The following is a 274918-nucleotide window of genomic DNA, read 5'->3' as shown; positions in this document are numbered from 1 at the left end:
AACATCTCTTTATGATAGTTCGGCCCTCCCTTGTGTGGCAACAGAAAAGAAAACAAAGTAGGAGAATAAAAAAAACAAGATGTTACTCATTCCCATGCGAAAAAGTAGTTTTTTTTTGTTAATAAAGATGAAGGACTGTATTTATCCTAAATGGGATTTTCAGTCTCGGTGTTTCCAACAGCGCAGTTCTTACTCCGTATATGAAAGGGGCCGTTGCCTCCTCAACGCCCCGCTCTTTACGCTATCAAACCTTAACTCTTTCTCTTAATCCTACATTTTATAACAGTAAAAAAAACTTTAGCGTAAAGAGCGGGGCGTTGAGGAGGGAACGGCCCCTTTCATATACGGAGTAATTTCTGTTCGTTTTAAGTTTTAATGTCGCTCCTTACTTTCAATGAAAAAATTAGTTTTTTTATTTAGTTTCTGAACGTTCTTGAATTAATGCATGTTTTGATTTTGGCCCTCAGCACATAAATAATTAAAACAAAATTTGCATATTAATTTTTTTTGGCTAAATTGCTTTCTCATAGTTTCAATTGGAAGATTTTTAGAAAAAAAGGAGCAGAGGAGGAGGCCTAGTTGCCCTCCAATTTTTTTATTACTTAAAAAGGCAACTAGAGCTTTTAATCTTTTACGAACGTTTTTTACAAATTAACTTACGTAACGAACTTCTATAGATAGATAGATAGATAGATAAGTGTATTTCAAAAACCGTGGGCCATATACACACAAAATATAAATAAATAACAGACAAGCAAGGAAATTAACAACAGTACGAACACGCACAAAAAAAAAACAGAATTCGACGCAAAAAGTACCTAATCTAACTACAAAAGAAATTAATCATATAAAACTTTTTCTTCTTATTAAAGATTTTTCTATATATACTCCCACTCGAAATATTGTGGTTGGGTTACTATTTTGTAGAATACCCGGAAGCATCAAATTAATCCCATGCAAATAAATTTCCCGTAAATCCAAGAGCACCGGGCATTTCCGGAGAAAATGATCCAAGTCTTCATCATCATCTTTACAAAGAGGACAAAGATACCGCCTATCAGGACTAACTATCATTTTATTTTTGTCGAACGTTTTTTGCCTGTTCTGGATTGGAAGACAATTTGCCCTAAGCTGAATCCAACGACGTAGAATCATAGCAAGTAAATTAAGTTTAAAATAAACTTCCTCCCCAAAACTAGGTTTTGCCTGATTATAATGTTGTAGGGTTGTAGAATCAAGAACCAGCCCTTGCCAATGCTGAATTTCCTGACTCTCTAATATAAATCGTACCTGGCTTTCTAAATTTGCTGGTACATCGCGAGAGCAAAGACCATTATTCCATAAATAAGGCATTCCTACTTTTTCTAGTAATGATTTAATTTGGGATGGCCACGAGATTTTTAAACCACATTTCAACATCTCTTCATATGCCACTCTTACTAGTCTATCTTCATTACTCTTAGTTAACTTCAACCAGAATCTAAGCATTAAAATATACCTACGTAGCTTTAAAGAAAACAGGCCCATATCACCTTTCAGAATCTGTGAATGAGTTGTCTGATGTAAACCAAACACTCTTTTATAATACTGGAGCTGAAGGGACTCCAGTTGCTGCACCGTTTCTCCACCCCATATCTCTGCTCCATATTCTATTACGGGTAAAATTTTTGTGTTAAATATTCTTTTATGCATTTTTAGGTTTTTGATCCCCATTATCGTCGGGTTTCTAAATATAGCTGACATGGCCACCCTACCTCTCTTAATTATTTCATCAACATGACTCCTTAGGCTTCCATTTTCCGATAAGATAAAGCCTAAATATTTTATTCTTTTACTTATAAATAGTTCCTTATTATTAAATTTAAACGTATATTTTTCATCGTCCCCAACCTTCCTTTTTTTAAAAATAACAACTTCGCTCTTTTCAGTATTCAGCCTTAGCTTTTTTATATGCAAATATTCTTCTATGAGATTCAAAAGAGTCTGTAGATCTTGCGGTTTATTAGCCACCAAAGCAATATCATCTGCAAATAATAAGAGAGATAGTTTTTGAGTCCCTAGGCTAACTTTCGGAGCCCATCTATTCTCTAGAAAATTAACAACATCATTAATAAAAATATTAAACAACTTAGGTGAAAGGGTGCTGCCCTGTTTTACTCCCCGCTTAATATCAAAAAGCTTCGAAAACCTATTACCAACTTGAATGATTCCACTCACACAAGTATACATGCTCACTATCAATCTAACAAATGAATGGGGAAGGCCAATATTTAGCATGGCATCCTTCAATAACTCTCTGTCGACACTATCAAAAGCCTTATGGAGATCCAGAAATCCCACATAGAGACAAGTTTTACCCTTTCCATATTTATCTATTAATGCCTTTAAAATAAACACACTATCTGTCGTCCCATACCCTGTCCTGAAACCTCCTTGTTCCTCATGTATTAAATTATTTGTATTTAACCAATTGGAAAGCCTGGTATCTAATATTTTCTCCAAAACCTTACTTAAAGCAGGGACAAGTGCTATTAAACGATAATTTTCATGAGCCTTCGGGTTTCCTCTCTTAAAAAGTGGTATAAACAATGATGTCTTCCAAGCGCTTGGCCATTGCCCTGACCTTAACACCTTATTACAAAGAAGAACAATTATCGGTATCAAAATGGAAAGAAAATTCTTAAATAACAATATTGGTATACCATCAACACCCGCAGCAGTACCACCTTTTAACTTCTTAAATATTGACTTAATCTCTTGGCCATTCACATCACCCACTAAATCGTAATCATGTTCTCTCATTGGATAAATAACCATCTCTGGGGTATGCGCTACCTCCTGAAGATCTGCACAAACACTTTCTAAATTATTTAGGTAATCAGGCCATGAATCAGCTTCCGGAACAGCCTGGGTATTAACATTTCTCCTTCCACTATCATTCTTTATATAGCCCCAAAACTTTTTAAAATCTTTATTTCTAAAATCATCAGCGATATCCAGTTTCTTCTTATGCTCGTACTCTTTTTTTTTTCTTTTTATTAAACTTTTATATTCTCTTCTTTTATCTTTATAATTAGCCAATTTTAGACTTTGATCTTCCACGCTATCAAATTCATTCAAACGATCTAATAAATATTTTGCTTCTTCTTTCATTAACTTGCAATCCAAGTCAAAATATCCCTCATTCTTTTTTAATTTTTTAGTTAGGCCACATGATTCTGCACAACTGCCCATTATTTCATTTAACAGCATAATTACACTATGTGCATCTTTTTCATTGTCTTCTAACGTTTTCAAATTATTTTTTACATGCGAGTCCAATAGCTCCCTTCTAAATGCCTCAATATCTTTATCTATTAAATCATTTCTAATTCGTTTTCCTAAACCTATTTTTCTATAATCCGCATTATAGAAATTTCTTAGTCGTGAACCGTGTTTCGCAAACTGCCCAATCTTCACCTCAAGCATAATAGCTCTATGATCAGATCCAACTAAATCTAATACTCCCATATTTATTGATTCAGGTACAAGTTGCGTATTAATTAGCACATAATCTACAACACTTGGAGTTGGACCCGAAAGGCAAGTGAACTCGCAAGGCAAGTGAACAAATCTAATATTTGTATGTTTTTATTACATATATGAGGGGATTCATCCTCTCGTCAATACCTCGCTCTTTGCACTAAAGCATAAATTTTGTCCCAATTCCTTAAGAATGACCCCTGAATCACAAAGGCCGTAGAATAAATAGTTGAAATTACTAAAAATACATTAGCGTAAAGAGCGAGGTACTACGAGGAGCTGAACCCCTCATATGCGTCATAATTTCTGTTCCTTTGAAGTTTTAATGCTGCTCCTTACTCTCAGTTGAAAAAACTTCATATTTATTTTTTCATTGTTATTGTAACAATTGTTATGGTGGGGGAGTAAGTCGTCCCCAAAGACATAGTTATGAGGTTTTTCGACTATGATGAATAAAATGGCTATCTCAGAATTTTGATCCGGTGACTTTGGGAAAAAATAACCGTGGGAGGGGGCCTAGGTGCCCCCATTTTTTGGTAACTTAAAAAGGGCACTAGAACTTTTAATTCCCGTTATATTGAGCCTCTTGCGTCATTTTAGGACCACTGGGTCGATACGATCACCCCAGGGGGAAAAAAACACGCACCCGTGATGGGTCTTCTGGCAAAAAATACGAATATCCATATTTTTGAAGATAGTAGCTTGAAACTTCTACAACGGGGTTTTCTTATAAACCAAATACGATGGAGTGAATTTCGTTAAGATTTTATTACTTTTAGAGGGTGTTTCCCCCTATTTTCTAAAATAAGGCAAATTTTCTCAGGCTCGTAACTTTTGATGGGTAAGACTAAACTTGGTGTAACTTATATATTTAAAATCAGCATTAAAATGCAATTCTTTTGATGTAACTATTAGCATCAAAATTCCATTTTTTAAAGTTTCGGTTACTATTGAGCCGGGTCGCATCTTACTACAGTTCGTTACCACGAACTGTTTGATTCTCACTGAATTGACAATTTTTTTTCAAAACAAGTTTTTGAATTTTCGGTTACTATGGACTTGGGTTCTTTCTTTTGTAGGTTGCCCCTAAGAAGAAAACCACAAAAAGGATACACATCACTGCGTTCCATGTAAAAGTGATTGTTCTTGTTACTCAAGATGGAGGACTGTAATTCTCCTAAATAGAGCTGTCGGGTATGGCACTTCCAATGGGTAGTCATCGTTTTGATTTGACCCCACATTATGGATTTTCAGGCTATTTCAAGAGACTCTTACCACTACGTTTTAGTACTGAACTTTTATCATTAAGACAAATAAAAAAAAACCAAATGTCACCATTCCTGAATCACTTTCAAATTAGCTTCAGTTTTATATAAACACTTTTTTAAACATACCGTTGCAAAGGGATAGAATTCATTCAGAGAATACACATGCAGCCGTTAGCACAATCTGTTTTTTAAATAGGGTTTTCGGCTATAGGTATTCAAATGGTGTAGTTTTCATTTTGATCTGACGTCATTGTATTGGTCTCAAGCGGTTTTTAAAAATTCACACAATCAGGTTTTTGCAATTAACTTTCCAAACAGTTCGTGGTAATAAATTGTAAGGAAGGAGCGACTCGGCGCGATAGTAACCGAAAATCTAAGGGAAGGAGTTTTGATCACAATTAATATATATAAAGAATTGACTTTTATGTTGATTCCAAAAGTTTAATGGTTCCCATCAAAAGCTACGTGCCTCAGAAAATTTGTCTGATTTTCAAGAAAAGAGAGGAAACATCCCCAAAAATTAAGTGATCTTAATGAAAATCGCACCCTCAGAATCAGTATATAAGAGAAATCTTGTGGAGGTTTCAAACTCCCCTCTAAAAAAATGATGAATTTTGCATTTTTTGCCAGAAGAGAGATCACGGATGCATGTTTTTCTTTTCTTGTTCTTCCCCAGGGGGTGATAGTATCAAGCCAGTTGTTTTAAAAGATTGGGAGAGGGGTCAGCTGAACGGAAAATAAAAGTTATAGCGCCCTTTCTAAGTGACCAAGAACACTCGAGAACAAAAAGCCCTCCTCCCAAGCCCCCCTTTCCGCCTAGGTTATTGGGTCAAAATTTTGAGATAGTCCTTTGATCCAGCATACTTGAAAGCTCTAATAACTATGGCTCTGGGGTGAAAGACTCCATAGCCCCCGGGGAAAGGCTGTAAGTTGTGTAATTTCCCTATTGTTTGCATAGTTGTTTTTAAGGGTGAAATACAGATGTTTTTCAAGGGAAAACTGAGAGGGAAAAATTCCCAGCATGATTATTCAAAAGGCAAGGAGAATTTTCCAGGGGGGATATTTTAGCGGGAACGGAATGGCCCGGAGAAAATCTTCCAGGGGAATTTAAACGGGGTGAAATTTCCATGAGGGGAACTTTAAGTGGGAGGAACTTTTGTTGGGGAGGGTTTCCCCTGAAAATTATTCATCAAGAAGAGTGGCAGATTTCCCGGCATGATTTGCAGAATGAACAGGAATAAAAAAAGTCTTTTAACCGAAAGTAGGATGCAGCAACAAACAATACGACGAAGAGAATTTATTCCGTTTATGAGGGGGGATGCCCCTTTCTCGACCTTCGCTCTTGATGCTAAAGCAGACTTTTTGTCCCAAATCTTTGAGAACGTTTCCTGAAACACATGGATTGTTTAATTGGAATAAGAAATTCTAAGCGCTAAAAAAAATTACCGTAACGAGCGAGAGGTTGAAGAAGGGACAGCCCCCCTCATATACGGAGTAATTTCTGTTCGTTTTAAGTTTTAATGCTGCTCCTCATTTTAAGTTGAAAAACCATGTTTTTATGTCATTAAGATAAATCGAAATGATAGTTTACCACTCCTGAATCAGCTTCAAATGTTCACTCACATTTGACAATTTTTGACATTCTAAATTGACATTTTTCTGAAATACAAATTCATAGCAAATGTTCGGGTTTCTCTGGGCTACGGTTCGTTCTTGAAAAGGTTCCCTAAAGAGACAAACCGTGATGCACACACGCATTCGTTACCATGAACCGTTTGATTTTAATTAATGTATTCAGGGCTAGAAAAAAAAAGTGGACACGCTTCAACTACCTTCCTTATCGAGAAAATACAAAATTCCACATTTTTGTAGATATAAAATTGAAATCCCTAAAAACTGTGTTTTCTTATATGCTAAATCTGATCCTGTAATTTTTGTCCAGATCACTTGCCTTTTTAAGAGTGTTTTCACCATTGTTTGAAAATCAGGCAGATATTCTCATGCTCGTAGTTTTTGATGGGTAGCTCTAAACATAATAAATATCAAATATTTGCAATCAGCATAAAAACGTATTTCCTTTGAAGCATTAGTTATTATAGAAAGGCTTTTAAGGATATAAAACTCTTTTTTTAGAGTTTTGGTTACTATTAGTCCACGTGGCTCAAGACTTACAAAAAAGGAGATCAAGATCCGACAACATTTAGCTGGGTTTCAGGTTAGTTTTTAGAAATTCTTACAAATTTCTTAACGCACGAACTTTTATCGTTAAGTTGAATCATTATAAAAGTTACTATTCCCACAGAGCCATTCCTAGGGGAACAGGGGCGGTTGCCCCAGGCATCAGGGCTTTGAGAGGGGGGATGGCTGGGGAATTGCCCACTTTTATCCAAATTTTCACTTTGATTCGGCTTTTTAAATTATATTTGTGTTGGGAGGAAGCACTATATTTAATTTTATCCTCGGCACCACCAACTCTAGGAACGACTCTGCATTCCTTAATCAACTTCAAATGGTCATTATTCTTCACTTGACAGTTTTCTTTAGCCACGTTTTCAGTTTTCAGTTACTATTGTTTAGAGTTCGTTCTTTACAAGGTTGCCTCTTAGGGGGTCAAACATGATAAACGAACACATTTATTACCATGAACTGCCCGGTTTTATTTAATATATCTGAGAATAAATAATTTATTTTTGAATAAGCCTTACTCTGATTTTCTAGGACAATTGGTTCTTTTTGTCAGATCACTTGCCTTTTATCTGCGTTTTACCCCTTTTCGAAAATCATACAAATTTTCACAGGCTTGTAGCTCTTCATGAGTAACTTTGAACTAGACGAGCCTTATCTATTTGAAATTAGCATAGACAGCTGATTCCCTAGATGTACCAGTTGTTATCAAAACCCCCCGTTTTTTTGGACTTTTGGTTACTATTAGCCCGTGTAGATCCTCATTTATAGTTCGTTGCTACAAGTATTTGACTTGAGGTCCTTTTTTCTATTTTTCGGGAAATTTTCAAAGAATATTTAATTAGTTTGGCTTTTAATAAGACTTGCCAGTTAATAAATCGCATGATAACGCCGCTCGGCCATTTTAGTGGATGAAGAACCTCACTGCCTTTCAAAAGAAACAGTAGCGTCAATTGGTGGTCATGTGCCCCTCTCTTAGATCTTTTGTACCCCCCCCCCCAAGATTTAAAAGATTTCAAAGAATACCTTTTTGTGAGTTTTCTCGTTGATAAAATGCGTTTTTTTCGTATTTCCATCGAAAAATAGAAAATCTCCTCACTTTAGATTTTGATCAATGCATTTCACCCCACCTTAGATTTTCGCGAATTGACACTATCGGAAGGAACCTAGGGTAAACCTTTTAAGGTAGCAAGGACACCAAAAATGAAAGCCAATACCTTAAGTCGGTTAAGTGGAAACTGACAAACAACCATTTAAGTCTTAAATAGTTAGGAAAAACAGGAAATTCTATTCTTAATTAAGAAGATCTAAATTTTCAATTTTTTTTTTACAACCGCCCGCCTATTTTAGAAATAAAGTAAGTGTGTTAGAAACCAGCAAAAAATGATCAAAAAACAATATATAACCTTGGAGCTCTAGAAAGTGTAACTTTCTAGATTACTGTAGTAGAAGGAATACGCAGTCATTAATTGGCAATAAACTAGGAAACCATCGAGTGATTGGATGAGTAAAACATAGGCTAATCCTAACATCTCTTTAGCTAATAGGGATTGGAAAGAAGTGTATGCGTCATGTCATAGATAAAATTCTAAGCCAGGCATTAACTTCTTAATTACTAATAACATTCAACGTTTCAAGTTATCGGTTGCTGACTTAACTATAACAGGATCTTTTTGGAAAGACCAATTTTGCAATTTTGATATATTAATTCCTTCAAATATTTGTTCCAAAGAATCACTTTTATTGCTTAACTTGTATCACATAAATTACGAATATTTAATTTATTGTTTTACTTCAGAAACCAATGAAAGAAATAAATACATGACACATTCAAGTGTAACGAAGAAAAATTGAAATTCCATTTTGGCTGACGGCAGCTACAAGATAAATAATTAAACAACCACATGGAGGATATATATGAAATATTGCGTAATAGAAAACTCAATACAATTAAAATAATTTATTGTCAAGTTTCCGCAATATCTTTATTTTTAAGTGCGAAAAGCATTATCGAATTTACCGAATTACTTTCCGCATATTCGTTTTCATCGTTCCGGTTTGAAAACACTGTTGGAATTTTTTCCGCCTGAAAATTGATCTTTGATATCTTTTAACAAGTTAACCACCAAAAGGGATATCACAGAAACTCCGGGTTTAGAGGCACGGATAGACCTAAGATGGAGCCATATGGCAAAAATATTTCCATTTTGATGTGCTAGGTTCTTGGAAATCTAAGATTTGGAAATCTAAGCCAAATAATTTCTAAACAGAAGGAATCGCGTCTTAGATACTTCACATCAAGAGCCCATTATGCAAAAATGTTGAATCAACTTTTCTACACTTTATCTTTGTGCTTTACATACTTCCAAGTAAAATTCAAGAAGATGGAGAAAATAGACCTTGCGAAAACATTTCAAAATTGTTTATTTCCAAGAACAAATTAACTTCCATTCGGTTAGTAGATTTTTAAATGATTTTCCGTGCGAGGATGAAATAATGTTCCAACCATGTGATAAGCATATGATTATCATAGACTTCTTACTTTATAAAAAGGAGACTAAGTCCGTCTCTTCCAGCTGTCAAACAGTTCGTGGTAACGAACTGTAGTAAGGAGCGACCCGGCTCAATAGTAAACGAAACTCTAAAAAATGGAATTTTGATGTTAAAAGATACGTCAAATGAATCTAATTTTAAATATACAAGTTTCATCAAATTTAGTCTATGCCATCAAAAGTTACGAGCCTGAGAAAATTTGCAACATTTTGGAAAATAGGGTAAAACACCCCCCAAAAGTCATAGAATCTTCACACCATCACACCATCCCATTCAGCATATCAGAGAACCCTACTGTAAAAGTTTCAAGCTCCTATCTAAAAAAAAAAAATGTGGAACTTCGTATTTTTTGCCAGAAGACCCATCACGGGTGCGTGTTTATTTGTTATTTTCCCCCAGGGGTCATCGTATCGACTGAGTGGTCCTAGAATGTCACAACAGGGCGCATCCTAACGGAAATGAAAATTTCTAGTGTCCTTTTTAAGTGACCAAAAAAATTAGAGGGCACCTAGGCCCCCTCCCATGCTCATTTTTTCCCCAAAGTCAACGGATCAAAATTTTGAGATAACCATTTTGTTCAGCATAGTCGAAAACCATGATAACTATGTCTTTGGGATGACTTACTCCCCCACAGTCCCCGGGGGAGGGGCTGCAAGTTACAAACTTTGACCAGTGTTTACATACAATAATGGTTATTGGGAAGTGTACAGACGTTTTTCAAGAGGATTATTTTGGTTTGGGGGGGTTGAGGGGAGGAGGCTGAATGGAAGGTTCTTTCCTTGGAGGAATATGTCATGGGGGAAGAGAAATTCAATGAAGGGGGTGCAGGATTTTCTAGCATTATTATAAAAAATAATGAAAAAATAAATATGAAAAAGTTTTTTCAACTGAAAGTAAGGAGCAGCATTAAAACTTAAAACGAACAGAGATTATTAGGCATATGAGGGGTTCATCTCCTCCTAAATACCCTGCTCTTTACGCTAAAATATTTTTAGTATTTCAACTATTTATTTTACGGCCTTTCTGATTCAGGGGTCATTCTTAAAGAGTTGGGACACAATTTAAGCTTTAGTGTAAAGATTGAGGTATTAACGAGTGGACGAACCCCCTCATATACATAATAAAAATATAAGAATATAAAAGTTCGTTACGTAAGTTAGTTCTTAAGTTACGTATATTTTTTACTAATAAAAACGTTCGTTAAAAATTAAAAGTTCTAGTTGCCTTTTCAAGTAACCAAAAAATTGGACGGCAACTAGACCTCCTCCCCCACCCCTTTTTTCTCAAAATGGTCTGATCAAACCTAAGAGAAAGCCATTTAGCCAAAAAAAAGAATTAATATACAAATTTCATTTTAATAATTTATGTGCGGAGAGCCAAAATCAAACATGTATTAATTCAAAAGCGTTCAAAAATTAAATAAAAAAACTAGTTTTCTTAACTTTAAGTAAGGAGCGACATTAAAACTTAAAACGAACAGAAACTACTCCGTGTATGAAAGGGGCTCTTCCCTTCTTAACGCCCGGTCTTTACCCTAAATTTTTTTTACTGTTTAATAAAGTAGATTGAGAGAAAGAGTCAAACTTTAGCGTAAAGAGCGGGGCATTGAGGAGGAAAAGCCCCTTTCATATACAGAGTAATTTCTGTTCGTTTTAAGTTTTAATGTCGCTCCTTAATTTCAGTTGAAAAAGGATAAATAAAGGATAAAAATCCTCCAGAGCCATTGGTGGCGCATAGGGCGTCGAATCGGCGTTTCAGTTGCTGGGTGTTTTTTACAGGGACAAGTAGCAAGCTTGTCGCCCAACCTTGCTGCGGTGGGGATCGAACCCTGGGCCTTATATTCCCAAGAAGAACATCAATCCACTGTGCTACAACAGGTTTCAGTTGAAAAAACTAGTTTTTTTTTAATATTTAATTATATACATGAACGATACATACCACGCGCATAAAAGTCTTCGACTTTTTCTTAGCAAGAGCCTAGTTAAGAACTACGTTGTCAATAATAGCTCTGCAACCAAAAACATGGACTTTTTGTCATAAATTGTACTTTATTTTAGTGCTATCATTTTTAACCCAAGTAGCTCATTAACATAACGCTGCACCTTTGATAATACACTCTTTTGAAAACTTTGATGCACTTAGTGTTTTTTAATTGAAAATCAAAAAACATAATTTTAACGTAGTTTGGGCCTCTAGCATTAATTATCAAATAAATGTCCTTTTTTTATTCTCTTGCTATGTTAAGTTTATTCCCACTTTGGGACTCTGCCCCCCTTATATTTTTAAATACCTTGTAATCTCTCTTTTGGCATTTCCTTGGTAGCTTCTCCCAGACTTGTTAATTAGCTTCAAGTAACAAGAGCTAAGAGCTCATATGGCACTTGTGACGAGGCGAGAAGAGCTAAGAGCCAAGAGATCATATGGTACGAGCTCTAACAAAATTCTATGAATTAATAGATTGATTTAAAAAGGAAAATAAGAGGCTTAATGCCGGTCAGGATTTAAAATAAGAGTCACGATGTCCTACTAAATATCAAAATTCATTAAGATCCGATCACCCACTCGTAAGTTATAAATACCTATTTTTTCTAATTTTTCCTCTCCCTTTAGCCCCCCAGATGGTCGAATCTGGGAAAACGACTTTATCAAGTCAAATTGTGCAGCTCCTTGACACGCCTTCCAATTTTCATCGTCCTAGCACGTCCAGAAGCACCAAACTCGCCAAATCACTGAACCCCTCCCCCCAACTCCCCCAAAGAGAGTGAATCCAGTACGATTCTGTCAATCACATATTAAGGACATTTGTTAATTCTATCCACCAAGCTTCATCCCGATTCCTTCACTCCAAGTGTTTTTCCAAGATTTCCCCCTCCAACTCCCTCAAATGTCAAAAGATCTGGTCGGAATTTGAAATAAGAGCTCTGAGACATGAATTCCTTCTAAAAATCAAATTTCATTAAGATCCGATCATCTATTCGTAAGATAAAAATACCCCAATTTTCACGTTTTCCAAAAATTCCAGTTTCCCCATCCAACTCCCGCCAATGTCACAGGATCTCGTCGGAATTTAAAATTAGAACTTTAAAGCACAAGATCCTTCTAAATATCAAATTTCATTAAGATCTTGTCACCCTTGCGTAAGTTACAAATACCTCAATTTTCAAAATTACCCCCCCCCCCAATTCCACCAAAGAGAGCAGATCCAATCTGGTTATGTCAGTCACGTATCTTAGACAGGTTTCTATTCTTCCCATCCAGTTTCATCTTGATCTCACCGCTTTAAGTATTTTCTAAGATTTCCACCCCCCCCCAACTGCCCCCCCCCCAATTATGCTTGATCCGGTTGAGATTTAAAATAAGAGATCTGAGTTACGAGGTCCTTCTAAATATGAAGTTTCATGAAGATCCTATCACTCCTTCGTAAGTTAAAAATACGTCATTTTTTCTTATTTTTCAGAATTACCCCCCCCCCCCCAATAGAGCGGATCCGTTCCAATTATGTAAATCACGTATGTAAGACTTCTGCTTTTTTTTCCACCAAGTTTCATCCCGATCCCTCCAATCTAAGTGTTTTCCAAGATTTTAGATTACCCCCTCCAACTCCCCCCAACGTCATCAGATCCGGTCGGGATTTAAAATAAGAGCTCTGAGACACAATATCATTCCAAACATAAAATTTCATTAAGATCTGATCCACAGTTCGTAAGTTAAAAATACTTCAATTTTTCTATTTTTTCCGAATTAATCGGCCCCCACTCCCCCCCCCCCAGATGGTCAAATCGGGAAAACGACTCTTTCTAATTTAATCTGGTCCGGTCCCTGATACGCCTGCCAAATTTCATTGTCCTAGCTTACCTGGAAGTGCCTAAAGTAGCAAAACCGGGACCGACAGACAGACAGACAGACCGACAGACCGACAGAATTTGCGATTGCTATATGTCACTCGGTTAATACTAAGTGCCATAAAAAAATAACGTCACTGGTGATGAGTCACCGCTTTACCATAAGGTATCTTTGAAGACTAGACATTGACGGGGATAAGAAGGAGCGCCGAAACATGTGACCAGCATTTCACCCCTTGACGCTTAGGATTGGTTGGTCTCTTGAGATGTTCCTCTTCATGCTTTTGCCAACTTGAGGCGATACTTTATTTTTAGTTGCCATTTCGTTTTATGAATCTGATGTGAAAATAGAAAACTTTTACTTTTGTCAAACGTCAAACAGTCTTGCTTTATGATTTTTCGCCTAGGTTGAAACTAGAGAGAACGAGAGGGTAGAGTTTTAACATTGTGGAGAAGACCTTATATTATGCAAGATATCTTTCCTGAAAGAAAGTAATTTTTTTTAAAGAATTACGGACTTAAGACCGTGGCACAAACGCCCCACGGAAAGTACACTTGTCGTAGGCATAAATATGGCAAGTCCACAGCACGAATATCAGTAGGGGCAGGACCTGTAGAACCCATGGCCCGTCACGGCCGCGTTATCATACACTAATGCCATCAGTAGTGACCCTGGTGGCGCTACATCATGTATACTGGCGGCATTAGAGTACAAATATAGTTGCTATAGGCTTAAAGGACTCTAATCTCACTTTTGTTTACTGTAGTTTCTGGGTTGTTTTTTCTTTTAAATTTAACTTGGTTAACTAAGTTATTTTAGTTTCTGTTCTGTTTATCTTGAGTTTCACTTGCTTCTTTTTATAGCAATATACGTTAGTTTTACGCTCGAATTACTATTAGACTTTAATTCCAGGCATCTTAGCTTCAATGAAGCTCTTTATTTTTCTCTGAAAAACTTCTTTTATGAAAAGTATTCTAAATTACTTTCTGTTGATCTTAATTGAATTAAACGAAAAAAAACAAGTTTTTTAAATGAAAGTAAGGAGCGACGTTAAAACTTAAAACGAACAGAAATTACTCCGTATATGAAAGGGGCTTTTCCTCCTCAATGCCCCGCTCTTTACGCTAAAGTTCGACTCTTTCTCTTAACTTTACTTTTTAAAACAGTAAAAAACTTTAGCGTAAAAAGCGGGGCATTGAGGAGCAAAAGCCCCTTTCATATACGGAGTAATTTCTGTTCATTTTAAGTTTTAATGTCGCTCCTAACTTTCATTTAAAAAACTTGTTTTTTTTTTTTGTTTAATTTCTGGAAGTTTTTGAATTAATGTATGTTTTGATCTTGGCTCTACGCACATAAATAATTAAAACGAAATTTGCATATAAATTTTTTGTTGGCTAAATAGCTATTTCATAGTTTTAATCGGAAGATTTTGAGAAAAAAGGAGCGAGGGAGGAGGCCTAGTTGCCCTCCAATTTTTGATTACTTAAAAAGGCATTAACTTTAAATTTTTTACGAACGTTTTCATAAGTAAAAAATATACGTTACTTACGAATTAACTTACGTAGCGAACTTCTGTATTCGTATGTTTTATTGCGTATATGAGGGGGTTCGCCCCTCGTAGATACCTCGCTCTTTACACTAAAGCTTAAATTTTGTCCAAATTCCTTAAGAATGGCCCCTGAATCACAAAGGCCGTAGAATAAGTAGTTGTAATTACTAGCGGAAAGAGCGAGGTATTACGAGGAGGTAAACCCCTTATATGCGTTATAATGTCTGTTCGTTTTCAATTTTAATGCTGCTCGTCACTTTCAGTAGAAAAAAAAATTTTCATATTTATTTTTTCATTTTTTTTTTGATAATGCTAGAAAATCCTGCGCCCCTTCCATTGAAAGTCTCTTCCCCCACGAGAAGTTCCTCCATGGAAAGATCCTCCCACATAACCCCGCTCATTAACTCTTCCCCCCCAACCAAAAAAAAATCCCCCTGAAAACGTCTCTACACTTCCCAGTAACCATTACTATATGTAAACACAGGTCAAAGTTTGAAACTTGCAGCCCCCCCCCATGGGGACTGTGGGGGAGTAAGTCGTCCCAAAAGACATAGTTATTAGGTTTTTCGACTATGGTGAATAAAATGGCTATCTCAGAATTTTGATCCGGTGACTTTGGGGGAAAATGAGCGTGGGAGGGGGCCTAGGTGCCCTCCAATTTTTTCGGTCACTTAAAAAGGGCACTAGAACTTTTAATTTCCGTTAGAATGAGCCCTTTCGCGACATTCTAGGACCACTGAGTCGATACGATCACCCCTGGAAAAACAACAAATAAACACGCATCCGTGATTTGTCTTCTGGCAAAAAATGCGAAATTCCACACTTTTGTAGATAGGGGCTTGAAACTTTTGATGGGTATAACTGATCTTGATGAAATTTACATATTTAAAATCAGCATTAAAATGCGATTCTTTTGATGTAACTATTGGTATCAAAATTCCATTTTTTAGAGTTTCGGTTACTATTGAGCCGGGTCGCTTCTTACTACAGTTCGTTACCACGAACTGTTTGAACAATATTTTTATTCTATCATAAAGGAATATTTGTAATTTTTTCAGTTTATCTTCTAGGATCAAGATTTTGGCTTACAATTTATATATTGTGAAAAAAATCTGTAATAAATTTTGATCATAGTTCTGCTACAGAACTTAGGATGGATGGGTGCGTGGATTATTATTATTTGAATAAAAATCAATTTCTGCATACTCATCAGGATTTTTTTATATTGGGGCCATTCTGACCACTATAATGTAACAGCCTGAATATACATAAATTTTAATTAAACATCCCCCCGCCAAGTGCCTTAAAAGTTTCAACTAAATTACCTCGGGCATTCATGAGATATCACGGATAAAAACTTTTGACAGCATTGAATGCATATGATTTCTTTTGATTTAGTTCAACATTTCCCCTCAACACACTATTAAGTTCTAACTTAATACCCTTAGCGTTTCTTGAGATAATCCAGATATGTCCTTTATGACCCTTTTATGACCATCTGGATGTACATAGTGTTTTCTAATTAAATTTTACATCCCTCTTAAATTTCCTTGACATTGCAACTTAAAACCAAATTTTGTTTCGGTGATACTACATTTACATGTCATTTTGACAGCCTGCATGCACTCAAACTCTTTTAATTTAGTTCAATAGTTGTGGTAGTAGCAGTTGTACTACTAGGAGTAACAGCAGTTGTAGCAGTAGAGGTAGCAGTAGGATTTGCAGTTGCAGTCACAATCGCAATCGCAGTAGTAAGAGTAGTCAAATTAGCAGTCACACGTAGTTGCACTCCGAGTCGCAAGTGGTCAAAATCAGAGTCACAAGTAGTTACATTTCCAATTAGCTGCAGTCACAAGTGGTCGCAGTCTTAAGTAGTTTCAGTCACAAGTAGTCGAAGTCACAAGTGGACACAGTCTTAAGTATTTGGAGTGGCAAGTAGTCAAGTAACAAGTAGTCGCAGTCACAGTCAAAAGCCGTCGTAGTTTCGAGTAGTCGCAGTTGCAAGAAGTTCCAGTCGTAACTAGTCACAGATATAAGTAGTCGCAATTTAAGAAGTCATGATTAGTCATAGTCACAGTCGTAAGAAGTCGCAGTTACAAGTAGTCACTGTCGTAAGTAATTTTAGTCATATTCGCAGTCACAAGTAGTTGGAGCTGTAGGTAGTCGCATACGCAAACAGTTACATTCTTAGTCGTAAGTATTCACAGTCACAAGTAGTCACGGTCCAAGTGGTTGTGGTAGCAGTAGTAGCACTACTAGTGGTATGCACATTATGTCTTTAGATTAGTTCAACATCCCTCTCAACATGCCCAAAAGTTCCAACTTAATACCCTTAGCCGGCCCAGAGATATTACTGATACACCCATTCGATAACCTACATGCTCATAGAGTTTTGTTTGTTGTTTAACGCCCCCTTAACGTTCCCTGAGAATTTAACCTCAATACCCTTATCCTTAGAAGTAGTAGTACTAGTAGTAATACTGGTAGTATGTGCACGGTACCTTTTGGTTATTTCAAAATCCCCTTCAACGTTTCCTGAAAGTTTCGCTCTTACAAATTCAGCGTTAGTAGTTGTGGTAGTAGCATTCAAATGGTTGGTTCAAAATTCCCCTTAACATGCCCTGAAATTGCATCTTGAGGGGAATATGGCGACATGGCATGTTAAGGAGATGTTCACCTAACCCAAAGGACTACCTGCATGCTCCTACTGTTTCTACTACTACCTTTGCTACAACGAAGGCAAAGGGTATTAAAGTGAATCTTTCATGGAATGTTAAACTTAATTCAAACACACTGTGTACCTGCAGATTGTCATAAGGGTAGATCAGTAATATCTAAGGACCAGCTTAGGTTATTAAATTGAAACTTTGGGACATGTTGAAGGGAATTTTGGGCTAACCTATAGGCACTACATGCACTACTACTGTTAAGTCTAGAGCACTGCTGGAAAAGCAAGAACTTTGGTAAAAAAGGCAATTTCTTGCTTTGAGACGTAGCCATATTTTTATTACTTTCTCCAGCTCATTGTCTATTAGTGGCATATGATTGCCTACTTAATTAGCAAATGTTGTTACAAGTCGATATATAACAATTCGAATAGGAATAAATCCTTTTATTAGATTGTGAAAAAGAAAATAAAAAAATATTACAATTTCACTTTCGATAGCATTATTTCAGGTAAAAAATTTACGTTTCTGGGACTCGTAGCATGACTGCTAGAAAAGCCAGAGAAATCATGAGTTACATTTATGATGAGATTACATTTGGTGACACAATACTGTAGACGAGTGAAACAAAATGCTTAAAAGTCCTTCAAGTTTTGTAACACCACCGGCACTAGTGGGGCTCTGAGACATCATAGAGAGGTGTTTAAGGGTCCCTTTAAAAGTAAATTGATATTTCTAGAGCCTGTTTTCGGTAACAATAGAAAGTAGCTATAGAGTACAACCTTATTCAACCGTGTGCAGGCTGTCAATACTATGGGTAAAGAGCGAAGTGGGTTCTATTTATTAATCATTTTGGTATTATTTTTTTCACCTAGCCTCTTTAAATTGAAGGAGTTGTCGTAGAAACTTGGGAGGGAGCTGAATCGATTGGAACAGCCAGACCCCCTCCCAAGCTTCTTTTTCCCGTCCTCACCTAGAAGAAATACAATCAGATATTTTAAGATAGTCATTTTGTTGAGCATAGTTGAAAGGATCTTCCAATAAAAAGACCAAATAGGAGGGTGTTTCTCGTATTCTCTGACGTTGAAATACATTTTATACGTATGTTTAAATACACTTAAACATTTTTATATAGGAAAAGAGGAAAATTACCATTTAAAATCGGTGAAAACAAAGCACCTCGTAGTACTTCCTCAAGAATTTCCTGGCAAGGCCTATGATGCCCTGCTTCGCCTTTTCCTCCTGTATGCTGGTAGGCATGTGAATGCAATATATATGTTAGCGTCAATGTCAGAAATCTGTTTAATGTCAACATTCGCTGGTGAATGTTCTATATTCCTTTTTCTTTGCTTGGATTCAATTAGCTTTGCGATTCAGCTTTGTCAGTCTTATGCAAGCTAGGATGGTAAAGGTTAAAGTTAGGTTAGATTATGTTAATTTAGATTAGCTTAATTTTGGGTATAAATATCAGAAATTAAAAACCTACCCTAACAAAACCTAACTTATCATTATCAATTCTTGCACTAAATTGAAAAAGTTGACAAGCAACGCTGACTAAATCCAATGAGAAAAAGGCATTTCGGACATTCACCGGTGAATGTCGACGTTCACCAATATCGGACATCCACGGTAACATAAAATACTACATAGAAAAAGATTGTAGCAATGAGAATGATACTATTACCCCACTCCCCAGTACCAATAACAAAGGAGTAGACCAACAATATTCCCGAGAATCGAGAGGGATAAGATATCAAGTTCTATCTCCCTCTTAAAATTAAAGAAAATAATCTGAAAGAGAAACGGGTCTATGGCCAGCAAAGGAAAACGAAGAGAACAAAAATAAAACGGATATTTCGCCCGTATAAAACAAGGCGTATTCAGCGTAGAATAAATAAAAAAACAACTAGAATCTAAAATAAAAAATGTAAATAAAACATATATCTCAAATATAAACTAGCCAGCTTCCCTCGTGAAAGCTACCTCTCCATTCTTCCCCAAAACTCATTCTATATTCATATGAACGTTTAATGAGACTTAGAACATTTGGGCATTAAAATGCACTCTTTGAGGTACCTGCTCCTCGCCCCTTCTTCATATAGCTGAAGTGCACTTACACATTACTTTGTGTATTTATTAAGAAATATGAGGCACATTAGTTTAGTTAAATGAAGCTTTAAAATAAACACAAGAAATGTTTTGTGTAACAAAAAGGAAAACATCTCCCCGCAGCACCCTTATCCAGGCTTAGTCTAAATAGAGTAAGATGACAGATCAACTCCTATGCTCCCCCCCGGGATTCTTTCCTATGTTTATCTGAAGAACCATGAAGAATTAGACGATTTGGGCATTGAAATATGCTCTTTTCATTTGGCAACCCTCCCCCAGCCTACGCAATGACCCAACACCTCTCCTTTATAGTACTCGATGCGCAATTATACATCACCAACCATAATTTCATGAAAAATCATTTGAATCGACTGAGGTAAATCTAGCATTAAGAAAAATGTCCACATTAACAACTTGTCCAAAATTGGGACCAACCAGCTGCTGTCTTAAAACTGTTTTTGACATGTTTTTTTTTTTTTTTTTTTTGTTACCTCTTAAGACATCCGATCATAATTTTCAGGTACCCTTTTTCAGGCTCAATTTTCTGTGTGGGGAAAATTCTGCGGGGAGAGATTTTTCCGCGGGAATCATCCAGAGAAAATTTTCCCCAGGGGGAATGTACCATGGGAGAGGAGGGGAAATTTTCCACGGGGAAAACGCTGATTCCCAAGAGCGGTCTTCGTCTGCAGCTTAAAATAGCACGGAGTCTGGGGAGGGAGGCCGGAAAGGGAGGAAGTGTTGGAGTGGACGTGGGCCACTTTGTCCATTCAATCATATAGGTTATTAATTCTTGCAAATTTATAATTCAAAGAAGGACTCATTTTTAAGCCAAAACACTATTTACTAAGCAATTTTGCACTGATTCAGGTCTAGTTCTGTACCCAATCAGGGCTTATTTCGTCATTACAATTAATCAAAATTTCTCTCGTTTTTACACTCTCATAATCTGTTTTTTTTTTTTTTTTCAGGTATACGTCCAAATTGTTAAATCCGATTAGAAGTTGAAGACAGCCTGTATCGTCCTAAGTCTCTGGGTGATATTGGTGTGCACCAGGGACACCAATTATGTAGGATCCTACATAAGGGCCGTTACTATTTTTAATTTACGTAAATGATCTCCCTAATTTTTTATCCAATACGAATAGCCTAGGAGCTATTTTCGCGGAGGATAGGCTAATATCTGTTAAAGTCAATACCCCTTCATTGTTTATTGATACATTAATGACTTAAATGGATTCAGTTATCCAGTGGTTTTCCTGTAATCGTTTAGTCCCAAATTTGTCTAAGACAGAATTTATGGTTTTTGGGATATATAACAAAGGAAACGTTAAAATCGATGAGCTAGGTATTTCTGGAAGTAGAATCAGAAGGTTTAAGATATCTGAATATTTGGGAACTATCCTTGATGAGTTTTTACCTTTCCGCAGTCCTTCTGATCATCTGCATAGAAAACTAGCCAAAAATTTATGTTGTTTACATCGAATATAATATGTTTTCAACTGTCAAAATTCTTTCTCATTTAGAACCAAACGACATTCATTTATAAATTGAATTATACCTAAGCTATTGTTCTATTTTTACTTAAATATATTTCTTATTCATTTTAAATCTCTTAAAGTAGTACGTTACAAAGTTATAAGAAATCTTCGCACTTCCCCTCAGTCATGGTACAAGACTTCAACTTCTTTCAGAAGCAGAAACTTTCTCCTTAAGTACTCCTTAAACTTATAGTTACTCCTTAAGCCTTAAAACTTATCCATAAGTTACTCCTTAAACTTATTTCCTTAAAATACTAAACTCAAGTCAATTTGAAGATTTGCAGTTATCACTTTGGCATTACGATATTCAGTCTTCAGTGAATCATTTTTATAATCCACCTAGTATGCCACCCCCTATCGCTCACTCGCTTCTACTTCGGATAGCTTGGGAAGTCGTATAGACTCCCTTCAAAATAGGCTTAAATTAGACAATAAGTTTAGAAAATCTTGATAGTCGATTTATTTTAAAGAAAACTTTAACAGAATATATTATTTGACTTCGATGACAGCAACTTCTATCAAACAGTTCGTGGTAACGAACTGTAGTAAGGAGCGACCCGGCTCAATAGTAACCAAAACTCTAAAAAATGGAATTTTGATAGCTACATCGAAAGAATCGGATTTTAATGCTGATTGTAAATATATAACTTTCATCAAGTTTAGTCTTACCCATCAAAAGTTACGAGCCTGAGAAAATTTACCTTATTTTAGAAAATAGGGGGAAACAAACCCTAAAAGTCATAGAATCTTAACGAAAATCACACCATCAGATTCAGTGTATCAGAGAACCCTGTTGTAGAAGTTTTATGCTCCTATCTACCAAAATGTGGAATTTTGTATTTTTTGCCAGAAGACAGATCACGGATGCGTGTTTATTTGTTGTTTTTTTTGGTTTTTCCCAGGGGTGATCGTCGACCCAGTGGTCCTATAATCTTGCGAGAGGGCTCATTCTAACGGAAATGAAAAGTTTTAGTGCCCTTTTTAAGTGACCAAAAAAATTGGAGGGCACCTAGGCCCCCTCCCACGCTAATTATTTTCCCGAAGACACCGGATCAGTCGAAAAACCCTATAACTATGTCTTTGGGGACGACTTACTCCCCCACAGTGCCGCTATTTACGGTAGGGTTTTTTACTGTTTTAAAAAGTAGAGTTAAGAGTTAGAGTAGAGTCAAACTTCAGCGTAAAGAGCGGGTTGTTGATGAGGAAGCAACCCCTTTCATATACGAAGTAATTTCTGTTCGTTTTAAGTTTTAATGTCGCTCCTTACTTTCTGTTAAAAAAAACTTGTTTTTTTCTATTTAATCTTATCTTATAGTCCTCTTCTGCTCTTAGTTGTAATGTTAGTTTATTGGGTACTTGTTAGTTATTGGAAACACATGCAAGAATTACGCTTAGGTTATATCTCGGAAAACCAGCTTCATAGCTACAAAAAAAGTGACGGATGATACAAAGCATTGACCTTAGACAGTTTGCATTGGACTTGAATAATTTGGGCTATATATTTGCACATAAAGGGTGGGTTGGCATGGTTAGGTTTACATAATTTGGTTTTTAAAGTATTATTTTATCATCATATTTTGTCATATTTCATTAGGATTAAACTAAATTAACTTTTTGGGTGTGTTTCCAATAACCGACAAGCACCATTTATTGTTTTCTTTGTTTTATTATATTTCTGCCTTTCGGTGGACCATATAGTTTGTTTGGTAATCACTAGCCTTTAATTCCAACTTAGCTCTCTGTTGGCTTTATTTGTATATTAGTGTGTTAAACAGAATCTAAAATCCTGGAAAAAAAAACTCAGCGAAGATGTCGACACATCAAAATTTCAGAAATGGCATATTTCCTGAACAAAATTTTGTCCTCTGAAATTATTTTACGGAATTTTGAGAAGATGAATCAGAGACACGGTTCCAAGAAACAAAACCTTGGAGAAACACCTTCAGTTAACGCCCTCTTACATAGACTAGATGACCTTTTCGACTTATATTGTAAGCTCTGGATCAATAACAAGCACAAACCATTTTTTTGTCTCCAAATAAAATAATAAGCATCTGTCGAAAACAACATTATAAGCTCCATTTTTAGGCCACCATATCCAACATGAAGTTAGACAAAAGGTTATGCAAATCATCGTTTTGAGCGCCGTGTTCAACGCGGGTTCAGGTCTTCTCAGAATCCGTGTTCAACCATTCTATTCTGGCAAGTTACAATTTTCAAGAACCCATGTCCAACACGCACGGAACTCGTAAGATGAAAACAATTTAAAGTTTGGCTGGGCTAAACACGGAGAACCTGAAAACGAATTTTGTCGAACCCGCTCAAAACACACTTCAAACCCGGTGCCTGAATTCACAACTATAGTCATTAATCCAGCCAAAGGTAAAATTTTGCGTAAAGACCGAAGGGTTCAGATGCTTTGTCACTTTCTCGCAATCAACCAAAATCAAAGTTATAGGTGAAAACAGGACACTTTGAAAACAGGATCTGTTTTCAGGACATTGTCCTGAAAACAGGACAAATCAAAGTACTGCTCCAACAATACGCAGAACTCAAGCATTTGGAATGAGAATACAAAAAATAGTCCCTCCGGTTATAAAAAAAAAAAAATTTTCTTAACTGAAATAATAAACCCCTTTTCCACAATAGATTTTAAGCGTCCATCTTCCTATGTTTCTATTGATTGTAAAAAGAATCAGAAAACGCCTAGAGAACGTCGTTTTTCCCAAAAAAGGTTTCAAGTTTTTCATACGGTGATATCGTAAAGGTAAAGAATCACCCTAGGTAACACTACTGCTCTGAATACTATGAGGGTTTTTACTGAGTCGTCAGCCAAGTCTTTAACACACTTGCTGTGATCCACAAAGAACAACAAAGAGAACTAAATAGAAAATGCTCAAAGGAAGTAATTAAGAAAAAAAAGGAAGTAATTAAGAAAACAAAAGGAAGTAATTAAGAAATACGTCAAACAGAAAAGTAGTGTCCAAATGTAAAAGCTCTTAATTTAACTTACAATAATTATAAAAAATATAATGTTACACTTCATCTTCATTTACAAGCATATTTGGAACACCATCAGACACAGGAAACTTTCTCTCTGTTTCAGGACAAACAAGATCACCATTAATGACTTCAACCTGGAAGAAACACTAATTGGTTTTCAGAGACAAAAAACTTGACGTTAAGAATTTTTTTTTACGAATGAAAAAAATTGAGGTGTGTTATTAATAACATATTTCCTATCCATGATTTCATATTGGACATTTCCCATTCTACATTGTGTGTGTCCCAGACTACAACAGCCACCAGATACAAAATGAATTCTCAAACTTTTGTGAGTGTTTACAACAGTAATTTCCTACGATTATTGTAATTAATTAATAGTTAAAATAAATTTTTGCAAACTTTTCGTGCGTCTTTCTGAAAGACATTCCCCGAAGGTTTCTCGTGAGAAAATCCGGAGTTCTTATTTATTAACTTCCACGGTTTGATTGCCATGCTTTCCTTAGCACGAGCAGGAAATCGGGAGAAAACCTTATTATATAGACTCCACAACAATCTCGTGAGAAAGCCTGATATTACTAATTACTAGTAGGCTACCATATAGTGTTACTGCGATCTCAAAAGAGAAGCTAATTCCAGACAATTTCCCCCCTGCGAAAGAAATTCCTCTTTGAAGATTTTCTCAGCATGTAAAATAACTAAAAAATTTTAAACTTGAAAAGCATTTGCTTAACTAGATCGAATACAAATTAAAGAAACTTTTGATTACCAATTTCAGAGAATTTATTGAAAAAGAAATTTTTAAAAAATTAGGAAGTAAATTAATAATTTTTTAGACCACACTGCTATCCAATTTACAAAAAATTAAGCAAGAAAAACAGGTTTTACTTTCAACAAAACAGTAAAAAAAAAACTTTAATCAAACAATATTCCGAATGTTTTCGCTCCACGTCCGGGAGCGTTTCTCAGCTCAGCTCAGTTCAGTTTCAAAACTGAAAGAACAAAACAACAATGTTTTTAGAACATGATACACACAAAAAACAAGAGCTAAGAGCTCATATGGCACTTGTGACGAGGCAAGAAGAGCTAAGAGCCAAGAGATCATATGGTATGAGCGCTAACAAAATTCTATGAATCAACAGATTGATTTAAAAGGAAAATAAGAGGCTTAAGGTCGGGATTTAAAATAAGAGCTCTGAGTCACGATGTCCTTCTAAATATCAATTCATTAAGATCCGATCAACCACTCGTAAGTTATCAATACCTAATTTTTTATAATTTTTCCCTCCCTTTAGCCCCCCCAGATGGTCGAATCTGGGAAAACGACTTTATCAAGTCAATTTGTGCAGCTCCCTGACACGCCTACCAATTTTCATCGTCCTAGAACGTCCAGAAGCACCAAACTCGCCAAATCACTGAACCCCTCCCCCCAACTCCCCCAAAGAGAGCGAATCCAGTACGGTTCTCTCAATCATGCATCAAGGGCATTTGCTTATTCTATCCACCAGGCTTCATCCCGATTCCTCCACTCCAAGTGTTTTCTAAGGTTGCCCCCTCCAACTCCCCCCAATGTCAAAAGATCTGGTCGGAGTTTGCAATAAGAACTCTGAGACATGGATTCCTTTTAAATATCAAATTTCATTAAGATCCGATCACCTATTCGTAAGATAAAAATACCCCAATTTTCACGTTTTCCAAGAATTTCGGTCCCCCCCCCCCAACTCCCCCCGATGTCACATATTCTGGTCAAAATTTAAAATTAGAGCTATAAAGCACAATATCCTTCTAAATATCAAGTTTCATTAAGCTCTGGTCACCCTTTCGTAAGTTACAAATACCTCAATTTTCAAAATTACCCCCCCCCCCCCTCAACTCCACCAAAGAGAGCAGATCCGGTCTGGTGATGTCAGTCACGTATCTTAGACAGGTTTTTATTCTTCCCATCTAGTATCATCCTGATCTAACCGCTTTAAGTATTTTCTAAGATTTCCAGTCCCCCCAACTGCCCCCCCCCCAATTACGCTGGATCCGGTTGAGATTTAAAATAAGAGATCTGAGTTACGAGGTCCTTCTAAATATGAAGTTTCATGAAGATTCAATCACTTCTTCGTAAGTTAAAAATACGTCATTTTTTCTAATTTTTCAGAAGTAAACCCCCCCCCAATAGGGCGGATCCATTCTAATTATGTAAATCACGTATCTAAGACTTCTGCTTATTTTTCCCACCAGGTTTCATCCCGATCCCTCCAATCTAAGCGTTTTCCATGATTTTAGGTTCCCCTATCCCAAATTCTCCCCAATGTCACCAGATCCGGTCGGGATTTAAAATAAGAGCTTTGAGACACGATATCCTTCTAAATATCAAATTTCATTAAGATCCGATCACCTTTTCGTAAGATAAAAAAATACCCCAATTTTTTTAAGATCCGATCACCTTTTCGTAAGATAAAAAAATACCCCAATTTTCACGTTTTCCAAGAATTCCGGTTTCCCCCTACGATTCCCCCCAATGTCACAGGATCTGGTCGGAATTTAAAATTAGAGCTTTAAAGCACAAGATCCTTCTAAATATCAAATTTCATTAAGATCTGGTCACCCTTTCGTAAGTTACAAATACCTCAATTTTCAAAATTACCCCCCCCCCCCCAGCTCCACAAAAGAGAGCAGATCCGGTCTGGTTATGTCAGTCACGTATCTTAGATATGTTTTTATTCTTCCCATCCAGTTTCATCCAGATCTCACCGCTTTAAGTATTTTCTAAGATTTCCGGTCCCCCCCCCCCAACTGTCCCCCCCCCAATTGCGATGGATCCGGTTGAGATTTAAAATAATAGATCTGAGTTACAAGGTACTTCCAAATATGAAGTTTCATGAAAATCCAATCACTCCTTCGTAAGTTAAAAATACGTCATTTTTTCTAATTTTTCAGAATTAACTCCCCCCCCCCCAATAGAGCGGATCCGTTCCAATTATGTAAATCACGTATCTAAGACTTCTGCTTATTTGTCCCGCCAAGTTTCATCCCGATCCGTCCAATCTAAGGGTTTCCATGATTTTAGGTTCCCCACCCCAAAATACCCCCAATGTCACCAGATCTGGTCTGGATTTAGAATGAGAGCTTTGAAACACGATATACTTCTAAATATCAAATTTCATTGAGATCCGATCACCGGTTGGTAAGTTAAAAATACCTCATTTTTTTAATTTTCAGAATTAACCCCCTCCCAACTACCCCAAAGAGAGCAGATCCGTTCCGGTTATATTAATCATGTATCTAGGACTTGTGCTTATTTTTCCCACCAAGTTTCATCCCGATCCCTCCACTCTAAGTGTTTTCCAAGTTTTAGGTTTCCCCCTCCCAACTCCCCCCCCCAATGTCACCAGATCCGGTCGGGATTCAACATAAGAGCTCCGAGACACGATATCCTTCTAAATATTAAATTTCATTGAGATCCAATCACCCGTTCGTAAGTTAAAAATACCTCATTTTTTCTAATTTTTCAGAATTAAACCCCCCCCCCCCCCAAGTACCCCAAAGAGAGCGGGTCCGTTACGGTTATTTCAATCTTGTACCTAGGACTTGTGCTTATTTTTCCCAACAAATTTCATCTCGATCCTTCCACTTTAAGTGTTTTCCAATATTTTAGGTTTCCCCCTCCCATATCCCCCCCTGTCACCAGATCCGGTCGGGATTTAAAATAATAGCTCTGAGACACGATATCCTTCCAAACATCAAATTTCATTAAGATCTGATCAACCGTTCGTAAGTTAAAAATACTTCAATTCTTCTATTTTTTCCGAATTAACGGGCCCCCACTCCCTCCCCGATGGTCAAATCGAAAAAACGACTATTTCTAATTTAACCTGGTACGGTCCCTGATACGCATGCCAAATTTCATCGTCTCAGCTTACCGGGAAGTGCCTAAAGTAGCAAAACCGGGACCGACAGACCGACAGAATTTGCGATTGCTATATGTCACTTGGTTAATACCAAGTGCCATAAAAACATGACAACTGAACACACGAAGAAGAAGAAAAAAAAATAAGAACAGCTCCCATTATAATAAACAAACTTCTAGCACTGATGTTACAACATAAGAAAAAAAAACCGAATGTCTATAGTAAAATTGTAGATACGTCTATAGGACTTTTGCAAAGTTTCAGAGAAATTATAGAAATAAAAAAGATTATCTATGGGGGTATTAGTATAAATAGAGATGAAGGGAATCTTAGGACAAACTCAATTTATAATACTTTAATCAAGGAGCAGGTAAAATCTTCAGCCAGTAGTGATTTACATAATTGTCCTCGAACAAGTGATAACCTTGCGAACGAAAGTCAGAATGAGGTCAATGCTGGGAAAAGTTAAAGGACTGCAGCTAAACTAGCAAACCAAAAGATCCATTTAACTTATAATTCATGAATTTGTTGATTAACCTGTGAGATTTAGTTAGGGGTGATAGACCTGGGATCTGGCGACCTATTTTTGTTTGTTCAAGTATATATAGTCAAGTATATAAAAATTTTTCTTCTTTTTCTTCGTGTGTTTAGTTGTCGTGTTTTTTTTTGTATGTGTTATGTTTTAAAGACAATGTTTCGTTTTTTTTCGTTCTACAAGAAAGTAAAAGATTTAGATTAGATTATGTTGATTGATGATCAAAACGTCCTACACCTAAGCGTGAATAAAATGTAGAAACTTTTTGCCAATTTAGATTCAAAGAATAAGTTTGAAAATTAATGTTAAAAAGTCTAAACCGTTAAGACAGGAAATACACGATGATGATGTTGGGTAATGAGAAGATCAATCAAGTGGATAGCTTCACCAAAGTAGTAATACTACTACGGAGTACGGGGTGGAGTAATGCTACTCCACTCCGAAAGATGGACAAAGATTTGTCATATGTTTTCCAGAGATGTTGTCTAAGGATTTTGGTACCCGTCTGACTGACTGAATTTCTAACATTACGGAAAATGTGGCTCAATCCCGCTTCTTATGACTGTAATCAAAGAAAAATTGAGATGGACAGGACGAGTTCTACAAATGAAGGATGACATATTGCCAAAGATCCTCCAAGACAAAGAAAATCCTGGTCGCCGCCGAATTGGGTGGGAGGGTTGTAAGGAAATATTTCATTGAAATTTGAACTTTTTGGGAGGGTGTAAAGATGGAGGCTTTGAATAGATAGAGATGGAAAAGGAGCGTGAGTAGATATGCTGGCCTCAAGCGGCTTAATGCTGTGGTGAGCCGCAAGTAGTGCCAGTAGTGTTATAAAGATTAATTCCCACCCTATGAAATCCTATTACGAAACTTCATGCATAAGACCTCCAAAAGCCCTAGGGCAAGCACCATAAATAGTACAAATGAATATTTGGTAAAATATTTATTCCAAAATAGAATTAGCAAGTTGGGCAATATATCAGGAACAGCAACGTGTATTAATTTGAAAACTTAAGGACATGTGGGGGAGGCGTCGACCTATTCCAAAGACACCATATACATCCAGGTTACCAAATATGATATCTGCTACATGTATGAAATGGGTCAGATAATTATCTAGAAACATCGAGGGAAGGGTGGGGGGGGGGTCAATGGGCACTTAATTGCGACTTGAAAGAAAGGCAACAGGTAAATATAAAACATTATGCACATTTAGGTTGCCAAAAGGGGGTATCTGCAAAATCTCAGGAGCGGCTTAGGGTATGACTGGGTTCTTTAAGGCCGTTTTCTGAGGGGTGTGGAACTTAATAAATAAAGCTAAGAAATATCAGCTGCAATATTTCGGAAATGTAGGGTGTTGGTTGGGAGCTTTCAAGGACTGGCGAGGAAGATACCGAACTAAATCAAAAGACGCTTTTTGCCTTCAGGTTGCAATATAGCCACTAAGGGCATTAATCTAAAACTTTAGAAGAATACTGAATTAAAGTGAAAGTTTGAGGCCTGAATAAATAATATGTCAAGAGATGGAGACACTAGCCTGTCACATCACTAGTGAACAACAGATTACACATGTTGTACATTAGCTTGGTCCCAGTTTATATTCTACTTCTCTCTATTTATACGGACAAACCATTGGGTAGGCAGCGCAACCTACTTAAAGCTCTCAATTCAGCTTTTACTAAGGAAATCTCTTCTTAGTCACTAGAGTTTAACGTATTTATCGTGCAAGTTTGCTAACATCACAAAAGAAAAACTTGTAAATATTTTTTGCTATAGGGAAAGGTTTTAGTTTTTTATTGCAACGTAGAACCAAAAATTTATTCCACGGCTTCTTCCATTGCAACTGTGTAGGGTTATTACTTAGTTCACTAACTTTTCATGATAGGTTTATCAAAAAGTAATGCAAATTAAATTACTATGTCTGCGTTTGCCTCAACGTCTGCAGGATTTTCTTACATTCAAAACACCACATTATTTTGGGGGAGACAATCCTAAAATAGCAATGATTGGTTGGTAATAAAAGGCAAAGGAGAAGGGGCTATTCAAGGCACCAAGGGCTGGCTTTGGCTCTCAAATCAGATATATCATACATTCTTGCGTGATTACATTTCAAAAAAGTGTACTATGCTAAACTTTCTGCTAAAAAGTTAGCAAGGAAAGGTGACAGAGAAGGTAAAGACCCATTTTAGTCTTTCAACTGTGTAAACTAAAAATTGTTGCTTAATATTAATTCAAACAAGATTAAACATATCTACCTTTGCACTAAAAAGTTGGCAACAGTAGGGGCTGGGGCTTTTCCAGGGCTAACTGGCCTAGTAAAGGCCTACTTCTCCTGTGAGAAAAACCGAAAATCCTTGGGCGATTCCACCTAAAAAACGTTGTAACATGCCTAATTTTCCGCTAAAAATTGCTCCAGTAATACAGATTACAAATCATTCCGTGGTTTCGCTTCAAAGAAGGTGCAACATGCCTATATTTCTGCTAGATCAACACTTAGCATTTGCACTAAGATTTTTTTTTGGTACCCAATCAAGATCCAACTTGCTTTTAAAACAAGAGCCAAGAGCTGATATGACACTTGTGACGAGGTCGGAAGAGCCAAGAGCCAAAAGCTCATATTGCACTCGTGACGAGGTCGGAACCTAAATTCGACTTCTGGTTTCCCCCTTCAATTCTCCCAATGTCACTGGATCCGGTTAGGATTTAAAATAAGAGCTCTGAGACACAAGGTCCTTCTAAATATCAGATTTCCTTAAGATCCGATAGTCAGTTCGTAAATAAAAAATACCTCATTTTTCCTAATTTTTCCAAATTAAATGTCCTTCCACTTAAACCCCCCCCCCCCTAGATGGTCGAATCGGGGAATAACTCTTTCTAATTTAATCTGGTCCGGTTCCTGATACGCCTGCCGACTTTCAGCGATCGCTATATTGATCACGTATCTAGCTTTGAATATTCTTAATGTAAAACACGGGATGGTCCGGGATTTGAACCTAAGACCTCTCACACCCTAAGCGATAATCATGCCCCTCGACCAGCAAGCCACACTTAAGAAGAACAGTCATGTGTTTTATTGGCAAATAAAATTCTTCTCATCTATCTCGCCCGCTCGCTCTCTCCCCGATGGTCCAATCGGGGAAGAGACTATTTCCAATTTAATCTGGTCTGGTCCTTGATACGCCTGCCAACTTTCATTGTCCTATCTTATCTGGAAGTGCCCAAACTAGCAAAAACGGGACCAACAGACAGGCAGACAGTCCGACAGACAGAAATTGCGATCTTTATATGTCATTTGGTAAATACCAAGTGCCATAAAAAGTCGTTATCCGACCTTGTTTTTTTTTCAAAATGTAGTTCCTCTTCTAAGTTGTTAATTCCTTCAAATCCTTTAATTGGCATATCTTAAGAACTGATTTTGTACAAGAAAGCTAGTCATGTTTTTGACAGCTCTTCCATGATTATTTTTCAGGATAAAAAAAAAAAAACCTGTCTCGGATCAATAGTTCCTCTTCTTGTCAAAGGCCAACTTCCTAACACTATTAATAGGATACAAGCAAAGGGAAAGGTTCAAATAATTTACGAATGATAGAGCTATTAAAGTTTACATTGGGAGGGACATTGTTGGGGCGTGGTACTATTGCTCAGCATCAGTACAGAAAGTAAAAAAATATAAAATTACAAATTCAACCGTGATCGCGAATGAAAATGAATATTAGCAGCATTTGATGGCAGCATTTGATGAGCACGTTTAGAATTTATTCAAACTTAATTTGAAACTAGGGCTTTCCTGCTTGCGTCTTTAAACACAACCTTACATTCCGAAGCATAAACATGGTTTGAAGAAACAAAACTTGGCAAAACAACTTCAGGTAATCCTCTTTGACTTGGCAATAAATCAACTTCAACATGGACATTGTACGTTCTGGATCAATGTTAAGCATAACCATCCGTTAGCAGGATCAATACAAGATACTAGGGTATAGGAGTGCTGTAATTGATGTTAAAAGTAAAGATCACCATCCAGTAGTGTCTAAGATTAATTTAGAGCTGAAATTTAGGAAGGGTAACTACCTCCCAGGAAGTTATGATGTTCGTGGACTCCAGGATGATAGTTTGAGAGAAACTTCCCAGGAACAGTTGAATACAAAACTTAAAGAGTTTAAAATTTCACAATGTGGAGGATGGATGGAATAATTTCAGAAAAACAATTTGTAAAGTTGTTGAAGGTGTCTTAGGAAAGATACTAGGCTAGGAATTTTTGTAAAAAAGCTTTATATTTAATAGAGAGGAGAAGGGGTCTGTACAAGACTTATCTGAGTGATAGATCATATGAAAACAAAAGAAATGTAAAGAAAGAGGAGAAAGCATTAAAATATGAATTAAGGTGTGAAGTGGAGGCCATGGATAAAATTGCCAAGGATCTGGAAGATGCAACTAGACAGAGAGAGAGAGAGAGATCGGTATATTTAAAAAAGAACTATCGTAGCATAGCTAAATTTAGTTTTTTCACAAAAATCATACATTTAAACAAAAATCACACACTACAACTCAGCATTAAAAACTGATGTGAAGAAAGGCACAAATAATAATAATAATAATAATAATAATTTATTTCTTACCCACAACAACACTATAAAAGTATTAAAATGTGGAGTACAAACAATTAAATACACACAAAAAAAGCAAAACATACAAAAAATGAAAAGTAATGACAATAGAAATTTTTTACGTTAATACAAAAAATTAAATAAACACACAAAATAACGACCTATGGAAAAAAAATGAACATTAGATACACACAAAAAATTAAATTCAAAAAACACAAAGAGACAAACAAATACATACACAAAGTCAACGAAAAAAACGGATAAGACGGTGGTGAGGGGATAGGCGCGCAGAAGCTGTACTGGAGAGTTGTCTGTGAAGAATCCCCAACTTTAAAGTTATGTCAGGAACTGAGAATTTTTTAACAAGAGTCCGGTTTTTTGTCCAAGGTGGAAGATACAGAAGAAATTTGCAAAATTTGAAATAATTTATCCAAATTCTTTTTAAATTACCATTATTAAGAAAGGGGAAAAGACCTGAAGAATAAAGGACAGAATGATCACAGAAAGTAGAATAAAGTTTAGCCAGCGCACGTCTATTATACTTCCCTCTATTTGCAACAATTTTTGCATAACCAATCTGAATCTATTTACTTATATCACAAACAGTACGCTGACGTAAGCTCGAAAGACGTAAGTTATTACAGTGAAGGGGAGTAGCAGTAATACAGTTATAGGGAAGAAACTCACATTTATCTATATTAATTGAAAGGCCAATATCAGAGAAAGCATCAGAAACTATAGAGACCATATTGGAAAGACCTTTTTTGGAACGGCTAATCAGAAGCAAGTCGTCAGCATATGCAAGATAAGAAACATCCACAAAACCAGAAAGATAATGTACCTGAAATCTTAGCCAGCACACTAGAAATACAAATCTTAAAAAGCGTAGGGGACAGAACACCACCCTGCCTAACACCTCTTCGCATTCTTATAATAGTGTCTGGTGCAGATCCTAATTGAAGAAACGAATTTGAATACCAAAACCTAAGAAGCATTATAATAGGGGGATTGACCCCGGAATTATACAAGGAAAAAATGAGCTGACTATGGACCACACTATCAAACGCTTTCGAAAGATCCAAAGCACAAATATAAAGACCATTTCCCTTGGAAGAATTATCAGCCAATAGAGAAGACAGAATCTTATGCGCATGCTGATAACCCACCCCACTCCGAAAACCAAATTGGTTCTCATCCTCAATAATATTTTTAGTCAAAAATGGTAGAAGGATATACTCAAAAACCTTGCTAATATTACAAGATACAGTAATAGGTCGATAGCAAGAACGATCAATCGGTGACTTTCCCCTTTTTAAAATTGACGAAACAGTGCCACACAGAAAACTCTCAGGTACGTATGAAGTACATAGAAACATTTGAAAAAAAATTGGCATATCGATTGGTTCGTACTTTAGGGGGTACAAGTTTATTTTGTAACCGAGTTCGGCTATTGGGAGGGGCTGGTTCGGGTAGTAGTGATCGGTGGCTCTTATTGGCTAGGATGAATTTTACAAATTGGTGAATAAGGTGTTCAAGCCAGACTTTAAGTGGAGATAAATTTAATTTAGCGAGGGCTTGATTATAGGGTATGCCACGGTCTCGGAGTATAATCCTTGTTGCTCTTTTCTGGACGCACTCTATGTCGCGTAATAGGTACGCTGTGCGGATAGCAGATGGACCCCACACCGGGCACGCGTACTCGAGCAACGGGCGAACATAACACGTGTAGGCATGGAGAAAACTTTCAGTATCACACCCAAAACGCCTCATTTTGATAAGTGTCTGAAGGCTTGCATTAGGCATAATAGTAAAATATTGTACTGGCATGTTAATAAATTGAGAGGCAGTAGTTAATCCGGACTAGCCCAGTTAAAGATAGGAATGGGGCCACAATTAGTGATAAGGATTGAGTTAAAGAGAGATGGGTGGAACATTTTGAGAATGTGCTAAACCGAGATACAGCTGCAGGAAAAGATATAGATGAAAATGAAAAAGTTTGTGATACCTCAGATGTGAAGGAAGGTTTGTTTTGTGAGGAAGAATTAGCGACAGTACTAAAAGGATTAAAAAATAATTAGGCTCCAGGTGCTGATAGTATGGTAAATGAGTTTCTTAAATATGGTGGGTCTGAGGTTAGAAATAAGCTACTGAAGATTAGGAATATGATTTTTGAAAAAGGGGAAGTACCTAATGGTTTTAGGAAAACCTTAATTAAACCACTGTATAGGAAAGGTGACAAGAATGAATGTCGTAATTATCGAGGCATTAGTCTGGTCTTTGTAGGTAGCAAATAACTTAGTAATATAATACTTTTTAGACTGAGAGATGCTGTAGACAAAGTTTTAAGAGAAGAACAGTACGGTTTTAGAAAAAGTAGAGGATGTGTCGACCGAATTTTCACTCAGAAGTTAATAATTGAGAAGTGCCTTCATTGTCAATTTTATAGATTCTGAGCAACTGTTCGATTCTGTTGATAGAAGAGCTTTAGCAAAGGTTTTATCATTATATGGTATACCAGACAAATACATTAAAGCGATTTGTGCTACGTACGAGAATAATACTGCTGCAGTTAAGGTAGGAAATGAAGTTAGCAGCTGGTTTTGTATTAAATCAGGATTTAAGCAGGGTTGTGTTCTATCCCCCTTTATATGGATCATTTTGATGGACTTTGTCTTAAGGAGCACAGGAAAGGCAATTGGAGACAAAGGAATCAAATGGGGAGATGAAAGTGTGAGCAAGATGAATGAACTTTCAGAGGTTTTGCGAGTTCAGGGTGCTTGAATAGATTTGAAAATTAATGTTAAGAAGACTAAGTCACTAAGGCTAGGAATAACTGAAGACGAAAGGCTGACGTTGGGTAACGATAAAATTTATCAGGCGGGCAGCTTCACTTACCTTGGTAGTATTATTAGTAAAGACAGTGGGAGCAGTGAAGATGTTGAAAGTAGAATAGCCAAGGCTCAGGGTGTTTTTTTCACAGTTAAAAAAAAGTTTGGAAGAATAGGAAGATAAGTCTGCAAACCAAGATTAGAATATTGGAAAGTACAGCGATGACAGTGGTCAAATATGGCTCTGAAGTATGAGTGCTCCGAAAAGCGGATGCAAATTGACTAGATATTTTCTGGAGATTTTGCATACGGACTGTTCTGGGTACCCGGCTTACTGACCATATTTCAAACAGTAGGTTGTATGAAAAATGTGATTCAATCCCGCTTTCTAGGGCTATAAGGAAAGGTCGAGATGACTAGGCCATATTCTGTGAATGAAGGATGATAGATTGCTGAAGATTTTCCTTTTTGGCCAACCGTCTAGAGCGAAACGGAAAGCAGGTCGTCCTCGTCTAGGGTGGGAGGATGTCATAAAGATTTAAAGGAGATGAGAACTTCCTGGGAGGGTGTAAAGAGGGAGGTCTTGAATAGATTGGGTTGGAGGAGGAGCGTGCGTAGCTGTGTTGGCCTCAGGCGACTTGGGGCTGCAAAACCAAAATCAAAAGCATAGATAAAAGACAAACCAGTGTTGTTTGAAAAAAAAGAATCTTGTTTACATACCTCCATGAGCACATGATGGGCTTTCCTCAAAAAATTCTCATTTGTTTGGTAGTCTGATATAACTTCACGGGGTAGATCTAAACCAATACCAAGGTCTTCAGCAGCCTGACAAACAGCCGGCCATTCAAGCTTAGGAATCATTCTCGCAATAAACTCAGGGTTAAATTCTACTTCTGAGACTTTTGTATCTTTAGCCTGAAATATGAACATTTTATAATTAAGATATGCAAAAGAACTATCTGGCCTTTTCTTAAAATCAGCCCAATTCTAAATTATGATTTAAGAACTGAATCCTAATTTGGACAATGAACAGAATAACAGCTTAATACAAGATTACAATGATATAATCCTTAATATACAACATATATTTTTGGGATACACAAAAAAAAACGATGGAATACCAGCAGGTAGTCTAAATACTTCTAAGAACAGAATCTTCATAAAACAGAGTAATTTCAGATCGCAACATGATCAGAAAGCCCGAATGTTTTCGATTCTGCCATATCATGCAGCATTGTAAAACATTTGAAAATCATATCCTTAGGTTGTCCCTATTAGCAATCCATGATATGATCTATTTAACAGCTAACTCCCAGAAAAACAGAGCATTAAGGTACTCCTTCAGGGAGCTCCAAGAATCATCACCAAACGAGAAATACTCAACCTACCTTGGCTCTTAATCACCTACAAACTAGACCAGCAGGAAAACTGTAGGCCTATTTTGTATTATGGTATTTTGAAAGAATATTAACAACTAAGTTCTATTTACTTATTTATATCAGCGCACATTCAAATTATGTTGTACTTAGAGATATTTGTCTAAGCTACTACCCTTTAGGCTACTGCCATTACTAACCATAACACTTAGGAGCATAAAGCAACATTAGGAAAAAGCTATGTACGCTCTTTTTTCGCCCAAATCTCTTCAATTTTTCACTCTTTACTTCTTCCTACGAAGTTCATATTCCCTTTAAATCTCTTGTTTTATGCTATTCCCACCCCATTTGAAGATGCTCTGTTTTTCATTCTTAAAATAATTACTTGTAATAGCTCATAAGTGTTGTTGGGATGAACTCATTCCCTTAAATACAAAAAAAAAAAAAATCAATGAAACATAAGGAGCAACATAACAAGTTAAGACGAATAGAAATTATTTGGTATGTGAAGAGCTGAACCTTTCTCAATCCCTTGCTCTTCACACTATGACTTTTAATACTTTAAAAAACTTCTTATTCCAATTAAACAGCCCTTGTGGTTCAGGAGTCATTTTTAAGGAATTGAAACAGGAAGTCAAGCTTTAGCGAAAAGAGCGAGGCATTGAAGAGGAGCAACGCCTGCTCGTATACGAAATACTTTCTGTTCATTCCAAGTTTTAATGATGCTCCTTATTTTAAGTTGAAAAAACTTTTTTTATGTTTAATTTCTGATCAGGTTTCAAATTACAATGGAAAATTCGCCTCCCCACCCCTTACCCCCCAATAGAAAGTTTCTCTTGCAGAAAATTTCCACCCGAAGAATTCGACCTACGGAAAATCCCCCCCCCCACAGAGAAATCTCCAAAAGAAATTCTAACTTAACTAAATATTTCCCCAGAACATCTTCACATGTAAAATTGAGAGGTCAAGGAGAAAGTAAAACACCTACAAGAATTTATATAGAAATTTTGACAAATTCTCCCCATGTAAAACCTTTCCCATTAAAATTCACCACTGGAGACTTCTCTCTATACGGAAAATTCCTTCTGCAGAAAAACAAATCCCCGCCCCCCCCCCCCAAAAAAAAAACAACAAATATCAGCATACTTCCCAATGGGAAATTCCTTATTGAAGCAATGGGCAAATTTTACAATTGACAGCCCTACCCTGAGGAACTGAAGAATAGTTATTGGACCTTTCAGCTATGCTGAACAAAATGACTATCTAAAAATTTTGATGGAATGACTTTGGGGAAAAAGGGGCGTGGGAGTTGGGCTAGTCGCCCTCCAACCTTTTTGGTCCTTAAAAAGAGCAGTAAACCTTTCAATTTCCGTTTAAATGAACCCTCTTAAGATCTTCTATGACCAAAGGTTTGATACAATCACCTCTGAAAAAAAAAATAAGCACAAATCTTTGATCGTTCTTTTAGCAAAAAAGACAAAAAACAAACAAAATAATTTTTACAGAATGGAGCTTAAAAGCTCTACAGTAAGGTTCTCTTAACAATCATTCCTGGAAAAAAACACAAACCTGTAATCTTTCTTCCATATTTTTGCAGATATGAGTTTGAAACCAACATGAAAGGGTTCTCTGATACGTTGAATCTGATGTCATGATTCTTTATTAAGATCCCTTTTTAGAGGTGTTTTCCCCTTTTTGAAAATCAGGCAATTTTATCAGGATTGTAGCTTTTGATGTGTGACATTAATCTTGATTAATGTCAAATATGAAATCACCATAAAAAAGCTTATGGAATCATAAATAAGCTGATAGAATAGAAAATCTAATTTTTTTTATATATACATATTGTTACCAAATTTTTTTTTATTTTTGCTCTAATCACAATTAGGCCAAGTTGCTACTTGCTCACACCAATATATACTGAATGGCAATATCCCCAAATTGCTAAATGAAATAAGAACCATTCACTGGGTTAAAATTTATGAGATCTATCCCTGGAATGGGTTTATTAAGAATCTTTCTTAGATTCATAATATTACAATTCAAATTGTTTCAATGCAAAGGTAGGCACTATGACTTGTTCATGGGATAATTTGCCAATATCAATGGCCATTGGTACCAGGACATACCTGTGCTTAATATAACTGGTTGAATATGTTCAGAACTTAAAAAAAAGGTTCTGATTCTTATTAAATGGCCTTTGTGTTGCAGCAGTTGTTCTTAAGCAATTGGGACAGAAGAGTGAGGTATTGAAAAGAGGGCAGCTCCCTCATATATGACTTATGTTATATATGTTATATATATGACTCATATAACTTATGTTAATTTAAATATTAATGTTGCTCCTTACTTTCAGCAGAAAAACTTGTGGGGATGATTTGATCTGAGCAATTATCTTTAGCATATTTTCAATTGAAAAAGACTTTAATTTGTAAGGTTTTTCAAATCCTGTTGGAAATTCACCCTCTATGGAAGATTGTTCCTGGAAATCCCTCCAGTCCCCCCTCAATATAAAGTCACTCCTGCTAAAAATTCCCCATTGGAGAATTTCTCCAGTGAAAAATCCATTCCCCCCCCATGGAAAAAACCTCCAGACAATTTTAACCCCATCAAAAATTTCACCTAAAATATGTCCACATGTTAAATTTAGTTAGCAAAGACAAAGTAAGACAAATAAAGGATTTTGTATAGGAGTTCTGGCAAAATCCCCTGGAGTAAAATTTCCCCAGATAACTTCTTTATCCAAAGAAAATTATCACTGTGGAAAACCACTGCATGTAGAAATTCCCCTCTCCCAACAAAATGTCAATACTTCCTTATGGTTATCAAGATTTTCATTTTAGAGTTTTCTTACTATTGTACTGCATTGATTCTTACTTACTTTTCATTGCCCCATACTGCTTGATTCTAGTACTCACCATTATTTTGCACCAATTAACATTAAATGCTCATTTTTCCCATAAGTGTGCTGTATTCTGTCATCATAGCTCTGTTATTCTGTAACGAAGTGTCAAGATCTCCTGATGAGAACCCTTCAAGCTAATGAAGCAAATCTTTTATCTAAATGTCACATACTAAGGGATAGAAGCTCTAAATGTAATAGCTATGTATTTTATTTTCAAATTTTAAGTAAATAAGAATCTAATTCTTAGATACAAAATTATGATTTAATTCTGCAATTTTAAAAGAGCTATAGCCAATCCTTTTGGTAGGGGACAGGGGTTCCTCTACCCACCCCTAGTTTTTGCCCCAATATAATTTAAGTTATATTTTACAATATTTCCATTGAAAAACACTGTTTTTGGTGTTTTCATTACAGAAATTGAACAAGAAATTTGCTTCTCAATGATACAAAAATGCCCCATCCCTGATATTTTGTACATTAATAACACTGGTCATATTCTAAAATGTTTAGGAACCATATGACACCTTGATATCATCATCAAAGTCAAACTTATGAATAACATACAGGAATAAAAAATGCTTTTTGAAGGTGTCCTTATCAGTGCTTTCCATCAAAAAGAATTGTTCCTAGTTGTTCTAGGTGGAGGCTGTATTTCTGCTGCAGGGATGTAATTTGCTATAGGGCAGGGTGGGGGCAACTGTTATCCCAACTGACATTTAGTATCTTCAAAAATCTTGTCATACTAAGATAGGTCAACATAATTCAAGCATCCACATAGACAGATCAGTTTTCTTTGGTATACCTTTGCCTTTAGGGTACTATATGGCTCATTTATCATTTCTCTACATTACTCCTCTGTTGCATAGGGGTTCTGGTCACAGCAATTCCAAATATCTACTTTATATTACTGCTATTTTTCATAGTTTGTTTTTGTTTTATTCCTGTAAATTTGATTTTGCAATAACATTTTACTATGAAACTTAATCAAAATAATAGTTAACATTCCTGAAGGGGACAAATGGTGCTTTTTCCAACTTAGAATTTTGCTTGGTACTGCTTAAATTAGATAACTAAATTCCTTATCCCCTAATATAGTCTACATGTAATAAAGTCTCATAAACATACTCTCATATACTTATTCAGTCTCATAAACTATTTTTACTAAAAAATAAAAATTGTCCCTCCTCCATGACTAGAAATACTTTGTTCTATTATTCTCTTGATTTCTGTGAATAAAATCAATTTCAAAACTTCTTGGGATGTTAAATTTGTACTGTGTTTACCCTCTAGTATTTTGTTGGCAATTGTTTTGTCTACCTGGGAGTGGGCCCAATCACGTCATCTAGCCCAGTGGAAGATAGCCTAATTTGTTCTCATTAATTTAAGATATAATCTTGTCTGTGCTATTTTTGGAAGTCATTTAGGAAGCAAGGTAAAATTCTAGTTTAGTTACTTTTTGCTATCTTAAAATGGGGTTAGGTTAGCAAAATCAATACTTGCATGATATACCCTTTACTGCTCAAGTTGTTGACACATTGACACACTGTAAACTGGTTTCTTTCCATTTAGTATGAAAAAAGAAAAAGAGAAGTGACAGAATAGTTGGAAAGTATATAATTTGGACTACATATTTGCACATTGGGGGGGGGGGTTGTAAAGTATTTGGACAATATGAAGTCAGAAACCAATTCTTACTTTATAATATCAGAATAATTAAAGCTAATACATTAGGCATGCAGACCTGCTGTACTTTATCAACCCTCCATAATGTGCAAATATATAGCCCAAATTTGTTTCTAAAGCATTATATTTTTAACACACTTAGGTATATTTTATTAGGATTAGCCCAACTTCACTTCTTGAGCAGTTGGGAGTGTATCATAAAAGTACTGCAAATGAAACTTTCAGATCAAAACTATTGGCTAATGTTTGTCCCAGTAAGGTTTTTTTTTAAGTACCTACTTCTACCCCTTCTCTCTCTAGAGGAAAGTGACCTTTGATGACCTTTAAAAATATTTATGCTCTATAAGTGAAACCTTACAAAACAGATATTTTGCTCAAATAATTGAGAAGAAAACTGTTTTCAACTTCACAATTTTGCTTGATCCCAATTTATGTGGTTTCAAAGATCTGTAAATATATTTCCGAATTTAGAAGAAAAAAAAAAACAGACATAAGCTTGGGGTTTTACCAATGCATAAAGAAATGGTAAGAAAAAAGGTAAATTTATAGCAAACAATATAACTGGTTTTTGTATAAAGTGAATATACCACTTGATGCCTTTTTTTATGCTCTTTACAAACATAATAATTGCTTCTACCTTAAATTCATATTTAAGCACTTTTTTAGCTAATAAAAATGATGAATTTTCAAAAAATTATGACAGTTCACATAACTGACTTACCAATAAAGCAAACATATGAATTGATACCTTCTTTATGTTATTTACAAATATAATAATTGCTTCTACCACAAATTCAAATTTAAGCACTTTTTAAACTCTTAAAAATGACAAATTTTCAATTAAAGTACAAGTTATCTGTTGTTTCTGACAAAATATTAGGCTATTATGTTTTCTCTTTGCTGTTTTTGATAAAATAATACTACATTTTCTCAGTGCTAAAATTATTTATAATACTTGACTTAAGTCCCATCCAGCCTTTGTGGCTGTATTGGGGCTTCCTCTCTTCTGAGCAAATGATGAATGTGGCAAAGTAGCTGGCGGAGGTTATGGGCTGGGAAGTTGTTGGTCCATCTCTTACAAGGTCAGCCTCTAGGCTGCATGCTGTGAACCTGTCCTTCAAATGTGATTTTTGGAAGCTGGTTGGCTGACATTTGCTGGATATGGCCAAGCCAGCAGAGTTGCTGGCTTCTGATCCAGTTTACAATGGTGTAGGGACAACAGAGTAGTTTTCTGAGGTCTTCATTTGAGACTCAGTCAATATAAGTAATCCCTGCAATGTGTCTAAGGCATTTAGTTTCAAATGCAGAGATTCTTTGCTCATCATCAGCCTTTTTTGACCAAGTTTTGCTTGAGTATAAATCAATTGGGATTTTGAAAGAGTTAAAGAGTTGCACCTTCAGAGAAGTTGACAGAGTCTTGTTTTTTCCAGATTGGCAAGAGGTTCTTGAAGCTGGTGCCTGCCAGGCCAAGTCTTAAGTAGATCAATTTCAAGTAGTTGTTATCAGAAGTTAGGAGGCTCCCTAGGTAGATGAAGGAGTCAACATTTTTTACTGGCTCTCCTTTTATTGTTAGCTGCACGTTTCTTGAAGCATGGTCTCTAGACACCCACAAAATCTTGGTTTGGCTGTATTTATAATAAGATTAGTTTAACTTAGGTTAAAAAGTGCCTAAATCTGAATTTAAGGTAGAAGCAATTATTATATTCATAAAGAGCATAAAAAAGGCATTGAGTGATATATTCATTTTATACAAAAGCCAGTTATATGGTTTGCTATAAATTTACCAAAAAAATTCTTACTTCATAGTATACAGAATAATCCTAGTTAACATATTTCATAGGAGATGAACTTTTATCTTCATTTCTTTCACTGTTGTAGTTTTTCAAAGTTTTTGGTAAAATTCTAGTTAATTGACTTCCTGCTATCTCAGAAAGGGTTTAAATTAGGAAAATGAAACTTTCAGGGATAAATCTAAAGACTAAAGTATGTCCTGGGAAGGTATTTTGAAGCAACTACCTCCACTTCTTCTCCCTCTAGAGGGTCCTGACCTTTGATGATCTTCAAAAACATGTGTGCTATAAAAGTGAAACCTTGCAAAATAGATCTTCTGCTTAATTGAAGTACAACAAAATTATTTTCAGCTTCATAACTTTGCTCTGTTCCATTTTATAAGGTTTTAAAGATATGCTAATATATTTCCTAAATAAAAAAAAAATTTATATGGCTCAAAATTCTACTCAAATAACAGGAATTGTATTTTCAGAATTAAAGGCAGAGAAAAAAGCAACTAGTAGGCTAACTGAAAATTAAGGTAAAATGTTGTTTTGTCAAAATTTCAATAGATATAGACCTGTCATGTGGGCAAATTTCAGGGCCCTCTAGAGGGAGAAGGAGTGGAGGTGGGTACTTTAAAATACCTTCCCAGGACATACTTTAGCCTGTAGACCCATCCCTGAAAGTTTCATTTTCCTAACCTAAACCCTTTCTGAGATGGCAAGAAGTCAATTGACTAGAGTTTTATGAAAGTTTTTTTTTCAAAATTTAGGAAATGTATTTGCATATCTTTAAAACCTTATAAAATGGAATTGAGCAAAGTTATGAAACTGAAAACAATTTTGTTGCACTTTAATTAAGCAGAAGATCTATTTTGCAAGGTTTCACTTTTATAACACACATATTTTTAAAGGTCATCAAAGGTCAGGGCCCTCTAGAAGGAGAAGGAGTGGAGGTAGTTGCTTCAAATACCTTACTGGGACATACTTTAGTCTGTAGATTCATCCCTGAAAGTTTCATTTTCCTAACCTAAATCCTTTCTGAGATAGTCAATTAACTAAAATTTTACCAAATTTTGTTCAAATAGCCTAACAGGAATTACATTTTCAGAACTAAAATTCAGAGAAAAAGAAATTGATAACTGAAAATTAAGGTAAATGTTGTTTAGTCATAATTTCAATAGGTTTATACCTGTCATGGGGAAACTTCTTAAGCATAGAACAGAATAAAGTTAACTCCCTAGACTATATTTATGGCCCTGGATTCATTACTGAAGTTTCAATTTCCTAATCTAACCCCTTTCAAAATGGGAAACAGAAGCTAAACTAGAATTTTCACACAACACCAAGTAATTTAAGGGATAACCTACAATAATCTTCAAAGGATACCCAGCAGTCACTCCTTTAATACACTTAGAGGTCAAAAAATTGTGAGTCAGTATCTTCATTTTTATAATTTTTATTTATTCTCTTTCTTCGGCAGTCTCACGGCCAAAGGGCTAGAAACGTGTTGCTGATTTCGGTGCCGATTTACCAAATAAGCGCTGATTTTAAAAGAAACCAGCGTCGATTTAAGCTTGAAAAATCTTTCTAGTTTTCGGCCCCAACTTACAAAACCGGCACCGATTTTCATCGTGATCATCACAAAAAACAAACAAATAATTAGAGAGGCCAGTGATTTTGGAGGAAGAAGAGCCTTGGCTCCAATCTTCCCAAAACCAGCTCCTGGATCTCAATGATTATGAGCAGCCATCAAAAGAAACATTTCGCATCTTCTCAACTCACTTCTTTCATCTTTATGTGGCCATGCAAAGATACAATCAACACTATTCCACTAGAAAACGACCCTATCTTTCAACTGCAACACAACTCTCAATTTGGAGTGTATAAAGATATACGTCAGGTTATTTTTAGCTGTAGAAAATTTGGAAAAGGGGGAAATACTAAGGAATTGTTGTGAGAAGGCATTTAAAGCATTCACAATTCGTTCTGTTCTGGGACACCACACGTCTCCTTCTTGGGCTAGACGACTAAGCACAAATCATTTAGATAGATTTGTTAAGACTACTGGTTTGGTTCATTCCGTATAAGATTTTTTTTTTACCTCTATAATAGTTGATTTTAGAGTTACCCTATTTAATATTTTAGCTGTTTTTGATTATCCTTATTTTATCTGGTTAAATGTTTTTGTCTGGATGTATGTGACAGTTTATAATTAGTAAAATTTATTATTTATTATAATTGCGTTGTATATGTATTTTAATTGTTGTATGAAAATGCGTAGTTGCAGTATTTTGATTCCTTTTTCTCAATATAGGCAGTTACTGCTGGTGAATAACCCCTTACCAGTAGCAAGTTAAGTGATTCATGATCTCACACCCCGCTACTGAGTTCCTGTACCTGCCTAATGATTCAAATTACTTAAAGATAATTTCTAGTGGTATGCTAATAAAATGTGATGTTAGTGGTAATTTTTTTATCTATCTGATCAATGTTTTAACATAAACCTTGTCTAAAGAAAGAAGCTGCTTGGGTGGAGATCGCAAGAAAAATCAGAAAAGATGGTTCAGGCGCGGATCTAGCCTTTTGTTCTAGGGGGGGGGGGCGATTCTTACCAAAAAGAGTGGGGGTAGTGTCCTTTTTGTCGGCCACAAGGCTGACTTTATTTTTCACATTTTAAGTTTCCCTGGCGGTCTCTTGTTTAACAAAAATTTGGTTTTCATATATTACAATAATGATTACAAAACTGTACTTGATCAACTGACAACTGTTTACAAGCGAAATTCAAGCTTCCTGGCTCCGCTGTTCGCAAACCTGTCAATTACTCTGTCAATGCTGATATCGATGTCGCGGTGCAAATTAAGGAGGGCCAAACCACTGAGTCTAGTTTGCCCCATCTGTGCTCTGAGCCAGGTTTTCAGTTTGCGTAAAGTTGAGAAGCTACGCTCGGCAGATACAACACTCACCGGAAGAGATATAAAAATATCAAGAAGTGAGCTGACATAAGGATATAGGTGCCTGTCACATTCCTTGGCAGTTTCTTCCACTGAACTAGGAAAAATGCCTCCTTCTCTCTTAACTCGAAGCCATCTACTTCTCCACACCTGCACCTCTGCCAAAATAAGTGTTTCCCTGGTAGACGGCACGGTTAAGCCAAGAAGTTGACCGTACATGCTAGAGATCTCTTTGACGGAAGATTGCAGCAAATCATCGGTACAATTCACAATATTTGATGGCAGCAGTACGGTTAACCGGAAAAAGTTGAGCGTGTCTCTTGAGAATCGGCTCTTTAAGTCACTTATGACTGAGTCGAGTATAGGTATAAAAACAACACGTCGCTATTATTCTTCAGGCGTAGTATGAGGAGGATTATTTCGAAAAACCTGTCTTTGTGTAATCCTTGGAACTTCAACAGCCAATTAGATTTTATCTGATAATTCTTTTACTTGCTCGAATACTAATGCGAACTCTTCGTCACACGTTTCCCGTCGCTATGCTAGAACATCCAAAAGATCGGAAACGTGGCCATCGACAGCGCCCAAGTCCAAAGTCTTCTTCTGGAATAGCCGACTAAGAAGCAAGGTCAGAGCGCAAATATTGTGTAGACACTGAAGGGAAATCACAAATTCCGCACTATGTAACGCTGTGACAAGAGTCTTTGCCTTCGGAGCGGTCACTGATTCACTCCAGTGACTAATGTGTTCCAAAGCCTGGATGATTTTTGGAAGTTCAGACACAAACTGCATAAGTGACTCGTGTCGCTCGATCCACCTCGTCTCGCCGATTCCCGTGAGCTGAGCTTTTAGAACCTTATTCAAGACGTAATTTCTCTTCGCAGATGCATTAAAAAATGCAACAACTTCTTTTATAATGCCTATGGGATTTCTGATTCTCGAAACAGCTGAGCTTCTTGACAATGAAAGGTTCAGGGGGTGGTTAAAGCAGGGACAACGAGACGCATTTTAAGCTTTTTTCTGAATTTCAACTACAGCACTGCAGTTATTTGATACCATCATTGCATACCCATCCGTCCCGATTCCAACACAGTCGAGTAAATTCAAACCCATTTCTTCTAAAAGGCTCAGAACCAGCTGGCCAACCACTTTTCTGTTGACAGTCGGCTCTTTTTCTGCAGTGGAAGGTTCAAAGGTGGCATGATGAACGTCAAAAAAACCTATGAAGTCCTCGCGTGTATGGTTATCGAAGGCATAGCAGAAAGCTAAACTAAGTTGCGATGAATGTGACACATCTGTTGTCTCATCAAAAATGATGCTGTAATATTTTGCTGACTTTACTCTTTCTAGAATGACACCTATAACTTCTTTCGCACAACAGTCAATAAACTGGTTTTAGTTGTTTTGCTGATTTAGGTAGCATTTTTTCCTGATGTTTTCAGTTGTTTCTTTAATTTACTGTCGCCACTTTCAGCACTATAACGTAGTAGTTCTCGGAAGTTTGCTACATTGGAAAGCGGCATGTCATCCAAGTTAAAGCTGCCATCATCTCGATGGCCCCTCAGTGGAATATTCTGCCTTCCTAGAAATATGATTGATTCCAGAATCGGCTTAAGCCTCTCTCGGTTTTCTGTTACTTGCTTCATTCGCTGTTCGTTGACGCGATTATTTACAGATTCGTGCGGAGAATGGTAGACTCTTAGAAACGACTTTCCAGCCTCTACTGCGTCATGATGGTACTGGGAAGTATCATGTACTGTCAGGTCTCCATCTTTTCCCAGTAACTTAGCAAATTTTGTGACTAGCTTTTGTAGGGGAACCTGTCAGTTTGAACCCCCGCTAGCCCCAGTTACAAAAAGGGAGCAGTATTTGCAAAAAAGGCCTTTCTGGGCAGCAGAATATACAGGCCAGTGGAAACTCTGCAACTGAGACTCGCTCAAGTACCTTTTTTCGTCTTTCCCCCGCTTTAAATGAACAGAATATGGCATTTGGCATCAATCGGGAGTTTCCATGGCCTCTTCAGAATCCATATATTGTACCGATGTGGATCCCAATATCGTTTTCCGGAAACAGAGTAGGGGGCGGGGGTGTTGCTGGATGATCACTCTGAACGCTAACGGGGTTAACAGAGTATTGCAAAGTGTTAGGAATTTGCCCGTGTTCGCCACTTCCAACAGAACTAATTGAAGAGCTACTTGCAGTTACAGTTACACTATCCATTCTGCGAGACTTTGAAATGACAAAGCTGTCAAGCGTCTTTTGTCCGCGTTTTCCCGACATCAATATCGTTTAAACGACGAAAATCCTCGTGACACATACACATTCAAATTTCATTATACACTGGAACGAAATGTTCGTTTTGACACTTCAGATCCGGTTGCATTGCGCAACCCCACCCACTTCCAATGTTTACATTGAACAGGAAGGCGAGAACTAGCTAAAATTTACCGGGTGAATTGTTGCTATGCTATGAGGTGACAAAAAATACTCAAGGCTAGCTTGATAGTGGCAAAGCTGTGGAATGAACGTAATGTAAAAAGGTTTTATAGTCTAGTTACAGTAGTTAGAACATGCGTTAATGCAGACTTCCGTAAGTACAGTAAAAAAATTACAGCCCGTCTAGGGGGGCGATCGCCCCCCCCCCCCCCCCCTGGATCCGCCCCTGAGATTGTTAGTAGCACATTTTGCTACTATAAGAGCAGCAAATGTCCAAAAAAATTGAGAGTGATCACAAGGTCCGAAAAAATTGGGCAGAAATGACAGCATTCACTATTTTTCTGAAAAAAATCCCAGAAAAGAAAAAGTGATCGGTTTATTTCTAATTCGATTTAGAACAGAAAAAATTGATATTCCAGTATCCAGTGCTCTGTGTTATTTTTTTTCTCAAGAAAACAGAGAATCTTGACGAACTAACAAACGATTGGGAATCCCAGAGATTGATCAAACAACTTTTAAATTTACCATTAAGCTGTGCATTTTTCCATAGTTTTTGATCTTAAGTCCAGGGGTGTCACTTTTCCTTTCTTTGGTATTTTCCCTCTTTTTTGTGTAGATTTCGGAATAAAATGCATCACTTGATAAAAACACTTTAATTTTATGATATTTATAAAAATTCCAATAAAATTAATTAATATCTATATATGGCACAAGAGTAGCAAGACTTATTCTTGGCCCATCAACACATGAAGATTGAAAATCGTCGTGAAGCCAAAAGAGGACCAAAGTGAACTCCAAAGGCTTGGCATTCCAAGAAGAAGAAAAGATTCAATTTAAAAACTGAGATATCTGTTAAGTTAGGAATGACATCGGTGTATTACAGGCATTAAATTTTACTTCATTTCGGTTGGAAGGATACCGCAAAACTTTTACCTTTGGCACAACCGACGCTATTGTACAATGTAGATCGAATGGTAGCACTACCGCCAACTGGAGACGGGAAGAAACAGAAGAGAAATGAATCGTTTGGCTTTATTTGGCTCAAATAGCATTGTAAAATTGAGTATGCTATGCTTTGCTTTTTATGTGTATGTTTTTATATGCTAAAGTCAAAGCTAAGTAGACACTCTTGAAAATTAAGCACAGATTATGAAAGTTGTGGTTTAAATTGTAACCTAGGTCTACAAGCCAAGGATATTTGCATGTGCACACACAAGGGGAAGGGGCTCCCCTGGCTGAATGATGCTGCCTTATATTTTTATTTTAAAATTTCTATTATGCAACATTGGAAGTGTCAGTTAGACCAGGCAAGCTCACTCCTAAAATTCAGCTTATGGACCCCCATGGATATTTGTTATGGGCTCAGCTTGAGAAGAAATAGTAAAACTTTTGATGTTTTGGATTTGGGCTAGGTTTATATGGTAAAATTTTAGTTTAGCTACTGTTTGCTATCTTAGAAAGGGGTATGGTTTAGAAAATAAAACTCAGTAATGAATCCAAGGCCAACAACATACTTTGGCAAGGTATTGCCAAGCTTCTGTGTTAACCCTCTTCTGGTTTCTAAGTCTTAGAAAGTTCCCTACTTGACAGGTAGACACTAATTGAAAGTTTAACAAAACAAAATTTTACCTCAATTTTCACTTAGGGTAAGACAACCAGTATTGGGACACTTCAATCACTCTGCCTATTCTGGGACAGAATCTTTGGTTGGATTGCAGCATGTCCAATACTGGGACAAAAGACAACAGGTTTTTTGGAAGCAACCCAGAAAAATGTATAGATTGGATGTCCAAGATTAAAGTCTTTTGTCCCAGTATTGGACATGTTGTAATCCAATCAAAGATTCTGTCCCAAAATAGGCAGAGTGATCAAAGTGTCCCAGTATTGGTTGTCTTACCATCAGTTCCTGTTTTTTCTTTGTTTTGTGTTATTTGAGTAGCCTAGAATTTTAAGCCATAATAATTTTTTCTCTAAAATGTAGGAAATATATTTGCTTCTTTTTCTTCAGAAAAAGGATTGATGGAGTCTAAAATCTATCTCCTTTTGGCTTCATACAACATTTTTATGATGATTTATTTGTTTGAAATAATCTTATTTGTAAAATACTTACAATTAGCCAAACTGATGTGGGTGTCCAGGTCATTTTAACCATGCTAAAGTATATTATTCCATCTTAAAAATATAATGATCTACTAGAATAGTATTCTTTTTTTCATTATTTGGCAGCTTGATGTTAAGTAGTTCATTTGTGTCCAGCTATATTTTCAGTAGCTTCTTTTTCTCTAGTAAACTACTACAAGCTTCCTTTTTTCTAGTAAATAGTAATATACTTTGTTCCTCAGGTTTGATGTATCATTTTGAATTTGGTAGTATAGGGCATTTTCTTTCTGTGATGAGAAAATGAGTACCAGCTATGCTAGATTCTTCTTGGAAATTCTTCTCCAAATTATGTTGCATAGAGTTTTGATTTTAATATTGGGTCTATGTGGATGTGAGCTGCTTTATTTGAAAGTGAATTGGCTACCTTGTTGTCTTCAATACCTTGATGACTTGGCATTTAATGTAAACAAAAGCTAGATGTTTCTTTCTTGAATAGACCTACTCCATGTTAATTTTGTTAGACTTTCTTTGTCAGAGTCTATGGCTGACCTACAGACCTGGCTGATGAGCTGTAAGACAGACTTAGAGTCTAAGAACAAAATCACCTTAGAATTCAGGAGGCTTTTTATTATTGCTTTTAGAGCTTGAAATATAGCCTTTAGCTCAGCTGTAAGGATGAATGTGTCATTTGGAAACCTAGTAGATATATTCAAGCAGTGTTCAAGAATCACCACAGCTGCTGCTGCCATTCTGTTAATATATATATTATTCTTTGATTTTATCTATCTTACAGAAGAGGTATAAAATAATTGAAATGTTTGTTATACATATTTACATAACTTAGCTAGGAAGAAAGTGAACTAAGGTATGAAAACTAGCTTTTAACAAAGCTTCAAATAGCTCCCTGTGATGTTTGAGGGTAAAGTTGTGGCAGTTAATATTACCAATGTACAAACATACCACTTGATGTCTTTTTTGAAGCTCTTTCCAAATATACTAATTACTTATGCTCAGAAATTTTATTCTCAGCCCATTACAGACCCTCAGGATAATACATTCATCTGTTATTCTTAGCTATCCTGGATAAAAGGGTTAAAAAGAACCACCCTTGCTTTATTATATGAACAATAATTATTGTTAACACACTTCAACTTCAGCTCCACTATACTCATCTCTCATCCTCTTGTTGCAAATATATAGCCCAAATCAAATATTTCTGATTTTTCTGGTTCTTATTTTTGTCACAGTCAATTCAGTTTACTACAGGTAAACCAGTATAAACAAAAGTGATCCTAATCACTCTGTAAGCAGTATCTAAAATTTGAGAAAAAATGTATCATATTTGAAGGTCCTTAAAGGGCTTAAAATTTAATTTCCAAATAAAGTGATTATTGTGTTTTGAAAGAGCACAACAAAAGGCATTGAGTGGTATGCTCACCTTATTTGTAGGTCAGTTATATAAATAACCCCAAATTTACCTAAATTTGTGGCCAAAAACATAATTTAACTAGGGTAAAAGTAAGTATATAAATTGATGCCTTTCTTATGGCTTTTCATTAAAAATATGGTCCTGCTCAAAATCATTAACAGTTGTTGATAGTGTAGATGGATGTGTGAATGTTGAAATAGAGGGTGCCAGGTTTGGTTTATTTCTATTTATATATTTCCAAGGTATTTCTGGTGATATAGTATTAGATTGAATAATAATGTCTCAAGCTCTTCATAATGGGCTCTAAGAAGCTTAGTAACCCTATTTCTTGCTCTTGTGTTCATGGACCATTTATCATTTTCTGCAGTTGTCTTTGTGACTGTTTTGGCTTATTTTTGCAATTATGCAATTCAATATAAGACTGCCAAAAATTACTTTTTTTTTCACAAATTGACAGAGCACTTGACACAGAAGCTTAAGCTTTTTTTTATGGTCAGAACAATACCAGATAGTTTATGTTGATAGTAACTTTCTACTAATTGAATTTTTGAGATGCTTCCAGTTTGAAAGCATCTCAGTCATCTCCCTCTAATGCCTAGAACAGTCTTAGAATGCAGCCAGTCAGTATGCCTTTTTTTTTTCAATAATCTAGGACTATTTACAATCTTAAGGGATTGTTGGTTAGAATCTGTTTAAAGTAGAAACCTTACTTAAAATATGCTTTTCACCTGAATTTAATGAGGTATAAAGTTATTTTCATGGTATCAGTTGTCCCCCAGACCCATAATGTGCCTCTATCTTGATCAGTAACAAATATCATAGTTTTTTATGGAGAGATGCAATGAACATTTTGATGAAGTGCTATTTTACAATACAGTAAAGGTCTAGACAGTTGCATAGAAAATTGTGATGTGATTTTGGTAATTTAAAAGATTTTTAGTCATACACAATTTTCAAAGGACATCATTAAACAGTTAGATAAGAAAACCCCCATCTCCAAAGAAAGCATGATGAAAGAAGTGCAGAGGGAGGATTCTTTTTTATCTATAGATATTGTTAGTCTTGTAACCAGTTTAAACAGAGTCTGGAGAATTAACAAGAGTTAGAGTAGCCTGCAGACATCAAACTATGTTGGTTAATAAATATATAAAAGAAGATGAATAAGTATAAGAAGAAGTGCTAGAAATAACCTGTACCTAATACTTGCGATAAAGTAAATGCAACACAAGGATTAAAAAAAGAGCAAAGGTTTTATTTTTAAAAGAATTATGGTTTTTGGTTTTAATTGTTTTAAAAGAAAATCAAAAGAGTCTTATGACTTGTAATATAAGTAGAATCTTTGCATATTCTTTATACTGAAGTAAGAATTTAAGATATCAAAATAAACTATTTAATAACTAATATGTGAGCAAACAAAATGTTCCAGAATATTTAAATTATTACAGGGAGACTCTATGTCATGCTATAGAAACCAGTAAGTTTACATTATGAGACTGAATAGGACCAGTTTATTTTTACTCACGTCTAAGCAAAGCTACCAACACCAGCCAAGCTCATAACACCAACTACTCTTTCCAAATCCTTTTGGCTTTGTTTACCATCTTATTTACACCTGATACTTGTTATTTAACATGAGTTAATTCATACAAACAAAAACATCTCCAAGGCTGTACCAAGAAGAGATTCAATGCATAGTAAATAAATCATACATCCAATAACAAGAAAGTCTTACAGTCTCTATTTAAGAAGTGTTTTTACAATATATTTCAAATATTCTTAGAATAGCATAAGAGTTAGAGAAGATTGTTGTTGTCAATGAAATAAAAGAAAAAATCAAATCTGTTAACAGAGACTCTGCCCTTCTATTCTAGAGCGATTTTGGACTGATGTAATTAATGATTATAAAGAAGTAGCTGTTGATACTGTCAATAACATTAGAACTAAGCCAGCCAAAGCGTCAAAATACTTCACTGGTAAGTATATGTCAATTTTGTTTTTACATGGTTATCCATAGTAAGTTTTCCTTTTGCTAGGAAGCCAGAAATTGCAGTAAATACTATTCAAGTTATCCACAATCATGTGTGACTAGTAAATATCTAATAAAGTAAGCGCCTGCTCTGCAGAGCCTTTTCAGGTAAAATTTACATAATTTCCTAGTAGATTATAAATATCTAATGTTTTATGGGGTGGGTCATTTTATATTTATATTTAGCATTTTATATTTTACAAAGCCTATCGGATAGTCATACCCCCAAGTCTGTCAGCTGTTTGACTATAGTGAGTTCTAACGTACTGCTAATATATTTGGTTCAGAGGAAAAGAGGTTGAACCAAAATAAATCTACAACATGTAATCTTACACCATATTATGAAGACAAATTGTGAAAATCCCCTTAAAAAGACAGACAGAAAGCTAGGCTTTGAAGCTTCTTGCTCCATTTCTCCAAATCATGGATCACTGAACTGTAATAAATACTTCTTGCAGAGTAACTTAAGGAAAAATCCTACCTTTTATTTGCCAGAGGCAATTGGGGGATCTCTAAATCAATGTTCAATTTTTATTACCTCGTCAACTCTGTTGGGACTTCATTAATTGGGATTCCTTGTTAACTCAATGGAAAAACTATATAATTTGCTTAGTCTAATTTCAATTTATCTCCAAACATATTTGACCTTGTCAATCAGAATATAATAGTACAAAGATTGGCTGACAAAATCATGTTGACTTGTTCCTTGAACAATTGGTTGTAGGCTGTCAAACATCTGAATCATTATTCCAGTCCCACCCCAGTCCACATTGGCATGCCCCAAAAACCCTGCTAGCTCTTTCCTTTTTCATGTATTAATAACTTCTAAAAAGAATGTTTCTGTACTAAGAAATTTGATGATGACTTAATAGTCTCAGAAACTTGCTACAGTAGTAGTAGCAATAATTTAATTTCAAAACTAGAAACAAAATGAATAGATAGCACACAAAGTGTTGCTTACAAGTATTTGCTACTACTAACAACACATAAAAAAAAACTTCAAATATACTTTATAAGGAGTTGAAGGAGGGGGGGACCTGAACAGTGAAAAAAACTTACATAAATAATTCACACACAATAAAACTGCATAATATCTTGATCCCAAAGCAAAAATATTTGTAGATTTAATAATAAGTACAAACAATTCAATAAGTTAATACTTTTTTGCCATCACATCATTATCATTTTTATTTCTATTCAATCTCAATCTTTTTTGAAGGTATGCTTACCAAGCAACCTCACATGTCACTCAGATTTAAATTCATTAATGAGTAGTTCCTTAATGCTTTGGTTAAGCTTCTTACTATGCTTACCACTCCATGTATAACAGAAAAAAGCAATCTTACTTGAAACTGAGCAAGGAACCTCAAAATTTCCTATTATACAAGTTTTGTGACACTAAAATTGACCTTCCACAAAATATTCCTGCAAAGCAATCTGGAAAGCACCCATTACAATACATATACATAAAAATCAGTGTAAACAAATCATGTAATTCAGTTGTAGGCATTATATCAATTTTATATACACTGACCTGATTGACTCCCAGTTTTCTGCTCCACAAAATGATCTAATGACATTATTCTGCAGTATATGTATTAGGCTAATAATCAAAGGGCAAATACCAAGCAATTCAGACAAACAGCACAAAATTTACAGATATACCAGAGAAAAATACAATAATTATAAAATATATGAAGGAAAACCTTGTTTTAATTTACAATTAATCGCTAAATTAATACTATAAACTTTATTTTTGACCTTTACAGATAACAAAATTTGACTTAGTTGTATTTAGGTCAAGCTAGTGTTATAACTGGTACAATTGGTCATGGTAAAATTGGGTATTTTACGTAATTTCACAGGCCCATTTTATGTGTTTTACTTGTATCTTACATGTTTTACAACGTCTTGCAATTTGCACACCACAAAAGCGCAAAGAGGCTTCCAGAAACAGGTTTGGGCATGATTTTGTTTTGTTTTACCAACTGTATTACCTGGTATAAAAAGCCGTCTGTCTGATTACAGTCTCTTGCTATCAGAACAATAAAGTCTTTTATAGTATAGTTAATTATAATTTTGAAATTCTAAAATATTAGCTGAAATAAAATTATGTTAGTTGTGTGAGCTGTGAAAGACAGAAAGGGGTACAAGCAACAGAAAGACAGAAAGCAGACAGAAAGAAGCAAAAGTGGCAGAAGCAGATGTTTCATCAGAGACTTCTGCCCAGCCATCCTCAGTGCTCAAAAAAGAAGGAAAACTGACTTTTTCAAGTAATTCAAACACAGCAGAAAAAGACTGAATCAAACAAACCAAGATGTGATAAATGAAAGATTATTCACCAATTAGATTGGAAATTCTCTTCCTAGTGATTGCCTTAGGTGTAAAATTTTTATTTGAATCCTTCAATGTTAAGTTGTTGTAAATTGGGTTTATAGTAATATCTCCTGTATCTCTATTCAAACCAAGGCCTCTTTTTATGATATTTTCAATTTCAGTTGTCTTCCTAAAAGAATGTGGTAAGGCATTTGCTTCAGATATTAAGTTGTCTTATCAAAAAGGACTAAATGATCTGGATTTTGAACATTGTCGAGGTTCAAAGCAGAACCAATATCCTCAGTTTTACTTTAAATTTAACATCTCAGAGAAATCCGGTGTTCATGCTATTGTTCCCCTGGGAGCCAGCGTTTAACACCCCCCCCTTCCTCCCAGAAAATACCCCTTGTGGGATTCTCCTCCACCCTTGGGAAGTTCTCCCCATTTTTCCCCTTGATAATTCCGGAAAGAAATAGTCTTCATTAGAAGGAAAATTGAAGTTTCTACTCTCATGTTTAAGTCAGAGGCAATCGTATAGTATTACCTTTAGTAAAGACCCATAGCTGTTCAATGTAATATTTGTTAATTTATTTTTTCCCAGAGGCACTTCATGTGGAAGGGGGGTTGAATAAACTTTGAAGGGGGCTCATTCAATTGGAAATCAAAAGTTCTAGTACCCTTTTCTAAGGTTTAACCTGCTTTTCAACCAATTGCTACCAAATGAGTCGTTACTGACTACAATGTTACCGACCTCCGATAAATACAGAAATAGTCCTAAGGGAAAGACGAGGGGTGTGTGAAGGTAGAAATTGACATATACTTCTCAGGGCTGTATCCAGAACTTTTGTTGTTGCTTTTTTTTTTTGGGGGGGGGGGGGAGGGGGCTTCCGAAAAGGCACAGTCCCCTGAATCGGAACCTGAGTCTGAAGAAGAGGAGCTAAGTTTGCATGCTATTATGATCCAGTGCCTTGTTAATCAAAGTCATTAAAGTGTTACAAACCACTTTTTTATTTGTATTTGGTGCTTTAATAAATAATTGAAAAATAAAATGTATATGATATGAGAAATGTAGCTGAATACGGCTATTTAAATATGCAAGGCTTATAGGGTAAAAATTTGTCTTAGATTTAAATGTAGAAAAAAAAAATGTTGTTATGGATTTACTCCGAAATAATGGTAAATTTGATTTTTTTATTATTATTATTTTTAGTATTACAAAATGGATGTCCAAAATTAGGCAATATTCAAGTGCTGGGGTATTACCCTACGCGCAAGATTTCCTAAGGGATATAACCTGAAAGTGATGCTTAAAAAAAATGCCGGACGTGTAGCTACAGGGGCAACTCTAAAACACCAATTTTACTCCATATTTCCTACGGAGTACTTTATTACCTTCTTTTTTTTTACCAATTTCGCCTACCAAGTTTTAATTTTAAGGTAATTTTACGACACTGCTGCATTAATTGTAGAGGTAAGTTGTTGTTTGGTTGGAACAATACTCATCAATCTTGGATGTAGAATAGGCAGGATTGACTAAATCCCTAAATCTAGAAGCAGTTGTAACAATATTAGGCAGATCATTAACAAAAATTAAGAAAACAGTTGGGCCTAATACAGACCTCTGGGGGACACCACAATTGACAAGACTTTTACTTGACTATAATCCATTGAGGTGACCATACTGTCCTTGATTTTGGAGTCAATCATGAAGAAAAGCAGCCCCCCTTAATCTTGTAAAAACTTAATGAGTAACCTCAATGACATTTCAAGTGGTTCCTCTACCTTAAGTTCTGAATCGTCTCATAAAATCTTCAATAATGACAATTACAGTCCTTAAGTCATTAATTCCTTTTTCTTTCCTTTCCCTCAGATATTCCTTATCCTTCATCTAGCCAATGCTACAATTTCTCTATTAAAGCTGTTTAATAAGTTTAACTACCTCTTCTTATTTTTTGTTTGTTTATTATACACTTGAATAAGTTTTCCCTGATTGGCACCTTGGCGATTTGAGCGTGGAGTTCAATGTAATTGAAACATGCCAACAACATAATTTTAAGAATGTAAATTCCTGTAGCTCCTCCTACTGAAAAACCTACGTTAGAAACCTTTGAGTAGAGAAAACTTAGACTGTATCTCCATTAAGAAAAAAAAAAAAAAAAAAAAAAAAAAAAAAAAAAAAAAAAATGCGCCACTTAATCCTTACACAGAAAACGTTTCCCCCCATCTTATCCCTAATCTCAGGCAAAACCTCAAGGTATGCAAAAACCTTTGTTTCCTGCAGAAGAGAAAAATGAACAACTTATTAGCCTACTATAGCATTTTTTTTCTTTTTTGAATATGACCGTGCTCAATTCAATTTCATTCCATATTCATTACATTTTTGTATTTTTTACCTGTTTTTTTTTCTGTCTATATTTCGTTTAAATTTTGTATTCTTTAAGATTTTCTTTTCCATGTTCAGTGCCTGTTTTTTCTTTGTTGTTTTCGTGTTCATTTTGAGAAAAGAAATATGAACTGACCGCGTCAGGGTGATATCAAGAAATCTTATTTTATTCGTTGTGATTGTAATACTTTCATTTTTAGAGAGTAAACGATAATTTCCGCAAAAACAGTTTTCCCTTTAATGTTAATAATTTTCATCCATTTCCTTTTTTTATGATGCTTTATTTGTAGGTATTGGACTGGCAGTTGCAGCAATTTGGCTCAATCCCAAAGAAGTAGACTTTCAAGAAAGACATTTAGAAGCAAATAACATTATGGTCCTTGTTAGCAAGCCTATAAAAAATCCAGTCTCTGAAAAACATGTAGATCACATCAATAGCTTGTATAGTGATGATAGGATAAGGTATACCAGCTGTTTGTTCTTGTCATTTATGTGGAAAGATAATTTTTGCCGTGAGGTAGGACTCTACGAATCCCAGTGTAGTTATTTGAAACCTTCTCTTAGAAAATTTTATGACAGGATTGAGGACATTGGTTTTTGGGGGAAATGGTGGATATATGAAGAGAAAATGAAAGATTTTGATGTTAGTCCTGCTGAATGGTCTGATACATCGGTTCTCAACCTGGGGGTCGTGAACCCTAGGGGGTTCACGATCTCGTAGAAAAGTAGTTGCCATTGACCAAAAAATTAAATGCTAATGGACACATTTTCTTTTATTTATAAATAAAAAGATCTCAAGCAAAAGTGTATCTGGTGATTAAAACAAATAATTTTGCTCATATATTATTTATTGTAAGAGGGTCGTGAGGCGCACGATTTTATTTTCTACCCTTTTTTGAGGGGAGTGGTGACACCAAAAAGTCAAAAGGACCAGGCCTTATGAGAAGTCACAGTTTGTGCTCCAGGATTTATCACATTTTATTTTACAATGAAGAAAATAAACATCAAAACCTTGTGTTTTGCCTGTTTTTGATTATTTGGCTTCGCCCTAGGTTAATTTGAAGTCTTTGGATTACGGACCAAACGCGGCATTTAGAAAGCTACAGCAATTTTCCGTGCATTTTATTATTATCTGCGTAAACTGTGACAATATTCTATCAACCAGGGCTCATCAGAGAAACACAACACCAGCCTATATTGTTTGGTTATCATAAGACTTAGGCAAGTCAGTAAAAAGGTTCAAAATGAGAAGTCTTGTTCAATGAAGCCCTAGAACTTAAATAAGTTAGGCCAAAGCCGCCAAAATTAGCATTAATCTAGAAATAATTCCTAGTTTGGAACCTGGCCAAAAATACATCCATATTAAACAAGTACGTGCGACATAGATTAAAGGACGCTATGTCTAATAATGCAGAAAACTAAGTTTTCTGCGAGGGGTGCATTTAAGTTCCAGGAAGACGAATTGACCACTTGAACTATGATGAAAAAGATATGGTAAATATTTTAAAGGGAATCGAGTGGAAGTGTTGCAATATACTTGACCTATTTATCACTAAAATAATAAAGTTATTATACAAATATCTAGGTTTCTTAGGAAAATTAACATAAGGTTTTGAGTTTTTATCTTGGTTTCGCGCGGATTACGTCAGTTTTTCATTTCTGAAAAGGTAAGACATTTCATACACTTATTTTGTTTTTAAGGTCTCACAAAAGTAAACAGATCAGTTAACACTGACTTATACGAAAGAAATAATTGTAATTATCAGCTTTATTAGAGTAGGAAAACGTCCAATTTTTTCCAAATCTAACAGCTATAGAATGATATCAAAATACTGGTCTTTTGCTGATATATTAAAACAGGGAGAAGAAGAAAAATAACATACCCAAACTTGAACAGAGAAGATATACATTTTACATTAATGCAGAAATAAATGTAATAAACAAAAAAACACTGTCACTGTTCTGTTCATCCTATTCTGTTTCTCCAGTTGATTTTTTTCTGTTTTCAACAAAAACGAAATAGGTATTGCAATTGTTTATTTTAGTCTTTTATTCCGTGTTAGGTTTTCTAAAATGGATGTATTGTTTGTTTTACTGCTGAGTCTGTTTTGACCCTGTTTCTTTTTCTTTTCTTTTGTGTGTGTATGTTTTCTTTATCACGTCTAAATTTTGATAATGAGAGAATATAGGAATTGAGACTGTAGCTTCGGTTAAAATTTTATTTGGGCAACTTGTTTATAATTAAGTCTAGATCGTACGGTTTACGGCGATTTGTCTATGCTTTACAGTATCCCCCTTTTTTTAAATACCTAAATGTAAGAATAACTTTTCCAATATCAGTAGTCAACTTACCAAACCAGGATACATCTAAAAGAGGCACGTAAAGTTCTTTAGCGATATGCCGAGTTCACATAATCTGCATTGCTCAACATACTCCATTTAGTTATCGCACTAAAAGACTTCAATATAAATTTTCAATTGATCTAGTGTAAATTTCTGAAGGGCACCTCGACTGTATTTTTACCAATCTTGATTCAAATCTTACGCTGTACTGCAGATAAATCAACGAATCAATTGCAAGTGCGTGTTACAAAGTTAAAATGGGCCTAGACTGAATGGGAGGGGGACCATTGGAAGAAACAGAAAATAGAAAAAGATTATATCCTAGCTGTATAGTTATTGTTGTATTTTGTAGAGGGGGTAAATATCAGCCATATGCATATTAATAAGAATGAACAACAATTAGAATACAAATAAATACCTAACTTTTACAAGCCTACGTTCAATTGCTTAAATATGACAAAAATACCTATGTGTAAGCTATAAATTTGGAAAGAACAAAATTTTAAATTGATTTTAAAAGTAATTTAGAAAATGAGGACACATAGAAAATGAGATTTATGGATACCTTGAATGGATATAGAAGATTTTACTCTGATTCTAAGTCCGAGGCATCATGTGCAACGACATTGAAAATACTCATTAAGTTTCTATAGCAGGTTTCAACGACCATCAGTTTATCGTCAAATTTCCATATGTCAGGCAATCCTTTGACAAGGGTGCTAATCATATAGGAGAATATCTTGAAGTAATCGATTGCCGACAAGAAGAACATTGGAAAATCGATTCAGATATTTGTCCACTTGTGGTTTCTTCGAAAAATGGAATGTAACCAACTTCACACCAAGAAAAAAGCTAATATGGAGTTCAGACGTATGTTTCTCAACTAACATATTGGGGTCAACAAGGTTAAATGCTTTTTGGAGATCAATGAAAATTAATTTTAGCCTTGAATTAGGCTTTTCAAGAATTTTCCCAATCGTGTTGATAAGATCAACATGAAGGTAATGGGAAGTTGGAGCGGATTTGAAGTTCCATCTGGAACTTGATCTTCCATCAATTTCAATCTGAGCTAATCTTCCATCAATTTCAATCTGGTCGGAATTTAAAATTAGAACTTTAAAGCACAAGATCCTTCTAAATATCAAATTTCATTAAGATCTGGTCACCCTTTCGTAAGTTACAAATACCTCAATTTTCAAAATTACCCCCCCCCCCCAATTCCACCAAAGAGAGCAGATCCGGTCCGGTTATGTCAGTCACGTATCTTAGACAGGTTTCTATTCTTCCCATCCAGTTTCATCCTGATCTCACCGCTTTAAGTATTTTCTAAGATTTCCGGTCCCCCCAACTGCCCCCCCAATTACGCTTAATCCGGTTGAGATTTAAAATAAGAGATCTGAGTTACGAGGTCCTTCTAAATATGAAGTTTCATGAAGATCCGATCACTCCTTCGTAAGTTAAAAATACGTCATTTTTTCTTATTTTTCAGAATTAACCCCCCCCCCCAATAGAGTGGATCCGTTCCAATTATGTAAATCACGTATGTAAGACTTCTGATTATTTTCCCCACCAAGTTTCATCCCGATCCCTCCAATCTAAGCGTTTTCCATGATTTTAGGTTTCTCCACCCCAAACTTCCCCCAATGTCACCAGATCCGGTCAGGATTTAAAATAATTGGTTTGAGACACGATATCCTTCTAAATATCAAATTTCATTGAGATCCGATCATCCGTTCGTAAGTTAAAAATACCTCATTTTTTCCAGTTTTTCAGAATTAACCCCTCCCCCAACTACCCCAAAGACAGCGGATCCGTTCCGTTTATGTCAATCATGTATCCAGGACTTGTGCTCATTTTTCCCACCAAGTTTCATCCCGATCCCTCCACTCTAAGTGTTTTCCTATTTCAAAACAGCCTAAACAAAGATACCAACTATGCTGTTCATAATAAACTGGGCATTGAAAGTACCCTAATAATAATATCATACCTTTACCTGGGATCCTATCCCAGGTATAGGTATACTGAATGGACATCGCATGTCCATTCAGTAGAGAAATTAACCACTATTACTGGTGTCTTCCTCTTTTTTGTCATAAAAATGTGCAACAAGAATGCTACTATTAACATTATCTAACAAATAAAAGTACTCATTCATTATGATTCCCTAATCACTGTCCAAGTATCCCATAATTGCTACATGAATAAGTAAATTTTAAATCATTTAATAACACAGCCTTAGATGATAAATTATCCCTTGTATCTATAGTAATTTATAATGCATAATCTCCTCGTTCATAATGACACAATGGTAATTTGCTGTAAACATTGTTACGTTTAAAGTAACATAGTTTAATGCTGAACTGTTCAGGCAACATGGTTTTCAGCACTTTTCGATGCAGCTCTAACAATCAAAAACTAAAACCTTGCACAAACAAATTTCATGTCCTTTACTTTGAATCATTACATATCTGCAAATGCTACACTATGAAGGGGAGTCAGTCCAGACTTTTAATCATACAATAGCATAGCAAGAGAATGTTAAATGATGCAAAAGAATAATGCCAGCGAGACAAACTTCGCTCAGTCTTTTCATTTAAGGTTCTTAAGAAATGGTTTCGGTTCAGGACTGACCCTTTCTGAGGTAAAATACACACATGGTAAGCGTTTAAGTACATTAACAGCAGGATCTTCTCTCTTTTATGTGATCTGCCTTTGCAAATTTTTCGTGCTACACATGTTTCGCTGCACTATTTCTAATCTGTGGCTTCATGGCATCCTGTGAGAAGCTCCTGTTAATTGATAAGTTTTGCTTATCTTTATAACAAGAACATTTAGGGAAGATACTTGCACCGACGACATTTTTTATAGCGCACTTTCTGAATGTTAATGAACAAAGTCTAAACAAGCTTACCGAACATAAGGCAGTATGGGAATTAAACCAAAGAGATGTTACAGAAGTGATTCCCATTAACCGAAATCCCTATTTTGTCAAATTATACACAGTTTATTAAATTTCGTCCTCCAGATCAACCACTCGGAAGAAAAGGTGGTGACGTCTTGTTTGTTTTGTTTTTTTCTTACTTAGAGTAATATTCACCCAAAAATAATTTCAGTCCCTAGTTTATCTGAGTGTGAAACCCTTTGGCTAAGTATCACGCCGAATGTACTCCACCATATTTTATGTATTATTTCAATAGCTGTCTTCTATCACGCGGCAAACAAAATGTTGTAAAAAACAGGAGCTAAGAGCTCATATGGCACTTGTGACGAAGTCGGAAGAGCCAAGAGCTCATATGGCATGAGCTCTAGCGAAATTCTAAGAATCAATGAATTGATTTAAAAGGAAAATTAGAGGCTTAATGCCGGCCAGGATTTAAAATAAGAGCTCTGAGACACAAGGTCCTTCTAAATATCAAAATTCATTAAGATCCGATCATCCACTCGTAAGTTAAGAATAACTCATTTTTTTCTAATTTTTCCTCTCCTTTCAGCCCCCAAGATGGTCGGATCGGGGAAAACAATTTTATCAAGTCAATTTGTGCTGGTCCCTGACACGCCTACTAATTTTCATCGTCCTAGCACATCCAGAAGCACCAAACTCGCCAAAGCACTGGACCCGCCCCCTAACTGCCTCAAATAGAGCGGATTAAGTGTGGTTACGTCAATCACGTATCTACGACATTTGCTTATTCTACCCATCAAGTTTCATCCCGATCTCTCCACTCTAAGCGTTTTCCAAGATTTCTGGTTTCCCCCTCCAACTCCCCCCAATGTCACCAGATCTGGTCGGAATTTAAAATAAGAGCTTTTGGACATGAGTTCCTTCTAAATATCAAATTTCATTAAGATCTGGTCACCGGTTGTTAAGTATAAAATACCTCAATCTTTCTTATTTTTCCAAATTAACACACACACCCCCAAAGAGAGCGGATCCGTCCCAATTATGTCAACCACGTATTTAAAACTTGTGCTTATTCTTCCCATCAAGTTTCATCCCGATCTCTCCACTCTAAGTGTTTTCCAAGATTTCCGGTTTCTGAGATTTCCGTTTTCCCCCTCCAACCCCCTCTGTCCCCAGATCCGATTCGAATTGAAAATGTATTATATGAGACATAAGATCTTTCTATATATCAAGTTTCGCTAAGATCCGATCACCCATTCGTAAGATAAAGAAACCTCAATTTTCACGTTTTCCAAGATTTCCAGTTTCCCCCTCCAACTCCCCCAATGTCACCAGATCTGGTCGTGATTTAAAATAAGATCTTTGAAGCACGAGATCCATCTAAATATCAAATTTCATTAAGATCTGATCACCCGTTCCGAAATTACAAATGCCTCATATTTTCTACTTTTTCTCAGTTACCCCTCCCCCAAAGAGAGCAGATCCGGTCCGTTTTCTCAGTCACGTATTTTGGACTTGTGCTTATTCTACCCACCAAGTTTCATCCTGATCTCTCCACTCTAAGCGTTTTACAAGATTTCCGGTTCTCCACCTCCCACCCCAAACGACACTGGACCCGGTCGAGAATTAAAATAAGAGATCTGAGTTACGAGGTCCTTCTGAATATGAAATTTCATTAAAATCCGATTTTTTCTTATTTTTGATACCTTTCAATGTCCTTTTCAATACCTTTTAATACCCTTTCATAATACCTCATTTTTTCTAATTTTTCAGAATTAACCCTCCCCCAACTCCCCCAAAGAGAGCGGATCCGTTCCGGTTATGTCAATCACGTATCTAGGGCTTGTGCTTATTCTTTCCACCAGGTTTCATCCTGATCCCTCCACTTTAAGCGTTTTCCAAGATTTGAGGTTTCCCCCTCCAACTCCACCAAATGTCACCAGATCCGGTCGGAATTTAAAATAAGAGCTGTGAGACACAATATCCTTCTAAATATCAAATTTTATTAAGATCCGATCACCCGTTCGCAAGTTAAAAATACCTAATTTTTTCTAATTTTTCGAATTAACCGTCCCCCCACTCCCCCCTCCTCAGATGGTCGAATAAGGGAAACGACTATTTCTAATTTAATCTGGGCTGGTCTCTGATACACCTGCCGAATTTCATCGTCCTAGCTTATCTGGAAGTGCCTATAACTAGCAAAACCGGGACCGACCGACAGAATTTGCGATCGCTATATGTCACTTGGTTAATACCAAGTGCATAAAAAAATCAGCAACTCCAGACAAGTGCTGATATTGTTATTTCTAAGCATGCCAATACTGACTTTTTTTAGTTGGTGACAGCAATAATCTTAAGATGAATTCAATTTGCTCTTCTTTTAATTAAAGTAATTAGTTGAAATACTAGGGAAAACACCTCTCTTGATGCTATTTTGACTACTATGAATAATTTTCAGTCACCCTTCAACTTGGCCCCATTGAGTGGCAGTTATCATTTTCCCCTCCTTTAGTCTCTCTTTTCAAACTTATAAGAATTTTTTCTCACTGACCTAAGGCTCTTACAACCCTCTTAACAATTCTGATCTTCTTTCTTTTGGCACATGGCTGAATGTCGAAGATTGGTCCGATAATTACAATTAACAAAATCTTGGTGAAAAAATCACTATTTACTAAACGGGAATTCCTAAATCTGATCGATCCTACTACACAGATAAGGTCAAACGGATTCCTTGCAGATATGCTACAAGAAACAAGAGCTCATATGGCACTTGTGACGAGGCGAGAAGAGCCAAGAGATCATATGGTATGAGCTCTAACAAAATTCTATGAATCAATAGATTAATTTAAAAAGGAAAATAAGAGGCTTAATACCGGTCAGGATTCAAAATAAGAGCTCTGAGTCGCGATGTCCTTCTAAATATCAAAATTCATTAAGATCCGATCACCCACTCGTAAGTTATAAATACCCTATTTTTCCTCTTCCTTTAGCCCCCCAGATGGTCGAATCTGGGAAAACGACTTTATCAAGTCAAATTGTGCAACTCCCAGACACGCCTACCAATTTTCATCGTCCTAGCACGCCCAGAAGCACCAAACTCGCCAAATCACTGAACCACTCCCCCAAAGAGAGCGTATCCAGTACGATTCTGTCAATCACGTATCAAGGACATTTGTTTATTCTATCCACCAAGCTTTATCCGATTCCTCCACTCCAAGTGTTTTTCCAAGATTTCCCCCTCCAACTCCCCCCAATGTCAAAAGATCTGGTCGGGATTTGAAATAAGAGCTCTGAGACATGAATTTCTTCTAAATATCAAATTTCATTAAGATCCGATCATCTATTCGTAAGATAAAAATACCCCAATTTTCACGTGTTCCAAAAATTCCGGTTTCCCCCTCCAACTCCCCCCAATGTCACAGGATCTGGTCGAAAATAGCGACGAAGACCACACTGCCTTTCCATAACAAACAAATACAACGTAGAAACAATAGGGAAAGTTTTTTCAAGACAATGGAAATTATTTATGTAGATATTTCGGCCCTATGTCCAAGGGCCGTCTTCAGCACAATACAATACTATATATATATATAAAAGAACTTACATCAAATTGTGAGAATTAAAACTGAATATAAAAACACTTATTAAAACAATTTTTTTTTTTTTTAAAATATAGCCCTAGCATCCTTACTTCAGCGAAGTTCAACCAGGACTGGCGAAAAGAATGAAATGAAGAAATATAAACTCATTCAAACTAAAGAGAATAAAATGATTAGATGCAATTTCTTAAAGCTAATCTTGCGGTTTCTTTATCTTACGAAATTGAGGTTTCTTTATCTTACGAATGGGTGATCGGATCTTAGCGAAACTTGATATATAGAAAGATCTTATGTCTCATATAATACATTTTCAATTCGAATCGGATCTGGGGACAGAGGGGGTTGGAGGGGGAAAACGGAAATCTCAGAAACCGGAAATCTTGGAAAACACTTAGAGTGGAGAGATCGAGATGAAACTTGATGGGAAGAATAAGCACAAGTTTTAAATACGTGGTTGACATAATTGGGACGGATCTGCTCTCTTTGGGGGTGTGTGTGTTAATTGGAAAAATAAGAAAGATTGAGGTATTTTATACTTAACAACCGGTGACCAGATCTTAATGAAATTTGATATTTAGAAGGAACTCATGTCCAAAAGCTCCGACCAGATCTGGTGACATTGGGGGGAGTTGGAGGGGGAAACCAGAAATCTTGGAAAACGCTTAGAGTGGAGAGATCGGATGAAACTTGATGGGTAGAATAAGCAAATGTCGTAGATACGTGATTGACGTAACCACAACTTATCCGCTCTATTTGAGGCAGTTAGGGGGCGGGTCCAGTGCTTTGGCGAGTTTGGTGCTTCTGGATGTGCTAGGACGATGAAAATTAGTAGGCGTGTCAGGGACCTGCACAAATTGACTTGATAAAATTGTTTTCCCCGATCCGACCATCATGGGGCTGAAAGGAGAGGAAAAATTAGAAAAAAATGAGTTATTCTTAACTTACGAGTGGATGATCGGATCTTAATGAATTTTGATATTTAGAAGGACCTTGTGTCTCAGAGCTCTTATTTTAAATCCTGGCCGGCATTAAGCCTCTAATTTTCCTTTTAAATCAATTCATTGATTCTTAGAATTTTGCTAGAGCTCATGCCATATGAGCTCTTGGCTCTTCCGACTTCGTCACAAGTGCCATATGAGCTCTTAGCTCCTGTTTTTTACAACATTTTGTTTGCCGCGTGATAGAAGACAGCTATTGAAATAATACATAAAATATGGTGGAGTACATTCGGCGTGATACTTAGCCAAAGGGTTTCACACTCAGATAAACTAGGGACTGAAATTATTTTTGGGTGAATATTACTCTAAGTAAGAAAAAAACAAAACAAACAAGACGTCACCCACCTTTTCTTCCGAGTGGTTGATCTGGAGGACGAAATTTAATAAACTGTGTATAATTTGACAAATTAGGGATTTCGGTTAATGGGAATCACTTCTGTAACATCTCTTTGGTTTAATTCCCATACTGCCTTATGTTCGGTAAGCTTGTTTAGACTTTGTTCATTAACATTCAGAAAGTGCGCTATAAAAAATGTCGTCGGTGCAAGTATCTTCCCTAAATGTTCTTGTTATAAAGATAAGCAAAACTTATCAATTAACAGGAGCTTCTCACAGGATGCCATGAAGCCACAGATTAGAAATAGTGCAGCGAAACATGTGTAGCACGAAAAATTTGCAAAGGCAGATCACATAAAAGAGAGAAGATCTTGCTGTTAATGTACTTAAACGCTTACCATGTGTGTATTTTATCTCAGAAAGGGTCAGTCCTGAACTGAAACCATTTCTTAAGAACCTTAAATGAAAAGACTGAGCGAAGTTTGTCTCGCTGGCATTATTCTTTTGCATCATTTAACATTCTCTTGCTATGCTATTGTATGATTAAAAGTCTGGACTGACTCCCCTTCATAGTGTAGCATTTGCAGATATGTAATGATTCAAAGTAAAGGACATGAAATTTGTTTGTGCAAGGTTTTAGTTTTTGATTGTTAGAGCTGCATCGGAAAGTGCTGAAAACCATGTTGCCTGAACAGTCCAGCATTAAACTATGTTACTTTAAACGTAACAATGTTTACAGCAAATTACCATTGTGTCATTATGAACGAGGAGATTATGCATTATAAATTACTATAGATACAAGGGATAATTTATCATCTAAGGCTGTGTTATTAAATGATTTAAAATTTACTTATTCATGTAGCAATTATGGGATACTTGGACAGTGATTAGGGAATCATAATGAATGAGTACTTTTATTTGTTAGATAATGTTAATAGTAGCATTCTTGTTGCACATTTTTATGACAAAAAAGAGGAAGACACCAGTAATAGTGGTTAATTTCTCTACTGAATGGACATGCGATGTCCATTCAGTATACCTATACCTGGGATAGGATCCCAGGTAAAGGTATGATATTATTATTAGGGTACTTTCAATGCCCAGTTTATTATGAACAGCATAGTTGGTATCTTTGTTTAGGCTGTTTTGAAATAGGGAAGTAAAATAAAATAGCCTGGTAAAAAAATTGTAGGTGCTGTAACTTAGGAACAACCAATCCGAAGTTCGATCAGAAAATGACTACAGCCGAAGTTAGGCGTGAAAAGTATTTTCAAGTTTGTGTCTTCACTCCTTTCCTACTTATAAGGCTCAGAAGATTATGTTTAAAACAAGTTTGTATTAAGTAAGATTTTAATTTACGACAAGGGGGAGGAATAATTTTGTCAACATTCTTTTCCAATTAAAATACCAAACTACAGGAATGTCAATGAAATGACCGACCAAGGGTAGTTTTTAAAATACAGGGGAAGACAAAAAAATTAGTGGTGGTGGGGTGGGAGGAGATTGCCGTGACGTCAGGCGCATATCCAGTTTTCTTTTTTAAGGTAAAGAGGGCAGAAGCACAAAATTCCCAGTGTTGTCATTAAAAAATAAATAAATAAAATATGGGTGATTTGCAACACATCACAGTGGGAAACTTAATAATTCAGAACGTATAACCCTTGAAACGTCATCCATTTGGCTGGAAGCAGTGTGTCCGGATATCGTCAAGTATTCTTGAGAAAAGAGTTTCAGAGTTACTGTCAAAAAGAGGACAGTAACAGGTAGATGAGACAGTACCGGTCTAAATAGGAAAGATTATGTTTGTTCTGTGGGTAAAGTTTTCATTTTCACTCTTCTCTCCTTATATGTCGAAAAAACCTCCCCCAATGATCAATTACTATAATACACAAGAGAATACAGGATTTTATTATGTTGCCGTCTCTTAATTCGTTCCTATTAAATTTAGTAAATAACAATAACTTCCTATACTTAACGTGCAAGTACTATCATCAACGCTTTCATATCTCACAGTCGGTTTTACAAGTGGCTCCCAAACCTCATAGCTACAGATTTTGAGTTACATCTGCATGAAAGGCTTCTTGAGACTTCTAACTCGTGACACTTGTGCTAAAATTGTGCGGAACATATGTATCTATATCGATACAGAAATGTTCTTTCAATTCACAAATGTTGTAATTAGGCCATAAAACTTGGGAATGGATAAGCAATTAGAAAGGCAGCTGGATAATATGCTGAACATCTCCCGCCTAAACAGATGGTAAGAAAAAGGGAACTTGCCCGCCCTCCCTTCCCCTAGATTGTGAAAAATGCTTTTTTTGGTGTTTTCGTTGAAAAAAAAGAAGAAATTGAACGAAATTGCCCCCTAAATTTTGAAATATATATTTTGCGTCATCCCCCTACATTTTAGTGAGTTGGCGCCAGTATGTCAGCAAAAAAGGAAAAGTTCTTAAAACATATACAGACAAAATATATTTGTTAAAAACCGAAGGACATGTATAATTGTCTGTTCATTACTCCTAGGATAAATTTTCTTGATACCTACCCAGTCGTTCTGCTTGGAATTCAGTCCCAACAGCACATGACATTAAACTCTGAATATTTCTTTCCTCACCACTTCCATAAACATATCCATTAGCCTTATCAACTTCATTTTTCACTTTCAATAAAGCTTTGGTGTCATCCACGGAAAGTGGCAAAAACGAAACATATGAGTAAGATTCGAGCACATCAACTATTTTAGCAGTCAATTTATTATATTTCTCTGTAAATGGGTCATCGTCTAGTGCTGAAATGAGGTAGTTCAAATCCAAGACTTCAGTATAAAACTCTAGCCCAAACTGAAGCTTTCCATAACGTTCGATCAAATCACATTTGGAAAGAATATTTACTTGAGGCATTGAAAGTTGAAGCATTGAGGTCAGGGATGCGAGGACAACAGAAATAAATTTACCTGGAAAAAAAATATATAATTCAGACAAACGATAACACAAAAAGAAAAAGAGTAACTATATTAACTAAATTGGCTTTTAACCTTATCTGTAGTTCTATTAAAACTGAAAATAATCTCAACTATGGACCGATAATGGTCTTGAGTGAACTTGGATGGAATCATAAAGAGGGATACAACTCATTATACCTTTCTTAGCAATTATTCCTTTAATTGACATATAGCGTACAAAAGCAGATTATGAAGAAATGATTTTTAACATCAAAGTTTCCTTCTTTCATTAGATAATGACAAGTAAGCGTAGATTGCTTTTTTTTTTAAACCTTTTCCCAGTAACATGGAATTTAAAAAGTTCGACTGTTTTAAAGGTTTCAGCCATTGCCGCAACCTTGAGCATTTAAATACATCTTCAAATATTTTGAATATTTGCGGTCTTTTTAAGCTACTTGATTTGTCTGATTGTTAGCAACTCTTAAAAACATGTGTAACAGAAAATGTCAATCTTAGGAAAAGAAATTGCGGTTTTTCCTCAAGAGAAACCATGGATCCTGACATTTGTAGCGTTTTCTACCTCCCATCTCCGGGAAAAATGTTCGATCTTCATTCCCCTAAGGGCCAGGCCTGTTAGTACATTTACTTGTACTTATATATAAACCTATGTCTATGTCTACCTATGTATATAAACCTGTCCTCTTATCTGACAAAGTGTCAACTGACAGCACCAGATTGGATAATAAGAACAAAAAGATTATGCAGCCGAAGGCCTTAGATGTAAACAAAAGACAAAAAAAAAAAAAAACAGCCATACATAAAAATTGTAATTACATTAGCGTCAAAAACAATAAATATCATGAACATTTACAGTACCTTGATCACTACAGTAATGCGAATCCACCAAATGAACAGCACACAAACGCAATCCAAATTTGTCCAAAGCTTCAACTATTTTTTTAACAGATCCATGATGCGTGTACAGCTCAACCTTAAAAAACGTATAAATAAACACGCCTTATTAGGGTACGGAAAAGCAGCAGTCAATTTCATCCTTTTTTCAGTCATATCGGGCATACAATCAGTATGATTTGTGGAAAGTCCACATTTTTTCCCTACAATTTGTTTTTTTTTTATATATATTTTTAATAAAGAAAACCGAAAAACACAACTAAAAACTGTGATTTACAGCATAGCCTTTAAGAAGCCAATCTGGGTATGTCTAATTCTTTTGACATTCATAGTCAAACCACAAGGTTATCTTAAAGAATCTTTTAAGAAGTGTCCATAATCTAGCACACAAGCTAACCTAAACAATTTCCGACACTTTCCCCGTCAGAGAGAATAGGTATATTATAATGCTTTTGAATTTTCGTGTCAAAATGTCTCTTAACAGCTTTGTTAAAGATGGCACCAGCACAAGAAAGTCACGCATGTCTTTACGCAACAAAACTTCAAGATGATTAGGTCCTGAGATTACACCAGGGTTGCCAACTTGTACACTTTCGTAGTTTTTGCACTTTTTTACCTCATTGCACTCTTTCCCTCTACAAACGGGAATTGCAAACTTTTTGCCCATTTGAGCTAAAATCCCTCTTTTTGCAGATTTTTGAGAAATGATGATAGAAAGAGTTCCAGCGAAATAGAAAACTTCAAATTAAATCATTAGAGGGCAAACGATACGCTCCTAGCGGCATGATCTCTCTGATCTCTGCCTGTACATTCCCCCAGCCGTCTTTCCAGCGTTTCCGACCATTTAAGAAGTAGATCAAATTAAAGTCAAATTAACAAGTGAAAACGGGGAAAGTGGCACGGTGATGGTTTTTTCTATGCTGTCAAAACCACAGCCAGGAAGAATATTAAGAAGGGTGAATTATTAACACCTCCACTTATTGTTGAATTGATTGTTGCGATTGCAAAAGAGGCTGCAAGTAATACATTTTGATTTTCTAGGGTCAACCTACTATTTTTCAAAATTAAAAATCAATATTAGGCATCAAGCCATACCTAATTGTAGAAAAAGCCAAGACAGACAGGTCGATTGAGTGAGAGGCAAATCTGGCATAATCCCTTATTAGGATTGTATAAAGATGATGTCAGTTCATTTCTTAATAGATAAGTGCATCTATCATCCGTCCATGCGTCATTTCTAGGGCAGAAGAACTAAGGTATCACTAAGTCATTGATCAAATTACAGTCAAATTTAACAAGTGAAAAAGTGGAAATTACAATTTAATAAAAGAATTCAAGAGCTGTTGGGCGCAACCATTCTTCTCGGAAATGGAAAAGTGAGCATACGGTAAGGAGACGGAGAAGCAACGACCAACGCAAAGTCTACTCTCAAACTGATAAAATTCAGCAAAGATTTCAGGCCTGTGCACCATTTTAAAGTGCGAATGGCCCATCTCAGCTTGTGATAGTCATTTTTTATGAAATAAGAATCTGACCTTACCAGCCAGGGGACCCAAGAATTTGTTTTGAATGGGTTCCATACCCGTCTGATTTTACTTTAATTAGATTTGACAAATTTAAGGGGAATATATTTGATGACCACAATATAACTTATTATTATTTTGTAACTGACGCAAGAGTGATCAGAACAGTGAGAGGGTCTGCGCGCAACTACAGAAAACATCGCTAACAGAACTTTGAGCTCAAGTTGCTCTTTTCATTAATAGTCCTAGAGTTCATAAAACAAATTTCACAAGGAAGTTTATCTCTTGTTTTTCAAGTACAATCTCTTTTCTTTTGTGGAAGTAGAAAGCTCATGGAAAGACAAAAATATATCAATGAAATTTAGGTAAACAGTACAAAGACATTTAAAAGAACATATACAAATAAAACATTTACAAAAAAATGACAAAGACTAGAAGCATAGTAAAATTAGTTACGATCAGGGTAGCAGTATTTAACTTTAGAAAAAAAATATACAACTATATTATTTATACATTGAGCCAGTATTCCAGAACCATTTCGCGGGTTGAACCTGAGTTCGTTGAATAAAAAAAAGTTTTTTCCACTAAAAGAAAGGAGCAGCATTAAAATTTTAAACCAACAGAAATCATTATGTACACGAGGAAGATGCCCCATCCACAATCCCCCACTCGTTACGCTAAAGTTGAAATGTTTGTCAAATTCTTTCAGAAACAATTGTTAAAACACAAAGACCGTTGAATCAAAATCAGAAGCTTTTTTAAAACACTAAAAAACTTTAGCGTAACGACCGGAGGATTGGAGAGGGAGGCAGCACCCCTAATGTACGGAATAATTTCTGTTCGTCTAAAGTTTAAATGTTGCTCCTTACTTTTAGTGGAAGAAAACCTGTTGTTTATTCAGTTACCGACCGTTTTTCAATTCATGCCAGGAAATGCCCCCCCCCCCCCGTGGGCAGTTCCCCTGGAAAATCCCCTCAACAGGAAATTCCCTTCCCTTCCCCAAAAAGATTACGTATAGTTCCCAATAATAAACACAGTATGTAAATAAAGGGCAAATTGCATAACTAAGAGTCTTTTCCCCGGGGGCTATGAGGGGTCACGTCATCCCCAGAGGCATAGCTATTTTACCTTTCAACTATGCTGAACCATTTGGTTATCTCAAAATTATGACCAAACGTCTTTGGAATTAAAAGGGGCGTGGGAGGGAGCTAGTTGCCCTCCAATCTCTTTAGGCACTTAAAAGGGGTACTAGAACTGTATATTCCCGTTTGAATGAGCCTCATTCGATATTCTAGGACCATTGGGCCGAGACGATTACCCCGGACGGAAAAGATGAAAAACAAATAAACACACATCCCTGATCTTTCTTCTTGAAATTTCTACAGTAGAGCTCTCTGGCATACTAAAAAATGCGCGAAGTACAGTAAAATAGTGACATATCAAATATCCCAAAACTTTGACGATTTTTTACAACATTTTCCATGGAATACGCTTATTTATACTTTTTTCTAATTTACCCCTACTTCGAAATAAATTTCTTTGTATATTTTTTCTACTACAGAGTTTATGATTTATATCAAACAGTTCGTGGTAACGAACTGTAGTAAGGAGCGATCCGGCTTAATAGTAACCAAAACTCTAAAAAATTGAATTTTGATATCAATAGCTACATCAAAAGAATCGCATGTTTAATGCTGATTTTAAATATATAAGTTTCATCAAGTTTAGTCTTAGCCATCAAAAGTTACGAGCCTGAGAAAATTTGCCTTATTTAGGAAAATAGGGGGAAACACCCCCTAAAAGTCGTAGGATCTTAACGAAAATGACACCATCAGATTCAGCGTATCAGAGAACCCTACAATAGAAGTTTCAAGCTCCTATCTACAAAAATGTGGAATTTTGCATTTTTTGCCAGAAGACAAATCACGGGTGCGTGTTTATTTGTTTGTTTGTTTGTTTTTTTTTTTTTTTTTTTTTTTTTTTTTTTTTTCCCAGGGGTCATCGTATCGACCAAGTGGTCCTAGAATGTCGCAAGAGGGCTCATTCTAACGGAAATGAAAAGTTCTAGGGCCTTTTTTAAGTGACCAAAAAAATTGGAGGGCATCTAGGCCCCCTCCCACGCTCATTTTTTTCCCAAAGTCAACGGATCAAAATTTTGAGATAGCCATTTTATTTAGCATAGTCGAAAATCATAATAACTATGTTTTTGGGGATGACTTACTCCCCCACAGTCCCTGGGGGAGGGGTTGCAAGTTACAAACTTCAACCAGTGTTTACATATAATAATGGTTATTGAGAAGTGTACAGACGTTTTCAGGGGGGATTTTTTTGGTTTTGGGGGTAGGGTTGAGGGAGGGGGCTATGTGGGAGGATATTTCCTTGGAGAAATATGCCATGGGGGGAAAAATTCAATGAAAAGGGCGCAGGACGAATCTGGTCACGTTAGAAAAAAACGTCAAATTAAGAGTTTAATATACAATGCTGGGTGTTCGGAGCCTCTCTATTATGGAGTATAATTCGAAAATAACACAACTATACGAGCGATAAAACATATATACCACAACCATAACTCAACTAACGAAAGAACTGCTAAGAGATAACACAACTATAAAGCGAAAACAGGTGAAAACTAACGGGAAAATAAACGAACTAAGAGGTGGAAGGGGCCCAGAGAAAAAATATAATCCTTTTTCAATTTTGAGCCTAACTTCCGCAAAGGAGTAATAATGTCAGAAGCCCCGAAATACCGAATTATTTTCTTTTCAAACAGTTCGTGGTAAGGAACTGTAGTAAGGGGCGACCCGGCTCAATAGTAAACGGAACTCCAAAAAACGGAATTTTGATGCTAAAAGATACATCAAAAGAATTGAATTTTTACGCTGATTCTGAATATATAAGTTTACCCTACTATAGAAGTTTCAAGCTCCTATCTACAAATACCGAATTATTTTCTTTTCAAACAGTTCGTGGTAAGGAACTGTAGTAAGGGGCGACCCGGCTCAATAGTAAACGGAACTCCAAAAAACGGAATTTTGATGCTAAAAGATACATCAAAAGAATTGAATTTTTACGCTGATTCTAAATATATAACTTAACCCTACTATAGAAGTTTCAAGCTCCTATCTACAAGCCTGAGAAAATTTGCCCTATTTTGGAAAAAAGGGGGAAACATCCCCTAAAAGTCATAGAATCTTTATCGCATATATTTATAGAATCTTTATAGAATCTCTATCGCATTTGGTATATCAGAGGACTCTATAGCAAAAATTTCAAGCTCCTATCATAAAAATGTGGAATTTTGTATTTTTTGCCAGAAGACAAATCACGGGTGCGTGTTTATTTGTTTGTTTGTTGTTTTTTTTGTTTTTTTTCCCAGGGGTCACCTTATCGACCAAGTGGTCCTTGAATGTCGCGAGAGGGCTCATTCTAACGGAAATGAAAAGTTCTAGTGCCCTTTTTAAGTGACCAAAAAAATTGGAGGGCAAATAGGCCCCCTCCCATGCTCATTTTTTCCAAAAGTCAACAGATTAAAGTTTTAAGATAGCCATTTTGTTCAACATAGTCGAAAACCATAATAACTGTCTTTGGGAATGACTTACTCCTCCACGATCCCTGAGGGAGGGGCTGCAAGTTACAAACTTTGACCAGTGTTTACATATAGTAATGGTTATTGGGAAGTGTACAGACGTTTTCATGGGGATTTTTTGGTTTGGGGGGTGGGGTTGATGGGAGGATCTTTCCTTTGAGGAATATGTCATGGGGGAAGAAAAATTCAATGAAAAGGGCGCAGGATTTTCTAGCATTACTATAAAAAAAAATGAAAAAATAAACATGAAAACGTTTTTTCAAATGAAAGTAAGGAATAGCATTGAAATTTAAAACGAACAGAGATTATTACGCATATGAGGGGTTCTAAAAATACTTTAGCGTAAAGAGCGAGTTATTTAGGAGGAGATAAATACCTCGCTCTTTATGCTAAAATATTTTTAGTGATTTCAACTATTTATTCTACGGCCTTTTTGATTCAGGGGTCATTCTTAAAGAATTGGGACAAAACTTACGATTTAGTGTAAAGAGCGAGGCATTAACGAGGGTACAAACCCCCTCGTACACATAATAAAAATATAAGAATATAAAAGTTTGTTACGTAAGTTAATTCTTAAGGTACGTATATTTTTTACTAATAAAAACGTTCGTTGAATATTAAAAGTTCTAGTAGCCTTTTTAAGTAACCGAAAAATTGGAGGGCAGCTAGGCCTCCTTCCCCACCCCTTATTTCTCAAAATCGTCTGATCAAAACTAAGAGAAAGCCATTTAGCCAAAAAAAAAATTAATATACTAATTTCATTTCAATAATTTATGTGCGGAGAGCCAAAATCAAACATGCATTAATTCAAAAACGTTCAGAAATTAAATAAAAAAAAAACTAGTTTTTTGTACTGAAAGTAAGGAGCGACATTAAAACTTAAAACGAACAGAAATTACTCCGTATATGAAATGGGTTGTCCCCTCCGCAGTCCCTCGCTCTTTACGCTAAAGTTTTTAATTGTTTTAAAAAGTAGAATTGTGGCAAAGAGTCAAACTTTAGCGTAAAGAGCGAGGGACTGCGGAGGGGACAACCCATTTCATATACGGAGTAATTTCTGTTCGTTTTAAGTTTTAATGTCGCTCCTTACTTTCAGTACAAAAAACTAGTTTTTTTTTATTTAATTATTAAACAGAAGGATCCTTTATGGCCCTTTGGAAAAGAAATATTTGTATAAGCTAAATATCTACATTTCAACCATAGATTCGGTAAAAATACACAAGTAGGGTAAACCACCGTTTCCAGGAAAAAAGTTCATTACTACGATTAAGAAGGTTGTTGGGCTAGCTCTTTGACTATCTACCTTGGTTCTACTGCTCCAGCAATGACGCATGGACGGATTATAAATAGACATATATATTAAAAAATGAACCAACCTCCTTTTTATACAATCCTAATAAGGAAGGGGGGGGGGGTTAATGCCAGGTTTGCTTCTCACTCAATTGAACTGTCTTGGCTTTTTCTACAATTAGCCATGACTTGATGCCCACAACAATTCAATTTTAATTCAAAGAGCTAACAACACTCTCATATACTTTCTGAAATATATATTTTAACTGATTCATGACGGTTAATTTCACTTGGATCAACAATTTTTTTTTACAATATCGAAACAAGTTTATCGTAAAGCAGTTTGCCCCTACTGCCATATTTCAAAACGATAAAAAAACTGATTCATGACGGTTAATTTCACTTGAATCAACAATTTTTTTTTACAATATCGAAACAAGTTTACCGTAAAGCAGTTTGCCCCTACTGCCATATTTCAAAACGACAAAAAAAACTGATTCATGACGGTTAATTTCACTTGGATCAACAATTTTTTTTTACAATATCGAAACAAGTTTACCGAAAGCAATTCGCCCCTACTGCCGTATTTCAAAACGACAAAAAAAAACTGATTCAAGACGGTTAATTTGACTTGGATCAACAATTTTTTTTTACAATATCAAAACAAGTTACCGTAAAGCAGTTTATCCCTACTGCCATATTTCAAAACGAAAAAAAACAAACTTATGTAGTTTTTACTAGTTGGGATTACTACACACATGTATACTAAACAAAGGTCTTGCAGGAAATAGAGTTATTTAGTTATCTCCGTTGTGATTAGAATTGCAGTTCTCCAGTTCAATTCGTCATCTTAAATTCAATTCTAGTTTAAATTTAAAACAGGGATTGGAAATATTACGCTCTTTAGCATTTATTTTTTTTTTCTTTTTAAGGAGAGCTTAGAATATTATTGCTACACTTAGATATTAATCTCTTTAGAATTTAAAAAATTAATGGTCAACAATTTTAGAGCAGTTTTTTTTTCTTAATAAATAATTTTCCGGTAAATAGCTTGTTTTGTAAAGAGTTGTCTAATGCAATACTTCAGACACTGCAATGGGCTCTTCTTTTTTGTGCAAAGAGATGGAGACTTAACGCCTCAACCATGTCTTTCATCGTCTTTTTTAGCTGAATCTCTCTACTCGTGTATATTACACTGCCAAAATTAGAAATTATTCTGAAATAAAAAAAATTGAAGGGTCATTCTTAAAAAGTAGAAGCTAGTAAGAGAAAATTAAAAATTTTAAATGGGTTTGATGGGAACTAACATTCACTAGTGCCTCCCTTTACAGGGAACCTTTACCCAGCAGAGTACAAATATCCCAAACAACCTGAATTAATTTATTAAAATTATAAAACCTAAGAAGGAAATAACTTATTAAAATTCAGGAATTAGACAGATTATTTTGTTGTAAACTAGCATTAGTTATGCTAATTAGTTTTAGATTGCATCGAACATATTGCCTTGCGATAAAAAAGAATAAAATAAAATACCATGAAATGAAAAAATAAAATAAATAAAAAATAATATAAAAAATTAAATAACCGTGGTATATCCATTGTGCTTTTGTGCTAAGCAAAAAGGGTTGTTTTATCTCCGATCTAATGGCAAGCTAAATTAAAAAAGACAAAAAAAAAAAAAAAAAAAAAATTAGCATTCTTATTTCGAATTTACAGTTAACTATCATATTGATGCGGAATGCTAATCGATGATGGTTGGTTATTTTTTGTTATGTTTTTTTTTTCTTTTCAGAGACACATTTGACCATCCTCTCCTATTAGTTTTCTATCCCGTGAGCTCATGACGACAAAGTATTTACCTGTCCAGGAAGATCAAATATAAAATACGAATTTTTGAAACTGTTGATTTTAGATATAAGCCAGTCAACGTTCTTTTCCAAGTATTCAAGGCAGTATATCAGTCCTCCATTTGGCCCAAGTTTCAACTGCTCCATGACATCTTCTAATGTAATTAGTTCAGATATGTTTATGTCCGATTCAAAGGGAACATTGTCATTGGCGGGGTCTAAAAAGAAACAAAGAAGATAATACAGAGATTTCAACATCTTGACCTTCAATCATCAACCTATGGTATGTATACCTCTCATGGATTGTACCCCACCCTTCCACTTAAGAAAAATAGTCGCTGTCTGTTTATTTAGAATCCAGATCATACGCAAGGCGATATTCGTATTAAAAAACACGTACGTCTCGCCAATTGTTATGACTTTTAGTTACTGTCTTTTATCATTTTCCTTTGATTTATTTTATTAATTTCTACTTAATTACGAAATTGATACGGAAAAATAAAGTTTGGGGTTTCATTTTATTGATTTTATTGGTTTTATTTTTTCATTTTATTGGAGACAGTAACAACGGCAATCAAAGGGATAAAATTAACCCTTGACTGGGCTGCCCACTTAATTGAACAATCTGTCTTGGCTTTTTTCTACAATTGGCCATGACTTTGACTTTTCCCATAACTATTCCCTTTTTTTTTCAAATTCAAAAATCAACGGATCTCGGTCCGTTAAAATATTTAAACACGTTTGTTGTAATTGAAAAACCCGTCTTTTATTGGGATTGCAGCCCATCTCATAGATAGGCAACTTCTGCTTATTTTAGGCGACACTGCAGTCTTTTCAAGTGAAAAGACAGAAAATTATTGGATTTACTTTCTGTTTGTTTTTAGTTTCTGTTGGCTCGAAGAGTGGTAGGTAAATATTAAAAGTGAAAAGAAAGAAAATTATTGGATTTACTTTCTGTTTGTTTTTAGTTTCTGTTGGCTCGAAGAGTGGTAGGTAAATATTATGAAAATCCGCAAAATCACGGTAAGATTATATAAATCGCAAAATATGAGTACTCCATGCACTCATACCCCTCCCCCTGTTCTTTGCTCAAACATGCTCAAACTTGATCAAACTAACTCCCTGAGAGAATCCAATATTTTGCGTCTTAAAAATACACTTTAGACAAATCTCTGAAAAGTTGACGAGTAATTATTTCCTATTATAAAAAGTTGTCACTTCATAGAGCTCACGTATGTTAAGGGACAAAATGTTCTAGCGCAAAATGACATGGTTGTGAATGATCACAGGTTTTATACAAGACTTTCAGGCAGTAGTGAAATTACTTTTATCTCAGAGTTTTCGGCTGGTGGCCATTTGGTCGAACTGGGATAAATTTGACATCTCGTTGCCCGGAGTGGCCATAAATGGGCCACTCTTGGTCACAATTAGCCACAATTTGGAGACGAGGGATGGAATCACAGTTTATCCATAGAACTTGAATATATAGAACTAATATACAAAATTAAAATAAGGGGAAAGTATGAAAATAAAAAAATAAAATACTTCGAAATGGTCAGTATTTTCCTCATCATCTAAATTGATTTTTTCACTTAAGAGCGAAACTGGGTCACGAATGAAAAGATGCGCTGCCCGTCTAGAGTTGTCAAACAAGATTTGCCTGTCTAGTTCTAGCATAGGAATGCCGCGACCAACGTCCTCTAAGTAATCAGTTACTTATAGAATACTTGCTGGCCTTTTGGTCGAACCGGGACAAATTCAATGTCTCGTTGCTCGAAGTGGCCATAAATGGGCCATTCTTTGACTCCACAAGTGCATTAGAGCTAATTACTTTAGCTCTAATATTTTTGGATACAATTTAGCTCTAATAAATTGTATCTAAATGGATAGAAGCCCATTACTTTGTAAGTACCCTTCCCTGTTTTTTTTTATTGTATAAATCTTTTTAAAAAATAACTTAACAAAGTAAAATTTAGATTGGGATTTTTGAACTTCTAGATCAATATAAAAAGTGAATCCGTTCTATGAATATATTGCTTTTTAAATTCTGTCTTCGGAATTCCGGTTATAATTGACAAAATTGCCCTTTGCTTACGGTTGGCTTCCATGGATGGTTTGAACGGCACTAGCATATATTGTTTTCAGATAACATCTTTTTTTAAAGGACATTATTGTTTTTTTGCTAATTTGTTTTCTTTCTATCCTGTCATTCTTCAATTTGTATGACAAGTTCCACGAGTTTATTTCTTCTTTTTAAACTATCCCAAAAAAGGATGGTAATATATGACTGCAACACTTAAAGGTTTCTTTCAATCTTACACTTAATACAGTTCAGCATTTATTACAAATAGTATTTAGATATGAAAGAACTAACCATTAAGGTATCTTCCATATTAGATTAATATTGACCTGTCCACGGTCTGTTCGTGTCCACGAGTGACGAGTATGAAAAACAGCAAGTATAGTATTTAGACAAGGGAATCTAGTATAAGCGAGGCGAGTCTAATTTGTGCTGCCCATCCCAGGGGCTGTTCCGTATTATCGTATAGAAAGTAGGATATAAAAAAGTAGAATAAGAAATAAGGATAAAAGCTTTAGAGACGAATATATTCCTTCGTCAGAGTATATCCTAAGGAACTTTGCAGTTAAATATTTTAAATTTTAAATCGAACGGCTCTCTTAGGATTTTGATTTAAAGACATTTTGTCTTAGTTAGGGCTGATGTTTTGCAGCAAAAAATTGCCGTTGTGTTGTTTACTTTGTTTCATGAATATAATTAGCACTGAGGTAACAAGTCCCAATTCTCCCCTTCTAATACTGTAAGTTATTGTTATTGCTATTTTATATTGTTAGTTACAATTTAAGAATGTGAAACACCAGAAAAGAACAAAATTCAATCTAAGTCTGTAAATAAACGTTTGTGTGTAACTATGTAGCTTTTATTTAAAATATTTAGCTTTTTGGGAAGCTCCACATTTTTGTTTGTGTTACCAAATTGAACTGATACTGTGAGCCAAAAACAACCAAACTTGGCTCTTAAGGGACATTCACACTGGCTTTTATTGCGACTGTTCTGCGCTCTACGTTTCTATACCTCTTCCACATCAAATCGGGATGTTTTAATTTTAATTTACAAAAACAGAGAAAATTTGAGAGGAGTTAGAAGAAATGTTTTGGTTTTAAAGCTTGGTTTCATAAAAAGTTAATACACTGCTACAAATTTAAAGTTTCCCTTTAATTACTTCAGGGGATAATTTATTTTTTACATGCCTGAATTGCATCCTTGTGGCGGATTAAAAAGATTTCCGCTTTCCCAGCGTTTCAAAATAAAGAAAGGGAAAAAATAATTATTGAAGATCCACCAATTAATCACTTATTTCATAGAATTAGAGCACTTATAAGAATATTTAAAATAACTAATTTCTCCTTTTGTCTTTTTTTCAAGTAAAGAAGACACAAAGTTGTCTTAACTGGTTCAATTTCTTTTTTTAGCATAATTTTATACAACAGCAGTATAAATTTAACATGAAATGCAAACAGATTTTTTGGCAATATGACTTGCACTAACAGTTTAATTTTCGTTCAGGTTTGAAGCATTAAGCATAGCCATTGATTGATTTCATGCACTTGCATTTGTTTTCAATTATAATTTCTTATTTTTCACTTATTACCCTTGTAATATACAATGTAGTTTATTCAATTGAAAGACTTCCCCAAATATACACCCAATTTTTATGGCTCTTCCATTTAAAGCATACACTGAAGGTTATGTACAACAAAAAATAAATGAACAAATCAAAAAATTATAAATTAGAAGCAGATACATTAGACTAATGCTCAGGCCACACCATTGTCACACTTGAGGATAAAATTACGATTACACACCACTACAGTGGCAATTATGCATCCCATTCGTCATTTGTCTTGTCGGGTCGAACATGATTTAACTATCAGTTAGGGAATTTATGATTGACCAGTAAAAGTGAAGAATTAAGGCGTAATCTTTTGAGATGAGAAAACACTAAAACTTGGAACATTTGTTTTCTTATCTTTAAGATGAATCGATTATCTTTAATGTAGATAGAAGCTTTTTAAATCAATTTCTTGGAAATTCAATTCTCCCTTCTGTATTACAAGTGTAGCCTTGAAATCAGGGACAAATCATTTATTAATCTAGATTTTTTTTTTATCAATATGATGTGACTCTGGCGAAAATCCACCACCACGTTATTACTTACCTAAATTTACGAGAGTTACTTTACGTCCAATACTTTTTAGGAATTCAGCCATTGCCTTGCAATAGGTTGTCTTTCCACTGCCAGGTGGCCCAATGACTACCTGGCCAAACAGTGTCGTTACCACAGACATTTACCACCACCTCAATTTCACCAGTTCTTCTGCAGCAGCTCGAGCAAGGTTATAATCTAGCTCTGGATATCCAAAAGACAGAATAAGAGGATTTATGTGACCTTCTTTGTGTAACCTTTCAGCAATGACACGAGCCGATAATGCCAGTTGTTCGGAATCCTTCCCCAGAAGAACTCTGAAAAGTGACATATTCTTAAAAGTAGGATAATCAGTTACACTAGCCCACTCGAACCGAATTTAAACAAAATGCACTGCTGGGACTTAAACACAAGTAATGCCTCGAAACCTACATTAGTCTTATTACACTTAAAATGTATAAATAGATTAGTAATATTAGTTCTTTCTATTTCAGAGAGTAAAAACTTCAATAACTGAAAAAGAAGGTAAATTATTGGACATCTCCTAAAAAAATATTTTGTTTTACATTCTAAACCAAAGGCTAGGCATTAAACACTATAAAAACCAAAAAGACTAATAAGACTAAAATATAGCAGTTCAAAATAGGGATGATTCCTTTTAATCGACAGTGAAAAAAATATAAATTTTTCTAACTGAATATTTCGGATATATATACATTGTCTGTATATGTAGTGATACTGTATATATGTCCGAAATATTCAGTAAAACAAATTTATATTTGTTTCACTGTCGATTAAAAGGTTTTATCCCTATTTTGAACTGTTATTTGTCGTCATGGAAAGGCAGTTTGGTCTTCGAAGTTATGTACTAATAGGACTTGAAACATCAACAGAATCTTGGAGCGACAGATGATCAACGCCATCTAGCTTCTCTCGATTGCGAGCTAATTAGAAAACCTAAACATAAATATTATTTGCATTTATTCATTGCACTAATGTTCAAAGGCCCTGGTGTTGATAAATAAGTTATACGTGTAAACCGAAACAGAATAAATTGATCAGAGCAAATTTGAAAGTCTTGCCATGGTAAAATAATTGACAAATTACTTTGCAGTATTTTTCCTTCCAACTACTTTATGTTAATGTAATAGACAAAAAGCGTTTTCCAGTTCAATTATTTATTTCACGGTTCAATGTGGAGACAAAGACAAAAAGGTTGTACTGCTCTAAAAACTTCATAATTCCGGATCAACCAAAAGAAAAACCTAAGAAAATCCCAGCTTTCAGGCATGAATAAAACACAAAAGTTGAAAAAACACACGAGCGTGAATTAGAATAGATTATACTGGAATGATTCCTAAACAAAAGCCTAAGCATTAAGACTTTCATTGCTACTGACTTTGACCACGCTACATAGATCTTAAGGCTAATTCAAACAACAGAAACTAATTTATTGAATTTAACCGAACCATGACATAGTACTTTTCGACAGAACAGAAAAAGTAACTTTGCATGACTAATGTGAAAACTGAAATTATCAAAAACATAATGGTTTTAAATAATCACAAAACAAGAAAAACAACATTTTGGAGGCTCATCCAGGAGCTACTAAAGATTGCTTTGCTTTAAAGAACAGCAAGAAATAATTATTTACAAAAGAAAAAAATACTGACATTAAGCACTTTGAGACAACGAAATTGGAAAATACAAAATTCGTCATTCTGGATGTTCTGGGGACCTTTCAAAAAGGGAAAAGGGAGAAGGGCAACCAGAAATAAATATCCATTTTTGCCTGCATTTCAAATTTTCCCTGGAAGAGAAGTCCTTCTAACAGACCTTGAGTAGGGAGTTCACCCCTCCCCCCTCCACTCTTGTGTATAGATGTGCAGCCAACACACGGTTTGTGATAACAAACTGTAAGTAAGGAGTGCTGCGGCTCAACAGTAACCAAAAGTCTAAAAAAGAGGATTTTTTGTATCAATAAATTCATCAAAAAAAAATCTACTTATTATTTTGATTCCAAATACGTAAGTTTCATAAAGTTCACTGTTACCCATAAATAGCTACGAGCCTGAGAAAGTTTGCCTGATTTTTTGGAAGGGGGGAGGGACACCCCCCAAAAGTTACAGAATCTGAATAAAACCACACCATCAAATTCCGCGTATCAGAGAACCTACTGTAGGGTTTCAAGCAATTTTATGCAAAAATGTAAAATTTTGTATTTTTTTACCAGAAGAAAGATCCCAGCTACGTGTTTATTTGGGTTTTTTGCCCCAGGGGTGATCGTATCTACCCAATAGTCCTAGAATATTGGGAGAGAGCTCATTCGAATAAAAGTTAAAAGTTCTAGTACCTTTTTTAAGTGACCAAAAAGATTGAAGGGCAACCTTCTCCCATGCCCTTTTCTTCCAAAATCATCCGGTCAAAAATTTGAGATAGTGATATTGTTCAGCATAGTTTAAAGGCCCAAAAAGTATGCCTTCGGAGATAAAATGAACCCCCCCCCAAAGCCTCAAGGGAAAGGTCTTTAAGTTATAAAATTTGCCCATTGATTACGTATTGCAATTTTATTTGAAAGTATGCATATATTTTTCAGATGAGGAGGGGGGGATTTTCTGTTGGGGCGTCTTTCCACGGTAGTAATTTTTCATGTGGAGGCGAGTTTTAAGGGGTGAAATTTTCAGGGGATATTTTACACTGGGAGAATTCGCCAGGATTCCTATACGAGATTCTTTTTATTTGTCTTGCTTTTTCTTTGCCGACTCAATTTAACGCGTGGAGATGTTAAGGGGAATTCTCCTGGTGAATTTTCATCAGGATTGAATTGTCTATAGGATATTTCCGAAGGTAGGGGGATTTTTCCGTGGAGATGGAGCCAGATTTCCTGGCATTTAAAAAAAAGCCATCAATAATTGAATAAAAAACAAGTTTTTTCAACTGAAAGTAATGGGCAACATTAAAACATAAAATGAACAGAAATTATTACGTATATGAGGGGGGTCGGTCCCTCCTCAACACCTCGTCCTTAACACTGAAGTTTGAATTTTTTTTCCAATTCTTTAAGAGCGACTCCTGAAACACAAGGGTCGTTTAATTAGAATAATAAGAAGCTTCATTAAAAGTACTAAAAAACTTTAGCCTGAAGAGCGAGGAATTGAGGAGGGGACAACCCCCTCATATACATAATAGTTTCAGTTCGTTTTCAGTTTTGATGTTGCTCCTTACTTTCAGTTGAAAAAACCTTTTTTTTATTCATTTCATACAAATGGCTTAAAATTCAAGCTAAACGTCGCAGCTAGCGTAGCTTTATCTTCATCTTAAGATTACAATTTATGTAAAGTCCAATCTTAGAAGATAAGCTATTGGATCCGGATCCTTCATTGTTGGGCATTTTCCAAACCAAAACAGGAGGCAGCATTCAAATACTTCTAAAAAGTATTAATAGAAGTTGTATTTTTTTAATAGAAGTTGTATTTAAAAAAGATTAAATCATTTTTTTTAAAATAGTAATGAACTAGACTGAACAATTAAGCTTTAGCTTTGAAACCTAAATTCCAGCGTAAACCAGAATTAGAAACATTTTGGACCAGATCATGGGGACACCAATAAAAATGTTTTAAATTGAATGAAATTATTTCTCTTCCTCAGTAAAGTTGAAGTGTAGAAGCACATTGTGAAAAAAATTGAAGCACACCAAGGACACTAAAAACGAAATCTGATTTTTTAACTTGGTTGAATAGAAACTTACACAACCATATGCGTCTTCAAAAATTGGGAAAACCCAGGAACTCAATTATTAAGGCAAAAGATGCTCGATGCAGGATGCAAGATTCAGTTTTAACAGCGTTAATGTGGTTGTATAAGTTTAAAAATAAAGAACGAGTCTCAAAGACCAGCAGATAATGAGCAAATACAATACCATCATGTAGCTCTAGAAATTGTAACGTTCCTGATTGCTATAGTAGAAGACAGATACTGCCATTCATTGACAGTAAACTGTGTAAAAAAGAAAAAGTGACCGACATTTTGCATCTTGTTTCCGAATAAGAATTGAAAAGAAATGTATCTATCATTGAGCAGATAAAATCTAACTTTTGCTTTAATATGTTTATTATTAAAATTCTCCAAGATAAAAAGCTTCAAATTATTAGTTAATTGACTTACCAACAGGACCATATTTTCAGAAAGACTAATTAGGCTATCCTATTTTGTTGTATTTATCTCTTTAATTGACTATTGACATATCAATAGAATTTTTTTTTCTTCTGATTCGAAAAAACATCACTTTTCTTAGTCAATTTTGACATATTCTAACTAGCCTATGTTTGTTCAATAGTAAAGTCTTGCATGCCCGTCTGAGTGTTGAAATACTTTGCTATATTTTATTTGTACAATCGGTTGGTCTGGCTTCTTCTATAAACAGGAAAAGTTTTGTTAGTTTCTCTTCCCGATTCAATGTGGCAACAAAGGAGAAAATATACGCAATAAGAAAGGTGTTAATAATTAATAGCCTAACCAAAATAAAAAAAAAGTAGAAAATGCCGACTTCAGGAATGAACAGACCTAGGATGGGGTCAGGGAGCAAAAATGTTTTGATGTCTTTAGTACTTTAACTAGAGGCATCAAAATATTAATGCTCAGTATGTAAAGGACTAGCTTATAAGAGAGAAAAGGACGTGTAATAAAGGAGAAATTTTCTCAAACTAACCTTCAAGAACAAGAACTAAGAGCTCATATGGCACTTATGACAAGGTCGGAAGAGCCAAGAACTCATATGGTATGAGCTCTAGCAAAATTCTAAGAATCAATAGATTGCTTTAAAAGGAAAACCCGGTTTCCCGGATTCCGGTTTCCCCCTCCAAATCCCCCCAATGTCAAAAGATCTGGTTGGTATTTGAAATAAGAGCTCTGAGACATGAGTTCATTCTTAAAATCAGATTTAATTAAGATCCGGTCACCCGTTCTTACGTTAAAAATACCTCAATTTTTCTGATTTTTCCAAATTAACAACCTCCAGCTCTCTCAAAGAGAATGGATCCATACCAATTATGTCAATCTCGTATCTATAACTTGTGCTTATTCTTCCCATCAAGTTTCATCCCGATCTCTCCACTCTAAGGGTTTTCCAAGATTTCCGGTTTCCAAGATTTCTGTTCCCCCCCCAACCCTCTATGTCCCCGGATCTGATTCAAATTGGAAATGGAGTATCTGAGACATAAGATTCTTCTATATATCAAGTTTCATTAAGATCCGATCACCCATTCGTAAGATACCTCAATTTTCACGTTTTCCATGAATTTCGATTTCCCCCTCCAACTCCCTTCAATGTCACCAGATCTGGTCGAGATTTAAAATGAGAGTTCTAAAGCACAAGATCCTTCTAGATATCAAATTTCATTAAGATCTGATCAACCGTTCGTAAGTTAAAAATACCTAATTTTTTCTATTTTTTCCGAATTACCCCCCCCCCCCCAACTCCAGGAAAGAGAGCGGATCCGATACGGTTATGTCAGTCACCTACCTTGGACTTGTGCTTATTCTTTCCACCAAGTTTCATCCTTATCTCTCCGCTTTAAGCGTTTTCCAAGATTTTAGGTTCACCCCCCCCAACTCCCCCTTCACCGGATCCGGTGGAGATTTAAAATAAAAGTTCTGAGACACGATATTCTACTAAACATTAAATTTCATTAAGATCCGATCACTCCTTCGTAAGTTAAAAATGTCGAATTTTTTAATATTTCAGAATTAACCCTCCTCCCACACATCCCCCAAAGAGAACGGATCCGTTCCTGTCTATCTAGAACTTATGATTATTTTTATCACCAAATTTTATACCTATCCCTACACTCTAAGCGTTTTCCAAGATTTTAGGTCCCCCCAACTCCCCCCAATGTCACCAGATCCGGCCGGGATTTAAAATAAGAGCTCTGAGACACGATATCCTACCAAAATCAAATTTCATTAAGATCCGATCACTCCTTCATAAGTTAAAAACACCTCGTTTATTATAATTTTTCTGAATTACCCCCCCCTCCAGCTCCCCAAAAGAGATCGAATCTGTTAACAGTATTTCAATCACGTTTCTAGGACTTGTGCTTATTTTTCCCATCAAGGTTCATCCCGATCCCTCAACTCTAGCGTTTTCCAAGATTTTAGGTTCCCCCCAATGTCACCGGATCCAGTCGGGATTTTAAAATAAGAGCTCTGAGACACGATATTCTTCCAAACTTCAAATTTCATTAAGATCCGATCACTCCTTCACAAGTTAAAAATACCTCATTTTTCTAATTTTCAGAATTACCCCCCCCCCTCCCAACTGCCCAAAACAGAACAGATCCATTCCGGTTATGTTAATCACGTATCTAGGACTTCTGCTTATTTTTCCCACCAAGTTTCATCTTGATCCCTCCATTCTAAGCGTTTTCAAAGATTTTAGGTTCCCCCAACTCCCCCTAATGTCACCAAATCTGGTCGGGATTTAAAATAAGAGCTCTGAGACACGATATCCTTCCAAACTTCAAATTTCATTAAGATCCCATTACCCATTCGTAAGTTAAAAATACTTCATTTTTTCCATTTTTCCGAATTAAGCGACCCCCACTCCCCCCAGATCGTCAAATCGCGAAAACGTCTATTTCTAATTTAATCTGGTCCAGTCCCTGATACGCCTACCAAATTTTATCGTCCTAGCTTACCTGGAAGTGCCTAAAGTAGCAAAACCAGGACAGACAGACCAACAGAATTTGCGATCACTATATGTAACTTGGTTAATTACAAGTGCCATAAAAACAAATAAAATTGAGGAAAAACATAATGCAAATGTCTAAAGAACAGAAAAAAAAACAAGATGCAACACCAGGCCTACTAGTGCAACCTTAAAGTCTTCAAATTAAAAACATTCTAAACCTGGAGATAGTAAAATTACGATTAGACAGACAGATGTTTAAATGAATTAAATTTGACTTAATTTTGACTTGACTTGATCACACTGACTTAATTATGCTCGCTTAAATAAAATTTAATAAATGGCTTTATTTCTGCTTGTTTGAGGTTTTAATGTAACTCCCTACTATTCCTTGAATTGCTTCTGGGGAACTCCGTTTAAAAATCTCATTAAGAACTTTCTTTTGAAAATGTCATTTCGAAAAGTTTTCCGACTCTACGTGACATCTATAAAAAAGTCAAAAAAGTATCGTAACTAAAGCAGCATGCTTTTCGCATCCAATATGCACAATGTCAAATACCAAACACAATGTCAAATAAAATGTCAAAAAGCTTAAAATACCAAACACAAAATCTAAACATCATTTGAAGTGTGGACTCATCTTATGTCTATTCACACCTAAAAACCTTGATTTTCTACTTTTTTGTCGTTTTCGAAATGTAAAATTTTTAGGACACTGAATTTTTAGGAAATTTTGTATATTTAGGACTTAGGACACAACAATTTCGTCAGCGTGACCACTTTAAAGTATTAGAATGAGGAAGCGAAACTATATTATAATAATATTTTCATAATTTGATTAAGAAGTGGTCAGAAATTAGAAAAAAATACCATTGTAGGGGGCCCTGGGTTCCCCCCCCTCTAACGTTGCAGCATATGTGCCCGGCTGAGCTATCGGAACTAACTTTTATTTGAAATTGGAATGCTTCTTCCAATCCAAAAATAGGTGATCTTGACTTGACTTAATTTAAATTTGACTTGATGTTTTAATTTGACATTAAACTGCTTGTTTCTACTTCAATGTTTCAATTAAGATATTGTTCTTTAGTTCCAGGTTTATTTTTCTTTACAAAAAGAAATATTAGGTTCACATCCGTTTTTTCTTTTTCTAGCAAAAGAAATCAAAATAAAATAAAGAAGAATAACAGTAGCAAGATCTAGGGAACAAATAAAACAAAAATAATTGTGTCTAAGTAAACGGAAGGAGTATTGGAGGTAGTCAAAACAAACTGCCATTTTTTGAGCTGCTGTTCTAATTTAACCTTATATTGTCCCTTTCTTAGGTACCTCACCCATCCTTATGTGCATATATGTCATGGTGTTTATTTAGTGAAACATTTATAGAACTAAACAAAGCATACAAGAACTCGACCTACGTTGCCTGAGCAACGTGAAGTGTTGCGGCAACCTTTGTCCGGCTTCGCCGGATAAAGTGTTGCAAGAGCAACACTTTGGTTTTGTTTCTTTGCTATCGGTTAAACGCTGAAGTTGTCAGCCTATAGAAGCTTTTAAAACGTTATGTTCAAAGAAGAACGCGATCTGTAATCACACGATCAAAGGCTATTCCTCAGCGTTGAAAAAACAACAATAACAAAAGAATATCGAAAGAAGGGACTAAATTGACTTTGCAGCCAGTTGAACTTTATCCTTTTCAATCGTAGACATCGTGAGGGATGAAAGCTTAGAACAATCTATATATATAAAAATAAGTTGTCTGTGTGTTATGTCTGTTAAACTTTGTCTGTTACGCCAGATTATATCTTCTATATATATAAAAATAAGTTGTATGTATTTTTGTGTTGAGGGTTTGCATATGACGTCTGAAAAATAAAGAAGAAAAAGAAAACAAACTAAAATGTAAAAACTGGGAATTGCATAAATATTTTGACAATAGATTAAACTAATTCGAAAACCTTAAAACAGATACTTAAAATTTTGAGGTTTATTATAAATTGTTGAGCTTTAGCAAGCTTGGCACGTGAAGAGGAATTTTTAGTATAGATATTAAAATGACAGAAGAAACAACCGAAATTCCCAGTAAAAACTGGGAATTGCATAAATATATCGAAATATTTTGACAATAGATTAAAATAATTCGAAAACCTTAAAACATATACTTAAAATATTGAGGTTTATTATAAATTGTTGAGCTTTAGCAAGCTTGGCACGTGAAGAGGAATTTTTAGTATAGATCTTAAAATGACAGAAGAAACAGCCGAGGAAGCTGCTCAAATAGTTAATTCAAAGAGAAATTTTAGTATAAATCCTACAATGGCAGAAGAAACAGCGGAGGAATCTGCTCAAAGGGTTAATGCCAAAAGGCTTGCGGCTAAAAAACGCAAAACCGCGCAGTTAGATGAAAATTCACCTGGACAGCGAGAGTCAAAACGTATCAAAACTGAAAATGATAGCGATGATGATTGGGTTTGGGATTTTGACTTGGATAAGGTCATCAATGCCTACCAGATTTTAGTTAAAAAAACAAAGGTTCGGCGATATGTATTTCATAGTGATGCTGAAAAATAAAGAAGAAAAAGAAAACTGAAAAAAGAAAAAGGTAAAAAACTAAAAAGAAAAAACTAAAAAAAGAAAAACCTAAAAAGAATAAACGTAAAAAAAATAAAATAAAAAAAGGTAAAAAACTAAAAAGAAAGAAAAACTGAAAAAAGCTAAAAACTAAAAAAAAACTGAGACTTGCACAAATATTTCAATATATTTTGACAATAGATTAAAGTAATTCGAAAACCTTAAAACAGGTACCCAAAATTGAGGTTTATTATAAATTGTTGGAGCTTTAGGATGCTTGGCACGTAAAGATTTTTCAAAGTGTCAATGTTAGAATGAACATTGACAAATTGAAGAAAACAAATCAATAAAAAGAAGAAACTAAAAAAAAGAAAAACTAAAAAAGAAAAAAACTAAGAAAAGAAAAAAAAACTAAAAAAGAAACTGTATCTATATATATAAAAATAAGTTGTATATATGCATGTTTGTTTGTTTGTGGGTTTGCATTTGACGTCATTATAAGTATATAAGGCTTTGTATATGACGTCATTATAAGATGACACTACAGACCGGGACACCGGGACACAAATGACGACCGGGACACAGGGAATATAAATGACAACCGGGACACTCAAAGAGAAATTACAGACCGGGACACAAACGACGAAGGGGACAGAGGGAATATAAATGACGACCGGGACACTCAAAGAGAAATTACAGACTGGGATACCGGGACACAAGTGACGACCAGGACACAGGGAATATAAATGACGACCAGGACACAGGGACACAACTACAACGGGGACGCCGGGGGCACAGGGGGATATATAAATAACGATGGGGACACAGAGAATGTTCGATTAGCAATCACCATCAACAAAGCTCAATGGCAATCGTTAGAAAAATGCGGTATAGATCTGAATACGGATTGTTTTCCCATGGACAATTATTATGTTGCATGTTCAAGAGTTGGTAAACTAGACAATCAATTTATATGGACAGACAATGGGACAGCAAAGAATGTTGTATATTCGCAAGTTTTATGTAGTTAAATATATATATATATATATATATATATATATATATATATATATATATATATATATATATATATATATATATATATATATATATATATATATATATATATATATATATATATATATATATATATATATATATATATATATATATATATATATCTATATATATAAAAATAAGTTGTCTGTCCGTTACGTTGCTTGAATAATCAAATATCTTTGAAAAGACTTCAGTATTAAAAGAGATTGAATTTCTTAAAGAGTAAAAAACTGGGAACTTCAAAAATCTATCTATCTATCTATATCTATATATATAAAAATAAGTTGTCTGTGTGTGGATCTGTGGATCAGGTGACGTCACCTGAAAAAACTGGATCAGGTGACAGAACTGAAAACTGAAAAAACTAAAAAAAGGCAAAAACTACAAAAAAAACTAAAAACTATTAAAAAAATAAAAAAGCTAAAAAACTAAAAAAAATAAAAAAAGCAAAAACTACAAAAAAAACTAAAAACTAATAAAAAAGCTAAAAAACTAAAAAAACTAAAAAAAGGCAAAAACTACAAAAAAAACTAAAAACTAATAAAAAAAATAAAAAAGCTAAAAAATAAAAAAAATAAAAAAACTAAAAAAAGGTAAAAAACTAAAAAAAACTAAAAACTAAAAAAAAACTACAAAAAAGGAAAAAACTGAAAAATAAGCTAAAATAAAGGTAAAAACCAATAAAAAACTAAAAAAAACTGAAAAAACTAAAAAAAGGCAAAAACTACAAAAAAAACTAAAAACTAATAAAAAAAGTAAAAAAGCTAAAAAACTAAAAAAACTAAAAAAACGTAAAAAACTAAAAAAAATAAAAAATAAAAAAAAAATAAAAAAAAGGAAAAAACTGAAAAATAATCTAAAATAAAGGTAAAAACCAATAAAAAACTAAAAAGAAAAAAAGGAAAAAACTAAAAAAAAATTTCATCTAAAAAACTAAAAAAAAACTAAAAAAGGTAAAAACTAAAAGAACTAAAAAAAAAAAAATAAATGACGACACTCAAAGAGAAAGCGACCAGGACAAAAGGAATGTTCGATTAGCAATCAACAAAGCACCGGGACGCAGGGAGTATAAATGACAGCCAGGACATAAGTAAAAAAAAACTAACAAAACTAAAAATAAGGTAAAAACTACAAAAAAACTAAAAAGAAAAAAACTAAAAAAAGGCAAAAAGTACAAAAAAACTAAAAACTAATAAAAAAGCTAAAAAACTAAAAAAACTAAAAAAAGGCAAAAACTACAAAAAAACTAAAAACTAATAAAAAAAAAATAAAAAAGCTAAAAAACTAAAAAAACTAAAAAAAGGTAAAAAACTAAAAAAACTAAAAACTAAAAAAACTAAAAAAAAGGAAAAAACTGAAAAATAAGCTAAAATAAAGGTAAAAACCAATAAAAAACTAAACAAAAACTGAAAAAACTAAAAAAAGGCAAAAACTACAAAAAAAACTAAAAACTAATAAAAAAAGTAAAAAAGCTAAAAAACTAAAAAAACTAAAAAAAGGTAAAAAACTAAAAAAAATAAAAAATAAAAAAAAACTAAAAAAAAGGAAAAAACTGAAAAATAAGCTAAAATAAAGGTAAAAACAAAGAAAAAACTAAAAAGAAAAAAAGGAAAAAACTAAAAAAAATTTTCATCTAAAAAACTAAAAAAGGTAAAAACTAAAAGAACTAAAAAAGAAAAAAATAAATGACGACACTCAAAGAGAAAGCGACCAGGACAAAAGGAATGTTCGATTAGCAATCAACAAAGCACCGGGACACAGGGAGTATAAATAACGACCAGGACATAAGTAAAAAAAAAACTAACAAAACTAAAAAGAAGGTAAAAACTACAAAAAAACTAAAAAGAAAAAAAAAACTAAAAACTAATAAAAAAACTAAAAAATCTAAAAATCTAAATAAACTAAAAAAGAAAAAAAAAGGAAAAAAAATAAAGGAGAAAAACAAAACTAAAAAACGAATGTATATACAGACCGGGACACCGGGATACAAATGACGACCGGGACACAGGGAATATAAATGACGACCGGGACACAGGGACACAACTACAACGGGGACACCGGGGGAAACAGGGGGATATAAATGACGACCGGGACACCGGGACAGGGAATGGTCGATTAGCAATCACCATCAACAAAGCTCAAGGGCAATCATTAGAATCATGAGGTATAGATCTGAATACAGATTGTTTTCCCATGGACCATTATATGTTGCATGTTCAAGAGTCGGTAAACCTGACAATCTATTTATATGCAAAGACAATGGGACAGCAAAGAATGTTGTATATTCGCAAGTTTTACGTAGTTAAAACCATATATATATATATACATATATATATATATATATATATATATATATATATATATATATATATATATATATATATATATATATATATATATCTATATTCACAGGTGGGACATAGGGACACAACTACAATGGCGCGTAACTATTATGGCGCGTAACGACTTACGCGCGCGGGGGGGCTTGGGGGGGGCGCGAAGCGCCCCCACCAACTAGGTGTTGGGGTGGCGCGAAGCGCCACCCCAACAGCTAGTATATATATATAAATAAGTTGTCTGTCTGTCTGTGGATCTGTGGATCAGGTGACGTCATGTTTCGGCTGACGTCATGAAATTAGTTGCCGTCATTTTTGCTTTGAAGGTGACGTCATTCAAGTTATATAAGACATATGTTCGCGTAGAAATCTATCAATGTTTAAGTTTACAATGACTGATTAAAATTACAATGACATTAAAATTAACTACAAATATGCGTGTCCGATTGCAAAACGATGACTCTGGTCAAACATTTTCAGATCAATTGCTGGCAATGGGAAACGGAAAGCTCCCAGTAGACTCAATTTCAGGACGTATACAACTACCTGCTGATTTCTGTAATTTGGTGACGTCCAATAATGAATTGATTGAAAAAGTATTTCCGAATATTCTAAAAAATTATAAAAATAATAAATGGCTGAGTGAAAGAGCGATTCTCGCACCCAAAAATATAGACGTCCACGAAATCAACAATATTGTTTTGACCAAGATTCAAGACCAGGCAGTCCTTTACAAGTCAGTCGACACAGTTTTGGAACCAAATGAAGCGGTTAATTATCCATCTGAATTTTTAAATTCCATAGATCTTTCAGGGTTTCCACCACACGTGCTACAACTAAAAATAGGCGTACCAATAATACTTTTAAGAAATATAAACCCACCAAAGCTTTGCAATGGCACTCGACTTGCCGTAAAAAAAACAATGGAAAACCTAATAGAGGCCACAATCCTGACAGGGCCTTTTGAGGGTGAGGCTGTTCTTATTCCTCGCATTCCCATGATTCCAACGGATCTGCCTTTTCAATTTAAAAGATTGCAATTCCCAATTCGATTAGCATTTGCAGTCACCATTAACAAAGCTCAAGGTCAATCATTAAAAAAATGTGGTATTGATCTTAATACTGATTGTTTTTCCCATGGACAATTGTACGTTGCATGTTCGAGGGTCGGTTAACCTGACAATCTATTTATATGCAGCGAGAATTGGACAGCGAAGAATGTTGTATATTCGCAAGTTTTACGCAGTTAATTTGTATTTCGGAACCAAATGAAGCGGTTAATTATCCATCTGAATTTTTAAATTCCATAGATCCTTCAGGGTTTCCACCACACGTGCTACAACTAAAAATAGGCGTACCAATAATACTTTTAAGAAATATCAACCCACCAAAGCTTTGCAATGGCACGCGACTTGCCGTAAAAAAAACAATGGAAAACCTAATAGAGGCCACAATCTTGACAGGGCCTTATGAGGGTGAGGCTGTTCTTATTCCTCGCTTTCCCATGTTTCCAACGGATCTGCTTTTTCAATTTAAAAGATTGCAACACAGACAATGGGACAGCGAAGACTGTTGTATATTCACAAGTTTTACGTAGTTAATTTGTATTGTATCTATCTATCTATCTATCTATATAGAAACGAGTTGTGTGTATGCATGTTTGTTTAGAGTTCTGCAGAGCTTTCCAAAATTTAATGTCATATTTATCAATCCGGCCTGAGGTCCACACTTTCCGTAAAAACCACACAGGTTAAACCCTTACCAGTTTCCAGGAATAAGCTGAGATCGGTGGCATAGAAAAAAACAAAAAAACAGGACAAAACCAAAGTGTTGCTCTTGTAACACAATTATTGCTATCCTACCTTGAATCAAATGTCACTCCACTGTTGTTGGAGTCAGGAACTTTTTCAGCTGCAACACTGACAATTTCTCCAAACGACTCTGAATTAGTAATGTTTATTAAGGTTATGTTCCTGGAATATAAATGTTATTTTTAGCACTTGTAAGCATTTTTAACAAAAAAATTCAGAAGAAAACCTAGCAAATTCCTAAAATTGACTTAGATCCAACCCAGAAAAATGAAGGGGTAAGGAATAAAAGATTTTCCCATTGCCCAAGCCAAAGAGTTACACAGATAAAAAAAACTGAATGCATAACATTATTTACTTTTAACAACTTTTGAATTTTAATTTATAACCTTGGTTTCTTATTAATTTTTTTAATGTTGCATCAGGAAGATACGTTTTTTTTAAATGAAAAAAAAACAGAACATATATCACAATATTATGCATTTGATCTCAGAATTTTGTCATTTAAATTTCCTTTTTAATTGCTGCTGTGAGTACTTCCATGTTTAATTTTAAGCAAATAAAAACTCCAAGTCTCTCCTAGGGCCATTGGAGGCAGTAATACAGCAAGGATAAAAAGTGAGGGATAAAATTCAATGAATGGTTAAAATTAGTCATTGCAGACAAATTCAAAGGGGTTTTTCATACTAAATGGAATGCAATCAAAGCAGGATGCAAAATCCCTTAGAAAATGCTATGGAAAGTATGAGAGGATTTCAGCAACATTCCATATCAATTCAAAGTAAGTTGACTGATTTGACATTTAATATTTGCATTAATTTTGCTTGATGGAACACATCCCATGCACGTATATTACATAGGCAGGATATCTTTTGAACCTGGATCGTCACAAAGTGAAATTCCTATGATTTTACCACTTTTGTTAGCCTATTTCGTGGATTTTGGTAACTAACACCCTCCAGAAATAACTTCATGGACAGCCTGGTCATCTCAGTTTATATGTATGTTTATATAAAAGCAAACGTCAGCATTTATCTTGCAACAATTTAGGAAAAGGAAAAATTTTACAAATTTTTACTTGTAAAAAATTACAGGTTATGAATAATAAATTGTCCTGAAGACTTAATTAATAATGCCATTACACATCAAATCACATGGATTAACAAAGATTTTGGGAAAAAAAATTCTAGAAAAGGCAAGAAACATTAAAAGCTAAAACAAGAAAAAACAAAAACCAACTAACAAATAAAACTCAAACGATTACAAATAATAAATGAAATATAAACAAACAAATGTGAAAAGGAATAATCAAGTTAAATTTGAAAAAGATATGATAAGGGCTGATACTGCTCAAAGTTGTTAAAAGTTTGAGCATCATTTAAGCTTGCCTGAAAATGATATATAGACTATTTTGAACTGCGGGATTTTTTTATATGCAATAACAACAAAGAAAACCAAAAAGCAGGAAACAGGAATGAAACAAACAAAATCTTACAATACATGCATTTATGACTTTCATTTTACTTTCAAAATTTTAGAACACTAATTTTTATCTGCTATTTTTCCTTCTGAATCCATTTTATTTCAAATGTACAAATGATAAGCAAATAAACATTTTCAAAGGTCATATAAAAGATGTTGCATTCAAACAAAAATTTTCATTAGCATAAAATGTGACTAGAGAACAACCCAAAATAAAGATACCAAGTTAATGACTTTTCAAGCTTCCTTTAGGTGAATACATGTATAATTTCAAATAGCAAAATTTTAATATGATGAGGGGTAGGGAATAGGATATTAGAAATGCCTAGGTGGAATATAACCCAAAATTGGTTGGAAACCTCTGCTCTAGGGAAAGGGAAGTCTTGGAAAGGACATGAGAAGAGCAAAAAGGGATGATTTAACAATATTTATTTGGATATGGAAAACTTAACAAGAGTTTCTGAATGATACATAGTTCTCTGAATTTTAGACAAGAAATAAAAACAGCTCACTTATTCAAAAGTTATTGCACTAACAAAAAAATAATAATATTTTGAAAATAAATAGCAATATTTTCAAAATCAATTGAATATTGTTTTAGTATTTTCTGCTAGGCCTGTGTTTACTCAAGTAATTTTCACTGCTTTAGCAATCTGATCAAATCCTGAAGGTTAAAACTTGTTTAGTGCCCTTTGGAGGGGAAAGGGGAAGACAATTGAAAAGAAAGTACACCAAGACACCTGGTGTCTTGTTTAGGTAAGATAACAAGCTATAAATAAATACAACAACCTTTATGGAAAAGTAACTATATTTTTCTTCTTCTAAAATCATAAAAACCAAAACAAATGGTAACATTCTAATTTGGAAACTCCACAGAAGAAAGCCTCTTCATAAAAATAGAAATAGTATCACTAGATTCCCTTTTTATGGTCTTTTCAAATATCATATTTTTATTTCCAACAATGTACCTTATCCTCCCCTAATGATCTTATTTCTAGCCATAGAATATTTGTAGCTTTAAAACAAAATACATAAATTCTTACTTAAGAATATGTAGCATGTTGCTATCATATTATTATGTTTGCCTCCATTGTTATCCTCACCTAAGATAGATATTTCAAAAGCAAAAGGTCCTGATGTAAATCCATCAAAGGCTCCTAAAAGAAAGGGTAAACAAGACAAGCTCCCCATTAGCCAACATCTTTATATACACATAGAGTTTCCAAAGATTGAAGATTGGCTAATGTTCTTCCTGTATTACAAAAAGGAAAGCAAATAGATGCCAAAAAATGCAGACCTTTCTCATCTCAGTTTAAAGACAGAAAGGGCTACAAGAAGGATTGACATATGATGAACAATAAAATAGCTAAGAAAAATGAGGGTAATGCCAGCCAGTGGACAGAATAGAAGCGAAAATGACAGAAGCAAATGTTTTGTCAGTGACTTCTGCCCAGTTATAAGAAAACAAAACTTTCAGTGACAGTTTACAGGCTAAAGATATGTCTTGGGAAGGTATTTTGAAGTACCTACTTGTAATCCTTCTTCTAGGGGGCAGTGACCTATTTATAAGAGTGAAACCTTACAAAACAGATCTTCTGCTAAACGGAAGTAAAACGAAACTGTTTTGAGCCTCAGAACTATGCTCAATCCAAATTATGAGATTTAGAAGATCTGTAAATACAATTTCCTAAATTTAGAAGAAAAAAAAACATTGATAGTCTATGGCTCAAAATTCTACTCAAATAACAGAAAATTAAGGGAAAATGTTGTTTTTTCAAAATTTCAATAGATGGTAGGCTATAGACCTGTAAATAAGCAATTTTCTAAGAATTAGAAATCAGAAGAGAGTTAACATGGAACCTAAAAATCCCTACCCCAATGTACATTTCTGGCCCTGGATTTGTTAATGAAAGTTTCATTGTCCCAAACCATCCCCTTTCCAAGATAGCAAAAAGTAGCTACACTAGAATTTCAATTAACATCAAAGCTTTGCGATACTTTCCTATAGGCTAATATGTTTTTGGACCTGGCTTCATTAGTAAAAGTTTCATTTTTCTAACCAAACACCTTTCAAACATAGCAAAGAGTAGCTAAAAGATAATTTTACCATTTTGGTAAATTGGAATTCCTGTTATTTGAGTAGAATTTGAGCCATATCAATGGTTTTTCTCCAAATATAGGGAAAGTATTTGCAGATCTTTGAAACCTCATAAACCAGGGTTGAGCTAAGTTGTGAAGCTGAAAATAGTTTCCTTGAACTTTATTTAAGCAGATTATCCATTTTGCAAGGTTTAACTGTCATAACATAAACAATTTGGTAAAATTCTAGTTTAGTGACTTTTGGCTATCTCAGAAAGGGGTTAGGTTAGGAAAATTAAACATTCAGGCATGGGTCTACAGGCTAAGAGTATGTCCCAGGAAGGTATTTTGAAGTACCTATCTCCACTCCCTCTAGAGGGTCCTAACCTTTGATGACCTTTAAAAATATGTGTGTTATAAAAGTGAAACCTTGCAAAATAGATCTTCTGCTTGAATAGAGTACAACAAAATTGTTTCCAGCTTCACAACTTTGCTCAATCCTAATTTATAAGGTTTTAAAGATATGCAAATACATTTCCTAAATATAGAAAAAAACTATGATATGGCTCAGAATTCTACTCAAATAACAGGAATTGCATTTTCAGAACTAAAGGCAGAGGAAAAGCAACTGGTAACTGAAATTCAAGGTAAAATGTTGTTTTGTCAAAATTTCAATAGGTATAGACCTATCATGTAGACAAATTTCAGGGCCCTCTAGAGGGAGAAGGAGTGGTAAATTTATAGCAAACCACATAACTGGCTTTCATATAAAGTGAATATACCATTTGATGCCTTTTTTATGCTCTTTATGAACATAATAATCGCTTAAGCCCTTTTTTAGCTCTTAAAAATGACAAATTTTCAGAAAACAATGACAGTTCATATAACTGACTTACCAATAAAGCAAACATACTCTTATTGCCTTTTTTTTGTTCTTTATAAATATAATAATTGCTTCTACCACAAATTTAAAATTAAGCACTTTTTAAGCTCTTAAAAATGACAAATTTTCTTTTCCAGTCCAAGTTATATATCATTTCCAGCAAATTAATACTATATTTTCTCCATGCTGTTTTTGACAAAATAATACTACATTTTCTCAGTGCTAAAATTATTTACAATAAGATTAGTTTAGGTTTAAAAGTCCTTAAATCTGAATTTGTGGTAGAAGCAATTATTATAATAATATCATATTTATAATAATTGCTTCTACCACAAATTTAAAATTAAGCACTTTTTAAGCTCTTAAAAATGACAAATTTTCTTTTTCAGTCCAAGTTATACATCATTTCCAGCAAAATAATACTATATTTTCTCCATGCTATTTTTGACAAAATAATACTACATTTTCTCAGTGCTAAAATTATTTATATTAAGGTTAGTTTAGGTTAGGTTAGTCCTTAAATCTGAATTTGTGGTAGAAGCAATTATTATATTCACAAAGAGCATAAAACAAGGCATGAAGTGGTATATTCATTTTATATGAAAGCCAGTTATATGGTTTGCTATAAATTTACCAAAGGAGTGGAGGTGGGTACTTCAAAATATCTTCCCAGGATATGCTTTAGGAAAAATTCTAATTGATTGACTATGTGACTATCTTGGAAAGAGGTTAGGTTAGGAAAATGAAACTTTCAGGGGTGGGTCTAAAGGCTAAAGTATGTCCTGGGAAGGTATTTTGAAGTACCCACCTTCACTCCTCCCTCTAGAGGGCCCTGACCTTTGATGATCTTTAAAAACATGTGTGTTATAAAAGTGAAACCTTGCAAAATAGATCTTCTGTTTGAATGAAGTATGACAAAATTGTTTTCAGCTTCAGAGCTTTGCTCAATCCTAATTTATGAGGTTTTAAAGATGTGCAAACACATTTCCTAAATTAAAAAAAACAAAACAATATTGATATGACCCAGAGTTCTACTCAAATAACAGGAATTGCATTTTCAGAACTAAAGGTAGAGAAGAGGCAACTGGTAACTGGAAATTAAGGTAAGATTTTATTTTGTCAAAATTTCAATAGACATAGACCTGTTATGTTGGCAAATTTCATGGCCCTCTAGAGGGAGAAGTAGTGGAGGTGAGTACTTAAAAATACCTTCCTGGGACATACTTTAGCCTTTAGACCCATCCCTGAAATTTTCATTTTCATAACCTAACCCTTTTCCAAGATAGCCAAAAGTCAATAAACTAGAATTTTACCTATACCTTAGCCTGTAGACACATCCCCAAAACTTTCATTTTCCTAACCTAACCCCTCTCCAAGATAGCCAAAATTTACTAAACTAGAATTTTACCAAGAATTTTGGTAAAATCCTAGTTAATTGACTTCTTGTTATCTCAGAAAGGGTTTAGGCTAGGAAAATAAAACTTTCAGGGATGAATCTACAGACTAAAGTATGTCCTGGGAAGGTATTTTGAAGCAACTACCTCCACTTCTTCTCCCTCTAGAGAGCCTTGACCTTTGATGACCTTTAAAAATATGTGTTATAAAAGTGAAATGGTTGCAAAATAGATCTTCTGCTTAATTGAAGCACAACAAAATTGTTTTCAGCATCATAACTTTGCTCAATTTCATTTTATAAGGTTTTAAAGATATGCAAATAGGCTACATTTCCTAAATTTTGAAAAAAAAATTGATATGGCTCAAAATTCTACTCAGATATCAGGAATTGTATTTTCAGAACTAAAGGCAGAGAAAAAGCAACTGGTAACTGAAAATTAAGGTAAAATGTTGTTTTGTCAAAATTTCAATAGGTATAGACCTGTCATATAGGCAAATTTCAGGGCCCTCTAGAGGGAGAAGGAGTGGAGGTGTGTACTTTAAAATACATTCCCGGGACATACTTTAGCCTGTAGACCCATCACTGAAAGTTTCATTTTCCTAACCTGAACCCTTTCCAAGATAGCAATAAGTCAATTGACTAGAATTTTACCAGAATTTTAATGGTTATTGAAGATCATTACCCTCTAGAGGAAGAAAGAGTGGATGTATTAAAGCCTAGCCTACTTCAAAATATCACCCTAGGACATCTTTAATCTGTAGACCCATCCCTGAACATTTTATTTTCCTAACCTAACCCCTTTCCAAGATAGTAAAAAGTAGCTAGAATTTTACAGTTTTGAATATCTATTGAAAGTTTGACAAAACAATACCTTAATGTACCAACTGCCCCCTCTCATGACACCACTGTTTACAAGATAAATTTACAAAATTAGGCTAGTAGCCCCACCAACCCTAAGCTTGAAAGGGGGTCTGGTGACAATTTCTTATTAACCTCTGAAAATTTACCTATACGGACATATGGTCAGGGCATATGTATGTTCAAATGCTTGGAATTTTGTTTGTATTATTTCCATTCCACCCAGGATTGTCAACTAACGATGTTGTCAACGTGTGGGGAAGGGAGGCGAAAAATTACTTTTTTACATAAAAAGTGCGGCAAGCCACGCGTTTGTCACTTAAAATTGCAACCCTGTCCAGTAATTTATGTTAAAAGAGTTTCTTTACCCCAATGATTGAAATCAATCCTTTAAATATTAAACATCATATACTAAACCATTCAATAAACAGATTATATAATAAGCAGATAAGAACAATCACTAGTTTAAACAAAACGAAGGGAAATTTACGAAACAATCATAAATTAAATTAAAAAACAGATTTTTCAACTGAAAGTAAGGAGTAATATTAAATTTAAGAAAAACAGAATTTTTTACGTATACGAGAGGGGTTCTCCTCTCTTCAATATCTCGCTGTTTACGGTAAAGTTAGAATTTTGTTGCAATTCTTTAAAAGTGACTCTTGAAACACAAGGTCGTTAAATTATTACAATAAGTAACTTTTTCAAAAATAAGGAAAAACTTTAGCCTGAAGAGTGAGGTGTTGAGGAAAGGGCACCCCCGTAGTATACGTAACAGTTTCTTTTCGTTTTAATATTACTCCTTACTTCCAGTTGAAAAAAAAACTTTTTTTTTATTTAATGCTTATAAGGGACGTGAGTCGTCCTTTTGTTTCATACATTTAAATTCCTTTTACGTCTTCGAACTCATGATTTTTACGAATAACTTAGAAAATGATATTAATCGATCAGATGATTGTCGTAACACAGAACATGGTAAGTAAACATTTCCTAATTAATTTAGTATTTCAGAGTTTTGAGGTTGACAAATACTAGTATGCGATGAGTATTGTAATTTTATCGGCATAATTACTATCCGAATAGACATGTATAAACATAGGCTCTATGGAAAAGTCAAATTGAATAATATATGTATTATACCTCATTAAAGCCAGGATTTGTGGCGTATATTGATCTGCATGTTTACATGTTGGAAAGGTATTTAAGAATCAAGTGACTCTGCTAGGTCCGAAACAAATTAAACAAATAGTGTTTGATAATGTGTCTTAACTGGAAAAACTAACCATTCCTTGGTCTGTTATTGCATCGCCAAAAACTGGACACTGATTCTTTGACTTTAACCAACATCCTTCATTTCAAAACTAAAGATGTTTTAAAGTATTTCAGTCGTTGATCAATCAAGTGAACTAGAAAGCATAATTTTAGGGTTCTTGTTATCAAGCAGAATACCCTCCCCTGGCCCAACCTTAAAAATATAAACATGTTGTGTCCATATTGGCTCATTTTGATTTAGTTTTTTCCAACTTCATGACTTTCAAGGCGATGACTGCAGTTTCGAGAGCCCTTCCTAGGTGAGGCTGCTGGAGGAAAAATTGATTGCAAAACCCTTGTTTCCCGACTCAAAAGCAAGCAAATTAAGCCGAATCAAAGTGAACAACTTGAACAAAGTGGGCAACCACCCAGCCACTGTGCCTGGGTAGCTTCCATGGTTTTTCCCCCTCTTTGAATGGCTCTGGCAGAAACAAGGCTTATGTAGAAGCCCAATATCAAAATAAATTAATTTTATATTCATGGTTAGTGGCTGATGTTCTTCAAAGCTGGTATCGAAGGATTTTGAGGCTGTTAATTACAAATATGTGGCTAATATTGTAAATGGAAGTCCAGCATCAGGACTTTTTACGTAACTAGTCCAAAAAATTCATCTAAGTTTTCAATTTTTTGCCAATGCTGGTTGGCACCAAGACCTTTGGGAATTTGTCTTAGTTCAATCACAGGACTACACCATCTTGAGTGCTCGGACTAGTTAAAAATAGTTTTTTTCTCGCTAGATAGTTTCTTTTAAACGTATTTTTAAAATCTTGGTCACAATGAGCTGTGCTTCAGTTTTGATACGCTTCTAGCTATCGCTCAAACTATGATTTGCAGTGATAGAACCACATTGAATTGTCATACGTACTGTGGTAGCGCTGTGGGCTTGATTTTAACTTCATAATAAGTCAATTTCGTAATAAGGGAGCCAGAGATCTAGCCAGCAATACACTGCGGTAGACAAAGAGCCTAAAGCCCCTCAAACTCGATGAAGCTAAATCGGAATAAAAAGTAAGTATCGGAAAAGCCAATTTACTAAGCCTGTTGGTCAGACATTTACCATTCACAACAAAAATAATCCCATCACATAGCGCTGATGTATTCCCAACACCAGCTGGGGGGAGATTTTCTATTGGAAAACTGCAGAGAAGAAGACGAGGGCTCCGTTCTTTGTTGGCTTTTCACAAATGCCTTCATGAATTGCCTAGTAAGCTATGCTGATTTTTTTCTTTTTTTTTGTGAGTTTGTATTTTTTATAATTCCTTTTCCACAAGATGTGTTTCTGAGAGCTGTTAGCTAAAATTTAATTATTTTACTTTCCCTGACCAGCAAAAAGGCTTATTATTCTTTGCTTCTAAGTAAAACAAGGTTTGCGTTCTCGAATCAGTTATTGATAAAATAGTTATATTCAAGTTCATTTCCAAAGTTCCACATAAAAATATTAACATTCAAGTTTATTGCTCAAGCTTGGCTGTTTTCAACTTGTTAGTAATTTCTGAACACATTTGTTACCCGAAATTTGACCAACTTTCGTTAAGTAGTGGGGGGTGGGATGGGTTGGAAAATCAGAGGCAGATTGTTCATTGTTAGTATGAATATTGTTTGCTATTGATGGAAATGTGCAAATTTGTTGCTATAAGGGTCCTGGTATCCTGGATAAACTTGATGCAAGATTTGTTTATCAATTACCCCTGTAATAATAGATTTCTTTTTTTTTATTAAAATAAAAAACTATTCATAACACTATGCAAAATTTTTGCATCACGGTATTTGAGCTGTTTGGACGACCATTTTTTGTGAGGTTAAACATTTACAAAGATCACATTACGGGAGATATTTTATTACAGGAGATGCTTATTAAGTTCTTCTGTTGTTTTTAGCGGCGCCAATTCTCGAAAATTTAGAGAGGGTCATAATTTAATTGTCAAAATCTAGGGGAAGCAGGAAATTCGTTTGATCAATTTCTTTAGTGAAAATGCAAAAAAACATTTTTAATAAAATATCCCAAAAAGGGTCTTTTTTCAATCTAGGAGATAAATCTCCTCTCTTGCCCCCTTCTAATTGACGCCACTGTATGATTTCTTGCGAATATCCTTAAGGACTGGCTAGCCAGTTGGGGCACAGGTAATATGCAACAAATGTTTACTTCTAAATAAATAAGTTTATCTCTACTAAGACACGTTGCTGGAAAGTATTGAAAACTTTGAGCTACATACTTAAAATGAGATATATATATATATATATATATATATATATATATATATATATATATATATATATATATATATATATATATATATATATATATATATATATATATATATATATATATAGTACTAGGAAATAGTGAAAATTCAAAACACTTTGATAGCTATTATATGACTACATTCTTAGGAGAACCTATTTGGGGCATCAAAGGAACTTCAACCCAATCAGGCATGGCCGATCATCTCCAATATCACTTCTTTAGTCTAAAAAGTATCCGGATTCATTAGTGTTCATATAGTATCCTTTCTAATGTTCTTCTACAGCAACATCAACAAATTCTTGGAATTTGAAAATTCTTTAGATACCAATACCAGTTTCCTGTTACCAGTTATATACCAATACCAGTTTCCTGTCTCCAGCCGCTAGCATCGCTCCGGCGCACTGTGTCCCAAACATAAATCGAGTTTTCATAACTGTATTGGTATCTAAGCTGTGGTTCAACCTTGATCAACATGAAAACACGCATGATTGTTTTGGCTGCTGCAGTTTACGTAAGTTTCTAAGCGTTTGTTTTATAATATTTTTATAGTAGCTTCAATTATGCTTCAATTGAAACATCTTGTTAATATTTTTAATTAAATTAGTTAATGAGATTCAAGTAGTGCTGCATTTGAGATATAGCTGGATCATATTGAGAATAGTAAAAAATAGTTTCATATTTTATTTAACTCTTTTTTAAGATCTTAAACAGAGGTTTTGCATGCCGATATTTTCTTAGCTAACTTGTGAAACAAACAAAAAAGGGGAATTTTTCTTCATCCAGTCTTGTGTGGGAAAAGGCTGCTATTTACTCACAATGATTGTCAAAAATTGCATTAGAAGTCATTTTCTTGAATTTTACCTCACTTAATGTGCTACGTAATGGGAATTTTAAAGAAAATACTTGTTTTTAATTGCCTTGATCAACCCGTGTACCCGTAAATTGAATAAACTGTGATGAAAGCAAGAATCGGAAAAACACGTGGCACATAAATAATTTGGGCGACATATATGAGCATTAAGGGAGATTGGGGGTAAAGCATAGTGGAATCGCGGTCAAAGTGTGTTCACTATAATTTTTCTACGTAATATGAATTAAAACTTTTTGAAAGTTTCTTTGAATAAAAATTTTGAGCCGGTGGTTTTATTTAGAACACCTAATTAAACAAGAATTTCCTATATGTTATTAGACTACATAAGTGTCTTCCAATAATCCTGTTTTTATTTTTATTTTCATTAATCATGTGTGACCACAGAAAAATTTAGTTCAAGAAATTTTCCTTATGAAACCCTTCCTATTTGTTGAACAGTAGTTTCAATTAAAAAAGTGAGAAATATGTAAATTTGCACGACTTAAATTTTATTAAACAAAATCATAACAATTGCCTACTCAATCAAAAATCCCTTAATTGTGATAATAAAGACTTAACAAAAGAAAAGAAAACATAACACTGCAAATGTACTCACGTGTTCAAAGGAAAACAAAGATAAGAAGAAGAGGTTCTTGTTCATTAAGATAAACACTTGTTCATTAAAAGTCCAAGTATATTCATTACTCAACAAAAACTGGAATATGTCTGTATTAGCCTTACAAATTATCTTATAAATAAGGTCTAAAAATGAAACTGAATACAAAAGATATGAAAAAAAGAAATATCAAACAAATAAATGAGGAATACTTTCCTGCCAGTGAGAAACAGAAAACTAAAAGCACATTTCTCGTCTGGTACCTCCATTTTGCCATCCTCACTTTATACAGGAGAAAAAAAAAGTAAAGTCGGTCAAAGCAAAATAAAAGACAAATCTCGAAATTTGATTCCAAGCTATTCTTAGAAATTTCAAGGTTATTTTTGGAAATCTGCATTCTTTCCATATGTCTGTTCAGATATACATTTCCTTCGTTTTACATTTTTAAGTACTGCTAAAATATTTTCAGAAGAATTTTCTCTGTGAAATTGGGAGTTGGGACAACACTCTGTAAATACTTTTTAGAAGAAGGGAAAAGTGCTTACAATTGTTGGAAAGAACGTCACAGTTTTTCAATGCACCTCCTTTTGAAGCCTTAATGCTGCTTGTATTAGTTTTATCTGTTAGAGCATTATTTTCCTCGCCTACTCCGAAACAGCACACCTGCTTTGCCTGAATATTGCAGTGAATCACCATAATATCATAAGAAAAAAAAATTCTCACAGTCAAATATTAACTTCAAGACTTCCAGCTCAATATTTAATATACAATTATAAATTATTCAGTTTTTTCTAATAAACTGAGAAGAACAACCATGATTGCTGTGAATTCAGCTGTATTAAAATTTTAGATGAGATATTTTTTTGCGTGGCTTTTATTCCTTAAGCCAGAGGAATAGTGATTCATCATATATGGATAACTATTCTATTTGTTTCCTCAGTGAGGATTTATCAGGGTCAATTCCAAAAGTAGTCTGATCTAGGCCCGAAATAAATAGTCTTGTTTCCTCCTAAATCTACAAATAAGCTACGACAACAAAGCACTGAAATTTTTTTTTAGTCATTTTTTTTATTATAAATGTTTTTGTTATAAACTACAAAAGAAACAAAATGAAGTATATCAAAAACAGGTTCCATTTATGGCTGAAAAGAAAGAAATAATTTTTTTTTGATTTATAATAAATTGTCAAATAATAATTAAAAAAAATGGACAAGTGATGTAAGTGGGGGAATAAGATAGGCTAAATTCTGTAACACTTGAAGAACAACTTAATATATTTGAGATGAATGTATTTTTCTGTCAAAATACCCCACCCCAAGAGAATATCTTTTTGATGTTCTTCCCTTCCCTTTCTCTCCTTCCTTCTTCCTCTTTCTATGGGCCTCTTAGGTACTTGTTCCGCATTCAGACTGACCTATGAAAAGCTTTCTATTCCTCCCTTTTTGTTCTGATACTGCTAGCTGTGCTGTGCTTTCTAGCTCATACACTATGTGTTTTCTTTTTGGTGTGATCCATATTTATTCGGATAACTGACACCTGGATCGAGCCAGATAAAATGTTAGACTTTTCAATTATTTCAAAATATATTGTTTTAGGATTTATAAAGTGATTCTTTTTCACCACAATACCAAATAAAAGTTAATCTGATTATGGACAATTAGGACGTCCGAATATCAAATTCACAAAGAAATTCTTGCAAGCAATCACCTAAATCAATCATTTTTCTGGAATTTCCATTATTCTTTGGGAACACGAAAAACAACACTTTCTTTTATAAATTTCTTTGTCACACATATGAATTAGAGGCACAAGTTGACAAAACGTTGACCGGTCAGAGCATTCTTCCTCCCCTAAAGATAAAAAAAGAAGTATCAATTACGCTATCGTGCTTAGGGAAATAGAAAATAGAAAATCCTAATTTCAAGTTTTGTAAGATTTTTGTCTTCTATATTTTAAGTTTCAAAAACAGTGGACCTTATTTTTGAATGAAAAACTAAAACTTTGCTTCGAAATCATCTGAACTTGATAGCCTGAGCTTCTTTCATTTGTAGATTTTTCTTAATGGTTTGCTAATAAATTTTTAAACAGCAGAGGTTGCACTAGCTCAGTAACGCTGTTGAGTTTACCGATATTTGCTTCGAATGGGACATAAAAGCTTGAAATATAATTGTAATGAACTCACCAATTCAACCCTTATGGATCAATTGTAAATGCTGTTGATAATAAAGAAAATAGAATTATTATTAGAATAATTATTATCAATGAGTATCTTTTGCATTCTAGCCTGTATGCTTTGCTTTACTTGTTCCTTCCTTACATGAGATATTTTGTTGCAGGTACTTAGGTCTAAATACTGATCTACCTCTGTATGAAATCCCTACATGGTGTCAGGAAATACCGATACGAAAATGGAAGGAATAACAAGCCCCCCAACAATCAACTGGGATGCCGAAAATTTAATGCTGAGTGGGCAAAATTTGAAGATTATTGAAGACTGATTTTTAGAGGTCCATGGGCTGGGAAAAGTGAGAAAGTGCACTGTGCCTATCTACAAATTTGGATTGGAGGAAAAGGACAAAATATATTCAAGACATTCGATCTTACTAGTTAGGAACAAGTCTAATTCCAAGTTTCTTAAGTAAAGCTTAAAAATTATGCTTCCCCAATAGGAATACAATCTTAAGATAAATATTTAAGAAAAGATCAATTTGAAAATGAAAGCATTAAGAATTGCATCACTGAACTGAAACTTGTCGCGAAACCATACGAGTACACACAACGAAACAAATTGGTTAGAGACAAAATTGTTCGTGGAATATTAAATTCCCACTTTCTAGTGAGATTACTTGCATAAGGAAATAGCTCGACACTTGATCGAATAGTTCAAGTGTATAAACTCTATGAGAAGAACCAAGAACAGCTGAAATTCTTTTGAAACAAAACATACTGGAATGCTATAAAACATGAAATAGATACTATATCAAAAAGAATTAGGACTATCTAGGACTGGTGTCAAAACTAAAGATTGATATATCGGTGGTGGATGTTATGACCAAAGTTGCAGCCCTGTCAAAGGTAAAGTATTTTGCTGAAGGATTCTGCCTAAATTTATACGAGCAAAGGTATAAATATCGTCAATACCCAAATTGAAATCCTTGGGAATGATGTAGATACAAATATGGCGCTCGAAATAGATCCAAAAAATTCTCTTTTACGTAGGGTAGAAAGTTTCAAGAAGTGCTACAATGGCTAAGGGGACGAAGTATTTTGTTGGGATGGAAAAGGGTTATTAAACCAAACCCGCTGCATAAGTGATGGTGCATAAGAGATGATGGTGTAGATAGGACGAAGAATAGAGATGAGGTCATAAAACTATGGTGGGAGCATTCACAGACTTTTCCAAGTCCTACTCCAGGCTTCTCAGCATTACTATGTGTAAAGGGCAATCAGACAAATTCAGCCAATAGCTTAGTTCTGACGACAAAGTTGCTATAAAAGAATAGACTGTGGTCTATATCTCTCATGGAAGTTCTGAAAGCTATTGAAGGCTCAAAACGTCACAAAGCACCGAGAATATACTGTACTACTACTACTACTACTACTAATAACTCACTGCAGCACCAAGCCGCCTGAGGCCAACACAGCTACGCACGCTCATCCTCCAACCTAACCTATTTAAAGCCTCCCTCTTTACACCCTCCCATGAAGTTCCCGTTTCCTATAAATCTTTATTTATGACATCCTCCCAACCCAGACAAGGACGACCTGCTTTCCGTGTAGCCCCAGACGGTTGGCCAAGAAGGACAATCTTCGGTAATCTGTCATCCTTCATCCGTAGAACGTAGCCTAGTCATCTCAACCTTTCTTTCATTATAACCCCAGAAAGCGGGATTGAACCACGCTTTTCGTACAACCTGCTGTTTGAAACACGGTCAGTCAGCCGGGTACCCAGAACAATCCGTAGGCAATTTCTCTGGAAAACATCTAGTAAATTTTCATCTGCTTTTCGGAGTGCCCATGCTTCAAAGCCATATTTGACCGCTGTCTTCACTGTAGCTTCCAATATTCTAGTCTTGGTTTGTAGACTTATCTTTCTATTCTTCCAAACTTTTTTTAACTGTGAAAAACACCCTGAGCCTTAGCTATTCTACTTTTAACATCTTCACTGCTACCATCATCGTTACTAATAATACTACCAAGATAACTGAAGCTCCCAGCCTGATCAATATTTTCGTTACCTATTGTCACCTGTTCATCTTCACTTATTCCTAGCCTTAGTGACTTAGTCTTCTTAACATTAATTTTCAAGCCTATTTTAGCACCGGTCAAATTTTTCAAAGTAGGCAGTACAGAAATGCCTGATCGTTTGCACGGTATTATGTGGAGGAAAAGGGAACTAGAGTATTCACACATGATGGGTAAAAATCTATAATAATACCAGGATTCCCGAAAGGTGACTGGTACATGACACCAAACTGAAGGGGTATCTCATCCAATGGTATTATTGCAAAAACGTTTTCCATTATGTTTCTCAGACACTTCTCACAAACAAGAAATCTAAAAATTGGACCAAATCAAGCAGAGAAATTAAAGAAAAAGACCAAGTTAGTGTTTCACATTGAAACGGGATGCACTCACCGATTATTTTTACATGGAGAAATAACATTAGCCAAGATACAAGCAAAAAATGTGAGAGTATACATTGACTTTATCACGGTACTTGACTCTGTAGTATGGAACGGAATCTTGATGGATTACCAGGAATTCTAACCAAAATAATACAATCTTATTATGAAAAGATGCTTTCAGTGGTCAAAGTCAATGCTGATATTTCTGAGACCTTAAGCATCAATTATGAAGTGAAGCAAGGATGCATACTCTCACCAATACTCTTTAACTTTGTCGTTGACTCGATAAAGGTCTGTATGACGGTAAAAAAAATCAAGTAGTTCTCCAGACTTTCAAATCATAGACCTCAATTAGATGGAAGACATAGACCCACTCGCTGATTCAGATGTAGAATTACAAAAGCGGCTCAAAGAAATCATCAGCCATGCTACACCTCTTGGTTTTACGATTAGTACTGCCAATAAAAACATGGCAGCTAATCCAAGTTAAACAATTGCCCCAAGATTCTTCCTTGAAACAAAAAACTCTAATTTATTTAGCAATGAGAGAAATTTTAAAGTTTAAGAGGTACATCTGATTCCATTTCTCTACCGCTGTCCCAAGTGCGAAAAACCGAATGATAAAGGTGAAGTCACGAACAGAAGTGGATAGAAACAATAGATGGCAGCGCTTCCGGACCCGTGAGAAAATACCACTTTTTTGTTTCTGTAAATTTTTCTATCAATATATTGATACTCAAGAAAATTTATTGGCTGTGGGGCCGGGTAACTGCTGCATATATTTAACACTTATTTATTTTATTTGAAACTAATTTGAAACAAGTGGCTGCCTGCTTGCCTGCTAGAACGGAGGTTTCTATTCGAAAACAGAAACATGGTTTGATGGAACGAAAGCTGGACAGCATAACTTCAGATAGTTCTCTCTGACATAGGCTATAAGACTCCACTTCATTTCACGCCCTATAGGCTCTGGCTCAAGGACAAGCAAAACCATCCTTTTTGGCCCCAGGCAAAAGTTCTACGGAGCTTTCCAAATGCAAAGTCATATTCATCCATTCAGCCTAAGGTCCAGACTTTCTGCAAGGACCACATAGGTTAGACCCTTACCACTTTCTATGAATAAGCTGAAATCGGGGTACTAGGAACAAAAAACAAAAAAAAAAAAAACAAAAAAAAAAAAAAAAACGACAAAACCAAAGTGTAGCTCTCACAACACAATTAGGTAGACTCATCAATTGAAAAACATGGTAGGGGTGAAACTGCGATTACACATGGAATATAATTGGCAGGAACTATTTTCGCTCAATTAAACAGAGCCTTAGAGTGTAAGTACCTGATTTATCCCTACACTGAAATTAAAATTCATGAAATAAGGGGAAGATCAGTACTGTTATGAAAATGTGATTCCAGAAATAAGATTTGGCAGAAATCATAAAGATATACCAGTTCATACGCTAGCAGCCCATATGCTGGTGGAACACCTGACGAAGAAATCACTATCCTACGTGACACTGCCTTCTTAGAAAAGAACACCCAGGTGGTCACCGCAACACCTGGCTAGCGACATTTTAGTCAGATCTGGAATCCTTAAGTGGCTTTCACCAATATTGGCGAGGATGGGAATACTCTTAGTTGTCCCTATGACCAAATATGGATCTGTATACCAAAAGAAATTCTGTCGACTCTTAGGTGCCAGGAGATCTGATGGAGCTTTTTGGCTATACTACAAGCTCACATAAGTAACTTAATATGGTATCTTATTCAGTTCTAGAGGCTTATAACAGCAAATTATTATCATATCCCCTTTTTTATGCGTAGAAGTAGTTATGATTAAATTATTTTTTAGTATAAAATCTTTTTATCGTGATTTTTAACGATTTCTTGAATGGTTAAAAATCAAGTTAAACAAACCTAATTTGTAGAAATGAGTGATCAGAGGAAACACGCAATACAGAAACCTAGCCACAGAAACCTATAGTGTAACACATCATTTTTGTTATGTTACTACCGCCATTCTCCTTTCTTATTGTAAGGATGGTAGTTTTTAACGAAGAGCCACAGTTTTCATTAGTTGTTGAAATGTGATAAAAGTTTAAACTACATTGAAAAGAGCGGAGTTTTATTGGATGCAGCGGTCTCAAACGTACTTAGAAAAATTCTATCAAGTATAGAGAATATATATTTAAGAAAAAATTTAAAACAGATATGTAAATTGAATATCCAAAATAAAAACAAAATATAGAAACTTTTGCAGCATCCAAATAAAAATATTTTTATTTGGATAGAACCTTATTAGGGTTATATAGAAAAAAGTTATAGAAGTTATCCTGGTCGTATTTTCGAAAATCCCCCCCTCCTCAACACAGCTACACGCCACTAAAGAGGTTCTTGAGCACATTATTTTCTCACTAATGATGAGCCAGAAATCATATATATCAACATATATCTTTGTGCTCTAGAACTTTTTTTTTGAAACCACTGAATGTTTTTTTCTGAAATTGCTGATCACAGTTATCTTCTGATTTTTTTTTTCGAAAGGTTCACATTAACAAAGGGTAAATCAAGAATGACCCGTGCTAATGATATTTTTTGTTTTGTTTCAACAGATAAGTAAAATAGGTCTATCAACCCCGGAAATAATGTTTTTTCCTCCTGTGTGTTTACTTATTTTATTGAACTTAAACCTGTCAATGTCTGGAGGTGATTTTTTCATTTTACCATTTCCAAGAATTTCTAGTCTCAGCAATGTCTAGTCTAAAAGTAGAACGTTCATTCTTACTTGAACAGGTTTCACGAGTACATTCTTGAAAATCTGGGGGTTGTGATTGGCTATCGCAAATTATGTTGTCTGCTAATATATTGTCTGTCTTCCAGACGCATAGAACCAGACGAGTACGAATCCCTTTTTCGCCACACCGACCTTGACACTGCAATGATGAAAGTATTTATTTCAATAACCTTATTGATGAGTGATTTACTGATTATAATTATTGTAAGCCTGAAAGCATGCACCAAAATTTATTCCATCCCTTTTTTAACATTGCAGACCAAAAATTAAGCAATAAATTGTAATTTTCATTTTCGGAATTTGGTGCGTTTGAATAGCTAGAATATTGACGAAAATGAGAAAAGTTGCATTTCAAGACATTGATTTATTTTATACTTATCAAATTTTGAAATACGGGGGAGTTTAGAGACAGTATCACCACAGATTACACTTTAAGTACCAAAGATAGTGAAAACAAAATATGATTGCTTGAGTCGGTTTAAATGGAGGTCTATACTATGACACATGTCTTAAAAAAAAAAACAAGAACAAAAATAATTCGTTCTATGAAAAAGACCACTATATGCAGTTATGCAGATTTGGTAGCAGTGATGACCCAATGAAAAAACGTGCAAGAAAAATCAGCGGAAAAATGAACTAAAAGCATAAGACACCAAATATCATAGAGGATGTGGTTTCTTTTAAAATTGTACCTTTCTGATATTTTCATGAAAAAAATTGCGTTTTTGGATATTTTCATAAGAGGAATGAAATATAAATAAAATTTTCCCTCATAGATTTTAGAATATATTTTTTTTTGATATTGTGTTTGAAAATGGCTTTTTCTTGGTGTTTTTACAGAAAAATTGAAAACAGAACAAAATTTTCCTCCCACTTATATTTTTAAAAAAAATGTATTTGCCTCCCACTCTCAGTTCCATGAATTGACACCACTGTTTTCTTGATTTAGAATGTTACTGATTTTTGCATGCCAAAGCAATGATTGAACGTTATTGATAGGTACCTGTGCAAAATTAAGCCATAAATCGGTTGATTATATGGAAAATATAAAATATCACGGGGGACATCACGAAATTTAAGTGGGAAGGCCAAAAGCTCAAAAACTCCTTCCCTGTGCCCGTTTGTAATTTATGACGTTAAAAAAAAACAAGTTTTATGGATAAAAATACCACTATGCAGCAACCACACATCCTGCAAGAAGCATTGAACCTCTTAAAAAGTATGTGACTGTATGTACCCTACTTCTATGCATTATTAAGCCAAATTGTGTCTAACTTTTATTGTTTTGATTACTTTTGTACTTTCTTGTAAGGGGGCTTATTTAACGTTTTCCTTAAAATCACTGCAAACTTATATTATTTTTCCAGAAATATCCAATCGTCAGTAATTTTTCTACATTTACAGTAGCATAATCAATAATATAAGTCATCTTACTACCTTTTGAGTACTATGTTAACTTACGTGGCATCAATACCGTATTCGTTTCAACTAGATTGTTACGCTTTAAATAGCTGCACCAGTCCAAAAGCCATTGCATTTTTAACTCCCTGCACCAAATTTACTTTTGCGTGCATACTCTCTATCCCTATTTTAACCACATTAGACATTAAAGTCTCCTAATAAAACATCCAATTTCTACCTGGGATTCTGCCTATTTGTTACTCTGACTGCATGTAAAATTCATCTAGGTGAATCGTATCTCGGTCTGTCGGTTCCACAGACCAAAACACGGCTATGCCTGACACCTTGCACTTTGGTCATAAAAGAAAGATCTAGAATTCTATCGATAATACCTTCCAAACCTCAAAATAAACTTAGAAGTTTCCTTATTGACCCTACTTTCTATTCGTGTAAGCATCATTCTAACCTGAATAAATAGATTCTATATTGGCATTAATTGACATAAAAAATAATGGATACTGGTCATTGAGAAGCTAATTATTACCCCAAATTTAAAGAGTTAGAAGCTTTGAATTGCGATAGCGAAAAACCAAAGTCTGACATCAAAGCTATTACGAATAAACTTTCACAAATACAAAGCGAATCAATAACCACAGTGAGGTCCTTTGCCTCCAACCCTCAAAAAAGACAGTCCTTATGATGAACAATGTAATTCAATCCGTTTAAGTTTGGATGGATTACTATAGACGGTATCAAATCCACTGGATGATGAACAAAAAGAGATGCATAAACAATATATAGTTAAATACGTAGATAACGCCAAAAAAACTATCACAAATAGAAAATAAATAACACAATAAAAACGAAACAACCCCTTTTCTAACCTGCTTTGGAGAAAGAAATGCATCCAACTTGATTTTGAGAAAGCAATTGTTGAGAATTTTTGAAAATAATAAAAAGAGAAAACTACCCGATCAACAATTAACGAATCACCCGGAAAAGCATATTTGTATTCACTTTCGCAATTGTGTTGCGAGAGCAACACTTTGGTTTTGTCGTGTTTTTTTTTTTTTTGTTCCTAGCATCCCGATTTCAGCTTATTCCTAGAAAGTGGTAAGGGTCTAACCTCTGCGGTTTTTACGGAAAGTGTGGACCTCAGGCTGGATTGATGAATATGACTTTACATTTTGGAAAGCTTCGTAGAACTCTTGCCTGGGGCCAAAAAGGATGGTTTTTGCTTGTCCTTGAGCCAGAGCCTATAGTGTGTGAAGTGAAGAGGAGTTGTATAGCCTATGTCAGAGAGGACTATCTGAAGTTATGCAGCCAAGCTTTCGTTTCATCAAACCATGTTTCTGCTTTCGAGTGGAAAGCTCCGTTCGAGCAGGCAAGCAGGCAGGCACCAGTTTCAAATTGAAAATGGACTAAAATCTATAAGTGTTAAATATATGCGACAGTTACCCTGTCCCACAGCCAACATATCTTCTTTGAGTGATAAACAGAAAAATTTAGAGAAGCAAAAAAGCGGCATTTTCCCACGGGTCCGAAAGTGCTGCCATCTATTGTTTCTACCCATTTCTGTTCGTGATTTCAGCTGAGTTTATCATTCGGTTTTTCGCACTTGGGATTGCGGTAGAGAAATGGTATCAGATGTGCCTCTTCAACTTTAAAAGTTCTCTCAATGCTAAAGAAATTAGAGTTTATCCTTTGCTCCTTTCTAAGTGATGACGTTAGAAAGTTGGCCTACGGCAAAAAAGTCAACTTTTGAACTAAGACAGATAGATTTTTTTTTTCGACGGCAGTCGATAGCTTTTGATGAGCTGATCAAAGTATATGTCATCCATTTTTTTGTACAAAAATTCCTTCATGAGATATACCAGTTTGAAAGTTTAAAGGGGTTGACAACTTCAGTAGGAAGGTACACACTGAAACCAAAAATAGGCCAATACCAATTGTGAGACATAGGGGAGTTGTAAGTAACAGTCGGCTGTTGGCTCATAATCATCCTCGGCAATGAGGGGTTCGCAACTCTTACTAGTTGGTGTACCTATTTTTTGTTTCCGTTGTATTTCATGGTAAGACCAATTTGGTTCCAGTGGTAAGACATGTAGGTGACTTGTAAGTAATAATCGGCTGTAAGGCTACAATCATCTTTAGCAATGAGGAGTTTGCGAATTTTGCGAGTTGGTGTACCTAGTATGTATTTTAGCATCCTTACAGATTAACAACTTCAGCGTTTAGTCGCAGCGAGGAAACAAAACCAAAGTGTTGCTCTCGCAACACTTTACTTGGCGAAGCCGAGCAAAGGTTGCCGCAACACCTCACGTTGCCCATGCAACGTAGATCTAGTTTTGAGTTGATTCCTGGGAAAAGTAATTTAGTAACAGTTACCTTTTTTTAAGCACTATTTTCACCTATAATTTTGAAAACCTGAAAACTTCAATGATTTTTCATTTAGGCCTATACGAAAGGATATCAAACTACTCATAGTAGCACTACTGACCAATCGGCCTCCTATGCAGTGCTGAGAAACTTTTGCAAAGCATAAAGCTGTTCCCAGCGTAATGCTGGGAACATTGATGGAAAAGACGAAGCTTTTGCATGAACAACAAGATGAAATGCAGGAGAATGGGAGGTTATATACGTCTTTTATTGATTTGAAATCAACATTTGATCAACAGGTTCTGTTACAAAATATATATATATTTTTTAATCTATGTTTACAATTCCTTTTTATGCAAATTTTAGTATACATATATTCAATAGATAAGATTTTTATGAAAGTAATTAGGAAGGAAATATTGGTGCTCTTTTCTTATGAAAGAGGAATGTACACTAGGAAATTACTGCAAGAGACAGACCCCCTGCTATACGGAATAAATTGAGGGGGACGCTAGGCCTGCTTGATTCCCCCTTGATTTCAATAGATACCTTTTGGGTTTTTACAGTGAAAAATACCCTTTTTGTACTTATTTGAGAAAAAACGTTCTCCCAAATGCCTTAGAAAATACATTTTCCACACCTGTCCATTAAAGTTTTTGTGAATTGCCACTATTGCCCTACTCCCTGACAGGGAAACTTCAATCTGTTGCTACAGTTAGCAAATAATATCATAGTACTGACAAAGATAAATGCAGACCTACAGACTCTTTCGAGTTTTTTTTTTTACAATTATTTGAAGGGTATATAACTGAAGACCAATATCACAAAATCCCAAGTCATGGTTATAGTAGAAGAAAACATAGGAGTCCTTACAAAATAGTTCTTTTGTAAAAATAGAAATTGGGCGTGCCATAGCATATTCTGACATGAAACTCCAGTAAAGTGACGTAAAGAAAAGCACATTGACGTTGAGGATCGGTGACATTAGCCTCCACAAACAAAAATTCAATACAAGGTTCTGCTGTTCAATTTTAAAAAAGGTTAAAAAAGATAAATCCGCGGGTTTACGTTGAAAACTAATACATTAACACAAAATTACGGCATAACTTTCTAATAAGATGCGTAAAAAATGAGCATTGTGGATCACGTTCACCTTGTTCATGCCAGCCCTAAAAAATAAAAGCCCTAAAAAACCTTATTTACTGGTAGTCATTTCTATCCGCATGTTAAAAACAACTTATAACATTTAAAAATGACTTATACTTTTGAGATACAACGAATCTAACTATGTTTTTCTATGATTCTTTTTATCCGACTTTAGCCTACGTACTTCAGACCAGTCTTCAGACTTCCACACACCTTCGCAAAATTTACTTTTACACTTCCGCCTTTCCATTGGTTTTTCTTCTGCTTTACAGTTTCGGTCATCTGTAACATCTCCTTCCTCAGTTACGCAGTTCACTTCTCGTACTTGAATAGCTGTAAAAAGAAAAGTGAAAAAAATAAAGCTAAGAAAAAGGAATTTTGAACATTCACCGGTGAATTTTGACACTAATCATATTTGGGACATTCACGGTAATATATATATATATATATATATATATATATATATATATATATATATATATATATATATATATATATATATATATATATATATATAATATTCTTATTAATGAGAAATGTCCGTAATTTTTTTTTTTTCTTCTACAGGGTCGAAGCAATTTTAACCCCCATTCTATAGATGCCCTTGAATGTACACTTACCATCATTTTATACCATCATTTTATTATCATTTTATATCATCATTTTGTACACTAATCATCATTTTATTAAGCGAACCTTTTATGCTCTATTTTACTGTTATCATTTTTTTAATACTTAAAAAAATTACAAGGCAATTAAAAAAAAGTTCTCTTTTATTGCCTAAAAAAAGGAAAAAAGGAATGTTCCGAATGTATACAACCAAATTTTCTTCCTTAATCTTTTTCTTATTTATTGAGATTTTTTGTTCCTGAAATTTTAATCGAGGTCTGGCACGTAGGCTATGCAGGGGGCTCTGGGCCCGGTCCCCCTGACATCGCACGATTTTTTTATTTTCCCATAATTTTCTGATACTTCTCACAGAATAAGGTATTTGAAAGATTTGCCCCCCCCGAAACAAGTTGCTGCGTACGTGCCTGATCGAGGTGTCTATACCGTAAAGCAGATCTGCGTTAAAAAAAAAAAAAAAAAAAAAAAAAAAAAAAAAAAAAAAAAAAAAAAAAAAAAAAAAAAAAAATCAATTCCAGTTTTTCGTGCGTGCTATGAATATAAACCCCATTTTCCTTCAAAGAAACCTTCTTCTGTTTCAGTCTACTTACCTGAAGACTTCACACTGACGGGAGAAAAACAATGTTTGACCCATTTTTGGGTTTTATGGGTAACAATACAACACACTTTTTTTAAAAATTTTTTCCTCATAGATTTAATTGATTCAGTTTATGAACCCAGTGAGCGGCTAGCCAATTGGGGACAAAACAAATATAGTTTTTTTTTTAGCATTACTAATTGATAGAATATTTTTTCAAAATAAGTTTCGTCTTCATTGTTTTTAGGCAATATTTTCATTATCTTTCAGACTCCCTTGTGTTTATCTACATACCCTGAAATTTTAAGCCAACCTGAGAAAAAAATATTGACCAGTTTAAGGTATCACATATCCAGGCAATGTTCAAAATATCGTTGTTTTCATTCCAGTCTAACTGGCCTTTTCTACATTCCCTATTAGCTATAAACCTATCATAGAAGAAAAGAATTGTGGGCACGTGGTTATAATTGAGTAGTTGGCATGTTAGACTTGTAATCCTATGTCCCTAGGGGATGATGGTTCGGGTCCTGGTGTCACTTATTATTTTTTTGGAACAAGGGTCAGTGGTTTAGCTCTGTAAGCTTAGCCAGAGTCGACACAGCTCCAACTGGGTACCTGGAGAAATCCGGGGAAGGTAAACAGCAAGAGTGAGTGCAGAACCAAAGGATGGCTGGGCCCCAACCCCCAAATTATACTTCCCATCGGAAAAGCGATGAAACAGAGATCAGCATTTCCGGTAGGGACTCTAAGGTCCGGTGTTGCGTTCGTTTACATTGGAGCATCACAAGCCAACGTAGCCAAAATTAGTTTTTTTCTGCAAAGGGGTCCACCTGGCCAAAGAACTTATGAATGGTATTTTCAAGCTGATTGAGAGACGAACCACAAGTTTTTGAAGTACTTCGAAACAGAAGGAGGTTCCTTATCAAAAATATAATTTGACTGAACAAAAGTATTACCAGTCTTAGGCTAATGGGAAATAATGCGTCTATCCTCGGTCGAAACAGTCTTTTTTTCAAGTTCTTCTCTGCGGATAAAGGTTGACTAGAATTGCTTAAGGATATAAGTTCTAAGTTTTGAATAAAAGTTGCCTGTTTTACTACCTTTTTACCCCAACATAGTGTTTTTAGTCCCTTGACTCCGTCTCGTTCTCCTTCTTAAAAAAGAAACTCCCTGAAAGTTTTATCTTGATCCTCATAATCGTTCCCGAAATACTAAAGATGAGCTTTTTTTATAGCCTGGGTTAATATACAGTCTTTTGATTTATTTCACTACTTCACCATGAATAGATTCAATGTTCCACTTTGGTCAATAATTACAAATTTTTAGAGGCGAATCAAAACATGCTTTTTTTGCGCTCCCATCTACTCCTTGTAACAACCGAACAGGAAGGCTTCATGCCTCCTTCATCCCCCGTCTCTCCCTGAAAGTTTAAATCAACCTTCAAATGCTTCCTGAGATAATGTCGATGCGCTATTTTAACAGCCTGTATATATGTGGTTTCCTGTGTACTTCATTGGTACTTCGCCGGGAATAGACTCCCATCCAAAAGGCCTCACAGTGGTAACAGTTTTAAGCAGACTATAGACCGAAAATTCAAACCATTTCCCTCTGCCCCTCCCTTCAAGTCAAGATTTGAAGTTTATTTGGTCTGCACACTACTTCCTGAAACTTCTAGCTTGATCCCATAAGCCGTTGCCAGGATATTTCAGATACGCTGTTTTGGTCACGTCGCAACAAATAGTCTCAATAGAAAAAAAAGACCGGGACACAGGGAATATAAATGACAACCGGGACACAGGGACACAACTACAACGGGGACACCAGGGGGCACAGATGGATATATAAATGACGACGGGGACACAGGAATTGTTCGATTAGCAATCACCATCAACAAAGCTCAAGGGCAATCATAAGAAAAATGAGGTATAGATCTGAAAACGTATTGTTTTTCCCATGGACAAATGACGACTGGGACACAGGGAATATAAATGACGACCGGGACACAGGGACACAACTACAACGGGGACGCCAGGGGGCACAGGGAGGATACAAAAATGACGACTGGGACACAGGGAATGTTCGATTAGCAAACACCATCAACAAAGCTCAAGGGCAATCATTAGAATAATGAGAGAAATTACAGACGGGACACCGGGACACAAATGACGAACGGGACACCGGGAAATTAAATGAAGACCGGGACACTCAAAGAGAAATTACAGACTGGGCCACCGGGACACAAATGACGACCGAGGCACCGGGAATATGTATATATATATATATATATATATATATATATATATATATATATATATATATATATATATATATATATATATATATATATATATATATATATATATATATATATATATAAATATATATATATATATATATATATATATATATATATATATATATATATATATATATATATATGTATATATATATATATATATATATATATATATATATATATATATATATATATATATATATATATATATATATATATATATATATATATATATATACAGGTGGAACACAGGGACACAACTATGATGGCACGTAACGACTTACGCGTGAGGGGGGGGGGGGGCTCGGGGGTTGCGAAGCCCCCACCAACACCCCAACAGCTAGTGTATATATATATATATATATATATATATATATATATATATATATATATATATATATATATATATATATATATATATATATGTGTGTGTGTGTGTGTGTGTGTGTGTGCGTGTGTGTGTGTACGATCAATAAGAGTTTTGAGCCCGTCGAACACCATGGCCAAGCAGAAATTTCGGCAGTTTAAAAAACAAAATTATTTGATATCATTGGTGGTTAAGGAGGACCACGAGGCAAAAGTGGCACAGAGTGATGAATATTTGCCCTCCAATCACTTTTGTCCATTGAAAAGCGCACAAGTACTTACAATTTCCAACTGAATGAGCCCCTCGATAATTTTTAAGATTCTTTCTTTCCGTAAGAAGCTGTCAGAAAATATAATAAACGTGATGCAACTAACTCTTTACTTAGCCGTGGGTACAGCCTTGCCTCGAAAATGTTTTATTTCTTCTCAATTGTTCTTTTCTGTTACTTATCATACGATAAAAAACAAGTCTTTGTTTGTTAGATATCGCCTGTACCGGCTTTTTCTGCCCTTATGACAAAATTGAAAAAAAAGCAATTTGAAAGAAAAGAGATCTGACATCACAAGAATGATCGATTCGTTAGATTTATACCAACTGAAAAGCGAAGGCTTTGATCTTTTCAGCATCAGCAAGTGGAAAAAACAGCACCATTTTTTAATCTATTCAAAACAATTATAAGAACCAAAAGAACCGCTTTCCAAAATGTTTTCGCAACCTACTTCAGAATAAAAATAAAAATCAGTCCTAGAAACAAAAGAAAAATTGAATCCAATATGCTTTAAAAAGTCACATTCCTTGGTTCGTCACAACCGCTGCAAAATCCAGTTCATTAAGTACATTTTTAACGGCGCATCACTGACGTAATATTGACGATGGCTTTAGTTCAGGAAGCTCACAAAGAGACGTAACTACGTCATCTGTAATCTCAGAAATGTTGTTACTCTATGGGAACATGAGCTTCCAATCTCCAATTGAATGAGCCCCTCCAGAGTGTTTAAGACTCCTTCCTTCTATAAGAAACTGCCAGAACTAACAATAAACGTGAGGTGCCTCTGAAGTACTTTCTTGCTTTTATTGTTCTTTTTATTACCCATCATAAGAAAAACTAGGATTTTTCGTCGGATGCCACCCATACACTCAGAAACTTTTTCACTCTTACAATGAATTGAAAACAAGCACCTCTGTCTAGTCTTGCCGAGCTATAAAAAGGAAATACTCAGAATTTACAAAAATAAAAAAGAAATTGCAAAATCTCTCATGGCTTGTAATCAAATGACGAATGGTGACTGCATTAATAAAGAAAAAAGACTTGAAGCCGACAGATTTTACCTGTGTGCAAAGCAAAGCATTTTGATTCTTCACAGCGGCTCCAAAATCCAGTTCTCCACTGAGGACATTTTTCAAGACCACATTGCTGACGTGATGCGGGCGTTGGCTTAAGCCCAGCAAGTTCACAAAGAGAGTGGTTTACGTCAACTGTGATCTCAGAAGTGATGTTTCTTGAGCGCACTAAGCAATCGACACCTCGAAACTAAAATAGGATAATTTTTAAACATCACATAAAAATCGAAAAAATCGAGCAGGAGCAACATTAAAACACACATAAAGATAAATAATGCATTGATGCTAGAAACAGAAAATTATTAACTGAAATGGAATCTGTTGTTCAAAAAACTTCCTTTATTCTTAAAATTGATTTTTTTTTCTGAAAGAATCGTCTTCAGATAAGAGCAACACAATATCAAAACCTGGAACGAATAAAGGTAACAAATGAGAAAATAAGTAAGTATATTTTAAATAAAGTCAAAATGAAAACGAAGAGAAATAACTAATAAAAGGATTGGGGCTGACGCTCCTTCAAATTTCTCAAAGGCTATAATGTCTATTTCCCTTTTACGAAAAACTAAAAACGTCTTGTCTTTAAAAACTAAACGCATTTTCCTTTTCTCTATATATGAAGTTATATATTGTAGATATTGTCGTATGGATAAGTGTGCTGCCAAAATCACTACTCCTAAGGCAGCTTTGGGTATCAATGAACTCTATCTATTCCCTAAAGTGCTATTTTGGGTCAATGAAGTCTTGCATATCTAATTTTCTGGCCTTGAGGGTTAGTTTTGCAATCATGACGATTTTTATGAGTTCTCCTCACAATGAATTTTACCGGTGTCATGCATCTTTGTGTGTAGGGATAATAGTGGTGTCATGCATCATTGCAAAGAATCGATTGGGGTGAGTCTTTCGGATTTGCTTACTACCTAACTACTACTGATTGGGTATGATCTTTTTGGATTAAACGGGGGATGGGTGTAGTCGATTGAATGTGGTTTTTTGGATTGCAAAATTCATATCTCTGACCTGGAATGTTGATATAAAAACTTGATTGAGAGTTAGTATCACAGTTCCACATAGACATTTGGCTAGTTAACAAATATTGAAGCTCGAAAAAAAACGTTTGAACAGTGATTTTCTTGTAAACAGTTATGTCTAGTAAGAAAAGTTACCATACAAATACGGATTCTGATGTACCATTGGTCAGGTTAGTGATTTAACTTTTTTTGTCGTATGCTTAGCGGAAGGTGTTGTTTTTCATATAGTCTTGTTTTATCGAACCACATTTACAATCCCTTTAGTTACCAAATTCAAGGTAATTGCATGTCATATACCATCTTTTATTTGAAAAACTCCTCTCCCTACTAGTTATCTTTAAATTTTTGAATTCAGTCCATGGATTATTTTTGAGCCCAAGCTTTAATGTGATTATTAGTAGAATACGGATTTTGAGTACGACAATTCCCCCACTAAAAAAAACATTATGAAAAAAAATCTCAAATTTCACCCTATGAATTAGTAATTAAATGAAATGAATAGTATCCTAATAATAGGTCCAACCACAACGATTAAATTTATATTGAAACTTTATTGTATGTGTTTGTATACCATATATCATCTTTAGTTAAAAAAAACTCCCCTTCCTAACTTTTGAATTCAACCCCTGAAATCCTTTTGAATCTGGACCTTCAGGGGGTTATAAAAAGCAATATAAAAAGTAAAAAGCGCATAAACACTGCCTTCGGGTAATTTGCACGCTTAGCCTACGATACGAATCTTACTTATCTTTGATTCTAAACTTTTCTTTTATGAACTTACAAATTTTTATTTTTTTTAACTTAAATTTTTGTAGGACATAGATTTTATTAACTGAAATTTCATTGGGTTTTTTTCTATGTCTTAAAATCATACTGAATATGTCAAATTTAAAAAAGGCACAATGAAAAAACATCTCGGAGTTAAAAAACCTCTCTAAGTAAAAAAAAAATGTTACAAAGAAAAAAACGCCTTGAAGTTCAAATAGTACCTAAAAGTTAGAAAATGTCACGAAGGAAAACAGCGTTTCAAAATTGAAAATCGACACAAAGAAAAAACACCGTTTTGAAGTTAAAAAAACATCTCGAAGAAAAAACACGTCTCAAAATGAAAAAATAACATCTCAAAGTTGAAAAAAGTCATGAAGAAAAATGTCTTGAAATTAGTTTTTTAAATATCAAATTCATACTTTAAAGTGTCAGAAAAGTCTCAAAACAGTTCAGTTATGTTATATTCTATTTTATTATTCTAAAGTAATCCAACGACAAGACCGAGGACTTGGGCAGATGGTAGGCTCATCAGAATGGGGAGGTCTGGGTGAAGAATGGACGATAACATATTCAATTATGCTCTCCCGGCCATCAGAACTACAATGCTACCTACTATCGTGACCGAAGATGCTAAGAAATCAATGGATTCTTCAATTGTTGTTGTTGGAGAGGATGATTTGCATTCTCCTGGACACGTAGAAAGTGATGCCATCGACACACCTTTAAAGTTAATTATGTATAAAATTATTAACGTTAATTATGCTAATTATATATTATATATATATATATATATATATATATATATATATATATATATATATATATATATATATATATATATATATAGTATATGTGTATGTTTGTGCGTGCTATTAACAAATGCTTAATTTATCATGTATGTGTTTATAAACTCCTGTCAAGCTTTCAAAAAATACCGGGTCAGTCATCACAGGAAGATGATGACATGTTAGTGAAGGTACGTCATTTATTATCTCCCCATATTCCAAGGTAAACAAACAAGAGCTGAAAAGTATTACGGTAAATATTGCTAATAATAGTGTAAATTACGGGGCCATATTTGATGATTGTTTTTTCAAGTGAATTTTTTCATGTGCAAAGCACAGTAGGACTTGAAAATAGAGTCACATCCCCAGAATTACGTGAATTTAGTTTATTAGAATCTGCTCTAGGGAAAATATACACAGAGTTGTTTTTAATCCTTCTGAGGAAAACCTAGTTGCCGGGGTGTTACTTTAAGAGACTCTGTATGTGCTCTCCAGACTCATATCGAACAAATTCAAGCACTTTTTGAAACTCAGATTCAGAATTGGGGTGGACAGGGAGGGAGTAAGGCATCAGTAAGCTAAAAACTTTATTTACAAAAAAACGTAAGAAGATACTTTTTTTCAACTGGCAACCAAACCTTCTACCCTAGCTTAAACGAATTTGAGGACAATTTTTTTTTTAATTTAGTTAATAGATCAATATCCACTTTGGGCACATTTAGTAAGCGGCAAAGCGGTTCCACTATTTGTACTTCGAAAATATGGATCTGAATCTCAGTAAATTAAAAAAAATATTTCAAGGGATGTGGGTGCTAACCGACATAAGAAATGTCACCCGGATTTTAGGCTACAGGGGGGGGGGTGGCTAGGGCTTAAGATAGACCTATGATTGAAATGTTTCAAGTATACACTGTTGGCAGCAGCAGTATGAAAATACTGCGCAAACTGGCAAGTAATGGTTGCCATGGATTGCTTAGGCACTAGCGGCGCCATTTCATCCTCATGGAAATGGAGCCAAAGAAAATTTTAATAGTTCTTTGATCAGTGTGTAGTGATAATTCACTGGCACGTAGTGGATTGTTTAGGGTGAAACTATCCGGAGTACCTAAAAGAAATAACCATTATTGAAAAAATCAAAAATCTTGGGTTGTAGGTGGCGTTTCTTCAATATGACATGGAATTGTCATATGATGGGGAAAGAAAACAAGTAAAAAAGGGCTTTAAATTCAATCAGAACACCGCTGGTAGATAACTTAAAAAATGGGTTGGGATAGTCTATGAGCCCCCCAAAGATGTACACTTATTTTTCCGTGTGACTGAAATAAGTAAATCACACGGTAAAAACATGGGGAATGTCACTACGGTCCCACATATCTTTCCCAATTTAAAAATGTGACAACATTCAAAGATCATATGAAACATTGCAAGCTTCATGGAAATCAAAGGGTGGAAATGCCAGCAGGAGACAAAGCTATCTTACAATTTAAATTTTGTTTTAATTTCCTCTTGCATAGTGATAAAGTAACTTTGGATTGTGAATCAACACTGTTGGAAGTACCTGAACCATCAAGACCAAATGTAGTTAAGAACACAAGCTTGTAGCTGTTTCCTTAGCCCATGCACAACAGCATTCAGTTAACAATGCGCAGTTGGTAGAATTTTTGAGACTATGAATGTTGTGAGTAGCATGAAAAAAACACTGGTGGCGCTAGTAAAAATGGCAAACAAGTCCATTTCACGATTGCTTCACGTTAATTACCCATGCCATTATCAGATGAGGAACAACGTACCTTAGTAGAGGTAACAGTTGATTGGATTTGTGGGGGTGCTCTCGCCAAGGAATGCTGTTCAAGACCATGATTCCCTTATTGACGGCAATTCCACGCGTCCACGCGGAAAAGTAATTTTCGGGGTAGCCCCATAAAAAATTCAATTCAAAAATTTAACAGCAGCTCTTTCTTCCGGTTCTTATACACAATTCCAACTACGATCTGAAGTAAGTGCAACCAGCCATGGTACAACTTCAAAAAAATGGAGCTATGGATGATGCATGGGTGGAAAACAGCTTTTCCTATGAAATCATACTGAAATCAACAGAAAAATTACTTGTTTTGGAATTTATGCGGAAACATGTTGAATATGGTGTTGAGTAAAAGAATAAATTTTTTTTTTTAGATTTCTTCAGCTTCTTTCCCAAATCTTTGAGTGAACTGATTCAAGTGCAGAAAAACGATGACGGCTGCAACATTTCCCCCATTCTCAAGCAAACGATTTCCGAATGATATGCATGATTTGTTAACGGCCAAGGACAAGTCTACTCTTATGATAATTTTAACTCCATCTCGAGATTCGTCGAGGAGACTATTCCCTCAATCGAGTCATTTTACGACAGTCTGTACGATCCTGACGATGTACTCCTGGCGAAAACAGCTTTGCTAAAAACGTGAGGGCACAGGAAGGGTGTAAAAATGGGTTTGACTAGTGCAAACTAGTGCATTTATCAAGTGATGTGCTCATTCTGTTGGACACTGTGTACAGAATGGAGAAAAATTCACGAGTAATTTAGTGTAGATCTAGGATATTATTTTTCCGCTCCTCATGTGGTAATGGACCTCATCCTAAGAATTAGTGGGGAAAGCATCGAACTCATCAACGACATTGATCAACACTTGTTTATCGAGATGCCAATGAGGAATGGATACGTAATTCATGGGGGATTGTATCCTGGAAACTGATCCAACTCGAGAAAAGACAGGATAAAAGCCGGATGCAGTGTTCTTTGATATGAAGTCCCTATATCCCAGGGCTATATCCCATTACGGTCTTCTCCGCGGTGACTAAAAATGGCACAATGATCCTTCAGGCCCAAATTTCATCGACATTGGTTATGTTGAGGACAATGAGCCGGTTGGATGGGCCGATAGGTTGAAAATGAAATTTGGCCTTTGATAAATGTGCGAAGGTGTTTGTAATATGAGTCGTTGTGACGTTGTTACCAATTCCAATCAATGTGCTCTAATTACTGCCAATTCAAACTAAACTTCCTTTACAATTACTGCCTCAGACATGGTACTATTCAATAGGAAAAAAATTATCCTTGATGAAACTTTTGCCGCAGGCAGTGCCGTTGTGGAAAAATCTAAAAAGCTCATTTTCGAATTTTACTACAATTAGGCTAAAGTACAGTGGCCAGGAGAGGGTCAAGTGGAGGTCTGATGAAGCGACACGATTTCCGAGGTGTGCTTGTAAGTCCAAAGGTGTACTTTATACTGAACCTCAAGTAAGTAGCCTGTATCTTCACAGCGATGTCTTAAAAACCAGACTCTCTTATTATTTCAGCGATTGAAGCATAGGTTGGGTTCTTCTTCCCAAAACAATTCAAAATCACGACGATAGCAGTTTCTTAAAAATAAACTAAATCAAGTTTAGGGTTTTTTGCAATCATGGCAGGGTAGGTATTTTCCCACTGATCACATTTATCATATTGACAATTGGAGCAAAGAAAACCTGTAATGTGAGAGTCATAAAATCTCTTCAAGACAGATACTACAGTCTTTAATTCGCACTCCGCATCCTTTGTGTAATTTACATGGATTGCATAATCTACACTTTTCAATATAGCCATTAATAAAAGTACAATTCTCTGAGGATGACCAGCTACCCAATGTATATAGACATAAAAGACACCTGTAAAACAATTTTCGATCTTGACTGTCTCACTTCCACAAAGAAACTGACTGAGGAAAATGAAAGTCTTCTAGGAGGAGGAGGAATAACGCTGCAAAACATGTTTATACAGGAGTTTTTGAGTTATTTCTTGTTGCCTTGCAAAATGGCCGTCTAGGTAATGGTTAAAAACAAAATCCCAATATCACTTTGTTTTATTTCAAGTAATATCTCAATAAATTGAGTAAATGCATCTGAGCCACGACGTAAAAGTTTCTAGCAATATTTCAATGATAGAGACTCATTTCTCATTATATCGTTTAGAATTCTTTGAGAAAATATTTTTCTTTGAAGAGATAACTCTAGAAAATCATCATCTAGAATATAACATTTTTTCAAAGTCACTAGATTTCGAATGATTTTTGGTTCATGATCCACTCATTTTTAAATCCTGACACTCTCAATACCAATTATAGACTAACAATTGATCTCATTTGCTCTTCAATATGCTTCACTTATGCAATTCGTCCGTCTTGTATATGTACTATATTCCCTTTTTCTGAAAATCATGATTGTTCATCCAAATTGAATTTGCTTAATGATATAAATATATCATAGAAATATCTCGTCCCATTCTAGGGTTAGCCGGAAACCCTTTGTAATTTTTGCTGCAGCACTAAGTATTCTAGGTTTCGTTCCGCCATTGTTAGCGCCTCCAATATCCAATAGAGTAAAAGCATCCATTACTAAAGAATAATATCCTTGATTTTAACACACTGAACTCTTTTTCAATGCTTAAGCAAAGTCAAACAAGATTGCGTGACCCTCAACTCTAATTATGTAGCTTGCAACTGCATCTCTTATAAAATTATTCCCTATGACGTAACATGCGCCTTCTGACTGTCATCAGAAAGGCGTGATAGGGATGTTATTAAAACTAGGGACAAACTTTAAAAGCAGGGATAAGGATGACTTTAAATGCAGGGATAGGGATAACTTTAAATTTTGATAGGATACTCCTTACGTTACTTAGGTAAAGCATAAACGGCCCAATTTGGGAACAGCGCAACCACCTCACCACTCTACGAATTATTACCGGTTCCAGTTCAGAACAAATTTTAAAACATCATTCCTTTGATTATTTAATTACATTAAGCACCCATCTAGGATTTGCTCGATCAAACACTTCGAAGAATGGGAAACCTATAGCTAAATGTAGGGTCTCCTCATAACCTAAAAGAGCATATGTAGGTTAGCTAACCCAACTATCCACATCATCTTTTATGAATTATCATTACACACTGATAAAAGTCCCATTAAATTTTTCTTTTGGTCCATTTCTCTCAGGATAAAATGGCGTTGCTAGTGCACTTTCTACGCCCTAAATAAAATTAACAAAATTATTAAATATACTAATAGTGAGTTTACAAGCTATTACCAAATAGCACATATTTGTTAAAGGTTTAAGGGAATATATACACATTAAACTCTGAAAATAACTAACTAAGGAATAAATTATAGCTTTGTAAAATCAGGTAATATGTTTGCAACTTTGTACCATGCTGCCAGGAAGGAAATGAATGTATTTAACACTGTTGCCTTTCTTTGTCACACTTAGTACATATAGCTTGATGGTCCTTGCTAAGGCGGATGAGCCAGAAAACCACATAAATATCTTGTTGATGTTTTATATTCTTAGCAAAAGTTGCATTTTATCAAAGAATATTTACTATCACTTTCTCAATCCATTCCTATTGGACTCTTTCCCTTCGCTTTGTCGGGTGCACAGATGTCCTTCTGTGCACCATCTATACATTGAGTACACAGAAACACCTTTCGATTAATGTTGGAAGAGTGTTTTTTTTTTGCAGAACGACACAAAAATTAAAAGTTAAATTAGGAAACATCCTTAGCAAGACTCACTATATGTAAGAAAAAAGAATGATTGCAATTCTCTCTGAAACCAGTTAGGACATAATATTTTAATTATATTAGAATAGAACTTACTGGCTAGAATAGCACACAAGCTAGCATAAGCACGTCAGAACAATTACAATGATAAAATAAATGTTAAGGGATAAACATAGTAACAAAGTTAAATCAATTATTAAAATGCGAAACAAAATAGGGAATGAAAGAGTTTTTGTACCTCATGGTCAACATTTGGGGACACGAGTCAAGTTGGGTATTTGGAGCTCTACGAGCATTAAGTCTTGCATTAGGAAGGATTGGGAGCTTTCCTTTGAAGGGGGGAAGAAGACGTCGGTGATAGTCAGAACTAAAGCTCTTGTAAATAATAAGTATATAACGTAAATATATAAGGATTTATTAAATAAGGATATAACGAGTTTACCTGAAAAGCTTGTGGACCGCATATTTGTGAGCAGTTCGACCAAGGAGTTACGAGCCACTCAAAATGAAAATTATGAATATGACCTAAAAGATAGATAGATAGATAGATAGATTTGTTCATATACAATAAACAAACAATAAAAGACAATAGAAGCATACACATCAACACACAGCACACACAAGACTCTATGGTCAGGAATGTAGGAAAATAGAAAACAAAATTCCTAAAAAGGAGAAAGAACACAGATCTTTCTCAAAGCTAAGTAGCGAAATGAGACTTGGCTATACCCACTGACTACCCGCCAAAGAGTAAAGCGGAGCTGAGTCCCATGCATAACAAATTCCCATCATTTTTATGCAACTATGATGAAGTTACGCAAGGTTTACGTAACTATCTGTCATGGTTTTACTCTGATTAGCACTGGATCTCAAGATTTTCATCACTTCTGCAAAGTTAATGATTAAAAAATCAACAGACCCCCAAAACCAAAAAACCAAGAAAAAAAAGAAAAAAAACAGCGAAGCAAAGTTCCATGTATAACAAAGTCCCATCATTTTATACAACCCTTAGAAAGCTGAACAGCTTCTTCACACAAAAGTGAGTACAACTCAACTTGGTGGACGTGATGAAATATTTGAGAGCCTGAAAGATTTGGAGTAAAGGCAAGACAGAATGTCTCTGTGAAAGGCAATACATGTCGGTCGGGAAGCAGAAGTAGAATTTATAAATTTCTGAAATTTTGCTGAGTTTTAGCTTAAAATACAATGTACATTTTTCTTGAAAGGCAAAGTAAATTTAACGCGGATCATGACGCTTGTACCAAGAGACCTAAGGTAGAGACCAAAAGCGAAGACAGTCAACAGTTCGCAGTAACGAATTGTAAGTACGGAGCGATGCGGCTTAATAATAACCGAAAATCCAAGAGACAGAGCTTTGATAACAAAAGATATATCGAAAAAATTTAATTTTGATACTAATTTAGAGTATTTAAAATTCATCAAATGTAATGGTACCCATCAAAGATTACAAGCATGAAAAAATTTGAAAAATTTTGGAAAAAGGGGGGAACCACCCCAAATTATCAAGAAATCTTGATGAAAATCACAGCATCAGATTCACGAAACTCGAAAACCCTACTTTAGATGTTTCAATTTACTATGTATAAAAATGTGGAATTTTGCATTTTTTCCCAGAAGAAGGATCATGGATGCCTGTTTATTTTGACTTTTTTTCTTTTTTTCCCAGGGTGATAATATCGAACCAGTGATCGTACAAGATTGGGACAGGGCTCATTTGATTAGATATCTAAAGTTCTAGTACCCTTTTTAAGTGGCCGAAAAAAATAGGGGGCAGCTAGCCCCCATCCCAAGCTCATTTTTCTCCTAAGTCACCCGATCCAAATTTTCAGATTTTGGAGAAGAAATAAGGAAGCAACGATTATGATCTCTCTGTTGTGAGATGTAGAGTTCTTTACAATGGACTTGTTTTATATTTTTCAGGGACGTACTTTAAAGAATTCTGTTTAGCCCTAGATGGTTGGGCAAAAAGGACAATCTTTGGCAATATGTCATCCTTCATCCGCAGAACGTGTCCTAACCATCTCAATCTTTATTTTATTATAGCCTTAGAAAGCAGGATTGAACCACCTTTTTCGTGTAGCCTATAGCTACCATGCTATTACAAAACTACGGTTCCGCACAATTGGATGGGAACATCGATTTAAAGTTAAGTGTATGAATACTAATTTCAAAAAGTAAAAAACCTTTCTTTAGCAGCAAATTTTTCATTTTTTCTTCCAAGTTAGGTTTTAAACTTGTATCAGTCACAACCATACGCATTTGTTCTTCAAGTGGACGATCAATTGTGTGGCTGGAAGACATAAGGGCTCTGGGTACATCATTGTAGTGGCCGTGGATGCCAAACATCTAAATAAAATTTTCAAAATAAGTGAAGAAAGAAACTGAAAAGGAATTTGCTATTAATCATGAAATAGGTATCGTTAAAATGGACACAAACAATGAGTAGCTAGGAAAATTATGCTATAATTTCAGGAAAACTTTCAGAAATTACTGATCATAGCATGCTAATAACATGAATAGTAAACACAATTGCAGCTTTAAAAGACCACTTAAAAAGGCTGACTTACCTGTTTTATACTCTCTTTGTTTTTCTTTTTCTTTCATTTCTTCTTTTCTGCATTTTTATTTTTAATATCTTAGATTTAAAAGTTCCTAAAAAGTGAATTGAGACAAAACAGCTGTACTAACCCAAGATTTTTGGATCAAACAGTTCGTGGTAACGAACTGTAGTAAGGAGCGAACCGGCTCAATAGTAAACAAAACTCTAAAAAACGGAATTTTGATGCTAAAAGATACATCAAAAGAATTGGATTTTTATGCTGATTTTAAATATATAAGTTTCATCAAACTTAGTATTTGTTATCAAAAGTTACGAGCCTGAGAAAATTTGCCTTATTTTGGAAAATAGGGGGAAACAACCCCTAAAAGTCGTAGAATCTTAACGAAAATTAAGCCATCGCGTTCAGCGTATCAGAGAACCCTTTTGAAAAAATTTCAAGCTCCTATCTACAAAATGTGGAATTTGGTATTTTTGCCAGAAGACAGATCACGGGTGCGTGTTTATTTTATTTTATTTTATTTTTTTTTCCAGGGGTCATCGTATCGACAAAATGGTCCTAGAATATCGCAAGAGGGCTCATTCTAACGGAAATGAAAAGTTCTAGTGCCCTTTTTAAGTGACTAAAAAAACTGGAGGGCACCTAGGCCCTCCCACGCTCATTTTTTTCCAAAGTCAACGGGTCAAAATTTTGAGATAACCATTTTGTTCCGCATAGTCGAAAACCTAATAACTATGTCTTTGGGATGACTTACGCCCCCATAGTCCCTGGGGGAGGGGCTGCAAGTTACAAACTTTGACCATTGTTTACATTTAGTAATAGTTATTGGGAAGTGTACAGACGTTTTCAGGGGGATTTTTTTGGTTTGGGGGTGGGGATGAGGGGAGGGGGCTATGTGGGAGGATGTTTCGTTGGAGAAATATGTCATGGGGGAAGAGAAATTCGATGAAAAGGGCGCAGGATTTTCTAGCATTACTATAAAAAAAAAACAATGAAAAAAATAAACATGAAAAAGCTTTTTCCATTGAAAGTAAGGAGTAACATTACAACTTAAAACGAACAGAGATTATTACGCATATGAGGGGTTCTAAAAATACTTTAGCATAAAGAGCGAGGTATTTAGGAGGAGATAAATACCTCGCTCTTTATGCTAAAGTATTTTTAGTAATTTCAACTATTTATTCTACGGCCTTTCTGATTCAGGGGTCATTCTTAAAGAATTGGGACACAACTTAAGATTTAGTGTAAAGAGCGAGGTATTAACGAGGGGAGAAACCCCCTCATATACATTATAAAAATATAAGAATATAAAAGTTTGTTTCATAAGTTAATTCTTAAGTTACGTATATTTTTTTACTAACAAAAACGTTCGTTAAAATTAAAAGTTCTAGTTGCCTTTATAAGTAACCAAAAAATTGCAGGGCAACTAGGCCTCCTTCCCACCCCTTATTTCTCAAAATCGTCAGATCAAAACTAAGAGAAAGCCATTTAGCCAAAAAAAGAATTAATATGCAAATTTCATTTTAACAATTTATGTGCGGAGAGCCAAAATCAAACATGCATTAATTCAAAAACGTTTAGAAACTAAATAATAAAAACTAGTTTTTTTAACTGAAAGTAAGGAGCGACATTGAAACTTAAAACGAACAGAAATTACTCCGTATATGGAATGAGTTGTCCCCTCCGCAATCCCTCGCTCTTTACTCTAAAGTTTGATTCTTTGCCACAATTCTACTTTTTAAAACAATTGAAAACTTTAGCGTAAAGAGCGAGGGATTGCGGAGGGGACGACTCATTCCATATACGGAGTAATTTCTGTTCATTTTAAGTTTCAATGTCGCTGCTTACTTTCAGTTAAAAAAACTAGTTTTTTTTTATTTATTCACCCTAAGAACCTTCAGTTAAACAGAAAGACAAAAGAACAGGAACAGTGCTTGTAGTGATTTTTGTTTATGGTATATGTATTTTAATAAGTATTCGATATTTAAAAATTAAAAACAAGCATCCAAGCAAGAATTATGTATTTCTCCTAACGGAAAACTCCTAAGCAAAGAGTGAATTGTGCTTCGTGTATTTTTTTTTTCACCGAGACACTGCGTATTGAAGAAGTTGTAAGAAATTTCAAAAGGGCCTCATTCAATGGGAAATTGAAAGTTCTAGTGTCTGATAGAAGATTCAAGAGTTATCTTAGGTCTACCAGTCCTCCTTTCACATCCCTTTTTGCTACCCTTCCACAAAAACATCTGATCTGACTTTTGATATATGCATTTTGTCTGACATTACTGAAAGACCAAATAACTGTTCCTTTGGGCATGCCAGGACCTCCCATACCCCTTGTGCTAGGGGCTGGGAGCTATGAACTTTTCTAATTGTTTCCATATAAAATTTTTTATTGGGGAAAGAGGACATGTTTGACCCTGGGTCTCTAAAAAAGCATCTGCATGCAGGTTGTCCAAAGGGCGTATCAGCGATATATCAAGAACGGCTTAGAGAATTACGTTGAAACTAACAAGGCAGGTTGCGGCAAATGTTAAACTAACTAAAAGACAATATACACATGCTACTACTACTACTTCTACTGCTATTACTATTACTACTGCAACTACTACTTAGTACTGTTGCTAATACTGAAACTACTACAACTACTACTATTACACTACTACTACTACTACTACTGCTACTACTACTACTACTACTACTACTACTACTACTACTACTACTACTACTACTACTACTACTACTACTACTACTACTACTACTACTACTACTACTACTACTACTACTACTACTACTACTACTACTACTACTACTACTACTACTACTACTACTACTACTACTACTACTACTACTACTACTACTACTACTACTACTACTACTACTTGTGCTACTACTACCACTAATACTACTAAAAATACAACTACTTCTGATACTACTGGTATTGATATAAAACTCTCAGGGAATGTTAAGGGGGATATTGAACTAAGTCAAAACGCAATATGTGTGGCCAGGCTGTAAAAACGGCTTATAAGAGATATATCAAGAATGGCTTAGAGCATTAAGTTGAAACTTTCTGGGCATGTCGAGGGGGATATTAAACTATCCATAAGGCTTAGAAGATTCATTTGAAGAATTTCAGGGCATGTTAGAGGAGATGTTGAACTAAAAAAAAATTACACTAAGCATGCAAGTTTTCCAAAGGTCCGTATGAGCAATATTTCAGGGATGGCTGAGAGCATTACTCTGAAACTTGAAGGTACGTTAAGGTGAACAATGTTACTTACATAGTTAAATTACATAGAAGGTACGTTAACTAAAATGTACAATGTTACTTACAATATTGTATCAGAATTGATAGGGTAATATAGCAATCTCCCTGGAATTATTTAGGTAAGTAGTATATAGTGTGAATCTAAAGTCATTCTGTTCTGAAAAATTAATTTTAAAAAATATATTTCTTGTGCAAGTAAAACCAAAGCTAGAAGCTCAACACCAGCCAAAATTACGCAAAATGGATGTAAAAGCTAGCTGTAATGAACTAACTAGTGTTACTTTTCAACATTTGTAAAATTGCGATAACTAGCGCTCGGCTGAAAAAAGTATACCCAAAAACAAGATTTTACCTTAGGAGAGGAATATTCCATGCCGGCAGAGAATAAAAAAGCAAATTTTTAAGTGTCTCGATTGTCTTTCAACAGCCAAGATATCAATATCTATCATGTGTGTAATTATGTAACTAATCAATGCTTGGTATATAAATACAAATATAAAAAAAACACAAAATAACTCAGCTTTCGGTAAAATGCCAGCTTTTAGAATTTCCCAAATATTACGAGTAAGTTTAGTTGAGCTAATCATGTAGGTATACCTTGAGTTTGTGAAGTTCTTAGTTTCAACTTCGGTATTTACTTCTGTAAGAAAAATCTTGTTTTTGTAATCCGTTTTTTCTCGTTTTTTAATATACACAACAAATCTTACAAAAAAATATTCTCTAACTAAAGCAATGAAATTAGTGAGGTCAGCTTGAGTTTTTGTTAAAAGAGGGCGTTAAAAAGATGTTTTACTTCTCGCTTAAACTTTCCCACGAGGTATGTTTTCCTTATCACATTGATAAAGAAACGAAAGCGTTTGTTGTCACTGGTACCTTTGAGAATTCGCACACAAATTCATTTGGTAGTTTCTTCTCCAAAATATGCTTTTTAGAATTCATTTACTGAGAGGACTAGGAGGGAGAGTGTACACGAGCCTATAGGCAAAGGGTTTTTGATAAGAGGCATTAAATAGTAAACTTGGTGTGCTTCCTTGGTGAAGCACCAAGCCCCCTGAGGTTAACACAGCTACGCACGTTTCTCCTTCATTTCGACTAATAAAACCTCCCTCTTTCCTCGCCCCCCTTAAAAGTTTAAACCCTTTTTTACGGCTTCTTCACAGTCCATTCAGGGACAACCTGCTTTTCGTTTGATCCTAGATAGTTGTCCGAAACAGACGATCTTTGGCAATCTATCACCCTTCATCTAAAAATACATGCTAGCCATCTCAACTTTTCTCTTGTTATGGCCTTAGAAAGAAGGATGGAACCACATTTTTCGTATAACTTCAATACAATCAGTAAAATAGGTACAAAAAAAGTATACAATTCCTCTAGAAAAAACCTGAAATATCTCTCTCCATATTCTCAAGTGCCCGCGTTTTCGAAACCATACTTGACCACTGTTACCGCTGTAATTTTCAATGTCCAAATATTCGTAAGGAGCAGCATCTTTCCATCCTTCCGAAGTTTCTTCAACTGTGAAAAAACACCCTCAGCCTTGGACTATTTTAACATCTTCATTATTCTTATTTTCTTATTCTAACACTTCTTATTTTAACACTATATTTATTAATAATGCTATCCAGGTAATTGCAATTATCGATTTGATCAATATTTTTGTTACCCAATATGACCTCATTTGCGTCACGCGCCTAGTCTAAGAGCCTTTCTTTTCTTAGCATTAATCTTCAAATATATTATTGCATTCGTCACTCCCATAACCTCCAAAAATCGTTTTTTCTATCATTTTCATCCACGATACTCAAATCATCAAAATAATCTAAAACCAAATGACTTTTACTTCACCATTTGATTCCATGCTCTCCTATAGGCTTTGCCGTGTCGATTACGTCAAAGTCCGTCAAAATGGTCCTAATAAAATGGGAATAGAATGCAGCCCTGCATTACTTCTGATTCTATATAAAACCAGCAAGTAACCTCTTATTCCTACATTACCCTCAACAATTTTGTTCTTGTACTTAAACTTAAATAATTGTGTTCTTGCGAAATTAAAACTAACGGAAACAACTCCATCCTTACGGTCTTCTCCAATTCCACTTGGGGGCAACCTAATTTTCATTTGACCCCTTGCGGATGATCAAAAAGGACAGTCATTGGCAATCTGTCATCCTATGTCCTCCTTAGTTTCACTTTTCCTAAAAGTTTCAAATCGTTTCTCCACCAGGAAACAAAATTTATTATTTTTTTTTTTTTTGGTTATGATTGGCAACTAACTAAGCGCTCATGCTTGAATTACTCCAGAGCTAAGTTTCATCTAACGTTCCACAGCCTTAAGTGATTGGCTACGTGTTAAGGACAGTCGACAATTAAATAAAGTAACATACAAGTAAGCTTCTGTGGAACTACTGCAGCTAAAGAAAAAATATATACCACCATTAGCATTGTGTGCAGATTCAATCCAAAAAAAGACAAAGATCATACCTGAAATGGTACTTGTTTCTTCTTTCTTTTATTAAATTTTCCTTTCACAACAAGATTAATTTTCTCGCTAGATTGACCGGCTGAAATTAAATAAAATCATCACATTTACTAAACTATTATTAATAGCACTCATGACTTCAGAGAGACAAATTATAGTATTATAAGATTTTGCTGACATTTATATAATATTAAGTTAAAACCATTTTTCCCAAAAATATTTTCAAAGTAAGTAAAGAGACATGTAGAAACTAAAACGAGTAGAAACAAAAACACGGAATGTTATAAACTTAAAATTAACAGAAATCACAGAGAATGAATCAATAACTCCAAAACGAAAAGAAATTAAAATGAATAATCTAGTAAAAGTTAAACGAACAAAAATGACAAGAAACGAGAGTAGGGATACTTCCACGAGGTGCCAGTTAGAGGTGTAGTTGGGGGAGGAATTTTCCCCGCCTCTGAAATTTGAAAATACTTTCTTTGTGATTTCACTGGAAAAAAAAATCAAAACACAAATTCGCTTATTTATAGATTTTGAAGAACTCCTTTTTATTGTATCCTTCTGAAAAAGCTATCTGTGTTTGGCTATCTGAAAAAGAACCTTTGCCTATCTAAATTTCCTTAAAATGGTAGCTCTGCAAGCCCCTATCTGAGCCCTTTAAAGGTTAAAGCGTTTGCGCTTTAATTGAAACGATCTGTATTCGGTTAGACTAGTTTATCATTCATCATAAAAGCAACAAAATAATATCAAAAGCCCAATCAAGGTGGGAAAAGCAGCTACCTAACAATTCGTGGTAACCAACTGTAAGCAAGGAGTGACTCAGTCAAAGAGTAACCGTAATTCTAAAAACTTAATTTTTATAGGAATATATTCACGAAAGGATTAGCTTTTTATGCTTATTTGGAATACATAAATTTCAGTAAGTTTAAGGTTTCCCATCCAAAGCTACAAACCTGAGAAAGTGTGTCTGATTTTCGAAAAAGAGTGGAAACACCCTAACAAAGTCAGGGAATCATAACGGAAGACGTACCATCAGATCTAGCGTATCAGATATTTCCTACTGTAGGATTTTCGAGCTTTTATATGCAAAAATTTGGATTTTTTTTTTTTTACCAAAAGAAAGGTCATGAATGAATTTTTTCCTCCAGGGTTGGTCGCACCGAATCTTAGGATACCAAGATAAGGTCCTTTCAAACGGAAATGAGCTCTTAGCTCTTGGGGCCTTTTTTGAGCGACTAAAAAGATTGAAAGGAAACTAGCCCCCTCCCATACCCCTTTCTTCCCCAAAGTCAACTGATTAAAATTTTGAGAAGATCATTTTGTTCAACATAGTTGAAAGATACAATAACAGTGCTTCTGGTATTACATGAACCCCACAGCCTCTCGAGTAAGAGCTGTAAGCTATGAAATTTGCCCAATGTCGACGCATTAATTATAAAAAAAACGAAAAAGAGGTTTTTAAAAGAGGTTGTTGAGCTTAAGACCAGCAGAACCTCCTTTACTAATCGTAAAAGTCACAAAACTTATTGTGTCATTTGCATTTTATTAGGAACTATATACATTTCGAACAATGTGCTGTTTTGAAAACAGATTTTTAAAAAATCACAATAACAATAAAGATGACTAAAAAAGCTAATGAATATAAACTGAATATAAAATGATATTAATCTCTTGAAACTCAGCAATTCAATATTTTTTTCCCTTTTTTCAAATGGTAAATACAAGAAAAAGTGTATAGTGTAATTTGTTTTCAGTGAAGCAAAAATGACACAGTAGGCTTTAGAACGGTTACGGTTAGAGGGAAAGGGCCCAGTAGCTAAAATCTTGCTTGAAGTAATTTTGGTTCGTTTTCAGTTTGACTTGAATATTCAATTTTTACTCGTTTTAATATTTAGTTATCCATCTACATCTTTATATGTTATCTTTATGTTTGATACGATCATTTATTGTAAGAACTGTTCGTTTTGGATTTCATTTATTATTTAATAGTTCTTTCTAGCCGTTTTGAGTTTGAATTTTTACTGGACTCTATATCTATTAATCTTAATTTGGATATGGATCTTTACTTCTCTTTGAAAAACTTATTTTTTGGATTTTTTTTTAAAATTATTTTCTATTCGGTTTGATTGCAAAAGTTTGTTGTTGGTTAGTACGATGAATATTTCTCCAGTTGTCATATATTTGGCTTAGTAATTAAAATATTCAGATTTCTTCCGATAAGTACAGCTAAAAAAGACATGGGATGGGGACTAGTTTCCCTTTTACAACTTTTTAACATCACCCTCAACATGCCATGAAAGCTGCAACTTGATGTCCTCAGCTGTTCTCAAGATATTGCAAATGAACTTTTTTTTAGTAAAATGGATGCGCATAGTGTCTTTTGATTTAGTTCATCATACACCTCAACATCCCCAAGTTTTATCTTAATACCCTTGGCTTTTGAGTGCACACCCAGAATAAAGTAATTCCCCTTTTGCTAATGATGCCTCCTGCATGTTAAAAAAGGAATTTACACGGGGTTGTGAGGGGAGTGTGGCGTCCATAGAGGCATAGTTACTTGACCTTTCGGATATTTTGTAAAAGAATTTGTTTTTTTCAAAATTTCAGTCAGTTTTGAGGAGAAGGGGCATCTACCTTGACCTTCTTGAGAAGAAGGCCAAGGACTGGCTAGCTGCCCTTCAATTAATACGCCCTTAACCAGAATGTAACTAGTGTGTTTAATTGTTTTCACTGTCCTTTTTAACAGCTGTAGAAGGTCATATCATCCCCATAGGCATAGTTATTTGACCTATAGACGCTTTTGAACAAATAAATAGTTTTCTCTATAAAAAAATATAGTAATAATAATTTTAGAATGTTCATCAGATATTTTTGAGAAAGGGCAGCAAAAAGGGTCATGGCAGGGAGGCTGGTAGCCGTACAGCATCTTTTCAACATCCGTCTTAATATGTCCTGAAAGTTTCAGCTTAGTACCCTAAGCCATTCTTAGGATATCACAGATCTGCCTTTCTGATAACCTGCGTGAATATAGTGTCCTTTCATTTAGCTCAGCATACCCCAAAACTCACCCTCCATACCCTTAGCATTTTCGGACACACCAAGTATCAAACATTCCCCGCTTTCCTAATGATAAATCCTACATTCAATAAATGGACAAATTGTAAAATTTACAATCCTGGACCTGGGAGGATGACATCCCTATAGTCATAGCTATTAGATGTTTCTATATAAAATAGCTGTTTACGAATTCTGTCAGCGTTAAGGGGCAACTAAATCGCCATTAGAGGGAGGGGGAGGCTGGTTGCCCGTAGTTTCTTTTCAACATCCCTCTCAACATGTCTTTAAGATTTTAACTTAACACCCTTGACCGTTCTTTAGTTATTACTGTTGTGCCTTTTGGCACTACTCTTGGATCTAATGTGTTCCCTCCCGGTATATACTAAAAGTTTTACCTTAATGCCAGTGACATTTTTGGAAACTAAGGATCCAACATATCCCCTAGCTTTCCCAATAACGATCCTTATGACTTATATAGCTTAAAATACCTGTCACAGCAGCTTTGCGGGTTAATTCTTCCCTGGAGGCGTAGTTAATTTACTTTTCAACTATTTTGAACAAGGTAGCAATTTAAAAATTTCGATCAAATATATTTGGGGGAGATCAGCTAAAAATAGAATGACAGAAAAACTATTTACCCTCTGGCCACTTTTTAGCATCAACCTCAACATTCCCTAAAAGTTTAAAATTAATAAACTCGGGTATTCTTGAGATATTGCAGATACACCAGTAGTGGTGCATAGATGGATACGGTATGGGTGCCAGAGGCTCTAATGATTATAGCCTAAAACTCATTATATATATCCTAAAATTCATCTGTGTACTCCAACATGCATATCATTAGCATTTCAAATGGGAACATAACTTGCATAATGCTATGAGGCCCTAGAAACCAGCCGTAGCAACCAGATCAAATATAACATTGGATTTTCAATGTATTTTATACTAGTAAGAAAGTAGAATTCACAGATAGAGCAGTTTGAATATATCTTTTTCATCAATTTTTTTTTGACAAGACTCACTAGCAAAAATAATGAGTGGTTGGTTTACACTATTGAAATTTAATAATAAAACTGGCAGCAGCAATAATACAAAGACAAGAGTACCAAACGTACCAGTAGAAGTTTTAAGAGGACCTTGACCAAGCCTTGCATGGGATAAGATGTATAAAAGATGTGTGATTTCATTGGGCATATTCAAATTGGAGGAGCACTTCAAGCTGCTTAAAATACAATAGTTCATTGAAGGCAATAGCTTGAAACAGTATGAGAAAAATGAGGCACACATAATTATGTTATTGTAATTACGAAAAAACAATTTGAATCAAAATTTGTTTTGTTAGATATTTTTATTAGGTTACCGTTCCTCTCTCGAAGTAGAAAAATCTTTGGACTTATTAGTTTGTCTGCAGTTAGCACTGAGATTGTTAGGATTAAAAAATGGATGGATTTATGAAACATAAAATCATGCAGAATCTTGCGATTGTGGGGAAATGTCTGGATGTAGATGATCATTTACAAAAGTTATCAATGCAAAAGAAAATATTCTCTCAAAGAATGCTTGATGATATTATAAAAAATAAATCTTCAACTTTGAATTATTGTATGAAGCTTATGTGTCATGACCCAAACGCGTTTACTCAATTTACAAACATACTATTCGAAATAAAACAAAATGATATTGTGGATTTGCTTTGAACATACCTTAGAAATCCAATGATGATTTAAGACTCTATCCAAATGATTTTTTCATTACAACAATAAACAAGTCTACAATTTAGAAAATCTTATCCAAAATGATTCAGTTAATTTGGATTGTGATGTCTCTGGATTACGTCTCCAATTTCTCTAGAAAAGAGCAGCCTTTATTGATCCTATACCAGTTTCACCTTGAAAGTTCAAGCTTCAAAACTGAAAAAAATTTCTAAACAAGTAAACTATATGTGTATACACTGGGAAGCTGGTCGTCCTGTGAGAATAGTACAGTTGTTATTGAGTATGATGGAAAATGTAGAATATGTAATCCGTGTAAATTGCATAGAGCATATGCAGTACAAATTAAAGACTGTAACTCCTGTCTTGAAAAGATTTGTAACTCTTCCACAAGAGGATTATTCTGTTGCAATTATCAGCAAGATAAATATGATCAGTGGGAGAATAACTATCCCGGCATGATACAAAAAGGACCCTAAACAAAATTCCAGTTTATTTCTAAGAGACTGGTACCGTCGGGGTTTTAAATTGTTTTGGGAGGAAGAATAAGGCCTACGCTAAAACTGTTGAAAATAACAAGAGAGTTTGATTTCTACGCCATCGCTGTACAGACAATGGCTAATATTACTATAAACCTACTGCCTCTTATTTGCAGAAAGCGGTTCTCCAATTCAAAACACTGCAAGCCGTATTGCTTAAAATAAGCAAATTGAAACACGCGAATTTTACATTTTTAATGAAAAAAAGTATCATTGACTTCACAAGAAGATACAATAAAATTGAAGTTACATTTTACTGTAAAAAGTATAACTGTGACTTTGCAAATCTAAACCAATGCACAGTGAATTCAGATAATTTGTCAACATTGGTTGTTCTTGACAGCTACCTATACGTAGAAGAAGCGATCTAAAGAGGAAAAAAGCTATTTCCATGTACATATACATTTTTATTAAAAAGCAAATTTACAAATGTTTGTAGAACATTTGACTTGTAGGGCAATGAAATCAATATTATAGCCTACAGGCATGAAAGTGTATTTTTAACTTTTTAACCAAGAAGGTATTCAGGCAAGGTTTTCCCATGCAAATATTGAGAAGTTCATTGCACAGCCACGACATTCGAAAACGAAATACAATAGTACATGAAAATTACAGCTTTTGTTAAATCCTGCACGCTCTTCTGGTTTTTAATAATAATTTCTCCGTTGCTTTCATTGAAGGTTTTTATTTATGGAGCGTAGAATGCGTATGGTAGACCAAGAGGATCAAAAAACTGTTTATTCTGCACTGTTTGAAATATGCATAACCAAATACCCGTCTTTGGAAAATCCAAGGGTATACAATAGAATTTTATTTGAACGTACCGAACCATAATAAATAAATTCATTATTTGATTTGTGCTCACAGTGCAAGGTCTAGTAAAACGCTGCCTTCGGGAGTGATTTCCCAGTAAGTTGAAAATTGATTTATTGAGATTAATACAATACTCTCAGCTAATGGCTCGGCAAAGGTACAGTCTAAAAGTACACTCCCCATTTGTACACTACACACATCTTGAGTGTCAGACAAGTCCAAAGCAATCATACCATGAGCTTTTATAAACATTGTATTGGTTATACCATTTTCAAATAGTTGTGAATTTCGATCAGGGGACTTGCATTGTTAACTCATACAAAATCCTATAGGATTTATCAAAGAATGAATTGTAGAGTGGGCTTCCATTTACTTTACACAAAAGAGGGAAAAGTACAAACACTTAAAGTTTTTACGGGGAATTTCTTCACGATCCAGTAGGGCTAGCACTTTTTACAAATGCCAATCCAAGTTTGGAAGAAATTTTGCCATTGATAAATGAAGAGGTGGTGCAAATCGTGAACCCGTGGCAATAAGCTACTGAATGGTGATTGTATGAGGAATCAGCACTTTGATATCATTTCCACTTGCTGTCAGATTTCCCACTGTCAAAGCAACAGAACACATAACAAGTTGCTTTCGTACATAAAGTATCGTAGAGATGAGAGAGACTGTTACATAGGGCGTTGTAGCAAGTACCTTTCGCAAAATGAAATTGGATGGAGCAAACGTTAATTTTATCTCCACCTTAAAATTTGGTGGTAACCAATGAGGTATATGAAATATGTCAGAATCTATTTTCCCAACTAAATGTAATTCACTAATTGTTGCCTCTGTTATTAAATTTCTAGTGTCGATGTCTCTTTTATATTCATATCCATTGGCTGAGCCCCTCAGATCATCTTATGACTTTGCTGTCATCAACATGAACTGTATATAGTTCGTATAATTTGACAGATTGTCGTTGGTACTCACCAATGTTCCATTTATGTAAATACTGATTTGTTGAAATAAATTGTGTAAAATATAATTTTCAAAGGATATATCATCAGTGAGACTTGGCATTCTATTGTCAGATTTCTTAACTATCACATGTAAATCTATAAATTTGAAAGACAAACCCATGAAATAGTCTTCATTGGAATAAATTTGAAAATGTATGTTTTCAGAGAGTGGTTGCTGAGGGTAGAATTGTTCATAGTAAGAATATTTTAGAGTTACATCAACGTCTTCAGCATTGAAAAGATTTAAAGATGAAGTGATTGATGGATGGGATTCCATGTCTGGTAGAAATACTATTTCAGTTTAGAAAAATAAATTCTTTTCTGAAGGAAAAATTTCCTTCCTTGTTTCCTTGGTTTCTTCTACTTTCACAAGTGATGTGTTTCATTTCTTACCTGAGCAGAGAATGATGAGTGATTCAATATTCCTCAGCTTTTTTAAACCTTTTCCACTTTGCTGAGATTTCAATCGCTTGCTGAAGGATCGTTCTTCAGACCTGAAATTTACCGAAACACTATTTTTAAAATCCATGCCAGGTCCCCGATCGTGTAATGTAGAGGATGCAGTACCCGCGGTTGCCAATACAATATATTTTTATCCAAGGGTAGTGCAGGCCAAAACAACTTAACAAACCAACTGCCAAGACCCTAGCCCGACTTTGATGAGTGACCTTTGAAATAGTCCATTCCGTGACCCATCTGTCTTGGACCAGGAGCAGCAACATAGCACTCAATACCAGGACAGACATACGCAATATTTCTATTAGATATCTTGCTATTGAATAGGTCGAAAATGATATTTAATCACGGCCAAACCTTTTTCTTATTGCTAAAGGATCACCTAATTCAGTTCTTAATGTTAACTGGTAGAGTTCCAAATACAAAGTGTTTACAGGGATATGTTGAAGATGCTTTACATTATAATGATGAATTTGATCTTGAGTGGTTTTTTCTTCAAAAACACACGGGAGAGGAGAGTTGCTATTGCCAAATCTTGTTGTTCCAACGAATGAAGTTTAAAGAAATATACTACTTTACAGGTAGCAGTCGGCGAAGATGACACGATCCATGCCACTGGTGCTTCCAGCACTTCTACTATTGACTATATTTTTTTTAAATCAAAAACATCTGTCATATTATCGCTGAAAATAACCTTCCCATTGTTAATGGGATATGAACAATGTAGATATGAACCTGTTCCATTGAATAAACTTTGACGACTGGACAAACATAAACCCAATCAAGTGAGACCAGCCAATGCAAGTGCCATTGATAAAAAGGAAACAACTGTTCAATGTTCTGGAACAACAATACGGCCATAGAAGGAAGATTTAATATTGTCCAAGGTTTTGTCCAGTGTTGGAGACCTGCTTCCGCACTAATATCGTGAACAAAGTAAAAGAGTCTTGACATATCTCACAGAAAGTAAGCATATTCATGTTGATAGTAGAGGGAAACAGATTATAATTCAGAGGAACATTTATATTCTACCTGATTTAATATATGATGTGGTTAAAAATCGTAAAGGACTTTTATCATTTGACAGTCATCTCTAGAAATTTTTAATTACATTAAACTTCCCGAAAAGTTTTATTACCAACAATGAAATTCAAACAAAATTAATGGAACATAATAGCAGTGATCTAACATTAAAGGAAGAAGAAAAAGATCTTAAATCAATCTTTGAAAATTCTAGCATACCTACCGCTACTTGTAGCAGTAATAGTAGAAACAATGATTTGATGACAACAAAGGTGGTGAAACAAAAGTGAAGACGTGTTTATATCAACTCATCCCCATCATCATCACACGCTAGTGTGCAAAAGAGTAGAGAACACTTTACTGAGTTTTTGTGTTCAAAACGGTTGAAGTTTTGAAAGGTGTTTATGAGTTTTCTTTTTCATCTCTTTCTTTGAGCATTCTCTCATAAAAGTCGATCACCAAATATTGTAATTGGAAGTTTATGAGCCCCAGTTGGAGTTGAAAGAGATGAAGTGGGAAGTTTAAGTTCCCCTACTATACTTTCTGAAGCAACTCAAGTATTCTTGACCAAGATTGCTATAGAAAAGCTCAAACGGATCGAGGAAGTGAATTAGTTAACCCACATGTACATAAGGTATTGTTGAAATATAGTACAATGCTCTATCATGGTCATAGTCCTATAACGGCTGCGTTGGCCGAATGATTGATAAGAACTATCCGACTTTTCATTTCAAGATATTGTACGTTAAAAATTTTGCTGTTCTTATTCAAGATTTAGATACAATCATGCAAATTTATAATCAAAGCTCCCATCAATCTTTGCCAACATTAGCCCTGAGGAAGTTCATCGAGAAGATCATGATACACTTGACACTTTTCTTAAATAGTATTCAAGTAAAAAAAAGTTGGGAAGAAGAAAAAGAAAAAATACAATTTTGGTGATACATTTCGAACTAATAGAACTACTAATATTTTTGAAAAGGGGAATTACTTATGGTCCATTGAACTTTTCAAAGTGTCAAACATCCTAGGCAATAAACCTGAAACATATTGTCTACGTGAAGCAAAAGATGAAAAGATTCTTGGCGGTTTGATGACTATGAACTTCCAAAATTTAAAAGTAGTAGAGAAATATATCAAATTGAAAATATATTAAAGAGCCGTACACACAGGGGCAAGAGACGGTTGCTTGTTCGTTGGCTAGTATATATATATGATTTTTATCCTTGGGAGCAGTTAAGGACGTATACAATGCCAAACGATTTTTCAGTGTCACTTACAATGATCACATACAGTATTTTCAAATGGAGAATCACTTTCTGTAACAGCCAAAGAAAAGTCAGTTGGCTTATGATCATAGTAGCCATTGTCTTCGGGGCAATGACATAGAAACCAAACTCTCTTGTTATTTCGACAGTTGACGCGTAGTCCTGATTCATCCTCCCGAAATAATTTAAAACCACGAAACCATGAATACCAGTTTCTTTGAAAAAACTAAAATCTCGTTTAGGATTCTTTCCCATCGTACCAGGATAGGTATTGTCCCACTGATCACACTTATCATAGTTACAAATGGGGCATAGGAATCCTCTAGTGTGAGAGTCAGAAATCGCTTTAAGACAAGAATTACAGTCTTTTATTTTTACTGCATATCTTATATGTAATTTATACGGATTGCCATAATCCACACGTTTCATCATACTCATCAACAATTGTATAATTCTCACTGGACGACCAGATGCCAAATGTAAAAGGGAATAGTGGACAAGTATAAAACACTTTTCAGTGTTGACAATCTAGCTACCAAAATGAAACTGACTTGCTATACATAAAGAGAGTCTTCTTTTCTGGAGAAAGAGGAAGAATAATCGATTGACGCCACAATTCAAATCAAATGAATTTGTTTGGACAGGATTTTCTAAAATTTTCGACTTATTTGTTATTGTCATGAAAAAAAAAGTTGAAAAGAGTCTTAAATCATCACCAGATTTCTCATGTAGTCTTCAAAAGCAATTTCACAGTAACATTTTGTTTTGTTTGATTGGTATGTCAATAAATTAAGTAAACGCATTTGGACGACGACACAAAAACTTCATACAATAAATCCAAGTTGGAGATTCATCTTTCAGAATGTCATCAAGGATTATTTGAGAGAATATTTTCTTTTGCATTGATAATTTGTAAAAATGATCATTAAGATTCGGACATTTTTAAAAAATCACAAGATTCCGCATGATTTTAAGCTTCATAAATACATCCATTTCTTAATTGTAACACTCTCACAGCTGACTACAGACTATATAACAAATTCAAAGATTCTTTCTATTTCGGGAACCTCCCTAGAGAGAGATCGGTAATCTACTGAAAATATTAAACAAGAAAAAAAACATTGTCAATTTAGAAACATTTAATTTCGTATTTGCATATATATATATATATATATATATATATATATATATATATATATATATATATAATATATATATATATATATATATATATATATATATATATATACATATATATATATATATATATATATATATATATATATATATATATATATATATATATATATATATATATATATAATATATATATATATATATATATATATATATATATATATATATATATATATATATATATATATATATATATCAATCATTTTTTCACATACTGATTCAAATTATTGTCCTCAATATATTTCACTATTTTATTTAAAACAGCTAGAAGAGTATGTATATGCATTACATTAAGTTTTACTTCAAAACATAACTGCTCTTCCAATTTGAAGTTGCTCAATGATATCAAATATCTTGCATACTTCTCATCCTATCCAAGGCTTAGTCGAGATCCTTCTGTAATTTCTAAAGCTGTTTGGCACTCTTGTCTTCGCATCAATGGTGCTGCCAGCTCTACTATCAACTTCTAATTGTGTAAAAAAATTACTCGAATTTTTGCTAATAGGCTATGTCTTGTGTAAATGAAAACATTAACGAAAAGCATATATTCAAACTGTTCTCTCTCTGAATTCTACTTACTTAGCAGGATAAAGTACATTGCAAATCCAACCTTATATTGGTTCTGGTTGGTACAGCTGATTGCTAAGTCTTTGTGGCTATATGTAAATTGTGTCCCCGTTTGAATATGCTAATGATATGCAGTTTGGAATATACGAATGAGGTTTAGGGTATATGCAATGAGGTTTTGGCTATAAGCATAAGAGCTTCATGCACCTCTTTCGTATCCATCTATTACTACTAAACTACTAATAACTCACTGCAGCACCAAGCCGCCTGAGGCCAACACAGCTACGCACGCTCCTCCTCCAACCTAATCTATTTAAAGCCTCCCTCTTTACACCCTCCCAGGAAGTTCCCATTTCCTTTAAATCTTTATTTATGACATCCTCCCAACCCAGACAAGGACGACCTGCTTTCCATGTAGCCCCAGACGGTTGGCCAAAAAGGACAATCTTCGGTAATCTGTCATCCTTCATCCGTAAAACGTGGCCTAGCCATCTCCACCTTTCTTTCATTATGGCCCCAGAAAGCGGGATTGAACCACACTTTTCGTAGAGCCTACAGTTTGAAATACGGTCAGTCAGCAGGGTACCAAGAACAATCCGTAGGCAATATCTCTGGAAAACATCTAGTAAATTTTCATCTACTTTTCGGAGTGCCCATACTTCAGAGACATATTTGACCACTGTCATCAATGTAGCTTCCAATATTCTAATCTTGGTTTGTAGGCTTATCTTTCTATTCTTCCAAACTTTTTTTAACTGTGAAATAACACCCTGAGCTTAGCTATTCTACTTTTAACATCTTCGCTGCTCCCACCATCTTTACTAATAATACTACCAAGGTAACTGAAGCTCCCAACCTGATCAATCTTTTCGTTACCTAATTTCACCTGTTCATCTTCACTTATTCCTAGCCTTAGTGACTTAGTCTTCTTAACATTAATTTTCAAGCCTATTTTAGCACCCTGAACTCGTAAAACCTCTAAAAATTCATTCATTTTGCTCACACTTTCATCTAATATGCTTAAATCATCAGCATAATCTAAGTCCAGGAGCGTTCTTCCTCCCCATTTGATTCCATGGTCTCCAATTGCCTTTCCTGTGCTCCTTAAGACGAAGTCCATCAAAATGATTCATATAAAGGGGGATAGAACACAACCCTACTTAACTCCTGATTTGATACAAAACCAGTTGCTAACCTCATTTCCTACCTTAACCGCAGCAGTATTATTCTCATACATAGCGCAAATCACTTTAATGTATTTTTCTGGTATACCATATAACGATAAGACCTTTGTTAACGCTGTTCTATCAACAGAATCGAAAGCTTGCTCATAATCGATAAAACTAAGGACCAAAGGTGTTTGACAACGAAGGGACTTCTCAATTATTAACCTAAGAGTGAAAACATGGTCGACACATCCTCTACCTTTTCTAAAACCGCATTGTTCTTCCCTTAAAACTTTGTCTACAGCATGTCTCAGTCTAAAAAGTATCATATTACTCAGTAATTTGCTACCTACGGAGACCAGACTAATGCCTCGATAATTACGACACTCACTCTTGTCACCTTTCTTATATAGTGGTTTAATTAAGGTTTTCCTAAAATCATTGGGTACTTCCCCTTTTTCAAAAATCATGTTCATAATCTTCAGTAGCTTATTCCTAACCTCAGAGCCACCATATTTAAGGAACTCATTAATCATACTATCAGCACCTGGGGCCTTATTATTTTTATAATCCTTCTAGTACTGTCGCTAATTCTTCCTCACTAAACAAATCTTCCTTCACATCCAAGGTATCACAAACATTTTCATTTTCATCTATATCTTTTCCTGCAACTGTATCTCGGTTTAGCACATTCTCAAAATGTTCCACCCATCTTTCTTTAACTTTTTCCTTATCACTAATTGTGGCCCCATTTCTATCTTTAACTGGGACTAGTCCGGATTGGCTACTCCCTTTCAATTTATTAACATGCCAGTATAATATTTTACTATTATGCCGTCTAGCCGCATCTTCCAGATCCTCAGCAATTTTATCCATCGCCTCCATTTCACATCTCCTTAGTTCATATTTTAATGCTTTCTCCACTTTCTTTACATTCCTTTTGTTTTCATACGACCTATCACTCAGATAATTCTTATACAAACCCCTTCTACTCTCTATTAAACCTAAAGCTTTTTCACTAATATTCCTAGTTGCTGTCTTAGCACTCTTCCCTAGGACACCATCAGCAACTTCACAAATTGTTTTTCTGAAATTATTCCATCCATCTTCCACATTGTCAAATTTTAAACCCTCAAGTTTAGTACTCAACTGTTCCTGGAATTTTTTTCTCAAATTTTCATCCTGAAGTCTACCGAAATCATAACTTTCCGGGAGGGAGTTACCCTTCCGAAATTTCAGCTTTAAATTAACCTTAGACACTACTAGATGGTGATCTTTACTTTTAACATCAATAACGGCACTCCTATACACCCTAGTATCTTGTATTGATCCTGCTAGTCTTCTGTTTACAATAACATAATCAATAAGGTTTGCTGTCTTACCATCACGTGAATACCATGTCAACTTATGGGCCATTTTGTGACCAAACACCGTATTGGTTATAACTAGGTTGTTATACCTACAAAATTGCAAAAGCCTATAGCCATTACTGTTTTCTTTTCCTACACCAAATTTACCTAGGCTAGGATACCATCTATCCCTATTTCTACCAACCTGGGCATTAAAATCTCCTAGCAAAAACACCACATTTCTACCTTGTACCCTGTCTATTTGCTCCTGTAACTGTAAGTAAAATTCGTCTGAGTCACTAGTATCTCCATCAGTTGGTTCAATGGGGGCATATACTACTATAACTGATACCCTAAACTTTTTAGTCATAAAATGAGCAATTAGTATTCTATTATTAATACCTTCCCAGCCCAAACAAGACTTGGCAGCTTCCTTATTCATCATGAGCCCTACTCCCTGTCTATGTACCCCATCCTTCCTGCATGAGTAAACAAATTCTATGTCACCTAATTTCATGCTTCCTACCCATGGGATATGAGTTTCTGAAACTCCTAATAAATCCAGTTCAAACCGTCTGAATTCGTCAGTTAAAATGTCGATGTGATAGTCATTTTTTAACTTCGTAACATTCCAAGTTCCAATTTTGATGTTCTTTAAATCTTTGAAATTATTTTGGCCTCAAGAAAAGCAGTGATCCCGGATACCAGTGCAGGATGGGGACCAACATATCTTCTCAAGTCTACTATCCATCTATGCACCACTACTTACGCCTTTTTGAAAAACGTGATGCACATAGTATCTTTTGATTTATTTCAGCATCACCTCAATATTCCTCGAATTTTACCTTAGTACCCTCAGCCTTTTCAAACACAGCCAGAATCAAACATTCCTCCTTATCCAAATAATTAATGCTGTATGTAAAAAAAGAGTGGATTGCATAATTTACAATCTATCTCCAGAAGGCTGGGGGGTCATCCCCAGAGGCATAGTTACTAGACTTGTCTTTTATTTCAAACATTTTTTTCAATGTTTTGATCAGTATCTAGCGGCCCTTTGCCATCAACAAGGGCAAGGGGGTATGGTTGCCCTCCTATAACTCTTCAACGTACCCCTCAATATACTGTGAAAGTTACAATTTAGCAATTTCAGCTGTTCTTAGATATTGCTGAAACACCCTTTTGAAAACCGACATGCTCACAGTGTGTTTTGATTATATGTTTTGATAAGATAATAATTATGTCCATGGACATAATTATTTAACCTTCAGACTATTTTGAACAAGACGATTTTAATTTTGATCAGATTTTCTTAAGGGTGGGTAGCTAAAAAATGGGAGGGGGCTTGCAGCATCACAATCACTTTTCAACATCTCTTGACGTATCCTGAAACTTTCAACTTGATTTGCTCAGCCACTATTAACATATTGCTGATCCTTTTTCTTGTAAACTAGATGCACATAGTGCCTTTTGACTTAGTTTGAAATAACCCTTAGCGTTTTCCAAAGTTTCACCTTAATACTATCAGCCATTTTAATACGATGAGCAGAAGGGGTACCTCAAAAGAGCAAGGAGGGGATGGTTGCAATCCAATCTCTCTTTACCATCCCCCTAACATACCTTGGAAGTTTCATCTTAATAGCCTTAGCTGTTCCTTAGGGATTGCTGATATTCCATTTTGTTAATCGGCAAGCACAGAGTTGGTTTTGAGTGTGTTCGGCATCCCTCTCAAAATATCCTTGAAGTCTTACCTTAATACCCTAAGCCTTTTCTGGGACCCCTTATGAAACAAGTCCTCTATTTCCAATATAAAAACAACCTTATATGTTAACAATGGGCAACTGGCATAATTTACAGTCCTTGTCCTGGAAGCTGTGTGGGGATGGTTTTCTGCCTCAGAGGTACAGTTATTTGACCTTTGGACTTTTTTGGACAACATGGCTATCTAAAAATTTTGATGTGATGTGTTAGGGAAAAAAGAGCATGGGGAGGTGGGCTGGATGCCCTTCGATCACTTCCGACTCTTAAAAAGGTCACTAGAAATTTCAGTTTTGAATCGGATGAGCCCTCTGCAATGTTTACACAACCAAAAGTTCCATAAGAAGTTTTTCTGGGAAAATTAAAACAATGATGATACTTTAGAGCCTTATGGCCTTTTACTACAGGCAACGTCATGGCGTTGTCTATTGATTAGCATTTGTTATTGGGAAGTATATATGTATTTCGGGGGTATTTCCGCAGGAGGATTTCTCATGGGAAAAATTTTCCATGGGGAGGCAAGCTTCTGAGGATGAAATTTGTAGAGAAAATTTTACAAGGAAGAATTAGCAGGAATTTCTATACAAAATCCTTTTAATTTGGCTTACTTTCTCTTTGGTGACTCAATATTCCAGGTGAATTATCTGGGTTAAACTTTCAGTGGGTTCGGAGGTTTCTGGGATATTTTTCTGTCGGTGGGGGGATTTCCAGAGGAAAAATTCTCCATGGGGGAATTTTCTTTGGAACCGTCCATTGCGATGGGGGGGGAGGGGTTCCGGGATGATTCGATAGTGAACTTTTAAGCTTCAACTTCATGATTTGAACTTGATATATTTTACGCGAGAGGAACTCTCCATGGAGTAGTTTTCCCATCATTAGTTGAAGAATGATCAGAAATTAAATAAAAAAAAACTTTTTTTTTTAACTTAAAAAAAGAGCAATATTAATACTTAAAACAAACAGAAATGATTCTTTATATGAGGGGGGGGGGGTTGAAAACCTTTGATTGATTTTGGTTCAAATAAAGTGCAATTTGCCTAGTACCTGTAAAATAGTTGGTGGTGTGGGAGGGGGATTGAAGAAGAGAGGTCCCGTTTTGACTTCAATATTACAGATCGAATTTCCTCGTGCGATTGTAGCTCAAACAAGTTGCATTAGCCAATATTTTGACTAACTATTTGGTGAACAGGCGGAAGGGATAATGAAAAGTCTGCATACTCCTTTTGGTTGAAGTTTGGTTTGACAGAAATTCGAATTCCCTAAATGACTTTGGATTCAAACAAGGTGCAATATATCTACATTTTTCCTAAGAAATAGGCATAAGGATGGGAGCGGATATAGAAGACCAAAGCTCAACTTTTTGCGTCCAATATTGTAGATTAAAATCCTGTGTTATTCTGATTGAAACAAAATGTATAAGCCTGCTTCTTTACTAAGCGTTTATTTGGAGAGGCTGAATGAAGGAACCATGAGCATTGCTCCCACTTCTAGATTGCTTAGAGGCATCATCAGGTCTTTGGTTATTTTCTACAAAATCTGGACATAGCCTGTATAGGGAAGAGCTATTTTCCATTTTCTTCTAAAAGGTTCCATTACAGCCAAGTGGGAAATTCTAAATTTTTTTAATTTTTAACAAATTTTGTGCAAAAAAATTTTCCACAAAAATAATTATTAGAGATTGACACTTTAGTTGAAAAATTATAAGATTTCTACAAGAATGCAAGAAATAAGTATATCCTAAAATGAGGCCTGTAAAAAAGAAAAAGAAATGACTTCAAAGCAAAAGAAAAATTTACTATGATGTCTTAAGGAAGCAATTAAAAAATACCTTTGCACCAATAAATTCCAGCATCTTTTAATGATACATCATAAATGAGAAGATTCCCTGATTTTGTAACCTCAATTCTTTCCAATTGCTTTATTCTAGAACTTCCTTGAAACCATTTTACTTTTGATCTATAATGGAAAGACAAATAGGACTTGAAAACTTAACACGTAAGTAAAGATGTGAAAGGAAATGGGATGGTTGGTGTCTTTCTTTTATTGTATAAAATTTGATAGTTTTTGTATCTCTATAAACTAGATGTCAACTTTCTATGGACACATTCGAGATACATTGCATTGTCTGCCTTTTCTTTCTTTCATTGATGCATAGGCACTCTAAACTAAGCGTTATGTAAATCACACATTTTTATAGCTTGAATTTAAGGCCTAAAATACCAAATAGTATAAGTGTGTAGTATATTTTCAGTATTCGTTCATTTTCGTTTTCAGTATTCATTCAGACTTCGTCCAGTTAAGTTAACCAGTGTTGAAAAAAGATTATACTTTGAATAGTGATTTCAGTGTTACGCAATAGAGCAAACTTATATGTTTTGTAAAAGTACTGGATCTAATTATTCAGTGACGAAGAAATTAAATCTTTTGGATACTTTCTCTGGATAAATTTAATGAGAAACAGACGAAAGCTGGCACGTCTGTAAATAAGAAAGGCAATTAAAAGGTATTTTTTTTAATTATCCGATATGCCTGGAGGATTCGAAATTAGAGGACTAGCGTTTGTAAAATTCAAAGGATATCCAAAATGGCCGGTTCGAATTGTGGATACTGTTCAAAAGAAAAACGGATAACACTACACTGTTTTCTGTTACGGCACGCATGAGGTATTAAGGGTTCAAGAATCTCAGCTTGAACCATACCAAGAAAACTTTGATGAAGCTGTGAAGAAAAAAAACACAGGAGTAGCAAATGTATTCAGCGAAGTTACAACTTTTCCGGATATTTACTTAGAAAAGTTAAACTTGGATCAGGCTTCTCTTGCCTCCGTTGTGGACAATGCTCAAAAAGAACTTGAAAATCCACGAAGCGGTTTGAGAAATGAAATTGAACAAAGGGTTTGTGACAACTTGAGCACGGTAACTTCTACAGGGCTAGCATCGCATCGTCAGTTACAGAAGACATCGTTTGTAAAATACATGATTCAATCTTGGTTGATTAGATTTTTGCCTTAAAATTTCATATCTATTTTTAAAATCAATATATTACTACAAATCCTTGCATATCTAAGTAACTGTGAGTAAAATGCTGAATATGTGATATTTGAGTGCATATTACTTTAAGGGAACGGGAAATTAATCACTTCAAAATTCAAATCATCCGTTTTATTATACATTTTAAAACCTAATTAATTATTATCAGAAATATTAATATTCAAATCTAAAAAATGATCTTCTAGACCAATGCCATTACTAGGTTCAAGAGTAAGCTCTGATGGATATATATTCTTAGACATATCAATAAATTCCTTATAATTTAAAACCAAAATATCATCTAAATATCTTTCATTATTTGACAAAACACGTTTTAAATTATTTAGATTATTCTTATCCATCATATATTTATATTCGAGTTGACTTAAAAACAAGTCAGCTATAAATGGGCTGGTATTCCCTCCCCCCATGGGAATTCTCACGATTTGCTTGTAAAAATTACCGTCAAATCTTATATAAGTATCATATAAAACAAATTCTAATAAATCAAAAATCATATCTAAGCTGTAACATCTCGAGCTAACTGTAGTCTTAAAGCAGTTTGTCCATATAGCTTTTTTATTATAAGTGTATATTTTTAAGAACCTCTTGCTAGATAAGAGGAAAGATTTCTTGACAAGCGTTTCTAAATTTTCTAACACTACATTAAGTGATAATTTAGTATACATTGTCGCAAAATCAAAAGACTCAATTCTTTTAGCTGAGACCATTGTTAAAGAGTTTATCACCTGCAGTGAATTATTAACACCCCAGTATGGATTAAAATTCGAAAAGTTTTTAATACCAGAACAACTGGTTTTAAGTTTATTTATAGTTTCCTTTAAAATTAAAGAGAGGTCAGTAGCAGCAATGCGGGTTGGACATCTAGCTGCTCCAGCAATAAACCGTAGTTTAGGGGGATTCTTATGAAATTTGACAGTCCAATGTAGCAAAGGGAACTTTTTATCATTGTCATTAATTCTAATATTAAATTTTTTAAAAAGCATTTCTTCAGTTTTTTCAATTAAATTTTCATCCTCTAAATTCACCTTTTTGTAAACATTAGTCGTGCATAACTCCCTTGTTAAGACATCAGAATACAGCTTCTGACAAACTATGGCAAAATTTTTATTAGCTATTTCCACTGGCACAATTACAAATTCATCCTGTAGATTAGCAATTGCTTGTTTTATCCTAGCATTATAAAATAATGATTAGTGTTACTATTTGTTAAGTTAGCATATATTTTATTTTGTATTCTACTAATAATTAAATTCTTCCAACTTTGAAAACTCTCTTTATTTTTATTCTCTTTCTTACATATAATGTAGACCATGTCACAAGAGAACATATTAGCCCTACGGCGTACAAATTACCCCTTTGGAGAAACTTGGCGCAACTTAAAAATTTCAATGGCAACCCATTTTAACTTTAAACCTTCGGAATCCAAACAGTATAAAAAATTAGGTCTTTTGGAAAACAAAAATTAAGCTTTTTAAAACTGTTCAAATCTTAAAGAGTTATTTGGCAAGTTTTTATCCAACTAAAGGAAGCATTAGAAGCCAATATGTATGTTAAGTATTCTTCAACTAAAAAATAAATGATTATTACAAAATTTTATATTTTCAAAAATTCCATCGACTACCTCTAAAGTAAATGACAAATATCCCTATTAGTGGGCATTGAGGACAACTTTGAAAATGTTCAATAATTTCATTTTGAGACAACTCGAATTGACATCATAACCATTTAAGAATGGAACTAAAAACACTTCACCTCCTTGTTAAAACTAAACATATCTTTTTTTTAAATTTGTCAGAAAAATATGAATTTCTTATAGTCTGGGTGCCGAAGTTAAAAATCTGGCAAAACACTGAAATACTTTCTTTTTGCTTTTCTTCCCTATTTTTTTATAGCAAGCACTAATAAGATTCTATTTTTTTAAAGAGGAAAATTTTATGTATAAATTAGGCTATTAGGTTATTAGGTATGGATGGGGGGGAGGAGTAAATTGAAGTTTAGTAATAACATGGTAAATAACAGCAGTAAGAATATTCGTCTTTCACCGCAACTACTTGGCTTGGGCATCATGTTAAACTATCATGCACACTCCAACCGTCACTATTTCCAGAATGAAGGCAATTAGCAGGTTCAGAGTTATCGGTTACAAAATTCGAAACTCGCATACCAAGATTTTTTTTTTCAAATCGTTCTTCGATGACTGCAACTTTTGTTACCGCAATAAGAATAATTGCCATTATTGCGGTTATCTTCAAGTTTTTGTGGCTTTTTTTTTCAAAACTTACCTCAGATCTATGAAAACTTACCAGACAAAAATACTTGTTATGTGTTACTGGGCAACAACATTTTTTTTAAAATATAGGTATCAAAAGGTTTAATTACTACACAAAATTACACTTCTTACATACGAAAGAAATTTCAAAGGCTAAACAAAGTTTTTTCTTTGAATGTGTTATACGTGTAGGAATAGTTCCCTATTATTACAGCTCTGCTTTCCCAAAGTTTTATTTTTATTGTTTTTAAAGTGACTTAGAGTTATTTTTGCAGGATAACTTTTACTTTGCCAAGAGAGTTTCTTTGGAATATCAATAAATCATTCGAATGGTAAATATTCCAGATCAAGGCTCGCTCCAAATAAAAAACAAAAAAAAACATTTTTATAAAATAGTTACTTTTACAATTAAGTAAAAATCCCTAAATCAGCAAAAAAAAAACATTTAAGCTGTTGCCTCTTTTCTTCTGGAAAGCAGTAAAAATAGTTTTAGTTTTCGACTACCTAGGGCTTTAAAAGATGCCTAAGGACGTTACTGTGAGAAGATTGAAGGTATTCTACATCCAGTAACAGTAGAATATGAAACTGGAGAGATAAAACTTGACAATGTCGAAAATGGATCCAACAACTTTAACAAAATAATTAGCAACATGGTAGAAGATATCATATTGTGAGAAGCTGAAAACGCAGATGGGAATATTAGTGAAAACAGTTTACGTTTAGCAGAAGAGAAAAGAGGTTTGTACAGTAATTTTCTAAGAGATAGATCATACGACAATAAAAAGAAAGAAAAGGAAGAAGTAAGGGAATTGAAGTTAGAAGTAAGGAGATCTGAAATGGAGGGCATGAATAAAAATGCAAGGTATCTGGAAAATGTAGCCGGATGACATAGTAGTTAGACTTTGTATAGACATGTAAAAAATTGAGAAGAAGCGGCCGGCTAGACTTTTTCCCGTGAAAGATAGGGAAAAAGCCACAATTAGCAATAGATAGTTGTAATATATGATTTAGAAAAAAAAATCACAATTTGGATATAAAATATTATTTATTTTCCAAATAGGAGCTAGAGACAACCCTAAGAGGAATGGAAAAAGGCCTCGGATGCTGATGGTGTGGCAAACGAATTTTCAAAATATAGTGATTGTAAAATAAGGGATAAACTACTGAAGATTGCGAATATGGTTTTGAAAAGAGAAAGTACCTAGAGATCTTAGGAAAGCTGTAATTAAACTGAGTTATGAGAAAGGTAACAAGAGCGAGTGCGGTAATTACGGAGGCATTGGCTTGGTTTCTGTGAGATGAGAACTGCTTAGCAATGGGATACTTATTAGAGTAGAAGACGCTTAAGATAAATTTTTAAGAGAAGAACGCATGGGTCTAGGAGGGGGAGAGAATACTTTCGGGTTAAACGTAGCTATTTTAAGAAAACCTTCTTTAATGCCTCTAGGCCAGGTCATAAATGTGAGTGTGATAGTTACAGAGACATTAGACCAATTTTTGTGGGAAGCAAATTACTTTGCATGATTATACTTATTAGAGAAGAACACGGTTAAGATAAAGTTTCAGGAAAAGAACAGAGTGGTTATAAAAAGAAGAGAGAATACGTAGGGAAAGTTCATAGTCATTTAAAAAAAAATCAACCCTACCCCAACCCCTAATCGAGGTCATAATAATCGCCAGACCCAAAGTTTGAGCTCAGTATTTCAATTGGTTGCAGGTTTAACAAACCCTCTTAGAACACAATAGAGATCACAAAGTTTCTCATCTCAATGCACCGTCTTTATCTACAGCACCACCGCTATAGTCATGAGTTCTACGTAAAGTACGTAAGTACGTAAACTACGTACGTAAACTACGTAGTACGAAAAACTACGGTCTACGAAACTAAAGTTACACTTGTTGCGCAATGTAAAGTTCTATGTTTTAATCCCGTCAATTCAGATGAGAATGTTATAATTTATTTTAAAGCTTTGGAACTTTGAACCTAAAATTGTAGCCCAACTACATTAAATTACCCAAATTGGAATTGTAAAAAAGGAGTTTTCAAGTTGTCAAGTATGTCTACCATAATATAAATTCAAATTGTTACAAGAAATTGATGAATAGATTTTCAACATGTTATGCTTTCCTTTTGATCTTTGCCACAGGTGCAATGACCAGAATCCAAGCTTCACATGAAAATTTGAATTTAATAGTATTTCAGCACTCACCTTCCTTCCCGGTTGCAACAGAAAATAAACTATACGAACTTCAGGTGAAACAGTTAATACATTATGAATGCATGGCAAACATTTGAACTTCCTTTCTATGTTTATATTTCAAAAGTTTTCAAAATGTCAGTAGTGCTTGAATTGTAATACTTGAAATCCCTAATTATAATGCTTGGAATCTCCCATTTAACTGGATTCTAGTAAAAAATAATGTATACCATATTTGGGCTAGATATAGTTCCCACTGAGCATGCCTTAGTAGATTTGGGTAAGACTTGTAATCAAAACTTTGATTTATTTTATTCCACTAAATATCTTATTCCAGTTTCATATATTTTATTCCAGTAAAACATATATTTTATACAGTAAAATGCTTGAGTATACACCGATTTTTAGGGCTATAATGATAAAAACGACGATATGGCTAAGACATATTCTTCAGATGAGGGATGACCGATTGCCAACGATTGTGTTTGTAGGACAACCATCTAGGACCGAACGAAAGGAAACTGGTCCCTGAATGATATGGAAGGATGTTGTTAGAGAATATTTAAGGGAAAAGGTAACTTCTTGGGAGGGTGGAAAGAAGGAGGCTTTGAATAGATTGAGATGGAGGGGAGCAACCGTAGCTGTGTTGGCCTCGGGTGGCTTGGGGCTGCAGTGAGCTGTTTGTAGTAGCATATAGGAGACAGACTAGGCAGTTATATTTGCACACATGGAAGATCAATTCTTATAGAATATTAGGGGGCCCTCCTTCCAGAAGCACTGTGATTTATAAATATAGATCCTGTGCTTTTCACCCTATTCACCCTCAGAAAAATTACCTTTCGTTAAGGGTTGAATAAAGTAACAATTCAGCTGACCCTCTCTTCTGAACCAAATGCAATAATAACAAAATGTTTACTTCATTACGTTAAGAGGCTTTGTATAGATAATATTTTCAGTCACTTCCAGATTAACTGCATCCTAGCCACTCTCCCCCCTATTACCTGTATATAACCATTGGTCAGCGTTTCCCAAACTCCTTGGATTAGGGCCAGGTATGAGGTTCAAAATTCTTCACAACCCATTTTATGAAAAAACAAACAATTTAATTGCAATCAATTTTTTGTTGTTGAAATCCAACTGTTTGTGAATTTATTTTAAGCACAAAAAACTCCAAAATAATTTTATGCTAAATATATGTAATTGGAAAATTAAAATTATATTCATTTTAAACATTATTAAATGAAGTAAACTTCAGTTCCATATATATTGCCTTATTATGAAGGATAACATATGATAATTACAAATTCAGTTGTAAGATCCCAATTTTATTCTCAAACTAGGTTTGACGTCCAGTCTTTATTGATACTTATATTTAAGTCTTTATAACTAAGATTACACATTTCTTCATTTTAAAATTTAAAATTTAAATTTTAACACAAGAAGGATGTCTACCCACCAACACAACCCAATTCTTCACAACTCACCTTATAGAAAAAAAAATTAATTGTAATCAATTTTTTGTTGTTAAAATCCAACTATTTGTGAATTTATTATATGCACAAAAAAACTCCAAAATAATTTTATGATAAATATATGTAATTGGAAAATTAAAAATTGCATTCATTTTAAACATTATTAAATGAAGTAAACTTCGTTTCCAAATATATTGCCTTATTATGAAGGATACCACATGATAATTGCAAAGTCAGTGGTAAGATCTCAATTATATTCTCAAACTTGGTATGACTTCTAGTCTTTATTGATACTTATATTTAGGTCTTGATAACTAAGATTACACATTTCTTCATTTTAAATTTTAATACAAGAAGGATGTCTATTCTACATGTTTTTTTTTAAGTAGTAGCGGGAAAATAATCTTTAAAACGCAGCTTAGACTCGGAAAAATGTTCTTGAAACTTTTTTTTTTTTCTATATAATTCTCCATTTTTGTAGTTTGTGGTTGTTCATGCGGAAATAATCACACTTCTTCACAAAAACAAATTTTGAATTCAAATGCCCATTGTGCATTAAAATAAAAAAGCTGCTACTTTTATATTTCGAAATTTATGATAAATCCAAGTGCTAATTTACATAAAGCAAGATGCGGCCTATTTTTTTCCAAGGGCACCAGAACCAGCAAGCTGCTAATCGACTTTAAATTCGTTTGGGTCCTGAAATAAAAAAGAACACTGTCCCAATTTTGGATCAAACAGAGCGCTGATCCGGGTATCGGAGGCCTGATTTTAGTGAAAACTTCCATCTTCCTTCTTAATCATAACAGAAAAAAAAGAAACCACGAAAAGTTCAATTAAGACAGTTAAAACGATACTAATACACAATATACATTTAAACTTTTTATCCAGAGTTTTATTTCACAAGTTCGCTCTTGTTTTCTATTAACAAAATTACTCCGGGGCATGAACTGAAAGAAAAAATAAATACCAAAGATAAAAAATTCTTACCCTGAGATTTTTTCAAGATTTTCACTCTTTTTCAATAAAAACAGTATTTGAAGAGAATTCAAAGGGCTTGATATTATTCTATTTTTATTACCGTCTAGTTAAAGTATTCAAGGGAAATAAAAGTGGTAAGAGACAAACTAAGATTAAATCTTACCGGCTAAATCCCCTAGTTGGACATTTGATGGTAAGCCATGTACCCTTGTACACTTCAGCAGTACCACCGATGGTAAGTAATACCATTTTCTTGCTGGGTTTCTGGTGAAAAACATAATCTTTTCGGTTGCCTTCTATTACCACTTCGTTTTTCAACGATTTCCTATTTGAAATACAAAATAAATATAAATATAAAATTTGGGATACACTCAACGTGCGACAAATAAACTTTTTACATTATTTATGCCTGCACACTTGTTTCAACTTTGAAACTAAAAACTAGAAAGACAATTCCATTCCGACATAAGCCATAAGCCGACATTAATAAATAAGCAATAAAATACAAAAGAAAAAGTAAATCCACAAGGTTAAGAAATCTTAAAAAAACTGCATTACGGAAAAAAAACTTATTGCCATCAGTTTCCAATAAAATAATAGCATTGGGGAAGTTTCAGTTCCATCATTTGTTGATTTATATTTAATATTTACTTTAATAATTTTTTCTCATTTTATTATTCAGCCGGATAGAATATTTGTTCCCGTCGTAATTTTCATAATAGGCTACAAGCAAGTCTTAACTTAGTGACGACAAAGTACCCAAATATTGGCATTTTTATTGCAGGAGACGAAAACGGACTAAGTCTTGATTATCTGTGCAAAGATCAGAAGCTTAAGCATATTGTTAATTTCCCTACTACGAAAGGTGGAACCAGTTTGGACGTTATTCGCACCAACCTTAAAACCTTTTAAAATCCTCTAACTACCTTTCCCTCTGTCAGTGGTAGCTATAATTTCATATTACATTTGAAACCAATGCTAGTTTTTAAAACAGATTACTCAGTTCCTGAATTTTTGTGCCGTCTAATAGCAATTTAAGGTTCATTGGATTTGGGATATTGGATTACGTCTGAGAGTTGGGATGATGTTACGTCGTGTGTAAACCTTAATTCAAATGTTATTTTGTTTCAATCCAAATTATTGAAAAATTACCAAAACTATTTCCCGAAGGTTACCAAGAAGGTATTTCTCTCAGATAAATTTTACATTAATAAAAAAATAAAAGGCCTAATCCATTTGCAACTAAAACTTTTTTTGCCTTGGAAAAAAGATGATGCCTTAGCCCTCCATAGACAAATAAAGAAAGAAATACGTCGTGCTATTTCTCTTTATGGTAAGAATAAATTAAATTGCTTAAAACAGAGAAAATCACAGCAATGGCTTAAGAAAGTAAAAGAAACAGGAAACTGCTCGTGCTAGAACCTTGATTTGTTACTGGATCAACCACATGAATACACAGCTAATGAACTTAATAAACATCTAGCTAACATTGTGCAATCGTTTCACCCTCTATCAGAAAAATCTCCAAAAGACCATGGAAAAATTCCATGCTAGTGTGTTTAATGATATTAGTAATTACGGATGCTACCATTCGTGCTGGAAGCTGGGCTATATTACTCCAATCCAAAAGAAGGGAGGCCTCAACTATTTTATTAGAGTACGACCAATCAACTTGACCCCAGTTTTTTTTCAAAATGTACGAGGGTTTCTAATCTAATTGGGCAAAGGCCACGACATTATTCATGACATTATTGACATACAACACCTTGGAAACCTTAAGGAAGCATCTACTTCACACTACCTTGTTAGTCTTCTTTATACCATTCTAAAACCTTCAAAACCCCGATACTTGGTCGAGCCTTTTGACAACTGATCTTCAAAAAGCGTTTGCCCTGATTGACCATAATATCCCTTCTAAATAAACTGCTGGTAGAGTTTCAAGTGAGTCCATTTTTAGTTAAAATTGTTGTCGGTTTCTTAACAAATCATTCTCAATTGCTTAAATATAAAAATATTTATTCCGATCCCCTTCCTAACTTTCATGGGGTTCCCCAGGGAGCCCTGATGGGTCCCATTTTATTCCTTATAATGATTAAAAGCCTCATGAATGACCACTCATATCGATGGAAGTATGTGCACGACCTCCCCGCACTTGAGCTTTGTCGACGAAACATTAAAAGTTTAATTATGACTTTACTCGACGATGTCACACAGGAAACTTCTTTGTCGAAGATGAAAGTTAACACTAATAAATCGCTAGTTATGACTGTTAATTTTTTAGATCACCTCGCTCTTTTACAAACCCCATTTCTCCCAAAATATCCGTTATATGCATTAAACTACTTGGGATGACATTCACTGCAGCCTTGAAGTGGGATCCCCATGTCCAAATGTCCTGAAACAAGCTTCCCCTTTGGTTTACCCTCCTAATACTTTTGATGAAATTTTTTGCTCCCCTCTGGAATCTTCTCCAACCTTATTGTTATTTTATCCGGCCAATGCTGGAGCTGCTTGTAATTTGTGTCATTTCAGTTTTTCTTCAGAGCATTCTTATAAGATTGAAAATGTAAAAAAAAAACTTAGAATCATATATGGAGAAGGGAAGGTTCAAACTCATAACGTCGGCGGCGGGAAGGAATTTACTGTGCCTCTATTCCGGTACCAAGACCCTGTATGTTCTTCGATTGCTTCCCCTCATTTCCAAGCCCTACGTTCCCTTCTGCGACAGACCATCCCGTATAAAGTCCCAAAAAGTAAACATAAAAATATATCGCAAGAGTTTTGTTCCGATTTTTTTTGCATTGCATAATAGCCAGGAGAACTAGTCACTAATTCTATTTTTGTTTTTTGATTTTTTTAAACGAAGTTTTGAATCATTTTACTTATGTATTTTGTACTGACGTGAACATCAGCGAGGACAAAATTTTTCGATACTATGCATATGTATTAGTGCTATTTGTGACATTAAATTCAAATTCAGCAACCATGCTGTTAAAGAATTTCTTTTCTTTTTCAGAGAAGTAAGCGGTCATTCATTAGATCACCTTTTATTTTATTACCTTACCTTTTATTTCCTTATACTTTTATCCTTTTCTTTTTTTACCTTTTCTTTTATTACCTTACCTTTTATTTTATTTTATTACCTTTTCGTTCTGCAATCGCTTCGTAAGCAGGTCTCACTAGTCACTGGCCTTGGAGGCTTACACAGAGATGTCGAAGCACTTTTCCATACATTCAAATCCATGTAGAAGGCACATGTTACTTGTCGTTTGCGTATGCACTTGCGCCTCGATTTTTGACACTGAAATAGGTAAACATGAGGCCCGTTCCTTGCTGTTATTAAATAAAAAAAGAAGTTTATTTTTAACAGAAAGTAAGGAGCGACATTAAAACTTAAAACGAACAGAAATTACTTCGTATGTGAAAGAGGCTGCTTCCTCATCAATGCCCCGCTCTTTACGTTAAAGTTTGACTCTTTCTCTTAACTCTACTTTTTAAAACAGTAAAAAAATTTAGCGTTAAGAGCGGGGCGTTGATGAGGAAGCAGCTCCTTTCACATACGAAGTAATTACTGTTTCAAATTTATTGTAATTTTTAAATTTTTATTATTTTAAATTTTATTGTAAAGTTTTAATGTCGCTCCTTACTTACCGTTAAAAAAACTCTTTTTTTTATTTAATTTCTGAACGTTTTTGAATCAATGCATATTTTGATTTTGGCTCTCCGCAGATGAATAATTAAAACGAAATTTGCATATTTATTTTTTTGGCTAAATGGCTTTCTCATAGTTTTGATCGAACGATTTCGAAAAAAAAGGAGCGGGGGAGGAGGCCTAGTTGCCCTACGGTTTTTTGGTTACTTAGAAAGGCGACTAGAGCTTTTAATTTTTTACGAATGTTTTAATTAGTAAAAGATATACATAACTTATAAATTAGCTTACGTAACAAACTTCTGTATTCTCATGACTTCGTAACAAACTCATGTCTTTATTACGTATATGAGGGGGTTCACCCCTTCGTCACTACCTCGCTCTTCACACTAAAGCTTAAATTTTGTCCCAATTTCTTAAGAATGACCCCTGAATCACAAAAGCCGTAGAATAAATAGTTGAAATTACTAAAAATACTTTAGCGTAAAGAGCGAGGTATTAGGAGGAGGTGAGCACATCATATACGTAATAATTTCTGTTCGTTTTAAGTGGTTTTAATTCTGCTCCTTACTTTCATTTGAAAAAACTGTTTCATATTTATTTTTTCATTTTCTTTAAATAATGCTAGAAAATCCTGCGCTCCCTTTATGGAAATTTTCTTCACCCATGATAAATTCCTCCAAGGAAAGTTCCCCTAACATATCCCACTCTTTTCACCCCCCCCCCACCCTAAACCAAAAAATCCCCCTGAAAACGTCTGTACACTTCCAAATAACCATTACTATATGTAAGCACTGGTCAAAGTTTGTGACTTGTAGCTCCTCTCACGGGGACTGTGGAGGAGTTAGTCGTCCCCAAAGACATATTTTTCGACTACGCTGAATAAAATGGCTATCTCAGAATTTTGATCCGGTGACTTTGGGAGAATAATTAGCTCGGGAGGGGCTGCCCTCCAATTTTTTTCGTCACTGAAAAAGGGCACTAGAACTCAAAATTCCAAATTTTTGTAGATAGGAGCTTGAAACTTCTACAATAGGGTTCTCTGATACGCTGAATCTGATGGTGTGATTTTCGTTAAGATTCTGTGACTTTTAGGGGGTGTTTTCTTCTATTTTATAAAATAAAGCAAATTTTCTCAGGCTCGTAACTTTTGATGGGTAAGTCTAAACTGAATGAAACTTATATATTTAAAATCAACATTAAATTGTAATTCTTTTGATGTAACTATTGTTATAAAAAATTCTTAGAGTTTTGGTTACTATTGAGCCAGGTCGCTCCTTACTACAGTTCGTTACCACGAACTGTTTGATCTATAATATCTTGTGGATCTATCACAGATTTTCTATTTTCTGGTTATATATATTTTTTTTAACGTCTGATTACTCGAGATCAGACTATTCTTCAACTGAATTTCTTCGACTAACAAGTTTTTCAGATCAAAATTTGAGAGAAGACTTGCAAAATTTTGCAAGTCTTAACGAAACGGGTGAATAAATATAAAAAAAAGAAAGTATCTAACTGTGAAATACAGTGCTTTAAGAAGTAGCGTAAGGAAAGTATGTCATTTTGATGAATGGCCGCTGATAAAAACTTGTTGATAAAAAGCTGTTAACTAAATAAACATGTAAAGAAACTTACACCAGTTGTCTTATTTTGTTAATACTAATTTAGTGGCTAAGGCTCTCATTACGTCAACAGATTATAATTTTTTTTCTTTTTTAAACGACACTTACATTGGACCAGTTTCCAACACGCCATTCGGGTTGACATTCTTCCATATTGCAACTCTGTGATCTTGATGGTGCTGGAGACGGACACTTTTCTTCAGGAACTTCAACGCTTATACCTTCTGCAATGTCCTGAATACAAGTTACCTAGGAAATAAATTTTATTAAAATATAAATCTAATAATTAGAATGCTTGAAAAACATCAACCAGCAATAATCAGATTATATTCTATTTTAAAACAAGCATAATATTGCCTAATTTATTTACATCGATATTTCGACCCGATATTCGACCTCGATATTTCGACGATATCGATATTAGACGATATGTCTAATAATCACATCCCTTTGATAAGGTGTAATAATTTTTTTGTACAAATGTAATCATATCATATGTTTTAAAACACAATTATTGCTGAGGATATCGTTTAAAATAAAAGAATCAGTGGAGGATGTTTGGATCAGAGTCGTTCAAAAGTATTTTTAAAATAAAGAAATTTGAACTTGTGTTACAAGTTTAGCATTGATTCAAAAGGGAATATGGGTCACCCACATTGAATATTTGGCCTTGTTTCTCTTAAAGATGCTACATTGTCCAGAGAACAGCTTTATGATTGTAAATAAGCACACAAAGAACATTGTATAATTAAAGAGGACTATCTATTCCTAGTTTAACAAAATTTTCCATTCTTTTTAAATTCTTATGGCGGTAAATTTTTGCACTATTTATATTATTACCATCCAACCAGGTATGTTCATTAAATAACAGGTTGCCTATTGCTTATGTGCTAGTAGGGATAAAAATCTGACAAATATTTCACTGCAAAAGAACGCAAAATCTTCGAAAGGATCTAAGTTCTCTTGGTCTTAGCATGGCTTTTGGCCAACTTAATTCAAAAAAGACTTATTTTTTCACACTTACATTTCTTTTTTGAATTCCAGATCCACAAGTCACTGAGCAGAGACTGTAATTGCTTGTTTTCCATCTTGGAGGACATGGTCTAGAGTTACATATATGGTAGACACCAGGTGGCTTTTCTTCGCCACATAACTCCTCATTTACTGTTATATTATTTGGAAGTTTTACGCAAGAGTAAAGTAAGTGATGAACTCCTGTAAAATCCAAATTACAATCAGTCTCATTAGTTGACTTCAACAGTATTTATCTAAACATTCCTTATTTAATGCTCCCATTATAATTAAATTTTATCGGGGCCCACAAAATTGTGTTAACTTAGCAGTAACTTATAAAAACCAACAAAAACTAAGGTTTATTCAAAAAGCAAAGAGAGAGCTTAAAAAAAATTAGAACAACTTAGCAGTAACTTATAAAAACCAACAAAAACTAAGGTTTATTCGAAAAGCAAAGAGAGAGCATAAAATAAATTGGAACAGCCTGTATGTTGTATACGAAAATATGTTGTATATGTATGTTGTATATGTTGCATATGTTGTTGTATATGTATTGTATGTTGTATATGAAAAATAATATTAATTAACGGTAAAAACCTCCGTGGGCTGTGGTTAATACTTAAAATTGCTACAACATAAAATTTATGAAACACACACCCTAAAATCCAAATAAATAATTGAAAAATTACAGAAAAAAGTCCCTATATGCCATACCTGTGCCTACCAAGTTTCTTAACTTTTTAAAACCCGTAAAACTACTTTTGCTTGCTATAAAATTTAACTTCTCAAAAACTACGTCCTTCAGCCCATTTAATTAACTCATCATTAACTAACAGCCATTTAATTCAGCCTTCAGCCCATTAATTAAAAACCATTTAATTTAGTCTTATATAAAAATAAAGTTCCTCGCCTATGCTTCTTAATTTTGGTGTACAGAGAGAAAGAGAGAGACGGGCGATATTACCCCAATGTGCCATTTCTGGAGTTCCTGCTTCTCTAAAATAATCCTTACTTGTTTGGCTACCAGCCCCCCTCTTCTTCTAGTCCTAAGGCTGTCCCATTATTCAAAACTGCCCAGCTACTCCGAAACTTTATAAAATCTATATCATATGGTAGAGTTTGTTTTAAGAACCTTTCTTAAAAAAGGTGTTAGCCTAAGAACCTCGTCTCCTATCTCTTATATCACTCTTGGTATACTGTCTTTAATAGCATATGTTCTTGTAGAAATATAAGTATCTCACGATGCCTACCCATGCTAGTTAGGCTATTTACTCATACAGCTATTTAAAATCGCCGTATTAAACTAATCCATTGAATTTATTGCTTAGACCTAACAATTTCGGAAGAAAAACGTAACTACATCCTCTCTAACTTTTCCTCTTTTGTTTTGATTATGATTAAAATGAAAAAAATAGTATATTTCATGGAATCAGACGAAGAAAGAAGAATTGAAAGGAAAACAGCAAAAACAGGATTCAACCTTAAAACGAACGGGAATTAGCACAAATAAGTATGTTATTAACATTCCCTCCTTCAAACCCCCTAAAGGCTAGAGTGTCGTTTTCAATGGCATAATATGCATAGTTAGTTTGTTTTTCTATACATTTCAAAAAAATGCGTTCTAAAATGAGAAAACAGTGACTAAAGAAACGGTCTTCCCAAGTTGTAAAACTAAAAGAGTAATAATGTTAGTTAAAAACAAAATCTAAAATAAATTCAAAAAGCTTTTTCCTTGAAAATTGATTCGATGTTTTTGCTCTTTATGTCTGGTTCTCTTCAAAGTAGAGATATCAGTTTAGCCCTTAGTGGGGTCGGAGGGGAAGGTCTCCTCGTTCGGGGTAGTCTATTTTAGTGGATTTTTTTAGGTGTATTTAATTCTCAAAACGGTGATTACCATTTTCACCATTGTTTTGAAAAAGCAAAACTAATACGCAAAAAGCAGGGGATGTAAGAGTGGTGTCAACCCTCTATATTTAGAATAACCTAAATATAATATTAAAAACGGATAGAAATTAACTAAAAAATAAGTACTTTATTAATGAATACAAAAGTAACCATAAAATTAAAAACGAGCAAAGATTATACAATATATGGGAAAAGATCGCAAAGCCCTCCACTTTTATCACGAAAGGTTCTATATATTATATAGTTTATTTAACTCGTTTAATCTCGTTCGTTTAGTCTCCTTTTGGTTCGTTAAATGTTTCAATTTTATTTGAGGAAGGCCTTTGACGTAAAAAAAATTACCTAGGTACCAAGATTCATCTGGAAAAGTAATGTTTTTAATAATGGCGAACAAAGAATTAAGTCAAAACGCTACTTTAAAGTCACAAAGATGGCACTGATTTCTCAAATTAATACAAAACATTGGCATAGACAGATTTTATTCTTCAAGGAACAAAAGAAAAATATTTCATTGAATTTACTTGAAGAATATAGAGAGAGGACCTGAGTGACCATGTAGTCAAGAGGGGTCCGAAATTCATCTCATCATCATCATCATCATCTTTGGTGAGGAAATTTGGTGTGCGTAACCTCCTGAGTGGAAACTAGTCTAATTTGGCTTTAAATATATTTACGACGATCATCACAAAATAGTACCGCCAATATCGCCAAGAGACATTGCCAGATGATTCAAATATCCCGTTGCTTTTCTTTGGTATGATTCAGGCTTTTTTTATTTTATCTATACAGATGACATGATAATAAACTAAGCTATGTTATTTATGGTCTTATTTATTCTATTTATAAGGGCATATATCTTCAAAAATCGTTGGAACATGAAAACAAACGTTTTGAGAAATGAGAAAAAAACCAAAGCATAAGAAATAAAGAAAACAATATATAATATATCATGAAAAATCAATAAAAAAGAAAGAAAATAAAGATATTAAAAAATAAAGAAAATAAGCAAAAGTATCCAGGACTTTAAAATCTACCAGAATATGCTGAACTTAAATGGATTTGTCTACGCACAAACTTGATGTATGCCTACCTTCAGGTGGAATCTTTTAGAAGAAAAGCAAGTTTACGAGGATATGTACAAATCCTATGTAATTGGCAAAAATAACAGGCTTACCTCCAAGACATGATGCTGAACACTCTGAATACCCTAATGTTTTCCATTCATAGATTGTTACGTCTGAACTTTGTCTGTCAAGTAGATTTTCTAAGAGAATAGGTGGTTCGACCTCATCAGAGTCATATTCGTATTCGGAAGAATCATAGCTTTCTAGGACATCATTTGTTTCAACGTTGGAATAAAATGGTGACATCAACCTATAAAATCATAGGGAGGTTGAAGATTTAGATCACTCTATGTGCGTAAGTTTAGTTGTCCGAGCTACCTAAGAACACATATCTAACGCATGAATTTAAGGAGCAAAGTACCTTATTCAATCTGATAAGTAACCTGTGAATGAAGTTTATTTGGTATGATAATGATTACTAAAAAGGACAGGGTCTTAGCAACAAATAAAATGGTTTTCGACAATTAACAAAAAACTATGTAGTTTTCATACGATTGTAATAAACTCAACTGTAGGGTGTATCCAAGTGGAATCGGGGTAAGTGGGTTTAACTGCTCTCTCCCGCCCCGAAATTTTTAACAGACTCGCAAAAACGTAACAAAATACAAGTAAAAAAATATTTATGCATATTACAAAGTTCTTTTTGTAACTCCGCCCCCTGAAAAAAACCCTCCTCGATTAGAAATCCTGGATGTGGCGCCACGCAATCGTATTTACATAGAACATGGTTTAAAATACTTTGGATTGCCAACCTGGTTCTTTGCAAGGTCTTGAACAGCCTCTGAAGTCTTCCCAGCCATTTACTTTCACTATGTATGCTTATAATTACGGTTACTTAACGCTCCCACTTATTTAATTTCTTAGATCCTTCGAAGTTTCACATTCTTACTTCGATTGAAAGACACTTTCATATATATTGCCACACATTGGGAATGAATGCGGGAAGTCTCCGTTCTGAAATTCGCAATAACTTTGCTTCTTCGTTCCCAAGAAAAAAAATATTATAAATATAGGGAGTGTGCCTCTTGTGCTTGGGCAAAAAGGTTTTTTTGCAGAAATCTTCTTCTTTTTGTGTCCTTGTGTTTAGGGTAGAATCTGTCAAAATAACACCTATAAAAAACATTCACTGGCCAGATTTGCATTTTAAAGATCGAAGAAAACTGAACAAAAGAACAATAAGTTAATACGATCGTGCTGATGATAATCAAAGAAAATCATTAACTTGAAACTGTAACACCACTTAGAAAACAATAAAAAAAAACACCACAAAAATAAAAAGAAAAATTAGAAATGGTAACGCTAACTATGATAAAACAAAAACCTGAAGCGTCAAAAAATAAGCAAAGAACGAGGAAATGGGAGGTAACCAAAAAACCGAAAAAAAATATGAAGATGAGTTAGTAATCTTTAGAGTTATACATGGAAAAAAAACTTTTCATCGAATCATGAGGTAAAGGAAAGAATGGGGATAAACTATGAATAGTGTAAGAACAAACAGGATGAGCAGATTCCATTGGGGGAGTGTATTTGGGGGAGATATTTGGTACAGGAGTTCAGCAGTATATTTTTGTGCGGAATGAAGACACAAACTAATTCTTCCATACTGTATTGCTTTTAATAAAATGTTTAACAGAGCGAAGTACTGTTAAACCTCTTCCTATATTATTGACAGATTTTTTTTTCGAGACTTTTGGTTTTTATACCAAACAACATGTTTTGTTCAATTTATAAACACACTTACTGAAAATTTTCTGTTTTTAGTTTTTAACAGTGTTGTATTCCACTTTCAAGGTCTAGTACCAGGAGACCGAACTTCACTTGATCCCTGGTACTCAGCGCGTGGTAGGCTTGTATATATGTGATTCTTGCTATCACTTTTCTTTTAACCACAGATAAAGGTGAAGTCTTTTTCCGGCCTTTTCCCCAGTAATTATTTTTACTTTCATTACATTTTTACAGCATTCAGAAGCAACCAGGCATGTTCTATTGCACATATCCTCTGAATACTAAGAAGTAAAATAAAAAACTAAAAGAAAAACTAAAAAAATAAAACAGAAGAAAACATCTAAAAATAAAAAATAAAATAAAAAACAGACAAAAAAAAAACACCAGAGCAACGCAAAACCAGGCTTGCGGCTCAAAGAGAAAAGGCCAGATTAGGAATGTCCAATTTACGTCATCAATTCGATCCAAAAATGACATAGCGGTGCCGGGACCCAGAACACAAGGGACCATGAGAATCCATACATAGAAGCCTGCCGCGTGCCATGCTGGGGCCCAGTGGCGAAGCTACCGGGACCTAGCACTGTCAGCGGTTAGAACACAAGGGACAATGACAATCCATATATAGAAGCCTGCCGCGTGCCATGCTTGGTCCCAGCGGCGAAGCCACCGGGACCCAGCACTGTCTGCGGTTAAAACACAAGGGACAATGAGAATCCATATATAGAAGCCTGCCACGTGCCATGCTGGGGCCCAGTGGCGAAGCTACCGGGACCTAGCACTGTCAGCGGTTAGAACACAAGGGACAATGACAATCCATATATAGAAGCCTGCCGCGTGCCATGCTTGGTCCAAGTGGTGAAGCCACCGGGACCCAGCACTGTCTGCGGTTAAAACACAAGGGACAATGAGAATCCATATATAGAAGCCTGCCACGTGCCATGCTGGGGCCCAGTGGCGAAGCTACCGGGACCTAGCACTGTCAGCGGTTAGAACACAAGGGACAATGACAATCCATATATAGAAGCCTGCGGCGTGCCATGCTTGGTCCCAGTGGTGAAGCCACCGGGACCCAGCACTGTCTGCGGTTAAAACACAAGGGACAATGAGAATCCATATATAGAAGCCTGCCACGTGCCATGCTGGGGCCCAGTGGCGAAGCTACCGGGACCTAGAAATGTCAGCGGTTAGAACACAAGGGACAATGACAATCCATATATAGAAGCCTGCCGCGTGCCTTGCTTGGTCCCAGTGGTGAAGCCACCGGGACCCAGCACTGTCTGCGGTTAAAACACAAGGGACAATGAGAATCCATATATAGAAGCCTGCCGCGTGCCATACTGGGGCACGGCGGCGAAGCCACCGGGACCCAGCTAGTTTAAAATAAGACGTGTATTTCTGCTTAATAGGTCATTAAAGATTTATAGCACTGAAGAAAACATTTGTATTGACCTCATACTTATCATAGGATCAACAAACAAAAATTTAAGGCATTCACTTATAAAAGGTGTTTGATAGTTTGATCATCACAACAAAACAATTAAGAAAATGTTTACGCTTGGGTAATATGATTTTACTGGCAAAGAAGTCAGCAAACTTACAAAAAAAAAAAAAAAAAAAAAAAAAACAACGAGAATAATCAAAGGACCGAAAAGAATTGATGGGAGCTATCACATCTTTTATGCCACGATTGCAAAGAGGCATTTAAACTGGAAAAATGAACTGCACGCAATACCTTGACATTGAACATGGTGACATAAAACATGGCTCTGACGTGGCTGGGCGCTCACCAGTACATTCTGACTCAAGAACTTTTATATATTTTTTGGATGCAGATAAATAGAATTGACAGTTTACTTCTCGACTACGGATTCCTTCGCCACAGGTTACTGAACATGGTGCCCAGGGACCAGGAATAAATCTGAAATAAACAAACAAGAAATATTACGGCGTTTTTCTTTCGTGGTAAAACTAAACCAATTCAACCTTTTAAGGGGGCCCCTAATATTGCAGAAGTATCACAATCATTTTAAAAGTGGGACACATAGAGTGCTTGCATAATGCCAATGCGCCTCCGTAGGTATGGTGGGTATTAGAAACTGTACCGAAAGGGCCATTTCCGCATGACGTAAGTTTCAACTAATCAGAGGCCTATTCCACTGACTAAAAGTTATTGAAAGAAAAAGCTGTATCTTACGTCTCTAGTAAAAGTGTCACTAATATCCAGTGAAAGCCACTTTTTGTCGAGTAAAGTCTGAATTTTAGCATCCTTATGGCTAAAAAATAGCCACATCCGGTGCAGATTGTAATGCTTGCCATGCTTGTACACGTGCATTATCAGTGCGCTAGTGCGCTAGTTCAAAATAATGAAACTTGGGTGTGAAGTATATGAGATTTTTGGATCATATCACTTCCCTATTATTGTTCATAGCTTTTGTCAAGAACTTAATAGATTATTCATTACGAATAGGTCTTAAAGTCATTAATTGGTCTTATAATTGACTTCTGATTTAATGGCCAACCTGATATATTATATACTCAACTTCGAATCTTGTTTTCAAAATATAGTAAGAATCGGGCAAAGAGAGAAAGGCCCTTTGCACAGAACTTTACGTAGAAATTTATTAAGCATATTTGAGGTCCCAGTGATTATTAATGGCACAGTATTGGATATACACTGGCATTTCTTAACAATATCTTTAGGAAATAGGAATGGCATTCAAACCATTCTTGAAACTCCGACACAGGTCTCAAACCCGTCATGCAACAAAACCAGTTAACTTTCCTGTCTCCTTTGTCCTTCATCAGCATAAAAAATTCATAAACTTTTATTCACCTGTTAAAATAGCAAAACAAGCACGCTAGGAACCAGCTCAAATGAGTTCATGTGACAGAATCAATTTGGAATGAAAAATCTTTGAAACAATTAGCTGTGGATAGACAAGAGATTCTTTGTTTGGATAGGAGCAGAGAACTAGAGCAAGAATTTTGTAATTTAGACAAGGACAAATTAAATAATAAAGAGAGATGCTTCCTGGATAAATAACAATCTTTCTCCCTTGGTTAAATATCCCGCGTAATAATAGCTTTGAATTTTAACGCAAGAGATTTCAACTTATTTTGTCAAAATGAAAAAAAAAGGAAAAATAAGTTATGTTTAGTAGACGTGATTTGGAAAGTCAACCTTTATCGTTAGGACCTAAGAACTGAAGACGGCGGCTTTTCATGACCTACTTAATAATCTGTGTTCACTTTAATTCTCAGTGATTCCCATTCATTCTAATTGAAAAATACCTTTTTTCTGTTGAATTTGTATACCATATTCAGGGTTTGTGACAATTTCTTGATGATCAGACAACTCTTTGTCTGTTAAAAATATCATTTCCACAACAAGGGGTTAGCTGTAATTCATTTGCATCCACATTGCTGGCTTACCCAAAATTTGTTCCTTAAGATAAAAGGAAGGTATAGATGAAATCCTACCTCAATTTTTATCTGATAAATTATTTTTTTTAGGAAATATGGAAATTTAAAAAAATTGGGTCGTAAAATACCGTAATACACCAAGAATAGTTGGTATGAAACTATGTAATACTGCATTAATGGTGGTATTACTGTTCAAGTTCTATTTATTTTCATGAAATAATAGTTTCGCGAAAATATTCGTGAAAATAGTTTCTAATAGCCGCTCATTTGTGTGGACTGCATCACATATGCTTAGGGGAGGACAAAAACGAACAAAGACAAACACAAAAATTGAACTTTTTTATGAAAGTAAAGTGCAATAATAAAACTGAAAATTGCAGAAGGTACTCTATCTATAGGCACGGAATGTCTATGACGGTCTGCCGTCCCTGCTACCCCCTTTCCTTGTAATACGGTCTGTATTTTCTTTTTCTCAATGCTTTATGAACAGACGCTTTGACATTAGATAAAGGTAATAAAAAGCTGCAATTTTTTCTCAATACTTTTAGAGTTCAAGGGTTGTATTTTTAACGTTTGCTTTAAGCAATACGGTTGCTCAGTCAAATTTTTTAAAGGCAATCACACAATGGAAATTTGTAATTACTAGCCTGTTATATTTCTTGCACACTAAAATACTTTCAATGAAGCATTAGTCTAGAAATTTCTCAGTCTCTGGACACAGAACGCATGTGAAAGACCACCACTCCCTCAACCCCGTTCTTTGCACTACACTTTGACTTTCTACTCAATGCTTTGAGAATGAATACTATGACACAAGGACAAAATTATAAAAAGTTGTATTTTTTTTTTAAATATTTGAGAATGGAAGTTCTTTTTTAGCGTTTGCTGTAAACGATACAGCTGTTAGATTGAATTTAAAAGGCAATCTGTAAATGGAATTTATGTTATGATCTGGATGGTATATTTCTTGCGCTTTAAAATGCTGTCAGGAAAGCACTAGTCCAGAAGTTGCACTATCTCTGGACGCAAAATGTGCGTGAGGGAACGCTTCTCCCACAACCCCTGTTCTTGGCATTAGATTTTAACTCTCTTCTCAGTGTTTTTGGGATGAATGCTCTAACACAAGGACAGGAAGCTCTAATCTTTTGAAAAGTAATAAAAAAATGGAAAACTTTTGATTACCTGCTGGTTATATATCTTGGATTCTAAAATGCTTTCAGGAAAGCACTAGTCAAGCTTTAACATAAAAAGTAGAGTTGAGGGAGACATCAGCCCCTTACATATGTTGGAAAATTTATCTTGGATTTAAAGTTTTAATGTCAGTCTTTATTTTCATTGCAAATTTTTTTCATATATAATGCTAATAAGGTTTACACAGTTTGAAGAAAGAAAAAGAACAATCACGATTAAAATACAATTAACCAACAGCATTTTGTGCCTTTTTTAATATCATGGAAAATATTTGTTTTGTAACTTGAATCCTTGATATACACTTTTAAATTAGTTTTACAAATTGCTCATAAAATCAGCCAAAACATTAGAAGGAAGTACGGGGAAAATCATTGAATAAGATTATATTTGTAGATCTATTGATACCTAAGCAAGTCAGTCTAGGAATCTAATGTATTTTTAACTGAGTAATCGATCTCTGAGCAAAGAACACGACTATGCTTCCTCGAGAACGATTGTTTCAGAGTGATTGAGCCAGTTTAATGTTGGATTTTTCCTATCAATATTCTTCCCAAAGAAATAGGTCTGTTTTGACAAGCAATTGCATGTTAAGAAGTCAAGATACTATTCAGTGATTCAATACTATAACGTAGGTTAATGTCTAACCATTCAGAGTGTAAGTAAGTAGCAATAATAAACAGAAAAATTGTAATCAAGCAAAAGCAAATTTTGTATATTTTGAAAGTTACACATTCTGAAAGGAGTAGCTATGACGCCATGCGTGGTAGAACTGAAAACCAGCCACACATATCAAATGCCATTAAATGCAGAACACTCTGGTGGCTAGAACGGGTATTACAACACTGTTCTTACGCAATATCCAAGCAATAACTAGAGTATCTTCCGTCGCAGTCGTCGAGGGTTGCTTCAACTCAAACTTCGAGAAGCTTTGCCGGTTCAAGAAGTGTGCCAAACGCGGTGATAGACAGTCAGTAGTCAACTGTTGAGCCATAAGCTGCAGACAGACCCTTCTGGAGCCAAAAATGCAACCTCAGCTTGAACAGCAGAGCGAGGCAAGAGCTTCCAATTTGAAGCAAGTACAAATAAGTATTTACATACCTTGAATTTTTAAAATGAAATTACTGAATGAAACTTCAAAAAGTAAAAAATACTTGGTTTTATTTTATCACTTTTACTTAGTGAATTGAACTCGCAAGTAAAAATCCCCCTACATAGTAAATACTTTTTTAAAAAATTTCCTTAGTTGGAGCTACATCCAAAAAAGATAGTTGATTAAGTTACTGCAACTATATGAACAAACCGCCAAAACACAAGACAAAAGGAGGAAGAAAAGTATTACGGGATATTCCAACAAACGGATAATGGTGTCCAATAACGTAGAAAACTGGATTTATGCTCGATTATTGCACAACAGAAATTTGACAAAATATTAAAGGGGTATAGGATACCTTGCATCATGGGAAGCTTCTTCATTGCCATTTAGTTTGGTATTGCCTGGAAAGGTATTTAAATTAATTAAATTAATATACAACAATAAACAAATAATAAAACTTACAATATAACTTTTTTTTAATTAATTTAGGAGTGAAAATCTTTGTCAATTGCAACGTAACTACACGCGTCTTTTTTTTTAACTCACCATGGTTTCGCATCTTTGTAATCCAAAGGTAATTCTGTATGTATCAAATAATGCTAAACATTTTTATTCTCTGGAAGTATTTAATGAATTTAAATTTTGCAGTTACAGTGAATTTAATAAAACGTTTCCAAACAGTGAAGTGACATTTTTTATATAAATATATAGAAAATACCAGTGTCACTTAATTTACTATTTTTTACGTTTTGTTACTTAAGTATTGACTCAAGATCATTCAGTTTTATCTGGGATTTTCCACCAAAATATATTGGATTTCCACCAAAATATTCAAAATTTTAGTGTTTTCTCAGCTCACCTTATTCAGATCAGTTATCACGCATTTTGGCAAGAGCTTCCATCAAACTGTCTTCAGTGTTCAGAAAAGAAAATCAAACTAAGAACAACTAATATTTTGAAATAAACTCAAACAGCGCCGAAGAAACACTACATTAAACTAATCAAAAGAAAGTAAGAACAGATCTAAAGAACAAAGTCAGCATATATTTTAACTTGATTTTTGCGGATTTTTCACACACCTTTACTTTTTTTTATAATTGGCGCTTCGTTTCTACAAAAAACTGCAAAACTACATATTTGGGGATTCCTTTCATTAAACAGAACTTGGTGCAATTATCTTCAATGGCTTATTCGATAATCATAACGATTGTGATATATCGAGGACGGTTTGAGCATCAACTGCTCATATAAATTTCTCAAATGAGCTACTCAAGAAAAAAAAATTTGTAAAGAAAAAATATTCTGGCAACCCAATAGAAACTTTGAAACTAAAACCATAAATTTTGTTACCTTATACTAAAAGAAAAATACAGAAAGAATTTTCTATCAAACAGTTCGTGGTAACGAACTGTAGTAAGGAGCGACCCGGCTCGATAGTAACCAAAACTCTAAAAAACGGAATTTTGATACCAATAGTTACATCAAAAGAATTGCATTTTAATGCTGATTTTAAATATATAAGTTATATCAAGTTTAGTCTTACCCATCAAAAGTTACGAGCCTGAGAAAATCTGCCCTATTTTAGAAAATAGGGTGAAACACCCCCTAAAAGTCATAGAATCTTAATGAAAATCACACCATCAGATTCAGCGTATCAGAGAACCCTATTGTACAAGTTCCAAGATCCTATCTACAAAAATGTGGAATTTTGTATTTTTTGCCAGAAGACAAATCACGGATGCGTGTTTATTTGTTTTTTTTTTTTTTGTTTTTTTCTTTTTCCCAGGGGTGATCGTATCGACCCAGTGGTCCTAGAATTTTGCGAGAGGGCTCATTCGAACGGAAATGAAAAGCTCTAGTGCCCTTTTTAAGTGATCAAAAAAATCCACGCTCATTTTTTTCCCAAAGTAGTCGGATCAAAATTTTGAGATAGCCATTTTATTTAGCATAGTCTAAAAACCTTATAACTATGTCTTTGGGGACGACTTACTCCCCCACAGTCCCCATGGGAGGGGCTGCAAGTTGCAAATTTTGACCAGTGTTTGCATATATTAATAGTTATTGGGAAATGTAGAGACGTTTTCAGGGGGATTTTTTGGTTGGGAGGGGGGTGGGGCTGAGAAGAGGGGGCTATGTGGGAGAAATTTTCCATGGAGGAATTTGTCATGGGGGAAGACGATTTCCATAAAGGGGGCGCAGCATTTTCTAGCATTATTTAAAAAACCAATAAGAAAATAAACATGAAAAAGTTTTTTTCAACTGGAAGTATGGAGTAGCATTTAAACTTAAAACGAACAGAAAATATTACGCATATAAGGGGTTCACCTCCTCCTAATACCTCACTCTTTACGCTAAAGTATTTTTAGTAATTTCAACTATTTATTCTACGGCCTTTGTGATTCAGGGGACAAAATTTAAGCTTTAGTGCAAAGAGTTACTGACGAGGTATTGACGAGTGGGCGAACCTTCTCATATACGTAATAAAAACATACGAACATAGAAGTTTGTTACGTAAGCTAATTCGTAAGTTACGTATATCTTTTACTAATGAAAACGTTCGTAAACTAAAATTTCTAGTTGCCTTTTTAAGTACCCAAAAAATTGGAGAGCAACTGGGCCTCCTTCCCCTCCTTTTTTCGCAAAAGCATTCGATCAAAACTATGGGAAAGCCATTTAGCCAAATAAATAAATATACACATTTCGCTTTAATTATTCATCTGCGGAGAGCCGAAATCAAAGCATGGATTAACTAAAAAACGTTCAGAAATTAAATAAAAAAACAAGTTTTCTTAACTGAAAGTAAGGAGCGACATTAAAACTTAAAACGAACAGAAATTACCCCGTATATGAAAGGGGCTGCTCCTTCTTCAACGCCCTGCTCTTTATGCTAAATTTTTTACTGTTTTAAAAAGTAGAGTTGAGAGAAAGAACTAACGAAAAAAAAACTAACGAAAAAACACACAGCTAAGTAGATGTGTCGCTTTCAAATAGCGCCAGAGCCTTTAGAGGAATAAAATGAGGCAGCGGAAATTCTCTTATTTTGAGAAATTTGTTTATTTTTCCCTCATCCAGTTTCTGCGAGTTCTTAATCACTGAATCCAAACAATGGTGCTAATTTTCGGCATGGTGCCCTTTTAATAATGGTGCCCTTTCATATACGGGGTAATTTCTGTTCGTTTTAAGTTTTAATGTCGCTCCTTACTTTCAGTTAAAAAAACTTGTATCTCTAAAAGAATGAATTGCAGCTCATTGAACTCTGGAGAATAATGAGCAAAGAATTAATTTAATAGATTCATTAAGCGCTTTTAAATAGAAGTAAATACTTTGTCCACTTGGCATTGAAATGCCAAAAATTAGCACCATTGTTTGGGTTCAGTGGTTAAGAACTCGCAGAAACTGGATGACGGAAAAATAAACAAATTTCTCAAAATAAGAAAATTTTCGCTGCCTCATTTTATTCCTCTAAAGGCTCTGGCGCTATTCGAAAGCGACACATCTACTTAGCTGTGTGTTTTTTCGTTAGTTTTTTTACAGCCTTGAAAAAAAAAACTCAATATGTGTATCAATTTTCCACGAAAGAAACTAGCAATTGCTTTGAATTAGCACGTTTATTACAAACAATTTATTCCTACGATTATAAAAACAATATTTATTTTCGTCGTTATTTTTCCCTCATGTCGTTCATTTCGTTCATAAGTAATTTTCTCTTATTTCGTTCTATTTCGTTCATTAGTAAAAAAAAAAAAAAATGAGTCTAACAAAAGCTTCAAGTAATAGTTGATGTTTAATTTTCCGTAAAATGCGAATGAGACTCTAGTCTTTAAGGGTATTAAGGGGGAGGGCCTTCCCACTCTTATCTGTAATAATTTCTGCTCGTAACTTTACATAGAATTTGTTTGCTTTTGTTTTATTTTTAATTGAGAAAGATCGAGCAAAACTGGAGTTTGAGTGAGGAATTTTTCTGTTAGTATTCTTGGTCCTAAAAATTAAAAAAATGGGATAAAGAATATATCTTAATAACTTTAAATAAAATAATTTACCTGGTGTCAAGAAATCACTGGCCAGAGTCAAAGACTCGGCCTTGAATGGCGGAACATTGGAACAAGAGTGGCTAGCTGAACATATCTCTACAGTAGAGGGTGCGTCATCAGGGTTACAAGAACGACTCACTTTTCCATGATGGTCTGTACATATAACCTCACGTGATCTAGTTCCTTCTCCACACGTGACGGAACACTATAACAAGCAACCAGTTAAAATATGAAAAAAGAGAGATGGCTTGATTTATTTTTTAACTTCTTTTATACTACTATGAAAGAAAAAAAAGCACACAAAAGTAAGGAACCATGTTAAAATTTATGATGAACATAAATTAATATTAATACGAATAGGGCTGAACCCCTCTAATTCACGCTCACCCTGTAAATCAACGCTAAAACTGTTTTCGCAATGCTTTGAAAATGAATGTATTAATTTGTATTAATCCTTTAAGTGTATTAATTCATTTTAACAACCTCTCCACAATAAAAATTAAAGGATAAGGATGAAACTTCACGGACACATTTCATGGACATTTTAGTATACAACATATATAACTATTTGCCAATGGTTAGTGTTTTTTCATTTCTAAATCATTGACCCAAAAATTCCAACTTCAATGCAAAGAAAAGGGGGTTGTGGGGTTTTGGACCCTGTCAGACACAAGATAGTCTTATTCGTCTTTAATTTTTCACGAGATTCTTTGCTTTTCTGTGAAAAAATCTACTTCTACTGTTAAATTTCTGTATATTTTAATTTTTTTTTAATCATATTTAGGATTATCCCAAATTATAGTAGGACTGATTTAAATTTTGATTTCCAACCAAATTATTCATCTCTGTAAATTTTATAACTACGGCCTCTGGCTTGACAAGGTCATATCTGACAAAACAATTACAAATAAAAAAAAACAAAAAACTATGGATCCCTGATCAGCCCTACCAGTAAAATAATAAAAATTCACTGACCGACCTAAAAATGAATGAGCACATCATCTCCCCCCAACGCCCTGCAAATAAGTACAGAGTACTGATTTACTTAATAGAGAAAATAGGTGTGGAAAAATAAGAAAAATATTCAATGGAACAAAATAGTACCACAAATTTAAAAAACTTCAGTGAAGCTCTATTTCAAAGATGCTTGTAAATGTATCTTTGTTGACTCATAAATTATCAAAGCCAATGCATTTTCTAAAACCTACACTTCCTCCAATTGTATATTACTCAATTAACCCAAACATAGTCGTGCCAATTTTCATCCGCTATGTTTATTACCTGAGACCAATCACCGAGTTTGTATGAGGAACTGCAATTCTTCATTATACACAGTTCATTTGATCGAGGTCTTGGACCCAAACAATTTTCTTCTCTAGCTGGATTACCTTCGATACTATCGGAGCAGAGAACAACTCTGTGTCTAACGCCATAGCCACACATCACTGAACAGTTTCCCCATTGCTCCGTAATCCATCTAAAAAGTATAAGGCCATAAATAATTATCCAACACTAAAAACTGCGATAACGTAGCACAAGCAGCGTTGCCACCAGGGTCAGTTCCTAAAGGGCTAAAATTGCCAATATATACGCGCTACAGTGGGATTTTCAGAACTATAGTAAAAAAATTGGCTCTCTCTTTTGAGTTGTCCCAATTGTTACTTTTATTGGTCGTATCTTGTTGTAAGTTTTTCTTCTTCTATACATTTATGTTTTGCTAAGGACGGCCCTTGGACATAGGGTCGAAATATTAATTCTAATTAGATTTCTACTGTCTTGCTAAAAGAACCCTATTATTCTTTTTATTTTTGATGTTTATGACAAACATTTTTTAGGAACTTGATGTAGGAATTCAGGAATTCCTGATCAGGAATCCCACCCTTCCCTTATTTCCGCGTGCGAGTCTTCTAAAATTTGGCTGAATATTTGGAAGGATTGCGGCAGGCCTAAGTCTGGGACTATAAATGGTTTGCGGCTACGTTCTAAACATTTTTTTGCTAAAGTGTTAAGAAAACATAAGGTTGATCTTATTGAGAAAAACGCTCATAAAATTGCAGAGAACCCTTCGAAGCTCTGGAAAAAATTTGAACGCCCTTATGAACACATTAGTGCAAATAATAATCCTGAGCCTGAGTGGATAAATTATTATAAGCATGAGTTTTCTTCTCCTGATCTTGAGTCAAAATTTGAAAAAGAATTAATTGCTTGTCTGAAAAAACACGAACCTTTGACATTCATAATTAAGCCAAGTGATGTATCGTTTCATTGTAAAATTCTAAAGAAAAGAAATTCCGCGGGAGTTGATGGAATTACTGCCACACATTTTGATTATGCAAGTGCTCTTCTTTTTAATCATTTATCTCTACTTTTTCAAATGTCTATTGAAAACGGAGTTCTTCCTTATCAATTTACAGTTGGTCAAATAACCCCTATCCCCAAAAAAGGCAAAAAGGATTTTACAGCGCGTAATTCGTTCCGACCTATAACAGTTTCTTGTACTATTTTTAAATTGTTTGAGTCAGTTATTTTGGATGAAATTGTTTCTAAATGTTATGTCCCACCCCACCAGTTTGGTTACCAAAAAGGTATTAGCCGGGAGCATGCCCTTTTTGCTTTAATGAATGTTCTTGCTGATGCAGAAAGAAGTAGATCCCATATTATCCTTTGTGCTTTAGATGTTGCTCGTGCTTTCGACTCTTGCATTTTTTTCCAAGTTTTATTTGAAGCGTATAAAAGAGGGGTAAATTTTTGTATAGTAAAGTGCCTTCTGTATATGTACCATCACCTTAAGGCGAAGTTTCCCTTTTTGATATTTTGAAAGGAGTCGTCAAGGTGGCCTTACCTCACCTTCTTTATTTAATAACTCTGTTTTAAATGCCCAAAATTCTGTTATTTTTAGTTGTATTCACCGTGGATTTAACTTGTCTTTAATAACTTTTGCAGGTGACGTTTTGAATCTAAGCCGTACTTTTAGTGGATGTGAAAACGCGTTTAATCAGCTTTACAATGAATATAAAAATATTGGGCTTTCTTTCAATGTTGAAAAAACTGTTGTTGTAGCTTTCAATTTTAAAGAGACAAATGGTCCTGTTTTTTTATCTTTAGCTAATGTTCAAGTCCCCCTTTCTCAAAAATTAGTTTACCTTGGAATGCCTATTGGAAAAAATATGAAAGAAACTGTGAAATTATCCCTTGAAAATTTGAAGAAAAAACTGAGAATTGCTTATGCTTTAATTGTATCTAATATTAAACACATTAATAAATTAAATCTTGTGAAAATTTATAATAGCCTAGTTGTACCTCATCTCCTTTCTCTTTGTCCGGTTTGGCAGTTTTTTAGTAAACCTCAGAAACTATCTGTTCGTAGAGTATATTTTCGTTATGCTAAATTCCTTCTCAGTTACCCTCCTTGGACTAGAAATAGTCACTTAATGAACAAACTCCGCCTAGTTTCTCCTACATCTATTATTGATAAAAGGCTTCATGATTTTCGTTCTTCTATGTCGATAGTGTCTCACCCATGGTCAGCATTATTTATTTAATTGTTTGTTTGTGTTGATTTGTGTTTATTTGTAGCCTTTTTTTTATTTTTTATAAAAAAAGCTACAATTTTTTTTAAAGCTTTTTTTTATTTTTTTTTCTCTTATTACTCCATCTTAAGGGCGTTCCGCCATCTTTTTTGTAGATGGCTATAAATAAATTGATTGATTGATGCATCAGGAATTTTTGATGCATGGAGTGAATCAGTTTGACTTCTAAATAATAAATATTGAAACAATTCAAAATCTAAAAAAAAAGTTTTCTTTTTAATTTATAGCTACTCTTTACAATTAAGTAGTATCCATTTCAACGACAAACTTCCGTCATGTTCGTGACGGGTCTTTTATCTCCCCCAGAAAGTCTTTTTTCACAGTTGCGTCACTTTAACCAAACAAACAATAGGCAGAAAATAAACCAAGCCTAGAAAATTAAGTGCTTTTCAACTTGTGAAGTTAGTCCTTTGGTCACGATTTCACACGTATGCGATAATTTTACCAGATATGCACAAGCCCTGCTTGATTACTTGTAGGCGTCATTTTCGAAAGCTAAAAATCAAGCAGGGGAGTGTCCAGGATTTTAATATAGGGGGGATGTGTAAAAAATAACTTTTTAAAATAAATTAAAAACTCGCTTATATGCATTTTCGTTTGGTTTTTATAAATCGAGAGAAATTTCGGGGGGGGAGGGTTCCAGCCCGAAAAACTCCATGGATACGACCTTGCTTGTTAGTACACTAAACAATCATAATTTGATTAATTGACCGTAGGCAAAGAGAAAAAAACTAAAGGATAACAAGATCAGTACAAGCATCCAAAAAGAATAAAACAGTTCGTGGTAACGAACTGTAGTAAGGAGCGACCCGGCTCAATAGTAACCAAAACTCTAAAAAATGGAATTTTGATACCAATAGCTACATCAAAAGAATCGAATTTTAATGCTGGTTTTAAATATATAAGTTTCATCAAGTTTAGTCTTACCCATCAAAAGTTACGAGCCTGAGAAAATTTGCGTTATTTTAGAAAATAGGGGGAAACATCAGAGAACACTATTGTAGAAGTTTCGAGCTCCTATCTACAAAAATGTGGAAGTTTGCATTTTTTTGCCAGAAGGCAGATCACGGATGCGTGTTTATTTTTTTATTTTATTTTTTTTCCAGGGGTGATCCTATCGACCCTCTTGTCCTAGAATGTTGCAAGAGGGCTCATTCTAACGGAAATAAAAATTTCTAGTGCCCTTTTTAAGTGACCAAAAAAATTGGAGGGCACCTAGGCCCCCTCCCACGCTAATTATTTTCCCAAAGTTAACGGATCAAAATTCTGAGATAGCCATTTTATTCAACGTAGTCAAAAAACCTTATAAATATGTCTTTGGGGACGACTTACTCCCCACAGTCTCCGTGGGAGGGGCAACAAGTTACAAACTTTGACCTGTGCTTACATATAGTAATGGTTATTGGGAAGTATACAGGCGTTCTCAGGAGGATTTTTTTGGTTGGGGGAGGAGTTGAGAAGAGGGAGATATGTTGGGGGAACTTTCCATCGATAATTTGTCATGGGAGAAGAAAATTTCTATGAAGGGAGAGCAGGATTTACTAGCATTATTTAAAAAAAACAATTAAAAAATAAATGTGAAAAAGCTTTTTCAGCTGGAAGTAAGGAACAGCAATAAAACTTAAAACATACAGAAATTATTACCCATATGAGGGGCTCACCTCCTTCAAATACCTCGCTCTTTACGCTAAAGTATTTTTAGCAATTTCAACTATTTATTCTACGGCTTTTGTGATTCAGGGGTCATTCTTAATGAATTGGGAGAGCCGAAATCAAAACATGCATTGGTACAAAAAAGTTCAGAAATTAAATAAAAAAACAAGTTTTTTAAACTGAAAGTAAGGAGCGACATTAAAACTTAAAACGCAGAGAAATCACTTCGAATATGAAAGAGGCTACTTCCTCATCAACGCCCCGCTCTTTACGCTAAAGTTTTTTACTGTTTTAAAAAGAAGAATTGAGAGAAAGAGTCAAACTTTAGCGTAAAGAACGGGGTGTTGATGAGGAAGCAGCCTCTTTCATATACGAAGTAATTTCTGTGCGTTTTAAGTTTTAATGTCGCTCCTTACTTTCAGTTTAAAAAACTCGTTTTTTTTTTATTTAATATTATATACGGAGTCAAGGCAATATAAGTATTACCATATTAAGTCCTTTGCCCGCAACATACTTTAAACTGATACAATAGTAATGATACTTTATAAGGAACAACAAGTCTGTAAAAATATCCTTTATCGTGATAGCTACCAAAACTGTCCGTTTTGCCGACTTGGGGCTCTCATTTTGCCTCTCTGGGGCTCTCATTACAATTTTTGCTCTTATCAAGGGAGCGTTTTATTTACAAACTTTTTTTTGACATCAAGGGTATTTGTTTTTTCATAACCGAAATAGCTCTACTACACAGCAGCACGTGCCATAAGCAAGTCATCCATAGTTTAAGCTAACGTCTCAAAGTTCTGTTATTTCACGTGGCACTTGTTATTTTATATACAGGCCTACTTGAAATTAAAAAGCTGTTCCTGAATATTTTCTGGAACCCCCTTCAGAGACAAATTCCAGTAGGCTATATCACTCAAACACTTCAATCTTGAATAGTAAATTAATAATGATGAAATAGCTACAATCAATTCGCTTCTTCCTATCAAGAACTTTTATTGCTATTGGTGCCTCACAAGACACAGCCTGAGAACTCTTACTCTACTCGGTTGATATAAATGAATATAAAGTCATATGAAGAGCAATGATAGTTTAGCAATTACTTCAATAGACAATTCGGTACTTCCGTATTATATGATACACACGGGAGAAGTGAAGTTTAGCGAATGCTAATGAAATAAACAAAATAGGGTGAAAATACAATACTTTAGTAGCAAAAGAATGAAAACTACAACAGAGAATTATAGAAAGGGGCCACATAGAACGTATCATATTAAAGGTAATTGTGTATTACTCAGAACACACTCAATAAGTGAAGTTAGGTTCTTTCGTGAAACAAACCACGATGACGGTATATTTTAATTTAATACTTTATATATAGAGGTGGTTAGGTCAGGTTATGTTTGGTATTTGATATAATGCACCCCCCCCCCCCTAATGTGCAAATATATAGTCGAACTTTTGATAAAGCTAATGAAATAAAACAAAATATGATGGGAATATAATACTTTATTAGGAAAATTGTAAATTACAACTTATAATTATGTATCCTGAACGCAGAAATGTCAGACATATCCCAAATCTTCATCTCAAAATCCATGTTCAGACACTTTATTTCTATCACTATGTGTAGCAAACTAAATTGAGTTTTGTCTTTGTGGCTATGAAACCGGATTTTCTCAGCAAAATTGTTGAATGTGTTCTGAATTGAATTGAATCAATTGAATAATGAACAAGTACCAAATTATTTAATCAAAATGTACCTGCATCGTAGTTTGTTTCACGAAAGAACCTAACTTTACTTATTGAGTGTGTTCTGAATAATACACAAGTACCATATTAAATACATAACCTAACCAAAATACTAACTAAATATTTAATTAAAATGTAGCTACAATGTAGTTGTTCACCGAGCCGAAGCTAATTATTTGGTATGAAGACCGTGAAAACCCGTTATTGTCTCATCTTCGCGATCCAAATTCTCGAGTGTGTACCATAAAATACGGAAATGCCGACAATTCTGTTAACAGAGCAACAACAACAGCATTTGTTCATAAGTGCAGCATTAGTAGATTGTAATTTTTTCTTCAGTTTGTGACTAAAGAAACCCATACCTGCAAATTATGATACTGAAGTAATTGGGCAAGGGATGTGATCCTCAGCTGTAATGGAAAACTGAAAAATGTAACGCAATCTAAGAATTGAAGGTTCAGTGGAAAGTATTTAATATAAAATTTCTCAAAAATAGTAAACATGGTTGTTTGGACGCGACAAAATCAGTCAATATATTATTTTTTATTATGATATTGGTATTACTAATATGGAATCTGCTTGCAAGAACGGTTGGTAAAAAATTTTTATTTTATATTTTATTTTGGCCTCACTCCACTTACTCCACCTGACATACTCTCATTAAAGATACTGTTTTTTTTATTTTATTGATGAAATAGTGGTTCATTTTTTGTTTGTTCTGTATCAATGAGGATTGTTAAATTTTGTTTATATGTCTTGCCCAGTAGTCGAGCTTGTCTCTCCATTTGGGCAAGTTGAAGATTTTGATGAATATGAATTTTTGAATCAATGAATCTGAATCTGAAACTAGAAATATTGTAAAAATCCCTTAACTCATTCAAATATCTATGTATCTTCGTCAATGGCTTGCTATAATTTCGTAAACTCTCTAAATATTCGTAACGAAAACTGTCTCCCAGTTTAGACTCTTTGCATCATCTGAAACACAATTTTCCCCTTCCTTTGATAATCGCATTTTATCTCTGATTGTAACTTAGGTATTGTCGTGCAGTTTACTTAAATAGTTTTGATACCAATGTTGATATTAAGAAATAAAGCTGTACAAATTATCAATGTTTTTTTTTAACAGAACATGCAACCTTAGAAACCCAGAAAATCATTTAGAAACACAGACAATTCATTTTGTCCTCAATCTTTTAAATATTGCTTAGAATAAAGACCCTCATAGCTCAATATTGTATCATGATATTCAATATATTAACCCAATTCCTGAAGTAGTTTACGATACAAAAGTAACTGAAGTAGTAGTGACTACACTGAACTATACTGACTATGAAGCAGTAGTGACCATACTGAAGTAATAGAAGAACTAAACGGATTTCTATTCTAATAATTTCCATGATTTGTTTCAGCTTGTTCCCAATTTTTCTACTTCTAGTCAATTAATTAAATCTAGATTGGGATTTACTGCATTTAAAAAACCTAAATTCTTGATAAGGTATCAGATACCTGTTGTTGCAAGCGAGCGAAGACTTCGAAAAGAAATTTAGGACTTGTCATCTCAATAATGTTTAAGAAAAGGAACTTAGGGAACATGATTTTATAGGCTGCTGGGATGTTGAGATAGCTTAGCATGTTTTTGTTTTTCATTTTAGGTAGCATCTGGGTGGTCTCCCCAATATTTAATTGATTCCACCAAAAAAATTATATTTGTGTTGTAAGTTTAGTTCGTTTCGTTGCCTTTTTTTTTGTTTTTTTTTTCTTTCTTCGACCTAACAATGAGCCATGTGCTCTCTGATCACTATGTTTTTGATTGTTTCTGAATGGCATTTTATTTACGAATAAAGTATTGAAGTAATAAATATTTTTTTTTAAATCCGGAAAGTAAATTATGGTGTGTCGGTTCACAGACGTGTCAAAAACATTAATTTCCTAACATTTGAAAAGATGTCTTATAGATTGTTTACACTTTAAACAGATTTTCTATGATGTAGTTTGAAACAAGTGTAGTTATTGTATTGCCTTTTGAACTTCACACAACTTTTCAAGATTGAAAGCTTTTAGAAAGGACAAAAAAAAGAAAAGGAAAAAGCAAGTGATAGTCGATTTACTTGGTGTCTAAGTAATCTATAAGCTTTTTAAACAAATAACATTAATTTACCATATGCATTAACTGAAGGGGGGGGGGTCTATTATGGCAAAGGAAAGACTCATTTTAATGTCGATTTTTTTAAGTACTCGTGTTTTTGAATGTTTCTTAGCAATAGCATCGAACAGTGGAAGGAGTGACATTTTTTTCTCCTTCTGTCTCCTGAAAATGCACTGTCACGCAGGGCCACATTGAGTACTTAGGTTGCATGGATACTAAAGGCTTCATATAACACCTTTAGCAAAATAAGGCTTCTTAGCCTAGATCGTAACACCTAGCGCATTCTTTTGGTTGGTTGAACTCGTTTCCCTTGTCTTATTTCTTCTCAAGATACTTAGAGGTTTTTTTTCCCCAAAACAGGTTTCCCATTTTATCATTCACGAAATTGGTTAGAAAATAGAGATTTTGCTATCAATTTCTTATGAAAATGCTTTTGTGCTTGGAACTTCTTGAAGTATCTTCTTGTACAAATGAATATTTTTTAGTAAAAAATGCAAAGATCCAAACACATAGGCTACTTCTTACTTTTCCATTCTTCTACAAATACAGGCCTAATCATATATAATAAGTGGTTGCAGGAGGTCCAATAATTCTTAGTTCTAGTACTCATTTTAATATCTAAGTTGCTAGAAGGGCGACCTATCACTTCTAAAACGCAAACAATATCCCCGAGTCCTTCCAGTGCCATCAGATAAAAATGCAAGGGTGGTAATTTTATTAAGAAAGATAAAAAGATAATACTAAAAAGTTACTCCGAAAGAAAATTATCCATACAGCCCGAGAAACAAGGGATCCGAACAGTCTATTTAAGAGAGACTCTTCATTCGAAAAGAAAATTTATTACGATTTTCTTAAACAGTGAGTCCTTTGTGCCTGTGCTCTTCAAACTCGTTCTAAACGCTGTTGTGCCTCCTTTAGTCAGGACCATGTACAGGATGGGTTTTGGGGTTTTAACCACACACCCCCCCCCCCCCCCCCCCTAGGTTCGGTGCGACTCATCAAAATGTTACGAAATGAATATATACAAATTTACGATGTTTTTTAAGTCATTTTTATAACCACACCCACCCCCTAAAAAAAACTCTCCCCCTCGAACCAAAATCTTAAATACCCCCTTGCCTTCAGTTATGATCATTCAGTGACTAATAAGCGAAATAAATTCAAAAACAGTTTAAATTAACAAGTTAAAAGAATATTAAAGAGGCCAAAACATTAAGTAAGCAGAAATAAATTAATGTAATAAGTCAAAGTTAAAACGAACAGAAACTACTATGAATGAATTCATTTGTCATATCACGTCCCGTTCGTTTTAGATTTAACTTCATTATCCATATGAACTTCAGCTCCTTGGACTTCTGACAGTATGATATTCTCGGAATTTTTAAAACAACTTCTCACGGAAAAATGTGCCACGAATAAACAGAAAATGGCTGCTATAAGCTAATATTACTTACCTATATTCTTGTGGACAGGGTTTTTGGTTACATATTATACTAGTGTCTACAGGTTTGACATCCGAAGAGCAATAAAAATCGTCTACTTCCGCTCTACTCATTGTGTCCTCACACACGAACTGAATTTTCACAAGACCTGGAAACCGGACACAAAATGAATTACGATTTCAAAAACCCATGAGATCATAAAGGGGTGACTTTTATGGTGGCGGTCTCAAACATGGAAAGGCAAATCTAATTGAGCTCTCTGTGAATATTAATATCCGAGTGATCTAATAAAATTGTTATGAACTCTTAATTTTCTTATGCTGGAAGAACAAGGGACCCGACAGTAGAGGGTCCCCATACGAAAAATCAAGGGATAAATTCTTTATTTTGAACGAAAACTAACGGTTTGAGTAAGTACTTGAAGATAGACATATCTGGAGGAATATATCTTCAGAATTTTTAGTAAATGCACCATATGATTCAAATAAATTGTAACAAATCTTCCCCCTTATCCAAGAATAAATTATTTTTATTTATTGTTATTATTATGGCACTTGGTATTTACCAAATGGCATATAGCAATCGCAAATTCTGTCAGTCTGTCTGTCTGTCTGTCGGTCCCAGTTTTGCTAGTTTAGGCACTTCCAGATAAGCTAGGACAATGAAATTTGGCAGGCGTATCAGGGACCAGACCGTAATAAATTAGAAATAGTCTTTTCCCGATTTGACCATCTGGGAGGGGAGTGGGAGTTGACAGTTAATTCGGAAAAATTAGAAAAAATGAAGTAGTTTTAACTTACGAACTGGATATCAGATGGTAATGAAGTTTAATATTTAGAAGTATATCGTGTCTCAGAGCTCTTATTTTAATCCCGACCGAATATGGTGACATTGGTGGGAGTTGGAGGGGGAAACCAAAAATCTCGGCAAACACTTAGAGTGGAGGGATCGGGATGAAACTTTGTGAGTAGAATAAGCACAAGTCCTAGATACGTGATTGACATAATCGGACTGAATCTTTGAGGGAGTTGGAGGGGATGTTAATTTGGAAAAATTAGAAAAATTGAAGTGTTTTTAACTTAAGAACGGGTGACCGTTCGTGAGGTATCTTAAAATTTAATATTTAGAAGGAACTCATTTCTCAGAGCTCTTATTTAAAAACCTGAACAGATATGGTGACATTGATGGGGAGTTGGTGGGGGGAAACAGGAAATCTTGGAAAACACTTACAGTAGAGAGATCGGGATGGAACTTGGTGGGTAGAATAAGCAAATATCGTAGATACGTGATTGACGTAACCGGACTGGATCCACTGTCTTTAAGGGAGCTAGGGGGTTCCAGTGCTTTGGCGAGTTCGGTGCTTCTGGACGTGCTAGGACGATGAAAATTGGTAGGCGTGTCAGGGACCTGTTCAAATTGACTTCATAAAGTCGTTTTCCCCGATTCGACCATATGGGGGCTCAAGGGAGAGAAGAAATTTTAAAAAATTAGGTATTTTTAACTTACGAGTGGGTGATCGGATTTAATGAATTTTGATATTTAGAAGGGCCTCGTGTGTCAGAGCTCTTATTTTAAATCCCGACCGGCGTTAAGCCTCTGATTTTCCTTTTAAATTTATCTATTGATTCTTACAATTTTGCTAGATATCATGCCTTATGAGTTCTAGGCTCTTGGCTCTTCTGACCTCGTCACAAGTGCAATATGACCTCTTAGCTCTTGTTTATATTCACGACCAAAAAATGAACTGAACTGAGTTTGTTTTTAGGTATATTATTAGGGTTAGTGTAAATCGTCTATGGGGTAGGAGGAGGGTAACTAGCACCTGACCCCACTTTGCTCCCCATCCCCGGCTTAAATTTGGCGTCTTTAGAAATCTAATTATCAGTTTGTATTTTTTACTTGGTCATTTTAACTTAACTTGGAAAAATAGGCTCCAACTTCTCTCTCCTCCCACACCCAGGATTTTGACGAAGGTACGTCCCTGCTTATGGTCCAAGTTTTAAATATTTCATTTTTTCTGTAAAACTGCAATTTCAATGCAAAAAGATAGTTTTGTTATCAGTTGATGGCTACTGCTGCTACTAAAACTAACAACACACTGCAGAACCAAGCCGCCAGGGGCCAACACAGCTGCGCAAGCTCCTCCTCGATCCCGATCTACCAAAGCCTCCGTCTTTACACCTTCCCAAGAAGTTCCCATTTTCCTTAAGCCTTTCCTTACGACATCTTCCCACACCATTCGAGGACCATTTTCCTTTTGTTCGGTCTTTGATAGTTGTCCTACAAACACAATCGTTGGCTGGCCGTTGGCCAGCCAACGATAGTTGATAGATGGTTGGCCGAAAAGGACAATCTTTGGCAATCTGTCATCCTTCATCGACAGAAGCCATCATAGACCTAGCCATCCCAACCTTTCTCTCGTTATAGACCTAAATAGCGGAATTGAACCACATTTTTCGTTTCTTAACATTAATTTTCAAGCCTATTCTAGCACCCTGAGGTTGCAAAACCTCTAAAAATTCTTTCCTTTTGTCCACACTTTCAGTTATATGCACCTACCATACTGCATTTTTGAAATCAGCTTTTTTGTTTTCATATTGAAAAATACCTTCAAAATTCGAAAAAAAACATGTAAAAATAAGAAAACTCTCCTTATTTTAAGCAAGCAAAAATATATATTCACAAGAAAATTTTTTAAGTAAGCAGTACAATGATTCTGCCTCGGTGAGTGGATGGATCTGAAACTACAAAATTCAATGATTATCTTGTTATTTGGATACCATTTACCGCTTAGGACTTGTCGCTCGCGAATTCGCATTTTTTTTTACAGGAAGCATAAAATCCCCTTAATTTCTTCGCCAGATATGTTTTGGCATTTTCAAACAGTTCGTGGTAACGACCTGTAGTAAGGAGCGACGCCGGCTCAATAGTAACAAAAACTCTAAAAAAACGGAATTTTGATACCAATAGTTACATCAAAAGAATCGCATTTTAATGCTGATTTCAAATATATAAGTTGAGACCTACCCATCAGAAATTACGAGCCTGAGCAAAATTTGCCCTATTTTAGAAAATAGGGGGAAACACCCCCTAAAAGTCATAAACTCTTAACGAAAATCACACCATCAAATTCAGTGTATCAGAGAACTCTACTGTACAAGTTCTAAGCTCCTATCTAAAATTAAAAAAAAACCCGCTAAAGTTTAACTCTTTCTCTCAACTCTTCTTTTTAAAACAGTAAAAAACTTTAGCGTAAAGAGTGGGGCGTTGATGAGGAAGCAGCCCCTTTCATATACGAAGTAATTTCTGTTCGTTTTAAGTTTTAATGTCGCTCCTTACTTTCAGTTGAAAAAATTAGTTTTTTTTATTTAGTTTCTGAACGTTTTTGAATCAATGCATGTTTTGATTTTGGCTCTCCGCAGAGGAATAATTAAAACGAAATTTGCATATTCTTTTTTTTTTGGCTAAATGGCTTTCTCATAATTTTGATCAAATGATTTTGATAAAAAAAAGAGCGGAGGAGGAACCCTAGTTGCCCTCCAAGTTTTTGGTTAATTAAAAAGGCGACTAGAACTTTTAATTTTTTACGAATCTTTTTATTAGTAAAAGATATAATTTTGTCCCAATTCATTAAGAATGACCCGTGAATCACAAAAGCCGTAGAATAAATAGTTGACATTACTAAAAATACTTTAGTGTAAAGAGCGAGGTATTAGGAGGAGGTGATCCCCTCATATGGGAAATAATTTCTGTTCGTTTTAAGGTTTAATGCTGCTCCTTACTTCCAGCTGAAAAAAAACTTTTTCATATTTATTTTTTCATTGTTTTTTTTTAAGTAATGCTAGTAAATCCTGCGCTCTCTTCATGGAAATTTTCTTCCCCCATGACAAATTTCTCGATGAAAAGCTCCCCCAGAATATCCCCCTCTTCTCAACCCCTCCCCCAACCAAAAAACCTCCTGAAAACGCCTGTACACTTCCCAATAACCATTACTATATGTAAGCACTGGTTAAAGTTTGTAAATTGTAGCCCCTCCTACGAGGACTCTGGGGGAGTAAGTCGTCTCCAAAGACATACTTATAAGGTTTTTCGATTACGCTGAATAAAATGGCTATCTCAGAATTTCGATTTGTTGACTTTGGGAAAATAATTAGCATGGGAGGGGGCCTAGGTGCCCTCCAATTTTTTTGGTCACTTAAATAGGGCACAAGAACTTTTCATTTCCGTTCGAATGAGCCCTCTCGCAACATTCTAGTACAACTGGGTCGATACAATCACCCCTGGGAAAAAAACCCAAAAAAACAAAAAACAAACAAACAAATAAACACGCATCCGTGATCTGCCTTCTGGCAAAAAATACAAAATTCCACATTTTTGTAGATGGGAGCTTGAAACTTCTACAGTAGGGTTCTCTGATACGCTGAATCTGATGGTGTAATTTTCGTTAAGATTCTATGACTTTTAGGGGGGCTTTTTCCCCTGTTTTCTAAAATAAGGCAAATTTTTCAGGCTCGTTACTTTTGATTGGTAAGACTAAACTTGATGAAACTTATATATTTGAAATTAGCATTAAAATGCGATTCTTTTGATGTAGCTACTGATATCAAATTTTTTTTTGATATCAGTAGCTTTGTACCATTTTTTACCATTTTTTAGAGTTTTGGTTACTATTGAGTCGGGTTGCTCCTTACTACAGTTCGTTAATACAAACTGTATGAAAATGTGGAATTTTGTATTTTTTGCCAGAAGACAAATCACGGAAGCGTGTTTTGTTTTTTTTTTTCCCAGGGGTGATCGTATCGACCCAGTGGTCCTAGAATTTTGCAAGAGGGCTCATTCAAACGGAAATGAAAAGTTCTAGTGCCTTTTTTAAGTGACCAAAAAAATTGGAGGGCACCTAGGCCCCCTCCCACGCTCATTTCTTATCCGAAGTCGTCAGATCAACATTCTGAGATGGCCATTTTATTCAACATAGTCGAAAAATCTTATAACTATGTCCTTGGAGACGACTTACTCCCCCACAGTCCCCGTGGGAGGGGCTGCAAGTTACAAATTTTGACCAGTGTTTGCATATAGTAATGTTTTTTGGGGACTGTACAGACGTTTTCAAGGGGATTTTCTGGTTTGGAGGGGTGTTGAGAAGAGGGGGTTATGCGGGGGATACTTTCCATGGAGGAATTTTTCATGGGGGAAGAAGATTTCCATAAAGAGGGTGCAACATTTTCTAGCATTATTAAAAAAAACAATGAAAAAATAAATATGCAAAAGTTTTTTCAACGGAAGGTAAGGAGTAGCATTAAAAACTGAAATGAACAGAAAATATTACGCATGTGAGAGGTTCACCTCCTCTTAATACCTCAGTCTTTATGCTAAAGCATTTTAAGTAATTTCAACTATTTATTCGACGGCCTTTGTGATTTAGGGGACAAAATTTAAGCTTTAGTGTAAAGAGCGAGGCATTGACGAGTGGATGAACCCTCTCATATACATAATAAAAACGTACGAATATAGGAGTTTGTTACGTAAGCTAATTCGTAAGTTACATATAACTTTTAAAATGAAAACGTTCGTAAAAAACTAAAAGTTCTAGTTGCCTTTTCAAGTACCCAAAAATTGGAGGGCAACTGGGCCTCCTCCCCCTCCCTTTTTCTCAAAATCATTCGATCAAAACTATGGGAAAGTCATTTAGCCAAATAAATAAATATGCAAATTTCGCTTTAATTATTCATCTGCGGATAGCCGAAATCAAAACATAGATTAACTAAAAAACGTGCAGAAATTAAATAAAAAAAAATAAGTTTTTTAACTGAAAGTAAGGAGCAACATTAAGACTAAAAACGAACAGAAATTAGCCCGTAGATGAAAGGGCTGTTCCCTCTTCAACGCCCTGCTCTTTACGCTAAAGTTTCTTCTGTCTTAAAAATTACAGTTGAGAGAAAGAGTCAAACTTTAGCGCAAAGAGCAGGGCGGGGAAGAGGGAACAGCCCCTTTTTTTGCCGTAGCAAAAAACAGGAAATTTGCAGTCTCCGGTATTCGTCTTCAGTACCGCTAGAATTCAAATTGGCCAGAGGGGATAGCCCGCAAATTTGGCTAGGAATAAATCACCGATTTTAATGTTCGCAGGATTCATGCCTAGTAAACGAAAGATTATAAAGTGAAGAAACTTATCTTTCCGTGCGGGCGAGACTCACTAATGTATCCAAGTGAACAATCAGTCCAAACTGTGCGAGATCGGCCCAACTGCTAATCCTTCTCTACACTAAACAGCGTAATTAACGCGCAGGTAAATTATAGCCAATTTTCTCTACACACCACAATTGGCGTATCTAATTTTTTGAATTCAAAACGCCAAAAATCTGACTGTGTGATAAATTCAAGTATCAGATTGCACTATTTCTGTAGTCACTGAATTAATTCGTGGCTAAGGAATCAAGTTCAAATAATTCAAAAGTTCAAACAGGTGTAATCCCTCTGAGAGCTAGTTCAATACTGCAGCATATCAGTATACTGCAGGCATCTTCTTTGAATCAAATTCGTTTTTTCGGTAATCTTGGTTATATTGTTTTTTCTGATATTATGAGAAATAGAAACATTAAGATCGAAATAAAGATTGTTAATTTTAGTAATGGCATAAGAATATTAAGTGGAAACTTTCAGAGCATGATGAGGGGGACGTACAACTGACGAAAAGGCAATATGCGCATACTTCCTTATACGAAATTACTCCGTATATGAAAGGGGCTTTTCCTCTTCAACGCCCCACTCTCTACGCTAACGTTTGACTCTTTCTCTTAACTCTACCTCTTAAAACAGTAAAAACCTTTAGCGTAAAGAGCGGGGCGTTGAAGAGGAAAACCCCCTTTTATATACGGAGTAATTTCATATAAGGAAGTATGCGCATATTCCTTTTTCGTCAGTTGTACATCCCCCTCATCATGCCCTGAAAGTTTCCACTTTCAGGGATATTTCCACTTTCCAAATATTCTTAAGCTATTCATAAAATTAAAAATCTTTATTGCGATCTGAATGTTTCTATTTCTCATAATACCAGAAAAAAACGTCATAACTGAGATTACCGAAAAAATGAACTTAATTCAAAGAAGATGTCTGCAGTATACTGATGTGCTGCAGTATTGAACTAGCTCTCAAAGGGATTACACCTGTTTGAACTTTTGAATTGTTTGAACTTGATTCCTTAGCCATGAATTAATTCAGTGACTACAGAAATTGTACAATCTGATACTTGAATTTATCACACAATCAGATTTTTGGCGTTTTGAATTGAGAAAATTAGATACGATAGCCAAGTGTGGTGTGTAGAGAAAATTGGATATAGTTTGCCTGCGTGTTAATTACGCTGTTTAGTTAGAGAATGATTAGCAGTTGGGCCGACCTGGCACAGTTTGGACTGATTGTTCACTTGGATACATTAGCGAGGCTCGGCCCTCAGGGAAAGATAAGTTTCTTTCACTTTATAATCTTTCATTTACTAGGCATGAATCCTGCGAACATTAAAATCGGTGATTTATTCCTAACCTAACCTAAGCCAAATTTACGGACTATCCCCTCTGGCCAATTCGAATCCTAGAGGTAATGACGACGAATACCGGAGACTGCAAATTTGCTGTTTTTTGCTACGGCAAAAAACACGTTTTTTGCTACGGCAAAAAAAGGGGCTGTTCCCTCTTCAACGCCCTGCTCTTTGCGCTAAAGTTTGACTCTTTCTCTCAACTCTATTTTTACAACTGTAAAAACTTTAGCGTAAAGAGCAGGGCGTTGAAGAGGGAACAACCTCTTTCATATGCGGGGTAATTTCTTTTCGTTTTAAGTTCTAATGTTGCTTCTTACTTTCAGTTAAAAAAAACTTATTTTTTTAATTAATTCCTCACTTAAGACGATGAATTTAGATTATTTGTCAATTTATCCCCATTGAAAAGCAAAAATTGAAGAAGCAAAACATGTTATTTTTCATATTAAATAAAAAGAAGATTTTTTTTATTTACAAGACATTCTTTCGGTTAAACTTTTCACTGCCCACTATTTAAGTTCTTACATACTATTAAATTAAATAACAAGTTTTTTTTAACTGAAAGTATGGAGCGACATTAAAACTTAAAACGAACAGAAATTGCCCCGTATATGAAAGGGGCTGCTCCCTCTTAAACGCCTTGCTCTTTGCACTAAAGTTTGACTCTTTCTCTCAACTCTACTTTTTAAAACAGTAAAAACTTTAGCGTAGAGAGCAGGGCGTTGAAGAGGGAGCAGCGTCTTTCATATACGGGGTAATTTCTGTTCGTTTTAAGTTTTAATGTCACTCCTTACTTTCAGTTAAAAACACTTGTTTTTTTTTAATTTAATTTCTGAACATTTTTTAGTTAACCCATGTTTTGATTTCGGCTTTCTACAGATGAATAATTAAAGCGAAATTTGCATATTTATTTATTTGGCTAAATGGCTTTCCCATAGTTTTGATCGAATGATTTGAGAAAAAAGGAGAGGGAGGAAAAAAGCGTTTCCCTCCAATTTTTTGGGTACTTAAAAAGGCAACTAGAACTTTTAGTTTTTTACTAACGTTTTCATTAGTAAAAGACATCCGTAACTTACGAATAAACTTAAGTAACAAACTTCTATATTCGTATGTTTTTATTACGTACTAGCTTTTGGGGTGGCGCCACCCCAACACCTAGTTGGTGAGACGCTTCGCGCCCCCCCCAAGCCCCCCTGCGCGCGTAAGTCGTTACGCGCCATATTAGTTACGCGCCATTGTAGTTGTGTTCCTGTGTCCCACCTGTGAATAAAGATATATATATATATATATACATATATATATATATACATATATATATATATATATATATATATATATATATATATATATATATATATATATATATATATATATATATATATATATATATATATATGTTGCATATAAAAAGATTGTCAGGTTTACTGACTTTTGAACATGCAACATATAATTGTCCATCAGAAAAACAATCCGTATTCAGATTTATACCTCATTATTCTAATGATGTGTCCCTGTGTCCCGGTCATCATTTATATTCCCTGTGTCCTGGTTGTCATTTGTGTCCCGGTGTCCCAGTTTGTAATTTCTCTTTGAGTGTCCCAGTCGTCATTTATATTCCCTGTGTCCCGGTGTCCTGGTCGTCATTTGTGTCCCGGTGTCCCGGTCTGTATTTTATATTCGAACAATCCCTGTGTCCCGGTCGTCATTTATATATCCCGCCTGTGCCCCCAGCGTCCCCGTTGTAGTTGTATCCCTGTGTCTCGGTCGTCATTTATATTCCCTGTGTCCTGGTCGTGATTTGTGTCCGGGTGTCCCAGCCTGTAATTTCTCTTTGAGGTTCCCGGTCGTCATTTATATTCCCTGTGTCTCGGTCGTCATTTTTGTCCCGGTGTCCCGGTATGTAATTTCATCAGTTGACAAACATGACGTCAGTCGACAACAACTTCATGACGCATACAGCTCAATCCTTATAATGACGTCAGTCGACAAACATGACGTCAGTCGACACACAAACATGACGTCACTCGACACACACACACAGATAACTTATTTTTATATATATAGATATGAGAGGGTTCACTCACTCGTCAATACCTCGCTCTTTACACTAAAGCTTAAATTTTGTCCCCTGAATCACTAAGGCCGTAGAATAAATAAATGAAATTACTATAAATACTTTAGCCTAGAGAGTGAGGCATTAGGAGGAGATGAACCCCTTATATGCGTAATATTTTAAGTTCGTTTTCAGTTTTAGTGCTACTCCTTACTTCCAGGTGAAAAAAACTTTTTCATATTTATTTTTTCATTGTTTTTTTAAATAATGCTAGAAAATGCTGCGCCCCCTTTCAACCCCACTTCCAACCGAAAAAACCCCTGAAAACGTCTGTACACTTCCCAATAACCACTACTATATGCAAACACTGGTCAAAATTTGTAACTTGCATCCCCTTCCACGGGGACTGTGTGGGAGTAAGTCGTCCCCAAAGACATAGTTATAAGGTTTTTCGACTATGCTGCATAAAATGGCTATCTCAGAACTATGATCCGACGACTTTGGGAAAAAATGAGCGTGGGAGGAGGCCTAGGTGCCCTCCAATCTTTCGGTCACTTAAAAAGAGCAATAGAACTTTTCATTTCCGTTCGAATGAGCCCTCTCACAAAATTCTAGGACCACTGGGTCGATACGATCACCCCTGGAAAAAGAAAAAAAAAACAAATAAGCACGCATCCGTGATTTGTCTTTTGGCAAAAAATACAAAATTCCACATTTTTGTAGATAGGAGCTTAGAACTTGTATAGCAGGGTTCTCTGATATGCTGAATCTGATGGTGTGATTTTAGTTAAGATTCCATGACTTTTAGGGTGTGTTTCCCCCTATTTTCTAAAATTGGGCAAATTTTCTCAGGCTCGTAACTTTTGATGGGTAAGACTAAACTTTCAGGCTCGTCAGTTAAATTACAGTTAAAATCCCGTGTCGAAAATCTCGACACGACACGACACTTTACAGTTAAAATCTCGTGGCGACTCTTTGAAAGGCAAGACCCTAGTTTCTCACACACAGAAGTAAATAAAATTTCCTATCGGTCATTGCGGTAATCTGTCGAGAGATAGACGTTTAAAATAACATACTCTTCTAGACGGACAGCAAGAAAGAACTCATAGGAATAAAAAATACTCAACCGGCACGAGGTCATAACAAGCACAATACCGCCTGAGAGGCGAAGACTGGTAACGGATCGCTTAGCAGGCATCAAGTACCTAGCAAAACTATTGTTAATTTCTAGAAGGCTTAAACTATGACTCGTCAAAAAATGTTCTTGCAAGGACAATACGTCACGGCTCGAAAGCAAATGTTTTATCAAAGAAAGTTTGACTAAAAGTCCATCATTATCATTCCACGAAAGTACAGCTTGCGCAGTAGTAGACAAATCATATCGTGGGCTTGGCTAGTTGACTGTAAGTATCGGGACACTTTACACTGCAGCAAGTATGGTTCGGAACTTAATATTCTAGACACAACATTTTTTCCAAACAGGGAGAGGCACTGTTAGACGTGTGATCGCATGATCCGCAGCGGGAGCAGAGTGCTCTCGCAGTGCATTGGAGCACTGCAAGGTCAGATGCCTAGTTTTATTACAAAAGAAGCAACGCTTGCAAGATATACAAATGCTTTTGCGGAAAGCTCTTAGTAGCCAACTTTCATAGACACATTCAAGAACTGATCCAGGTTTTGTTTCGACTGACTCAAAGTAGACGTTGAACACTACGGACTTTCCACACTGTGAAACTTTCATGCAGTTTGGTACAAGATATTTGACTTGACTTTCATCGTATTCGGTCGATGCGCCTTTCAGGACCCCTATAAACAGTGGGGATTTCACACTCAACGAGATACCTGAGGTGCTGTTATTAGCATTCTCGGCAATTTTGTTCGCGGCACGCTTTGGCTTAACAGCAAGTTTTCATTCCAAAGCCGATTTTTAAGTTCAGTTATTTCACCTGAGGCCTTTGGCAACGTTTATCGACAAAGTCCTTACGAGCACTAGATGACGCTAGGTTTGTAGGACGGTTCTTTAGTACAACAGAAAACGTAGGAGCTGGGGCCGGGGTAGGTATTACGTTGGTATTAATTCTAGTAGGCCAAACAGAGCCCGAGTGTGTCACATTCTCTAAAAATCCTTAAGTTTTTCAAGAGAGTTCATTAACTTCAAGACTAAAGTAGCCAAGACTGCCCCCCCCAAATGTTTGCGTTTTAGAAGGTGGGAAGATCACACAAGTGGGAATAGGCAGATTATCCTTAACTGCCTGATTTAAGTGTTTACATATGTCAAATACATTATCTCCATCCTTCGCAAATTCCACAGATCGGCTCTGAACATTCAGCTCCTTATCCATGGAAAAATAACTCACAGTTTTTCTGATAATCAGATCAATTTTCACAGCATCAACCATGGATCTGGTGACCAAGTTCAGCAACGGATTTAAAATGATCTTCGTATTTTGATCGGTTATTGTGCAGTTTAAATATCATAGCCAGGGACAGTAGAGTATTCCAATCAAAATATATATGTATATATAGTAGGTCAATCTAATATGTAGGTCAAATAATATATTCCAAGTTCAATTCAGACTATTTTCAAGTTCAAGTCCGATTTTGGAATTATTTCAAAAAAAAACAAAAAGGGAATTACAATTGTCTTACTGTATTAACAGTTGTACTGCATGAATGATATTATATCCAAAAAGAGGTGTTTACAGTATGAACTCACGATCAAGATTGATTGAGACATACTTCGAATATGATAAAACTATTAGTCTGGTATTAGCCCTTTAGGTAGCTTTAAAATTTATGGGTTTTGAATATGTTGACTGAGCATAAGAACCCATTAACTTGATAAATTATTTTCAAAATCATGTTTTTTAAGGTTTTCGTTTTTATTTCCAGTGATAACTCTTTATTTAAAGTTCGTAACTTTGAACAATTTGCACTTGGCTAGTCGACCTGTTGCAACCTATTTAGACTTCGGTCGACACGATTTGTTCTGGTCGGCTTGAGGTCCACATAGGGAGAGCACGGACAAAGGGGAGCACAAAAGAAAGACTTTTCAACAGTTGTATCTTTTTCATTAATCAGGTTTAACCTACTACTACTACTACTACTACTACTACTACTACTACTACTACTACTACTACTACTACTACTACTACTACTACTACTACTACTACTACTACTACTACCACTAATAACTCACTGCAGCACCAAGCCGCCTGAGGCCAACACATCTACGCATGCTCCTCCTCCAATCTAATCTATTTAAAGCCTCCCTCTTTACACCCTCCCAGGAAGTTCCCATTTCCTTTAAATCTTTATTTATGACATCCTCCCAACCCAGACAAGGACGACCTGCTTTCCTTGTAGCCCAGACGGTTGGCCAAAAAGGACAATCTTCGGTAATCTGTCATCCTTCATCCGTAGAACGTGGCCTAGCCATCTCAACCTTTCTTTCATTATAGTCCCAGAAAGCGGGATTGAACCACACTTTTCGTACAACCTACTGTTGGAAATACGGTCAGTCAGCCGGGTTCCCAGAATAATCCGTAGGCAATTTCTCTGGAAAACATCTAGTAAATTTTCATCTGCTTTTCGGAGTGCCCATGCTTCAGAGCCATATTTGATAGCTGTCATCACTGTAGCTTCCAATATTCTAATCTTGGTTTGTAGACTTATCTTTCTATTCTTCCAAACTTTTTTTAACTGTGAAAAAACACACTGGGCCTTAGCTATTCTACTTTTAACATCTTCACTGCTCCCACCATCTTTACTAATAATACTACCAAGGTAACTGAAGCTCCCAACCTGATCAATCTTTTCGTTACCTAATGTCACCTGTTCTTCTTCACTTATTCCTAGCCTTAGTGACTTAGTCTTCTTAACATTAATTTTCAAGCCTATTTTAGCACCCTGAACTCGAAAAACCTCTAAAAATTCGTTCATTTTGCTCACACTTTTATCTAATATGCTTAAATCATCAGCATAATCTAAGTCCAGGAGCGTTCTTCCTCCCCATTTGATTCCATGGTCTCCAATTGCCTTTCCTGTGCTCCTTAAGACGAAGTCCATCAAAATGATCCATATAAAGGGGGATAGAACACAACCCTGCTTAACTCCTGATTTAATACAAAACCAGTTGCTAACCTCATTTCCTACTCTAAGGGCAGCAGTATTATTCTCGTACATAGCGCAAATCACTTTAATGTATTATTATGGTATACCGTATAACGATAAGACCTTTGTTAACGCTCTTCTATCAACAGAATCGAAAGCTTGCTCATAATCGATAAAACTGAGGACAAAAGGTGTTTGACAACGAAGGGACTTCTCAATTATTAACCTAAGAGTGAAAACTTGGTAGACACATCCTCTACCTTTTCTAAAACCGCATTGTTCTTCCCTTTGTCTACAGCATCTCTCAGTCTAAAGAGTATCATATTACTGAGTAATTTGCTACCTACAGAGACCAGACTAATGCCTCGATAATTACGACACTCACTCTTGTCACCTTTCTTATACAGTGGTTTAATTAAGGTTTTCCTAAAATCATTAGGTACTTCCCCCTTTTTCAAAAATCACGTTTATAATCTTCAGTAGCTTATTCCTAACCTCAGAGCCACCATATTTAAGAAAATTATTAATCATACTATCACCACCTGGGGCCTCGTAAGAAAATAATCGTGTCAGTAAGAAAATAATCCTCAGCGTCATGTAACATCTGTCGACACTTAGCATTCTTTCAAGCCTTGTAATCGTTTTTCTGTCAGGAACTAAGATAAAACACTTATTACTAAAGTAATTTCATCAATTACAATAAATTAAGTAAGTTATTCTTGATGTTAAACAGAAAAAAATGACAAGTTTCACCAAACGCTAGATGGTGCTCAGGTCTTTTTTGTCGATACTAGCGCCAGTTCCTACTCTAGGGTCAATCCTTAAAGTTGTTCATGTTGACTAGTATCTAATTTAAATTGGTTTTATTTTTGTGTCTGTCCTTTAGACTTTCAGGCATCTTCATATAACACTTGAAAGTTCTTTATCTCTCCATGTCTATCTAAAATTCCACATCTTTATTGATATTATTAACGGTAACCTTTCTGACCATGAATTGATTCGATTTGTTTAGGACAACATTAAAAGTGGAACAGGTGATGTCGGAAAAGATGTATGCTTTTTTTATTTTCTCCTTAATATAAGCGAAAAAAGAAGAGAAGTAGGCTGCACGTTTTCCTGGGAAACGTGTACGCATTCTTACATTCCAGCTAATATTTTTCAAATAAATAAAAGAATAACTTATAGTATGTCATGCATGATAAAATCAATTGGGTAATTTGTTGAAATAAATATTTATAGATATTGTTGAACCATCAAAAGCTTTCGTGTGCTTGGCGTCTTGAAGTTACAATTTTGCGGTATTTTGTAATTTCATGTTTTTCAAGATTTTAATAACAAACCGTTTGAATGACTAGGTTTTGCAATACTCCTTAATATTATTCTTAATTAACTCTTTAAATTCAAAAATGCAAAGATTTTAAAAGCACTTCTTTTTGGTATTTTTATTGAGAAATGCTCTTTTTTGGATTTTCATTTGAAAATTGAAGAAAGAAAACAAAATTGTCCCTCCTATATTTCAAAAAACATATTTTACCCTAACCCCCAAACATTTTTGCAAATTACGGTACTTACCAAACGTGGAAAAAGTCAAACTTCGCGAAAGGAAAAAAAGCTTTTACTTTGTTCAGACCTAGATGCACCGAAAAACCTGCAGTGTGTATCAAAAAGTTCGTGGTGACGAACTGTAAATAAAGAGGGACGCGGCTCAATAGTAACGATCTTTCAATGGAGGATTTTTTGATGGAGGAAGGGGATCAGATATTAAATAAAAACAACAAGTTTAAGGGGACCAGATATTAGATAAAAAACAAGTTTTTTCAACTGAAAGTAAGGAGAAATATTAAAACTTAAAACAAACAGAAATTATTACCTGTATGAGGAGGGAAGGGTCGCTTCCTCGTCAATACCTCACTCTTTAAGCTAAAGTATTTTTTGTACTTTAAAAAAAGCTATTTATTCTAATTAAAGGGCCTTTGTAATTAAGGCGTCATTCTTAAAGAATTGGGACAAAATTTGAGCTTTAGCGTGAAGACCGAGGCATTTGAAAGGAGGTGATCCTCTCATATACGTAATAGTTTTAGTTTGTTTTAAGTTTTAATGTTGCTCCGTACTTACAGTTGAAAAAAACTTGTTTTTTTATCAAACAGTTCGTGGTAACGAAGTGTAGTAAGGAGCGACCTGGCTCAATAGTAAACGAAACTATAAAAAACGGAATTTTGATGCTAAAATATACATCAAAAGAATCGAATTTTCATGCTGATTTTAAATATATAAGTTTCATTAAATTTAGTCTTTGTTATCAAAAGTTACGAGCCTGAGAAAATTTGCCTTATTTTAGAAAATAGGGGAAAACACCCCCTAAACGTCATAGAATCTTAACGAAAATCACATCATCGCATTCGGCGTACCAGAGAACCCTATGGCAAAATTTTCAAGCTCCTATCTACAAAAATGTGGAATTTCGTATTTTTTACCAGAAGACAAATCACGGGTGCGTGTTTATTTGTTTGTTTTTTTTTTCCCAGGGGTCATCGTATCGACCAATTGGTCCTAGAATGTTGCAAGAAGGCTCATTCTAACGAAAATGAAAAGTTCTAGTGCCCTTTTTCAGTGACCAAAAAAAATGGAGGGCACCTAGGCCCCCTCCCACGCTCATTTTTTCTCAAAAGTCAACGGATCAAAATTTTGAGATAGCCATTTTGTTCCGCATAGTCAAAAACCATATAGAAATACATCAATTTTTGTATTTCTATGCAGCTTCATTACTGGGACTAAATTCACTCCATAACCACCTCCAAAATCTTATAATTAAACTTGGACAAAATATTCTAAAAAGCTCAAAACACAGGTGTATCCTCCCCCGAATGCACCCCTAAACAGACTGGCCAGAAGACAGAACAAGTTGGAACCAGTTTACTGCCAGACCAGCATTCTTTTTTCCCCTTTTCACAGGTCTATTTAACAGCATAAAATAATTGTGGTTCGTCTTTGTGCCTTGTAAACAGCTCAGTTTTAGTGCTCCTTAGTGCTATGTCTAGTGTGTCAATAGCTATTCTATGTCTAGCTTTCAAATGGTGACGAAAAAGAAAAAAGGGCAGAGCAGAATTAGAATTAGAAACAGCACAATAGATTAAAAGGACTGAACATATTGTAAATACCTCTACCACATGTTGCCGAGCACACTCCATTTAATACAGGAACCCATTTATAGCGCTTTGAGCTTCTGCATGAACTTCCATTTCCGTCACAAACTCCACATTCATCAAATTCGGCTTTTGAATCAACGATACCGTCACATCCAACCGACTAGAATAAATCAGATTAGCTGGTTTCAACAAACTGTTTTTTCGTTCATCACTTATTTCTTAGTTTAGCTTTGGGACCATCAATGGAAATAAAAACTCAGATAATCCAGAATTTCGTCTAATATCATTGTTTGAACGTAGAATTGTTGAAGAAAATTCAATTTTGGCAATTCTTTTTCAAATTGCAGATTGAACTTAAACGATTATCTTTGCCTTGGTTAACCATAAAGAGGATATTATTATTAGTTTCAAATTAAAGTTGCCTCTTTAAGAAATTTCAAAATTTACCTGATTGAAACAATTGTAAGTAGACATATTTGATCATCTCTGGGAAACCTAGCTTCTTGCAACTCATGTTTTAGCAGGACGCTGAGAATCACGCCCGTGAACTGCGTGTAAAAAAATTCAATGTGACAAGGGGCAAAAGTCCTACTTTTGGACCTTTCTACTCTTTATTGCTGTGCTACCTAAGCAAATTAATACAGGAGGGTCATAATTGCTGCAAATATTAAAGAAGCCATCTGAACCAGAAGGCTTAAAATTGCTTAAATTTCGGAATAGTCATCTCATGATGAACAGACTTTAACTAGCTTTTTCATTTTGTATTTTGTGCGTATACAACAGACGTTGACTTTAGCGAAACTTAATGAATAAAAAAATGATTTGTGGCTGAATTAAGGATCTATTTTCTTCAGCTCTTGGCTAACGAAACCTTTGAACAAGCATTCGCAAAAAAAAATCTAGTAGCATTTATTTCTATGCTGGGAGCCACGTTGCCCACGGGTTGCTTAAACATTCAACTTACTATGTAAATTTTTGCAAATTCTTAACTTTATTATTATTTGAAAAGAACACCAGCTTTTAGTAACAACTTTAAGACCCATGATTAAGATTCAAAGAATTTAGGTCACAGGGGGAATGTAGCCAAATTGCATAAACAGCATTTTGTTATTTCTTTCTGGGAAGTATTATCTTAATAACATAATTGAAAATGTCTATCAAAAAATATTTTTAAGAATTTTTGTATGAACATTTTTGCTTATTAGATGTATCCTTCACTGATATAGCGGAAGGACAATGGGGTAGAGTCATCTTGTGTCTTCCTACAAAACTATTTTATAGAATTGGGTGTTTTAACGCCACCGCGGTTTTCCACCAACGTAAGTTTTCCGCCACCCATGAAATTTTGCATCATCCAGAGGATTAGTTGGGTCAGAATGGACAGGTTAGTTTAGGTTAGCCTATGTCTATATCTATGTCTATGTCTATATCAATGTCTATGTTTTTGTCTATATCTGTGTCTATATTTATGTCTATGTCTATGTCTATATCTGTTCTTATATCTATGTATATGTCTATTCTGACCTACCTGAATTAAAAGGTGGCGGAAAACTACGGTGGTGTTAAAATACTGCTACCATTTTATAGAATGCATAATCATCATTCACAAGAATACTTCGTCATTGCAACTGACAACAACAGAGATACTGTCAAAACAGACAGCTTCATTAAGTTTTGGTTGAATCTTTCCAATCGCTTGGGCTTTCGGCCCCCCGTGAACGGGCTCAGGCTTTCAGCCTAAGGCCCTCGCCAGTAAATTTATTTCTAGTTGTATATTTTTGGATTTTATATACCTATGTTTACTTCCTAGCACTTTCTAAACGGTTTTGTAGGATGTGACATTCCATGTCACATCTACCTACCATCGACAGTTAGCCTAAAATCCAGCTAACGGAGTAACAGCCACACGCTTAATTTTTTGTACAGAGATAAAGATTTTAGGTTAAAAACTTGATTCTTAATTTGGGTTTTTGGAGTAAAAAAGGGAATTTTTTTGCAACATTTTTGAGTAGTTGAAACTTAGAGCTCTAAAATGTATATCGTAGAATAAGAATTATACTGGACAAAAAACGAAAAGGTCTACTTATAACAAATCAAAACAAATTAAACTGAAAACAAACTAAAGAAAAAAGATATTAAAATTCAATATTTATTTTTCTTCTTTTTACATTTGAACTTTTAAACAAACCGACAAACAAAAATTGATGATGTTTTCAAAATATTGACTGTCTCTTTCACAATCCCAACAAAACCTAGCTGTTGAATTACTACCAACCTGAAACTTTAAGATCGTATTTTTAAAAATATCAAATTATTGCGACATTATTTTCAATTTGGTAATCCAAATGCCAAACAAAAAAGCATATAGCGACATTTGATTCAATTCAAATATTAGTGGGTGTTGCATCAATAAACACTGTATAGTCGTTCCTTTACCCTAAACAATTAAATTATGATTTTAAACGGCAAAAATGCAGTTACACCGCATTTAAGATCTAATTCTAGTACTGTTTACGAAAAAGGACAGTCAAAAAGGAAATTATTATTGTTTCCTTGAAGGAATCTAGGTCAAGAAACTTATTTAGACAAATCACTACCAAGGATAGGTGATTCCCCGAGCAGTGACTGACTTGATAGTTCTGAAAACTACATCTTGTAAAAGAAAGCACGGTACTCAATCACGTTGCATCAGTAAACATGTGTAGTCGTTCCTTTACCCTAAAAAATTTAAATTATGATTTTAAACGGGAAAAATCCAGTTACACTGCATTTAAGATCGAATTCTAGTACTGTTTACGAAATAGGACAGTCAAACAAGGAAATTATTATTGTTTCCTTGAAGGAATCTAGGTCAAGAAACTTATTTAGACAAATCACTACCAAGGATAAGTGATTCCCCGAGCAGTGACTGACTTGATAGTTCTGAAAACTACATCTTGTAAAAGAAAGCACGGTACTCAATCACGTTGCATCAGTAAACACTGTGTAGTCGTTCCTTTACCCTAAAAAATGTAAATTATGATTTTAAACGGGAAAAATCCAGTTACACTGCATTTAAGATCTAATTCTAGTACTCGAAATAGGACAGTCAAACAAGGAAATTATTATTGTTTCCTTGAAGGAATCTAGGTCAAGAAACTTATTTAGACAAATCACTACCAAGGATAGGACAGGTTAGTTCTGAAAACTACATCGTGTTGAAAGCACGGTGCTAGTTGACTTTATATAGTACAAAATAGTAGATTTTAAATAAGCATATTTAGTACAAATAAGCACATTTTAAATCCAAAACGTACCAAATATAGTTTTTCGATTCATCTGTGGAAAAAGAGTTCTATTCGGAACATGCATCGAACTCATATCAAATTCATATGCATCGGAACATGCATCAAATTCATAGTCCTCTTTTTAAGGTCCTATATAATTGGGCCGCCTCTTAAGCCCATTTGTCTTTGTCAAAACCTTTGTGATACTGCACTCATACCGCACATGATATTGCATATTACTGTCATAGGAATAAAATTTTCCGATACCCAGTTTGAAGAGGGCTGGACGGTAAAATCTAATGAGTTAAAAAATCGAAGTTGTGTGGTATGAGACAATAGTAAGGTGGGAGGTTTTCTCAAAGTCATGTGACAGTTACCTTAGGTCAGCTAATTAAAAAAAAATTAATCTAAGCTTCACATTAGGGATATAGCCCCTTCCCCCTATAGCACAGAGACTAGAATAATGAGCTGAGAAATTTATTATATTTTATAATTGAAGATTCCAATAATCAATTAACTGCCAAAGGAAGGCAGAGGGAAGATAATTTCAAGCTCTGACATAATAAAGAAAAAATAGTCAATTTGGCTTAAAATGTCATAGAGCAACGCGTCATTTGGTTTTAAAAGAGGAAAAATGCATTTTAAAAACTTTATTCTATATCGTTGATAGCTTCAAATATATAAGATTTATTAAGTGTAGTGTTACCCGCCAAAATCTATTAGCATGAGAAAATTTGCTTGATTTTTGAAAAGGGGAGAAACATCCCCTTAGAGTCAAGGATCTTAATGAAAATTACACGTTCAAGTTCAGCGTATCAGAGAACCACACTGTCGAGGTTTCAAGCTACCATCTTCAATAACCTTTTTTTTGCAAGAAGAAAGATCTCGAATGCGTGTTAATTTTTTTTCCAGGGGTGATCGCATCAAACCGATAATCCTAGAATATCGAGAGAGGATTCATTCGAACGGGATTCAAAGTTCTGGTGTCCTTTTTAAGTGACTAAAAAGATCGGACGCTATGCAGCCCCACCCCCTGTTTTCCCCAAAGTTGTCCGATCAACATTTTGAGATAGCCATTTTGATCAACATAGTTGAAAGATCCAGTAACTATACCTTTGGGGATGCAATGACCTCCATAGCTCCTGGCGAAGGACCTGTAATTCTTGAACTTTGCCAATTGTTTGCGTATAGTATTTGTTACTGGGAAGTATACAGTCATTTTTCTTGGGGGGTGGACTTTCCAGTGGAAGTTTTATAGTTGGGGAATTTGCCAGAATTTCTACACGAAATTTTTCCATTTGTCTTACTTCCTCTTTGCCAACTCAATTTTTTACGTAGAAATGTTAAGGGGAATGACCATTCAGGGGGGACTATTCACTGGGTTCGCATGGTCTCCATGATCTTTCAGTACGGAGGAGGGGATTTTCCGCGGTAGAAACTTTCCGTGGGGGAGTTTTTCGAAGGGCAAATTCTCCAGGGTGTATTTTCTACAGGAACAAATCTCCCAGAGGGGTGGGGATTTGTAAGAAAAATTTCCACGGAGGGGGGATGGTATGATTTGAAAATTAATTAGAAATTAACTTTTATATACATAATAATTTCTGTTCGTTTTGAGTTTTGATACTACACCTTACTTAGAGTTGATTTTTTTTTTTATTATTAGTCTTTTGGTAAAACTTCAAACGGCCACATACATTAGCCATTTCCAGGCACCACCCTTTGAGCATCATATTTCTATTAAAAAAAAAAACTAAAAGTTAAAAAGCCCCCCACCCATCTGATTCTGCTTTGTTCATAATTCCGATGTCCTGAGTTATTCTTCATAAATACAGCTTAAAGACATATAGCTTATTTCTAAGACACAGATTTTTACACAATGGGCAAGGAAGCCATATAAATAATTAACAAATTTTTTCATATTGGTCAATAAATACAGATCCTACTAATTTACATACAGGTCAAATTTACGATAATGGTTTTAAAAAAGAACCAATAATCAACGCACGTAAGCTCGTCAGACAAAATCCCCAAAGAAATCCATTAAATTTGTCACCTATGCGTCAAGCCAAAATAGATGTCAACAGTAGGATTATTTCTCAACGAAATTAATATACCATAATTTTAATTTTTCTCATTTTAACCTTATTTATTTTCTGTATGTGACAGAGGTGACTTTAATTGTGTTATGCTTTGTCACTTTATGGTTGAATTTTGAATGATGAATCTTATAATGATGAATCTTATATTTTACTTTATTACTAGCTGGATTTGGCAAAGGTAACTATTGTTACCTTTTAAGAGCAGTTCTCGTATTTATCTTCTTGCTCTCCTTCTCTTTTTTATCCTCCTCTGTGCTGAAGCTTCACCGCCTCATTTGATACAGGCGAAGTATTCCCGGGATTTCCCCTTTCTATTGGCAATTGACCAGTTTCTCGGTCCATTTTACTTTATTTATTTAATTTTGTCAAGGCTTGTCAGTTAGGGTTCATATTTTTAAGTAAAATTCAAATTTTATACTTGGAATAGAGTTCACGAAAGAATGGAGAGAGACAGAAATACAAAACTGGAAACGGATGGAAACAAACCTTGAGAATATTTTAAAGAGAGGTTTTGGCAGGTGCTTGATGGTTCACCAAAGAGCTCAATATTTAAACACATATGTGTGTCCGAATTTATGGTATCTGGCAAGTATATCTCTACCGAAAGAAACACACTCAGAAAACTGAAAAGTTCAATGTATCTGTTATACCCCCCCTATACTAAAGACATCGGACATGGTGATTCTATGGCAAAACGGCGGGTCACAAGTAATTGATATTGAAGCAAGAATGGAAGAATCGTTTACAAGGACCGTAGCAGACGGATTGGGAAAGAATACAAAAATAATATCTGCTAAATAGTACGAAGGATGGAAAAAATAAATAAAACTGACTGCCCAAATGCGATGCAGGACCGTTTTCAGCATATTGAAAAGATGTAACAAGAAGAATGGCTAGAGTTCGAAAAGGGACACTAAACAAAGAAGAGATTAAGAAGTATTTTGAAGCACTCAAAACAAGCCCACCATTAGGAATATTTGAAAATATTAATATTTATTGAAGCAGAAGCTACAATGAGTTTTACTTTGTTGTAGAAGAGTTCATTGCCGCCGAAAGTAAAAGAGCATATGATCCTCCAGTTACATGATTTATTGCCAAAAGAACACGTGAAACAAAAAATGAAACTAGAAGGAAGCGATGGGTTATGCAAAGCATGCAAGGAAGAACAAAAGACTGTCGTCCATTTGATGCTCGAATGCAAAAGAAAGACAGAAAAAGTAACCGAAATAATTCAAAGGGATATGAAAATATGCACAGACATTAACTTAAAGGAAATACTTAATCTGAAGGTTAACGGAAAAGATGAGGCCACAAACCGAATGACCATTAACACTTGCAATGCATTAGAAAAACTTATAAGTCCTGAAAACGTTATGGTGAAAACAGAAATGCGTAGAATGGAAAAGAATAATGACATATTTTGAAAAAACTGAAGAAGAAAAGTAGCAAGTAAGTTTGATGTAAAATTTGAAACTTTTACAATATTTTATACTTGGCTGGGAATTTAGATTAAGAATTTAGTTTCAATATTTGCTTAAAAAAACAAACAAAAAACAAGCTAGTTTGTTAACAGGTGCCACATAATGCCCTAAGATTTTGTTTCGAAGACCCAACATCAATATGATATACAAATAGAGAGCAACTTAGCTACAATCAATATAATAACTACCAAAAAGTGGTTGTTGTAACTCAACCTAAAGGAAAGAAATTAAATTAAAACAAACAAGATAGCAAAAAAAGGAGGAGCTACTACTACTGCTAGTAAAAAACCATTGCAACAAAAAATCACCTGAGGCAAACACAGTCACACACGCTTCTGCTCCACTTCAGTCAATTCAAAGCTTCACCCTGCACCACGTCCCATAAAGTTAGAAATCCCATTAAAAGCATCTTTATGGCTTCTTCTCACCTCACTCGGTAACTACCTATTTCTCGTTCGGCCAACAAGTAGGATCCTTGGCAATCTACCAACCGTAAAACGGGGCCTAGGAATCTCAACCTTTCTATCATTATGACCCTTAAAAGTGAGATACAACAATACTTTTCGCACAGGTTGGTGTTTGACGTACCGTCAGTAAAACGGGTACCTAAAACAATCCTTAGACCATTCATCTAGAAAAAATTTAACAAATCTTCATTTGCCTTTCGAAACAATCAGGTTTCGAAATTTTTTTTTCAATTGCCAAAAAACAGGGTCTTGGACCAGGTTCTTACAACGGCCTTAATGTTAACACTTTACTTTTGTAAGGTGGTAAAAATTGGGAAGAAAATTACAATATTTTCCTGTGTTGTATTTATACATGTAACTTAACCTAACCCAGAAGCAGTGATGCCTCACTGCTTTCAGGAAGAGAAATTGGGGTTGCACGATTGGAGAAACTAGTCCCTCAAAATTTTACCATGCGCACCTGGGTCTTACGTAATACTATAGTGTACCTGTAACGGTATAGAACAACTATACTTTGGATTTTATGTAATAGGGGGGCTTACCTTGTATGTTACGTAATAGGGAGTGTTTTCTTCAAGACATTCTTCAAGACGTTTTTCAAGACGTTCCAAGACACCAAGACATTTCAAGACGTTCCAAGACGTTTTAATGGCATTTTTTTCAAGAGTTTCAAATCATTTCAGGACGTTTTTTCAGACGTTTTTCTTCATGATTTCTTTGGTTGTTCCGTACTAGGGAAATGTTTATTTACGATGAAGATGACGCATTCTCACGTGACGTGTTAAAGTCACGGCCCACCAGTCAAGTGGGTAATCCTCAGTTGTAACTGAGCATAGTGTACACGTGGGATGTTACATAATAATTTACAAAATGTTTTATTTTCTTCAGGATTTTCCCTTTTTTGTCTCAAGGAGTCTTTATAATCCAAATATTTTTGTCCCCTTTAGGATTCAAAAGAGATTTCCCCTAAGCGGAATGGAGCTCCAGACAGCTGAACTAGGAAGATATTGATTCTGGAAATACCTTCTACGTTATAACATATTCCACACACACTGAGAATTCCCTGTCCCGCCTTCTAGAGCGATTAAATAGATCGCATATTTTCAGCCCATTCCACATGAGTGCGTGCAAGCATCGTAATGCTGTTGATATTTTGCTCTATTAGATGCACCAGCCTGTTACATTCCATTAATTTAAATCTTAATACTAGCAAAATCACGTTTTGAATGAGCCTTAAGTATTAAGCTTTATACAAAACAAGCCTCATTACTGTTTGTTTTAAAGATTTTTGTGTTAGAATAAATTTCGTTTCGCAGAAGCATAAAAAAACGCTAAGAAAATTTGCATATACTAGGTTTATCAGCACAATATGGGGAAAAGTGGTCTAAAGTGAATGATAAGAAGGCTTTTGTATGGTGGTAAGAAATTGATTTTTTTTTTTGAGGGGGGGTGTGTATAACTATGTTTAGGAGCACAATATGGTATAAGTGGTTTGAAACCAATAAAAGGAAACCTTCGAAAAGTGTGTTGATAAGAAGTTGGAATTGGAGTAAAATTGGTTTAAAATAAATAAGAAGGATTTTAAAAAGTCTAGCGGCAAAAATTGGTCTGAGGCTGTACCCAAATCTGAATTATCTGGGCTTAGGAGCGCAGTATGGATAAAATTATTTTGAAATCGATAAAAGGAAGCCTTTCGAATAGTATGGTCATAAGAAGTTAGCATAGTCTGTGCACAAATCTGAATAATTTTAGTTTAGGAGCGTAATACGGAAAAAAGTGCTTTGAATCTAACAAAAGAAGGATTTTGGATAGTATGGCGGTGAAAAATTTTTATTGGGGTCTACGCAAATCCCAAAAATCTAGGTTTAGGAGTGCAATACACAAATAAGGGATTTGAAATTAATAAAAGGAAGGCAAATCTAAAAAACCTAGATTTAGGAGCGCAATATGGTTTAGATTTCAGCCTCCCTCCGTCGAAAATTTCCTTTAACGCCTCCCAGGTGAACATTAAACTGTAGAACATGTTATTCCAAGGCAACTCACACCACCTTGGCAAACTATGGATGATACTTCCTAGCAAGCAATTCCAGCGAGGGAGGGGGTGGTTGTTATTAGAGGTAAATTTAAGCCATATCATGAGATTTCAGTCCTTCTCCACTGAAAAAGCTCTTTTAACACCTCAAACCTCAAAAGCAATGTGTTAGCCACAAAGCAATTCGTGTCACCGGGACAAACTATGGATAGCACCCAGGACCTTGTGGCACCCTTCGTCATTCTAATGGCATTAAAAAAATATTTTAATGATAAAAATATGCTTTAAATCCATTAACTTGTGTTTTATCACTCTACCCACAATGTGATATCCCCTATGGTGACTCGCGCCACCGTCACCAACTAGGGATGGCACACGAAACCTTCTGGTACCCTTTAACATTCTTAAGGTATTTTAAGGCATTTGTTGATGAGAGTTATGCTTTAACTCCATTGATTCGTGTTTTTACAGGCCGCCCTTAACGTGACACACCATGTCCATTCACCCTACTTTGCCACATAATGACTGGTCCTCTGTTACCCTCTGGCACCCCTCATCCTTCCTAAGACATTTTCAGATATTTTATTGTTAAAAATCATGCTTTAAATCCATTGGTTTATGTTTTCGCAAGCCATCCTAAGCATGATACACCATATCAATTCACGCCACGGTGCCATACCATGACTGATCCTTTAGCACCATCCGGCACCCCTTTATTATTCCTAAGACATTTTCAAATATTTTTTATTAAATTGATATCCCATTCCGTCCCCCTCACCCGCACTTCTGGTCCCCAGCTACTACGCTTCCGCCTCTGATTCTACAGGCTTCCATCCCTGTTCAACTGGTTCCAGTTCCCAATACGCCCACTCCAATCCCAGTTCCAAATCTAGCTGCGGTTGCGCCCGTTCTACATCCCCCACTTCTGCCCCCTTTGATTCCACAGCTCTGATTCCACCGATTCCTCTTCAAATTCCATTGATTCAAAAATTTCATTTGCGGCTGCCTCTGCCAATGGCTGGTCATCGACAATAGTTATTTTATTGTACGTTTTCAAACATTATTGCTAGTACATTGGAAGAATAAACACTTACATCTTATTTTAGAAGGTGGATATGAAATATTTTGAAACAGTGTGTTCATAATAAAGTTATCGTAGCATTGAATGCAGACAAAGTGATATATTTGAACTACGAAACAAGTATTAATGGATATATTATTGAAAATATATGCATCCGTCGTCATGACAGTGAAGTGCCGAAAAAATCAACATTACTAACGGTGGATATACCAAAGTAAAATTTCCAGAGATGATAGTGCTCAAGGAGAATGCAAACATAAAACAATTAGTTAATGACAAAGGGTGACTTTTTGCTTATGCTGCTGGTAACACGTTACCCGTCGATAGATCCTATCGCCATCTTTCTGGTTTTGGCATTCAAATGAAGAAAAGAAAAAAACAAGCCTACTACAGCAGCAATAGCACAAGCCATATTTTGTCTGTGCCGAAAATGCAATTTTTTATAGAAATAATGTCGTAATAGACAGTGAAACAGCATGTAAAATAAAAAGGACATTGGTAGGCAATATAATCGAGCAATGTGTGGATGAAGAACAAAGTACCGGCAAACGTTTCTACTACCTTAATGGTTTTACCAGCAGATACAGCCCATCAACTCGATAAAACCAATGATGAAATGCATGACAAGGTTGACAAAAGTTGTCTATGACCCAAAAATAGAATATGTGACAACTCAAGAGAAAACATGATGAATTGTTTTATGTACTGAACTCAAAGCATTCTTTTTTATGATGCTATTCCACATGCAATTATTTTATCAAAAATATTTCATTGTATTACTTTGTTATGTTTCCATTATTTTTTGGGTCAGCTAACACCCCCAACGTTTAGAATGTCTATTCAAAAGTCAGAGATGCAAGAGAAGGAACTTTCAGAGACAAAGGTACTGCTACAAGGCTCATAGGAGGATCTACTAGCGTCTGAGATAGGTTAACAGGGTTTTTACCGAGTTCCGACACAGATGGGCCGGATTTTTTTTTTCCAAGCCCACAAACAGAGACATGCAAACAGACGATCAGTCACACAGGCACGGTGGCAGAGAGACAAAGCAAAAACAGTAAAATACAAAGTCAGACACAAAAACACACAAACACCGGCAAAGAGACATGCAAACAGACGCTCAGTCACATAGACACGGTGGGAGAGAGACAACAACAGACAGACAAATTCAAAGTCATCAGAAACATGAACACACAAAGACAGACACAAAGACAAGCAAATACACAGTCAGAAACAAAGGCATGGTGAAAGAGAGAGAGAGACAGAGAGAGAGAGAGAGAGAGAGAAGAGACACGCAGAAAAACAACCACGGTGAGAGAGAGCCAAACGAAACACAGAAACACACAAAGAAAGACACTTGACCACTAAAGTACCAGCCTTCCTCAGCAAGGGTACCAAAAACCAGCCTATAAGTAGCCTGGGTAGACGAATGCAACATGTTGCATCCCCGGATACCTGCAGCTGACCTCTTTTATAAGGTAGAAAAGCAAGCTGGGTCATATGGGAATGTCATGAAATTCACTCTGTTTTTAAGGACTCAACGTTTTTCTTACGTGCTACTAGGTTAGGTTAACCTAGCCTAACCTACACACGGTAGGTCAGGTTAATCTAACCTACTAACACGTAAGAAAAACGCTGATTCCTTAAAACTGTGCGAGTTTGCAGGAAATACCCATATGAACCACATTGTTTTTCTAGCTTTTAAACAGGTCGGCTGGAAGTAACCGGGGGTGTAACATGCTGGTTTCAGATACCCAGGTTAGTCATAGATTGGTTGTAGGTATCCTTGCTGAGTGAGGCTGGTACTTTAGTGGTAAAGTGTCTATCTTTGTGTGTTTATGTGTTTTTTGTCTCTCTCTCTCTCTCTCTCTCTCTCTCTCTCTCTCTCTCTCTCTCTCTCTCTCTCTCTCTCTCTCTCTCTCTCTCTCTCTCTCTCTCTCTCTCATTCTCTCTCTCTCCCTATCACCGTGCCTATGTGTCTGAATTTGTGTTTACTTGTCTTGCGTCTGTTTTTCTGTGTTTATGTGCGTAACTCTGAGTGCTTTTGTGTGGGTTTTGTCCCTCTCTCTCTCACCATACGTGTGTCTCTGACTGTGTGTTTGCATGTCTCTGTGTCTGTCTTTGCGTTTTTGCATGTGTGAATCTGTGGGCTTGTGCGTTTTTGTCTCTCTCTCGCATAGTGCCTGTGTATCTGGCTGTGTGTTTGCATCGTCTCCGTTTCTGATTTTTAGTTTTTGTGTGTGTGGTTTTGTCTCTGTTTCACCGTATGAGTTTGAATGAGCAATGAGCTAGTCTTCGCATGTTTCTGAGCCTGTCTTTTTTTGTGCTTACGTGTCTGACTTTGTGGTTTCGTGTGTTTTTTTTTGTCTCTCTCCCACTGTGCCTGTGTGACTGAGTGTCGGTTTGTATGTCTCCATGCCTCTTTTGTTTGTTTGTATGTCTCATTTTGTGTTTTTAAGTGTGTGTTTTGACTCTCTCTCATCGTGCTTGTGTGATTAAGCGTCTATTTGCATGTCTCTGTGAAAAAACTGTGACTCTCGTAAAAACTCTGTTAACCTATCTCAGTCTCTAGTAAATCCTCCTATGAGTATGTTAGTAGTACCTTTGTCTCTGAAAATTCCTTTTCTTGGACCTTTGACTTTTGAATGTCTGATTGATAACATACTTGCAACTTCAACAAGTGATAATATTAATCAGGAAGGAAACGAACATGAGTGAGGCAGTCACTGACAGGAAAAAAAGTAAGCCTTTAGAGCAATTGCGAAATAACAGTTGTCATTCCAAGAGACTGACACAACTGGCTCGGAAGCATACTTGCTGTTTGCCCTCTTGTGTCTCAAGCAAAAGAGTTTTTGGTACAGTTGGGAACATTTATGATGACAAATGAAGTTCTCTAAAAGAAGAAAATTCTGAAAAGTTGTGTTTTCTACATTATAATTTACCCCAGTTGAGCAGGACGTATTAAGCACTCTCCAGACTAAAACTACATTTGGTTTAATTGTTTTTTTCTGAATATTTTGCAAATAAACATTTGTTTTTGCATTATTTGGAATCCAGCATGAATTATTGAGGCTGCTCTTTGGTGTGTAATAGACCAGGGAGAGGCATGTGAGCATGAATGTGGGCAGAGAATGCAGGGATGTATCTTCAAATTTTATCAGTGTTGTATTGGTACGATACCGATATATCAGTATCGGTATCGAAACCCAAAAATCTATGTTGCTCGGGCTCTACTTCAGATGTGTATACTTTGCTCATTCGATTGGAAATTGGAAGCTCTAGAGCCCTTTTTAAGAGTCAAAAGTGGATGGACGGCACCTTGACCCCCTCCCCACCCTCTTTTCGCCAACTACACCTGATAAAAATTTTTAGATTACCGTTTTGTTCTAAGTCGTCCAAAGATCAGATAAAAAAGTTGCTCCCCGAGGCCATATAAGGTTCTTATGGAAGAGGTTTTTGTATAAACTTAGGAGGGGTATTAAATTATTAGCTGTTCCGATTAGTCTTGTCACATTTAATAGTCCAGTACTCTACGTTGTTCATTTTCAATTGTGAATTTAAATTTCTCAGGTCTTCCTCTTGATCTTGTTTCAATTGATGGTCTTGTTTTCCCATTTTGAGATATTATTAATAAACGTTTTGTCCCTCAGGCATTATGAAACTGCTTGAAACACCTTCTTTTTTTCTTCACTTTCATTCTGATCCTCGTTGTCGTATGTCCTGTAAGCACATATTTCTTTGTTCTTCAATTTCATTTTTGACTCTTTGTAGCTTTTATTTTCGCAAGAATTCTAACCCCATAACTCTTTACTCTTTATTTTCGTTTTTCATTATCCTACTGCAGGTATTTTTTGATACCCTTTGCCTTAGGTGCTAGGATTGGTCTTTGTGAATTCACATTTGCGGGTCGTCATATTGATTTTGTCTCATTTGATGGTCCAGTTCGTTCATTGTTGACAATTTGTTAACTTGCGCTTTTTTGTTTCTTCTTGGTATTATGAAACTGCTGAAAACTTCTTTTGTAAATGGACTCATTGCGCTTGGTATTTTATACATATCTATGTATCTTGTGTAGTTTTACATGCGTTATTGATAGTAAAACGATACGACCACTCCTGAGGCGGAAATGACGTGTTTATGCTCTTGAAATGTGCTAATAAACATGACATTACTCGATTAAGGCTCTGAACATATTTTATCAAACTTTTGACTGATCGAAATTGTTTGTCCAGGCCAAAAACCCTAAAATACCAATTTTCCAAAAACATATAGAATCGTTTTCCTAAGAAATGTATATACAGATAAATAAATAAACATATAGTTATTGCTCGTTTAAAGGGATAGGATGCACACTAATGTCTTGACGAGTGTCCTGACGAGGATGGACTGGGTATAAAATGCTGGAGCTGTGCCGGTGCTGTGAAATGGTTAGGGGACTCCACTCCATCGAAGTTCCTTTCTCTGTTCCCATCCCCTTTGGGATTAACATGACCCCCTAGAGCCCGGAGGAAATTATAGTAATCGTTGTAGTTAACTGCAAAACTTTGGTTACAATACATGCAACAACAAAATCAACCAGTTAATCATATTTTAAACATGCAAAACTTATCAATATTATAGTACTCATCAAAATCTATCAAAAAATGAAAATTGGTATATTTTTGCAAAAGGAGTCAAATTCTCTCAAAAATATGTGCAATCTTGACGAAAATTATGGAGTGGAATTCTACATGTTTGAGGGAAAAGGAATCCCATCCCATCTTTCCCTCGTTTGTGCAAGTAAGCATATGTTTTATGGTTTTTTATACTTGGAATGCTTATGCAGTAAGAGATAGGCAGGCTATCATCAGGGGCGTCGTTTGTGGGGGTTTGTTTGGGGGTAGTTACCCCTCAATAATGTGGAAAAAACAATTATTATATATCCCATATCCCTTGACAATCCAAATATGGACCCTTCTTGCCCCCTCCTAATAAAATGCTTGAGGTTAGCCCCTGGCTATCGTCTACACCTCCAATATTACAGGTTTAGTCCAAAAACCCTTCTCAGAATGAGAGAACATAACAAATATAGTTATACAGCCCTTCCCTCATCCCCCTTTCTATATTTACTTGAAGGTTCGGTGAAAGTGACAAAGTTGCTTCATAAAAGCGCAATGTTTGGGGCTCCAACCACCCCCTAACCCTACACAAAGATACAGTGGCCGTCCTTTATAATACCTGATGCCCAGTTATACGCCAATGTAGATAATTTTATGATGCCTCAAGTGCATCAACTCGGTTAAATCGAGCTTTGCAGTAATTATCTGTACTAACCTTTAAGTCAAAATCGATCGACTTTCTCAAAATTATCAGTTATTAAGATTTTGCCACACTTTAAGTAGATATTGTTGTTTTGCGCCACAACATGACAGTAAATGCCAGTTTAATGCGGTATAATTCCCTTTTCTTTTGAAAAAAGGCACTGGAACATTTCAGTTTCCATCCAATTGAGCCATTCCCCAATCTTTCAGTATTTTTATTTTGATATATTTACGCCTGGTGGCAAAAAGAAAATCAAACAAATAAACACGCATCAGTAATTATCCTTCGCGCAATCGACACAAAATTAAGCTTTCTTTTTTAGGTAATGGGTTTAAGACCAATGCAATCAGGCTCTCGGATATGCTGAATTTTTTATCTAATTTTCATCAAAATTACTTGCCTTTTTGGGGGATGTCCCCACTCCTGATGAAAATCAGGAAAACTTTCTCAGGCCGGTTACTGTCATGTTAATATTAAAGAAAGGTAATATTACATAGACAGGTTATAAACAAATTACAGGCTAGAATTGGTTACTATTGAAACAGAGCAAGTCTCATGTAGGCTAATCAGCCAATCAACCTGTAATCCTGCAACCATTTGAGGTATAATACCTTAGAATTATGGGTAGTCCACATTCAATTAACAAGCTAAACTCAGGAAAAGATTTTAGCATACTTTACAAGATCTTGGCGGGTGCAGAGCTCGATAATTTGCCATCAAATGTTTCGGTACCTGTCATTTAAATGGTTTTGATATTTATGTAGTTAGGTCTATCTTTAATTAGATTAAGCGGGAATATAGTCAGAAACAGGTACGAGTGGGTTAATACGAATGGTTTCTTTTGAATAGGATTTACATACTGTGTGATTGCCTATCAGATTCGAAAAATCCATAATTGGAAAAATGAAGCCTTCTTTCCGTATGTGTGGTCTTAATGAAACTATTTTTACTTTGAAATCAAATTATGCAATTGGCTTGTTATTTTTCGCTTTCTAGTGATTTATTTGAAAGATGCATCTCATTATTAACATAGGCTAAATACTCTAAGAGAGTTCCAGCGCTGAAGAAGGTAAAAGGATTTTTTTTTTTTTAATCTACTCGTAGGAATTGCAGTTCTCAATCAAAACAACATCCCCAACTTCTCAAAGACTTCAATTGATAATTGGCTTTCCATGTGAAAGTCCAAAGTCACAAAGATTATCATCAGGGGCTGAATTTCTGGGAGGGGGCTCAAGGGAGAGGGCAGTTGCCCCCCCCCCCAATAATATGGATAGTAAGTTATTATATAGCCCATCCCTCTTGAATATCCATAAATGGACCCCTCTTGCCCCCCTTCCCAGTAAAAATGCTTGAGTTTCTCCCCTGATTATCATAAACATGAAAACTGTGCTACCTCTTTCTATCTCTTTCCCTTTTAATACTAAGGCCTAAGTAACAATTTACCGAGTTGAATGCACATAATTGCATTCTTATAAGTTTCCAGTAAAGCCGAAGATAAACGGTGCTGCAAAACAGGAAGTTGAGGAGAATAGCAGTCCCACTTTACTTTTACTTTACTTTCCCACTTGCTTGTTTTTTAATTTCGAACGTCATTCTATATTTCCAATCATCCAGACACTTTTAGAACACTCAGCTACTTCAGATTCTCAGGCTGTCAACGAATTTTCTTATCTTTTCATATTTTCCCATTTTAACTTTTAGAAAATTTGTCCTTTGTCGTTTCTTCTTTTCTTTTTATTTCTATTTTTATTATTTATCTTATCTTGCTTCTTTTTTCAGTCATAGAAACCTATGACTCCCACTCTTCCTCTGCTCTCTCTCGTTCTTTCTCTATCTGTATTTCTCTCTCTCAATCACTCTCTCTAAGATTACAGTAGATAGGACTCGATTATAATCTGAATAAATCCTATTGGCTGAGGGTTAACAAGGATAAGTAATCCTAATTATCGGATGTTGAATCATTTTGAAGTCTATTGTAGAACGCACTGTGAGATACTACAAACTACCCCAATGCCTTTGGTGACACTGTCGATTGATCTCTGGTCTATAACACGGGGACTAGGTTTCGATCCCAGCTGCCGCATCACTGATGGAAGGCCCTTTGTAGTCAGGAAGCATTGCTAGTCCATAAACTTGACTACACGATTCAAATTTATATATTTTCTGTCTTGCACTATTTTAGGTAACTAAATAAACAAAATTAATTTTTACTGCAAAAGTTTAAGAGTGATATTAAAACTAGACAATATATATATATATATATATATATATATATATATATATATATATATATATATATATATATATATATATATTATATATATATTATCTATATATATGAGCAATAATTGTTTATGTATCTATTTACTTATGTATTTTTTCTCGAAACGGCTCCATATTTTTTCGGGAAAATTATTATCTTTGGATATTCTCATATAAGAAAAAAACGATCTGAATAGGTCAGAAGTCTGAGAAAATTCCAATTTTGGTTTTTGCAAATGACTTTATGTACTATGTTAGTACATTATATAAGAATCATAAACAAAATCCTATAAGCATTTTCTTATACGATTTCTGGCATAGAATTAATAATATTGTTGAGTTTTCAACGCATAAATTATTTATATAATAGAATGTCTGTTGGAAGTGAGCGAGTCAATGCAAATCAACCTGGACAGCGAGAATCAAAACATGTCAAAATTGAAAATTGTAGCAATGATGATTGGGTCTGGGATTTTGACATGGATAAGGTCATCCAATACCTACGATACCCGTGTCAGAAAAAACAAACGTTCGGCGATACTTATTTCTTAATGACAAAAGACAAGTCGACGTAAAACGAATCAGACAAATTGAAATGATAGCAAGATGATTGAGTTTTGGATTTCGACATAGTGATCAATGCCTACCATACCTTTGAAAATAATAAAATCCGGAATAGATAAATCGTTGGAAGAAAAAGAAGTTTTTGTCCCACCACCTGAACAATTAACAGAAACAAAGGTTCGACAATATGTCTCTCATAATGACGAAAGAAAAGTCGAGGCAAAAGAAAAAGTATTGTCCCACAACCTGAACAATTAAAAGAAACAAAGGTTAGGCGATATCTCTTTCATAATGACAAAAGACAAGCCGAGGCTAAAGTTAAAGGTCCAATTAAACGCAATTATATATTTATATATATATATATAAATATATAAATATATATATATATATATATATATATATATATATATATATATATATATATATATATATATATATATATATATATATATATATACTAGCTGTTGGGGTGGCGCTTCGCGCCACCCCAACACCTAGTTGGTGGGGCGCTTCGCGCCCCCCCAAGCCCCCCCGCGCGCGTAAGTCGTTACGCGCCATATTAGTTACGCGCCATTGTAGCTGTGTCCCTGTGTCCCACCTGTGAATAGAGATAGATATAAATATATATTTTTAACTACGTACAACATGCGAATATACAACATTCTTCGTTGTCCCATTGTCTATCCATATAAATAGCATTTATATTCCCTGTGTTCCGGTCGTCATTTGTGTCCTGGTGTCCCAGTTTGTATTTTCTCTTTGAGTGTCCCGGTCGTCATTTATATTCCCTGTGTCCCAGTGTCCCGGTCGTCATTCGTGTCCCGGTGTCCCGGTCTGTAATTTTTCTTTGAGGTTGATGGTCGTCATTTATATTCCCTCTGTGTCGGTCGTCATTTGTGTCCCGGTCTGTAATTTATCTTTGAGTGTTTTTTCTTTTTAGTTTTTTTCTAATTTCTAATTTCTATTCAAACAATCCCTGTGTCTCAGTCGTCAATTATATATCCCACCTGTGCCCCCGGCGTCCCCGTTGTAGTTGTGTCCCTGCGTCCCGGTCGTCATTTATATTCCCGGTCGTGATTTGTGTCCGGGTGTCCCAGTCTGTAATTTTTCTTTGAGGTTGCTGGTCGTCATTTATATTCCCTCTGTGTCGGTCGTCATTTGTGTCCCGGTCTGTAATTTATGATTTTTTAGTTTTTTTATTAGTTTTTAGTTTTTTTTTCTTTTTAGTTTTTTTGTAGTTTTTACCTTCTTTTTAGTTTTGTTAGTTTTTTTTTTTACTTATGTCCTGGTCGTCATTTATACTCCCTGTGTCCCGGTGCTTTGTTGATTGCTAATCGAACATTCCTTTTGTCCTGGTCGCTTTCTCTTTGAGTGTCGTAATTTATTTTTTTCTTTTTTAGTTCTAAAAGTTTTTACCTTTTTTAGTTTTTTTTAGTTTTTTAGATGAAATTTTTTTTTAGTTTTTTCAGTTTTTTTAGTTTTTCATTGGTTTTTACCTTTATTTTAGCTTATTTTTCAGTTTTTTCCTTTTTTTTAGTTTTTTTTAGTTTTTAGTTTTTTTAGTTTTTTACCTTTTTTTAGTTTTTTTAGTTTTTTAGCTTTTTTATTTTTTTTATTAGTTTTTAGTTTTTTTTGTAGTTGTACTTATGTCCTGGTCGTCATTTATACTCCCTGTGTCCCGGTGCTTTGTTGATTGCTAATCGAACATTCCTTTTGTCCTGGTCGCTTTCTCTTTGAGTGTCGTCATTTATTTTTTTCTTTTTTAGTTCTTTTAGTTTTTTTTTATTTTTATTTTTTTAGTTTTTTACCTTTTTTTAGTTTTTTTAGTTTTTTTTAGTTTTTTAGCTTTTTTACTTTTTTTTATTAGTTTTTAGTTTTTTTTGTAGTTTTTGCCTTTTTTTAGTTTTTTCAGTTTTTTTAAGTTTTTTATTGGTTTTTACCTTTATTTTAGCTTATTTTTCAGTTTTTTTCCTTTTTTTTAGTTTTTTTTAGTTTTTAGTTTTTTTAGTTTTTTACCTTTTTTTAGTTTTTTTAGTTTTTTTAGTTTTTTTAGTTTTTTAGCTTTTTTATTTTTTTATTAGTTTTTTTTGTAGTTTTTGCCTTTTTTTAGTTTTTTTAGTTTTTTAGCTTTTTTATTAGTTTTTAGTTTTTTTTTGTATTTTTTGCCTTTTATTAGTTTTTTTAGTTTTTTAGCTTTTTTATTTTTTTTATTAGTTTTTAGTTTTTTTTGTAGTTTTTGCCTTTTTTTAGTTTTTTCAGTTTTGACGTCACCTGATCCAGTTTTTTCAGGTGACGTCACCTGATCCATCCACAGACAGACAACTTATTTTTATATATATAGATATATATATATATATATATATATATATATATATCCTGAATAAAGAAGTTAAATCTAAATAGAAAACTCATAATGAGTAAAAAATTAAAATTAAAACGACTGAAGATTTCCGTGAGCAAAAGTAGAACTTGTTTCCTCTCAACAATTCCCCCTTTGCGCTTTAGTGCTTACGGCATTAGCCATGTAGGACAAGAACTTGCAACAATCTAAATTGTAGACGGTCCATTCGAAAATAAGCATCTAGCCCCCAACAAACCCCGTGTTATGCTCACATATTACGAATTTTAACCAGTGCTAGCCAGAATAAATAAAATTCACCAGTGAAAAGTTTTTCCATTTCGATTCCCCAAAAGGTTCTAGTAGGTACTTGCAATAATAAATGCAAAATACATTGAAATGAGAAATCCTTGTCATCATGCATAGCCTATAAAGGTGCTGCTTGTGATGTTTGAATCAATTAATGGGTAGCAGTTGCTAGTATGAAAGAAACCTTGGCTATATATATCACATCGCTACATGAAACGTGAATCTTTTTGATTTTTACGTCAGAAATACTATTTTGTAAAAACTTTATTGTTTATACGAATCAAACTTTAAGCAAAGGGAAATGAAACAAGGAAAATGTAAGACTTATTGCTAAATTACAAATTTCAACATGAAAACAAGACAGAGAGTCAATTACCTTGCATATTCCATCGATACAAACATCATTAGATCCTTCAGGGCAGGGGGTTCCATCTTCTACTTTTTCGCTCAGGACTGCAACTAAATTATCCTCTGATTTACAAGTCAGAGCACATAAATTACCACTGTCAAAGTACGGTTTCCAGTTTTTCTGCTTTCCATATTGTATATTTCCATTAAAAGTCTCACATTGGATCCCTCGAAGAGTTTTGCCATAGTCACAGGCCTGGAAAAGTTCATAGTTGGGGACATAATCATTGCGATGGCTTAGAAAGAATTATCCCCCCTCGAAATCTTAAAAGAGTATGCACAACAATGTAGTGTTTGCCATATAACGGCTATAAAGTATTTTCTCGGCAAACCTCTGTTGAAATGAAATTTACTAATTCCTTTTAGTCCAAAAATGAAATCACTCTAACAAGAACAGTTTTTATTTTTCATAATTTGTTGGTCATTCTGTGACATGAAGAGCTTAAACTGAATAATATATGTCTAACCCTATATAGTTGGAGTTAATTGATTAAACTTTCAAATTTAATTATGTTACTGTTCAGCCAGGGCCAAAACTTTAAATTTTGATTAGGAAGTGAGAGAGCGATTAACTATAGAAAAGGTCATTTTTGACCCCAAGTGTAAAAACTCGGTATTTACATAAAATTCCTATAATACCAATCTTTTCCAACCCGCGTCGGGCTTAACACAGGGAAAGATAAATGTAATCTGGGAATTTGTCTCTCTATAATCAGAAGATCATAAATAGGTGGAATAAGGTGAAAGATTTCGAAATTAGATACTATTAGGCCAAAAATATTTAATCAAAATATTTGCCCGTTGTTCAGAAACCTATGGTAATTCGAAAAATTCCTAGAGGAACCCATAGCCTACTGTGTAGCCTACAGTAAACTTTTATCGAAAGGGAGAATTCTTTACGTAGCCATTGTATTACAGAAAGGCAAACAGTCACATTTGTATTACTGGTTCGGAAAGCGGAGAAGACCTCTATGGCACCACTACAAACACCTTTACGCTTTTCGAGTTCAGTGAGGGTAAAAAAATAGGGGACAGAGAGTTTGTGTTTACTCAAATTCGCTCTCTAATAAATCATGTCCTTGTATACAGTTCATTAGGAATGGTCACCTTGCGACTCATTCTGGTTTCTCATTTGAGGTGGAGATCAAACTACCCCTCCTCTTTCCAAAAAAATGAGGAAGTACAATAATTGTGATACTTTTGGGAATCATTTTTACCCACTTACGGCTATCTACTAAAAAACGAACCCTAGCCGAAAATTTAAAATCCTGTTTAAAAATAGTAATTGACAGGTGAGGAAGAATTGCTAATTGAAGCTAATTTTATTATTTCTCGATTTTATCTTTCGAAGACAAATTTATGGGGATTTTGAAAAAAAACAACAAAATAATATCGAATCGAAATAAAAACTGCACTATTAGAGTCAACATATCGAACAACTCTGTTCAGGAAAAATTATAGTCTCCCCATCCTGGCCAACAAGTAGAATAAATGGGAGAATGAACTGTGTCTGGTTGAGTATCTTGATGAAGCGCATGGGATCGAGTTAATGAGGATTGGTTTTAATTTTTTTTAATTTTTTTAATTCCACTTAAATCAGTGAAAAACTCTCCCCATGGATAATCCCTCCCTCCTGGAAAATTTTTGTATATTTACCAACAATAAAAATAATACGTAAGCAATGAGCAAATTGCATAACTTATAACTCTTTTCCCAGAGGCTGAAGAGTTGGGGGTCATTTCATTACCAGAGACATAGTCATTAAATCTTAAAACTAGGCTGACTCAAATGGCTAACTTAAAACTTTTGATCAGATTACTTTGGGGGAACACAAGCTTGGAGGAGGGGGGCTAGTAAGCCTCCTATCTTTTTGCCAACCCTAAAATGACACTAAAGCTTTTAACTTCGGTTTGCATAAGCCAACTCCTAATCTTATAGGGGCTGTTGGTTCGGTACGATTACCCCTTGCGAAAAAATAACAAACAAATAATACAGATCTGGGATCTTTATTCTGACAAAAAATAAAAAATTCAACATTTTTGTAAATAGGAGCTAGAAACCCGCACAGTAGGGTTCTCTGATATTCTGAGTCGAATAATATAATTTTGATTAAGATCGCTTAACTTTTTGCATGTTTTTCCCCCTTTTTCGAAAATCAGAAAAATTCTCTCAGGCTCTTACCTTTCGATGAGTAACTTTAACTTAAAGAATTTTATACATCGGGTTTTTCGCCTTTTGTTTTGAAAATCGGAAAAATTCTCTCAGGCTTACCTTTCGATGAGTAACTTAAACTCAATGAACTTTATATATTTGGAATTAACATAAAATGCCAATTCTTTTACATAATACTGATTATCCAAAATCGTTTTTTAAGGGTCTCGGTTGCTATTGGGCCGAGTCACTACTTGCTTACAGTTCGTTATCACGGACTGTTTGTCACAAGTACAAAAATTCTAACAGAATGTCGGAAAAAGCTCAAGCTTGTAATGTTATTGAAATAAATGCGTTATAGAATAGTATTGTCTGAATGTTATATCTTATACACAAAACGACAAAGCCTGAGAACAAAAGAAACTTAGGAAGGTTGAAGAATATATCAATAATTTTTTAATACAAATTAAAAATAAAAATAGAGCACAAACAACATAAGAGTTTAATATTGTACTCCAGTAGTAATGTTTCTAAATGTAAGGGACTAACAAAAATAGTAGCAGATTGAACGTGAATAAAAATCTAAAACAATTCCTTAGATGCCATGAAGTGAATTTAAAATCTTCAACAATTACAAACCTCAAATGCAACATATAGCAGAAAAAAATATGGTGTATTTTAAATTTGATTAACTTTACAGTCAATTAGGGATGAATGAAATAACGACAAATTCAAACATATAATGGAATCAAAGTTAATAACTCTAGGCAAAAATGAACGGTTTTCAACTTACATATTCGTCCCTTCACACATATTCCCGGTAACATATTAGAATATTTTTGATTTTGTTGCTATACTATTATAAACTAAACTTATTAATACCCCCTCCCAACAAAAACTTTCTTATATTTCTTGTAAAGGTTTCTTCTTGTTTGTTTATCAAATCACATTCTGCCAAGCCACTTCGGAATTTTATGCCAAACCATTTGAGCAATTGCATGGCATCTTTTTGCAGCGATTTTTTTAAATATTATTTCTCTATCATGCTAAGAAATTAAATTTAATGGGGACTCAAACCAAATATACAGCTGCGTCTTCAAAGCCCAAAACGCGGACCTGATATCCACAAATGTCCACAAATTTAGTAGCAGTAATCCACAAATTCAGAGCACTTAACACAGCTTTGTATATTGCGATAAATTGACAACAAAACTTATACTCTCAACATAATTTTAGTTAAAATTCATTCCGATAACGTTTTTAACGACAAGTACCCTCTTTTCAACAATTAAATAAGACGGAAGATTTCTCCATTTTCTTAATAAGCCGGAAACTTTTAGTTTTAACGTCAAATCTTTCTAGTTTTTACAATCAAATCCATGACAAATCATTTTTAATGCAACTTAAGAGTCAGATCCCAAATTTAGCAATATAGCACGACTCTGAGACTTTATCACCTTTAGCAAATATGATTTACCTAGACTAAGCAGCAAATTCTTTTACGCAACACTACAAATGACGATTAAAATGTCTGGGAATGGAAAGAGGTAGTAATTCTGCTCTGTCTAGCACTTAGAGAATAAAAAAGAAAGTAAAACAAATTAACCATGGTTATATACCTGTACACACAGGCTAGAATCCCAAAACTTTAATTCAAAAATATGATTCTTTTCCTGGGAATAAATTGGTATGCACTTGACTGGTCACATGCGCAAATAATGATAATAAAACAAAAATGATTTGAAAACTAGGTTAGGAATCTTCAATTCCCCTAAAATGTATATAAAACTGAAATTACATATATTTTTTTTTTACTTGCATGCACACATTTTTGATAATATAGCCTCATTGATTACTAATCTTATATGACATGTAATGTCACAATGCGAACACACTTCTAAGTCTTACAAAAATATCTTTCGCTGCTTCCAGTTTGAGCTACAAGACTGTAATTTTTTCCAAACACACACAAACAGAGATCTTTCAAAATATACTATATGGAAAACTATGTATAAATTTACAGGTTTTGTTTATTTTTGTATTAAACAGTTCGTGGTAACGAACTGTAGTTACGAACGACCCGGCTCAATAGTAAACGAAACTAAAAAAGAATTTTGATACCAATAGTCACATCAAAAGAATCGCGTTTTATTGTTGATTTAAATAATATATAAGTTTCATCAAGTTTAGTCTTACCCATCAAAAGTTACGAGCCTGAGAAAATATGCCTTATTTTAGAAAATATGGGGAAACACCCACTAAAAGTTCTATAATTTTAACAAACAGAAAGTATTCCGTATATGAAAGGGGTTGTCCCCTCCTCAACGCCTCGCTCTTTACGCTAAAGGTTTTTATTGTTTGAAAAAGTAGAGCTGTGAGAAGAAAGGGGTTGTCCCCTCCTCAACGCCTCGCTCTTTACGCTAAAGGTTTTTATTGTTTGAAAAAGTAGAGCTGTGAGAAAGAGTCAAACTTTAGCGTAAAGAGCGAGGCGCTGAGGAGGGGATAACTCCTTTCATATACGGAATAATTTCTGTTCATTCTAAGTTTTAATGTCGCTCCTTACTTGCAGTTAAAAAAAACTTGTTTTTGTTATTTAATTTTTGTTGAAGCGGGATTGAGCAAAAATTAAAAGAATACACGCAATAAACCTTATTCCTCTTCTTATGAATTTGCTGTTATTGGCTAACACTATCTACAGCAAATAGTTCGACAAGGATAGAATATTATTAAAGAGAGCACCGCGGCGACAGTTAAGATTTACATTAGTTATCGCAAGTCTATACGAAAATCAAGGGACTTCCTTTACAAAGTAAATAAAGGTGTACCTATGACTATATTCAAAAATTTCACACTTTCTTCTTGGTTGGTCTATACCCCAAATCAGTCGTGCATCTTTAATTCTTTGAGATTTAGAACAAATTGTATATATTTACACTTAATATCGAGGAGCATAACTAATTTCTTAGGAGGTGCAAAACTATTTCCATCCAATAAAATATATCAAAATTTTTCCAAAGGATATCAAAATGAACTCCAAGTTGACTGGAGAACTGAAAAGGCTTAATTAGATTAATGAACACATAGATGATTATAAATGAAAATGTGATTGTTACTATAAATTATTCTAGTCGGAAATTTTATTACTATATACATCTATTTGTTTTCTTCTAGATTGAGTAAGCTAGAAAGAGCTCATCTATTCTTCAGCTTCTTTTTTCACAATCTTTCATTTTAGGATTTGTATATTATTGGATAAGCTATAAAATGGTAAGAGATCTGAGGTACTGGCGTTTGGACTAGGGTATATCTTTGAGGCAGTAAAGGACACTTTCACGACAAAGGAATGATCTAAGCTATGATCGAATAATTAGAAAATCAAGGTAAAATAGTTACTTTTTGACTGTTGCAAATACGGATTTCTTTAGTGATGTTGGAACCACAACTTCCTTCAATACATCGCCTTGTTCTGAACTGAAGACCGTTCTCACAAGACCTGCTACAAGAAGACCATTCAGTCCATTCAGTCCAGTAGCTATGGGTATAATCCTGGGAATAGATAAAGATGTGCGCATAATAGTTAAAATTTTTACACACTTTCATCGATTTTAAGCATCTGTAATGGTGTAATATTTTTTTATTTATTTTATCAGTTGAACCTAGATGACACAAGCAAGGGAGAATTGTAAAAAAATTATATTCGCGCTGGATAAAAATCAAATCGAAAAATAAATGGAAAAGGGGTAAAAAGGAAAAATTATTAGAACGAAAATGTACACGTGACAACTTTAAATGATAAGAAAATTAGTAACTAAGATAGGCCGCTTTCAATCTTAATGGCAGCAATAAAAGGAAGCAATAACGGAAAAATCAGAAAGGCATTGAAAAAGAAATTGTGAACTAAAGACCTTGTGGAAGATGCCAGGGAAAAACACTAAGCATTTGCAACTTTTGAGGGAGGGGGGACATGGGAAGAGTTTACCAATTTATTCAACAAAGAAATAAATTTTTCTGAACCAGGTGGCTATTTAGTCATTATAATGATCAGGGCGAATCTCCAGCATGTTTATTAGGGGGGGGGGGCAAGAGGGGTCCATTTCTGGAAAGTCAAGGGGCATGAAATATATAATCTACATAATATATAGTCATAAAATAAATATCTTCTTATGTCATTTCATTGCATCAACAGCTTTCTACGAGTTTTTTTTTTTCTGAGCCTTTTTGGTTTCTTGAATTTCGAAGAAGCAAATTATTTCTTCTTACCACCCTTTGCTCATTTTAAGGTCACAAGAGTTGCATCTATTTAATAAATAAACTAATGCATTGGCATTAAGTAATAAGGGGGATTATAAAAAAAATTCAAAATTAAATTTATTTTAATTTTAACTAAACGAAACAAAAAAGCACATCACTTGATTTTTTTTGTCCATACCGTAAAACCAGTACTAATCTTGAAACCAAAAGTTAAAATGAAAATAATATTTATTGAAAAGACAAGTAAGCAACTGAATTTAGCTCATAATTTACATTTATAATAGCTTAATCAAGGAGGTACTATCTAAAGGAAACCAATTATTAAGTAGGCGTGGAAAGGAATTTAAGGGTTTCGACCAATATAGCACCGAAGAGAGTAGTAAAGCAATCAACATAAAAGTAAGTATACCTTCATCTGCATGAGCATTCACTCCCCAGAACTGAGAGTCAATGCAGAATCGAAGACACTAAATCAAAACTAAAAACAAAAGATGTAATACGGCCACCGAAAGAATATCTTAAGATATCCAACTGGAGCACAAGAATACTAATAAGCAGTCGCGTCTTTTTTTTTGGGGGGGGGGGGAGTTTTTCATCCCCAAAATTATAGTTATTGGGCCTTTTAACCATGCTGACTCAAATGGCAATCTATTTTTCAGTTGTATGTCTTTGGGGAAAAGGGGGTCTGGAAAGTGGGTTAGTTGCCCTTAGATATTTTTAATCACTTAAACAGAGCCCTAGAACTTTTGAATTCCGTTCGAATACGCCAATTCCTAATCTTTTAGAACCATTGGCAGTCCTTGAAATCACCCCTTAGAAAATTACAAAAAAATAAGTTCCAATTTTTTTTTGTAGATAGTAGCATGAAACCACTTCAGTTGGATTCTCTTATATTTTGAACCTGCTGCTGCGATTTTTATTAAGGCCGTTGATTTTTTGAGTTCCTCTCCTCCTATTTCGAAATCAGGCAAATTTTCTCAGGCTCGTAGCTCTTGATTGGTAACAGTAAACTTATTTAATTTTAAATATTTGGAATGAGCATAAAAAAAAAACACTTTGGATGCATCATTTGATATCAAACTTCTGTTCTTTAAAGTTTCAATTGCTATTGTGCCGAGTCGCTCCTTACTTACAGAACGGTATCAGAAACCGTTTGATGTTTGCTCTTTTGTGGCTAGTCTTGTATGACTATTAAATAAAAAAAAACTAGTTTTTTAACTGAAACTAAGGAGTAACATTAAGACTTAAAACGAACAGAAATTACTCCGTGTATGAAAGAGGATGTTCCCTTCTCAACGCCCCGCTCTTTACGCTAAATTTTGACTCTTTCTCTCAATTCTACTTTATTAAACAGTAAAAAACTTTAGCGTAAAGAGCGGGGCGTTGAGAAGGGAATATCCCCTTTCATACACGGAGTAATTTCTGTCTGTTTCAAGTTCTAATGTCACTCCTTACTTTCAGTTAAAAAAAACTAGTTTTTTTATTTCGTTTCTGAACGTTTTTGAATTAATGCATGTTTGATTTTGGCTCTCCGCACATAAATTATTAAAATTAAATTTGCATATTATCCTTTGTTTGGCTAAACGGCTTTCTCTTAGTTTTGATCATACGATTTTGAGAAATAAGGGGTGGGGAAGGAGGCCTAGTGGCCCTCTAATTTTTCGGTTACTTAAAAAGGCAACTAGAACTTTTAATTTTTAACGAACATTTTATTAGCAGAAAATATATGTAACTTAAGAATTAACTTACGTAACACACTTCTATATTCTTAAATTTTTCTTATGTATATGAGGGGGTTTGTCCCCTCGTTAATACCTCGCTCTTTATACTAAAGCTTAAATTTTGTCCCAATCCCTTAAGAATGACCCCTGAATTAGAAAGGCCGTAGAATAAATAGCTGAAATTATTAAAAATACTTAAGCATAAAGAGCGAGGTATTTAGGAGGAGAAAAACCCCTCATATGCGTAATAATATCTATTCGTTTTAAGTTTTAATGCTACTCCTTACTTTCAATTGAAAAAACTTTTTCAAGTTTATTTTTCATTGTTTTTTTTATAGTAATACTAGAAAATCCTGCGCCCCATTCATTGAATTTCTCTTCCCCCATGAGTATTCGTCCAAGTAAATATCCACCCACAAGGCCCCCTTCCCTCAGCCCCCCCAGAACAAAAAAAATCCCCCTGAAAACGTCCGCTCTTTACACTAAACCTCGCTCTTTACACTAAAGCTTAAATTTTGTCCCAATTCTTTAAGAATGACCCCTGAATCAGAAAGGCCGTAGAATAAATAGTTGAAATTATTAAAAATACTCAAGCATAAAGAACGAGGTATTTAGGAGGAGAAAAACCCCTCATATGCGTAATAATATCTATTCGTTTTAAGTTTTAATGCTACTCCTTACTTTCAATTGAAAAGACTTTTTCAAGTTTATTTTTTCATTGTTTTTTTTATAGTAATACTAGAAAATCCTGCGCCCCATTCATTGAATTTCTCTTCCCCCATGACGTATTCCTCCAAGTAAATATCCACCCACAAGGCCCCATTCCCTCAGCCCCCCCCCAGAACCAAAAAAAATCCCCCTGAAAACGTCTGTACATTTCCAAATAAACATTACTCTATGTAAACACTGGTGAAAGTTTATAACTTAAAGCCCCTCTCCCGGGAACTCTGGGAGAGTAAGTCAAAGACATAGTTATTGTGGTTTTCGACTATGTTGAACAAAATGGCTATCTCAAAATTTTGATCTGTTGATTTTGGGAAAAAATGAGCGTGCGAGGGGGCCTAAGTGCCCTCCAATTTTTTGATCACTTAAAAAGGGCACTAGAACTTTTCATTTCTGTTAGAATGAGCCCTCATGTGACATTCTAGGACCAATTGGTCGATACGATGACCCCTGGAAAAAAAAATCCAACAACAACAAATAAACACACACCCGTGATCGGTCTTCTGGCAAAAATACGAAGTTCCTCATTTTTGTAGATAACTTTTTTTTCTGATAAGCTGAATACGGGGGTGTGCTTTTTGTTAAGATTCTATGACTTTTAGGGAGTGTTTTCCCCTATTTTCCAAAGTAAGACAAATTTTCTTAGACTCGTAACTTTTGATGACAAAGACTAAATTTGATGAAACTTATAAATTTAAAATCAGCATGAAAATCCAATTCTTTTGATTTATCTTTTAGTATCAAAATTCTGTTTTTTAGAGTTCCGTTTACTATTGAGCCGGGTCGCTCCTTACTACAGTTCGTTACCACGAACTGTTTGATTGGTAACAGGCTCATTTCCATTGGCTACTAATTTTTTTTTATACCGTATTAAGTCATATAATTGACTTTAACGCCACAGTGCTATATGGGTAGGGGGCACGGAAATGGGCTGAATTTTTTGTGTCCCTGATCAATTTGAAACTCAAGATCATAAGCCCTTGGACCAATTATAGCTTGATATTTAAAAAAGAGGCCAAAAACCTTTTTTTTCCTGATCAGCTTGAAAGTTTTATCCTTAAATCCTTGGACTACAAAGACCCCAGTGCGGATGAAAAAAAAAGAAAATTAAGTATTAGCTCCCTCGAAAAGGGCCCGGTCAAGGGCCATTTCACATGAGGTCAACTCTCATAGGAAATTGGGATTGCTTTCATTCAATTTTAAATTGAAGGGTATGATGCCCTTTTAAAGGGTGAAAGGTAATTTGAATGAGCCAGTCCCTCTCCTGTGCAGACTAGCTGACTGTAATGACTAGCCCCCTCCCCATGATGTTGCTTCCAAATCTTTATATAGTGATTTTGTTAAAAAATGTTAAATGTCTAATAAGTGTACATCTAGCTGACTGTGCTGACTAGCCCCCTCCGCATGATGTTGCCTATTTACCTATTTACTAATTTACCTATCCTAACGTAGGTAAATTGGGCTACAGACTGCTGCAATTTTGTAGGTAGAATAATCTCAGATATAACAAATGTAGTATTTGTTCATAGCATGGCCCATAAGTTAACATGGTGTTCATATGATGGTATGATACCTAACCTTATTGACTATGTGATTCTAGACTGAAGACTGGCAGGATTAATGCAAGATACTAGGGTATATAGGAATGCTGGTATTGATGCCAAAAGTAAAGATCATCATCTAGTTGTACCTACGGCTAATCTAAAGCTGAAACTTACGAACCGTAATTTCCTTCCAGGAAGCTCAAAAATTTATGGACTCAAGATTTATAATTCGAGGAAAATTTCCAGGGACAGTTGAATGCTAAAATAGAGCGTTTTAAATTTCACAATGCAGAAGGTTGAATAATCTAGTTTTGATCTTCATTTTCCTTTTATTAAAGTTTGCTTGATTTAGGATTGAGAATTATTGCTTAACAAATATAATAGGAATATTTATGAAGCACCCGACGCAAAGCAAACCGACCAATCTACTTATAATCAATACATTATTGGTCATAAAATTGCCCACAAGTTGACCTGGTGTATACGTGATGGTCAGACTGGTAACTTTATTGATTATCTTATTGTAAACCGAAGACTGGCAGGATCAATATAAGATAGAACGGTTTATAAGACTGCTCCAATTGATGTTAAAACAAAAATCACCATCAAGTCAGAAACGCAGCTAGGAATGTTAGTTAAAATGCTATGTGGTCAATAGAGAGATGAGGGGCTTGTACAAAAACTATTTGATTGATAGGTCATATAAGAATAACAGAAATGCAAAGAAAGTGGAAATAGCATTAAAATATGAATTAAAGAGTTGTGTAGTGGAGCCCATGGATAAATTGATGATAATCTGTAAGATGCAGCCAGACGGCATTATAGTAAAATATTTTACTAGCATATTAATAAATCAAGAGGAAAAAGCCAATCTGGACTTATCCCAACTGAAGACAGAAACGGGGCAACCATTAGTGAGAAGGAAATATTTAGAGACAGACTGGGAGAATATTTTAAGAATGTGCTAAACCGTAACAGAGTTTATTGGAAAAGACAAAGAAAAGAATGAAAATGTTTGTGACCCAAGAATTAGTGTCAGTACTAAAAATGAAAAATAATAATGCCCCACGCTCTGATAGTGTAGTAAATGAGTTTTTAAATATTGTAGTTAGGAACTTACAATTAAATTAGTGAAAATTATGAATATGATTTTGAAAAAGAGGGAGGTGCCTAACGACTTCAGAAAATTCTTGTTATACTCTATAACAGAAGTGAAAAGAGTGAGTGTTGTAACTACGGAGGTAGTTGCTGGGTCCCAGTTGGAAGTAACTTACTAGGTATGATTATACTTTTTAGATTAAGAGATGTTGTAGCTAAAGTTTTTTAATTTACCCATGTTTTCTCTTTTCTTTTTTTCTCTCTTCTTCATTTTCATTTTTTGTTGTTGTTATGGTTCTTAACAAGTTCACTTCTAGGATCTTTTTTTTTTTTTTTTTTTTTTTTTTTTTTTTTTTTTTTTAATTAAATGAATAATTTAATTTGAAAGTTTTAAGAGGAAAACGGTTTGCTTTAAGGAAGGGGAGAGAATGCATCGAATAGAAGTTTCATTCTTAGGTCAATAATTGAGAAACATTTGAGTCATCAAACCCCTTAACTTCTCAGTTTTACACATTATGATTAAGTGTTTGATTTAGCTGATAGAAGAACTTTAGCAAAGGTCTTCTCCTTGTATGGCATACCAAAAAATGCATTAAAGTGATGGTGCTATGTACAAGAATAAAATATCTGCGGTTGAGGTAGGAAATGAGGTTAAATCCTTGTTCTGTATAAAATTAGGACTTGGCTGCGTCTTATCCTCAATATATTTGGATCATTTTGATGGGTTTTGTCCCAGGAAGCACAGCACAGGCAATGGGAGACCACATAATCAAATCGGGAGTAAGACTCTTCTTGACTTAGATTATGCTGAAGATTTAGGCATCCTAGATGAAAATCTTAGCAAAATGAGTGACTTTTCGGAAGTTTTTAAAATTCAGGGTCTAAGAATAGGTTTGAAGAGCAAGTCGCTAAAACTAGGAATAGGCGAGGCGAAGATGTGATAATTGGTAACGAAAAGATCGATCAAATGTGGAGCTTCACTTACCTAAGTAGTATTATTTGTAAAGATGGCGGTTGTAGTGAAGATGTTAAAAGTAGATTAGCCAGTTCCAAGGGTACCTTTTCAAAGTTGAAAAAAACTTTGTAAGAATAGTAATATATGTTCGTGAGTCTAAGATTAGAATTTGGGTAGCTACGGTGATGACAGTGGTCAAGTATGGCCTCAAAGCATTGGCGCTCCAAAAGACGAAAGAGGATTAGCTAGATCTTTTGCAGAGAAGTGGCCAATGGATTGTTTTTGGTTGCCTCATGACTGACTGTATATCTAACAGTAAGCAATATGAATAATATGGTGAAATCCCGCTTTGTGCGGCTATAAGAAGAGAAGGGTTCAGATGACTAGGACACGTTCTACAAATAAAGGATGAAGACTGCCAAAGATCACCCTTGCCAGCCAATCAACTAGGGCCAAACGAAAAGTAGATTGTCCCCCAATGGTGTGGGAGCTTGTCATAAGTACAGATTTAAGGGAAAATCAAACTTATTAGGAGGCTGTAAAGAAGGAGATTTTGAATATATTAGGATAGATATGAGCTTGTGTATCTGTGTTGGCCTCAGGCAGTTTGGTCCTGCTATGAGTTCTTTGTAGTAGCAGTAGTTAATACATGAGATGTTTCTGAAATATAGATGCATTTAGAACAATTAGATTAATTTTTATAAATAAAAGCTAAAGGTTAATCAAAAGACATAGGTATTTTTCGCTTCACTAAGGGAGGGGACATAGAATCTCCAACACGTTAAGGGGCTATGTTCCAAAATTTAATACATCAAATTAACAGTCAAATATACAATAACGTTTCATTGTTGTTAATTTGATGAATATCACTTGTCACAATCGTTTCCGAATCAATCAGTAAACGTTGTCGAAAACTCATGGCAGTTAATTTGCTGAAAAAGATAGTTTTAGTTACGAATTAAATTAGGACATTTTGGCCATAAAGGACAGTTACAGGATAATTCCAAGGCAGAGAGAAACACACTGGGTTGCATACGCACACAGCAGGGGGATTGACGGCAAAATCTAATTCAATTAACTAGGGTCAATCTGTATCGATGTCTTTTTTCTATCTTTGAAAGCGATAAAATCAGGCAAATAAGACTTTTAGGAATGGATCTAGAGAATAAATTAGTACCCGACCGGATACAACAGTTTGCATAGATGCTTGGTTCCAGGTGGCATGAGGCTGGTGTTTTCCAGCTTATACTTTACACCCTCTCTGTTTCTAAGGCTTAGGCTATTGGACAGAACTCCTGCCTCAATTTCAAATTAAGAAAAAATATTTTGAGTTTATTTTTTGGTCTTAGAGGCTCCAAGTCTTATTAGGGTTTTATAGAATTTAAGACACACATTTTTGCAAGTCTTAGGAAACTTATAAATCAGCATTTAGCGGAGGTCTGAGGTCAAACCAATTTTCTTGGTCTTTACTTTAAGCTGTTCATCTACTTCCAAAAGTTTAACTTTTATAACACAAGACTTGTTTAAGGCCAACAGATATATGTGCTCTGTCGAGGAAGGGTGGATAAGGGTAGATTCTCCAAATAACTTTCCAAGACATAATTTTGGCTTTAGAACAATTCCTGTAAGTGTAATTTCTCTAACTAAGGTAATATCGAACATAGTGAAAAGTCAGTCACCTACAATTTTACCAGTTAGTTTTAGGAGGGGGATGGTTGATTCAGCCAAAGAATTAAATGGGTGTTTGTCCAATTCAAAATTTTACGATCTAGCAGGTAGGGAGTGATAGTCTCGATATGAGAAACATTATTATGCGATCACTTTCATCCAATCAGATCCCATTTCGTTATCCTTCTGTTCTGAATATGGGACTTCTGGTACAGGTTCAATTGCATGTCGTGCAAGTGCATTGACAGTAGGCAAGCGAACTGGTCCAAGATAGCGTTACTGAGGGGAGGTTACATTTTTAAAAAATGACCTTGACACGATTATAATGGTAATGACTCATAAGATTCTAAGCACTGCGTTGAGATCCTTTGTAATTTGCCATTATGACCCCCTTGAGTGGAATACTCTGCTAATTAGGTGAATAATGCTGTAAGTCTTCCTAGCTTTAGGTAAACAAACAAAAACATCTTTTTTGGTTCAGGAATTAATTGGATTAGTAGCGCACTCTAGTTTGTCAATTGTCCATGTGTTTAAACTATGGCTGACCAGCTTTTTTCTAGTGTCTTGAATTTTTATATGATTGATTGTCAATGAACAGCCACACTTTGGCTTTCCCAGATTCATTGCTTTTCCTAACAGGCGAAATTTGTGTTTTTTCTAAAATTTATCTTAATCCCTTTGTCTCTAACTTAAATTCAAGAAGAAATTTAGACTAAGTCAGTTTTTTCAGAAAAACCGTATGGTTTTAATTTTTAATACCCCCCCCCCCGAAAAAAGAGACGAAACCCTCCAAAAAGCTTGAAATCCTTATTTCTCTCCCCCACAAAATTACGAAAATATCATGCATCCCCTTTCGTTTTGGAGCAGAGACTAATAGATATAGTTAAGAAAAAGACTTACCACGGCTAAAAATAGCAAAAATACAGCTTTGATACTCATCTTGTCCTACATTCTGAGCATTGTAAACCTTTTACCTGAAAAGACAAGTGAATTAAACATCATAAATAAATTGTACAATTTAATCTTTTTTTGGTAACGCCTTGTCTGCAATAAAAGTTGCAGCTATAACTTATCTTACTTACTTACTATAACTATTTATAATTTATTATTACTTATTATTTATTTGTTTATTACTTTATTTATTTATTTATCTATTTATTTATTTATTTTATTTATTACTTATTTATAACTTACTCTCCGTAACCTCCCCTGCGTAACTCCCCCTCCCCTGTGTAATTACTTAACAGTAAGTAATAATTCTTACTGTAATTTATAAGATGTTTCAATGAAGTGAATACAAGCAAAATTTTTGGCCTATGTCACAATGCTGTATGTGTGTACAATTAGGAATATTTAACGGTATTTTATTCATCGGCAATCTGGGACTTATCAAACATCGTACCTTTTTCTTAGCACCTATATCTTCAAAATCAAATCTATGGTTTTATTGTGGTACTTTGGTCAAGCTTTTATCCTAGGACATATAATAGTTAAGATGAAGATCCACCCCTAATGGGTATTGACCCCACTGCATCAAAAATCTGAAGTCTTTCATTAAGACAATATCCAGTATTTTTGTTCGGGGGGAAAAGCCGTTAAATAAAGTATCAAAAATCTGCTTTTGTGCATTTTTGTTATGCTTTTACAAGCTAGAAAAATTTGAAGTGGCTCAAACCCCTTAACCTGCTAGATACGGCCTTATTTTGCAGGAAAATACGCACTCTTCAGTTGTTCAGTTGCTAAAACAAAACCATCTACAATATTATTTTTCAATAGTGAACACATAACTGAATTTATGTCTGCAAACCAGAGACATAAATTCATGAAAATGTCGATGGAAAGGGGGAAAGTTGATTTTTCAAAATTTAGGGGGTAAGCAGCTTTGTTTTCATCGACTTTTTCAATAGGAACACCAAAAAGGGTACTTTTTATTAACAGTACCACAAGAAGGTATTTTTTGAATCTAGGGAGTTCTAAAACATCTAGGGGACTAATATTTTTTTACGTTCCGCCTGATAATTTCCCTCTCCCCGCTATACTTTACTACATACAATCAAGCGGAAAAAATGCTAAGAATTGCGGGAGTGGGGATGTTCTTAAAATGCTGAATGCTGCATTTTTGATTACTAAATACATAAGTGGTTCTTTGACGTGGATAAGTTATTGGGTAAATTAATATCTTGCAGCTCCATTCACGAAGTCTGCATTGCAATTATAACTTTTTGGTTTAGTTGTTTTTATTAGTAATTTTAATATCGTTTAGCCTTTTCCAATTTTTGCAATAAAATTTATTGTATACAGCATCCTTGAAGAAAGCAAATCACTTTCGACGTTTTAGAAACCTAAAACGTCACATCGTATTGAAAAACATACGAGCCCAGAGCCTAAAACAGGAGGAGGGCATTAGCTCAGGTTCCCCCCAGAAAGGGAAATTCGGATGATTTTTTCTAGTAGAAATATTTTGCATACTTTTTTAATAGTTTGTATATTTTCCGTTTTGTACCCCCCCCCCCTCTGAAAAAAAGAATTTTCATTTGAAAAATACGCGTAAGTATGTATGTCTTTGAATAACGCCCTATTTATGTGCTCTTTGACCATGATCCCCCCCTTCCCTATAGCCGGTAATCACTTACGATTTTCCTTTTGGGGGAGGAGGCGCTACTTTGATAAAGGAATCGGAAATAGCTGATCTATATGGAAAAATGTAAGAAACTAAGAAAAACATTCAATACGAACCATAAGCTTTTTGGGAGAGATGTGGGCCGAAAGCCACCTGCTTCCTCCCTTTGCATGCTTGCGTATCCATGTGTCTCGAAATTCATAAAATTTCTATATAATTCCTTAGAATTTCGTATGCTTAACGTATATTTTATTCAAATCTATGCTCTCATCAAGCCCCCTTTCCCTCCAAACTTTAAAGTATATGGCTGTCCACTTCAAAAATTTTACTGCTGACTTTCCCATCGTAGATTGTGAATAAGCAATGTTTTCATTAGTACAGGGTCATATCGTCAATATATTTATCTTGATTTTAGACAACCTAACGGGTCATATCGTAAATATTATGAAAAGAGAAATCACCAATGCAACAGCACAAAAGAAAAAAAAAAAAAAAAAAAAAAATTTTAGACAACCTAACGTGTAAAAATTGTAGTTTTTCAGCCCAAATTCTTTTTAAAAAAATCTGATTTTGTTAGAACTCTGAGGCTCAAACCAGGGGTAAGGTCTGGGTAGCCCAAAAGTAAATATATCCCTTTTTGAGAGTATACACACGACAATTGGGATATAAAGAAGCTTTATAACAATCAAAATTACTCATTTTCTAGCTAGATCAGCCGATAGAAACGTTCAATTCTTAGTCTTATCATAATGGAAACAGTAGGCTTGACTTTTCGTTTCGTTCCTGATGATATTAGGCTCACTGTTTGCATAACCGAAAAAAGCTAATAAACTTTAATAATCTTGAAAATCGCCTCATAATTTTCCATAAGATGAGATAAGACTGACAAAAATTTCTCTTTTGATAAAATCTATTCCTTAGTTTATTTATGAATGACACAAAAAGAAGGCATTTTTATAAGCTACCAACACTCACAGAGTATAAAGGAAAAAAGCATACACAACCAAACTGCTAAATGATGAAGAAAAGTCCCGAGGCCTACTTTCTCTGCATCGCTAGAATATATATTGATTGCAAAGTCATTTATTTCTAATCGCAAATTTTGAAAGGTTTAATATTTACACAAAAAAATAGGGCACGAATATAGAAGAAGGGCTCCTCCTTCATACACTTTTTATCTTTTATTTTCCAATTTATACCCTGTCCCCCCCTCTCGCCAAAAAAAATACTTCAAAATTGCGTTGCTCCAAGTGACACTCCAAAAGAAATCAAATGGTGAATTTAGAGGTAGACATAGATAATAAAGCTTTGGACTATCCTGTCTCAGATATAAAGTCAAGTAGACAACTTTTTTGGTAGATGGTGATCTACCATCTGGTAGATGGTGGTAGATTAGGGTCTATTTCCTTAACAAGGCTTTGAATAAAGCTAACATTTCTGATTACAAGTAGTGATGCCCACATAATATGTGCTGAGGATACGGGGAGGGTTTGGTTCAATTCAACTAAAAATTCTCCAGTGGGAGAAGGGAAACGCTACAAAAATTGTATCTTTCCTGAAAAAGATCATGTTTTTTTTTCTGGAGACTGGGGAACTCCATTGTTTTGGAAATTCAGAAAATTCAGTACACCTGGTAAGAACGTAATCTAAATAAACATTAGTGGTATAAACGGTAATCGTAGCTAAATTTTTCAAACAAGGTTTCTATTAAAAAGCTGGTAGAGTAGGTTTTATTTTCATTTATATTTTTTTATCATTAGTCGGCTTAAAAAAAGGCAATCCAGGAAAGGTAAACGTAAGAAAACGAGAAATGATAAATCATTATGAGATTATCTAGGTCCGTTTCAAAAATGTAAAATAAATTATGTCGAAGCCTGACAATTTTCTGTACAGAATTATTTTCTGTGACACCATGAAATTTTACGCCATGAATTTTACCATTTATCTAACCATCCATTAAAAAGATTCTACAAATCTTGTATCAAACAATAACGCAAAAGTTACATAGTTGCCTTCGCATAAATAAACAATCTTATCACAGACAATATAGTAAGACTAATAAATGGCCATTACGAAAGAAAAGAATCAACTGATAATAATTAAAATTCAGTGGTAGATTAAAGTGATATGAGAAGCCATAACTCCCCTCTCCTCTTTGGCACCGATGCCTTCTGTTTGTCTTGACTTGTCTTTATGCTGGGAAAAGAATAAACAAATTAGACCATTCAGTACAGTAATTACACCTATTCGTCGTGTAAAGTTGTATATTTACGATCTGAAGCAAAGTCATTTTACTCCTGCTACCTCTCAATTTGAATGTCCTTTATATTATACCCAGAGAATGTTTTTGTCTCTGTCCCTATCTGAACTAGGTCTTAGCTTTCCTTTTAGTTTGAATTTGGTGGTGAGTAATAAAGATGTTAGAAACCTTGTTATTGTTTTTTTTTTAAAGAACTGGGAGATTAGAAATTTCGTAGTTGGTGATCATTGGTTTTTTAATCATTTTTCTTCATTTGTGACATTAAGGTTAGATTAGTGTTTTTTTTGTTTTTTTTGTGCTTTCTTTTTTATGTCATGTAGTTTTAGTTTAGCATATAGTGTGAAATACCTTGTTTGGTTTACTCACGAATAAATACTTAGTTACTTACTTACTACCTCTCAATTAACGTGGAAAGCCAAAACAGAGAAGGTCAAAACAATTTTTTCATAAACACAGAGGAATGGAGGGTGTTCTTATTCTAAGCATACGGCCATTTTGAGCCTCATGGTTTATTTCTGCGGGTTTTCTCGCGTTATTTTGCTCAGTATATATGCTGTTCAAAAAAGCAATCAAGTCAATTATAAGTTTGATTTTAATTTTGCGAAACGTTGAAGCTGAGTATCATGACGCGTGCAACCATAAAAAAAGAAATTAAGTAACACTAAGAAGCCTTTCTGTGATAATCAAAAACCCATGTGCCTTGTGTGCACTGTTTTCTTCCCTGACTGCTTCGTATGAAAGACATGGTCGTAAAAACTTGGGTGAAGGGTCACTCGCAATGATATATCCAAAATTTTTAGTTTGGCTGAGGGAGGGCAAAAAACCTTGCGAAACACAAAAAAATTCTTTTTACGTATCTTTGTTACTATTGAACGAGTAAAATACGATTTTTTTTGGGGGGGGGGCGTAAGGCAATTGAACTAGGTAGCCACCCCTTGGAATTAGAGATTGAACCTTCCAGTTCCCTTTATAAGGTATAAAGTGGAAAAGACTTATCTAGTCCTTCTATCATGCACTTTTTACCTCAGTGCACTCCTCATGATATTGGAAAAACCTTCAAGATAGCCATTTTATTCAAAATAGCAGAAAGGGACAATAAGCATGCCTCCAAAGTCAATATCGCCCCCGCAGCCCCTGAAGTAGATTACGACAGAGGAGGTGTCCCCATTTTTCAAAAATTTGAAAATTCCTTTTCAGTGGATGTTCACAAAATTAAGATGTCAGGCCTCATATGGAAAAGCTCTATCTCCAAAGAAATGTCGAAGTAATAAACAAATTTAAAAATCTTAGATGAGCTCAAGCCGTATTTAAACTTTTTTATATATTTGCCGATTGAGATTCATTGGCTATATAATTTTTAAAATTATTGTGCTGATTTCTTGTGTTTTACTTCATTATTGTTCATTTGGAGCAGCAAGTGGTATTCCGGTCCTTAAATTGCAAGAAGTGTAGTTTAGCTAAGGCTAGCCCAAAAATGAAAGCTTTCTTTTAAAAAGGACTGGGATCCTTGGAAACTTCAGCTCACATTAATATCCAATTGCATCAATTAAAATTTCCTAATATATATATATTTATATATATATATATGTATATATATATATATATATATATATATATATATATATATATATATATATATATATATATATATATATATACATATATATATATATATATATATATATATATATATATATATATATATATATATATATATATATATACTTCCATTAGATTCACGATAACAAATTCCTTTTTTTAGTCCTTTTTGCAAACAAGTCATATATATATATATATATATATATATATATATATATATATATATATATATATATATATATATATATATATATATATATATATATATATATATATATATATATATATATATATATATATATATATATATATATATATATATATGTAAATAATGACGAAGACCACACTGCCTTTCCATAATTCAACAACAAAAGAGAGAATAATGAGTACTTTTTTCCCCAAGACAGTGAACCAACAAAACGTATTTGAATATTCGGCCCTATATCTAAGGGCCGTCTTCAGCAAAGAAAATAATAAACAATAAAACACTTACAATAAAAGTTCTCGGTTAAAATTCCATTATTTTTTAAAATAGCCTTAGCATCATTACTTCTTAACGAAAAGTTCAGTCAAGACTGTGTGATAAGAGCAAACATTTTACAAGCCAAAAAGATTCATTCATTTCACAAACTGTATTTATTAAAAATTGGAATAATTTCTTATTGCGATAATTGCCTTCTCTGCAGCTAATATATATAATATATATATATATAAAATATAATATATATATATATATATTGGATTGTTTTTGTTCGTTCCTATTTTTGTTTTATTTTGAACTAGATTATTTTCTATAATTAATTTTGTGTACATAGGGTTGAGTGTGTATTCACCCAAGTCTCTATTTAGGGATGTATTATTATTTAAGTTTCGTTTGATCTCGATTGCCTCGCGGACAGTTTGTTTGATTCCTTGGTCATTGCTAATTAGAATTGTTTCGTCAAATAGAATGTAATGGTTTGGATCTTCAAAAATATGATTACTTAAAACTGAATTGGGATTAAGAGCCCAATCCCAAAAGAACTATCAGATTAGCTGCAGAGAAGGCAATTATCGCAATAAGAAATTATTCCAATTTTTAATAAATACAGTTAGTGAAATGAATGAACCTTTTTAGCTTGTAAAATGTTAGCTTTTATCACACAGTCTTGACTGAACTTTTCGTTAAGAAGTAATGATGCCAAGGCTATTTTAAAAAATAATGGAATTTTAACTGAGAACTTTTATTGTAAGTGTTTTATTGTTTATTATTTTCTTTGCTGAAGACGGCCCTTAGATATCGGGCCGAAATAGTTAAATAGGTTTTGTTGGTTCACTGTCTTGGGGAAAAAAGTCTTCATTATTCTTTCTTTTGTTTTATATATATCATGAAAAGAGAAATCACCAATGCTACAGCACAAACACAAAAAAAAAAAAAAAAAAAAAAAAAAAAAAAAAAAAAAAAAAAAAAGGAGACAGAAGGAGAAAAGGAAGACTGTTTTCCTAAATTAGTGATTAATATAGACCAGCACTTGAATGAGGCCTTAACCCTACTCATCCATACAATCACATAGGTCAAACAGCATAGCCACACACAATCAACCATAAAGAATAATCCATGGACAGGCAGTCATGTCGTCAATAAGTATAAGTCGTCATTTACCAAACCATAGAAAAAATAATATAGACAAATAATTCAGAGGCAACACCCAACATAAGGGCTCATCAGGAGAATACACTGGCCTATATAGGGTTTCGCCACTCTAAATTCTCTACCCAGCACAGTGTTGTGGCTACCACAGAATATCCATGGCATCCCCGCGTCAGGTATCACCCCCAAAATACATGTCTATGAAAAAAACAGCAAATGTAAAACAACCAAGTAAAACCAAAACAAGCTTATCCTGTTAATATATCCCTCCCTTTAGCAACAATAGGTAAACTAAATATTATAAATTTTACCAAATCACAAATATTAACACATTGCAAAAAACCTGAATGAACTAAACAATTATATAATTCATCTTTACATGTGGCTAATTTTTTAAAAAATTCCGCTCAAATAGAAACACAATTCAAAATAAATATATATATATATATATATATATATATATATATATATATATATATATATATATATATATATATATATATATATATATATATATATATATATATATATATATATATATATAACCTATTACTGTCAAGTGCAATCAATTATGCAAGGTCCTCAGGACCTAAAACCTAAGAATGTAAAGAGCTTTTCAACCTTCCCTGTAGTCTCAGCAATTTGCATTTAATTCTAAAACTCCTTGATGTCCTAAAATATTGTCCCTACCCCCTCCAAGGTAAGTTCATGCTTTTACGGCTGATCAATTGTGTCGACATTGAATATTAAATTTAAAAAATCATTTGACACTCAAGTAGGATCGTATCCATGATCTTTCTAAGAGGAGTTACAAAAAGTATTTTCTCAGGGGGAGGGGGGTATGAGAAAATTAGAAAATGTCACGTTTTTATAAGTCAGACAAAAATTTTGGGGAGAGGGGTTCAAATCCCCTACCCCTCTGGATTCGGCCTTGAATCAAGGTAAGACTATCTTTTTGATTTTTCGCTATCTTTGCATTCATTTTTGCAGAGATAGGGCTGGTTAGGGGGTTGATTGTAAGTGAGAAAAAATGGCCTAGGCAGTTCCATCCTCCTCGAACTAAAATTTTGATATGACGCCTAGCTTGTCTTTGCAGGATTGAATAACATAATTGCCTTTCTTACAAATCTTTGGCACGACACCCCCCAGCCGAGGCACCAATAGAGGCTTTCTCTAGTCACCTCTCATTTTGAATCCCCCTGTGCAATAGAGAGGCGGAATGGCATTTTCAAAAGCTGATTAGATAACATATTTTTCTTTTATTTTAATCCCCATCTTTATGGTGAGAGATAATCTTATACTTCCTTAAATTTTCTAAAACATTAGTCCTGAGATACATATTATATATTCCACGTCGTTAGGAGATTGGAAGAATAAAACCGCCAAAGATTGATGTTTTTTTTTAAAAATCTTCGGAAGGGAATTGAGTAAAAATTTCTAGGAAAGACAAATTACCAAGTAGAAAAAAAATTATTCTAAAAAATTAACTTACTGAGCTATATTTTAAGGTCAGAAAAACTTCCTGTAATGTAGATACTTCACTATTAAAAACCAAAAATAAACTTCACGGCAATATATAAGCTCCACAGTTTTAAATTAAATCAACAATTTTTGCTGTCAAATCTCATCCTCCGATAAAATCACAGGAGAAGCGTAAATTGTCAAATCACCAAACGTATGATGTATATTCTCCCTCACTAACTCACTGGCACTTTCTTCTAGTTCCACGCCGGTATTAGACTAACTACGGACCATTCAAAGCGCTAGTGAAAAATTCCGAAACTTAATGGCTTCCTCTATCTTAAGCTAACACATATTCTAGATTATAATATCGATGTTAATTATAGTTCGTTATTGAAAAAAGGGAGGATAAATGAATGACAAGATTTTCATTTTAGAAACTATGATAAACTGAAGCGATTTATACACCTGCCGTATGTGCAAACATCAATAGTTTAAACAACGAGTTGTACAAAAATGATGCAAGTGATTCAAAACAAGTTCTGCTGCATTATGTAAAACAATACTTATGTATTATGTGGTATACACTCAAGAAGTGAAGTTAGGTTAATCCTCATGAAATATATAAAAATATGATGAAAATACAATACTGTAGTAACAAAACAATGTAAACTACAACAAAAAACTATGTTAGGGGGGGGGGGCGCACAGAACGCATTATATTAAATACTTAACCTAAACAAAATGTCAACTCTATATATTAAATATTTAGTAAAAATATACCTACAAATTAAGTTTCAAGTAAGCCTAAGCTAATTCTGTTCAAATACTGACACGTATAAATCGGTTATAGTCTTATGCGTAGATAAAAATTCTCGAGTGTGTAACATATAATACACAAGTACCGAAATGTATCTTTAAGCGCACTAGATTTGATGAAGACAATTCGCATATGGAAGCTCCGGCTTCAGATTAATAGAGTTGTGACTCCTTCCTATCATGGTTTAAATCCATTATTTAAAACCTCATATTTAAATAATTAGTTTGTATTTATACTCAAATAGTCCCCATGTCTTAAGTAATCGTTCTTTAATCTTTTAAGTGTTGTGACCCCCCCCCCCCCCAAAAAAAAAACAGTAAAACATTAGGGGCCCTCATCATAAATAATGATTTCACATTTTTGGTTTATCAGAGTAGTCGAATTATCCTGTTATTTATTGATTGACACAATTTGTGTTTATTTTGTTAATTTTTTTTATCAATTAAAACAATTTCCACGAAGGATTTTTTTCAAAGAAAATTGAGGAGTTAAAGTAAACCAACGACGACCAATCAATAATCAAACAGTTTGTGGTAACGAACTGTAAGTAAAGAGCGACTCGGTCCAATAGTAACTGAAACACAAAAAATGAATTTTAATATCGATAGATACATCAAAAGCATTGTCGTTTTTTGCTGATTTTAAATACACAAAATTGATGAAACTTAATGTTGCCAATCATAAGCTACGAGCCTGAGAAAATTTGTCCGATTTTCAAAAATGGGAGGAGATGCCCCCAAAGTTGATTAATTCTAACTAAAGTCACACTATCATATTCAGCACGTCAGAGAAACTTTTTGAAAGCTTTTCAAGGTCCTACCTACAAAATGTGAATTATATTTTAACCAGAACAAAGATCACAAAAGCTTGTTTAATTATTAATTTTTTCTCATGGGTGACTATATCGAACAAATGGTCCTAGAAGATGAGGACTAAGCTCACTTGAACACAAATTAACTTCTAGCGCCCTTTTTGACTGACCAAAATGATGGGAAAGGGACTAGTCCCCCTGCCACACCCCCTTTTTCCCCATTGACATCCAATAAAATTTTTTGAGATAGCCGTTTGTTTCAACATTGTTGAAAAGTTTAATAGCTATACATTTGGGTATGGCAGAATCCCCAAATTTTTTGTGGAAACGGCCACAATTTACCAGTTGCTCCCATATAGTGTTTGTTCCTGGGAAATAAAAGGAATTTTCTAAAGAGAGAATTTTCTGAAGGAGGGATTTCTTATGGCGATAATTTTACGAGGACAAAAATTTCCAGAAGAGATTTTACATAATGCGGGGGAGGGGTGATTCCTGGAGTAATCAAACAGTTCGTGGTGACGAACTGTAGTAGCCTAAGGAGCGACCCAGGCTCAATAGTAACCGAAACTCTAAAATACAAATTTTGATACCAATAGTTACATCAAAAGAATTGCATTTTAATGCTGATTTTAAATATATAAGTTTAATCAATTAAGTGTTACCCATTAAAAGTTACAAGCCTGAGAAAATTAGCCTTATTTAAGAAAATAGGGGAAAACAGCCCTTAAAAGTAATAGAATCTTATCGAAAAGCACGCCATCAGATTCAGCGTATCAGAGAACCCTACTGTAGAAGTTTCAAGCTCCTATTCACAAAAATGTGGAATTTTGTATTTTTTTGCCAGAAGACAGATCACGGATGCGTGTTTGTTTGTTTGTTTTTTGTTGTTTTTTTCCCAGGGGTTATCATATCGACACAGTGGTCCTAGAATGTTGCAAGAGGGCTCATTCTAATGGAAATTAAAAGTTCTAGTGTCCTTTTTAAGTGACCAGAAAATTTGGAGGGCACCTTGGCCCCCTCCCAGGCACATTTTTTTCCCAAAGTTGCCAGATCAAAATTTTGAGATGGCCATTCTGTTCAGCTTAGTCGAAAACATAATAACTATGTCTTTGGGGACGACTTAATCCCCCAGACTCCCCAGGGGAGGGGCTGCAAACGTGGGACGATCTTTCCATGGAGGAAATTATCATGAGGGAAAAGAATTTCCATGAAGGGTGCGCAGGATTTTCTAGTATTATTTAAAAAGAAACAATGAGAAAATAAATAAAAACTTTTTTACCTGGAAGTAATGAGTAGCATAAAAGCTTAAAACGAACATAAAATATTACGTATATAAGAAGGTTTTCTCCTTCACATTACCTTGCTCTTCACGCTAAAGTATTTTTAGTTATTTCAGCTATTTATTCTGCGACCTTTGTGATTCAGGGGTCATTCTTAAAGGTTTGGGATAAAAACCAAGCTTTAGTGTAATGAGCAAGGTATTGATGAGGGGGCAAACCCCCTCATATACATAATAAAAATACACAAATATAGAAGTTCGTTACGTAAGTTAATTCGTAAGGTACGTATGTTTATTACTAACAAAAACGTTCGCACAAAAAAAAATCAAAAAATCTATTTGCATTTTTAAGTAACTGAAAATTGGAGGGCAACTAAGCCTCCTCCCCCACCTTTTTTTATCAAAATCATCCGATCAAAACTACGAGAAAGCCATTTAGCAAAAAAAATAATATACAAATTATGTTTTAATTATTCATGTGCGGTGAGCCAAAATCAAAACATGCATTAATTCAAAAACGTTCAGAAATTAAATATAAAAAACATGTTTTTTTTAACTGCAAGTAAGGAGCAAGATTAAAACTTAAAAAGAACAGAAATTATTCAATATATGAAAGAGGTTGTCCCCTCCACAACGCCTCGCTCTTTACGCTAGAGTTTTTTATTGTTTTAAAAAGTGGAGTTGTGAGAAAGAGTCAAACTTTAGCGGTAAGAGCGAGGCGTTGCGGAGGGGACAACCTCTTTCATATATAGAATAATTTCTGTTCGTTTTAAGTTCTAATGTCGCTCCTTACTTGCAGTTAAAAAAACATTTATATATTTAATTTGGAAAAAGGTCGGAACTTATATCAAAAACACAAGTTTCTTTCAATTTAAACTGAGGAGCAATGTCAAAACTGAGAACAAACAGATGTTTTTCCGTATATGACAGTGGCTGCCACTTCCTCAACCTTCAGTTTTAATGCTACAATTTGGCTTTTGTTACATTTTTAGTAGTATCCCCTCCATAGCTTTAAGAACACACATAGGGGGTGTAGAAAATGAGCTATTAGGCCTTCAAGACGTTATTAAGTGCACTTAGATCTTATGCAATACTTTGACGCTTCTGTAAAGGTATAGTACACCTGTACTTTATGTCACAAGGAGGACGTTATTTCCTTTATCACTTAAAAACCCTAAGGGTGTAGGGAGAAATCTTCTGTGCCCACTAGATTAAGATTTATAAGGTTGTTAGGTAATAGGCTTTTGTTGTTACCTAATGAAGAGTGTTTTAAAACCCACAGGAGCGCACTAGTCAAGATAAAAGCTTTACATAACAGAGAGTGTTTAAAAAACCTATGGGTGTAGGGAAAAACCTTCAGGGGCTTCTTTACTCCAGGATTTCCTTGGATGTTACGTCAGAAGGTTTGGGGTGTTACGCAATAGGACCTTTTGGAGTCCGTTAGTCAAGTGGGGGAGTTTTGTTACGACATTTTTCTTCAAAAAGTGTTTTTTCAGACGTTTCAAGACATTCCACGACGTTTCTTAAGATTTTTTCTTCAAAATGTTTCAGGACTTCTCTAGTTCGTACGTAATAGGGATTGTTTATATACATTAAGGATGATACATTCACGCGTGCTTGTTGTTTTCAGGGGCCCCATGGGGAGTCCCCGCTTATAACTGAAGAGGACACACACACGTGGGATGCTAATTAATGAAATATGCACATGGCATGGTACATAATACCATAAGAGATTTTTTCTTTCAATATGTTTTTCCCAGGGAACATATATTATCTAGGTATTTTTTCCACAATAGGATTTGAGAGGAATACTTCTTCAATAAAATAGAGTGCTAACTTGTTGGACTATAAAAACCTTTCTAATACTATGGTTCGGCTACTACGTTTTACATGGTAACATACTACACACAAGGAAAATCCCTGTTTGCGCATACTTGGATGATTAAATTAATTGCATGTTCCCATATGCTTGAAATTATTGACATGCAGAGGGGAGGGAATCGATTAGTAGATTTTGGTTACGCTATGGTATGGACCTGCGTATTAAGCATTGCTTTTCGAGAGTTTTATCAGACAATATTATGGGTTGCTCATAGCACATTTTCTTAGTAACTGAGTCTATTAGAAGTTAAATGAGCTATCTTTGATGAAAAAAAGACCTATGAAATTCGACCTATGGAAGTTTTATCCTAAAACAAGAAATCTAAAGGACACATGCTTTCTTACATACAAATTTTATTAACAAAAACGTTATAAAATTATAAAATCATTGAAAAAGCTGTTAAGGCATAACAAACAAAACAAAACATAATAAAGATTATAAAGGATGAAATATAAGAAAAATGAACCATGAATAAAAAAAGATGAGGGACATAGCAATCAATTCCAGAAAGGAAGTTTGAGGAAACTTAAACCATATTAGGATCTATATCTGAGTGCTTTTAATGAAAATCCCTCGTTACTTTGAGCCAAGCTTTGCATTCCCGGTTGACAAGCCAAATTTAACACAATCTCGGTAGAGGTGAATTTAAGCCACATTAAGATATTTCTGAGGGCTTTTAATGAAAATATTTTATTTCTTTGACTGAGAATTAGATTTCACCCCTCCCCTCAGTCGAAAAAACTCTTTTAAGACATCCTAGCTTAACTTTTAGCCCTAGAAAATGTTAGTCCAAGCAATTCATGCTATCTTGTAAATATGTGGCTGGCCCTTGGCATCCCAATGATACTTATTATCATTTCTAAGGTATTTTTCAAAATTTTTCTATTTTCCAATGTTAAAATCTATTACTTTATGTTTTTGTAAGCAAACTCCCAACGTGATGCCCTCGATGCCAATACACGCCACCATGGCAATATTTGGATTGCCCATCGCATTCCTGTGATACATATTATTATTCCTAAGACATTCTTTCAAAATGTTCTTGGTAAAATTATGTTTAAAGTCTACTGATACGTGTCTGGCCAGCCAACCTCAACGTGATATACCGTCTCCATTAAAACCACCATGGTAATATGTGGCTGGCTAGTGGCATCCGTATAATACATATTATCATTCTTAAGACATTTTCCAGATGTTTTCTTGTTTAAAATCATGTATTAAATCCATTGGTTCATGTTTACGCAACTCAACCTTCCTTGACTATAAATTTTCCCGGATTTTTATGTATTAGTCATGACTTTTAAGAGGTTGGCCGTGATTTCAGTAGTTTGATCCAGATTTAATTGGTTTGGTCTTAATTTCTATGGTTTGGTCAGGATTTCTCAGGCTGGCCCTGATTTCTCCAGTTTGTTATCGATTTTGTATGAATTTGTCTGGATTTTAAGAGGATGCCCTTAATTTCTACAGTTTGGTCTTGATTGTTATTAATTCGTTGGGATTTTCATGTATTGGTCATGGTTTTTTAGAGATTAGCCGTGATTTCTACAATTTGGTCTTGATTTCTGTGGTTTTGTCTGGATTTCTAGGGTTAGTCCTGATTTTTGTGAATTCGTTTGGATTTCTATGCATAGATTACGATTTTTATGAAATAACCTTAATTCTTATGCATCGGTTATGATTTATATGGGATTTTTCTGTATTTTTATGGGCTAATCATCATTTCTACAGTTTGTCCTGATGTCTTTGTTTTGGTCTAGATTTGAACGGTTGACCCAGATTCTTATGAATTTATGTGGATTTCTAGGCATTGCTGATGATTTCTATGTATTCTTACGGTTTTCCATGTATTGGTTATGATTCTTTTGAATTCGTCAAAGTTTCTGCGTATTAGTCATGGTTTTCTAGAGTTTGGCCATGATTTCTACAGATGGGTCTTGATTTCTATGGTTTGGTCTAGATTTTATAAATTTGTCCGGATTTTAAGAGAATGGCCGTCATTTCTACAGTTTGGCATTGATTTTTATGAATTCGTCTTAATTGTTAATGTTTGCTATTGGTTTGTATGGCTTGGTCTTGATTTGTATGGTTTGGTCTGGACTTCCATGGACGGCCCTGATTTTATGAATTCAACTGAATTTTTATACATTGGTTATGGTTTCTATAAATCCTCCTGAATTTTGTGTGTGTTTCTGAAGCCACTCTCGCCTTTATTTCACCCCTTATAGCAGATTCAACTTCCAACAATGTAATAGATTCTATTGCTAAATATAAGCAATGAACAACCCACAATATCATCTAATAAAACTCTCTAAAAAGTGCTATTTAATATGCAAGTGCATACCAAGCAGAACCAAATTCTAGTAATCGATTTCCCCCCTCCCCTCTGCATATTACTATTGCAGGGATACGGGAACATAAAATTCATTTGATCATTCAAGTATACGTGAACAGGGGGGTTTTCCATGCGTCTAGTAGGCTATATTATAAAAAGTATTAGTCGAATTCAAAGAGTTCTCATGGCCCAACTAGTTAGTGCTCCTTTTTACTGAGGGGGAATCCCTTACAAATCCTAATATGAACCAAAAATCTTTAGATAATAAATGTTCCATGAGAAAAATGCCTTGAAACAAAAAAAAAATCTTGAAATAGTATGTAACACTCCACTTGTACATCGTCATTACGTAACATCCAACGTGCATTATCTCCTCAATTACAAGCAAAAATTCCCCATAGGGCCCCTGGAAAAAGTCACGTGTGACTGCGTCATCCTTAACATAAGTAAACGTTCCCTATTCCATAAAAACTAAAGAAATTTTGAAATATCTTGAAAAAAATGTCTTTAATCATGTGTTGAAATTCGTTGAAAGATCTTGAAGAAAAATGTCTAAAAAACGTCTTGGAATGCCTTGAAACGCCTTGAAAAACATCTTGAAGAAATATATCTTAATAAGACTCCCCTCGCTTGACCAACGCACTCTAACACGTCCTATTACGTAACACCCGTAACCTATGACGTAAAATGCAAGGAAATCTTGGAGTAAATAAACCCTTGAAGGTTTTTTCCCTACGCCCTTAGGCTTTTTAAACGATCTCTATTATGTACTATTTCAGTTACATACTATTTACATACTCAGTTACATACTCACAGACAGACCGACAACCAGACCCAAAGAATCTGCCACCGCTATATTTCACTTGGTAAATACCAAGTGCCATAAAAACTCTAATCGTCTGCGCCTAGAAGACAAGTGACAGTCTTACTTAGACTTAGATCCTCCTATGCCTGGAGGTGCATAGGGCAGCAGGGATTGAACTCCAACTAAACCGATCTTGTGCCAAAGACCAGAGTTCACTCCGAGTGGTTCTGAGACTCGTCGCCTCTTTCTCCAGGGGTCGACCAGGTGTGCTGCATTGTCTCCCAGGCAGTAGTGAGAATTCATATATAGAAGCTTTCCCCCTGCCGGCAAAGTTTCCGGCACCATATATATATATATATATATATATATATATATATATATATATATATATATATATATATATATATATATATATATATATATATATATATATATATATGGGAAATATTTGAGCAGTGAGGTAAACATTTTAGCCTTTATTTGAAAAAATCAGATATTCCAAAAGATACACTTTTACGGCAGATCAAAAATAAAGACTTCAATAAGAAATCCCTAAATTCAATATTAGTGTCCTTATCCGAAACTGTTTTCTTCTAAAAGAGGATAATCTTCCGAAAGTGAAAGCCCACCTTACATCGCAACAAATTGTCTGGATACAACACAAATAATTATTAGCCTCTTCCCCTTTTTTCAACACTAAATCTGAATTTTTTTTTCTTGACTCTTCCTTTCTTCAACCCTGCCTGAAAGTTTGAACATGCTCCCTGATACCTTGTTTATTGCTGACATGCTATTTCTGTAGAAGGAATATTCATAATCTCGTTCGGTTTAGCCCCACTCACCGTGAGTAAAAATTTAAAATCCACAGTCCCCCCTACGGTCTACTCCTTAAAAATAGGGCAATATCTCTTGTACTATCCTCAAGTTTCTGTACAAAATTTAAAAAATAATTTACAGAGTATATTCTGATTTTCTCTAATACTTAACACAAGACAAGACAAAGATAAGTGACAGAATAGATGGGAAATGTATAATTTGGGCTATATATTTGTACATAAGGGTGGGAAATATTTGGACAGTTTGAAGTCAGAAAACAACTCTTACTTCGTAAGATGCAGAATAATTGTTTCCTGACTTCAAACTGTCCGAATACTTCCCCCCCCCCTACCTAAGATACAAATATATAGCCTAAATTATATATTTCCCATCTGTTCTGTCACTTGCCTTTGTTTTATCTCACGCTAAGCTGAAAGAAACTAACGAAGAAACCGGTTTGATCTGTATAAAACGAGTTTTATACAGCGTAAACTTGAGTGAGTGGCGTATAATACACGATTGCCAAAATTTCTTCCCCCTGCGGATAATAAAGAACAAAACTGAAAGAAAATTCTCAAAATTTGGAAAGCTTTATTTTC

General features: G+C 34.8%; 4 protein-coding genes and 1 long non-coding RNA gene across 6 annotated transcripts; 2 read left to right on the top strand and 3 right to left on the bottom strand.

Moving 5' to 3' along the window:
- Positions 1 to 24214: 24214 nt before the first annotated feature.
- LOC136037955 (multifunctional methyltransferase subunit TRM112-like protein) lies at positions 24215 to 45360 on the bottom strand. The gene is made up of 3 exons (XM_065720840.1): positions 45214 to 45360; positions 36828 to 37022; positions 24215 to 24369 (listed from the first exon to the last, which is right to left on the bottom strand). The coding sequence occupies exons 1-3, from the start codon at positions 45289 to 45291 to the stop codon at positions 24268 to 24270; spliced, it is 375 nt and encodes a 124-aa protein (XP_065576912.1). The 5' UTR covers positions 45292 to 45360; the 3' UTR covers positions 24215 to 24267.
- Positions 45361 to 50073: 4713 nt separating this feature from the next.
- On the top strand, positions 50074 to 60502 carry LOC136037952 (mitochondrial import inner membrane translocase subunit Tim29-like). The gene is made up of 3 exons (XM_065720836.1): positions 50074 to 50296; positions 54634 to 54735; positions 59778 to 60502. The coding sequence occupies exons 1-3, from the start codon at positions 50251 to 50253 to the stop codon at positions 60206 to 60208; spliced, it is 579 nt and encodes a 192-aa protein (XP_065576908.1). The 5' UTR covers positions 50074 to 50250; the 3' UTR covers positions 60209 to 60502.
- An 11609-nt stretch (positions 60503 to 72111) lies between these two features.
- LOC136037958 (GPN-loop GTPase 2-like) lies at positions 72112 to 107416 on the bottom strand. The gene is made up of 6 exons (XM_065720841.1): positions 107291 to 107416; positions 100498 to 100608; positions 86003 to 86307; positions 81777 to 81982; positions 73483 to 73597; positions 72112 to 72618 (listed from the first exon to the last, which is right to left on the bottom strand). The coding sequence occupies exons 3-6, from the start codon at positions 86130 to 86132 to the stop codon at positions 72185 to 72187; spliced, it is 885 nt and encodes a 294-aa protein (XP_065576913.1). The 5' UTR covers positions 86133 to 86307; positions 100498 to 100608; positions 107291 to 107416; the 3' UTR covers positions 72112 to 72184.
- LOC136037611 (uncharacterized) lies at positions 96882 to 98060 on the top strand. Its single transcript, XR_010619984.1, has 2 exons — positions 96882 to 97252; positions 97950 to 98060. It is a non-coding gene; the product is annotated as an uncharacterized LOC136037611 (long non-coding RNA).
- Positions 107417 to 113727: 6311 nt separating the features above from the next.
- LOC136037951 (ADAMTS-like protein 3) lies at positions 113728 to 265855 on the bottom strand. Of its 2 annotated transcripts, none has more exons than XR_010620089.1 (23): positions 265606 to 265855; positions 256905 to 256978; positions 247438 to 247590; positions 241862 to 242089; positions 220298 to 220445; positions 203458 to 203593; positions 194141 to 194336; positions 192869 to 193064; positions 189184 to 189229; positions 184854 to 185039; positions 181447 to 181646; positions 178378 to 178568; positions 177462 to 177602; positions 175223 to 175380; positions 172243 to 172404; positions 163935 to 164062; positions 146200 to 146279; positions 140076 to 140238; positions 138314 to 138396; positions 129702 to 129903; positions 124719 to 124838; positions 119571 to 119718; positions 113728 to 114013 (listed from the first exon to the last, which is right to left on the bottom strand). XR_010620089.1 is itself a non-coding variant. In XM_065720835.1 (23 exons), the coding sequence occupies exons 2-23, from the start codon at positions 256941 to 256943 to the stop codon at positions 113880 to 113882; spliced, it is 3267 nt and encodes a 1088-aa protein (XP_065576907.1). In that variant the 5' UTR covers positions 256944 to 256978; positions 265606 to 265855; the 3' UTR covers positions 113728 to 113879. The 2 variants fall into 2 exon arrangements, 1 of the variants encoding a protein (XP_065576907.1); XM_065720835.1 differs by having other exon boundaries at positions 124690 to 124838.
- Between the last annotated feature and the right edge of the window lie 9063 nt (positions 265856 to 274918).

Source organism: Artemia franciscana, chromosome 17 (assembly GCF_032884065.1).
Source record: "Artemia franciscana chromosome 17, ASM3288406v1, whole genome shotgun sequence".
NCBI lineage: Eukaryota > Metazoa > Arthropoda > Branchiopoda > Anostraca > Artemiidae > Artemia > Artemia franciscana.
The sequence above is the reverse complement of the archived record's forward strand: the minus strand, read 5'-3'. Positions and strand labels throughout refer to the sequence as shown.

What these genes read in the sequence shown, in the direction of transcription:
- LOC136037951 (XM_065720835.1), bottom strand. Translation starts at nt 256,943, where the DNA reads ATGAGTATCAAAGCTGTATTTTTGCTATTTTTAGCCGTG. An exon ending in TTCAGCATCATGTCTTGGAG is followed by an intron (nt 178,569 to 181,446) that starts GTAAGCCTGTTA and finishes TGGATTTTACAG; the next exon opens with GAGTTCATCACTTACTTTAC. An exon ending in AAATTTGCTGCTAAAGAAAG is followed by an intron (nt 138,397 to 140,075) that starts GTTTTTTACTTT and finishes TCTATCTTTTAG; the next exon opens with GTCATATTCATAATTTTCAT.
- LOC136037952 (XM_065720836.1), top strand. Translation starts at nt 50,251, where the DNA reads ATGAATCGTTTGGCTTTATTTGGCTCAAATAGCATTGTAAAATTGA. An exon ending in AAATAGCATTGTAAAATTGA is followed by an intron (nt 50,297 to 54,633) that starts GTATGCTATGCT and finishes CTTCTATTCTAG; the next exon opens with AGCGATTTTGGACTGATGTA. An exon ending in AGCGTCAAAATACTTCACTG is followed by an intron (nt 54,736 to 59,777) that starts GTAAGTATATGT and finishes CTTTATTTGTAG; the next exon opens with GTATTGGACTGGCAGTTGCA.
- LOC136037955 (XM_065720840.1), bottom strand. Translation starts at nt 45,291, where the DNA reads ATGAAGATACTGACTCACAATTTTTTGACCTCTAAGTGTATTAAAGGA. An exon ending in GGTATCCTTTGAAGATTATT is followed by an intron (nt 37,023 to 45,213) that starts GTAGGTTATCCC and finishes TTCATATTTCAG; the next exon opens with GCTAAAGATACAAAAGTCTC. An exon ending in CCCATCATGTGCTCATGGAG is followed by an intron (nt 24,370 to 36,827) that starts GTATGTAAACAA and finishes TGTTTCTTCCAG; the next exon opens with GTTGAAGTCATTAATGGTGA.
- LOC136037958 (XM_065720841.1), bottom strand. Translation starts at nt 86,132, where the DNA reads ATGTCTGTGGTAACGACACTGTTTGGCCAGGTAGTCATTGGGCCACCT. An exon ending in AGTAACTCTCGTAAATTTAG is followed by an intron (nt 81,983 to 86,002) that starts GTAAGTAATAAC and finishes GTTTCTTTTTAG; the next exon opens with ACCCCGCCAATGACAATGTT. An exon ending in TATTTGATCTTCCTGGACAG is followed by an intron (nt 73,598 to 81,776) that starts GTAAATACTTTG and finishes ACGTTTTTTAAG; the next exon opens with GTTGAGCTGTACACGCATCA.